General features: G+C 51.9%; 7 protein-coding genes and 2 long non-coding RNA genes across 35 annotated transcripts; 6 read left to right on the top strand and 3 right to left on the bottom strand.

Moving 5' to 3' along the window:
- Window positions 1-23,680: 23,680 nt before the first annotated feature.
- Window positions 23,681-34,199, bottom strand: CBX4 (chromobox 4). Of its 2 annotated transcripts, none has more exons than XM_043527737.1 (6): window positions 32,115-34,199; window positions 29,914-30,164; window positions 29,774-29,817; window positions 28,854-28,919; window positions 26,935-27,001; window positions 23,681-25,947 (listed from the first exon to the last, which is right to left on the bottom strand). In XM_043527737.1, exons 2-6 carry the CDS (start codon window positions 29,980-29,982, stop codon window positions 24,616-24,618), a joined length of 1,578 nt encoding a protein of 525 aa, XP_043383672.1. In that variant the 5' UTR covers window positions 29,983-30,164; window positions 32,115-34,199; the 3' UTR covers window positions 23,681-24,615. The 2 variants fall into 2 exon arrangements, with proteins under 2 accessions (XP_043383672.1, XP_037769658.1); XM_037913730.2 differs by having other exon boundaries at window positions 31,736-34,199.
- Window positions 33,472-34,525, top strand: LOC119567529. Its single transcript, XR_005227564.2, has 2 exons — window positions 33,472-33,608; window positions 34,192-34,525. It is a non-coding gene; the product is annotated as an uncharacterized LOC119567529 (long non-coding RNA).
- A 15,162-nt stretch (window positions 34,526-49,687) lies between these two features.
- Window positions 49,688-58,647, top strand: LOC122462942. 2 transcript variants are annotated; one of them, XR_006285839.1, is made up of 3 exons: window positions 49,688-50,005; window positions 56,728-56,825; window positions 58,304-58,647. It is a non-coding gene; the product is annotated as an uncharacterized LOC122462942 (long non-coding RNA). The 2 variants fall into 2 exon arrangements; XR_006285840.1 differs by lacking the exon at window positions 58,304-58,647 and adding an exon at window positions 57,319-57,441.
- A 17,941-nt stretch (window positions 58,648-76,588) lies between these two features.
- Window positions 76,589-115,160, bottom strand: TBC1D16 (TBC1 domain family member 16). Of its 12 annotated transcripts, none has more exons than XM_037914507.2 (12): window positions 114,854-115,160; window positions 104,044-104,283; window positions 101,359-101,989; window positions 86,303-86,500; window positions 85,298-85,445; window positions 84,119-84,286; window positions 83,280-83,428; window positions 82,706-82,840; window positions 81,312-81,498; window positions 79,639-79,818; window positions 78,294-78,440; window positions 76,589-77,371 (listed from the first exon to the last, which is right to left on the bottom strand). In XM_037914507.2, the coding sequence occupies exons 2-12, from the start codon at window positions 104,219-104,221 to the stop codon at window positions 77,126-77,128; spliced, it is 2,367 nt and encodes a 788-aa protein (XP_037770435.1). In that variant the 5' UTR covers window positions 104,222-104,283; window positions 114,854-115,160; the 3' UTR covers window positions 76,589-77,125. The 12 variants fall into 12 exon arrangements, with proteins under 12 accessions (XP_037770435.1, XP_037770436.1, XP_043384528.1 ...); XM_037914508.2 differs by having other exon boundaries at window positions 114,873-115,150; XM_043528593.1 differs by having other exon boundaries at window positions 84,119-84,283; window positions 114,873-115,125.
- On the top strand, window positions 115,046-141,260 carry CCDC40 (coiled-coil domain containing 40). Of its 10 annotated transcripts, none has more exons than XM_043528585.1 (22): window positions 116,846-117,016; window positions 118,927-118,987; window positions 120,082-120,210; window positions 122,105-122,245; window positions 122,294-122,317; window positions 122,780-122,951; window positions 123,563-123,750; window positions 124,300-124,383; window positions 124,470-124,689; window positions 125,888-126,045; window positions 128,122-128,244; window positions 129,273-129,394; window positions 131,746-131,989; window positions 132,128-132,310; window positions 133,931-134,176; window positions 134,917-135,130; window positions 136,278-136,447; window positions 136,802-136,893; window positions 137,700-137,820; window positions 138,491-138,679; window positions 139,452-139,610; window positions 140,122-141,260. In XM_043528585.1, exons 1-22 carry the CDS (start codon window positions 116,919-116,921, stop codon window positions 140,368-140,370), a joined length of 3,387 nt encoding a protein of 1,128 aa, XP_043384520.1. In that variant the 5' UTR covers window positions 116,846-116,918; the 3' UTR covers window positions 140,371-141,260. The 10 variants fall into 10 exon arrangements, 9 of the variants coding, with proteins under 9 accessions (XP_043384524.1, XP_037770431.1, XP_037770430.1 ...); XM_043528586.1 differs by having other exon boundaries at window positions 116,847-117,016; window positions 122,105-122,197; window positions 122,270-122,317; XM_043528589.1 differs by lacking the exon at window positions 116,846-117,016 and adding an exon at window positions 115,046-116,595 and having other exon boundaries at window positions 122,105-122,317; window positions 123,599-123,750.
- A 90-nt stretch (window positions 141,261-141,350) lies between these two features.
- GAA (alpha glucosidase) lies at window positions 141,351-160,491 on the top strand. The gene is made up of 20 exons (XM_037914504.2): window positions 141,351-141,587; window positions 142,803-143,447; window positions 143,718-143,863; window positions 144,653-144,818; window positions 145,686-145,782; window positions 146,130-146,249; window positions 146,721-146,839; window positions 147,074-147,205; window positions 148,023-148,133; window positions 148,614-148,727; window positions 148,905-148,989; window positions 149,627-149,744; window positions 150,885-151,018; window positions 152,687-152,838; window positions 154,263-154,411; window positions 154,656-154,797; window positions 155,164-155,262; window positions 156,941-157,105; window positions 158,377-158,529; window positions 159,352-160,491. The coding sequence occupies exons 2-20, from the start codon at window positions 142,860-142,862 to the stop codon at window positions 159,409-159,411; spliced, it is 2,850 nt and encodes a 949-aa protein (XP_037770432.1). The 5' UTR covers window positions 141,351-141,587; window positions 142,803-142,859; the 3' UTR covers window positions 159,412-160,491.
- CARD14 (caspase recruitment domain family member 14) lies at window positions 160,256-180,943 on the top strand. Its single transcript, XM_043528483.1, is given in 22 exon segments — window positions 160,256-160,304; window positions 161,398-161,600; window positions 167,754-167,973; window positions 168,860-168,997; window positions 172,323-172,519; window positions 172,665-172,790; window positions 172,793-172,905; window positions 173,214-173,308; window positions 173,797-173,920; window positions 174,645-174,766; window positions 174,769-174,833; window positions 176,022-176,100; window positions 176,103-176,147; window positions 176,558-176,811; window positions 177,431-177,493; window positions 177,907-177,950; window positions 177,952-178,016; window positions 178,375-178,401; window positions 178,404-178,547; window positions 178,999-179,114; window positions 179,698-179,816; window positions 180,540-180,943. Coding segments are annotated over 22 exon segments (2,682 nt in total). The 3' UTR covers window positions 180,814-180,943.
- Window positions 180,944-181,680: 737 nt separating this feature from the next.
- Window positions 181,681-187,469, bottom strand: SGSH (N-sulfoglucosamine sulfohydrolase). Of its 3 annotated transcripts, XM_037914041.2 has the most exons (8): window positions 187,342-187,469; window positions 186,393-186,553; window positions 185,919-186,024; window positions 184,919-185,069; window positions 184,304-184,460; window positions 183,922-184,003; window positions 183,528-183,731; window positions 181,681-182,682 (listed from the first exon to the last, which is right to left on the bottom strand). In XM_037914041.2, exons 1-8 carry the CDS (start codon window positions 187,433-187,435, stop codon window positions 182,123-182,125), a joined length of 1,515 nt encoding a protein of 504 aa, XP_037769969.1. In that variant the 5' UTR covers window positions 187,436-187,469; the 3' UTR covers window positions 181,681-182,122. The 3 variants fall into 3 exon arrangements, with proteins under 3 accessions (XP_037769969.1, XP_043384533.1, XP_043384534.1); XM_043528598.1 differs by lacking the exon at window positions 186,393-186,553 and having other exon boundaries at window positions 183,528-184,003; window positions 187,342-187,376; XM_043528599.1 differs by lacking the exons at window positions 185,919-186,024; window positions 187,342-187,469 and having other exon boundaries at window positions 183,528-184,003; window positions 186,393-186,528.
- Window positions 187,470-187,511: 42 nt separating this feature from the next.
- Window positions 187,512-203,804, top strand: SLC26A11 (solute carrier family 26 member 11). 3 transcript variants are annotated; one of them, XM_037914038.1, is made up of 17 exons: window positions 187,512-187,574; window positions 189,286-189,652; window positions 190,539-190,731; window positions 190,922-191,007; window positions 192,240-192,319; window positions 193,784-193,926; window positions 194,523-194,698; window positions 195,096-195,168; window positions 195,759-195,809; window positions 196,093-196,153; window positions 196,622-196,677; window positions 196,896-197,123; window positions 197,996-198,123; window positions 198,657-198,756; window positions 199,357-199,490; window positions 200,094-200,166; window positions 200,843-203,804. In XM_037914038.1, the coding sequence occupies exons 2-17, from the start codon at window positions 189,455-189,457 to the stop codon at window positions 200,935-200,937; spliced, it is 1,875 nt and encodes a 624-aa protein (XP_037769966.1). In that variant the 5' UTR covers window positions 187,512-187,574; window positions 189,286-189,454; the 3' UTR covers window positions 200,938-203,804. The 3 variants fall into 3 exon arrangements, with proteins under 3 accessions (XP_037769966.1, XP_037769967.1, XP_037769968.1); XM_037914039.1 differs by having other exon boundaries at window positions 196,896-197,036; XM_037914040.1 differs by lacking the exon at window positions 190,539-190,731.
- Window positions 203,805-207,500: the final 3,696 nt, after the last annotated feature.

Below are 207,500 nucleotides of genomic sequence, written 5' to 3' on the forward strand. Positions count from 1 at the left end.
GACACGTGCACACACCTGGGGGAGGGCTCCAGGGGAGGCCCCGTTGCGGACACGTGCACACACCTGGGGGGAGGGCTCCAGGCGAGGCCCCGTTGCGGACACGTGCACACACCTTGGGGGAGGGCTCCAGGCGAGGCCCCGTTGCGGACACGTGCACACACCTTGGGGGAGGGCTCCAGGCGAGGCCCCGTTTCGGACACGTGCACACACCTGGGGGAGGGCTCCAGGCGAGGCCCCGTTGCGGACACGTGCACACACCTGGGGGGAGGGCTCCAGGCGAGGCCCCGTTTCGGACACGTGCACACACCTGGGGGAGGGCTCCAGGCGAGGCCCCGTTGCGGACACGTGCACACAGCTGGGGGGAGGGCTCCAGGCGAGGCCCCGTTGCGGACACGTGCACACAGCTGGGGGGAGGGCTCCAGGCGAGGCCCCGTTGCGGACACGTGCACACAGCTGGGGGGAGGGCTCCAGGCGAGGCCCCGTTTCGGACACGTGCACACAGCTGGGGGGAGGGCTCCAGGCGAGGCCCCGTTGCGGACACGTGCACGCACCTTGGGGGAGGGCTCCAGGCGAGGCCCCGTTTCGGACACGTGCACACAGCTGGGGGGAGGGCTCCAGGCGAGGCCCCGTTGCGGACACGTGCACACAGCTGGGGGGAGGGCTCCAGGCGAGGCCCCGTTTCGGACACGTGCACACAGCTGGGGGGAGGGCTCCAGGCGAGGCCCCGTTGCGGACACGTGCACACAGCTGGGGGGAGGGCTCCAGGCGAGGCCCCGTTGCGGACACGTGCACACACCTGGGGGAGGGCTCCAGGCGAGGCCCCGTTGCGGACACGTGCACACACCTGGGCGCTGTGGGGAACCGGGGTCCCCCTCTCCTACACACGCTGCTGACACCTGTATCCGGCTGCCAGCCCCGCCTGCGTCCGCGGACGGGTTAAACCCGCGCGCTTGGTGCCTCTCTGGCTCGCGCAGCCGGAGCTCTGCAGAGAGGCTGCAAAGCGTCCGCTCCGTGTCCTTCATTAGCTCATTTTTAGCGCGTGCCAAACCCTAATGAGAGTCTCCAGTTATCTCACTCCCCGGAGAGGGCGCTGAACTTTTCAGGCGTTCTGCTAAACACACTCGCACAGAAAACGCTTGTGAGATAAAACTGCCGCACCGGGTGCTGGGGGCCTTTATCTGGCACTCGGCACTGCGGGCATTTCACACAAAAGCCCGTTTGTTTCCGGGGTTTCTGAATTTGCTGATTATTTCCCTCGAGCTACAAATGTGCCTGGTTTGCAAAGGCTGGCGAAAGGGGCAGCTGCCAATCCCGCGTCGGCCAATGAAATCCTGCCTTTGCAGGCGATTCCCACCTCCCGGCTCAGGGATCTGGATCCATCTTGCCGAGTTACTCGGCTGGGTTAGTTCCAGAATTATTCATTCTCCCAATGAAATTACTGTCGCGCCTTCAAAAGGGGGGGAGGGGTCACACGTCGAAACAGCTTCCCGGGAGGGGGCAGTGCAGGTCGCTGCTCCGTCTGAATGAAAGCCCCCCCTCGTGGCATGTCAACGATGTATCTGGGGCGCCAGCTGACGTCACGGCCGGGGGAGATATAAATTGGAATCTGACAGCTGTAATGAGGTGTGACTGGAACTCCTCAGCCCTCCAGAGAGGCTCCGAGCCGTGCCAAAGACCGCCCCGCTCCAGGCCCCCCTGCCCACCTCGGCAGCATTTGGGCTGCGGACCCCTCCCGAGGCCCCACCCCAGCCTGACGGCCCTGTATGGGGGAACGCGGTACCCCGGCAGTGCCCCCCGTTGGGAGACATTCTAGGGGTCCAGGCAGCTGCTCCCAGGGAACGGAAACAAATCCGCCTCTCAGAAACGCCTCAGCTCATCGCCTCCTTTTGCAAAGCCCCTCAGGTGAATGTCCCTGCAGCTGGGAGGGGAAAGCTGCCTGCGTAGCCCCCTGGCCGCCCCACTGAGAGGGTGTCTGTCCCCACCCTCCAAGGGGGGGAGTAGCTCGCGCCATCCAGCCACGTCCCTGTCGTGAGCCCCGCCATGCCCGGGGTTATTCTTCCCCAGGTGACAAGGTACGAGCCTGGCTCCGGTGTGTCCGCTCTGTGGTGACCCCCCTCTGCCTTTGGCACCCGCCCCGCTCTGCCTCCGCCTGCGGCGGAGCCCAAAGACCTGCGACTTCCCTCTTAACAAAAGCAATTAGATGTGAATCACGGTTCATTTGCATTTCACCTAATAAGCAGCCGAGAATTCATCAGGGCTGCAGAGCGGGGACTGCAACATCTGTGGCTGGAAGCAGCTCGGCCCGGGCAGCAGCTGCGGCAGCCCAGCGCCTCCCTTGCCTGGGCGCCCGGCCCGGCCTCTGGCCGCCGCGGCTGCTCCCTGGCTCGCTTCGGCATCGATCGCTGCTAACTCGCGCCGGGCAAGAAAAGAACAAGGTAGATACTGTATTTAGGTTCATGCCCTTATATGGTGCGGAGCGCGGCGCCCCGCGGACTAGCAGCACCATATAAGGAAGCAGTGCCCGAGCTCCGGGTGAGCTGGTGAGAGATTATTGGTCCGCTGGTATCTCAGCAACCAGCTCTCACGAGTGGAAAAGAGCCAGCAGCCCCCCCCCGCCGCCTCTTCCCTTCTCGCTCTGATTCCATCCCTCGCCGTCTTCCTCACCCCAAATTCAGCAGGCACCAAAATGGTGGCGCCCTGGCCGGGCGCAGGCGAGGGGAAGGGGCCGGCCCGGGAGGCGCGCGCCATGTGGACCCGGGTGTCCCAGCACGACAGCCGGCTGCGCTGGGCCCTGACACGGCCCGAGCGCCCCTCGCCTTTCCCTCCCCTCCTCCACCCCCGGCGCTTTTCTCCCAGCTCCCTGGCCTGCGAGAGCGTAATCAGGACAATTAGCGGGGCGCGCGGACACGCCCAGCAGCGCGATTTAGGGGCCCCTTGGCTTGGAAAGAAAGAGACGCCCCATTAAATGCAACCCAATAATACAGACTTCGGGGAGACACGTCCCGCTGCGGGACCCGATTCTCGCTGCCTCTGCCCCCCGATGTGTGTGTGTGTGTGTGGGGGGGCTGTTTGCAGACTCGCCCCGACCCTGCGCAATCCGGACTAGCTGGAAATTGGGGCAGTTCGACCCCCCCTCCCCCCGCAGTAGCGGGCTGCGCGCTGGCTTTGCGCCCCCCTTCCCCCCCGTTACAATGTAGGTCACTAGAGGAGATTTGCTCCCTCCGAATCACAGCGACCCTGGCTGGGACCAGCCCAGGGCCGGGCTCCCGAGGCCCCTGGCTCCGCGCGGGTGGCACTGCGCGACCCCAGCTCCGCTTTCTGTTCCTGGGCAGACAGCTGCCAGGGGCTCCAGGCCGCGAGCGGGTCTGGGGGGAGGCGGAGGCTTTCTCGCTCCCCCAGGTGGTCTCCGCTCTCTCCCCGGCGGGGCGCGCAGCAGGAGCCGGGTGACCCCCGCAGGCAGGAGCCTGCGCGCCGAGCAGCGACCCGCTTTACTTCCAGTACCCCTGCACGCCCCACCCGACCCGGCGGCGAGGGCCTCCAGTGGACCCTCCGCAAGCGGCGCTGAGCCCCGCGCCCGCCTGGTGCGCATTAGCAAGGGCCGGCCTGGGGCTGGGGGCCCGGCCCTAGAACTCAGGGCTCGAACCCCCGGGCCGACTCGGCCCGTTTCCGCGTTTTGTTTTGTTTCCTCTAGCAAACGACGTTTTACAGTATGGACAGAGACAGGAGCTTCCTTTATCATCCTGCGGCTAATGCGTGATCCCGCCTAGCGCTGGGATGGTAAGCGGGCAACAGACACAGAGACCCGCCTGCCCCGGGTTGGTATCCAGAGATGGAGACGCGAGAGCACCTGGTTCCCGACATCTACTCACCCCCGCCCCCTCCATGTACAGTACACGTGTTCCCGCCCTACATGCGTGTAGTGTGTGGAATAACGCCTGTGTTACAGAGAAGGGGTGTGTGTGTGTGTGTGTATCGTACAGGTTTGTACACACCCCCTCTGCTTCTTTCCAGCCCCTTCCAACACTGCCATATACGGGCAGCTATTACCTGCTGTCTTCGTTTTAGCTATTGACATCAGCGCGAAGACTTGACAGCTCCCAAATCTCGTCTCTTGATCTGTTTAGTCCTCCTGGCAGAGCAGCTGGAACTAGGGGTGCTGGGCGGGGGGCTGCTGCACCCCCTGGCTTGAAGTGGTTTCCATCATAGACAGGGCTTACGTTTGGGGTCAATGCTCTCAGCTCCCCCACCCCCTCAAATTGTTCCCGCTCCCCTGGTCCCGGGTGAAACACCAGCCCCCAAGAAGCTCCCAAGGGTTATTCGTTCTTTCTCGCTCAAAAAAGCACAACCCCAGCGGATTCCTTGTCGGGAGCCATGAGCACAAATCATTTCCTTGCGGGTGGGGCTGGCTGGTTGGGACCCGGAGGGGACCGGCGTCCCGTGGAGCGGGTCAGCTTGGCTGGGATTCCCAGCCAGCAGGTCGGCTGGTCTGGGCTGCTGCAGGGCTGGGGTCGCTCCCGGGAACCCGCAGGCGGGCTCGGAGCCGAATTTTCGTTGTCTTTCGTGTGCATTTTCCTGGAGAGCTCCTTTGAGAGCTGACCCGGTCCCCAAACCCCGATCCCACCCGGTGGCTTGGGTCCGCCGTCCTCTCCCTACTCCAGCGCCTTCTGCAGTTCCTTGTTGTCTCTTCCACCCGACTTTGAAATAAATCGATATCGAATCGCCCCTGTGCTGAGCGAACAGCAGCAACGAACAGCGATTATCGATCAGCCCTGATTATCGAGACCCCAAAGCCAGGCAGCTCTTCGGAGGTGTCAAACCTGGCCCTCGCTGGGGACCCCTGAGCCAGGCACTGCCCGACGCGCAGACACTCCCGGGTCCCCAGGAGAGATCTGGGCTTGGGTCATGGAAGCACCCGCCCTTCACCTGCACCCAAGCCCGGCGGGGACAGCTCCTGCCACGGGTCTTATTGGGGCGCGGGGGGGGCACGCTCCGGGCAGGTGGGGGTTTAGCGCATCTCGACCCAGGGTCCCGATCCATGCGCGGGAATCATCCACCCGCCACCTGCGGACCGGGAAGCCGGGCAGGGGCAGCGGGGCGGGAGCCAGGTAAAGCTGCCGAAGTGACTCGCCCCCGCTGCGGGCTCTCTCGGGGCCGCAGGTAGACGCAGCAGCCCTGCCCACGCCCTGGGGCCCCAACAGCCCCGCGGGGCCGCGGCGGCTCCCCGCTGCCCCCGGCTGGCGGCGGGGCTGGGGCCGGCCAGGGGGCGGGGGCCGGGCTGTGTTCTCGCTGTTCGCGCACATGGCAGAATTCAGCTGGATCAGCCAGGCAGCCATTTTCTGCAGCTGCCTCGAGAACAGAGCCCTGCAGAGGCAGCGAGGAGGGCAGAGGCGGGGAGGCGGCCCCGGGGGGTCCCTGCTGCCCTGGGGGCCGGCCGCGTGCCGGGGGGGGCCCAGCCCCTCCCCGCGGGCAGAGGGGGCAGGGGGTGCTCCGCGTGGCGAGGCAATCCCACCTTTGCCCCGCCATTTTGTACCGCGCTGGCGTCCCCCCAAAGCGGAGACAAAGCCGGAGCCTTGGGAACGGGGCCCCCCTTCTGCGGGGGGTGCGCGCCTGCCACCCCCAATGGCGCAGGGACCCGCTCCCGGGAGCTGCCGCGTCTCCTTCCCGCCTGCTCTTGCAGTGGGTCCGGTGCCCGGCCCGGGTGGTATCCCGGCGGGGTGGGCTTGGGAGCTGCCTCGGGCCCCAGGGCGGACCTGAAGGGCCAGGCCCATTCCGAGGCGCCCCCCGCTCCCCAGGGTGTGGGGCTGCCCCACCCCCTGCCGCTCCTTTCCCTCGAGCCCCGCCGCGGGCTGCGGTTGGGAGCCGGCTCTTGCTGGCGGCAGGTGCCCCGGGGAGCAGACGCCAAACACCGCCCCGCACCGTGGCTCTGCCACAAAGGCAGCCGGCGTGGAGCTTCCTTCCGTGGGCCGGCCCCAGGCGTCCTGGCACCCGGGGAAACACACGGGCCCCGGGCCATTCCTGCCGCCCAGCCGGGACCCGCCGCCTTGGGTTGGCCGTGCTGGGGTGGCAGCAAACCCAGCCCAGCTGTTCCGGTCCTGCTAGAACTGCGGGTTCCCGAGCTAGAGGGGGCTCGTCTCGCTTCCCTCCAGCCCCCAGCTACAGCCCCCCGCTGGGTCCATCTCCCCCAAGCCAGCGAACAAACGTGGGTGTTCTCTGTGCCACCCCTTGGAGAGGGGACGCTGGCCGCATCCCCTGGTTCCGGAGCAGGCTGGGCTGCCCCACAGCGACAGTCACTCGCCCACCCGCGATGGCCCGGCGTCGGGAGTGCCGACTCCACCCCGGAGTGGCCGGGCCTGCCTCCCACTCCTCTCTAGCCCCCCGGCAAAGGCAGGCAAGGCGCCGGCGGGTCTCCAAAGGCCACACTCGGGTTAGTTGGAAGCGCGTTGCTGAACCAGCCCCATGAGCTGCGAGGGGCTGGGCGCGTGGAGCTGAGGCCGCAGCTCCCTCCCTGGAAACAATAACCCCCCCCCCAGCCCCTTCGCGGGCATCTGTGCCAGCCGGGTGCCCAGCTACACCACCCCCCCGGGCAGCCCCAGCGCAGCGGGGTGGGATCTGGGCACAGAAGGAGGCGTCCCATGCCTTGGCGAGGCCGGGGGACCGCGGCGAGTGGGGCTCGGTGTTCTCTGTCTCCAGGAAATTAAAACAATTATTTACAAATCGAGTCTGTTGGGGATCTTCAGTTCCTAGTGTGGCAAGCCTGTCCCTGCTGCCCCGGCCGGTTCACAGGCTCCCAGCCCATCAGGCGACTGACTGGAAGGAACCAGGGGGTTATTTTCCCCTGATGATCCAAGCCAGCCCCACTGCTTCTCTCCTGCCCCACCCGCTCCGGCAGCACCGCGCAGGGATGTGGGGGGCTTGTGGCACCTTGGTCTGAGCCGATGCAAGGGCAGGGGAGGCTTGTGCCCTCATTCTGCCAGGTTCGGCTTTAGCGTAGCTCGTATTTCTGGACAAATAGGCAACAAATACACGCGCTAGACGTGGCTGGAAGTAAGTGGTTTTGAGGCATATTTTCAATCTGTTGCATTAAACGTGGCCAGAGAGTCAGAGGCAGCGGGAGTAAATGGCACCTGAATGTGCACGAGAGTGTGTGTGAACGGAGCAGTCTGGAGACGACAGACAGGCTTTGGACATGGTGCACGAATCGCCACATTCATTTAGAACAGAACCGAGGAGCAGGGACTGAGGTGCGTTTGCGAGTTTTCTTAATAATATTTGGGTACCAATCAATGGTGGACGTAGGAAGAAGGAAATAGGGGGGATTGTGGTAATGCTGCATTGCAGGTCTGAGCGGAGAGCCGAGCCCAGAGGGGCATGGGAAAGCGGGGGAAGTCCTGCGATGCTGCAATGCAGGTCTGAGTTGGGGAACAGAGCACGTGGAAGGAGATGGAGAAGCAGGAGCCCCTGTAATGCTGCACGGCTGAGCTGGGGTGGTGGCGTGGCTAAGCCCCGCAGAACAGAGCCAGTCAGAACCTCGGGTGGACTCTTCTCTTGCTAAGTTTCTCCCTTTTGCTCTCTTTCGTTTTTCTTCCAGTATTTTTATGAACTCTCCTTTCCCCACTTAAATGGGATGATCTTTTCTTGGTGATTAGGCCAGTCTTGCTGCTCAATTCCTGGGCATGCCCCTTTGAGAGCAGCTGCTGCAGACACCTCACCTAGGCTCTACAGTTCTCCATGTTTGCAGTGTTTTGGTACATCCCCTACCAGGTTGTTTGATCTTCTACAAACGTCTCTCTCCTTCGGGTAATGTAGTCAATTGGAGGACTGCTGAAAACATTTTGCTACAGCACCAGACACGCCTTTTAAATGTTTGACATATATTCATTATCCAGTTAGAATTTGTGCTATCACGTTCTGCACACCTCGTATTGTTACAGCTTATTACACCAGGCACAGGGAAAAATGCCAGGCAGCGAAGGCCTATTGTTTGCAGAATGATATAAAGTACCTATCTGGGTTATATCTGTGGCTGTGTTCCTAAGTAAAAGATTCTGTGTGGGTAGCCAGACGCACATAGACACCCTGCACCAGTGGGAAATACAACCACCAGCAGGTTATTCATACAACTTTACTAACAGCTACTACAGGGAGAGCCAATCTCGGAATCAGGGAATTTAGATACAGCAACACATGACATGCTACAACTGAGTAAGCAAGTGACCTTAATATTGTATCCCGTGTCCTTCCTAACCCCATCTCTGAATGGTTTCTTCCAGTCGCTCACTGCATGAGTAGACAGCTGGTTCTTAATGTTTGTCCTGTAAAGTTCATCCCACACTTTTGGGTGTTGTACAAGCAATAAAACTGTGGGTGCACTGAGGAATTCCCTGGGCCCTTCGGATGTTGTGTAAATATAAAGGTCTATTAATTGCCACCTGCAACAGCAATCTCCTCCTCTCTGGCCTCTTTGCTTAACCTCCCTCTTCCAGTCTCTACAAAATGCTGCAGAAAGCATCCTCTTCCTACTGTCAGTCTCTGGATCCCATTCCTCACTCCCCTCTTTGAATCCCTGCTCTCTTGGTTTCCATATCAAGTCCAGGCACCTCCTATCCACCTCCCATACTCTGACCATGCCTGGCTCCTAGTGCCTTCTACTTCCTTCTCACCCTCCTGATGCCTGGGCTTCACCAAGGCAAGGCTCAATATTGCCCCTTTGGTATCTTTCTCCCACTCTGACCTCCACACCAACCACCTGCCTCTTACCTTGTGTGTCAGACAAATACCTGCTTTACCTTTCCAATTCTTCCTTCAAACAGATGTCTCCTGCAATGTTAATCTATCAAAAGAGAAAATTTAATGTAACTGCCTTGCCTTGCACCTCCCTCTCCTGGGGAAAGGAGACAGGAACCATTTTCCAGGATGATTTTGCATTTTGTAACTAATGATCAGTGCTTAGATTCTATAGTGACTGGCACCTTAAGGCTTGCTAAAATGGATAGGCCAGCTCCTGATAATCTGTGCATTAAGTATCTGAAAGGCATCTCCTGTCTTATTTATACTGTAAATTCACTGGGGCACAGGTTGGCCATGTCTACAAGGCTCAGCATCATGGCGTAGTTCTCCCCTTCTTTCTCTTGACACCGGCACAAACATCCCTCTAACACGAATGGAGTTACAAGCACTCATAGAAGGGAGACAGGATTTTATTTTCATTAGCAGGGTGAGTCATTTCTGGTTGAACAAGCCCAACCCAAATGTAACTCTGCTTCATGTTGCAAATTGGGCCAAGCTTTGGTGTCATCCTAATGAAGCTAATCCCCCAATATATCAGCCATAAATCTGCCTTCCCATCTCTCACTCACTGGCCTGACCAATCCCTGATCTTTAGAAGGATTATGAAATTAGACAAGTTCATAGAGGAAGTTACAATTCTGATCTGTGAGTTTAATGTAGTGTTTGTATTTAGTTTGTAAACGAATAGAATTTTAATTGGAGTTTTAGGTGGTTTGTTATCTTGTGAGGTGACTGGAACACTATGGCAGCGATGGACACTATACATTTTGTTTATTATGTATTTTATTCTGTAATATACTTGTACATACTACCAATATAAATATTTTAGTGTGAGCATCTGCTGCTGCTATACTTAAGGTTGCATAATGATTTTCATTCTAATCCCCTGTTTTCAGTTGCTCATAACTTTCTGACATTTGCACCTTGTGGGTTGAATTTTCCCAAGCAGCGATACACATGTCCTGCCTGAAGTGATTCTGAGTGCTACTTTATGTATGCCAGACAAATTTAATTGATAGAAAAAGTACAGAATAAACATTTCTTATAGAAGCTACTACATATAGAGTATACCGAATATGAGTGAAAATATACCTGGTTAAAAGATAGGAAACAAAGGGTAGGTATAAATGGTCAGTTTTCAGAATGGAGAGGAATAAATAGTGGTGTCCCCCAGGGGTCTGTTCTGGAACCAATCCTATTCCACATATTCATAAATGATCTGTAAAAAGGGGTAAACAGTGAGGTGGCAAAATTTTCAGATGATACAAAATTACTAAAGATAGTTAAGACCCAGGCAGACTGCGAAGAGCTACAAAAGGACCTCTCAAAACTGGGTGACTGGGCAACAAAATGGCAGATGACATTTAATGTTGATAAATGCAAAGTAAAGCACATTGGAAAACATAATTCCAACTATACATATACAATGATGGGGTCTAAATTAGCTGTAACCACTTAAGAGATCTTGGAGTCATTGTGGATAGTTCTCTGAAAACATCCACTCAGTATGCAGCGGCAGTCAAAAAAGCAAACAGAATGCTGGGAATCATTAAGAAAGGGATAGAGAATAGGACAGACGATATCATGTTGCATCTATATAAATCCATGGTACGCCCACATCTTGAACACTGTGTGCAGATGTGGTCGCCCCACCTCAAAAAAGATATATTGGAATTGGAAAAGGATCAGAAAAGGGGAAAAAAAATGATTTGGGTCTGGAACGGCTGCCATCTGAGGAGAGATGAATAAGACTGGGACTTTTCAACTTGGAAAAGAGACAGCTAAGGGGAGATATGCTTGAGGTCTATAAAATCATGACTGGTGTAGAGAAAGTAGATAAGGAAGTGCTGTTTACTCCTTCTCATAACACAAGAACTAGGGGTCACCAAATGAAATTAATAGGCAGCAGGTTTAAAACAAACAGAAGGAAGTATTTCTTCACACAGTGCACAGTCAACCTGTGGAACTCCTTGCCAGAGGATGTTGTGAGGGCCAAGACCATAACAGGGTTCAAAAAAGAACTAGATAAATTCATGGAGGATAGGTCCATCGATGGCTATTAGTCAGGATGGGCAGGAATGGTGTCCCTAGCTTGTGTTTGCCAGAAGCTGGGAATGAGTGACAGGGGATGGATCACTTGATGATTTCCTATTCTGTTCATTCCCTCTGAGGCACCTGGCACTGGCCACTGTCAGAAGACAGGATACTGGGCTAGATGGAGCTTTGGTCTGAGCCAGTACGGCCGTTCTTATGTACCTGCATATTTTAGGCACCTAGCTTCACAGCTATGTTAGCTGTGTAGTTGACTGCCTTGCTCCCTGAATAGACCCTAAGTATTCACTGTGTATATGTGTAGTTAATTTATATTCCTGCCTCAGTCATTGAAGGTCACCTAATGAAAGCTGTGCTTCCAATCACATATATAGTACATGGCTGCTGTTGAAATTATTAGAAGATAAAATAATTTATCCTAAAAAGACTCTAAATCAGTAAAGATGCACTGAGCCAGAATGACAAGGAGAATAGTATAAGCACATAAAAGAATGGAAAAATTATGAGAAGAGTCATAGCTTTTAAGCCCAGAAGGGACCATTACGATCATCTTGTCTGACCCCCTACATAACCTAAGCCATTCACCCAGTGAATTTTCTCATCTAGCCCAATAACTTGTGGTTGAATTACAGCAGATCTTTTATCAAGACATCCAGTCTTGATTTAAAGACTCCAAACAATGGAGCCATTACCACACCCTTTGGAAATTTGTTCCAGTGGTTGATTTCCCTCATTGTTAAAAATAGCACCTTATTTCCAGTTCAAATTTTGCTTACTTCAGAATCTAGATCAGTGGTTCTCAACTGATTTACCACTGTGAACCACACATGCAACTCTCTCTATGGTATGTGGGCCACATCCACACAATATATATACTACTTGTATGGCCCTGAGGATGTCACATGAGCTGCAGCTGTGTGCTGATTGGGCCATAAGCGGCCCACAGGCTGTGGGTTGAGACCCACTGATCTAGGTACATGGTATGCCTTTGGCTGCTAAACTGAAGAGCCTTTTGGTATCTGATAGCTTTTCCATGTGCAGATGATTATAGACTGATCAACCCAATCTCTTAACCTTCTCCTTGCAAGGTTGATATTTAGTTTTTCATTGCAAGGTGGGTTTTCCAGACCTCAAAATCATTCTTGCAGCTTTTCATTGAATTCTAATTTTTCAATTATACCTTAAATAGTTTATAATCTCTCCTCCTCTTTATTTAGCATGCTACCAAATTTTAGGATTATCTGCAAACTCTATCAGCAATGACTTTATACTAAGCAATGTGTCTATGATGTTTTACTATTTCTCAAATAATATGTGGTCATGTACTTAAAGAGAAAATTTGCACAAGGGAGCAGAGCATGTGTGTATTCTGGGCTGTATGTGTCACAAGAAAAAGCAGGCTTAAATTACTAGTCAGAAGTCAGAAAAGAAAATGTCATGGTTTAGATTTATTTGTCAAAGGCGAGGCCAAAAGATGAGAAACAAAAGACAGTCCTATTCCAATGCTGGTCACTTCTGAGACTTTGTTGCTGACGCACAAATAGTCGTTTTCAGTATAAACTGTGGCACTGCCCTATGTTAGGTATCTTCTTGCTGGTTTTCTCTAGACTGCATCTGGCTAAGTGTTATTTTCATGTCCGGAGAGTTAAAGAATAGCTAATTTCAGAGGCTTAGAATCAAACACCCTAGAAAGGGGTCTGTTTCAGGTTTCAGGGTAGTTAAATGAACAGCAATAGGAAACCAGATACCATGGAGTGAATGAAGAATTTTTTAAAGTAAACGGAAGAGGAAACCCAGGGAGGGTCCTTCCCACCTGGCTAAGGTTCAGATGGTTCAGGGTCACTTTGAGCCATTAAACTCATGATGATAAGAGAGCCTTTCAGCAGCTATTTGGGGAGATTATGGCAGCTATAGAACTGGCAGGTCTTCTCTTTGCATAAACCAAAGTGAGTCTAATTATTTGATCCACAGCTGGCAGCTTGGTATGCATGAAAAGAAACTGTTAAGAGAAGGGAAGCCATCATGGCTGCAACTATATAATACACATATAGCAAGGATAATAATGGAATAAATTCCTGCTGTCAGAATTATTCTCTTGTATTTGCATGCACAGACCTTGCTTCACTCAATAGAGAATGTGTGGGTGCATTCAAGGGCAGAATTTGGTCCTTTATTTCTAAAGCTATGGGAAACTGCTGACCCATGTGATAAATTGCATTTATTTTGCACTTTTGACTGCTTCGCTGGCCTCGTGCTCCCTAATCTATCTCTGACAGGATTACCTCCAACATCCCAACTTCTGAGCAGCTTTCAAATGGTGTATCATTGTTTTCTTAATTAAAAGAACCTGCTACCTCATTCTCTCCACCCCAGGTGAAGGTGTTTTTCTCTCCAGTTACTTTGACTGTAAATACAGGATAGGCAATGTTCAGTCCTGAACCAGTGACATTGAAGGTGCATGATCTTGTAACCCATCAGAGATGGAAAACATGCTTCCCACCCTGGGAAAGTTGAAAATATAGACTTACTACAAACAAGACTAAATTAATTGCCAGCCCTAGGAGGTCATGAAATATTAGACCCTAAACTCATGAGATCTTGGTATATAGAAAAGCTATTTTAAAGATTTTTTTTTGCTTGATAGGACCTATTTTTTTCTTCCTAACACCCCTCTCATAGGTCTACAGTATATGCAGTATACTTCCCTACTTACAAAGTAGGTAGAGAAGTATGAAAAATAGCCCCACAACATAACATAGTCTAGAATATGCAGAAACAGCAAGTAGGGTGCCCTCCCCCCATCTATTAATTCTCTGTGCTGCATGGTTACCTTCTTATAGTAGCTTATTTCCCAGCATGCATTTTGGGGGATTGGCCCCTTAAATATGGCAGAGCCAAGCAGCTGCAGCCCTAAACTGGCTATTTTGTATCTGGTTACTATTTACTGCATGTTCCTCTCTTCTAGCTAGTAAGTACCCTCCCTTCCTGCTCAGTTTTTCCTTCTCTTGTTTCCATAGAAGATGGTATGTTCTCACAAGCACCAATAACAATCCAAAGACTGTATTCTCTTTAAAATATGTGACATAACCATAAGACATGTGGTGGTAGAAAGAGTATATTGATACTTATTTGGGATGCGTTGTATGGCTCACTGGGGGATTTCCTCACTTGTGAATGAATGCAACAATTAAGTCTTGTAGCACAATATATCCTCATGCCATCTCTTTCCCCACTATATAGCATGTCTGCATAATATATTCATTATCAGTCACTAGCAGCAGCCAACATGAAGGAAATGCTGAGTTCCACTTTCCATTTTAGGCCCTTCTTTTTCTGTTGCTCATAACTTTCTTATACCAGTTCCTTGTGGGCTGAATTTTGCTATGTTTAGTCTCAGTTGAGAGGTGAACTTTTATTTTTAAACTTTGATTCATATTAGTTCTTCTATTTTTGAGTTTTGTAAATGGGGAACTAGATCATTCCTGGCCCTGTGCTCCAGGTGGAGGGTTGCAAGGGGATAACCCCAAAATGGCTGAAGCTGGAAGACCCAAGCATCAGCCACAACCCTGCAAACCCCCAGGGGGGTTCAGGGATCTCCCAATTTGGAGCCAGCTGCAGGATCTGGGCTTTGAGTGGTTTTGCAGCCATCACTGAACAACAATCCAAATGTGAAGAAAATGAGTTCAGTTATTTCAAAGTTATGGAGCCCTAGGGCCCAAAGCTGCCCCGTTCCCTGGGAGAAGGATTGGGCCTTATGAGATGGGTTTTTACACATGCATATTTACAAATTCTATGTTTTGGACACTTTTAAATATGTATTTTTAACCCCAGGATTAAGGATGAAGACCTCTCAATGGAGGTGGGCTAAGGCCTGTTTGCAGCCATGTTTTAAGTTGATTGGAGGGGAGGGGGGACTTTTTTTTTAATTCACACAGCGATACCAGTACAAGCCCCAGCATGGATGCAGTTATACTGGTATAAAAGTACCTTATGGTAGGATAGTTTAATTGGTCCCTGTACAGCAATGAGCGACACCCACAGAAGCACACACTTGTACTGATATAACTCTGGCCATAAGAGGACACGCTGCAGCATTGGAGTTACCGCCGTCGTCCGCCTTTGGGTGTAGAAAAGGCCTCGGTTCACGCCTCCCCATGAAGTGAAAGAAGCTGCAGTTTGCACTGAATTGGCCAAAGGGTGCAGTGCGACTGAGTAGCACTTTTCTTTCTCCTGCATCCCCTTTTTTACCCCCTCTTGGAAATAAAGGCAACGAAACTAAATGCCTGGTACTAGCGAGATGCAGGATTAAAGCCACAAAGTGAAGCACTTTGAAGTCAGGACATCTTGAAATTCAGGTTTTCTCCCTCTGGCTCCCAGGGCTACTGTTGTCCGTGCCCGTTTGTTTGGCTAAATATAAACCTTAGTGTTTATAAATTACTTTATTCAACCCACACCAGGGTGCGCATGCTCTGATTGTCCGTGCTGAGAAATGGTTTCTTAAGCAGGGGCCTGACAATTGTGTAGTTGAGGGATGCTGGTCTCTTGACCTCCTGAAGGGAGGCACTGACAGTACCTGCCTCAAGCAGTGTCTGAGCCCCGCACTGCGCTCACAGAGAGGAGAGCTCCTTTGTGCTAGGTGCTGTGCAAGCCAACAGTGAGCGACAGTCCTCGCTCCAAATTACTTACAATCCAAATAGACACAGGAGAAAGGAAAAAGAACAGGAGGACTTGTGGCACCTTAGAGACTAACAAATTTATTTGAGAGTAAGCTTTCGTGAGCTACAGCTCACTGCATCGGATGCCTTGCCCCGTTACAGTTGGGAAACAGGCACCAACTACCCCAGGTCAGGGGTTCTCACCCTTTTTCTTTCTGAGCCGCCCCCCCTCCCCCAGCATGCTATAAAACCGCCACAGCCCACGTGTGTCACAATGACTGATTTTTCTGCATATAAAAGCCAGGGCCGGCGTTAGCGGGTAGCAAACAGAGAGACTGCTTGGGGCCCCGTGCCACAGGGGGCCCCATGAAGCTAAGTTGCTCAGACTTCGGCTTCAGCCCCAGATGGTGGGGCTCAGGCCCTCAGGCTTCAGCCCCATGCAGCAGGGCTTTGGCTTTCTGCCCTGGGCCCCAGTGAGTCTAATTCTCGCCCTGCTTGACGGACCCCCTGAAACCTGCTCATGGCCCCTGGACCCCTGGTTGAGAGCCACTGCCCCAGGTCACAAAGAAACAGGAGTTGAACCCAGATTTCTTGAGTGCCAGTCTAAGACCTGGGACTCAAAATCATCCTTCCTCTTATTGTAAATCAGGACTAGCTTCAGTGACGTCTGGGGAGTTATGGTGGGAGAGCTGATTCGGGCCAGAAATCTCCAGGGCCAGCAATGTTGTATCAAGCCTAGTCAAATGCAGCAGAGAGAATTTGTGAAATGCTCTGCCAGGGTGGAGCACGCAAAGTCCCACTGTGTGGCTTTCACTGTAGCCAGTGTTGCTGAGGCAGTTTAGGCTGTGACCTTCGATATGGATCCCTCTCCCGCCCCCCCCCCGGCCAAAATTCAAGCTCAGGGATGCCCTTGCATTTGTCACTGCCTGACAGATCTGCTCTGCGAGAGGCTGTGAAGCTGGTCTGAATCCAAATGATCTTATCTGTGAAATAGATTGAAAACGCCTCTCAGCAAGGAACTCCCAATTGTATATTTAAGCAGACAGCTCTGCCACATGGAATAGCTGGGAGAATTGGGAGGATGTGGATGCTGTGCGGGAGAAGAAAGGAACCTCCTTTGCTGCCCTTACCTGGGAATAGCACTTCCAAAAAAATGTCTCTGGCACAACTGAACAGGCCCCTGGCACTCCAGCCTCTCTCCTTCCTGTTTCATATGCTGGAGTTCATTCAGATGGCAAAACGCATGGTAAGAAGGCATTGAGGAGCTATCACGGTTTGTTACAGGCAGAAGAAGGTCTCCAGAAGACTCAGGAATATGACCCACTGGCAATGTTATGTCCACCCTAGAGCAGCCTGAACCCTAATCCATTTCTGGAGATGGTGTTGGGCCCTACGGGAGCAAAAATGAGACCAAAGGCACTTAGTGGTCTGACCATGGCCAGGGGGCAAGTCACATCCCTCAGTTCTGTGCACTGAGCCAGGCTCTGCCGGGGAGGGTCCCATGGCTGTGATCTCCTGCGTGACCTAGAAGGGTGGTTGTTAGTGCCAGTACACAGAGCAAAGGTACCCAGAACACTGGCCTTTCCCCGCAGTTGGAGAACGTTTACATTCTACTGAAATCCAATTCAAGTTACAATGGTTTACAATGCAGTTCGGCTGCTGCTGTGTATGGGGCCACATTTGCTTCTGGAGGAACTCCGGAGCACCTGACAGATTACAAACTGCGGGTCCTGAAAATATACTACTCTTCCCCTCTGCATCATCCAGGAACATGTTACTTCCTCCTCGGCTGCTCCGAATAGCAAGTGAAGAGTTGAAGCTGAGGAGAGAGTCCCAGTTCCCCAGATCATGCAGCCAATTCCCTATCTCATCTTGAAAGTGGCAGCATTGGACAAAAAAGGCTTCTGTGTCCTGCCCATGATTTCCCCTTGGGAACTCTGCCACTCCCCTGCTGGGTCAAAAAGCATTTTACAACCTATCCACCCCCATCTCCTACTGCAGAGTCTAGATTGCTTTCTCTCTCCCCTACTATTTGAATGCTTAGAAGCCTCCCCCAAAACTCTTGCGTTTTTTTCCTTACTCTGTATATATGACATTTCTTGAGTATCTTCCCAAAGGATCCCAACTCACGCTACAAACTTACACTAATCTACAAGTGCTGTGTAGGGATCACTTCATCTGCTACGCAAATGTGGCCACCTCTGGAAAGGCACATGGCAGGTTTTCAACAGGAACAGCAATAGTGTGCAACAGTTTAAAACAGGAAGTGTACCAAATCCACTTCAACCTACAGGGGGTTGATTTAGCCTGGGATAAAGTAAGTACCAGAGACAGAAGTTGACCATAGGAGCAAGATAAGTACTGCAGGCATCTAAGACTAATATGTTCTCAAGGAGGTGGGTGGGGGGAATTCAAAACCAGGGCCAGGAAGTGGATTTACAACTTCTCCCTTCTCCAGACAGTGAAAATTCATTCAGTGGCACAAGTCACTGGTGGTGCATAATTATAGACATAACAATAGACCTTTTAAAAAGACCCAACGTATCTAGACAAATTGGCCTTTAAAATAAACAGGTAATGCTGTCTGCCAAAAAATTCTACCAAACAAACAACCCCCCCTCCCCCCTTCACCTGTCTATCTAACATAAGTCAGTTTCTCTGAAGGAAATTAGAAGAGTAACACTACATCCTGTCCAGTATCCCCTTTGAGGTTCAGTATGGTGTGTCAGTGACCACCTCTCTCAATTAAACACCTCAGTAATAGATATGAAGGTTTGAAGCACTTCATATAGCAAGACATGGGTATAAATAAGGGATTCACATACTAAGCAAATCATTTCTTTCCTAGCCACTCGGCATAAAGTAAGTGGAGTGCATATCTTCTAAACCAGGCACTGCACATCACACCTTTCACTGCACAGGAAGCTGCAGGAGTTACTTTAATAGTTTGACTGTGTTTAATGTAAGAAGTATCTGGCTATGTGGTTTCCGGGAAATGGTGCCTCAAACAACCACAGCGACTCTGTCAAAAAGACAACAACATTTTGGGTGCTTCTGTCTCTTCTCTCTAATGGCGCAGTAGTGAGGGCACTGCACTAAGAACACAGAGGGCTCAAGGCTCTGAAAGAGCCTTAAATAAGATGCAATTTAGTTTTTAAAAGTCAATAATTGCTTCAGCTAGTTGTACAACTGAACCACCAATAATTTTAAAATTAAACAGGATATCTAAAGATTCCTAGAGAATCTTGATGGAGTGGCTCTTGGAGTGTACCCCTTTCAAAAGTCTGATTTGTATTGTGTATTCCAAGTTTCACCTCACTTAAAAACTACTTGCTTACAAAAATCAGACATAAAAATACAAAAAGTGTCACAGCCAGCTATTACTGAAAAATCACCTTTTCCTTTTTACCATTTAATTACAATAGTTCTATTCCCATTGATTTATTTTTAGGGCTGTCAATTAATCACAGTTAACTCACGCGATTAGCTCAAAAAAATTAATTGTGATTAGTTGCACCGTTAAATTTCAATTGGTATTCTATTGTTTATTAAATATTTTTGGATATTTTTCTACATTTTCAAATATATTGATTTGTATTACAACACAGAATACAAAGTGTACAGTGCTCACTTTTTATATTTTTTATTACAAATATTGGCACTGTAAATATGATAAAAGAAATGGTATTTTTCAGTTCACCTCATACGGGTACTGTAGTGCAATTTCTTTATCGTGAAAGTGCAATTTACAAATGTAGATATCTTTGTTCCATAACTGCACTCAAAAACAAAACAATGTAAACCTTTAGAGCCTACAAGTCCACTCAGTCCTTCTTCTTGTTCAGTCAATCACTAAGAAACAAATTTGTTTACATTTGCGAAAGAAAATGCTGTCTGCTTCTTATTTACATCACCTGAAAGTGAGAACAGGCATCCGCATGGCACTTCTGTAGCCAGCGTTGCAAGGTATTTACATGCCAGATATGCTAAACGTTCGTATGCCCCTTCATGCTTCAGCCACCATTCCAGAGGACATGCTGATGATGCTCGTTAAAATAATGCATTAATTAAATTTATGACTGAACTCCTTGGGGGAGAATTGTCTCTTCTGTTCTGTTTTACCCACATTCTGCAATATATTTCATGTTGTAGCAGTCTCGGCTGATGACCCAGCACATGGTAATTTTAAGAATACTTTCACAGCAGATTTGACAAAATGCAAAAAAGGTACCAATGTAAGATTTCTAAAAATAGCTACAGCACTGGACCCAAGGTTTAAGAATATGAAGTGCCGTCCAAAATCTGAGAGGGACGAGGTGTGGAGCATGCTTTCAGAAGTCTTAAAAGAGCAACACTCAGATGTGGAAACTACAGAACCCAAACCACCAGAAAAGACAATCAACCTTCTGCTGGTGGCATCTGACTCAGATGATGAAAATGAACATGTGTCGGTCCGCTCTGATTTGGATCGTTATCAAGCAGAATCAGTCATCAGGGTGGTTGAAGCATGAAGGGATGTACGAATTTTTAGCGCATCTGGCACGTAAATCTCTTGCGACGCCGGCTACAACAGTGCCATGCGAACGCCTGTTCTCACTTTCAGGTGACATTGTAAACAAGAAGCGGGGCAGCATCATCTCCTGCAAATTGTAACCAAACTTGTTTGTCTGAGCTTGATTGGCTGAAGTAGGACTGAGTGGACTTGTAGGCTCTAAAGTTTTACATTGTTTTATTTTTGAATGGAGTTATTTTTTTGGACATAATTCTACATTTGTAAGTTCAACTTTCAGATAAAGAGATTGCACTACAGTACTTGTATTAGGTGAATTGAAAAATACTGTCTCTTGTTTTTTACAGTGAAAATATTTGTAATAAAATATATAAAGTGAGCACTGTACTCTTTGTATTCTGTGTTGTAGTTGAAAACCATATATTTGAAAATGTAGAAAACATCCACAAATATTTAAATAAATGGTATTCTGTTATTGTTTAATTGCATGATTAATTGCGATTATTTTTTTAATCTTGCAATTGTGATTAATTTTTTTAATTGCTTGACAGACCTATTTATTTTATACTTACATTTCAGTGTGTAGTATATAGAGCAGTATAAACAAGTCGTTCTCTGTATGAACTTTTAGTTCGTACTGACTTCGGTAGTGCTTTTTATATAGCCTGTTGTAAAACTAGGCAAATATCTAGATGAATTGATGTACCCCCTGGAAGACCCCTGTGTATTCCCAAGGGCATGCGTACCCCTGATTGAGATCCACTGGTTTAGGACACAGAGTTTGAACAAGAGGCTACAGCCTTAGTAATTTCAAAAAGTGCATCCTATTTGTCAGGAATCTGGTTGTTTGCATTAAACCGCAGTTCTCAAACTTCATTGCAATGCGACCCCCTGATGACAACAAAAATTACTTCATGACCCCAGGAGGAGGGACCAAAGCCAGAGCCCTGCTGCCCTGGGTGGGGGTAGGGGATAATCAAAGCACGAGGTCCACCACCTGGGCAGGAGGGCCAAAATCCAAGGGCTTCAGCCCCAGGCAGGGGGCCTGTAACCTGAGCCCCGCCACCCAGGGCTAAAGCCCTCAGGCTGCAGCTTCAGCCACAGTGGTGGGGCTTGGGCTTCAGTCTAAACCAGCCCTGGCAACCCCATTAAAACCATTAAAACCATTAAAACATTAAAACCATTAAAACCATTAAAACAGAGTCATGACCCACTCTGGGTCCCAACCCACAGTTTGAGAACCGCTGCATTAAACCAAAAGGTAAATGAATATGCTTGTATTTTCTGCACAAGCTTTGCTAACAGAAAACGCCAGCCTCCAGCCCCCAAGAGCCTCCAGCCTCAGTCATGCATTTGTAAAAAGAAAAGGAGTACTTGTGGCACCTTAGAGACTAACCAGTTTATTTGAGCATGAGCTTTCGTGAGCTACAGCTCACTTCATCGGATGCAGCATTTCCTCTTGCCCAGGTCACATTCTGCAGCCCTTGAGGTGTGCTTCTACTTGCATACCCATTTTTGTTTGTGAAGGAGTGATTTTTGCAGACAAGCATCAGCTCTCTTTATAAGTGAAATAGATTATTTTCTAACTGCCAGCGCTGCCAACAGCCTGGGGCTCAGATACCAAACCACCCGGAATGAAAGTTTTGCAGGCCAAATTGGTTCCCACATTACATCTGTGCAACCCCAGTAGCTTCAGATTCTACCCTCCCGACACCTGTGCAACCCCCATTGCCTTTCATGGCTGAGCAGCTGAAACCAGTTGCAATTTAAACAATTCTCTTGCCTTGTAAGATTGACTAGAGCCCTGTTTGATCTGAGGAGTCAGCACAGATAGCAGGACTGAAAATCATCTTTGATGCTGAATAAATGCAGGCAGCCGGACGTTTGAGGAAGACGTGGTGCTTTCCCCCCTCCACCTTTACACGACGACTTCGCAAAGTCAGATCCCACTAAGCATGTGAACGGCCACTAAGCCAATGGGAATGTTCCATGTCTAGAGAAACAACAGGCTAAGGTCATGTGTCCTCCTGTATCTCACTCAGGAGTAGAGGCCTAGCGATACTTGGAAACGTACAGAAATAGCCATCCTGGAATCAATATTTCAGCATAAAAGCCTGCACAGATGCTTTTACTCCAGAAGAAGAGTTCCTTTCAAAGAGGGTTAAGCTAAAATCTGAAGAAGGTTCTCCATTCCATAAGAACACCCACCCGGGGGTTCTACTGAAAGAACCATTCTGCTGTAACTATTCTAGAATAACTGTTGTGCTAATTTCTAGTTAAATAGCATCTCAGAGGGAAATTCCAGCATTGTTCAGAAGGCTATTAATGGCTGGGATTTTAAAAAAACAGTTTGCCAGTCAATATTTGCTCTTATTTCCTAGTGTCTATAAACTGTGGATGTCTCAGAGGGTGGGTAACTGAAAATAAAGAACCTTTCTCCTCTAGGATAACAGGCCCAAGTCAGTCCAGATCAGTAGTGGCAAGAAGCAGTGACACTCCATCAGCTGGTCTTGATACAGAAAACTGAAGTGTTTCAATCTCAGTACCCTTCCTGCTAATCTCAGCAGAGAAATCACCATGCTGATTTAATCACCCTTGCTGTCCTTCCAGGTAAAAACTAAAGAACATTGACCAAGTGTAGTTTATAGAAGCTTTGCGTTAGCTCTCATGTAACTTAGGTGCATTTTATGCAATCAACCAAAAAGTCTGCCATTTCCAGGCTCTAGGCACATGTACATATACATCAAAGTAAAATAACAATTTCACCTACAAAATCTCCTCCAAAACAGCTGAAGCAATGAAAGCCTAAGTGGATAGAGAGGATATCAACAGGATGCTTTTCACAAGCACAAAATTCAAAGGAAAAATTGATAGATTATTTCTAATACTTTGTTTTACCAGCTCCATGGACTGGTGATGTACTGTATCCATGATGCAAACAGAAAAGCAGTTACTACATCAAGTGTCAAAATATTTTCAAAATCATCGTGCTGCAAGCTGTTTAAAAGTGTTACCACTTTGCAATACTCAGTGGAATCCAGTGATTGTAAAGTGAGTTCAAAACCTCCGCACACTTAATCTTTTTGGATCCACACTTTTGGGGCAATCCTGCATAATGAGGTGACAGAACTTAGGTTACAGCATCCAATTGTGATCTGCCTTTATGACAATTGCAAGAGGTTGGCTGAGCCACCTTATAGGGTCCTGATTTTTAGAAGCTGCGGAGTACCTGCCCTCTCAAAAATCAGGCCCCTGCAAGATGTCTTGGTTTGGGCACCCACCATCACTATTTGCTTTGAAAATGGAGGCCCATAGTTTTCAACAGCAAGGTGGCCTTCTGCATGTGTAGGACTTACATGAAGCACAGGCAGAAGGTTGGCCTGGAGGGAAGACAATTTCCATTGCCTTAGTGCTGTTTTGTTTTCTCAGAAGATCAAGAAAACAAAAGTAGGAGCTTATTGTACATCTTAGGCAACAAGTACCCTCAAGTCCGCCTTCTTAATAGCAGAAATTCTACATGGCTTCAATCTTGCCTAGATATGTAAGAAAACTACCTCAGTTCTTGCTCTATATTGACAATACCTGTTTGGGGAAACCCAGTCATGTAATTTCACACACACAGAGGTCTTTTCAGTACTCTGTGTATAAGCAGTAACAAATGCACTCCAACTTCCAGTAGTTTTTGTAAAGGTTTATAGTCCTTTGCAATGATTGCATGATACATTTTCTTCGTCCACAATACAGTCCTTAAACCAGGAAGTGCCACTGGCAGCTTAGGCCCCACCTTCTAACAGCTGGTCTTTGCAATCAGATCTATGCTAGCTGCAGAACATCAAATGCACTTTCAACATCTCCATTTAATATTTACATTCAAGCAATTAATAATAGGAAGCTTATAGTTTAGACATTTCTAGTAGCAGCAGTTTCTATAATAGCTTGTTTAGCTTTAGATAATGAACTTATTTTTGACATAGAAACAACACATGTACAGTATCAAAAAATATATACCAGGGAATGGTCCTGCAGCTCATGAAGACAGGTCAAAGGAATGAGACTAACAAATGCTGAATGGTTAAAAAGAACACAAAATATTTGTTTGATATAGTTTATAAGGGGATCTAGGGACTCCATAAATCTAGGATTTATATTTCATTATATAAATACCTACAAATAAATATATTCGCATGGCCAGAGAGGGACCAGCTTTCAGCTCAAACAATACATTTCAATAACACCACGTACAAACGGGAGCAAGAATCACTCGACAAGTTAGCACTGTTAAAATATAATACTATGTAACTCTGTGAGTAACTGGCCGGCCCCATCCTCGTGTGTCCTGATACCTGCAAGTCCCTGGGACTGCAGGGATGGAGCAGCAGTAGAGGATACCCCCAGCATAGCAGGGGCAGAGTCACTGTGTCCCGCCCTCCCCTCCTCTTGGGCAGGGAGGCATCTGGTGGGGTTCTCCCTGCATGAGTGCTGCAGTCACCATGGTGGGGAGGGGAGGGAGGTGGGTGTCAGGGCAGTGACAATACCTTAGAGGGGGTCGAGGGGCAGGCAGCTCCAGGACAGTGTCAGGGTCCCTCCCCAGGGGGAGCAGCCTCTGCCCTTTCACACTGTCACATACTCCTTGAAGGTGACGGTCAGGCAGTTCGCGGTCACATCCGTGATAATTATATTCCCAAAGAAGGGCTTGAACTCCTGCAGGGGCTCTGCCTCTCCCTCCCCGTCCGCCTCCTGCTGCTGCTGAGGCTCAACGGCCGGCTTCTCCGTCGGCACCAGCGGCGCCTCTGGCTTCACCTGCGCCACAGCCAGCTCACACTCGCCCCGGGGCTTGACGCAGCGCAAGTCTATGGGCTCGTCCAGGTCCGAATCCAGCAGGATGACCTCTGGCTGGGGGGTGGCTGGGAGAGGGGGCTCGGGCCTCTCTGGCGCTTGGGGGCTCAGGCAGGTGGGGGCGCTGATGCTCCGTGAGGTGAGGCGCTTCTTGCCTGGCTCCCTCTCCTCATGCGGCTCAGAGAGGCAACGCTTCCTGGAGCCTGGGGTGGAGAGATTCAGTCCCATGGGGGCAGGGCTGTGCTCCCGGCTGGGCTCCAGGGACCAGGGCACAAGGTTGGGCTTGGTGGTGAGCTGCAGGGGCTGCTCGGGGGGAGGAGGTGCCTCCTTGGCAGGGGGAGTCTTTCTGGGGCTCCCTCTGAGCTCTGTGAAGGGGGGGCCGCCCCCAAGTCCAGCTTTGCTCTTGGGGTCACTGCCTGCCACTCTCTCCTCCCCATGCTTTCGCCAGGCCTCCTGCTTCTCCTCCCCACCCTTCCTGGGAGTCCTCTCCTCCGTGGTCCGCTTCCTGGGCGGTTCCCCGGACTTGATCTTCACTGCCTGCATGCCATTCTCCATGTACTTGCTCATGACGATCACAATGCGCCCGTTCTTGTTCTTATTCTTGACAATCTTCATTTTGCCCCCAATGCCATTGCTGGTCACGCCATCACGGGAAGGCGGCCCGGTGCCACTAGACAGGTTCTTCTCAGCTCCATTCTTTCCCTCTGCAGCCAGGTTCTTTACTGGGCTCAGCAGGCTCTTGGCTGGGCTGTGAGCCCATTTGTCTGGGTGGGTGACCAAGGGGCTTTTGCTGTGGTCCAAGCAGGCCTGGCTCTGTGGCTCCTTGCTGCCGGGCTGGTAGTGGGGCTCATACATCTTGGGGTCAGGCTGGTAGTGGTGGTGCTTCTTGCTGTTCAGCTGGTAGTAATACTTCCCTTTGCTTTGTGGCTGGTGCTTCATGCGGCTCTCCTTGCCGTTGGGCTGGTACTGGTGGTGCTTCTTGCTGTTGAGTTCGTACTGATGCTGCTGGCTCTTGCCAGAGGAGCTCAGCTCCAGCTTCGGCCTGTTGTCCGCAGCAGGGTCCTGTAGTCCAGTGAGGACATTGGAGCGCCGTGCGAACGAAGGGAGCTGCAACACAAAGTCAGCGAGTTTAGCAAGAGCCCACCAAGGGACTACTTCACACAAGAGACCAGCACTTCTGCAGGAGTCCACTCCACCAGCTTATGCACACACAGTGAAACGGAGCAGCCAGAGCAGCCGCAGGACGGGACGCTACAGACCTTAACATGAAAAGCTGTGGCCTGTTCCTGACCTAAAGGCTCCACGTTGTTTGAGATTAATTGGAGGTAGTAAAAAGTACCCTTCAATCAACTGTCCCTATTAGGCAAGGGTAAATCGCAGGTGAAATACACCCAAAGCAGAGTACAGATTGCTGAGGAGAGTGGCAGCTAAAAATGCAAACAGCGTCATCACAGCTTAACAAAGCACTGTGTCCAGCCTCCTTCTTCTTGCCAAAGCAAGTCTGCCGCTAGGCTTGGTGTGTACCAGCACCACAGGTCACTGCCACCTTCCGTCACGACGTTTATAACTAGAGACAGACCCATACAAATACAACGGAGAGATGGGGAAGGAGATCTGCCAGGAAAGAAATACCCAGGAACTCCCAGCAAGGTAGCCACCAGGAAGCCTCTTCCTGCAGCAATGGGCTCCTTCCTTCTCTTCACGCTTTCTGGGGTCTGTCCCAATTTATGCTCATTGTTACACTGAGATGTTGTGCGTGTTTGATTGAATGATGAAGTCAGAGTTTGGCATGGGGGGGGCGGGGTTGGTTGTGGAGAGGAGTGGGAGCGGCTTCATCTGGCATTTAAAATTAACAAGGGATTTGTATGTACACAATGATCCTGAGCATGATGAAACCAGATGAAATGCTCCTCCCTGGAGAAGGGAGGAAACAAGGGAGTTTATATTAAAAACAAAACTAAGTGGCTTTAATCAGTCTATTTGGAAAGATTGCCATTTAGAGATTGCATTTACTTTCTGGAGTGTGAATATTCTCAAGCCTGTGCTAAAAATGGGGTTCCTTAGGCAAAGAACATTGTGGCTTATTGAATTCACCTGAACGACCAGCGGCTTCGGTTTTGGTCCTCGCTTGCGGTATCCCATCAGCTGCTCCTGCCTCTCCCTGCAGGAACATAAAAATCAATAGCGATGCAATTACTTTCCTACAGCACGCTGCAGAATTGGGGGGGGGGGGAGCCGCGTTAATTCTCCGCACACATCACTCCGAGACACATTACAGGGAAGAACATGGGCCAACAGTGTGTACAGCTGGACAAGCACAGAAGTGAGCTGCTGAGGTTCCTAGAGAGCCAGCAGGACTGGTTCGTCCCGGGAATAGCCGGCAAGACCAGCTATTTATGCGGAGTCTCCCTCACGCGCACACTAAAGACCTCCCAGAAACAACCAAACAAGACACAGCAAATTCCTCCCTGTGGCCCCACACCCTGCAGGGCTCGCTGAGGTTCACCAGCGAAGCGCAGATCTCACAGAAAGCAAGCGGGATTTCCAGAGCACGCTGGAGCCCGAGCTGCCTTCACGCTGTGACAAGGGCATCTCGGGCACTGGCTGGCACCGAAGCGGAGCGCTGGGCAGAGAAGGGAGCGGGAGCCCCCGTTGTTCCGCTGGCCGGCGCAGAAGGCCCGGCGAGGTGTGCGCGGCATGCGCCGCGCGGAATCAGCACCGCGGCGATGCTAATGATCTCATTAGGATTCACAGGACGAGCCCCGCCAGCCGTCACTCAGAATCGCTGCCTTGAAGGCCGATGTCTCCGCGGGGGGAAGGGCCGCTGGTGCTGAACCACCCAACTGTAGGGGGGAGGCCAGGGCAAGCCGCTGGCCGGGGCCGTCACCCCTCGAGCGCCGGGTACCCGGCTCCTGAGCAGGGCAAGCATCGCTGGCTGCCTGCCCGGGCGGGGCCTCCAAGTGACCGGCCCCACCCCGACCCGTGCGCCGTAGGGGGAGGGGCGGGCCGAGTATTTGGACCCCCAGTGGGAGCGGGCCCGGGGCACTGCCCCGCTAGCCAGCAGCCGGGGAAGGGCCGGGACCCAAGGCCGAGACCCAAGGCCGAGAGAGGCTCGCCCGCGGCCGCAGTCAGCGCATCTGCTCCGCGCCAGTGCGCGCGGCGGTCCCCGGCCGCAGGGTCGTGAACTCCTTCGGCAGCGCCTGGCACTCGGCCGGGCAGGACGCGCCCAGGCGGGGTCGCTCCGGAGCCAGGGAGAGCAGCGCCCCCGCGCTAGCCGCCTGCCTGCCACGGGCTCGAGTTTACAGTTTGCGCCAAAACACCGCAGGAAATAATGCGCCAAACGCGAGCGAGGAGCAGCGGCGCCGCCTCCGTCCCCCCAGGCAGGCGAGCGAGCGGGGGAGCTGCGGGGACAGGCTGGGGGCCGTTAGCCGAGGGAAATGCTCCCTGCACCCCGGGCAGGCGGGACTGCACCTCGCGAGCTTCTCCCTCGGAAGGTGCAATCTCCATCCAGGAGAGGGGCGGTTCTTCCCCGCCCCGCAGCGCCGCTACTGCACCCGTGACACCCCCTGTCACAGCAGCCGACATGCCCGGAGCCCGCCCGCGAACCTGCCGAGCTGCAAGCCCCTGCCTCGGCCCCGAAGGGGTTAAGTGAAGTTCCGTGACGCATTCACAATTGCACAATGCCAGCTCGCTCCGAGCTGCGCTCCTGCAAGGCTCGGCTCTGCAAGGGGGCCGGGGCCGAGCGCTCGGCTGCTCCGGGGCCGCCAGTGCCCAGCTCGGCAGCGGAGCGCGGCGCAGGGCATTCCGGCTGCAAGGCCCGGCCCCCGCGCCGCCCTAGGTCCCCCTGAACCCAGGCAGGCAGGAAAGTGGCCCCACGGCCACCCGGCGCGGGGGTGCGCCGCCCCACGCCCCTTCCCTTCTCCCAGAGCTCCGAGCCCCAGCGGCGCCGCCTGGGTTCTGCGCCTCCCCTCCCCCGCTGCCAGGCCGGGTCCGCGCAGGAGCGCAGCGCTCACCTGTTTTGGAACGCGATCAGCAGCCTGGGGTCCAGGATGTTTTCCTCCGGTTCCCACGTGTTATATCTTGCAAGGGGGAGAAGAAGAGCCATTGAGCAACAGACCGGTGCGCCCCCCGAGAAGGGAGACGGGGGGGGTCTCCCCTTGCCGGTGAGCTGCCAGGGGCCATCTTACAGGTTAGGCACATTGAATCCACGCGCACCTGGCCCCACTGCGGAGTGCGCATTTCGAACTCCAGCTGCCCGGAGAGGGGGATGGGCGGGGGGGGGGGTGTTTATTTAGCGCAGTTGTTATTCCAGAAGAATTCTAAGCATGTCACGATGCGATTTCCCAAAGCCCCTGTCCTAGCCCCACTAACACCCGTGGTGTTGACCAGGGTCTAAGCAGCAGAGTCCAAACCCCAGAGCAGCCCCTCCCTGCAAGACACTGTCATGCAAACCCCAAATACTCCGCCACCCGCAAACATCTCCTTCCCTTCGGTGCTCAGAGGCAGGGTTTGCCTTCCCCGCGCCCCGTGGCAGCGCCCTGGTGGCAGCCCCCTGCCTCCTCCTCGGCCAGGATCGGGGGCTCAGGACCGGCGGGGCGTTTTATTTCGTGTTTTAAATTATTTTCCCCCTGCTCAGTTCTGCAATATGGAGCCTGGCTCCCGAGGAGGGAAAGGGGGAAGGAGCCATTTTCTGCTGCACATCAGTCACCGTCTGCCTCTCTCTCCCTCCCCTTGCTTCTGCCGGGCTCCCCGGTCCCCTCTGGCCTCTCCCCAGCCTCTTTTGGAGCATGCATTAACGGTGCCATTTCCCGGAGCAGAAAGCATCGGGTGCGGGCGGGGGGGCTCGCTGCAGCTCAGGCTGGGCCGGGGATCCTGCTCCTGCAGCCCCCATCCCTGGTCCAGCTGCAGCCCAGCTCCCCGCCTGGGTACTTACTTGGGGGACCAGCCTCTCCATTTCACCAGGTACTCGACTCTGCCCTGGGGGGGAGGGAAAAGGGAAGGCGTCAGCGGCAGCCCCGCGGAGCCCCGACCGCCCTCCCGCACCCCCGCTCGGAGCCTCCCTCCCGGCCTCACCTTTCGGATCCGCTTCTTCTCGATGCTCTCCACGGCGAAGACGTGCTCCCCCACGGCGGGCAGCTCCATGCTGGGGAGGCTCCGAGCGCCCGGGCTCGCCGCACTCCGCCTCCTGCGCCCGCAGACACTGAGCTCCAGCCGCCCCGGCACCGCAACTCATGCAAATCCCGGCCGGAGACGTCAGGCGGGCGGGGCCTCCCCGGGCCCGGCTGTCCGTCAAGGGGAGACGGGGCGCGCGGATTGGTGCAGATCTGCCGGGGAGGGCGAGCGGGAGGAGACCGAGAAAGGGGCGGGGTCAGCGGGCAGAGAGGGGCGGGGGAGCGGGCGCGGGGCGGGGGGGAGCTGGGGGCTGTTGGGCCGCGGGCGGGGGGAGCGCAGCGCAGCCCCAGTTGCGGAGCCCCGGCCGGGAGCGCGGAGCTGCCCCGTGTCCAGCGCTTCCAGCAGCGGGCAGCAGAGCGCCCGGGGCAGGTGTCTGCCCCCCACCCCCTTCCGCGGCCAGTGAGGGCAGAAAGGGGGCAAACGAGCGAGAAGGGGGCAAAGGTGAGGCGAGAAGCAGGTCGGCCTGGAGCCCCCCGGGCAGCAGCGGCGGGGGTTACACGATCTGGGTAACACGCGGGATGCAGGAATCATCCCAGCCCCCGGTTCTCCTGCGTCCGATCCCGCATTCCCGGGTCCTCCGAAATAGCGGCTCGGGGACACCGCGGCTGGCTGGGATTCCCGAGCCCTTACGCTTTGAGATCTGCAGGGCGGCGGGGCGATTCCTTCTGGGCCCCGAGGCGCCGCCGGAGGAGAGGTCGGGAGGGAGGCGGCGGGATGGGAGAGGAGGGGAGCCCAGGGAGGGCGCAGGGCTGGAGAAGTGAAGGAGCCGAGAAGATGGAGGGAAGGAACGGGGCGCTATAGAGAAAGGCGGGCCGCGGGGGGGGGACAAGAGGTGCTGGGACAAGAGAAGGAAGGGCCAGGGCAGGAGGCTAACCCAGGTTGGCTGGGAGGGGAGGGAGGGAGGAGGGCCCCACGTGGTTCCGGGAACCTGAGCGGGGCCGGGGGGAATGGAGGGGCTGAGAGAGAAAACAGGGCTCCGGGAAATGGAGCCAAGGGAGGCAGCAGGGGAGAAAGGAGGGAGGCCAGGATGGAGGCAGAGCGCAGAGGAGGGCGGCGAGCTGTGGAAGTCGAAGGCCAAGGAGCCCCGGCCTCTCTCCTGCAGCGTGCCCGGGATCCCAGGGAGGAAGGGCTTGCCCAGCCTGCGGGGCCCTCCCGGACAAAAGGGGGGGTTGCTCTTTGGGGGGTTTAGTGGTGACCCCGAAGGGAAGCGATGGACACAGCCCAGCCCGCGGCTGGGGAGCTCCCGTTGCTGCCCTAACCCACCGCATCCCTATCGAACAAATCGTCAGCAAAGCCCCAGGCAGCGTCCCCCGAGCCGGGCTGGCAGAGCCGCGCTCAGCATTAGCCGGGGGGCACCATTTGCAACCCGCGAAGCTCCTGGCAAGTGCAGGGGGATTGCAACGCCCGCCGCGTGTCCATCCGTCAGCGCCTCGCTGCCCTCATGCCCCGGGGTGCAACTCCCGGTCAGCCCGGGACTGGGGAGGAGGGAGCGAGCGGAGCTGGGGGGAATTCCTCAAGCCCCAGGGGCCTGGAGACAACGGAGCGCTGCAGAGGCTGGGAGCGACACGCGCCCCGTTTACACTGGATCCAGGAAACGCTCCAGAGGGGCGAAACGATTTCCCTGGACAATAATTAAATGTGCATTTGCAAAGTCGGAGGCAGGGTCTGACTATCTTCCTGCCCGCGCCCCGGGGCTCAGTGCAGAGCCAGAGTCACAACTTACTTTGTGCCCTAAGGGAAGCCAACGTGCCGGGGCTGGGGCAGTGCCTAGCGACCCCCTTCTAGCTCTGCCCTGGGAACTGGGGTGCGGACGGAGCACGGGAAGCTGACTCGGAAATCCCGGGGAAAGGGGCTGTATCGCTCACCGGGCGGAGGTAAGGCGCGTCCTGCGCTCTCCAGGCACCGCAGAGGAACCGCCCGTTTTGAGCTGCTCGCAGAGCGGTGGCAGGACTTGAACAAAGTTGCATCATTTTGTTTATTTCCCACCCACAAGCGAAGGCTCGTGCGGGGCCACCGGGGGCCGGATCCCGAGAAACCAGCCGCGCAGCGCAGCCCCGTGAGAGTGGGACCTGGGCGAGCGCTCCCCGCTCCGTGTCACCCACCTGCGCGGCTGCTCGAGAGGCGGTCGGGCTGGGAGCAGTAGCAGAGCCCCGGGCGCCTGGGTGGGACTCGGAGGTGAAGGAGACCTGGCCAGAGTCCCGCGTGAAACCTGCGCCTTTGGGGAGCGTTGGCACGGGGGGAGGCGCGCCGGGCCAGTGGAAGTCGCCAGGTCACCCAGCGATGGGCAACGACGTGATTCCCCGGCTGCAAAGCAAGGCGGGGCAGTTTGGGAACTGGGGGGCGGCGGAGGATTTCCAGAGCGCCTCTGTGAAATCCCTGCTCGCTGGAGCTTAAGGAATCCGGGCCCTTAGGAAACACGTCTCCGAACTCGAGTGCCGGGGGTCCCGCGTGGGCAGCTCCCCCGGGAGCCGGATTTCGCTCGGGTCCCAGGAGACCCCTGCCCTGCAGCCCCTTCCCTCGGACTGAAATAACGCACGCGGGCTGTGTGTAACGCCAGGCGCAGGCTAGTGCCGCTGGGGCTGCCCAGTGGGGCCGGAGCCGCGGCTTTCATCTCCCTTCGCTGCCCTTCTTCACGCGGAACCCCGCGAGCAGCAGCGGCCAGAGAGGGGAGCCGGGGGCCTTCTCTGGAGCAAACGGAGGCAGAAAAGAGCGGGTTATAATAACGCGAGGAAACAATCCCACGAGATTTCACCGCAGGGGGAGACTCTGGGTTCTTGTTTTTATTGAAAGACAATTGTCTCCCCCCCCCCGCCCCGCAGCAGTCGCGGGTGCGTGGCCGGACAGACTGACTTGTGAGCCGGAGAGCCAGGAGGAGGAAGAGTGACAAGCGGTGCCATGCCCTGGACCGGCGGCAGGATGGGGCTGGCGAGGAGCTCGCCCAGTCTCAGCACAGATTGCTTTTCGGGGAGTCCCGTGGGTTTTCCGGCCAGGGGGCGATTTCCCCGCTAGTTTCAGGATGAGTTGCAGGCTCTGAGGTCTCTGCGAATCCAAACCACGCCTCCAAAAGTCCGGGGGAAGCCGGCGTCAGTCTTTCTCTGACACCAGTGGGAGCTGGGCTCGTGGGCATCCTCCCCTGCCCACCCCACGCACGGAGTCGCGCCTTGGGGATGCAATTCAGGAAGTAGCGGGGGGCGCGCCAGGGAAGGCTCAGAAGAAAGCAGAAACCAAGGCACTGGGCGGGCAGGTGAATCCTGCCGAGCAAAGCAAAGCGAGCGCGAGGCAGCCGGGAAAATTACCGCTGTCAACAGAGTCTTGGTCGCTCTGCGCCGCTTCTGACGTGCCTCGAGGCATTTCTGGGCCTGCCCCTGCCCCAGCTGCAGGTAACGGGCACGGGCTCGGCTTTGTTCCGTGCAGGGAGCCTGCGCCGCCGGCCTGCGCTGGGGGCGGCGATCCCCGCCACCGGCAGCGCCGGGCAGTCGGTTACCGAGGGGGCCCGGCTGCGCGGCTCCCTCCAGCCGCGAGTCGGAGGAGACATTTCCCCGCAAGCGCCGTGCAGCGGCGGTCGGGCGGCGCAGAGCAGGATTTACGCCCACCCGGTAATTAAACTGCTTTACGCACGCGGGTTTTCTCGGCGCGTGGAGGCGCTTTGGGACCCGCGGAGATGCCGCAACCGGGAATGAAAAGTAAACGGTTCAGCAGGAGGCTGACTCCCCTCCCCAGGGCCGGCCTCCTGCCCCCCCGATGGCGCCCCACGAGGTGCTGAAGCTGGAGCTCGGGGTTGGCTGGTGACTGAGCAGGAAGGTCCCGGAGCTGCCCCCGCTGCCCAGGCCGGACACGCTGCGAGCGGCTCCCCGGTGTGCTGGGGGCCGGCTCCGAGGGGCCAGTGACCGCGAGGGGAGCTCCAGGGCAGGCGTCGGGGAGACTCCCTTGGGTTCTTCATTCCCAGGGGCTCTGGGCCCCTCTCAGCCAGGCGGCTCCTCTCTGGAGTGCGAGGGGGGTCCCCATTGCACCTGGGGGCCGAGGGTGAGTGAGAAGCGCGCAAGGCCCGCAGCGGCTCGGAGCAGGGAGGTCCCCCAGAGCAGGGATGGTCACTGGGCCATGGCACGGCGGGCGGCTGGGCCCTTTCCCGCGGGGGAGAGACGGGATTTCCGCACATCACCGCACAGGGACTCCCCGCAGGGTCTGGTGACGCCAGGCAGGCCTGGGTCGGAGAGCAGCGGAGCTCCGAGATACAACGAGACGGGCCATTCGCCCCAGCTCCGCCCGCCCCATTAGCACGTCGGGGCCGCGGCAATGAAGCGGGCTGGAAGCAGCCAAGGAGGAGGTCTCTGCTCCTGTCTCCAGCCTTCCCTTGTTCAGGAGGACCTCCAGCGCGAACCGCGTGTGAGCAGGGTCCAGCGAAGCACCAGGATGGGATGATCTTGACTTGCCCTGGTTCTCTGTGGCAAGGAAATAAAAGCGCCCCGCTTCTCCTAGCCTCTGTCTGCAATTCACAGAGGGGCTTTTAGCTCTACCTCCTTCCGTACAGAGGTGTGTTTGTTTTGCTAGTGAGTGGGGGAGGGAGGCAATCAAATGCCCATTCATTTTCCAACTGAAAATCGATGAGCAACGTCTCCTGCGCTGCGCCTGACACCCATCCATCTTCCCTACAGCTCACGTGTGGGACACGGAGGGAGGCGGAAAGGAAGGACACTTTGGCAGCGAGTAGGAGGTAGCTAGCAAAAGCCTGCCAAAGAGGCCGGGATGGAAATAGTAACGGTTTAGGGCGAGGGCGAGTTTTTCTGCAGAAGGAAAAGGCGCAGAAGCTGCAGCTGCGCACAGAGCTCAAAGGTGGAAGAAGCCGCGCAAAGGGAAAAACGGCGCTGCGGGCCCACCGCAATCTGCGGGAGAAACAGAGGAGTAAAGGGCAGGGGGCGCGCTCTCCCAGGCAGGAGCCCGCACAGCCAGCTAATCAGCTCACCTTCCCTCGGCCAGGCTCCAGCGCCCCAGAGAGCGCCCCATTCAGGTGTGGGTCGCGGAGTGACTGCTTGGGGAAGGGCCCAGCTGCCTGGCAGGGCTGGAGTGAGCGGAGGGGGGTACAGCGAGCAGGCTTTGCTCCTAGGCAGCACAAGGCACTTGTGGTCACCCTTCTCCTCCAGCTGGCCAGAAGACTCCCCAGGGTGGGGCTTCCAGGGGAAACTCACTGTCCCCGCTGGCTGCTATTGAGAACATCCTCCCACCCAGAGCGTGGCCAAACAGGGGCTCAAGAGCGGAGTGCCCTGGCTTGAGAGCAGGTGGCGAGGCCAGAGCAAAGCCATGGGAGAGGCGGACATGCCGAGTGGGCTGAGCTGGCTGCCAGGGAAGGCTGTACCCCCTTCCCTCAACAGAATTCCGCTTCCCCAGCCCAGTCCTGGTCACAAGTGGGAGTATCCCCTCTCCCTACCGCAAAAAGGAAGACTTAGCTAGCAAAGCCCAGGTCTCCCTGAAATCCTGACTGCCTGAATCTACCTGGGGAACAAAGTGACAGTGACCAAAGCAGCTGCCTAGTTGAGATGATCTCTAACTAAAGTTCAAATGCTCTTGTCCTTGAAACCTTGAAGAGACTTTCCAATAGTCACTAAAGACAGGGCCTGAGCTGCCCACTCCCTCTCCTGAACAGCAAACTCCCAGACAGGCCTGATTCACCTCAACTTTAGGGTAAAATGAATCCCTGCCCCGAGGGAGTGTAAAAGCCATAAGATTACTTAAGTTCTGAAAGCCTTGTGCCGGCTCTCTACCTAGACTCACTGACTTCAAATTCCAGACTTACACTGGTGTAAATAAGAGCAGATTGGGGTCCTGCTCCTAAGTGGGTGAGCAGATCACTCCACCCCATAGATTTAAGGGGGAAAACAATGAAACACAAAGTGAAGTTTAGTGAGAAGATTTCATTGAGCATTTAGCAGAAAAGAAAATGACAGTACCAAGAAATGGTTTGTCACTTACAGGAGGACTACTTTTTAGTGAAAGGAAATGTAAGTGTACAAGAAAGGGGAGTGCTGAATGCCACCGTGTATAAATACCTGTGTCTAAAAGCACAACAAGGACAGTGCCCGTGCTATCACAGAACTGAGCCAATAAAAAGCAAACTGATCTTACAATTTTGATTTCCCTGGAGGTCTGAAGGGGCTTAGTGTACAAATTATTATCCATTGGGAATAGCAGCTGAAATAAAGCACATACAAGAAGGATTTTTTTTAACTAAAGAGTAATTTCCCTAAACTATATTTTCATTGACATGTATGCCCCTACAGCTTGTTAACCCACTTTGACATGCCAACCTTCTGCTGTTGCCAAAAAAGATAAGTGGAGCAAAACCAAATGTTTGCAAGAAAACGAAGTGCCCAGGGTGTGGAACACTGTGATGCAACCCCCTCGAATCTGGGTGAACTGGAAAATGTGTTCAAACGTGCAGTTAGAAACACAGCAGAGAAATTGGGGCATCTCAGCAGTCTGGCCCAAGCTGATTTCCCAGAACTCTGAATGGCTGGGTGTGCTTTGAGCAGCTTGGTATTTCTTCTTAAGGCGCAACTGGGAACAGACAATAAAAGGGGCCAAAGCTGTCTCTCTCTATTTTTCTAACCACATGAATAGATCCATTCTGCACCCTCAAAAACCTGCCTCAGGTACAAGATGCGAAGCTATTGGTAAAATATAAAGATGAGAACCAGCATTAAAAGCATTTTAATAATTCCATTTCTAACGATTCAAATAGTTCACTACCCAATCTGACACTATAGATTTCTGCAGGATGCTCATCTGGTTTCTGTTATGAGGCTGATTGCACATGATTTGACAGTAATGATTATAATAGTGGTGATTTTGTATTTTTTGCCTCACTCAAATACTGGAGGTTCATGAACTGATACATCCTTTCCCTTGTAGTTTCTAAAAATGATGCCTTATTTCATTCCATAGACAGTGAAACCACATCAAATATCCCAGATAAAGAGAGCTGGCTCTTCTGAATATTTTTAACTGCTGTCTCTTCTTAGCAAGATGCTGGAAATATTGCAAATATGAGAGAGAGAAAGGTTTTCAAATGTAAAGAAGTGAGAGATATGTTGCTGCCTTTCAAAAACCAGGATAATGGTAATTTAATAAAACACATTTTATTTATTATTTACTAAACAGCAAAAACGTGAAAATGTATTTGTCTCTAAAATACACCAGCACAAAGAGCTATTCCGATTACTATTTAGCTGTAGAACAGAGTAAATGTACGTGTGCTCATTTTAAGAAGCTAAGCTTCTGCCCTCAACTGTACTCCAACTAGACAGAAATAGATAGAGAAACTGATTGTAGGATCCCATTTAGACTGTAAACTCCTAGGGCTGGGACTGTTTTGTATTTGTGCAGAGCACAGCACAGTGAGGCTCTGATCCTGATTAGGGTCTCTGACTGGTACTGCAATACAAATAATAATAGCCAGAGACAGATGGATTTTCTGCAGGTGTTAAGGAATCAGACCAAAAGCCACTTTGTTTAAATACTTTCAAGCCATGTTCTGACCTTCTACCACTGAGCAGCTCTCTATCTGGGTTTATTATTTTAATTATTATTTATAAATGTTTATCTTGAAAAAGACCTGGGCATAAGGGATGGATTTTGGGTTGAATTTTGTCTCTCTGGAAGAAAAGCTGTATCATCTTCTCTTCCCCCTACCATGCCAGTAGCTTCTGCAGATCTGCCAGACACCGGCTACCAAGCAGTGTGGGTTATGTAGGCAGCCATTTTTCATGTCACTCATTCGACTATAGCAATAGCAGTAGTTCAAACAGATTCTTTTTTAAACTCCAATCCTCGACTCTCCCAGAGGAGACATCCAGGCTATGGGGTGGGTGTTCAGATTTTCTTTCTGTCCTCTACAGAAGGGCTGGTGACATCTTGGGAACCATACAGTATCACATCAGGTTGAAGACAAAAGCAGGAAGGTCCAGTAAAACGTCAGAGTAACAAACACCAGAGTTACAAACTGACTGGTCAACCACACCCCTCCTCTGGAACCAGACATACACAACCAGGCAGCAGTAGAGACAAAAGAAAATAAAGCCAATACAGTTCAGTGCTGTGTTACACATAAACTACTAAAAAAATAAAGGGAAAGTTTAAAAAAGATTTGACAAGGGAAGGAACCCATTCTGTGCTTGTTTCATTTACATTGGGATGGTTAAAAGCAGCATTTTTCTTCAGCATAGTGAAGTTTCAAAGCTGTATGAAGTCAATGTTCAGCTGTAAGCTTTTGCAAGACCCACCAGAACGTTTTGTTCAGAGTTACAAACATTTCAGAGTTATGGACAACCTCCCTTCCCAAGGTGTTCGTAACTCTGAGGTTCTACTGTAATTCATAAATAGCTTCAATATTTCCTCCATGGGACAATGGGCCTACCCAGCAGGGCTTGGACTTTGCAACTAGCCTTTGTGACTGTGTTCTTGGAGGCCTGGGGGAGGGGATGTTTCAAGCTCTCACTAGTTCCCATTCATTCCCACAAGGAGTCAGGCCTGTGTAGGTGCCTTTTTGCCTTTGTCAGGCCTGGCTTGCCTTTGCTGTTGAAGCCTGGGACAGTCTGAAATGCGGGTGATAATAGTCCCTTTCATGGGGTCACACAGCAGGCTGAAGAGGGAGACAAGGAAAGGCTGAGTAGGTAGGCTTAAAAAAAAATCAATAGGATGCCATGAGGTAAGACGCGCACAATGAAGCCCTGCTCCAGGTTGCCAAGGCAAATCTGTCAATAGAGTATTGAACAAGCAAATCTGACTTGCAATGATTGTCTCTTTCTAAATACAACCTCTCCCTGTGCCTCACAGTTCAAACCCAATGTTAGCACTGCTGGGCTCAGCCACAGCAAGAGAGAGTTGATTCACAATGGGGAGAAAAGAGAGAGCTCCTGCTGGAACAACAGCTGGGATTTACTCAAAATCCCATACAGGAACCCAAATCATTTTCTATAAACCAGGGGAGTGTCCCCACCACATCAGCTCCTTTGGCTAAAGTGACCCCCCCCCCCAATGTAATGGGCCTTTTACATAAGCACTTTGCCCTTAGCTTTTACCTTCCGGTGGAGGCACAAAGCATGTTGGAAAATAATCTATTAACCACAACATACCGATGTAGTAGACAAGGATTGTTATACCCATTGTTACAGAGGGTTAAGAGATTAAACTGAGGCACAGAAAGGCCAAAGTGTAGTCATGGTCAGAAAAATGGACTGTAAAATGATATCTCCTTTCTCAAGAGAGATGCTTTTTCCTCTCCATTCTTCCTGCTGAACCCAGTGTTCATGCCCTACAGCCCCTGTCTTGACTGGAACAACCTCCTCCTTTCTGGCCTTATGATTCTCACACCACTCCCCTTGAGTCTATCCAACATTCTGCAGCTAATGCCATCTTTCTCCCCTCACTCTGGCCCCATTAAAAGCCCACCCCCCTTCAAGAATCTGTCCACCAGTGGGAGCAACAGTAGGCGCGCGAGGGCTAGCGTAGACCAGCCATTGGCTTCAAGTAGCAGATCTAGATGGCAGAGGGATACAATGCTGGTGGCTGCTAGCACCATGTCCATGCTGGAACTCCCACCATTATTACCATCAATGGAGTTGGACCAGTGGCAGCAAGTGCGGTAAATTATAGGGGGAAAGGGCTAGTGTAGACAAAGCCATTGAGAACTGGGCCAAGCATGAGCATCGTTTCTAAATGAAAATAACTTCACAAGCTATAAATAAAGTTTAAATCTTGAATTGCCTGTAAGTCAGACGCCTTGGCTTTGGGAGCTACTGGTCAGTTAAGGTAAATTCTGTCTTCTTGTACTGGCTTCTCAGTGAGGTCGGAGAGAAAACTCTCACCCTGGCTGCATGTAAAATCCACAAGAATGAGACACTTGTGGGACACATACAATGAACTTTTACAGACAGATTAACAAAGCACAATGGAGCTTGCTTTCCTGTGGCTGATGGAGCGGCTGGGAGGCAAAACATACATGGTACCATTTGCAAGAGGAGTAGTGCAGAATTTGCAGATGGGTGGCGGCAGCTTGGAGGACAAAATCTGGCCAGCCAAAGCTCCTAAATCCTCCCAGTTGGTGTGATGTTCTAAGGATTTATTCCTTGTGTTGAGATGACTACATTCCATCTCTTTATTCCTGTTAATTCTCCTACTAGACAATAGGCTACTTGGGAGGAGCAGAGAAATGACAGCTCAGCTCTCTGAAGCAGGGAGTCAATGCAAGAGACTTGGGTCCTGATAGGAAGTAAGTGTGAGAGGGACAGACTTCTTATAAAATTGACAAATTTTGTACTTTTGAATGCAAATGCAAGAAGTCTAAACACTAAGATGGGTGAACTTGAGGGTCTGGTATTAAATAAGGATATTGATATAACAGGCATCACAGAAACTTGGTGGAATGATGACAATCAATGAGACACGATAATACCAGGGTACAAAATATATAGGAATGACAGAATAGGTCACGCTGATGGGTCAGTGGCACTATATGTGAAAGAAAGTATAGAGTCAAATATAGTAAAAATCTTAAATGAATCAAACTGAACCATATAATCTCGATGGACAGAAATTCCATTGTTGAATAATAACAGTATAGCAGCAGAAATATAGTGCCGACCACCTGACCAGAACAGTGACAGTGATTGTGAAAGGCTCAGGGAGATTAGAAAGGCTACAATTCCAAAAAACCCAATAATAATGGGGGATTTCAACTATCCCTATATTGACTTGGACCATGTCACCTCAGGATGGAATGCAGAGATAACATTTCGAGACACCATTAATGACTGATTCTTGGAGCAGCTAGTCCTGGAACCCACGAGGGGAGAGGCAATTCTTGAGTTAGTCCTAAGTGGTACACAGGATGTGGTCCAAGAGGAGAATTTAAACAGCTAGGTGATAGCGACCACAATGTAATTAAATTTAACATTCTTCTAGGGGGGAAAATACCAAAGAAACTCACCATGGTAGCATTTAACTTCAAAAAGGGGAACTACACAAAAGTAAGGAGGCTAGTTAAATGGAAATTAAAAGAACAGTTACAAGAGTTAAATGCCTGCAAGCTTCACGGCAAGTTTTTAAAAACACCATAATAGAGGCTCAAACTATATGCATACCTCCAATTAAAAATAAATAAATAAATAAATAAATAAAGGGAGAGGACCAAAAATAATGCCACCAGGGCTAATCAGTAGAGTAAAAGAGGCAGTTAGAGGCGAAAAGACATCGTTTAAAATTTGGAAGTCAAATCCGACTGAGGAATATAGGAAGGACCATAAACTCTGGCAAGTCAAGTGTAAAAGTATAACTGGGCAGGCCAAAAAATAATTTGAAGAGCACCTAGCAAAAGACACAAAACCAAACAGCAACATTTTAAAAAATACATCAGAAGCAGGAAGGCTGCCAAACAATCAGTGGGACTACTGAACGATCAAGATGTTAAAGGAGCATTCAAGGAAGACAAGGTTGCTGCAGAGAAGCTAAATGAATTATTTCCATCAGTTTTCCTTGCTGAGGACGTGAGGGAGATCCTCACAACTAAGTCATTCGTTTTAGTTGACAAATCTGAGGAACTGACCCAGGCTGAGGTATTGAAACAAATCAATAAATTAAACAATAATAAGTCAACAGGACCAGATGGAATCCATTCAAGAGTTCTGAAGGAACTCAAAAATGAAATTGCAGAACTACTAACTGTGATTTGTAGCCTACCACTTAAATTAGTCTATGTACCAGGCGACTTGCAGATGGTAACGTAACAACAATTTTAAAAAGAGGCTCCAGAGGTGATCCTGGCAATTACAGGCCAGTAACCCTAACTTTAGTACCAGCCACATTGGCTGAAAACTATAGTAAAGAATAGACTTATCATATACATAGATGAACATGGTATGCTGGGGAAGAGTCAACACAGATTTTGCAAAGGGAAATCCTGCCTCACCAATCCATTAGAATTCTCTGAGGGGGTCAACAAGCATGTGGACAAGGGGGATCCAGTGGATATAAAGAAAAGGAGTACTTGTGGCACCTTAGAGACTAACCAATTTATTTGAGCATAAGCTTTCGTGAGCTACAGCTTACTTCTGTAGCTCACGAAAGCTTATGCTCAAATAAATTGGTTAGTCTCTAAGGTGCCACAAGTACTCCTTTTCTTTTTGCAAATACAGACTAACACGGCTGTTACTCTGAAACCAGTGGATATAGTGTACTTGGTCTTTCAGAAAACCTTTAACAAGATCTTTCACCAAAGGCTCTTAAGTAAAGTAAGCCATCATGGGATAAGAGGGAAGGTCCTCTCCTGGATTAATAATTGGTTGAAAGATAGGAAACAAAGGATAGGCGGTCAGTTTTCACTGGGAAAACTGGGACTAATGCAGTTCAACATATTCACAAATGATCTGGAAAAAGGGGTGAACATTGAGGAGGCAAAGTTTGCAGATGATACAAAATTACTCAAGATAGTTAAGTCCAAGCTGACTGTGATGAGTTACACAGGAATCTCACAGAACTGGGTGACTGGGCAACAAAATTGCTTATGAAACTCAGTGTTGATAAATGCAAAGTAATGCATATTGGAAAACATAATCACAACTATACAGACAAAATGATGGGGTCTAAATTAGCTGTTACCACTCAAGAAAGAGATCTTGGCATCATTGTGGCTAGTTCTCTAAAACATCTGCTCAATGTGCAGCAGCAGTCAAAAAAGCCAACAGAATGTTAGGAACCATTAGGAAAGGGATGGATAATAAGACAGAAACTATTATAATGCCTCTCTATAAATTCATGGTACGCCCACATCTTGAATACTGAGTGCAGTTCTGGTTGCCTCATCTCAAAAAAGATATATTAGAATTGGAAAAAGTACAAAGAAGGGCATAAAGTACAGAGTCTGGAACATCTTCCATATGAGGAGAGATTAGAAAGAATGGGACTATACAGCTGAGAAAAGAGACAACTAAGGGGTGAGATGATAAAGGTGGCCTATACAATCATGAATAGTGTGCAGAAAGTGAAGAGAAAACCTGGATTTGTGCTGGAAATGGCCCACCTTGATTATCATGCACATTGTAGGGAGAGTGGTCACTTTGGATGAGCTATTACCAGCAGGAGAGTGAGTTTGTGTGTGTATGAGGGTGGGGGGGGGGGTGAGAAAACCTGGATTTGTGCTGGAAATGGCCCACCTTGATTATCATGCACATTGTAGGGAGAGTGGTCACTTTAGATAAGCTATTACCAGCAGGAGAGTGAGTTTGTGTGTGTGTGTGTTTTTGGGAAAAGGGGCGGGGGGGTGAGAAAACCTGTATTTGTGCTGGAAATGGCCCACCTTGATTTTCATGCACGTTGTAAGGAGAGTGGTCACTTTGGATAGGCTATTACCAGCAGGAGAGTGAGTTTGTGTGTGTGGTTTTTGGAGGGGGGTGAGGGGGTGAGAGAACCTGGATTTCTGCAGGAAATGGCCCACCTTGATTATCATACACATTGTGAAGAGAGTGGTCACTTTGGATGGGCTATTACCAGCAGGAGAGTGAGTTTGTGTGTGGGTGGGTGGAGGGTGAGAAAACCTGGATTTGTGCTGGAAATGTGCTTGATGATCACTTTAGATAAGCTATTACCAGCAGGAGAATGGGGTAGGAGGAGGTATTGTTTCATGGTCTCTGTGTATATAATGTCTTCTGCAGTTTCCACAGTATGCATCCGATAAAGTGAGCTGTAGCTCACGAAAGCTCATGCTCAGATAAATTGGTTAGTCTCTAAGGTGCCACAATTACTCCTTTTCTTTTTGCGAATACAGACTAACATGGCTGTTACTCTGAAACCTGAAGAGAAAGTGTAATTTATCCATTTACATAACACAAGAACCTGGGGTTACCCAATGAAATTAATAATCAGCAGATTTAAAATAAATAAGGCAGTACTTCTACACACCACACACAGTGACCCTGTGGAACTTGTTGCCAGGAGGTGTCATGAAGGCAGGAGTACCAGAACAAATTTTATAGTAGGGGTGCTGAAAACCATTGAACCAAACTGTAAACCCTGTATATGATGGAAACCACTTCAAGCCAGGGGGTGTGGCAGTGCCCCCAGCACCTATGCATGAGGCCAAAAGTATAACTGGGTTCAAAAAAGAATTATAGGTTCGTAGAGGATAGGTTCATCAATGGCTATTAGCCAAGATGGTAATGGATGCAACCCTATGCTCTCGGTGTCCCTATAGCTGCCAGAAGTTCGGAGTGTATGCCAGAGGATGGATCACTTGATAAAAATTGCCCTGTTCTGTTCACTCCCTCTGAAGCATCTGGCACCAGCCACTGTTGGAGACAGGATCCTGGACTAGAGACCATTGGTCTGACCTAGTATGGCAGTTCTTATGTTCTTAAATTATGTTCATCTTGGGAGACCCATGCACATGTAGATGGGGGAGGAGAGAGTATCTTCCTTTGGGAGACTCAAGTGAGAATAATTCCCATTCCCTGAAAGCTCTGGACCACGTTTCTCTGTCCCTCCATTCCTAACTAGGGGGGGAGGGGGTCATTAAAGGGCCCCAGAGAAGATCTGTCTTTCATCTTCTTAGACACCTGGCAATTAAATCAGAAAAAGGGCAGAAAAATCAGATCTGGGACACAGTATCTGTTAAATCCCTGTCATGATGGTCTGGTTATGGACCCAGGCTCTGACTCTCCTCCCATCCTGCAGTATTACCTCCACTGACTTCAGTGGAGTCACTCCCGATTTACACTAGGGTATGTGAGACGAAGAGCAGGTCCACAGTCCATTACCAGAATATCAGGTCTGTAGGAAGGACATGGGGACCACTCCAGCAAAGCAGAGCAATGGGAAACTCAGCAATGGTGAAAAACTGCTCTCACATAAAGTGGAATCTTTCCTCACTATGGAGGTTGGGGAGGGAAAGTATAAGCCTGGGGAGCTAAGGGAATTCTTTTTCCCTACGTGTCATAAGGAATGGGAAGCTGGCTTGTCGGTGTGAGCTGAAAGACTCCTGCTTCTGCTCTCTCCCTTCTGCACCTTCCTTGGTATCTCTCTGGATATAAAGCAGCCTTAGAGAGAGAGGTGGGTGCTGGGCTCTGATATGCTGCTTATCACTTAAGCTGATACAGTTTGTTGCCAGCTAAGTATAATTAAGAGATTTTCTTCTTCGGAAACCCATCTGTACACACGTCTCCTGCAGACACTGCACAGGCATCAGCAGCAGGAAACCAGTCAGCTGCTCAGTGAGTTGTGAAAGGGCGGGGGTGTTTTGCACAGGGGTTTCCAATCATCTCCATCCACTGGAATCACAAAGATTTCCATCAAAAAATAAACATGGTGCCAACACTTACTACAAGCCCAGAAAGATCCACTTTCTAGCCATGCTCTGCAAAATCAGACAAGGGGCTGCTAGAGTCAGATTTAATTTTGGACACAAAACACTGAGTAGAACATAGTAAGCAAAGGCTCATCAGCAAAAAAAGCCACACAACTGGGTGGGGGGCTGGCTCCCATCTCACCCTAAATGAGCTGGAGATGGCAACTGGATTTCCTTTCCCTTCAAGTCATCCTCCCCTATTCCCTTGGGCAGGTGCAGAGCAGGCACCAATATGCCGTCTCAGCCCTTGGCTGCCTGGTGTGTTAACTCTGAGGGATCTGGGAAAGAAACTGAAATGATCCCTTTGGGATTGTGAAGTGCTTCATTCTCTCCACCAGCTTAAGGCTTAGAAAGTAAAACCCCCTTGTCTCTCCTTGTCACTTGATAGGGCTTTCTCCCTCACCCAGCCCACTTTCCCCTGCCAGCCTCTTCATAATCAGTTATGGTGGTGGCAGGTAGAAATTTTCTTGTCCTTTAGGGGCCTGGCTGAGAACACTCAACACATTTCTCATCAAAAGGGAAGGGTCAAAGGCAGCAAAGCAAATACTTTCACCATAGCATCAAACACCAAAGCCCTGCTTCTTGTCACACGCTATTTTCCAAAATAAATTGACAAACTACTCCTAAGAAAGGCAGTCAAAGCACAGACCTCCCAGGTCTTCATCATATTCCATGCAGGCAAACGAAGATATTCCATCTAGTACAAACAAAGCCTTGATCCTGCAAACATATCCACACAGGTCTAGTTGCAGGATCAGGGTCTACAAGATACTAAAGATTTATTCCGTATCAATGACAGCTAATAATATTTCCAAATAGGGTTTTGCAACTCTTTATAACTGTGCAGACACAACACCAGAGGTGACTTTTGTTCTTTGAAAGAAGAAAGGTGTTACTTTCATACTTTGGTACCCATAACTCAAAAGAGATTGAGCTGATTTTATACAAACTTTCTTTCAAAATGTCACCTTTGGGCTGATACGGATCATAGGAAACTTCAGCCCTCCAAGAAACAGTCTAAAGAACGAAAGCATCATCTCAACCTTGCCTAGAATGTTTGCTGCTGTTACAACTGCCATGAAACTTGGACCCACCTCCCCCACTTTTGCTCAACCAAGCACTTTTAAAGTGTATCCTCCTGCAGTACTCCTAGATCTGGGCTCCCACTCAGCTCTACCTATGCAGCTCACTCCCAACTTGCAGCATTCCCTGCTATTCCAGACCTGGGCCTCTCCTGAGCAGAGGCTACTAATCTTGCTGAATTTTGCAGTTTTTTTACAATACACGCAAACATTTCTTGGGAGTAGTCCAAACCCCATGTTCATTTCTCCTGGGACATGAGGTGCCTAAGTCTATCTAGTGTCTCATTAAAACTCAGGGACCTGATGACTAGGGATGTCATTCCCACAAGTCCCTCTTGTCTTCCAATACCAGCAACTCAGCATAGTTGTTGCTGTGGGCTCCTCCTTGAGGTAGCATACTTTAGGAAATCATGGCAGGTGGATTACAGTGGGGTGCTCAGTGTGTTATCCAGTGAGGTAGGTCTCAGTGACTGGGAGTCTCCAGGCAGGGCCCACAGGAATGCAGCTTAGCAGAAATGCCTCCATATCATGTGCACAAACTTCTAAAGCTTCCCACCCACACAAGCAAATCCTCCCTCACAGGCAGGTGAAGGATTAGACTTTGAGTGCTCAGTCAATCCCAGGCCTGACCCAGTTGTAAGGGAGCCAAGATGGTTGATTAAGCTATTGAAGTGCAGAGATTTATTTATTTCCGTATTACTAAGACTAAAAATAAAGCTGAAAAGCCTGTGCTTAGCCAGGGAGACGAGTAGCAGACTTGGGAGTGGGATGGGAACAGGAGAGAGGCTGGGAATGAGGGAGGCACAACGATAACGTAAGAGATTCACTCCCAGCAGGAGCCACAGGCAGTAGCAGGGGGAGCGAACGTGAGGCCCCGCTGAGGGACACCAAGGCTCGCCCAGTCCTAGAGCTGAAGAGTGGGGCTTCCTCCAGGGACATACCCCATCGAGGGGTCCCACCCACCACCCTCCCCTAGCCATGGGGATGCTCTTCAGGATAGGGATGGTCTCTTCCTACGGGCTTGTACAGCACCTGGCAAAATAGGCAGGGCCATAACCAGGGCAGGGCGAGTGGGGCAGCCGTGGAGGCAGAAAAATAACAAAAAAAACCCCAAACCCTGAAGGAGGCACAAATATGCTTGCTTACCCCGGGCGCTAAAATGCCTAGTTACGTTTCTGAAACAGGGCACTGATTATGGTTGGGGCCCCGGGAATATAAATGCACAATAAAATACACAACTGGCCTGCACAACAGATACAATTGCAACTGCCTGGTAGGGGAGAAAACAGCCCTTGGGCTGTAGCTGACAAGTCACATATCAGATACAGCACTAGTAACATTCTGCCAGCCAGAGCAGACTCTCCTAATCCTCCCATTGATGGGACCTCACATTGCTGAGATAACAGAAACACAAACCAAACGATTATTATGGGGTTGGACTGAGCCAGTTCTGGATGAGGAAACCTCCATGGGACACATTGGTGCTGCAGGAAGTGGTTGTGTGAGTCAGTTGGTGATGCTGTAGCCTACAAATGCCAATGCCCCAGCATAGTACTCGGGTTGCCATCTCTTGGAAAAGTTGCAAACCTAGGGCCCGAGCACCTCTTGTGGTCATCAGAAATTCCCTGTCCTTTAAGAGTTGATGTAAGAGCACTTGTGGCTTGGCCCAGCTGCATCTCGCGGAATTCTATTCAGAGCCTCTGTATTCTCCCTGCAGTTTCAATTCTTCTTTACTCTCTTCCCTTCATTGTCATGCTATGTGGCTACATGACTAGTAAAGAGGTGCCACACTCCATCTCAGAGGTGAAGTGGTCCCTGAGCATTGTTTTTTAGCAGTTTTTCCAGTCCCTAAAACACCTGAGGAGCCTTCTGCATGAAAGGTGCAGAGGAAATGTAAGGCAGTTCATAATTACAGAGAGTGGACTGCTCTGGTGTAGGGGGTGAGGCGGTGGGAAGGCATATGGCACGCAACAAGCTGGGCTGCTCTAGGGTGTTGGATTGTAGGAGGGGATGTTAAAGAAAGCTGGTTTCCAGACTTGGGCTCAGATTCAGGTTCAACAGCCCTGGATCCAGGCATGCCGTGTCAAGGGGCAGGACTGGATGGCTCTGGGATGGGTTCCGACTGGATTGTAGGATTCTCGCTCCTGGAATTAGAGGACGCTGCCTCGTTCACAAGACAGACAGAACCATTTGGTGTTATTAAAAAATGCTACTGCCGGGTTTCTGAATTCTGTGGGTCATGCCATCTACTTCCAATAGGGGGTGCCAGGGAGGCATAAACCTCACAGTTAATGCACATGTAGGGGCAGGGGAGTTCCCTGCATGTGCACATTATTTTCTCTTTGCAGAGAGAGGGAGGAAGCAAGCACTCTGGTTTGTGGTGAGGCAGTTTCTCTCCTCCTTGCACCTGAATCAGTCAGCAATGCAGCTCCCCACCAGCCTTTCCTTTCAGCGTTCTGCTGAGAGGCAGCCCAGCCAGCTTCCTTCCGCTGACTTTGCTCTCTCAAGCATCACATTCACAGGTTCAGCCAGTGCCTGTGCACGGCTGATTGCAACATGACTTCACCAGCCCAGCAACTGCCCTGAAGCTTTATCCTCTCAGTAGATTGCACCAACTATTTATGGTTTCAGAGGTTTTGGAAAGATTCATTGGGTGCATTGGCAGCCCTCCGTGCATCACACTGTCACTAGAAAGTTCTCTCTCATAAAGCTGCTTAGTCCAGCTCCATTAACTCTGTTAGAAAGTGTAAGTGTTGGGAGTGGGTGGTGGGTTTCTATTTTTGTAGTGGAGCATGGGAGATTCTGGCCTCAACACACCTCCCTTAAACCAGCATTAAGGGCTGGTTAAACCAGAATCTGGAAGTTACAGTTTAATTCCCACACTTCCTCCTACATGGGGTATGCGTGTTCTTTTAGGAAGCTTGTAAACAGCCGACTGTCCACAATGCACCTCCCATGACAGTCCATTCTGCCACTGGAAGCATCTCATCTGCAGCCCCAAGCCTGGCAGTTACAAGTGTGATTTGCACACCATTTAAATCCACTAACTAACAAGTTAATAATCTCCAAGTCTAATGCCTATGGGTTAAGTATGATGCCAACCAGTACATGGCTCTACTCCTTCTGCTAGAAGAGCCCGGAACAGACAAAAATATGCTACATTATTGCAACTAATGATCTAGACAACACCTGTGTTTAACTGATTAATCTAGAGCCAGCTGCACAGAATTCCAGAAAGAGAATGACTAGTGAGAAGCATGCTGGTCTCTGAGCTGGTTAGACTGGATGCTTTGATCTTTGCCCCTCCTTGAAATACCAGTCTTTGTTTATATAAAAGTTAAGCATTTGCTAAGGGAATCCAAGTGGGTGCTTTGTGATTCTGCAGCACACAACACTGGTGATCTAGCCTCTTCCCACCCTGGAGCTGACAGTCTGCATAAGATGCCTCAAAATCAAACAAAGGGTTCTTGCACATTAAGTATTAAGGTGGAGAATCTGTAGAAGGAAAAAGCTTCCATTTAAACAGGTAAAAACCACAACGGGGAGAGGGGGGAGAAGCAAAACCAGACAGATTGGACAAGAGGAGACTAAGGGGGGATAATGATAGAGGTCTATAAAATCATGAGTGGTGTGGAGAAAGCGAACAAGGAAAAGTTATTTACTTGTTCCCATCATATAAGAACTAGGGGCCACCCAATGAAATTAATGGGCAGCAGGTTTAAAACAAATAAAAGGAAGTTCTTCTTCACTCAGCGCACAGTCAACCTGTGGAACTCCTTGCCGGAGGAGGTTGTGAAGGCTAGGACTATAACAGGGTTTAAAAGAGAACTGGATAAATTCATGGAGGTTAAGTCCATTAATGGCTATTAGCCAGGATGGGTAAGGAATGGTGTCCCTAGCCTCTGTTTGCCAGAGGGTGGAGATGGATGGCAGGAGAGAGATCACTAGATCATTACCTGTTAGGTTCACTCCCTCTGGGGCACCTGGCATTGGCCACTGTTGGTAGACAGGATACTGGGCTGGATGGACCTTTGGTCTGACCCAGTATGGCCATTCTTATGTTCTTATACCTAGCAAATAAAGAGTGCTCCTAGCCTAGTGGTGCGGTGACTGAGTGGTTAAGGTGCTTGACTACAATTCTGAAGAGTGTGTGTTTGCATCTCACTTGATCTCACACTGATAGGCCACCTCCAGTTCAGCAAACTGGGTACCTGCTCCATTGGGTTGCGGCAGTCAAAGGTGGGCAGACGTGATGCTGGCCACATCACTCCCTTGTGTACCATTGGCTAGGAAATCCATGTGCCCTAATTGCATCAGCCTGATGAGCCATTGGCTCTGGGGAACTTTGATACCTCAGTGGAGACCAGTGACTAGGCCGAAACCGCCTGTTAAACTCTACTCCGGCTCTCTGGAAATCCACCAGACTAGGGCTCCTTCAGCATCTGCAACTTCTCTTCTCTTGGTTTTCATTCCTATGGATATCTGTATGGAAACAGTGTCTCTTAGGAATTCATTTGCTCCTCCAGCTTATCCCCCAGCGGAGGTCAGAATCCTCTGTGCTTGACATCACAAACGGTTTCGCTGAAGCTGATGATGATGTCACAAGCAGAGGGAATTTGCATAAACAAAGATATTATTTCCATGTGAATGTCCCAAAGAAGAACAAACCAGGAAAGGGGGACGGGTGGAAGAGAGGAGAGAGGAACATGATTCTCTCACAACAGAGCAATGTTATGGTTTCCATGAGGTACCTGCTGTAAAAAGGGTATAGTCTGTAATGGCTGGATATCATTGGCACTTGAAACACGGTGATGGGTGCCCTCGAATAGAGATCAGACATCCATCATTCGCTGCAAGGCTGGGAACACCCTTGAGAGGGATCCCCGAGAAAAGTCCTGGAGCTGGACTGTGCATAGCAAATAATTTAACTTTAGGCAGGGAAGTTTGTGCAAAAACTCAAGGATTTTGGTTTTAAAAAGGAAAGAGATACTTGTCCTAGAGTGAGTGGAAGGGTCCCTCTCTTCATTATGCGACATAATTAAATGGAAGCTTAGTCTGAAGTGTTCAGTAACAAAGGGCTGGGCTGGGGGGCTGTTCCATGGAAAGCTTCTAGACCATCTCTCTTTTCAGTTCTCATTTTGTCATGAGTACATATGCCCTGGTCAGCTATTTTTAGGCTGACGTTTGCTGTTCTGGTTTCCCCAGGGGATGCTGAGCAGGTTCTGGGAACTCCAGCTGTCTCTCAGGCAGTGAGAGAGATACCTCATTTCCTGGCGTCTCCCCATCTGCTAATTTTACACTCACCCCAATTCTGTTCCTTCCAGCACCAAAAGCAATCACAAAGGTTCCCCCAACAATCAATCTCCCCACACCTCCCGGTCCTACTGCAGCACTAGGGCTCTGGAAATGGGCAAGACCAACTCCTCCAGCCATGCCACTGTTAGAGAGCCTGATGTGGACCCCAGATTTGGTGTGCCTGCCCTTGCTCCAGATGACTTCAGGACATAACCTGAAGTAGCCCTGGAACTTTGGGTGAAGAGGAACTCAGTTAGTTAACTGCTGGGATTTTTGCTACATTCCTTGCAGTTTTGTGATATTTTTGCTATTTTAGCAAATTTGATGATATTTTTCCAGAGAGATTTTGCCCATTGTGCCCCACTTTCAGGTTGGCTGAGCCCCGTTTTCACCAGAGACACCAGCTGAGCATGATGCTGAAAATGTGAGGTCTTTGTCTGTGTAAATGAGAGTGTCACCCTCAAAGGCAGCTCTGACTTTCACACTCACTAAAAAAAAATCTCCAGTGAGTTGGGAAATGCCTTTTGGAGCACAGGATTTAATGTTCAGGACAGCTTGCTGCAGCTCAGAGACGCACACTGAGCAGGTCACTCACCCTGGCCAAGGAATGTTCTCTGACTGCCCCAGCAGGATTCACGAAGACAGTGATTTTAAGACCTGAAAGGACCATTTTGATCATTTTCTCTGACCTCCTGCAAAACACAACACAGAATTTCACCAAGTGATGCCTGCATCCAGCCCATAACTTCTGGGTAAGCTAGAGGTCATCTTGTAGGAAGGCAGCTGATCTTGCATTGGCTGGATCTTTTGTTCTGTTTGACGAGTCTGCTCATTGTGAATGTTTGTGGCATTCGGGAAGATTCAGGAAAAAGTGTGAAAGGAGCTAGCCCAAGCAGCTTTCTCACCTGAACCAGGAAAAAGCTGCAGGGAATATGCATATTGCTAGAGGTTCTGGACCTGCCCTCCTCACTACAGCCAGCAGCTGGAGAGACCTTCTCTGGTCAGCCCTAGAAATACGTCCCATCAGGCAAAGGGAGGGAAATGATTTCTCATTAAAATATTCCAAACAGTCTCCAAAATCATACTATGCTAGCGGCATGTGGGGAGAGGTTGCTGCAGCTCATGTGCTGCCCATGCAGAACAAGGGAAATGAAGGCCAGGAGTGTGACTGCAACATGGGAGTCATTCAGCTCACTCACTCAGGTTCTATTTTCAAAGGATTTATGGCCAGCCGTAAGAGGCCACAGACTCCTCAGATTACTTGAGCTGACGGTGTCGGAGCTCAACGTTGTTTGCTCCATCTTTAGAAATAGATGTAAAAACAGAGGTTTTCAGTTGGATTCTTCTCTTGTTGCAGTAGATGGAGCAGGCAATCAAGCCAGGCTTTTTCACTCTCTCTCCTGCTCCAAGGTCCACACCATGCTGAAAATTTGCAAGAGCAGGCAGATGAACTCAGGAAAACTAATGTTAGGACTTCAACAGAGGCCTTTGGTGCACTTCTGTCACAGCATCCATCAGGGGAAAAATTTTCTCAGTAGAACATCAATATTTCCCCAGTTAGACTCAGTCACACCTCCTTGGTGGAAAATAACTCCAACCCATTAGCTGAGAGCCCTCCGGCAGATTTGTAAAGAAGCAACCCTACAAGAGTGGGGGATTCCAGCTGTGTGCAGTGATCTTTGGTCTTCACTAATGCGTGATAAACCACACTGACTTTGAGATGGGGGAGCATAATCAAAGCCCAGCTCCATATTTGGAGATTTTTGGAAATTAGTGAGAAAGCAGATTTGGCAATGACATCCTGGACTGAGGCCAGTTTTCTTGCCCATCTTTTCATCCCTCACAGAAGTACTTAGTGGGGTTTTTCCATCTACAATGGCATGAGACAAGATTGCATCATGAGATTCACTGCTCACTGTGACAGCTAGTGGCATGTAATTAACCCTCCAGGTGGGTCTTCTGGTTTCATAAGAATGGCCATATTGGGTCCATCTAGCCTAGAAGCCTGTTTTCCAACAGTGACCAGGTGCTTCAGAGGGAATGAACGGAAGAGGGTTCTTTATCGAGTGATCCATCCCCTGTCAGCCAGTTCCAGCTTCTGGCAGTCAGAGGTTTAGGTTCACACAGAGCATCAGGTTGCATCCATGACTATCCTGGCTAATAGCAATTGTTGGACCTCGCCTCCATGTGTTTCCAGGTGCTGATCCTCACACTTCAAGAGACTAGCACTGGAGGAGGGATTTATTTTCTGGGTTTTTTGTTTTGTTTTGCCAAATGTTCAAAGTGACTAGTTTGTACTACACACTAAATGGAAAGACTCTGTCTTGTCTCATGTATTGTCCAGTAGTTTAGGATTCCCCAGTTAGAGGCAGCCAACCTTGAACTCCTTCTGGGCTCTTAGGCATTGTAGGTGGTGCTCTGTGCCATTGGAAAGGTAATTACCCTTGAATCTCTGATAAGGTCTAATATTTGACCTATGACCATGATGCCAAGATATTAATCTTCTCCTAGCAACTAACAGCCAGACAAGTAAAAAGGAACAGCTTTTGTAGATTTGTCAGAATTTCCATAATTTACAAAGATAAACTCACTGAGCAGACTATTTTGATTTGCAACTGATTATTTTGATGTATTGACTGTGGCTGTCAAGAAATGCTCTAGGTGAATGCACAATTTCAGATAAACATAACTTTTTCACACAGCCATGCCCCAGAATTGATTAGAGTTGGGCTTTTGTTACTTGAAAACTACCACCTATTCTTTCCAGCCAACATAAAAAGGAAGGAAACAAAGTTGTTCCCCAGAAGGCGATCCTGTTCCTAGAGTTGCCTGGGATAGGGGTTTCTAATAGTGCAGTTAACACATCCCCAATCCTAGAGACCGTACCAATCATCCCCTTGCTGCTCAGCTTCTCTGCCTCTTGGACGATGTGGAGGACTGACGGGGACATGAACGAATTGTGCTGCATTACAATTATTCCAGTCCCTCCTGGCATGACCTTTTACTGCTTGTTCGTTTGGATTAATGTGAGTGAAGAAGATGGGCATTTGTGCCTTTGCTGCACCATGCCTCCGCTCTCAGGCCATGCTGTGTCATTCCAGAGGCAAAGTGTGGCATTAGATTTGTCCAAGGACTCTGCAGCTTTGGAAGGGTGAAGGTGACGGGTGCAGAGGCACTGTGCCTTTAATCACTAAATCGCTGTGATGGAGCTGATTAGCAGGTGCTGTGAGCATGATCTCACTAGCAAACAAGTGCAGGAAGGGAGAGAAAGGCAGCTATGCAGAGACTTTAATGCTTCCTGTACATCCTGCATGTCACCACGGACAAGAACGGAACTAGGTGCCTTGTGGTACAGCAGCTCTCCCAGGTGAGAAAGGGTGAGATGGCTGTCACAGTGGGAACCTTGCTGATTTAGCCAGAGCCAGGAAACATCTCACTTTGCCTGAACCACAAGAAGTTGCCCTGAGCCGTCCCCAGCCGGAAATCACTCTTCGCAGGTCTTATATTGCGGCGTTTAGAAATAGCAGAGCAGGATGGAATAAGCAGAAAGGGGGAAGGGTCTCTCTTCAACACGCCTCAGCAGCATACCTCTGCAATGGCCCATGGTTGGGCCACTGCTGCGTTAGGACCATAAAAGGCAAGAGGTGGGGGAGGGACTGGTGCTAAGCTAAGGTCCTGAAATACAACATGTAGACCAAGAGGAGTTACTGATAGAGGACATCTAGTGGAGCTTAACAGTAACTGCATCTCTCTGCCCAAGAGCAAGGTTAGAGAGACAAGGTGGGGGAGGTCGTATCTTTTATTGGACCAACTCCTGGTGAGAGAGGCAAGCTTTCGAGCGGACACAGAGCTCTTCCTCAGGGTCTGGGACCTGTCAGCACAAAAGCTGGTCTCTCTCACTACCAGGAATTAGTCCAATAAAAAAGAGTGCCTGCCTCACCCACCTTGTGTCTCGAATATCCAGGGACTCACATGGCTACAACAACACTGCACACATGCCCAGCACTCCACAAAGCTGTTGTTCCTCATGGAAATGGCCTGGTTGTTAAAAAGTAAACTTAAATCAGAAGGATACTGTGCCCAAGTGTGGTGTCTTTCAGCCAAGGATCTCAAAGCACTTTGCAAGTATTATATAAGCCTCCCTCTTGTCCCTGAGGCAGGAGGGGATGAGCACCGTTATTCCCATTTTACAGAGGGGAAAGCAGAGGTACAGAGCACTTATGTGACTTGCCCAGAAATCACACTTAAAGGAAGTCACAAAGCTAGGAAGAGAACCCAGCTTCCCTGACTCAGTTCCCTGCACTTGTTCCCACTTCCACATCACAGGCTCACAGAGATGAGGCCAGAGTGATAGCAAGATGCCAAACCCATGACCTACTGTGAGGAAATAGCTAGTGTGCGAGTGTAGCAGAGCACAGGAACTGGGATCTGACTGGCATTCACTAAAGCATTGGATACGGAGTCTCACTAACGCTTATTTCTCAAAGTAATTCAGATTGGCTTGAGGAAGGGCCCTGTCATGGAAAGGCTGTTACAAAGGGAAATGGGTGTTCAACGGCTAAGTATTGATTTGGGAGAGTTGGCTGTTGAGAAGCTGTATGGATCAGCATTACCTTCATAGAAAAGTCCGACACAATTTAATAGAAGATGATAAACCTTAGTATAGGTTCTTTTACCCATCCTCTGGCATTAGAGAATTCCATACCTTCAATAAAAAGAAAAGGAGTACTTGCAGCACCTTAGAGACTAACCAATTTATTTGAGCATAAGCTTTCGTGAGCTACAGCAATACAGACTAACATGGCTGCTACTCTGAAACCATATCTTCAATAGAATTCTACAAAATAATTAAAAAAAAAAATATGGACAGGATCTCATTCTCTACTGAACTCTGTAGGATCCTGTTACATTTCTAAAGAAGGCAATGGGATTAATTTCTTGTATGTTCTACAGGACCATAAAAGGTAGGCCTGCTCTCATTTAACATCTTCAATGGCATGGGAGTGGCCGCATACAGCACACTATGGATATTTTCTGCTGGTACTCAGTTGGTAAGTGTTGCAAACACCAAAATAGAAATAACAGAAAGAGCCCAAGACAGCCTGATAACCTGGGCAGGAAATAGCAAAATGGGCTGCAGTCTGGGAAAATGCTTTTAATCCATGTGGGGAGAATAATCTGAAATTCAAAACCCGATTGGGAAGGAGAAATGTAGGGAGCAAGAAATGGAATGACTGTGACAGATAAAGGCAGGGGTTTGGAATGTGATATGTTTGTAGATACTATGGGGATGAGCATGGTGCACATGCTTACAAATCGTAGATATTAATTAGGTACGGCTGTAATACAAATAAAAGGCCCAGACTAGGTCAGGGCTTCACTCTGGTGCGCACTGTACAGAGTAAAATGACAAACCCCGCCTTATCTAAAAGACAGAAAAGAAACCAAAAGTTTCAGTACAGTTTTGGGCTGAAGAGAAGTGAAGGAATAGTCCCTGGGTGCATGGCTTTGGTTTAACCCCTGGATTGTGGTGCTTTTTTCCAGGTGCCCAATGACCAGAAAGATATAGACAAACTGGAGAGAATCCAGAAAAGAGCAACAGAGATGAGTCGATAAATGTGATTTACGGGGAAAGTTCTGACTAGCTACATCCCTATTGCTTGGCCAGCTGATGACTAAGGATGGGGACTGGGGAAATGAGAGTAGTCTAAAAGTATGTGAGGAGGATAAACAGCAGGGCGGAAAGGGAATTCTTTAGGGTGGTGCAGGGGTGGGTACCAGTAGGCGCAATGGGATTAAACTAAGAAAAGAAAAAATTCAGGCCGAATATGAGGAAAAGCTTCCTGTTGGTGCGGTGACTCGGGCTGTCTCCTGCAAAAGCAGGGGTGGAAACCTATTGCCTGGGAAATTTTTATGGGCCTGTCCAAAGACGAGAAAGTGTTCTTTAGGAAGTGATCCTTCCCTCGTCCAAAGAGAGAGACCCCAATAAGAGACACTTCCTATCTCTCATGTCTATGGGCCTATGAACTGTACCTGATACCAGTTCCCAGTCAAAATGAGTAGTTACTTTTACAAACTATTTGCCTTATTCTCTGGGATGCAGCCTGAACATCACACACTGGACATATCCAATGAACACTGTGTACTAATCTGTACGCCCACAGGGCCTCCTAACTCTTAATTTTGAGTGCCCTATTTTTTGGCAATGGAAATGTTTAATATCCCAAGGAGGCACTAAAACCAATTACAGCAGTTTTAGATGTGGGCCTACACAAGCAAATGGCATCCCTGTTAACTGCTCCCTGGCAGCATCTAATATCTCCTGGCCCCGGATGAGCAGGTGAATTCATCTATCTGCCTATGCCAGCTCAGCCTTTCCTGCCTCCGCTGAGGGCTCAGGGCTGATTCGTCTCTTTCCAGGGCTTCTGCTTATGCAGTGTCACACTGTTACGTCGCTGCCCGAATGGCCAGCCTGCTAAATTAAGCCCAGCAACAATAAGCTGTTGATTATCCCATTATATTTCCACAGGGCCTGACTTCCTAAATGACTTTTGAAAGGGCAGCAGCGCTGGCCACAAGAGTGACTCAGTGAAAAGACCCCCTGGCTCCTATCTGCTCCCCTGGCCCCTCCTGAGTCAGAGCCGCCTGGTGCAGTGACAGCGACCGGCTTGTGCTGCCGGCCACACGGCAGAGTGGATAGCACAGCGTTGGCTGCTGTTAGAGGCAGGAGGCCGGGCAGGAGGCCCCTTGCTCTGAGCGGGCAGCCGCTCCGGTTAGTCTGCGCACTGGATCGTGCCTCGTGCCCCAGCCAGGCTCCCACCCCTCCAGCTCTGACAGACGCCGGGTGGAGGCAAATCCCCAGCTCTGCTCTGGTAGGCGCTGAGTGGGCGATGGGGGAAACCCCCTCTCTCCTCCAGCAGGATCTGGGGCTGCCCCATCCATTTCCTGGAGGCCGGGGCTCTCTCTGCCCCCTGCTCACGGGCCCGCTGGTTCGCCCTGGCTTCCCCCACACATCCGCCCTTGTCTCTCTGCCCCTGGAGGGGACGCTACCCCTCCCCCAAACTGGGCCAGGGCTGAGGCTCCCCTCCCCCCCGCTCTGACCAACTGCCACTTCCAACTGCCACGGAAGCTTCAGGTGCCAGCGTTCCACCTGCCGCCTCCTCTCCAAGGGGCAGCACCGCGGGGGACCGAGAGGGGCACCGCATTGCCCCCTCCTGAACCAGGCTGCTTCCCTGCAGACAAGTCACCTCCCCTGGGACGCGTTCGGCCATTTCTCCCCCGGCGCAGGCCCTGGTTCGAGCTGGCCTGGGCGGGCTCCGCCCCAGCTCTCCTTGGCACCAGGGCAACCTCACCCGTTTACCGTTGACAGTTGCCCTCCCCGGGACACAAATTTCATCCTTGCTCGTTGTGAATCAATTTAATTTTACTGCCTGAGCTGCTGAAGAGCAATTTTTCAAGAACAAAAAGGTCAGGGTGTGCAGGTCTAATCGAGTCTCCTCCTGCTCCGCTCCCCCGGCAAGGGGCTGTGGGAACGTGCCCTCCAGCACGGTGCTTTCATGGCCCTCACGATGCCCCATTAGTGGGATATTTTAGGTGCCCTAGAGTGTCCTTATAACATAATGGGGGGGCAATCTGTGGAGGGAGGGCTGGGCCATGGCCCACTGTCAGCCATTCACACCCAGGTCGATGACAATAACTAGGCTCAGGCGGATGAATTGGCCACACAACTGACAGGCAGACGCCAGCCCTGGGATGACTGCCGGGGAAGATGGGGGTAGCAGGGGAAAACGGTGGGAACAGAAGAGGCCAGGGGCTGGGAATGCACTCAGCAGTCATTCCTCACTAGGCTACGGGCTGACATCTGGCCCAGGAGGGGAGGGTCTGAAGTCAGGGCCAGCTGACAGCGGTGTGGTGGCCTGCAGTAAATGGGTCTGTCTCAGTCCCGTTCCTACTAGAGGCAAAGGTTGGGCAAAGAGACAGACCAACCTTCTCACTGCTCTTCCCCGCACCAGCAGGACCCTGTGTGGAGTCAGCTTGCTTTCCTGGGTCCCATTGTGGACATAGAGGGTTTCACACTCCCACCCTCTTGAGTTAGGCCCTCTCACCTGTGCTAAACAGGAACAGGCCCCTTTAGCTTTCAAGGCTCGAATTTGCAGCCCAGGCCTCAATCTCTGCACCTGTGAGGGGCAGGAAAGGGCGTTAGCTATGTTGCTTCTATGCAGCCTTCAGCCACAGCCTCATGGCTGAAGAGTAGGGAGCAGAGAACAAGGAGCATAGGGGTGGGGATAACTGATTATTCAGATGAGCCAGAGAGGTTCAGTGCCACTTCTTGCCCATGTGCCCCAACTTTCCTCCAAGTCCCCAGATCCCAATATTCCACAAAGCTTCCCAGTTCCTTCCCACTCCACTGGCCAGGCGCTGCAGCTTGTGTGTGTTATGGGGCTGGCTCCTGCACACTTCCTGCCTGCCACACTGGCTGAATTTTCTTGCCCCTCTTGGGCTGCTTTTTAACCCTTCCCTCTCAACAGCAGACAACACAGAGACAGAGACATTGAATGAATGGGGCAGGGGGCAAAGGAGTGAGGCCTGCAGCATGTGTCTGTCTCCTTGACCTCATCAAGCAGCAGCTGGCGCCCAGGAGGAGGAGAGTGGGAGTTGGTGGGGAGTAAAGAGGATTGGGGGAGAGAATTATCTTTCCAGACTGAGGAAGCAGCTCCTTTGTCCCACTCATCTGGGACACCTGCATCAGTACACCCTCCTCCAGGAAACAAAGTTATGGGGACCCCATACTGATCAGCCACCACTGCTAGGCTAGGGATGACCAGATGTCCCAATTTTATAGGGACAGTCCCGATTTTTGGGTCTTTTTCTTATATAGGCTCCTATTACCCCCCACCTCCTGTCCCGATTTTTCACACTTGCTGTCTGGTCACCCTATGCTAGGCAGACTGGGGCCTTGCCTTCAACTCAGTGCTTCTTCTGACGAGCCTCAGCATCCTTTGAGCATTGCTCTTTGCAAGGAGCTGGCAGCTTAGTGATTAAATGCCACTTGAGGCCCAGCAGGGGCTGCTCTGTCTGGCAGCACAGAGCCCCACTGTCAGGTCTGGGCCAGCACAGAGCTGGGGTACTTACATGTCTTGTCTGGAATGGAGCCCCTCCTGAGCACAGCCTGTAGTAAGTCATCACCACAGCTATGCCAGACCTGCTAAATGCCCTTCTGTGGTTCAGACTGCAGGAATGCAAGGTGACTAGAAATGGGGTAGATTTACTACCCCTGGCATAAGGCCTGAAGGCCAGGCTGGGTTTGGGCAGTTACCAGGGTGCCAGTTGCTGCTGAATGCTTGCAAACACAAAGCCCTCTCCAGAGTCTGGGACTCTTGGTTTCCTGACCTGGGGGCTGGAGCCAGCTTGAGAACTTCCCAGCCCTCCTGGCCAGCGCAGGTGGCAGGACGGACTCAGCACATGCCCATGCTGTGTGTTCTGTCTGCTTGCTGTGGGCAGAGGCTCGGCCCTCTAGTGCACAGAGTCCTGCAGCTGCAGAGGCGAGAGGGGGCCCCACCCTTACACCTCCTGCCCATCTAAAGAGACATAAATAAATAGTCTAGTATTTGTTTCCCACAGACTCCCCCTGCTGGCCAGGTGCAGCATTACACAGGTTCCCCATAGCTTCGCTCACAGTGTAAGTGCCCAGCACTCTCCCCCTTGCCTGCTGCCTGGGTGTCCAGCTTCACCCTGAACCAATTGCTGTTAATTGGGGGATTTGCTCTGAGAAAGCATTTTCAGTAATTGACTAACCTTGTCCTTCCCAAGCCCCCCTAAAGCCCTGCACTCCTAGGGGTCTCTGTCTCCCAAACAATGCATTAGGTCTGACTCAGACACCAGCAGTGAATTCTCTACCTGCCCTCCACTGGCACCTACAGAGGCAGCTTCTGTGCTCTCATTGCCCAGGCCAGGGGCAAGATCAGCAGAAGTGGCAAGAACTCAGGAGAGGGGAGGGATTTCCCCCTGCCCTGAAAGGTTGGAAATGGGGGGGTGGGAGTGGGGAAGGGAGGGCTGCCTAGGCAGGCAGCTGGACAGGGGTCTGTCCTTGGAAGGGGAAGAAGTTGGATGCAGCCTTATATTTTACTTTATATGGCCCTGCACAGACTAGGGCCTGGTCTGGGTCCATGTGCTGTTACATAGCACCCATACCCCGAGGCAGGCCACTCCCTCCTGTCATGGCGTGCAAGCTGTACATATTTCCTAGCAGGGCAGAAAGGGGAAATGGTAGGTGCCCTGCCAACCCTCCCAATTGCTGATTTAATTAGACAGCAGTAACAGTGCAGCACCCGTAACTCACAGCTGCCATTGCGTCATTGAGCAGGCCCCAGTCAAAGCCCTGGGAGGCCCAGCATCAACGCTTCCATCCTGGCTCCTTGCCAGCTACCACTCCTCATCCCCACTGTCCTATTAGCTGAAATACAAGCAAGAGGCTGGCTCACACTGGAACAAAGGTGCGCACCCCTCCCACGACAAACTGCTACCTCCACACACATAGCAACCAAAGACTCCCAGGGCTTCCAGCACGAGCTTGCGGCCCCTCCCAGAACTGTACTAGCATCAACTCCTCCCTAGAGGAGGGGGCAGGAGAAGCTACGGGAGCAGCTGGTCACTGGAACACAGGGGGACATTACATGAAGCAAACAGGGAGACTTGTTGCCTCATTCCCTCTCCCCTCCGTGCCATTTAAACTACCCAGGGAACTAATGTTTAGATGAACCACAGCTATGCCCACCTTGCCATCAGTGACCCTCTCTCCAGAACCAACTGCCAACAGGGAGATTAGCTGGCTGGCATTGGAGCAGCTTAAAGCAAAGCCAGGCTTCTTGGGTACTCACAGGCCATGTCTACATGGGACAGCAGGAACGTCAAGACCAGCTTTTTCTCAAGGTCATCCTAGCATTGGCAGGCTGCTTGGGCCATCCCTGCCCCACTGCTCACAGACGGAGTCAGACGATACTACTTCATGTTAGCTGGTGATAGTCCCTCTCTGCTAGGGGACAGGGGCCCATCCGAGCTTGGGTTGGGCAGGGCGAGCACATTTCTTCCCCTCTCAACAGCTTTGTAAGTCAGCAGTGGCTTCAGGGCTTGTAGCGCATGCTGAGGTCGCAGAGGGAGTGAAAGGGTGAAGCATATTAAACTTTAAGTATCCTGTAAGTTGAAAGGAGGCAAGAGCTCAGGGGCTGGCTGCCAGGGTCAGTGTCAGCCTGTAAATGCCCAGTTTAGAGAGTCTCTTTCTGAACGAGCACGAAAAGCCCAGAGCACATTGCAGAGCTATTTTTGCTCCTCAGCCTGGGTAAAAGCCCTTTGGCTTGTGGTGTCTCATGCCCCTCCCACCCAAATTGGTCTGTACTGCCCTGTGCTGAGCTGCAGCACACACACAGCCCCACCTGTCCAGTTACCTAGGGAAACATTTGACAGCAGACAGCAACTTTGCTCACTGTTTATTCCAGAGCCTGGTACTGGAAGGCCGGTGCTGGCTGGGCACACAGCAGGCAGCAGTTACATCCCTGTGGCTTTTGTCTCCTTTGTGTTAGACTTGCTTTGGGGATCTAGATACTGGGGAAACAAGCACCCTTAGGGCTATTTATAGGCAAAGCATTAAGACACTTAAACCTAAGGAAGACAACATCTTACATAGGCAGCAACAGCAGAATGACAGCTGCTCCTCCAAAACTCAGAGGAATTAAGAACATAAGAATGGCCCCACTGGGTCAGACCAATGGTCCATCTATCCCAATATCCTGTTTTCCGACAGTAGCCAATGCCGGGTGCCCCAGAGGGAATGAACAGAACAGGGAATCATCAAGTGATCCACCCCCTGTTGTCCAATCCCAGCTTCTGGCAAACAGAGGCTAGGGACACCAGCCCTGCCCATCCTGGCTAATAGCCATTGATAGACCTATCCTCTAGGAACTGGGCTGGTTCTTTTTTGAACCCTGTTATAGTCTTGGCCTTCACAACATCCTCTGGCAAAGAGTTCCACAGGTTGACTCTGCATTGTGTGAAGAAATACTGCCTTCTGTTTGTTTTAAATCTGCTGCCTATTAATTTCAGTTGGTGACCCCTGGTTCTTGTGTTATGAGAAGGAGTAAATAACACATCCACTAGCAGCCTCGAACATTTTACTGTATTACCCACCCGGCCCTTAAGGGTATTGGTTGGGACAGGGCATGGGCAATCAAGCAGATCTATGCTCACAGCCTCCTTGTCAAGGATGCACATTTAAGGACAGAGTTCATGGTGTGTTTCATTGTTCATGCAGTGGCCTAGGGGGCTCCACGGCTGATGGGTGGGGAGGGTCCAGGGGAGAACAGTTACAAAGTTACTGGCTTTTAGAGTATAAGCCCTCATTGGGTCTACCAGGCTCTTACCTGTTGACAGCCCACTGTTTCTGAGACTGCACTTGCTCTCTGTGGTTTGTGCAATGAGTGATTAGCTATAATTCACCTCTCCAACACAAACACAGTTCTGCACAGTGTCACAGCAATGCTGCTTTGCTACCCTTGTTCCTATCAGGACCTGGAAGATATTGCAACAGCAGCAACAAGTGAGCTAGACACCCAGGAAAGGTGGACTAAAAAAACAACAGTCCCAAAGAATCAACTGCAAAGATCAGCTGGGCCTTGAGAGCCCTTTCTTCTCAGACATACCCACCCCATATACGCCAAGTAGCCTCCGGATGTTCAGGCAGGCATGGGGAAATCAGAGTTTGCTCGCAGGTTTGGATCCAATGGTGCACAGGTTCTCAGTTGGGGTGGAGAGGCAGGAACAGATTTCCAGGAATGCAGGGTTTTTCCAAGTAGCGTCTCTCATGCTTGTCTGTCCCCGTTCCATGCCAGACCCTGCCATGAATATGTTCCCCTTTGCAAGTGCCTTCCTCTCACTTGACACTTCCCACTCTCTCTGCTGGCACCCTGGCTAACACTTCACAGTCAGAAAACAAGAGTTACAATGCTGGGGCCCACAGTGCTTTTTGAGCATATGAACTAAAATAATTCTTGCAGTTTTTGCCATGGCAACCAACCAGCCAACCTCCCTCATCCCTGGGGACGCAAGTGTCCCAGCTACATCTTCCAAAAGCCAGCCTGGGCCCTTCTTCAGCAGGATGAGCATGGGCTGAGGAAAGCGACGCCCAGCTCTGGGCTAGAAAGAAGCAAGCCCTGGGGTTAACCTGCACTGGGGGAAGGTTGGAGCAGCCTGACAGGGCCCCAGGCTTTATGGGTCAAGGAATAAATTTAAGAGAAGAAGAGCATAGTGCTTCTATTTCCACACCCCGCTGAGTAACCAGCAGTGATGGAGCAAACACAATGAGGGCGAGATCATTGTAAGAGCGAATCCCTGGCGCACAGCGGCCAACACATAGTGGCAACTTGCCTCTGACACCCGAATACACCAGTCATTGGACAGGAAAGGGTTAAAACCCAGTCGGAGGGTCTTCCCATTCTCTGCTTGCCACAAAGGAAAAAAAGTGTTGCTAGATACAAAAAGAAAGTGAGGGGCAGTTAATGACTTCTAAGTGGCTCCAGTCCCCACTTTGTTCCTTAAGACAAAACACCAGGGCTGGATTTAGCCATGAGGTCACTAACTGATCCAACATGTTTCACCTTGGAATGGACATGCTTGGCCAGATTATAAAGAGAAAAAGGAAAAACACCGGGGAAAAATATTTTCAAAAATACCCTGAGAGGTTTTTCCCCTCTCGTCCCTTTGCGTTCAGGTCTGGGGCATATGCAGGGACGGCAGCCTTCGGAAAGGAGGAGAAAAGAAAAGGAAGACAGGAGACAGCAGGCAGTTTGGATCCATTCCCATTGGAACTGCAGGACCTCAGAGCCGAAAGAAAACTCTCGTTATTAACGTCTATCCAACTGGGAGACAGGGCAGGGACCAGTTTGTACAAGGCCCAGTGCATTGCTGACTTCAGTGGGGTTTGGATTAGGCTCTTACTGTGCATACTGGGGGCTCTGGTGTTAGAACGAAATTGATAAAAACTCCATTGAAGCAAAAATCTGAGAATAGGGTTTTGATACAAGGAGAATCCTCCAACTCAACAATTAACACAATAACGGAGGGAGACACAGGGCGCAGAGTTGGCCAAGGTTTGGTGTAATTCAAGGAACTCTCATAAAACCCATTTTTATCCCTGAAGAGAATGTTTTTGCCTCAGTGAACTGGCAAGCAGGGCAAACGACTGGCCTGGGCAGCTAGCAGGTTCCCCTGGCAAAGGGTGAGCAAGGGCTGGGCACAAGGGACTCACTGCAACTCGGACCCAAGTACAGAGTAGAGGAGAAAGTCAGAACAGACCTTACCCTGAGCAAAGGGATGGCCTCGGAGCCCCATAGTTGGGTTTGCATGAAGCAACAGGGTTAAACAGCCCATCTCTCTAGCTGCCAGAAAGGAGAAACACGGTCTGGGTTCCAAAGGGGCCTGGAGAAGAAACCCCAGTACTGGTGCTGTCACAGACCTTTTTGCATAAAAGGCACCAAAAGTCCAATCAGTCATTGCAGGCACCTCTGCCTACTCCTTCCCCTCCTTTTAGGCTCTACAGGGACAAGCACGTCTTAAACCAAGTGGAGAAAGGTTCACCTGTCAGACAGATCCTTTATTTATGCCTAATACAGAAGACAATAGATTTGATATTCTCAGCCAGTTAGTGAGGCACCACACAGAAGAAACTATCCCATTTCCTCAGTCGCCGGGGGAGGGGAGCGGGCGGCGTCCTGAAGGCCAGGTGAGGCACGCACAGGTGAAAGTGCAGCCTGGCAGTAATTATGGGTGCATGCTAAGAGCTGCTTGCTGCTCCTGCTCAGTTAGTTTGGCTGAGGCACTGGGGAGTTCAGTGCAAGCCCTTCCGTCCCATCAGCTCTCGGACATGGAGCTTAGTTATTTCAACCAGATTTGTCTAACCAGTGCCATCGAGTCCCACCGAGAACACATATAAAGCTTGCGACCGAGTTACTTTGACAACCAAGATCTATGGGTTTCAGTTTATTTTATATTCTAATTTTATTTTGTAAACAATCCTCCTGGTCCCTGCAGGCCTTTGAAAGGTGGAAACACAAACAAGAATTTCACGTACAAAGGGAGCCAGCGCCGGCCATGAAATGGAGACACTCATTTGTCAGGAAGCAACTTTTTCATGGAAATGGCCTAGCATAGGCCTGGGAGCCAGGGACCCCTAAATCCTAGCTCAAGTCATAGACTCTCTGCCTCAGTTTCTCTCGCTGTACAATGGAAACAATAATACCTACTTCCCAAGAGCCCTGGGAGGGACTGTTAATATCTGTAAAGCACTACAGTGCCTAATCAATCTCACTAGCTGAACATCTTGTTTGGTTCAAGATAGCCACCTTTGGAGTCTCACCAGCTCTATTTTGCGGCAGCTGTAACTCCTGTGGCCTTTCCCATCGTCACCAAGACTTTCCCCAGCTCCTTGAGCCACCGAGAAAAGCACTTGGCACAAGGAAAAGAGGAGGAACTAGTTTATGGCTCCTAAAAGACAAAACTGGGCACTCTCGTTATGGTGCCTCCATTTCGATGTCATTCTTGCTGGTACACAGCACAAAGCAGGAAGAGCCAAGGATTGTTGTGCTGTGCACGTCACATCCTATAGACTAAACACTGTCTCCGTGGAGCTCTGCGGAATTCCTCTGCTGACAGCGGTGATAGAAGGCCAGGAGGGTTTTGTGAATTTCTCTTGCCCTTAATTTCATTCAGGAAAAATTGCTTATAAATGCTGCCAACTTATACTATGTCCTTCTTATTAGATTTGCTTAAATTGGCTTTATCATGGTGGTCATTAATATCTATTTGGAGAACACCTGCCATCATTAGATTAGTAACAGGCCCCAGGGAAAGTGGGCAGCTCAAGCTTTTCAGTTTAACCACAGACACGGAGTTTCAAAAGCGAATTTTCCCTTTGTCAAGAAGGCCTCATGCAAGGACCGTCACTTGGTTAATTCTGTTTGAAAATGCACATTTTTTGGAGGGGTTGACTGTACTTTGGGGAATAATTCTAGCCCTACAAGTGCAACAAAACGTAGAAGAGTTTACATGGTATGCATCCAAAATAGCAACGGGATGGGTTGAGTTCCAGGTTCCCCCTGCCCACACAATGTGACGGGTTTTGCCACTTACACATGACACAGCCAGTGACAGCCCCAGGTGGTTCAATACAAGGAATTTTGTAACAAAGCTCATTAGTAGAGCTGTGTCTTGGAGAAGATACTCTGTTGCTTCAAAGGAACAAATGCAGTGGTTTGTGGGAGGAAAATGGAAACAGCCTGTTTTATATGCTCTCCTCATGAATCCAATTGATGTGTTATCTCAAAGGAAAACTGCAAAACTCAAGTGTTTAAATACTGGCAACAACTTGCAGAAACAAAGGGAAATTCATTCAGCTCCCTAATTTACCTGCCAAGTGAGGGGTTCAGGATCCCATGAAAAGAGTGGAGGCCATGGCAAGCACCTGTAGATATGGAGAATGAATTTTCTTGCATTGGTTTAGGCATCCGAAATGTCCTAATCCATCTGAGGGGAGACAAAGCACTCCCTGCTCAGGACCATTAGCACTGCTGGATCAGATGAGGGTAGGGATCTGTCTAGTTGTGGATCCTCTCCAACAGTGACCAGTAAACAGATGCTTCCAAGAAGCCAGAAAACCACCCATGCTGTGGGCAATTACAGAATAGCCTGCCCATGGAGGAAGTTCCTTCCTAACCCCATTAGTTAGAAGCTAGTTTAGGCCCCGAAGCAGGAGGGGTTCTCTTCTATTTCAAACCCCTCTCTCCCTATCTAATGTAACTTGGGCATTCTCATTCTCCACACAAGTATTCAGTCCTTTTTTAAAAACTTACTAAGCTTTTGTCCTTAAAATCTTGTGGCAGGGAGTTTCACTGGATATTGTTTAGAAAAATATTCCCTATTATCGTTTTAAGCTTATTCCTTTTGTATCACTGAATGCTCCCGGGCAAGTGAAGGAAACATCAGCTTCCTAGTATTTTGTTTACAAGTGTAATCAATCCTGTTCCTGGATTGGAAACCCTGGCCTTCCACAAAAGCTTTACAGGTCACCTAGAAGAAATTACCACTGATAAATTCCTAGCATGTTAAAGCATCCCACATCAAAACCAAACCAACCTGTTGGTTTCATTAGTAAGACTTGTTTTATAACAACCTTATTCAAACATTTCCTTATAAAAGCAAACAATCATCCAAGCAAATCCTGTCCTCCTGCTCCTGGGTGGGCATGCTCTGAGGTAATGGGGCTGGATGCAGCCACTTGGAACCGCAGAAGTCTCTGGATAGGTCCTAAAATAGAAAATCATCTTTTTTAAAGGCCTTCACCTGCCTACACAGTGAACAGAGAAAGACAGACACCGATTCCATTTTCCTTGCTGTGATCCCACACAAGCCACGTTAAGCCATGTGCCTTTTGTAAGTCTGGCACCCCTTCGTAAGTTTACTTCCAGAAATATCAACCAACCGACACTCTGGTGCTTGCTGTTCCAAGCGCATTTCTGCCATGGTATAAGAGAGGGGTGAGGTGATCCTTCACATAAAGAGAAAACACCCACTGCCCCACATATAGTTTGTTTTTCCTTTTTAAAAATCTCTTTCACCTAATCTGAATGGAAGTTACCCTGATGTGGAATCTTCTGTTGGTTCCCCTATGAATTCAACCCATTCATACATTTGTTTTAGGCGGACAGAGCTGTAATCCCATAATAACCCTCCTGTGGAATTGGTGCTGCTATAATGAACTCTATACATGTTTGCAAAGCGAATGCTGCTAGGCTAGCCCTAGAGAACAGAAATGTTTGAAAAAGAAAAATTGACTTTGACCACATAGGGCCAGTCTAGAGTCCGATCCGTGAACAGTAATGTCAGGGACCTGGTTACGGACTGGCTCAGAGTTTTAACAATTAAGGCGTGTGCACCAAGATCTCAGCTGGACTCACTCCCCCACCTACACTACAAGCTGGATCTGTGTTGGAACCTTACTACTTTAACAAAAGAAGCCCCATGCAACGTAGAACACAGGAGCCTGGTTCCCCTACTGAAGCTATGTAACGAATGCATGTGTGCAATGAATTGTGTGTGGGGGTCTGTGTGTTTCAATGGATAGCTCAAATCATTTTCATTGTTCAGACTGTTTTTGTCTTTTCGATTGCCCCAGTCTGAGGGGAGCACAAAGAGCAATGCAACGTTCTTTGGGGGAGCAATGGTCAGCAGCCTCAGCTTCCCACCCAGCGTACAGGAAGATCTAACCAAGAGGGCTGCTAGCTCCCTGAAACGGTGGCACGAGGAATAAGCAGTGATCTGGGCAGAGACTGGGGACTCTGAAAGGACTCTGCATTTTGTTTAGAAAAGGTCAGCCTACAAGAGAGAGAGAGAGAGAGAGGACAACTGCAGCCTTTGCCCCCAAAGGGCACGGATCTGGCACGTTGTAGAAAATGTGGCTCAGAAGCAACCAAGGCCTGGTGGAGGCCAGATCTCAGGTGTCCGATTCATACAGATTTCAGAGCAAAGGCAGCTTGACCCTCAGCAACAGCAGCTTAGTTTGGGCCTAGAAAGAGCTTTGCTCCCTCCACTAACTAGAAGGACAAACTGAGCAACAAGAATAGGTGGTGATTTTCAGACGTGCTCATTATGCTGGAGCTATCAGACCCCCAAATAAGATCGTTCCCCTTTTCTGCACCCAGTTCAGCTCAGATGGAGAATATGCACCAAAGCCCACCAGTGGGACACACCCTTTTAGTACGAGCCATTGAAACCCAGCCCTCCACTGGCCATGGAATATGGTCGCAAGGTACTGCAATTCAGGTGGGAACTCTTCTCAGGGTTTCAGGCTGGAAACGCAGCCCTGGGACTACAGCCAGCCAGGCACAAGCTGGTACAACTTCCCAGTGATGTCAACAGGAGTGATGCCCACTTGCCCTCGGCCAAACCGGCCCATGGACTCCTTTGGAAGCGTCGCTGGAAAGAGGCGATTCCCTGGCTAATTATAACCAAGGGGCAAGCAGCCTGCTGTGCTGCACCTTATTAGGTGTAATAGCTGCCGGAGTGTCATTTATTACAGATTTGCTACCTAGCAATAAAACAAGTACGTAGAAATAGCCCAAAACGTAGCCTGTCAGCTTGTCTACGATGCCTGAGACAGAAAACAAGCAGCCCCGCCAGTCTGGGTGTGCAGCCCGCAAGCGTGTTCCCAGGCAGCGAAGCTCTCTGCACTGCTGGTGGCACAGCCAGTGCAAGGCAGGATTCAGCAACACTTGGACGCCCAGCACAGTCCTCCCCAGGGTATTAGTCGCCCCCCTCAGCTCTCTGGGGACTTGGATGGCACAGGGCACTCGCCCCCCACTCCGCTCCTCCTGAACAGCAGTCAAAATGATTCTCACACAAGACTCTCGCACTCAGTAGTCAAATGCCTTCTTTGAATGGCCTCACCCTCCAGCCCAAGGGTTTTCAGCAGCCTTCACACCACTCACCATCTCCCTCTTTCGGCAGCAGCTCATTAAGGCACTTGCACCAAGATCTCAACCGAACTCCCGTCCCCATCCCTGCGCCCAACCCCTATTTGAATGAGGTTTTTACCACCTAGGAGCAAAAGTTCAATTTTAAAAAGTTTCTGATGAAGAATGGGTAGTTTATCTTTACACCTTCCCCGGGAGCATGTGCAAGTAGTGCATGAAACCCAGAAAGGGCCCATAAACCAAAGCCAGAGGGACTAGTCCATTATCGCGGCCCATGCAGCGATTCATCAGCCAACCTAAAGAAGGGCGAAAGGGATGTGAAGTTTTAAACTCTGAGCTGGGTAATAACTCAGGTGAGGGGCTTTGTTCTTTCAAATTGTTAATTTGTCACTTGACAGATGGTGTCTCTTTAACAACATAAAACTGTGTCCTAACACAAGCACCACTAGCCCTCGTGACAAGATCAAACAAATCTTTCCCTGCCCCTCTCCAACGCTAACTTCGAATCTGTGAGCCTCTGGCAATGGTTCAGTTAGATACTGCCCGTACTCCACAGCTAGCAAGGGCAGTTAGTGCTTCATGCTACAGCTACATGGAGCCATTTCACGGATCTTTCCTATCACGCCCTGGGGTCAAGCGGGCTCAGCTGCCCCTCCCCCAGCTGTGCCAGAGCACATTGCTATGCCTCCCAGTACCCAACAAGTAGCGCAGGCATTGCTGGGGAGGGACAGGCCAGCACAGCACGTTCTTAGCACTGGCAGGTATGTGTGCCATACACACTAGTCACCTAGCTTTCCAGGTGCAGGGAGATCATGTTCCCTGCCTGGATTATGAAGCATAATGTTACTTCTGTTAGGAGTGCTGGGGGGTTAATTTTCCTTTCCCTTTTCAGTACACTCCCACACCAAGAGGGGGGAGGATATGTGAGCTCAGGGCACAGTTTAAAGAGGCTTATGATGTTTACCTTTGCCAGGACCCATTCTGACTCGCAGCCTATGCTATTGAACTGTGGCTAGCGCCCTGGAACAGGGAAGTGATCCAGGGATGGTAAATAATAGGGGAGTAGCCACATATACCAACTAGATTCCAGCAAGCAGGAGAGCAAAGAGTCCTGGGGATAGGAACGAATCCCAAGGGCCTGCACCCAGCTGCTGCTTAGTTTTTAAAGAGAGATTTTGAAGGTTTCTTTTAATACTTTGCAATGTCCGTTCCTAGGGCACTGAGTGTTTGACAAAGGAGGGGTAGGAAATGATTTTGGGCGATTCACACAGCAAGTCAGTGGCAGAGCCAGAAGAACCCGGGAGTTCTGATTCCCAGCCCAGCAACTAATCTATTAGTCGAGAATGCCTTTGTTTTCACTCTGTAGCATGCACACAAGCATTGCTCCCTACCCCTTGCATGTCACCTGCTGCCCAAGCAGCTTCTAGATTGCTGCTCGCCCTAGCCTCTCATCACGGTAACGCTCCAAATCTTCCCTCTTTAAAGGGTTCCGTTCAGCTCAGCTCGGTTACCTCGCGTTCCATGCCAGTTCGGAAGCATGGGAGATTTCCAGCAGATCGAGCTAGTTCAAGACTGGCCTGATGCCAGATATTTCCCTGGACAGTTCAGGAGCGGGGTGGCGCCAATCTCTATTAGATAAACCCTAGCAGGTGTGTGGTACTGCTGCAGGTTAGCTTCTGGTGAGTGTAGCTTTCTTGGCTTTTGGATCTCCCCTTCAGAGGCAGGCAGGCAGGCAGGAGAAGCTAGATTCATCACCGTTCAGAACAGAAACATGCCTCTTTGTAGAGCCACTCCCCACCACAATGTAATCCAAGCGCTCCCCCCCTGCCAGGGTGGTTAACAAGCCAGCTCCTTCCATGCCTCTCAGTTGTAAGCAACTTGGCATCACACTCAGGGCTGCTACAAAGAGATCCCTTAAGTCTCCATTTAGCAGGAGAGCCAGATTCAGCTGGAGGCCACAGGTGGCATAGAGACTAAAACGTCCACGCAACACACATACGAATTGGGCTATTTCATCCCCTCTACACCTGTGGGATTCAATGTCACATCAGACTGAGCACTCCAGGAGCTGGGACTTCTCACACGGCTTGCCCTCTGGCCTCAGCCAGCCCTTACTGTCACCTGAATTGGCCTTGTCCCATCCACTCACAATGCTCTCTGTTCTGCCAAGCTGTGTGCACTGTGGAGTTCTAAAGCTGTACAAAACGTTGTAAAGAGCAGGGATGGTGCCAGCAGCACAGCATACCAGAGCACCACGCCTACAGACGCTGGGTGTTGTTTACCATTAGTGAAATGGGACTGAGCCATTACGAATGCAGGAGAGCTGCACAATTACACGTTTCAGCCCATGTAATACGCAAGTCCCTGCACCCCTCACGATCCACCACCCATACTGCCTGCAAACACGGTAACCTGAGCACCTCTGCCAGGGCAACACCTCCCATCACTACAGAATTCACATCTTGCACTGAAAGAGTTTATGGGTGTTCCATGAATTCAACCATAATGGTAGCCAGAGCTAATGAACACCTTGACCCGGGAGTCGAGTTAATCCAGGATATGGTTATTACAGTACCTGGTAAACAAGAAGCAGCCCAAGTTAGCATCTCAGTAATAGTCTCCTTATTACTCTGAGTATTCTTGGGTTTTTCACTATTTCAGTATAAGAAGAGAAACTGTCAGCAATGGTCAAGTTGTGGACAACATGCAGTAAAGGGACACCTGAAGATTCAATCTGTTAATGAGACCAGCAGGTAACATCAGGCATGGAAATGATCTTGGGCAGGTAACACACACTGCTTGTTTAATTATGCTCCTACACACAGATGTCACTTAAGTGCATGGGGGGTGTGTGTGTGTGGTGGTGGTGTTGTTTTTTTAAAATCAGCTCTTTGCACGTGCTGGAAAATTCCATCAGAGTTTGAACCAAACGACCCCGAATGATTTCCACTGCTGAATGGCCTTTTAATGGTGGAAAGGGGAAACTATAATTTAAAACTATTATCTACTTTGTATTTTCCCATTACCTTTCATTGGCTGGGAACAACAATTCCTGCAGCAAAACCTGCTCTGGGTCTTTTGGTAGGTGTGTCCGGTGATCGCTTCAGGTTACTGTGTTAGGGAGTAAATCAGGCTTTTCCTTTGTTGTGCCCAAGTGGCAGGTATCTGGAGCTCCTGCCCACGCTACTCAGTCACTAGCAGCTCAGAACACCAGCTGACATCCCCACGCTTTTTGAACATTGGCTAAAACTGTACATGGCATAAGTGCCCAGCTACGGTTCATGTCATTCATAGAGTGCTGTACTAGGAAATGCAGGCAGCAGGTGGTGCTCTATTCCTATTCCCTCAATAGGAAACAGCAGTCTTGTTAGTGCTGGGTCTTACTCTCCACTAGCTCTGGGGAAGCTGGTGGGCTGGCAGATGGCTCCCTGGCACTAGTCTGCATACGTCATTTACTGAAGTTAAGTCAGTCTCCACCACTTGCAGCTAAATGAACATGCCAGTGTGGTCTCCTGAAATCACAGCTGAAGGGCAAGGCACATGGTGCTTGTCTGACACAGCCTGCCACCCACGTTAACGCTGGCCCTGCACCCAAGTCCCTCTTCTGAGCAGTTGGGGGATCAGTCCAGACCACAGCGGTGAACTGCCTAGCCCTACCAGACTCTGCAGTGCCTCTCAGGGAAGTGTCAGCATCAGGTCTGACCGCACCCCATCCACAGAAGCCAGAGTTGAATCTTTACTATTTCTTTGAAGCTTCTGGGAAGCTTTGGAGAACTCCCTGCTTCACAGCAGAGCAGCCCACCAGCCTCTGCCTGAGGAGACGAAACCTTATATATAAAATGAGGGCAACAGCCGAGCGCACACAACAAGTTTTTTGCATATTACATAGAGACTGAAACTTGGAATTGTGCAGCTCTCCTGCGTTCATAAGGGCAGTGGGCCTCGTAAGCGGTCCTAGTTGGGATAACTAGTGTACAACACTAGCTTGGGCTTTGGAGGCAGTTCAGGCAGGTGAGCAACAAGTGTGGCCGAATATTCCCAGCTGCTTCAGCACAGCCAAGCCTTCCCATCAGGGGTATAGCCTGCTTAGGGTTTAGTCCTCTCCCTTCCCTTACAAAGGCAGCCAAACACTGGACATTTACTGGCTATGTAGAAGGTTCTAAACTGCATCCCTGCTTCCCACTGACTTCAGTTGCCCCAAGCAGGATTCAAACAGGATCTCTGCAGCAAATGCAATGGAAAGAATTGCTTGTCATGTGGGTGTGTAGCTGCTGCAGCCCCACAGGGACCCAGCCTGGAGAACAGGGAGTTTGTCACGCATCTGTCAATATTGATCACAAAATAAATTAACTTAGGGAAAAACCCACACACAACAGGCAAAGCCTAGAAATCAAAATGGTCTCCCTGTTCCGCACCTTGCCAGACCACTTACCAGCCCAGCTCAGAGACACAGCAGAGACCGTGTGCTACAATGGAGGGGAAGAGATAGCAACTGGGAAAAGACTCAAAAGCCTACAGACCACGGTACGTAAGTAGTGATGTGCTTGGAAGGCGGGAGTGACAGTGTCCAGTGCAGCCCCATGTAACCTGTCCCCACATTGGGACTCTCTTTACACTCCCAGGGTAGCCACTCTCCCATGTCTCTTTGGCTCACATTTCTACAGAGGCCACACTGTAACCCCCAGGACGTACTTTTGAAAGTCCAGTGGATCTTTTAAGGAACTCCCAGGTTTCCCGCTCCATCCCAGTATCTGCAGTTGACACACAGATTTTGGAGAGTGGGACTGGAGAAACTTGCTCCTCACTCAAAAACGGAATTGAAAACTGACGGCAAAGACAGAGCTGAGCGTGGGCTGCTGCACTGCGGTTTGTTTCACTTTTCACTCTGAAGAAACAGAGTGCCTCACGTGCACCAGCTGGTGTGCAGCCCAGTGACGACAGGGATATGGACATAAAACACTTGGGGGGTCAGAAGCACAGGAGCCTACCTGGAAACCTGCAGATACCTGAGGCCAGACACTGGAAACAGATCTTTAAAAACCAATGTCTCTAGTCTGCACCTATCAGAATGAGGAAGAAGTTTTGCTGAAGAATGTGATGGACAAAGAAGTGAACCCTTGGAAAGATGACCGTGACATACTCAGAATACGGACAAGCCGTGCTTGCGAGACCTACAGCAGAGTGGTTTCAGGACAGATGGAAGATCACCCAAGTTTGCCTTCGCATACTTTATAAAAGAAAAATCTCTGGGTCACTGGTCCCACAACACTGACCAATGAAATACCTACCCCACAATCCCAAAAGTTTGCAATTTTATTTTTTGGCAGATATATTCAAAGTGATCATCATGGATTTAAACAGAAGCCACTGAGTTGTGTGTTTTGGTTGAAGCAAGGCATGTAAGTTCAGGACGGAGGGATGTCAGAGTGAGGTCTCGCCAGGGCTCCGCTCTCACTACTCTTCCCACAAATGCTGCTGGTTGCCCTTGGTTCTCTTTAGTATTCTGGTTTCCTAGCAGTGAGAAAGTTCTTGGCTGCTAGTGATCCTGATCCAACGGGCAGAGGCTTGGGAATCTATAAATACTTCATATTTTGCACATAAAACCAAACCCAACAAAGAGAGACACGGACACTGTTCCTGGTTTGTTAAGTTTCATTCAGGTTCCAGGACCCAGTGCAATGGAATTTGCTCCCTGTTGTGAAGTGTCTCCATTCTCCTCCCATCTGCCTTCTCAGGAGTCTTGGTAAACTTCCACTTCATTTTTTCCTTCAGTGTACTCAACCTCACCTTTCCAAACGAGCCCATTTCTCCCACTGCCAACCCACCTTCAGTGGAAGCTATTTGCGGAAAGCGAAGACCTCCCGTGTTTTCGGTCCCCTCTTGCCTTCAGTTCCTGGTTTGGGAGAAGGCACTTCCACCATCCCCCCGTAAGGGCAGCTCTCAGATTCAGGGTGGTGTCCAGAACACTCCACAGCAGGGATGTAGCCACTGTCCCACATGCCAGTCCCACACAGCTTACACAGGTCATGCAGGCTACAGGGGATCCGGGGTAACAGGCGAAACTGATAAAGCAAACTCCTAGCCTGGCGTGGGAGAGAAGGATATAACCCGTTAGAAATACAGCCAGAGCTTGGGCTGCCCAATGGCCCAGCCTGTGTAACTCTCACATAAAGCTACACTGGAAGTGTTAAATATTTTCAAGATCTACAATAACCCAGCCATGAGAGGAACGCAAATCCTAGGCTCATGCATGAAAGCTAAACGTGGCTTAGGGAGAGTTTCCAGCCTGGGAATTCAGGATTCGTCAGCAGCACCAGGCTCCTGGCCCTGGATGCTGAAATACTGTCGTTAACCACAGAACTGGTCCAGCCTGGGCTGCAGTTCAAGACTCCCTCAGACTGCCTGCTACCATGCCTCAGACCTGTTCTGAGGGATGCGAAGATAAGAGGGAATTTCAGTCTCCCCATCTTATTTACTCCCCAGCCTTTCCGCTGAAGCTGCCAACAGCAAGCGGGGGGGGGGGGGGCAGGATGGATGCATGGGAGGGAGGGTAATTAGTCCCAACTGTGTTGCTGTTTACTGATCACTAGGAACTGACCTGACCCCATCACCACATTTCACATCCTCCCTCCCTCCCCCGCCCCCCCAGTGTCATGTGATCTACAGTCACTTCTGGCTGAGCTAGACTGGGAGCCAGGACACCAAGATGAACAGCAGGGGCCCCCTTTTCTACATCCGAGAGTGTGTGTTAATTACACTCTCTTGCACAGGGCTGGTGCCTCGCAGACCCCCTGAAACGATCAATGGACTCCCAAACAAGTCAGCCTAAGGATGGACTCCAAGCTAACCCCACCATCCCACCCTCAACGTCTGCAAGTAGTGCAGGGTGAGCGGAAGGATACGAGGGAACGGGAGAGAGCTGTAGTGTCAACCACTGGTGCTCCTGAAAGGCTGACGCGTCTCTGTGGCTACTGGTTCAGCTGACGTCAGCACGTTGGCATTTACCTTCCTGAGTACAAGTTCCCCATTCATGTGCATGGCCAGATTACCGAAATGCAGCAGCATCTGGTCAGTGGCCAGCTGCTGCTCAATGACGTCATCTCCGTAAATCACCACGATGGCCACACAGATAAAGAGGTGGAAATAGTCCGTCTGCAAGGAGAAAGCAGGAGTTGGGGATTACAGGAGGGGAAGGCGGAGAACTGGCTAGACTAGAGCTCCCGCTAGCTCCACACGGAGAGATTCCTCTTTCTGAAAGGAGCACCGTTTGCTCTCACGCTTGCTCCAGTTCCAGCTGTGGCACATCCAAATGGGGGAGCAGTAAGAGGATCCTGCACTGTAACTGAGTCACTCACATCTGCTACCTTCCAAGGACAGAGGTGAAGTTTGGACCACGCTTTTCAGAAGTGCCCAGCTGGACATACCATCCAGGGGCCTGATCGTCAGAGGAGGGGTGCTCTGCCCATTCTGATGAGTCAGGCCCCTTTGCAGTGTCTCGAGTTAAGCGCCTGGAAGTTCAGGCATCCAAAATCACAAGTCGTTTGTACAAGTTTGGGCCTTAATGCTTGCTTATTTTCTGCACAGAAGGAAAGGGGAAGAATGCATCATGCACCACTGAGAGGTAATACAGGGGTGACAGTCACATGACCGCACCAGCCAACCAACACCCAACAAGCTCCACAGTCCTGATGCTAAGAGTGAGTCTTGTAAAGTTGTCACCACTCTGTCCAAAAGGAACCGTCCCCTTAGGCAGATACTCCCCTCCCTCTCACACACATGCTCTGCTCCTCCCTCCTGCAGGTAAATACAGAAATGAACACCCCATAATGCAGCCTGCTGAAGAAACCAGTCCAGCTGTCCGTGTCCTCTCGCTCCCAGGAGTGGGACAGAGAGGAGCTCAGTTTCATGCTCTCCCTGCCACTTGGTCCTCTGGCTAGTCTCGCAGCAAACCTGGAAACCAGCCTTTGCGAGTCCTCAGAGCCGCAGTTCAGGACTTGAGGAAAGCAGTCTGCAGCTGAACTTTCAGTGAATCACTGACTCTTCAAACTGATCAGTTGGGACAGCAGCAAGATCAGCCCACGAACGCAGTAATGAGCCAATCAGTGTGCAATTTGCTTTAATTTAAGTTACCTTTGAGGCAAGTGGCAGGGGATCAACCCAACAGATTGTCAAGACTGGAAAATCATGCTTTAAGTGCCTCACAGGCAGATGGGGGGGAGTGGAAGGGAGGCTGCATACCTGCAGCCACAGCTACACAGCGTATGGCACGCCAGCAGTGAAAAGCAGCAGTACTCAGCAAAGGGAACACTCCCGCCCCATCATGTCCTGCACCCGTCGTCTGGGCTCTAACCTGATAATGAGCCCAGCATGCTTCCCACATGCGCAAAGCCTCAGCATCCGGAAACTCGCGTTTAAAACAGAGGAGGATCCACCGATGACAGAAAAGCATCTGCAAGCCATCCTCCCCCAGGGAGACGAGGTGCTGATAGAAGCGCAGGTGCATGAGTCGCAACAGCTCTCGCAGGTACATCTGAAAACACAGGCTGTCACTCAGCGGAGCCACTACCTGGACACTCCCCGGCACCCCCACCCCCGGAGCACAGCAGCAGCTTGCTCCTTCCCACTGGGAGTCACTCAACACTGCACTCTGGAAGTGGGCCCCATCCTTTCCCCTCCACGTCTGTATTCGGGACATGGCCTGTGCTGTTACAGGCCAGACTCAGTTATGCTGCCAGTGGAGACAGGGCCTTGAGGCCACCGTGGAAGTTTAGGAAGGAAGAGCCGAGAGAGAAGAAAATCTCCATGACAGGTTTTATCTTAATGATGCTAATGAAAAGGAAGCCTGGGAGCTGGGCTGAGGCAGGGAGCTTGGAGCTGGAAACCCAGGAAGGAGGGGCTGGTTTTGGTAGCTTCTTTTAGCCGAGACTAAACGCTGGGAAAGTTACTTTGCAAAATTAACGCATTCAGCACGTTAGCGATGCCTGGAGCTGTACAGTAACGAGTCTCATGTCCCCAGTCACTTCCAGAGAAGTTTGGCGCAGTGAGATGGAAGCTGAATGGAGCCATGGTGACCAGGACGTCACTTCTTGGGTTTGGGAGAAAAATGGTGCGACTGCCCAGGATGATAACCAGAAAGGATTCAGCATTCCCTCTGCAGTCTGAGAAGTCAGAAGTGTCCAGAGGCTCTCGTTTTCAAAAGGAACCATTATGCAGATTAGGCCCAATACTTAGATTTTTGTTTAAAAAAAAAAAAAGGGGGGGGGGGCGCATTTATACAACCTTCAAGTTAAAAGAAACGTTTTCCTGGCAGATTTAAAACAAGTTACCAGTGAGAAAGTTTGCGATTTGTACTGAATCTTTCTTCTGCCATGTTTGAAACCTATAATTCCTTATGGGTAAAGGAATGGTGTCCCGAGCCTCTGTTTGTCAGAGTGTGGAGCTGGATGGCAGGAGAGAGATCACTAGATCATTACCTGTTAGGTTCACTCCCTCTGGGACACCTGGCATTGGCCACTGTCGGTAGACAGGATACTGGGCTGGATGGACCTTTGGCCTGACCCAGTATGGCCGTTCTTATGTTCTTACCTGAATGCTTCAGAATTATGCTACCATCCCGGAACCAGGAAGTGAAGCTGACTGGTGGGTTTCCATTGTCCAAGCTGAGTGAAGTGCAAAGGGTAAGCGACCAGTAGCCCCAGAGCAGAGTATGTTAGAGTGTAAAAGATAAATTGAGTAAGAACCATTTACGGTTTACAGGGAATCTGCGATTAAAAATTTTTTTTTTTTTAATCTGACAATGTCCTGTTAATAGCTAACTCAGCTAACTGAGTCACTAACTCAGCTCAGTTCACCCAGGGCGCCTGTCACCCTCAGTGCATTTGCTCTCCCTGGACTATGGCTTGGCAAGCTGGGAGCCACAGTCGCTGCCTTGCAAATGGTTTTGTGTATTTGTTTTATGGCATTTTTTGAGGAGGCTCGGGGGTGTTAAGGAAGGGAACAGAGAGCCCACTGCTCAGAGCTCACCAGTTGTTTCTCCATATCTTCATCCCGGGGGGAACTGATGAAGATAGTGTTCTGCATCAAACCCACGAAGCACCAGAAAGTGTCCGACTCATCCAAGACTTCTGCCAGAATGGGGGCAACCAGGTCGGACATCCCCTGGGAGTAGCCAATGGTAGGGTTATACACTGCATAGTTCAGCAAGATTCTCCTAGAGGAGACATTCAATAGGAGACGGTGAGATCCAGGGGGTGCCAGTAACAGCTGACCTCAGTCACGCCCACGCCCACGCCCCCCCTCAAATACAGAGTCAGACAGGACGCAAAAGATCAATAAATCTCTTGCCATTTAAGGACACAACTGGAATCTGGAAAACAAGTGACCCTTTGAGCAGCTCCACAAGACATGGCATCCCATACAGATGCATCTAATGGTGTCTGGGGCTTGCTTTTCTAGTGAAAGCACCATGTCTAAGGCACTGACCTAGGGGATTAGGTTATCTTGGGCTGGTTCAGAAGAGGTCTCTGGTTAGCTGACAGGGATTCTGAATGGCACACGGTAATTGGAGATCAGAATCTAGGCAGAACTCATTGAGTCCCCATTTCCCAAGCTGGGGGCTGGCTTCATTAGAGAAGTGGGACAGAGGAGAGGCACATTCAGGATGGGGAAAGCAACACGAGGTGGCTCAGCTGTGAAAGCACTCATGGCCTGGCTCCAAGAAAACTCCAGCGGACAGAGACCCCTTGCCCCACGCAGCTGTGGGGTGACAGAGAACGGGAGCACACGTGAGGGCATATGTGTGTAGCAACAATGTAAGAGAGAGAAAGGAAGAGAGAGAAGGTCAGAACAGGAGCTGAAGTCGTAAAGAACAGAGGAGCCCGAGGGGCAAGGTGCCCCCATGTCCATCTGCGATGCTCAGATCCACTGTGTTCAGCCACAAAGCCAACTAGTTACTAAGCACACTCAAAAGCCAGGGTGTGGCATACACAAGGCCACATGCCCACGCTCAGGTACTAGAGTGCTCGGCCTTCCACTGGTCAGTGAGAAGCTGGGCACTGCATACAACCTGCCACCCACAACAATCCAATCTCCTGTTACACTCCAGCAGCAGCAACTCAATTCCCAGGCTGCCTTCACCTTTCAGCTCCCACCTCTTGGCTTCTCTGTCCAAATGGGTGTAGGCAGGGTCAATACAGCCAGAAAGAGGTGAAGAGGGTAGGGGAACTAGGGACGGGGCTGAATGGGGCCCCATGTCCACCACTGGATGTAGGCTGCCCTACGCGTGGTATCCCTTAGCACCCCCAAGGCGGGTGCTCTCCCTAGGCTACAGCGCTCCTTACAGAGTTTTCTCTATATTCAGTAAGATTCCTTGCTTAGGGTAAGGGGGAAAGACATTGTCCAGCTTAAAGCAGCATCACCTCATGGTTTCCACATTTGGGTTGTCCTCGCCGCGGAAGAACTGATTGCTGCGGTCAGTCCTCACCACGTCTTTGTCAACCGTGAACTGCACGTTACGCCAAAACTCTTTGTGTTCATCTGGAGTCATCGAAAGCCTGAAAATTAAGCAGTGACTGAGTGCACCAGATAGCCACAAGTGAACAAGGAACAAAGGGCCCAATCAGGAAAGACTCTGGGCATTACGTTGCGGGCAGAGACCAGTCCCTCCCTCTCCAGACATCTCTCACCACTCCCAAATCTGCCTGGAGCAGCTGCTCATTTGAGCAATACCCAGGCGATTACAACTGCCGCTTTGGGCAAGCCTGCTTCAAAGAATTCGAATGACCTGACATGAACGAGATGGCACCAGCTTCATGTGCTCAGAAAGTCAGCCATGGCAGAGAAGGTCCCTTTACCCATCACTCTTAGTCCCGCCTCCCTAGCAGGTGCCCCTTGAGGGCCGCAGGGCAGGGCTGTCAGTCAGTATTGGTACATTTTTGATCAGGATCAGAGAGAGGAGATGAGGAGAGTAGGGTGGGGCCTCTCCCTGGTCACCTCTTCTGCTGGATCTCAAAGTATTCCCTCCTCTTCTGCACCCTCAGCGCCTCCCTCTCCTCTGACGTGGACTCGTGGCTGTAATACCTCAGCATGAAGGGCCAGACCTCACCTCGGATAGACACATCAATCCCACCAAAGAAAATGGCCTGGAGGAAGGTGCAAAAGTGGCAATAAATACAATTTTTTAAATTTCCAAACAGTGCATCGAGAAACCACCAGCCCTTGCACTGAGGAGAGCAGCAAAGCCGCCAGACAAGTGATGCCTTGATTCAAACTCCTGCAATTTGCACATGTTTAGAGGGAAAGGCCTTCTATTCCCACACGAGACACAAATCGGGCTCATTTCAATGTCAATACCCCACCCCCAGAGCAGCTCTACGATTAACATGTCGCTCTCATGTCACGGCTTAATCCCCAATCCTGGGGACGCTGCATTTCTCTGCACACTTTTCTCTAAGGAGTTGGACACAGTACTCCCCCAAACCCTTGAATTATTTTACACAGGAGCCTTGATTGCTTTCTTTGGTTTGTTCACACTGCATTTTACAAGCATGTCTGGGATTGGACACTAGTCCACTTATTCCAGCAGGCAGAAGGCAGAGGCAGGACAGCAAACCCTCTCTGCTCAGAAAGATGTTCCATTATTTTGCCTGTAGCTGACCTGATTGCAGTCCCAGCGAGACCTCCAACCAAGCAGTATAAATAATAGTCTCACAGTATAAAAAGACAACCAGTGCCTGCCACAGCAGGAAGCAAACTGCTTCAGCTTCTACCTGGGGCCTTTTCCTCGAAGAAAAGAGCAAGCAGACCAAGGCAGCAGCTGCCAAACCCCTCACCTTGCGCAGCTTGTACTCCTCTTCCACCTGTCCGGATTCATTCAGGTGATTGAGCCAGGCAGTGACATCAAGACGCTTGTACGTGTTCTCCTCTGGATGTGTCTCAGAGGACGGCAGCTTGGGGCGGCGGATTGAGAACTGCATACATGTCTTCTCATCAGTAAGCTGCTGAATGGGAGACAGAAGAGCAGCGAAGTTCCTAAACCAACTGCTTTTAAAGCAGGAGACCCAGTTAGCACAGTTCCCTTAGGATTAACAGCCAAGACCCGACGTTCAGGAGGGAGGGGAAGGTTTCTGTAGAACACCAGCCATTAAAACAGCAAGAGTAATTGGAGCCATTAAAAATCAGAGAGCCACAAAACAGCTTCACTTAGAAAAACAGTTTCTTTCCACTCCTCCCCCAACCGTATCCCAAATTAATGCTGCTTACAGCAAAACTTCACTCTGCCAGGAATGGCTGCGATAAATTCCATATGATTGGCCAGACAAAGGACTGCTGTTAGGCAAGCCAGGCTCTCGCTAAGGGCACTCATGGTCCCAGTGCAAAACTGCAGCTGACATTTAATGTAAAAATCAAAGGTTGCTCACTGCAAAAGTGAGCCCATGTTACTGTAATAAGGAAAGCAGCAGGGGGCTCAGTGAGAAGGAAGGAATTTAAAAAATCACTTTCTAATAAGCACATACACTATCTTAAACAGCTAATTAAAGAGCTCTTATCACATCTGTATGTAGATTGAGCAAAATATGGCAAGGTGACTTGTCAAAACATTATTTTTCAAATGCAATGTGCCAGGCTTCACAAAATGGATGGGAGACGCAGAGAACTGCAGATTGAATATTGCTGATTTCCCAGCCATCTAGTGGCCTAACACCACCAGCCCCTCTAGCTATGGCATCAAGCAAAGCAGACACCTGAACAGGCCTTTTGGATAATCATCCCCCTCTCCACAGGAGCAGCAGGAATGGGAGAGAACAGACAGGTGCATCAGAGAGTGGCGATTTGGTCTGCACTTGCATCTCCTAAAATTGTCCAAGTATACCAGAAAGCAACAATGGGTTTGTTGCATTAATACACCACTTTAATCAGCCCTAGCCCACCCCTGCCTAAAAACACAGGTCTCACAGATAGACCCTGCATCTTTTGGGACATCTGTGCCTCACCAGGCCTTGCTCAGTTACCTGGTCTTTGAGATGGGTCTCCGTGCAGTATTTCCATTGCTGAAACACATCAGACAGTTTATCCAGGCCACCATGGTGAAAGTGGAAGATCTTGTATTGACTCTCCCTGCTAGCAACAACCAGCTGCCCACTGGTGCATGCCTCATCACTGAAGAGCAATCAAAGGGGGAGAACAATGCACATTTAAGAGCTGGTTTTATGCCCTAGGAGAACTTGGGGTGAGGGTGGACAGCAGGCTAGACTAGAAAACAACGCAGAGAAATGAGAGAGAGAAGAGCACAAACACCCAGCTGCCTCTTCCTGACGGAGGCAGAATGTTTCTGAAGCACAGGGAATGAGGTTTCATGTGGCCCCAGTGACAGTAGGGGATGTTCTGTGCCCTCGCCCCTTAAAGAGTGACTCTGTCTATGCCTGATAGCATTGCTCCCAACCCTTCCCCTTCCAGTTCAAAACACTTTGACTACATGAAGGAACTAAATTCCTGCCAGGTGCTAAGGGACAGAACCCAGTCTAGCAACACTCAGACAGTATGCACAGAACTGCTTCCTAGGGATAGGGGATCTCTGGTTGCAAATGACACCCTCTGAGGGCCCAACACAAAAGGCTTTGGGAGAGGAAAGCCACGCATTTATAATTAGGAAGAAGACAGAAGAGGGAAGAGAAGTGAGAGCACAGAGGAGATGGGGGAGGGGAGGTACTGAAGAGACAGCTGTTCCCTCACTCTCAAGCTATTCTTGATCTTCTGTATACACGTAACACCAGCACTGTGCACCTTCAAAGATTTCCTAAAGGGCCAGAAAGGATTCTGCATGGAGGTAAGCTAGTTCAGCAGGCTGCCACTTGGATTCAGATGGAGAACACTACTGGAGAAAGGCTCCAGAAGAAACAACTGGTCTCCAGACAACCTAGCTCCCACTGCCCTGACAAGTCACACACACACACACACGTCACTGTGATGGGTGGAGGCAACAACAAGGACAGAAGATGTAGAACTACATTTCTTACCTAAAGAAAAGGCGAAGGGACCTCATTTGACCAAGGTCCACTCTGAAGACCCCACAGATCTGCTCTAGGGCAAACACCTTTTGCTGTTCGTCCCATCTGGTGTTCTGAGCTTGCCTGTTGTTCTCCTGGAATTGGGCACTGGTGTCAAGGCTGGAAGTGGAGCTGTTTGAGCAGGTCATGTGATTGTCACATGTCTCCCTACACAACAGAGAGGGGCAAACCCAGCAGTATGTTAACCAGAGATCTAGGTTCTGCAATCACTCGACAGTAACTTTAGTCTCTCCTGGCGGACAAATGGCTTTTGCTAACAGAGCTACAAAGTCAGAACACTATGCAGTGCTGAGAAGTCACTAAATGTTACCCCAGACAGAATGGATTTTAAAGTGCATCATCCAGAAGATCACTTCCAGCAGAGCCACCCTACTTGCAGCCAGTGCTCAAAGAGCATGTAGGCTTTGGGAAGGTGGTGGAGACTGTCCACATCTCCCAGAAATACAGCAGTATTGAATGGCAAAATTAAGACAGAGGCTTAACCCTTTGAGATAGAGGCAGTTCAAACCCTTGGAGGGAAATCCTGCCTGTTCTCTGCAGAGAGGCAGATGTCTATCGTAGTGTGATAGGTGCAGTTTGGAGAGCCAATCCAGGGGCACTTGCCTCCCCTCCCCATCATGTGTCATAGAACTCAGATCTGCAGGTGCCCCTCATACCGCTGTGCATGGCGGCTGATGGCTCCCCGTTTTTCCATCCCGGGTAACAGGAGCAAAGATGCTTGGCAGGTGACTGCAGCAGCTGCGCTAGCACAGAGCGGATAAGGTATGAGGGGGAAGGTCTTTTTGCCCCACAGGCCTAGAGAATTCTTCAGCACAGTGTCCAGCTGCTCAGGGCCCTGACCAGGACAGGATCTGTGGGCACACTGAGAAGGCATCAGTGACTGGAGACCTCATTTGTTATGTTTTTTCTGTAGCCAGAATGATGAAGAAAAAAAAAAGTAACAAATGCATACACCTCTGGGGCAGTGCCTCCCTTGCGAGGGCGTATTTCCTGATACCCACTTACAAGGGGGTCCACCAAGCCTAGTTTCATGTACGCAGACTTTGGAAAATGGGTTCCACGTCCATGCTTGAAACTTTGCCTAGTGAAGTGGTAAATTATAGACAAGCCCTTTAACCCAATACCTAGTAGAGAAAGTGAGTCAGACAATGCTTTCCCACAAGGGAAGAGGCGAGCTGGGTCAACAATACATTTGGCCTAAAGGAGAGCCTGGGTTTAGATTAACCCTCCCCCCCTCCAACCATGCCTAGCCCCAAAGAAAAACATCACTACTCTGGGAATTAAGTGAATCTGAAGCCGTGACCCCTTCGCTCTTAAAAAGGCCAATACATCTGAACAGGCTTTGAGGGAGCCCTGAATGGGTTCCACTGTGAAATCACGGTGTGCGAACCAAGGCAAGTGGCAGGTATAAAGCCAACCCCCTGCCATGCCACTTAATCCAACGTTTTCTAATCCGCTTCTCTAACAATGTAGGAGCCCGTTCGGCATGCAGTGGGGACAGATTAGTCATCAGAAATGAAACAGACCTGACTTCATACTTTTGCTCGTTGGGAACAGTGGTCAGAGGAAGGACTCCAGAACTCTGATGGGCACACTGTTCTGGAAACGCTAAAACAGCTGTCACAAAACTCTCTCACTGAAACAGAGCCACAAGATGGTGTTTCCACAATATTTTAAAATTCATTCAGACTCGGTTGGCAGGGAGTAGTAACTAGGTTAAAACCTGCACAAAGGTCACCCTTAGGCTCATAACATCTGGAACAGATGCAAAAAGCTTTGTATAATCTTAACACGCTTATGCAGATTCAGTTCACACTGATCTCTGCAAATGTTTAAAATAAATAATTACTTTCTTTACTGTGATTTCTTAAGTTTATGTCAAAATAAACATACATAGACACACAAGGACAAATATGTGAGCATGTGGGGACACAGCAGACTGTCAGTCTCTCACTTACTAGGTAAATCCACATTGTCTTTGGTAGAGAGACTTCATAAGATGTCACAGCAAAGTGCTCAAGTGCCAACGTGGATTTTCTGAAACCTTGTTCCATGAGCTTTCCATTGATCTGTTTGCTTTCAAAACATAAATTTCCCCACACTGAACTGCGCTAAATGCTATTTAGTAGCTAATTAACGTTCTGTGCTGGAAACCTCCTGTAATTGCACTTCTTTCACCTTTTTAGCCTTTGTTCTCGAGGGAGCTGAAGCTGTCCTATGGCATTTGTTCTGCTCAGTCCTAGCTTACAAGCGTAAGTTCTTTCCTGACCAGCGAGACTGCCAATCACAGCTGCAGAGGTCGTCACAGACCAAGTTGGAGCACCATACTACTGACAAACAGGCTTTGCTTAGCTCAGCGTAAAGCGAAAATACATTATGAAAAATAATTTTACCCACTGAAACTCAATTTTACCCGTTGAAACAATACTTTTAAAAGCTGTGTTATTATTAAACACGGTCAGAGGATGAGCTGTTTGTATTTTGACTGCACTGGCATCGGCTCCTCACTAAACAGGGAGAGAAACAGAGAATGACGCCTTGCAACTAGCACTTGTGTAAGTGGCGATCACTTCATCTGCACAGAGCACAGGAGAAGGCAGCAGCTTTTACAGTCTCCCTTCCCTTTCCTCTGCCCACGAGACACTACGGCTACGTCTACACTGGCAACTGAGCAACAAAACTTTTGTCGTTCAGAGGTGCTTACGCCCCCCGAAAGACAAAAGTTTTGTCGTGGCAAGTGTCAGTGTGAACAGTGCGTTGTCTGCAGGAGCGCTCTCCTGTTGACAACACAAACGCTGCTCGTTGGGGGTGGAAGTATTTTGTTGGCAAAAGTGCCGACAAACAGCGGCTACGTTGCCCGACTTTTAGCGACATGGCCATGTAGTATAGACAAAGCCTAGCAGTAAGATCATGGATGGGCTTTTGCCTTAGCGTTGAATGCCATGAACACAAGCATGACAAAGCGTGTCAGTACAGTGCACCAAAAAGGACTAAAGGAAACCTGACTGTTCCACTCTGCCTTTTGATCAGCATAATATGTTTGTTCTGGAGGAGCAAAGATCAAATAATTTGGTTTGGTCTAACTGCCCATTTCTCTCCAGTAGCTTTTCCTCTCTGAACACACAGAATGCCCAGAGCTCGGAAGAACACACACTGCAGCCAGTGCATCATCACCAAGAATCTTTTTATGTAAAAGCAAATCTGCAAGGCTGAGAAAGCAGCTCCCTCCACACAGTACAAGGGTGCTCCTTTCCTGCCCAAGCTCAATATAAACAGTTGAGCAAGAGGGCTAACTACACTGGAGACTTTGTTGCCTACTAATTCCTACCGTGATGAAACAGTAGTGACCTGGAGGGAAGGAGTGGTTTTGGCTGGCAATAAGGGCATTATAAGACCAGCCAGGGCTATCTTCAAGAGGGCTCCTAGCTACTATACAATAAAAGGAAGGAGAACAAAAATTGACAATTCTTGAGTTAATGGTTTTGAATTTAAATGGGAAGGAAAAACCATCAGGAGTTTGTAGTGGATCCAATCAAATTGCAGAATTTAATATACACATACACACTCTTAAACACATGTAATCTTTTCCAGAGATCAGACTGATAAACAGGCGACGTCTGCTTAGGTAAAACCAAAGCAAAGACTTTCTCCGTAGTAGGTAATAGCGGCAGGGCTAACAGTTTGATGCTGAGGAATAAAAACACACAGTACCTGAAAAACCAAACATAACAAATTGTTTATGCCATTCAGTGATGCAAACTTTACCTTTGTTTTCAAGGAAAGTATTTCAAAAGCTGAATGACAGATTTTGACAACATTTCATAAGAGAAGGGGCACCTCAGGCCAGGACTTTAACTCATTAATAATTTAATCAAAATGTAATACTTAAAGTTCCTGAGATGGAAAAGGTGATTTCTCAGCAAAGCCCAAAGAAGAATGTTTACCTTTCAGCCCACTGCAGCCTGGGAAAGGGGAGCATTCTTAGCAATGTGTTTTTTTGTTTTTTTTTTAAATCAATGGATTATTCTGGCGTTGTTTTTTTTCGCAGTTCCATCCAGGTTAAAATAAAATTGTCAACTAATTATGCTAATTACAAACAAGCCTTCAAAACCCCAGTCCCTTGAAAGCTCTGAATATTATCTTTGTTCTTATATTCTTGGCTCCAAGCAATGAAATGGGAATTCAGAAGGACTTTCTACTGACAGACCAACTCTCCAGGCTCTGTGCTGCTGCTGACCCAAAGTTAGCACAGCCAGCATCACCCGGAGAGAATCTTACTGCCATTACAAAACAGTGTTAGAGACTTCCCAGGGGGAAAAGTTTCTCTGAGGTGGCAGAAGAGAGTGGGGAAAGAGGACAGCTGACTAGAAGTTTGTTTTGGAGGGCTATTGTAAGTGCTTAATATTGTTATTATTGCAAGGACTGAGCCAAGGTGATAGCTACGTAGATTCCTTTGCATACCACTGCAGCTGTACGTTTAGAAAGGACCCTTGTTGTTCTGACTGAGGTAAAGCAATCCTCCCTCAGAAGACAGAGTACCTGCAAGACCAGTTTATCTCCAGTCCGGATTAGGATCTCTGGGTGTTACCATAACACAACTAACAAACAATCATAATATCACCAATTACCTGGAAAAACTCATTTTATTGTAAGGCCTCTAACAACAAGCTGGTACAGCTGTCCTGTCCTCTAATCCCACTTAGCAGGCTCGGCTTCTCAAAGCGCACCCTTGTGGGATCCAATGGCACCACATGGTTTCCCCTCCTATGGGCAACTGTGAGCATGACCCCATTGGATCCCTCAAGGGGATACAATTTTGCTCCTTTTGCTGTCAAGCTTGGATCTGCTTCATTAAGGGGTAGTCTACACACTGTTTTTGTACTGCTATATCATTTTAGAAACAGATTCAGCTGAAGTGGTGCAGTTCCCTAGTGTGGATGAAGTTATAGCAGTATGCAAGGGCTTATAACTTATTCTCATTATGGGAATGTGTTTCTAAGCCAGTATAGTTATAGCAGCACAAAAGCTGTATGTAGACAAGCCCGAAGTTTCATTAGCTGCATCAGATGAAGTGAGCTGTAGCTCACGGAAGCTTATGCTCAAATAAATTTGTTAGTCTCTAAGGTGCCACAAGTCCTCCTTTTCTATTAGCTAAAGTGGGATACCATCTATGACTCCTCCAGACTAGCTGTTTGTTGAAGAAAGCACCCAGAGAGTGAATGGCTTGGAGTCCAGAAGACCTGCACATCTCCCTGAGACTGGCCAGATGTTTACAGGAAACCACCATCTCTTTTGCCCCCGGGGAAAGGTTATTTTGCCAGAAGGCAAAGCAGGAAAAGCAAAGCTCCTTAAGTGGTTCTCACTTCCTAGGATATGCCAAACATGTGGGAAAGGCACCTGTCACTCAGATACATGGGGCTTTAGAACACAAATACTGGGACTCAACATTTCAGTTGTACTATGGAAGTGAATAATTTGGTCATTTGTCCATAACACAGTGAGGCCAAAGTGGCCGTTTCTACTCAGGACCGGAATAGCAGCAGGTGCCGCACATCAGACGCGAGGGGTAAGAACTGCACTTTAAGACCAGGAGTACTTGTGGCACCTTAGAGACTAACCAGTTTATTTGAGCATGAGCTTTCGTGAGCTACAGCTCACTTCATCGGATGCTATGCATCCGATGAAGTGAGCTGTAGCTCACGAAAGCTCATGCTCAAATAAACTGGTTAGTCTCTAAGGTGCCACAAGTACTCCTTTTCTTTTTACGAATACAGACTAACACGGCTGTTACTCTGAAACTTTAAGACCAGTACACTGTGCTCACTCAAAATGCACCATGGTACCTAACTGCATATTTAACACTTCTAAAAGTCAAGACCTTTAGATGTGTCATGTGTGTCCTCCCACTGTGCCTTATGGGAGAGAAAGGAAGCAAATGTTTTTCCCTTGTCCTTGATCTGAAGGCAGCCAGACGCTCCAGATCTCTCAGTCCTGGTTTCTCAGAAGGGGAAAGATCAGAGGCCACGTCCCCCAAGACTAGGTGCTTTATGCAAGGTTTTCTTTGATCCACCACGATATGGCGTGTGCAGGTGATGTTCCTGATGGAGAGGCAGGGCCATCTCTCTGCATTAGTTTGAAGGTGGATGTGAGCAGCAGTAATGGTTACACAGAGAGTGAGACATGCTGGACAACTCTGACGTTCCTCCAGCCATTGAGAACAAAGGTAAGCAGCAGACGGGCCATGCTGGAAGGTAGCTAAAACTTGGAGCCTAATTTTGACAGGCACCTGCTTGGCCACACTCAAGTGGCACACATCATTTTCTTGCCTCTCAAGTGATCATATTGGTTACGTCTCCATGTATGAGAGAAGCAGGCGTGGGAGGAGCTAAGCAGATCCTCCTCCTCTGGGGCACATCTCAGGCAGAAGCCAGCTCACCTTGCTTTGGCTGCCCATTGCTGTGCTAGGAAAAGTCTGCCATCTGCTGGTCACACAAAGACCTCTGCTTGCTGACTTCTACAGCTAGCCTACAGGGGCAGTATTTGTTTTTTAAAAGGTCCATTAAAAATAAAGTGCTAGTTTTCATTATTTTAGGGACAGGCTGGCACTTGCTGCCAAACTCTGGGAAGGCAGGCATTACAGTGCAGGGCAACAGAACGACATGCCCCCCTGCACCACAGAGAACTCGCCAGCATGCTCGCCAACACGCAATGTGCATTCAACTCTCTGGGACTGGCGATGGACCCTTTGAATTCCCTCCACCCAACAGGGCTAACTGCCAAGGCCAAAGGAACGTTAGAGCCAAGGGTTGGGGCAGAGTCTGGTTGGTTTCCAAAGATGCCCTTGGCGAGTCAAGTGTCTCCTTGGGAACTGCCTCTCAGCAGAGCATCTGGGACAAAGATGGCAGAGGGAAAACACAACAGGGGCTGAAAACCTGGTCACCACACAATCTGCTCTTTCAAAGCAAGTGCGTTAATTGTGAAGAGACAAAGTTAATTTTAAAAGCAAGAGTTAGAGCTATTTTTAAAAGAGCTGCTGACATCTCCGGAAAAGCTTTGGAAGGCATGCCAGGCAGTCCGCTGGCATCTCCTCAGGGTTCTGTTCTTGCCCCGATGCTTTATTAAGGCGTTCGGCATGTGCAGAGGACCTGTATTTCTTAGGAGCTCATCTGCTCTTGCTGCATATTCCCTAACTAAAGTCCCAAGCTAAGAGTCCCTCCCCCTCTCTCAATGATGCTCAGTTAGAAGTTGTCAATCTATTCTCTTCCATAGAAATCCAGCAGCAAATCCAAGTGAAGAAAGGCCTGCCCAAATTAATCCTCCTGCTGTTTAAATATTTATACAGGGCAAGATGGAGCCTTCTAGCCTTTCACTCTCTTGGTTTTGTCCCACCTTCTTTGCCTGGAGCACCACCACCTGACTACAAAGCACACTAATGGCTTCAGGTTAGCCAGTGGGGAGGCAGTGTGGCCTAGTGGTTAGAACACTGGACTGGGACTTGGGAGACCTGGGTTATACTTCCAGCTCTGCCGTTCACCTTCTGGGTGACTGGACGCAAGTCACGTTGCAACCTCGTGCCTCAGTTTCCCCATCTGTAAAACAGGGATAATGAGACTGACCTTTTAAAAGGGTTCTGAGATCTATGGAGGAAATGCGCTGTAAGAGCTGGTATTATTATTAGACAAACTCTTCCAAGCACTTGACTCTGTTCGACACCTCTCCAAGCTGTTCCTTACGCCTAGGCCACAACCCTGATGCCCCCAGATCAAAGGGAAGGAAAAACAAAAAGGCTGTAATTTCAGTGGAGCAAGAGCTTCTGGATATTTCTGCAGAGGTCCTGAGTGGGGACGGAGCTACTTGTCTTCAGACGGAGGTTTTACTTGTAAACTACAGTAAGTTCCAGGGTGACATGCTGGGGAATGAGAAGAGCCCAAAGCAAGGGAAGCTTGGGAGCCAACGGCCCTTCCCCACAGGCTCATCCCCACGGCTTACATCATTAGAAAGGAAGACGGCATGACACAAGATGCTGCAATAGGTTGCAAGAGGGTTTGAATATAGAGATCAGTTCCCACAATTGTAAGAAAGAATTTAATCACTTCTGCTGTAGCAGTGATGCTGGGACTCTCATCCAGGCAGATGAATCCCAGCCCCCTGCAGACTTCGGAGACTCTGCCAATTCTCATTCATTTCAGCTCATTTGTCCTGTAATTTTTGCCTTTGCTTTATTCTGCAGAGGCCTGAACAGCAACAAGCCTCTCAGGTGAGCTGCCAAAACAACATGATGCAACACTGTGCACTCTGTTACCACCAGCTCCAGCAGCTGTCCTCGGTCACTCGGCAGCTCCCCCTGCTCACCAATAACGTACTGATTAAATCCCAGGGAAGAGGGTTAACAACAGGATGTGCAACTAATCTGTAAAAATTGCATCAAGCAGGACTCCAGAGGAGCCTTTTCCTTGTGTTGTGTGTTCCCCCGAGACTGTCTGAGAGAAGAGTTTTGTTTCCTCTCTGAAATGATGTCTGTTTAGGACCACCAAGAACTAAGCTACAGCGCAGTTCTACTATGAAAAGTGGCTGTGTAAAAATGGCAGCTTCTTACAGATGTACTCTGAGGTGTGTGTATCAGAGTCAGATCCGCTGCTTTCAGAGGCTAACATATAATACTAGATATTTTTGCCAGCTCTGCACAGCAAACACAGCTAGGGAAGTGTGAGCTGGAGTATATTCTGGCTCATGCATCAGCAGAATTGGTAAATGAGTTCTAACAGCACAGCTAAATGTTGCCTTTAATTCCACCTGTGTTATCCACTGGAGACAAGTCCATGATATGTCCACTCCATCTTGAAGTCAGTGGGAGAACTGAGGCCAACAACTGTCCCCACAAGCAGTTTCAAGTTTCTTCGCAAACTCCAGTGACTGCAGCTCATCACAAGTGTGGAAATTTTCTAGTAGTGCTGCCATCCATTACTAGGGGAAACTGCTGTTAACTGGGAGTTATTGTGGCAAGGCACAGAAAACCCTAGTTACAATACACAGCACAAAATCCAGTAACAACTCAACAGTCCAGATCTGGCCTAACCGTCAGTTAAAGCAACACTGAGAACTTTGGCTAAAAGATATTGTATAGAAGAGTCAAATGCTATTCACCCCCCAGGATGAAGGGAGGTACAATAAACCCATCTTTATTGCCAGGGAAATGGAGGCTAAGTAACTTGTCCATGGCCACACAATAAGTCGGGGCAGAGCTCAGATCAGAATCTGACTCAGTTCCCTTTGAAATATGAGACAACATTCCCTGACATCTAACCTAAGAATAACGGTGGAGTGGCAGGGGATGAGGAACAGGGGAGAAAAGGAAGAAGAGAACTAGTTAAAAACAATTATGTCCAATTCTGCCACCACCAAATGAAATCCCTTAAAGAGCTACCATTATTTTTGGCAGCTCATGAACTGAACATCTCCCTGTAGGCATGTGAATATGGAGAGCACTGGCAGTCTGAGCAGAAAGCAGCTCCCCAAATTCACAAGAGCACCCCACACAGGAGCAGGTGCCAGGCTCCACCAAAAGGGAGCTGAGAACGTGTACAGAAATGATCCCACTCTCCCCTTCACCTTTAGCCTTCGGAATTTTGCAACTCAGGTGAAAGCATCAACCACTACATGGGATTCCTGACAGCCCTGCAAACTGATAAGCAAACAGTTTATTTAACACTGGGCACTTTTCCTAATTTACAGTCATTTAAAAAAATTAGTTTGCTGTTTAATGGTTCACACTGAAGCTAAAATGCCTCTAACCTATTCCTTTCCCTCCCTCCCCCCCATTCTGCACACACCAGCATGTTACTGTAGGGTCTTCCTTAGCATGAGGCTGTGTGTTATCACAGGGATGCTCCAGGCTGCATGCTTTAAGGTTGCTGCATTTGAAAGATGCACCGTACTCCTTATGTGAAACGTGTTCTGCCCAGCCTCCGCAATAACTTGGAGATTCCGTCTCTTCTGTTAAATCTTCACTTCAATGAAACCTACTGAAGCTATACTTGCACAGAATGCATCCAGCACCTGGAACAGTCTGTGCATGTTATACATTCTGAGACTCCCCCACTCCCACCCTTTCTGGTTTTCATAGATTTTAAGGCCCAAATGGATCACTGTGATCTCCCAGTCCAATTCCCTGTACAACACAGGCCAGAGAACCTCACCCAGTAATTCCTGCACAGGCCGTAGACTTTTACCCAATAATTCTGGCATCAAGCCAATCACTTCTGGATGAACAAGTGTTTCGCCTAGTTCATAGGAGTTCTAAGGAGTTAGGAATAAGCAGCAGGTGCCCCCAAACACCTCACCTAAACATTATCACATTCCTCTCAGTCACTGGCTGCTGTGGGGGGACGGTGATTGGACAGAACCTGTTAAATGTATCCCTTTGGCTTTGTGAAGTGATCTCAGGGAAGGCACAGAATCTTTATGAAAACAACCCAAAACCAAGGGAAGAAAAAAAAAAATAACAGGAGACATTTATTCCTCTTCAGAAAAGAATGAGTCTGCCAGCAACGGAAATTTTATCTACACTCTCATTCTGACTCAGATAGGGAACAGCAAGCAGAGGAAATTCAGAAACAAGGAGCCCATTTTCATGCACGTGACTCTAGGAATAAAAACAGGGAGCGAATGCAGGAAGCACACAGGAGAATGCTGCCTAACAAGATTTTAGAAAAGTTTCCCATGGAAAATTTCAGTTAGTTAGCAGTTTTCAGGGAGCGTGCTTTACAATGCCCTGTAAGACAGTGCCATGGTGAGAAGCAAGGTGCCATACAAACTCATCGATTAGACAGAAGCCTGTCAACCCCAAACAATGAAATATCCATGTTTTATTGATCTGCTGCAAGTCACCTGCCACTGCCACTTGCGCCAAAGGTTTCTTAAATCAGTGCCAGATAAGGAAACATGTCTGTTTCAAAAGTGTCTTCGAAAGGTCGCCACTGCTTTTTTGAACGAACGGCAGAAGTACTTTGGGTTAGCCACCAGATGGCTCACGCGAGCTAGATTAACTGACACGCCTGTAAGGAAATGCTGTAGCAATTCAGAGGTAAAACAAAGTTAAAATAAATCATGTTTCCTTCCTTATCACTATCTCTGCCTGAGATTACTAATGCTGAACGAATTTTAAAACTCTGACTTTTCACTGTTTATTTTTTAAATTTCAGTTGGGAGGTGAAATTTTAACTATTTGTGGGCTCCGTCTAGTCAACTTCACTCTCAGGGTCTAGAGCCCTAGCAAAATGCTGCTCTGTTTAGAAAATACAGTCTTGCGGCTAAGGCACTGGATTGGGGTTTCTGAGATGTGGGCTCAGAGTTTGAGTGCAACACGATCTCACTGTACTTCTGTCCCCATCTGTAAAACGGGGATCATTCATTCCCACCTCAATCTGTGGGATTAAGTCCATAGTTTTGGAAGACATACTGTAGTGATAAGTGTTACAGAAGAGCATATACATTAAACAGATAAAATTGGAGAAATATTTTTTGTTTTTAAAACTTTCCACTGAAACTGAGAAGTATTAATGGATGTATTTTCATTGCACTTAGGTTTTGTGATAACCGGCTTTTAAGAGGCCTAAATTTTAGGCCAAATTCAACCCAAGATTTGGCCTGGGCACCTTACAACATGAAGTTTCTTTGCAACAGTTCTACGTAATGCCAGGAGCAGACATGTCATCACCCAGTGACTACAAGCATTGAAAATAAATGCAAATTCCCCATAGATTTATTTAGACATTGTCCTGACAGAAAACCGCTTTCTAAAAAAGAAACTGGAATGTCATCTTAATAGCGTCACTTCTTTCAAAGGAGCAGAGCCAGTTCCTAGATGGCTCCAGCTGACAGCTGTAGGCTTTGTTTAAAGTCTAAGACTAACTGAGGTGTTTCCATTTTTTAAAATCCATCAAGACTACAGAACTTTAAAGCACCACCACCCTCTGTGGAAGAAAATGCAATAAAGCATGTAAAATCCTACACATTGCAGCACCGTGCTAGTGTGAGAGAACTTGAACATGAAAATAACTAGAAACCTCCTGATAACAAGTGCAGCCAACTAATCTATTTTCATCATTCAAGCTGAGGGAAGGACGTGGAGTCAACAATACAGAATGAAGTTAGATTATTAAAAATGGCGATATTTAAAAATCCAAAGTGTCGTGTGTGCTATTAATAGGGAAGTGTTTTTCAAAATCTGTTTAACGGCCTCCCTTTAATCCCAAATACCGTATGTAGCGTAAGAAATCCAACAATGTGCTGACTGTCAAAAGGGGCAAGGGCCAGTGTAGGATACCATGTTAAGATGCACAAGTTTTCAGACTAACATTGTTCTTTCATGTGACCTGAAGAACCATGCTAAATCTGCTCTGGGCATGTTATGTGCCTGCATGCAGTACAACCCTGTGGCCACATGAAGGTGCCCTCACCAGCAGGATGGATCACACACATGCCAGACAGCTGTAGGCTGCTGCACTATTCTGGAGCTTTTATTTAATCACATTCCATTAATCTCCTCTACAGCTCCATCCCGGACAACCTTGGAGACCTGCAGTTACTTACGGTACAGACCAACTGCAGAGTGCATCTGAACTGCTCAGAGCACTGGATCTTTATGCAGTGGCTCGGAGAGTGCAACTCGACTTACAATTGACGTGGCACTTCCTTTATAAGCCCTGGCTGTTTTCAGGGTTTCAGATCATCCCATAAAGGAAAGTGGCAAAATCTGTCCAACCTACAAGGTTTCATAAATTCTGGGCATTTTTGAGACACAAAGGATGACTTGAACCCAGTTTCCAGGGCAGTTTTAAATCACAGCAGTATCCTTACATTAGCCTAGTTGTGCCTAGGGACTGCGGCACATACAGCCCCACCACTGCTGAAGGATGGGAGCAACTACAGAGAATACAGGCCAGACAGATATGAAATATTGTCCAGTGCTAGTGCAATGTGCAGCAAGGATGCAGGTGCATTCAAGTCATTAACTCATTGCCAAGGTGTCGTTCTCATCCCCAAACAGAGCCTACTGCAGGCACCCCCGAGGAGGACTGGATCCCATCTAGATCAAAATTTCTCAAATGCAGCCACCATGACTGCATGCGGCCACCAGGGGCTTTTCGTCCACCCAGGACAGCCTCCTGGGTGGTGATGGGGTGGGGGAAGGACATCGGACCCTCCCCCTCCCTCCTTGTTGCTCCCGGATGCACTACCTCTGGAGAGAGGTGGGACACAACGCTGCAGGAGCAAGGCGAGTTCTTGACCCATGTTGGGGGAGGGAGTTTGGGTGGCAGGCTCCAGCAGCGGGACTTCAGGAACTTGCCCGTTCCAACCACGGGGCAGCGGGTACTGACGACCCCCGCCGCCGGCTCTGGCCACGCGACCCTGGCCTCCGGCTGCAAGGCTTCAGCCTCTGGCCCCTGGTTCCAACCCCAGGCTCCAGCCGCGCAGTGGCAGGTGCTGGCCACGGGCGCCGACCCCCAGTCTCAGCCCCATGGCAGTGGGCTCCAAACACGGGGCTTTGGGCGCCAACCCCTGGCTCTGGCCGCAGGTGCTGACCCCCTGGCTCTGGCTGCGGAGCTTCAGTAGGCCTCTGGCCTCCAGTTCCGGGCGCTGGCCCCAGACTCCAGCCATGTGACTCTAGCCCCTGGTGCTGATCCCCTGCAGCTCTGGTCCTGGGCTCCGGCCACTCAGTGGTGGGAACTGGCCTGGGGTGCTGACCCCTCACCCTAGCCACACAGCAGTGAGCATTGTCTCCAGCCACACAGTGGCAGGTGCTGACTCCTGGTTCCGGCCATGCACTCGTGGGCTCTGGCCCCCAGGTCCGGGCTCTGGCCATGTGGTGGCAGGCACCAGCCCTGGGCACTGACCCTTCTCTCCAGCTGCATTGCAGTGGGCTCTGATCCCTGGCTCCAGTCACGCAGTTCCTGCCCCCAGCTCCAGGTTCTGGCCACGGGCACTGAGCCCAGTCCTGGCCGCATGGCAGCAGACACTAGGCCCCGACTGTGGCCATGCAACAGTTGGACTCATCACCCACCCCCATCACCCAGGCCCCCGTTGCCTCCCGCGGCCCCGCATCCATCCCACCATGGCCCAGGCCCCTGTTGCCTCCCGCGGCCCCACATCCATCCCACCATGGCCCGGGCCCCCGCTGCCTCCCCCTTTGCCCCCCCATCCAGGGCTTAAAGGGTCCTGGGGCTTGTTGCGAAAAGTGATATTAACAAACATGCCATTATCACTTTTCACAGCAGATTTCTAGCCATCTGTGAAAAGCGATACTTGTATGTTGGTTAACAACACTTTTCATAGCCTCCCAGGTAGCTACTCAGTGTGCTGTGATATTAACAAAGATACAAATATCACTTTTGACAGCAAGCCCCAGGTCCTGCGAAGGGGGGGGTGGGGGTGGGGGGGCTGAAGGAGGGGGCAGCATTATTTTTGTTCCTGAGGCTGCCAAAAAACCCTATAAATAGACACTACAATGATTTGTACGTGAGTTCATTGTTTTGCCTAAAGTTAATGAAGTATTTTAGGAAAGCGTCAGTGCAGCCACCAGTGAGAGTTGGTGGCCGCACTCTGAGGCCACCAAAAAATTTGCCGTGACAATCTCTTACCATAGTGAGACACATGCTAAAAGTGCCCACGACAGACAGGCAGGTTCACATTCCAGGGGACTCAGCGTGAGCCTGCAGAATGAGTTTATGGGCACAGAAGGGTGGAAGAGTCTGAAGGGTTCCAGTCAGCAGAACGGGGAATGGCTAACTCAGGGAATTTTCCCAAAGGCTTTTCAAGTTAGATTTCAAGCAAGGGAATGAAACAATGAGAAGGGGAATTAAAGCAAACCCAATGCAAGAGCTACTAAACTGAGCTCAGTGCAGCTTTTAAGCACATTCGCTTCCTTATGTTCTTAAGCCTTCAGCCTCCTTTCACCTCCACCCCACCCCACCCACCAGGAAGCTGTAAAAATGTGACAAACTTACCTGCTTTCATTATCCAGAAACACAGAGCTTCTGCCTTCCCCAAGGGCTTCACTGATGGGAGAGAGGCAGAACGGGGAGGAGAAGGCATCAGAATCAGAGTCAAAAGTACTATCCCTGCTCACATCATCAGCAGACAGCTCCAAGGAGCCCTCGTCCTCCCCCTGCTCTAGCCTGTACTCCAGCCCTTCCTCTGTCCCCTCCACTGACAACTCCGATCTGTTCTGCTCCTCCTGAGAGCTGATTGTCGATAAGATTCCTGAGTCACTGTGGGCAGGCTGTGTGGAATTGTGGGTACCATCAGTTGCCAGGCAACACTGAGACAGCTTCTCCCCTTCTTCAGAAGGGGAGCCGAGGAGAGCCACATCTCTGACAAGCTGAGATACAGCCAAGATCTCGTCGTCTTTCGGGATTACTGCTCGTTTCTGATCAGTTGGGGAAGCCTGCTGGACGGTGCCAAACCCCTGAGTGTGGCGGCCACGCTTGCGGGGAGCTTTACGGACCGGGGAGCTCTCAGGGGTCATATAGCGCAGGGCTTCTTCATCCTGCCTCTGAATACGAGAGTTTGGGACCCAGGCAAGGATAAGCGTAGTACCAAGTAGCTCATCTTTCTCCATGTACAAGCATAAATAGCCTTCAAGAGAGCACAGGACCAACAAGTTAGGACTTAAACTGTATTCTCAGGACATTTATCAGCCATATTTAGCCCCTGCCCCCCTCCATTGCCAATACAGCTGGGCTAAAGCAATCCAGTCATTTGGCAGATTTACTCCTCCACAAACAGACTGTGAAATTCTCAAATATTCATTATTTGCAAATAATCCCTTTGAATCTGCATGTGGTTTATGAATAAGTAGATAAGAACGGCTATACTGGGTCAGATCAAAGGTCCATCTAGGCCAGTATCCTGTCTTCAGACAGTGGCCAGTGCCAGGTGCCCCAGAGGGAATGAACAGAACAGGCAATCACCAAGTGATCCATCCCCTGTCACTTGATGGACCTATCCTCCATGAGCTTATCTAGTTCTTTTTTGAAGCCTGTTATAGTCTTGGCCTTTGCGACACCCTCTGGCAAAGAGTTCCAGAGGCTGACTGCACTGTGTGAAAAAAATACTTCCTTTTGTTTGTTTTAAACCTGCTGCCTATTAATTTCATTGGGTGACCCCTAGTTCTTGTGCTATGAGAAGGAGTAAATAACACTTCCTTATTTACTTTCTCCACACCAGTCATGACTGTATAGACCTCAATCATAACCCCCTTAGCTGTCTGTTTTCCTAGCTGAACAGTCCCAGTCTCATTACTCTCGCCTCATACGGAAACCATTCCATACCCCTCATCATTTTTGTTGCCCTTTTCTGAACCTTTTCCAATTCCAGTATATCCTTTTTGAGATGGGGCGACCACATCTGCACACAGTATTCAAGATGTGGACGTACCATGGATTTATATAGAGGCAAAAAGATATTTTCTGTCTTATTATCTATCCCTTTCTTAATGATCCCTAACATTCTGTTTGCTTTTTAAACTGTCGCTGCAAAAACACTGAGTGGATGTTTTCAGAGAATTATCCACAATGACTCCAAGATCTCTTTCTTGAGTGGTAACAGCTAATTTAGACCCCGTCATTTTGTCTGTATAGTTGTGATTATGTTTTCCCAATATGCATTATTTTGCATTTATCAACATTGAATTTCATCTGCCAAATACCTACTGGGCTGGGTAGCTACAGAAATCACATGCCATCATTTCAGTCCCCTGATTGGACGAGTTATGCAACTAATCAAGAGTGAATTTTGAATTACAGACTTTTATGTCAGATTTGCACCGTTGTTTATTTATCCCCATTCTACGTGGGCACTAAACACTGGTTACTCCTGAGTATTTGGTCTAGAAGGTTCCTGGAAAGCCAACCCAAAATAATCACACATACACACAAGTCTAATGCAAACCAATATTTGCAAAATAATTATTTTGCAATATTAAGCCAGTAGCGGGTGTCCATTTACAAGGATACACAGGGTCCCACTAGCAGACAAGAATGGGGAGAAAGCAGCATTTGTCTTAAAGAAAAGCCCTGTATCGACTCCAGTGAAGCCAATATCAGGGTTTTCCTTGTCCCCGGATGCCTGCAGTGGCTGCTTGTTCCATCAGGGTGGTGTGATGGCACTTGACATCCCGGAGTGCAGCTGAGGGAGGGATGGACCAAGTGTTACACATTAAATGACAACTCTGACCCTCTCTAAAGATCTCAAAGCACTTTACAGACATTAACGATAACGCTCATTACCCAACTGCCCCGGGAACCAAGGCAAGTACCATTTGCCCTGGTTTATAGCTGGGGACACTGAAGCCCCGAGAGGTGACGTGATCAGTGCATTGTCACACAGGGAGGTAGTGGCAGAGCCAGGAATCCCACTGCTCCATCCCCTGCTCAAACCACCAAAGGGCTCCTTGGACAACAACAGATACATTGATGAGAACAAGTGGCGGCTCAGCTCAGCGGATGCCTTTCCACAGTCCCTCCGGAATGCTGCCTGTATTGGGTGGCAGAAGCTCTCACCTCCCACACCCCACGGTAACACCCCTGAAGTGCTCAGACTCAGATGCATGCCAACCCCATGCAGCACAGACACGCAGACGCTCCCAGAGACAGAAAGAAGAGTGAGCAGCAACTGCAGCACCGCATCACCTGGGTGATGCTCCCCGACACCGGGCAGCACCTCAGCAGGGTGGACGCATACATTGTTCTTGGAGTAGATAATCTCCCCATCCAGTATGGAGGACGAACCACCGCCACCACCGGGGTTTAAGGTCAGGAGGTCAGAGGCTTTTGAAGAGGCACGTCGGAGGAGTCGCCCCAGAGACATCGCCAGGGGAATGTTTCCATTATCCGTCAACTTCAATCAGGAGCCAAATTCAGACAAAAGATCTGCCAAGAGGGAAGAAACAGTGTGAGGAGAAATGCAACATGACAGCTGCAAGACAGGAGCAAGAACTTCCTGCTGCGGCCCACCACCAACCGAGGACAACACTGCTACCCCTCACAGAGAGGCAAGGTTCTTGTCAACTGCTACCTCATCCCCACGACTCATCCATGAATCTCAGGTCTTTTTAGGGGATGGGAAGAGGGGAGAAAACATTCAACACACAGCAGGCAGATGGATTCTGGAACAGAATATGGAATGCCATCCCTGGGCCACATGAGGGTGTCTCAGCCGTCAATAGGTAACTTAAGCTAGCAGTGGAATATGATCCCCCTGTAACCACCGAGTAAGCTTTGTACTGAAAATGAGATACGTTCTTGTGCGGGGCTGTTAATGAGAAGCCAGATCCCGAATCCAGATGGGATGTTCAGGCCATACATAATTAAACAGCTAGGCCAGGTAGAGCGCTTGATATGCTGAACATGGAGCGGAGCAGGCACAAAGCAATCCCACTAACAACCCGAAACACAAAGGCAAGGCAGAAATCGCGCTCGACGAGGCAGAGCTCCAGCTTCTGCGCCACCTGAAGTACAGGGGAAAGCAGCTACCTCCGTGAAGTTCTCTCTGGGACAATGCTGTTCCTTTCTGTTGACTCCTCTTTATTCCCTAATGGACAGACCAACCTGACCCAGCACGCACCAGCGATTTCCATGGGCCCAGGTGCAGCACCTGGAGAGATCAGCTAGTGCATTCCACATGCCAGCAGAACAAGCAGAGGATGTAGCCAGGAACAGAAAGAAAAAAACGTTACAGGTCAGTGAGAACCCTGCCTCCACCTTACTTACAGAGACACTCTGCACACTAGAAACATCACGGGGGCCTGAAGGGTTCACAGCTCCTAATACCGAACAGCCCTAGCCCTTCTGAACACCAGCTTCACTGTTAATAACTTAAAAAGCACTTTACCTGAAAAGAAGGCATAGAAGCTGGCCTGTCTGCAATGATTTAACCTACCATGCCTGCTGGAGACACCAGTCCAAATCCCACCTGGGCCAGCAGGAGCTGGGAGAACTGCCAAGAGAAAGCTGGGGTTTTAGTGGCCATGCAGGAGACTGCTGTTCAATTCCCAGTCTGGGTAGACAAGGCAGCAGAGCAGTGGGATGCTACACTGGCATCACCAGCAATGCTGGTTAATTGACAGAAGTGAACAAAAGGGAGCAGCTTGTTCTCTGCACTGGAAACACAGAGGCAAAAGAAACACGAGCATTTCTCAAACGGGAGGGTAAACACTGCAGGGACGGAAATACAGTTTTCCAGTTTCTACGAGCTCGTCACAAGAGACGGTAAACAAGGCTCCGAAGAGTGGCGGACAGTGCCTTTTCCACAGGAAAAGCCATAAGCCTCAACTGCAAGTTTCCTCGCTTGAGTCTGCTTGAATCATCACCTCAGCTAAGGCAGTTTGTGCTCATCAGTGGGACTTGACCAAGATGGATCGACCCTGCTCTGTGCTGAGCCCACTTGGCTCTGAAGGTGATCGGTTTGCAAGCCGTTCTTTACTTTTTTGCCTCCTCGTAGGCTCCCTTTTTTTCCTAGTGCTGCACACACCTTCAGAAACACACCTGTCAGGCACAAAGAGACAACACAGCCTGGGGCTCTCTGTACTGATTCTTCTCCAGGCTGTCTGAGAACACAGTACTGTAGGCTCAGACTCTATATAGGTGGGAGAGCCTTTTGCAACAATCGTCAACAAAGAATAGTCCCTCCGCAGCCCAGAAGAGAAAGCAGAGGGATGTCTGGAGCAACTTCCCCTACCGTCTCTGTAACAAGTTACAAAATAACATTTCAACAAAAGACCCTGAGGGAATTCGCAGCAATGGTGATTGGCGACACTGAGCAACCTGCCTGTTTATCACAGGACCCGAAGCTCCAACACCTCTGGAGTGGAGACACTTAACCTGTATCACATCAATGTAATAGTCCGCACAGCTTGTATCCTGACTTGGGGCGGATAGGCTGCCCCTCACTGCATATACTATACAGAGAATGGACTTTAGCTGCATCAGTCATCTCACCAAAACCTTAAATACCATCTTAAAGATTCAGAACCTGTTTGAGCGAGATATGAGATCAAGGCAGAAGCAGCTATGAGTCAGTGAAAGCATCTGAGAAATACAGGGAGAGGACTCCCACTGGAGGCAACCGACACAGAGAGGCTATTTCTCCATGCGCAGAGCAGCAGGTCCCATCTAGCAGCACTGCAGCTCTCAAGGGGGCCCCCAGGAACATCAGAAGAGGCGCAGGCCTTCTGCCAACGAAAAGCAGCAGCAGCTGCATTTAGTTAGCTTCCATCTAGCTCAGAAAGAATAAAGCATCAACCAAAGATCAAAAGTTGCTCCCTGGGAAGTGAAAAGGATCTAAAACAGAAAGAGCTGCTTTGATCCTAGGCTGTGGCTATCGCTCCAGCTCTGTCTGCACACAGGAGTCTGCTGGGAGTGGAAGGCTCAAGAACATGAAGCACTGGCTCCGAAGGAAATCTGGGCTGGTGCACTGGGCACGCATTGCCAAAGTGCTGCGTTTCAGATACAGCAAGTGGACAGTTCAGGGGACGGGGAAGGAGAGAGATTATTTCACTTCCAGGTTGCTGGCTCGATTCTAGCCCATGCTGGCAGCCACCAAGCGTTATCCATCGACTGTTCCGTGGCCTACACCAAATGACGCTGGGGAGTCTCAGTCTCATTCTCATTCCCAGCAGACAGGTGCTGCCATCACCAAAATTAACAAGCAGCACAATAGTTAGCAGCCTCAGCAAAGAGGCCTAGGACTGAATGCACCATGGAGACTGACCTCTCTTCCCCTTGGGAGGGTCTGCCCACAATGGTGGGGTAGTACAGTTCTACGGCTCCTTGCCTTGCACAGTCCAGGGGATACAAAGATGAATTCCATCTCCAGGGCTGGAAAGTCAACATTAGAGTTGTACACTTTTTTTTTTTTTTTTTTAAAGTGGTACATTTCAGATTCAGCTTGTGTTTTTTGTGACTGCGGGGATTATTCCAATGCAGCAGCAGCTAACACTCCAACAGGAACCAGATCACCCACCCTGCCCTCTGGAAGCTGGAGAACTGAGTTAGCTGATAAGCCCTCACTGCCTGCCAATTTTTATTATGTACACACAGAAAAGATTTGTTTGCTCCACTCAGCAACTATTGTCAGACCCCTTTGCTGCAGCTGCTGGGGCCATTCAAGCAGCCATTGGTTCCTTTCTTAGCCAATGCCAGGGCTCCCCAGCTAGCAGAGAGCCCCAGAGAAACATCATGCAGCCAGCAGTCACACAGTTGCTAACCGCCTAAAGCCTACTTCTGTTGTCCTCTTCACTAGAAGCCAAGCACAGTTGCAGCCAGCAGTGTCTCAGATAGCTCTGACAGCCAGCCGCCTTGTTTAGAAAGGCCCTTCCCCTTTCACAAACTTAAACAACAAGATCCTGTTGAGGGTTGGCAGATCACACCCTCAACTTGGCAGATATTCCTGGACCAACCTCTGCTGGCTCCATTTGCACAAGCTTTCAGTTCTCTGATAAAGAAGAGAAGTGCAGGGTTTCTGCCTGGCCCTGGCAGGGGGTTCAGCATGTATTTTTGGGTTTGCGCAGTATCATACAGCAACAACAACGGTGCTTTACAGACACACAAGGCAACAAAGCTCCCTATCACAGAACTTAGTCTAGATAGACAAATTCAGACCAAACTCGGGAGCAGGGAGGCTGCAGCTTGAAAGCCAAGTTGCTGAGCAGTTGTGTGCGCAGCAATGGATCTTGTTGGATCCAAGGGGTGACTGTTAATCAAAGAAAACAATACTTAAAAGTAATACGAGCCAAACAACAGGGTTTGGAAACGAGACTAGGCTGTCCTGTGGATAAACGGGATAAACCAGCACTAGAGTCACACTTGAATCAGATTATCTACCTATCAATCTATTTATAAATTAATTTTGCATTTTCCTGATCAAGGCAATCTCTTCCAATTGACTTGAATTTGACTTTAATACTATGTCAGCACAACACCTCATTCCACAGGAGCGATCCCAGGGCTACTCTCAAATGCCCAGGGAGAAGGGAGTGTTACTTTGTGTTGGACAAAGGCAACACTGAGCAGGCAGAGTGACCCAATCCCACCACAAACGGGAACCTGGGAACCCTGACTACCACCCTATTCCTAGCCCATGTGTATAACCTTGAGCAGGTCACTGTCATTCTCTGACCTTCGGGGTCCCCATGTGTCAAACGGGGATAATGCTGTGACCCCTCCTTTGTGCTTTGAGATCTGTGTGTGAAAAAAGCAGATTACTAGCAACTTGCTTGAGCTATTTAAAATTAGACTAGCCAAAGCTATGGAAAGCTATAGCGTAGAGAACCATCTGAACTAGTCCTGGATTGTGGGGGGAACTAGGGTCCCCCTCGCAAAATCTTTAATTTCTATCTATTGGCAGCAGCAGTGTGCCAAGTGCACAGTTAAGGAGAAGGGCAGGAGCTGTTATTAGCATCAGAGTGAAATCCTGGGCTCACTGATGTCAAGAGCAAAGCTCCAAATGACATCAGTGTGACCACGACTTCGCCTGAAGTGAGAAAGCGTCTCAGCCCAGAAGAACGAGGGGGAAAGAGGTTCGGCACCCTACTTGGACAGGCCCAGCATCCCAGGTCTGAGAGTCAGCTGCAAGAGAAGGGAGAAGCTATCACCAGAGCCCATTCTTCACTCCCTGGCTCCAGTATTCACCTACCTTGGCACAAAAGGCAAACATTAAAATACCCCACTCCTTCTGCATCAGAGCCAAATCTTCCGATAGTAGCACAGTAACTGAATCACCATTTGTAATGCAAGCTCCTCTCCACACATGCACACACCCTCCGCCCCCAGGCTGGGCGTCATTTCACGTACTGAACTCTGCAGCGCTCGTACAATGTGCTGTTAATGTTTGATGGCTTCTTTTTTTTTAAGTGCCTGCCAGCCATATCCTTATAACTGCTCCAGTACTGCTCTTCTGTCCTAACCGTTAACATCTACAAAATTCCAGCAGTGTGTTCTGATCACTGGACGAATAAGCCAATTTCAAAGCTCTTCCCCTAATGCTACGCACATCAGACCAGAGGACAGAAGCCAAACAGTAGTTGTTTACAAGTCATATTCTTATCACGTGAGAGGCTGAGAGAAGACAGGGACAGGGCTAGCAAGATCCTACTCCCCTAGTGAATAGGGAAGGCAATATTTTTCCCCAGGCTGGCTCTCAGACGTTAGACTGTTCACACAGTGAGATGCTGAATGAATGGAATCAAAGATCTTTGTCAAACCCTCCAGAGGTCAAAATCAGCCCTGGATTAAGCCCTCTGATTTCAAAGGAGTTATCCAAAATTACATTAGATCTGAATCTGACCCTAAACTAATTACTAGGACAATCTTCCTGACAGCTCATATTGAAACACAGTAAGGGAACCTCATCCTAGCTACAGAAATTCACCATCAGTAGAGTAACCAACTAGCAGCACATTCTTCAGGCACTCAAACATTAATGCCATTTGGGAGAGGATCGCATACACAGATGGACTCTTCTCATTATCAGTCTTAATCACTGTATGTATAGAGTAGCCCAATAGCTCAGGGCAAAACCAATTAATCACATGACCCAAACGCTAAGAGATCTACCAAAATTACTTCACTGGGGTGGGGGAGGGACCCTACACAGGGGCTGACAGATCTGCATTCACTCACTTTTGATAAGTGAAGAGAGAAACTCAGAAGCCACCTTTCTGTCCACCTTCAGTCGGTCTTGACCAAACTGACTTGCCACTTCCTCTCAACTTCCTGCAGCTGAACATCTCAAAGACACAAGTGCCTTCCTTAGCAAGATGAGCATCTTGAGACAACATTTTCCTCCCTGATTTAGGCCTCCCACTTGTCCTCCTTCCTCCCACTGTCTGTAACCTTGGCTTCATGTTTCTTCCACACCTACAAAATACTCAGCACTTATGCTCAAAGCATTCCTCAAACATTAATCTGCACAATCCCCCTTGGATGGAGGCAAGCTTCACCCCCATTTTACAGATGAGGAAACCGAGACAGAGAGGTTAACTCATGAACTCAAGGCCACAAGGAAGTAGTAGAAGCAGCATTAAAACTCAGGAGCTCTGATTGCTAGTCCCAGGTTCAGACCACAATGCCTTGCATGGTTACATACTACTCTCCGTGTTCCCTCTGTACACCGTGGACTTGATTCCACCCAAGCGGAAATTCTCATCCATGCCTCCATCTTGCCCTGCCTGAGCTATTGCAATTAATTTTTTTTTTTTTTTTTTTTTTTTTTAAAACCACTCTCTCCAAATCCAGACTCCAGTATTCAAAGAACACTGCTACGTGTAATGAAGGATGTTTACACAACTCCACTGGCTGTCCTCTCCTTTCAGGAGACTGGTCAAAACTGTCACCCTCCACAGACTGCTCTAGTCTTACTTCTCTCACATCAGTCTTCTCTCTTCACACAGTCTCAGCCCAGTGGGTGCAAGGGCCTTCTCCTCTGCTGCATCTGCCTCTCTGGATCTGGCCATCTCATCAACTCTCCACTTTCAACTGTCATCTCTTATCCCTGCCCCCCTCCCACACCTTGCCTACCTCTCTTAATTTCTTTCTTCCTTGGCTATTACTTTTTCATTGTATAACTATTCTAGGTAGATCTAGAGAGTACCTGGGAATGCAGTCTGTAAGAAAGACACTATAAAGCATAATACCGTAGGAATGAGCTCGGTTTAGTCCTTACAAACATTTTCTTCCTGAAGGAAAATTTTCCCCAAGTAGAGCATAAATGCTTAGTCAAAAGCCACAATTTGGATAAACTTCACTGATTCACACCAATGACATTTGAAACAATGTGGGTTTAACACAACAGTTATCTCTCTCTTACACAATTTTTTTAACCTACTTATTTGTTTGTGCTAGCAGCTAGATTTTGCCCTGACACTCAAGAAGGCATGGCCCCTGCCCTGAGATGCTCACAATCTGAGGAAAGACACACAGGTAGATGGAGAATAGGGGAAGGGGAGTTAGTTTACTGAGTGCCAAAACTATGACAAGCAGTATATCCACACACAGTCACTGCCCCAAGAAGCTTGCAAACCATACGGATTTTTCATGATACTGGACTAAAGCACTTATATTAATTTGTATATTTATTCCTTAAAACAATCTTTGTAATTTAGTTGATGATAAAATTGCAGCAACTGACTGTGCTGAGACCACTGCCTATCATGCTGACCAGTCCTGTCTCATACTCCCTCATCTGTATCCATCTGTTATCTCATCTTAGATTGTAAGCTATTTGGTGCAGGAACCATTTTTTGTTGTGTGTTTGTACAGTGCCTATCACAACAGAGTCCTGGTCCACAACCAGGGCTCCTAAGCACTACGGTAATACAAAGATTAATAAAGTCAAGTCACAAGTACTGTGACTATTCAGAGGAAAACAATATTGTTCAAGTTAACTTAAAAGAGCATTTCAGTGATTGGCAGTGGTTAGTTACTACTTGAAACTGCCATGGGAGAGGGTCTAAGAACTATTCCCAGTTCAGCTTCTGCTAAGAATGCAGGGACAGCACATTCTACTCCTGGGGGAATTCTGCATCACTGCATGTGCACAGAATTCATGTCCCCCACACATTTCTTTGCTTCCCTGCAGAAAAATGACTTCTGACAGGGAAGCCATGAGAACAGTCATGTGCCCCTGCCTGGCAGCACAGACAGGTCGGTTTGGATGCCTGCAGCTGCTGGTAGAAACATAAATCACCGACTGAGGGGGGGGGAGTCATGCATGTGAGAGAAAGCAACACATTCCCTCTCGCTCACTATGGCGGTACGTTCAGCATGGTGGGGCAGGGCTTCGGGGTGTTTCTGAGGAGGTAGGAGTGCGGCAGGCTCTGTCTCCTCAGGCAGAACAGAATATACTCCTGGGGGAATTCTGCGCTACTGCACAACGCAGAATTTTGCAGAAATTAACGTGCGCACAGAATTTCCTTTCCCCCACAGAAATAGGCTGCACTGCTGCTGGTCGCCACTAGGGGCCACTGGACCTGGCAGAGCCCAGCTCCCACACAGAAGACACTGCTGTGGGGAGGGAGGGAACCAGAGGGATCCTGGCAGCTGCAGTTCCCAGCACACTCCAAGGAAGCAGACAGAAACTCCCTGCAAGCCTGGGACCCAGCATCCAGCTGTTTCTCCCTCTGCATCCCTGGGCTCTGGGAAGGAGGGGGGCTGGTGTCTGACCCCCTGGCTGGACTGGGGGGGCAGGGGAGGAGGAAGGGGCAGAGACACAGGAACTGGGTTGTCAGAGATTTCTTCAACTCTCTACTACTGGGGGAATTTGTGTGTGTGTCTGTATTGTTACAGACGTACTAGCTGACAGGTATTTTGAAATAAATTACTAAAATAATTGAAACTGGCATGATTATGTAGTGTTATTTTGACACACAAAATATTGTGTACAGAATTTTTATTTTTTTGGTGCAGAATGCCCCCAGAAGTAACATTCACACCTTTTGAGGGCAGCACAAGGGACAGGAAGGCATCTTGCTTAGTTATCCTGAGACCCTCTGGCTGACTCCAGAATCGTGATGCTGAATTCACAGTGGAGTGCATCAGCTAGACAGTGGGAGGACAGCAAATGTGAAGTGTAGGGGACAGAATGGGGAGGGGAAGGAGAAAGAACAGGATAAAAATGGACACATATTCAAGGTTCCAGGTGGAACACAGTGCTCATTTCTTGTCCCCTCCCATCCCCACTAAGAACAAATGGGGGTAGGAGAACATGTAATTAATATGCATTTTAACATCTGGCTTCTGAGCCCAGGGACCTAAATGTACATTAAAAGGATCTCGAAATGCTGACACCACGTTACAGTTACAAGATTAATGTTTTATAGGCTCTGGAGCTAACATTCATTATTCATCACATACAAATTACAAAAATAATAATAATACCCTCCTTCAGCACTGATGGCATTGCTACATTAAAAAAAAAACAAGTGGGCAGAAAAAACTGCTAGTTTGTTAGCTACAATGTTACATTTACAGATTGCTGTGAAAGGTTTGATGCTGTCATGTCATTATAGTGTAGTCATAATAAAGACAAGTTTTAAAAAGAATGCGTGTGAGAAATTCATACACACAGAAATAACTAGAAATTAATTAACAGAATTGTATCCTCAGAAAAATTGGCTTTCCAGGCACTGGCACCTGCTACATATTGCCAGCTAATTTGGAAGCACAGAATCTCCCATTTAACCACTCAGAGATGGGACAGAGTCCCAAATTCATTCCAACCCAAAGTTTTTCTGTTTTCAAATAGAACTGTTTTAATTATTAGCTCATTTTCTGAGCTTGTAAAAAACAGAATTTTACAAATTGCTTGGTACCTGGTAGGCACCCGAGATTGTTTCTAGCAATCTTAATTGCTTATTCTATTAAAAAAAAAAACCAACCAAAAATCCATACATAGCAAAAAGAGAAGCAGACAAGGAAATAATCCTAAGTACAGTAATGGGACAGAAGGACAAGCAAATGTTCAGAAACCCCCAGGGCAGAGACCACACTAAGTGTAGGGTAGGAAGATAGACTCCAGGATTAAGAGAACCACAAGAAGAATCTCAGTGGGATTTAAGCAGCAACCACATGACAAACCCAAGCCACATATATTAGAACATTAGCCCCAGAGCCTAGGCACCCGTTAAACACATTCCTTGTGCTCCTTAATGGCCAAAGGAAGACAGAAGCTGAGAGCATCTGGATCAGGCATGCTTATGGAGGAGACACGTTTATACAGGGTTGCAAGTGAGATCCTTCCTCACTCTAGAAAATACTATTCCCTTTGTGCAACCATCAGTATCCCTCCTCCTGCAGCCCCTCCCCCCCCCCACCCAGGACACAGCTCCCCCTCCTCCTGCAGCCCCTCCCCCCCCACCCAGGACACAGCTCCCCCTCCTCCTGCAGCCCCTCCCCCCCCCACCCAGGACACAGCTCCCCCTCCTCCTGCAGCCCCTCCCCCCCCCACCCAGGACACAGCTCCCCCTCCTCCTGCAGCCCCTCCCCCCCCCACCCAGGACACAGCTCCCCCTCCTCCTGCAGCCCCTCCCCCCCCCACCCAGGACACAGCTCCCCCTCCTCCTGCAGCCCCTCCCCCCCCCACCCAGGACACAGCTCCCCCTCCTCCTGCAGCCCTCCCCCCCCCCACCCAGGACACAGCTCCCCCTCCTCCTGCAGCCCCTCCCCCCCCCACCCAGGACACAGCTCCCCCTCCTCCTGCAGCCCCTCCCCCCCCCACCCAGGACACAGCTCCCCCTCCTCCTGCAGCCCCTCCCCCCCCCACCCAGGACACAGCTCCCCCCTCCTCCAGGACACAGCTCCCCCTCCTCCTGCAGCCCCTCCCCATCCAAATTACAGCCCCCGGATGCAGCCCCCCCCAGTGCAATCCCCTCCTCCGAGATCCAACCACCCCCGGCTAAGCCCCCGCTCAGGGAGGCGGCCCCAGGCGGCAGCCTCACCCCCGCACCGGGTTGCTCGAGACCCACCCCGGCCCGAGGCACAAGGGCCGGGACGAGCGGCTCCCTCCTGCTCCAGCTGCCTCCGCCGCCGCGTTCAGCAACGCGAGGCCGGGCCGGGCGCAGGGGGTGAGGGAGGGGCAGCGGGGCGGGGACATGGGAAGCCCCGCCCCCTCCCCCAACAGCCCCGCCCCCTCCCGAATCGGCGCGAGGATGCGGGGCGCGCTCCGCCCGGGCGTCACCCATCCCGCAGGGATCAGCGGGAAACGCGGGGCTGGAGGGACACGCGCCGCCCCTCCTACTTCCGGTGTCTGTTCCGCTTCCGCGTCAACGAGACAGCCCCTACGGCGGGCAAGAGGGACCCCGCCGTCCCCTGCCCGGGCCAGTCCTCCCAGTGCAGGGGCCGCCCCGCTGAGCGGCCCCTGGGCAGTTCCCGCTGCGGCCCGTCCAGGGGCCTGGACCGTCGGCCCCAGGGGGCGCCGGAGCCGTTTGTGAAGTGGGGGTGCTGGGGGCAGCAGCACCCCTAGTCCCAGCCCTGCTGGGCCCAGCTACCTTCGTACGCCCTGCCCGCCTGAGGGTCCGGCTTTCAGCAGGGTCCTGTCGCCCTGCTGAAAGCTGCCACCGCGGGTTCAAGGGGGCCCTGTGCCAGCCCCACCCCAAGGCACAAGGAGCCTCAGCCCTGGGCAGAGCCCCAGCTCCCAGCATGGGGGTCCCGGCAGTGGCAGCGTGGGGCAGGGGTCCACCTGGCCTTCTGCGCGCCCCAGACAAGCGAGGCCCCTTGAGCGCTGATGGCAGAGAGGTGCCGTATGGGAAAAATGGATTATCATCAACTAGTGAGGGCAGGGGTGCCAGGACAATGTTTACTGTGTGTATGCTGAGAGCCACTGAACCAAACTGTAAACCCTGCAGGTAATGGAAAGCACTTCAAGACTGGGGGTGCAGCAGCACCCCTAGTTCCTGCACCAATGAATGAGGGGACATCTTTGGGCACAGGTCACTCAGTTTCAGTGATGTCAATCCAGACATTTCGGGTGCATGGGGAAATTCTGGTCCCACTCCGCACAGACTCCATTACAGTCCGCACTCTTCCCCCCTACTCCTCCTGCAGGGACCCTGGGCCTCCTTGATCGGGGAGTCTCCCCTCTCTCAGCTACAAAGTGCAGAAGCTGGTGGCATGAAGAGTCAAGTTTACAGCAGGCTCCTCTGAGCTCCATTGTACAGGAGCCGAGAGACCCTGGGCACCAGCTCGCAACACCACTTGGCCCGGCTGTTCCTCCTCCACCTGTACGCAGGGGTGGCTAGGTCACATTTTGATGGTGATGCAACCATGCAGCTGGAGCAGGATGGCTCTGGCAGCAGCCACGCTGATTTAGTTCCAGAGTAACAGCCGTGTTAGTCTGTATTCGCAAAAAGAACAGGAGGACTTGTGGCACCTTAGAGACTAACCAATTTATTTGAGCATGAGCTTTCGTGAGCTACAGCTCACTTCATCGGATGCACCAATGATTTAGTGTGGTACCACCACTTAAAACCAGTGGGGACATGGCCTGGGTGATTAGTAACCAGATAATATTCTTTTTCTGGAACTTTGAGCAAGTGCAAAAACCCGGAGGAGGGTCATTTGTCATCCCCCTGACTCCTCCCTGACTGGCACCAGGGCTCAGTCATGCTCCCACCATGGTGTTAGTGATGTCGGTCAGGCCAGCGGGAGCATTCAGCAGAGAGAGGGCAGGAGGGAAGGTCCCAGGGAAGGGTGAGTGGAAGGAGGAAGCAAATATAAGTCACAGTTTAATGCTGCTGTTGGGGTCGCTTTGCACCCATTAATTACTTTGCATTAAAATTTTAACGAATTGAATCCAATTGATTGGACTTTAACAAATTGAATCGTCCCCCGCACCAGTCTCTGAAGATTCAATCCCCATCATAGACCCCCCCCCTCCAACCCCCCCATCGCCCCCCCCGGGGCTCTCCCCTCCCCGGGAGGTGCCACGGCGGGCGGAGTGGGCGGGAGGGGAGACCCGGCCCCGCTACCCTCCTGCTCCGCGGCGACTGACCCTCCCCCGCCCGGGGGAAGGGATGGTTCAGTCCGGCTTCCCCCTCCCCCGTGGTACCTCCCGGATGTTGATGGTGTCGCCTGGCAACGGGAAGATGGAGCCGGTGGAGCCGGGCAGCGGGTGAGCGAGAGGGAGGCGCCCCAAAGGGCCCCGCACGGGGAGGGACCTGCCCCAGCCCCAGCCCCCGGCCCCTCTTCCCCGGCCCCTCCCCACCCTCTCCCCGCCCCCCCCATCCTCCCCCCTCCCTGCCCCCCCGCAGCCCCTCCCTTCCTCCCCCCTCCCCGCCCCCCACAGCCCCTCCCTCCCTGCCCCCTCCCCATCCTCATCCTCCCCCCTCCCTGCCCCCACCGCACCCTCATCCTCACCCCTCCCTGCCCCCCACAGCCCCTCCCTTCCTGCCCCCTCCCCATCCTCATCCTCCCCCCTCCCTGCCCCCACCGCACCCTCATCCTCCCCCCTCCCTGCCCCCCCACAGCCCCTCCCTCCCTGCCCCCTCCCCATCCTCCCCCCTCCCTGCCCCCCACAGCCCCTCCCTCCCTGCCCCCTCCCCATCCTCCCCCCTCCCTGCCCCCCACAGCCCCTCCCTCCCTGCCCCCTCCCCATCCTCATCCTCCTCCCTCCCTGCCCCCCACAGCCCCTCCCTCCCTGCCCCCTCCCCATCCTCATCCTCAACCCTCCCTGCCCCCCACAGCTCCTCCTCATCCTCCCCCCTCCCTTCCTCCCCACCCTCTTCATCCTCCCCCCTCCCTGCCTCCCACAGCCCCTCCTCATCCTCACCCCTCCCTTCCTCCAGCCCCTCCTCATCCTCCCCCCTCCCTGTCCCCTCCAGCCCCTCCTCATCCTCCCCTCTCCCTGCCCCCTCCTCTTCCTCCCCCCTCCCTGCCCCCCACAGCCCCTCCTCATCCTCACCCCTCCCTGCCCCCCACAGCCCTTCCTCATCCTCACCCCTTCCTTCCTCCTTGCCCCCTCATCATCCTCACCCCTACCTTCCTCCCAACCCTCATTGTCCTCACCCTGACCCCGTTTCCCTGTCCCCTCCAGCACATCCTCATCCTCACCCCGACCCCATTCCTTTCTCCAGCCCCCATCCTCACCTGTTCAAAAGAGGAGAAAGAGTGGGGAGCGGGAGCAGGGTGAGGTTAGAGGTGACAGGAATGGAAGAAAAAAAGCCCAGCCCCCCACCATGGTCTGATCCAGGACAGTGAGAAGGAGAGGCATCTCTGAGAGAAGGCATCTGCAGAAGCAGAGTCAAACAAAGGGATCCAGGTCTCTTGGGGAGCTGCAAGGAGAGGAAGAGATTGTGGATGGAACGGGCATTCCAGAGACAGCAAGAGCTGGGGAAAAGGAACGGGAGATGGGCATGAGCTTAGGAACGATGGAACAAAGGGGTGGAGGTGGTGGCAGGTCAGGTGTGGGGATGGGGGAGAGCCAGTGTTAGGGCCAATGTCACCAGAGGGGATGAGGCAGAAGCAGAGGAGGATGTGGGATCTGGATCTGTGCTGGTGGGAGGAGGGGGGAAATTGGGATGGAGATGGGGAGAGGAGCACATTGAGCTAGTGGGAACTGTAAAGGGGTGAGAGTAACAAGGATGGGGGAAAGAGCCAGCGAGGGAAAGGGACAAGGAAGGAGGATCCTTCCCTTACCTCTCCAGACCAGCCCCAGCCCCCCAATCGGAGCTCACTTCCAGACTCTGTCTTCTTCAGCTGCACTAGCATTCCATTTGTTTTCAGTCCATGTCCGTTTCTGGTTCTCAGGCACTTGCAGAAGGCTACAGTGTCTGTGTTGCAAACACAGCAATTCCAAGTAATAAACTGTCTTCACTCACACTAAAACAGTGTTCCTGTTTGTTTCCATGCAAGTGTTCCTGATGGCATTAGGTTCTGTACGTTTACAAACTCCTACATTTGGTTCTGATCCCTGTTAATGCTCCAGGAGGCAGTGCTAGTATTTGACCTAAAGCCAAGCTTTTAATTTTTGTACGTTGTTGTTCTGTTTAAAATTGTTCAATAATTTTGTTCAATTTAATTAAGCCCTGAATCAGGTGTTGGACAAATTTCAGAAGAGGAGGAGCTGCATCCAGAAGGCAATGGGGTAAAGTTGCAGATATGAAAGACTTAATGCACCTTGGGAATTAGAATCACATGGGAATTAGTGCATATTTTGGTGCCCAGATACTATGTGGGTGGGTTCACTAGAAATGCAACTAATATTGAAATATAGGATTTCCCAAGAAATGCTGAAACAAAACATTAAAAAAAAAAAAAACAAACCCAAAAAAATTCAAAACACGAAAAGAAACATTTCCCCAAGAAATGTTAGAGATCAGAGTGCCTTTGTCCTGAAAAGGATTAGCTAGAATATTCAGATCAGATTTTGGAAAATTTTCTAACTATAAGGATAGTTTAGTACTGGAATATGTTACTGAGGGAGAATCCCCATTGGAGGATTTTAAGAAGAAGGTTAGACAAACACCTGTCAGAGATAGGCTAGGTTTACTTGGTCCTGCCTCAGGGCAGGGGTTAGACTAGATGACCTCTTGAGGTCCCTTCCAGCCCTACATTTCTGTGATTCTTTGGGGATTTTTTTTGTACCCCTCAGTTTACTAATAAAGATGTACAAAAGATGTGTGGGAACACATTTACTTTGGAGGCAGAAAAACATAAAAATAGTTAATACACTAAAAATATCCTCTAAATTTTCAAAAAATTGTGAATACAGAAACTTCCTCCATCTGTGAAATTGTAGTGACCTATTGGTATAATATGTTTAATATTCAGAATGGTCTCCTCCTAAAGAAAATTCTAACATTTATTGGGAAATATTATATCTGCAAACAAGTCAATTCATAATCTTAACACAGAATAAGACTTGACAGATTTTGAGTTATGGACTTTGATGTTGAATTTTTATAATCATTTCAAGTTGCTTCTGGGTTAGGGATTTTGTTTTTGTGCTATATTTTAAAACAACTAAGCCATTTTTTTTTAAATCTCTGTAGAGTCTGGGAGGAATTTAAGGGTTTATTAACACATCTCTAATGACTGCAGCACTAGCAGATGCTTCAATATTAAGAGCATTTCCTTACACTAGATGTGAAGTGCTGTGTAGTAGTAGTAGAGTGCATAATGGAGAACTTTGATTGGAGTCAGTCAGTTGTTACAATGTTGTTTTCTGCTGTATGCTAGGTGGAGCAACCAGAGAGTAGCCATAACAGAAAGAAAGAGGCAGATGGTGGTTCAGCAGAGGAGCCAGGAATGGAACTCAACCCAGCAGAACCAAATGCACCTGAGTCCCCAGAGCCTCCCATTGTAGAGGTGGATGTTTATGAATTCTCCCTAGGAGAGCGTGGTATCTACAGAACAATCAATCCAATGCGTTGACATCACAAATCATTAAAGAAGCAATTCCAGTGTAGCAAAAAATTGAGAAACTATTGCTATCTTATCTTGGATATGAAAGGGAGGCCTCAGGAAGCTTAATTTGGCTACATTCCAGTTTCCAGGAGAGTCTTGTAAAACTTAGCTCTTACTCATCTCTGACACAGGACTTTTCATCTGTAGATCTTGGAGCACTTTTAAAGGAAAGATAAATTTATTTTTGGGGAAATTTATCAATGGGGAAACTAATTTTGGGGAAAATTAATGACCTCAAGCACCTCGGTGCTTGGGAATTTACAGGACTTGGTCCTAAGAGTTGTATTCTGGTATTATGGAAATCTGAGTGCTCATTACTGTAATATAGTAATTAAATAACTTACGTCCACAATCCACATTCAAAGTAGGAGACTTATAGGAAGCCTGAATTCCTGTGGAGTCCATGTATTGATTATTTGAAGTAAAACAGGCTCATTGCATATGTATAGCTTACAATGTTACAAACATACATAATAAATTGACTGCAACAAAATAAATTTAAATATGAACTTACTGGGGGAAATAGAATGTACAGGTTATTCATATTTATATTCTGGGCTGCACAATATTTTACACTAGACATTTTACTGGGCTGTCTCAGTCCACATAAGAATCCTCCTATTTGTTTTCTCTTATTTTCAAAACCACTCCAAAAGGGCCTGATTTTCAGAAGTACTGAGCATCTTTGATGCCAGTGAAAGTCAATGCAAGCTGCAGGCACTAAGCAGTTATGAAAATCATGCCCCATCTGTTTCAGTAGGTTATCTGTTTGTAAGAGTAATTAGGTTGCATCTATCCAAGACTCTAAGTACCCTAATACATAATTAATAGTACAACAAAATCCCAGCAGTACTAAAATGATCATTTAAACCGGAACTCAGCTAGCCAGCCACCTACAAAACAATCCTTCCTACTCCTTCATAGTTCTGGGAAAAACATCCTCTCCGAACCAACCTGTCAAACAGGTGCTTTCTCAGTGTGCCCAGATGGTCACAATATTTGGGCTATTTTGGACCTGGGGGAGCAAGTTCCATAGTCCTGAACACTCAAAGAAAATGCCCTGACAGCTGCCACGTCTTCTATAACCAGAGGGATCCAGCTTGGGCTCCCTGCTGATTACAGCTGCTGTGGAAGTTTGGCCCAGGGAGAGAGGCGATCCCTCAGACAGACTGGTCCCAAGCTATTTAGGGCTTTATAAGTCATAACCCACACCTTAAATTCCACCCAGAGATCAACAGGCAGCCAGTGCAAATGCTTCCAATAAGATGCCCCACTTGGTAAGTGAGCCACTGTCTGCACCAGCTTCAGTCTAGGATGGATCTAAGGTGTATCCTCAGATATAGCACACTGTAATAGTCTCGTTTTGAAATAACAAAGGCATAGGCAACAATCTGAGACATAATGGTAATTTCTAATTACATTAATAGAACCCTACAATATTAGAACCTAGTGACTTACAGCATTAGTTAAAAGGAACAGTTTGAAAAGAGACAGACAGAAAGAAAACAAAGTGATTCGGTCGGGTATAACGTGGCTTTGAAAACCACCTTCTTCGGTAAAATCTAAAGAGAGATTTTTCACTTCTGAGTTATAAATATGGGAAAGTAAAAGCTTCTCATGGAAATTTTGACAGGGCCTTAGTCACTGTAGTCCTAGCAGGAGCTGCTGTTATACTAGATGTGGTCAGATGTGCAAAGCAGCTGTAAAGCACTGTAGTAATAGCCCTTAGTAAAGAACATGGACCATTATAATATTGTTTTGTTGTGTTCTACTTTCTGGTTTTGATCTGTGCTAGGGAATGCAGCCAGAGAACAGTGATGACACGGAAGAGGGAGAGGCTTTGCCTACAGAGGACCCAGGAGAGAGACTCATCCCAAAAGAGCAAGAGGTCTCAGGGGCCACAGAGCAGGAGGTCGCAGGGGCCACGGAGCAGGAGGTCGCGGGGACCACGGAGGAAGAGGTTTCAGGGGCCACGGAGCAGGAGGTCTCTGAGGTCACCTTTGGAGAGGTGACTGGTTATGAATTTAAACTAGGGGAGTGTCTCATTCACAAGACCCCCAATCCAGTGTTTGTGACATTACATTCCCAAATTGTTGAAGCAATTCTAGTACTGTAAACACACACCACTGGATGAATCGTGCAAGAGAGAGGCTAACTGGAAAGGAGACAATTGGTAACCAGCCATGGTGGATAAAGAACTCCTAACAAAATTCAAGGGGTTAGTTTATTATTGCATGCATTTCTAATGTGCCCATCACCATGAGTGATACAGCCTTGCTGGCATATCTGGGATAACTTTAGAGCCTTTTAATTGCTTTCCGGCTTCCTCAAGAAGCAACAAGACTGTTTTTATAGCTGACTATATTTCTATCTTGTGATGACAAAGATAAGCAGAATTTTAGTAGCAAACTGTGTTAAACTGAAGATCCTTTCACAGCCCTAATTTTATATGATGGCCTTTATGTTCCAGGAAAAATCTGATGAGGTTTCCTCAGACCAAGTAGAAGTGGATAATCTTCCTCCCAAACTGCCTGACATGGAGCAGTCAGTGATAGACAGCTGGAGCAGATCCCGCATGTCCTCAGGAGCTAGCACCCAGAGGTCTGCATTATCAGTGCACATGGAGATTCATGCTGAGTCAGGTATCAGTTAGTGTCTTACTAATAGTACTATCCTTGCAGCCAGCTTTCAAATACAGTATCCAGTTTTTTCTCCTCTCCCAATAAATGTGAATCTAGTTGGACATACACTATCCAATCTAAGGGCTTGTCTACACAGGGAACTCAGAAAAATTAATCTGAATTAACTAAAGGTGTGAATTTAGAGTGTATTAATTAAATAGCATTAAGCCCCCATATGGACACTCTTATTCAGAATTAAAGTGGCCTTAATTTGGTTTATTTTAATTCACACTTTAAATTCACACCTTTAGTTAATTCAGATTCATTTTTCTGCATGTCCCCATGTAGACAAGCCTTAATCCTTATGTTTAACCTCTGCATGATGCTACTACTAAGCCTGTCCTTAAATCTTTTCCATAATAACTTTCCTCCTCACTGTTAGAATTACTGTATATTTTTATTATGATTTATTTTCTGTGTGCTAGTGACATTGTGAGGCAATCTAAAATTCCAAAGAAAGCTGGCTCTGTTAGGTATATTTTCCCCCATCAGGACACCTGCTAATCTTAAAATACCTTTAAATGCACTGAATTCTCATTCTGTGATGCCTGCTCTTTGTCATCCAAGCACAGGTGACATTGGGGTAGCCATCTCCTCTCCCTATTCAGACTCTGCATTTCAGCTGTTTAACCAGCACCTCAGCAGGCTTGGGAGTGGGGAAGAGAATGCAAGTCTACATTATGCAGATGAGCAAGCTGAAATAGAGGGCAGTGAGGAAACGGAGGAGGAAACACAGCTGATTGTCTTGGACCCGGAACATGTAAGAAAAGTCCAAATTCAAGACTTGTCACTGGTATTGAGGGTTCCATGAACTGGGAGGCAAACTGGGCCATGGTTTAGCTGTATTCCAGGTTAAATATGTTATACATCCTTTTTACAAAAGTTCTGACTCCTGTATGGTATCTGCTCCCTCTGTAGTAAATTAGAATTGCAGATTAGAGCAATGGGAAAATCTGGTGAACTTCAGTTCTCAGGAAAATGAAGGACCTACAGCTGGTGGGAAAACGCTGTGCAAGCTTCCCTCACACAGCTCTGCCATTCATTTCACTTCTGACCTCCAAAGACTCTGGGCCTCTCCTAAACAGAAATGACTAGTGATGCCAAACTAGGTGGTAGTTTTATGATACGAGCAAATGTCCACAAGGCATAAGGCTGAATCTGCACAACCCATTTCACTTGCAGTCTGCTCAGGACAGGAACCCAAGTCTCCAGAGGTGAAAATGCAGTGTTGTACCTGACACATGTTCCTTGATAACTTATTCATGCAGGTGTTATAAGGATGCTATCATCATCTTCCTTCCCTCTCTAGCCCCTGATGAGAAGATTCCAAGCTGCCCTAAAGAATTACCTTAGTAAACAGATGGAAAAAGTGACCATGGAGCTTCGGGAGCTGGTATAGTAGTTTTCCATGGACTTCCCATAGCATTCCAGCCCTGTCCAAGTTGGTGTGAATTGACCCATCTCCTCTTGTGTCTGCAGACGGTGGCCACAAAGCAGGGTAAGGTGCAGAGGGAGGAGCTGGGAATGGTCCTTTATGGGGTCCAGCAGCAGCTGGCCCGGCTGCAGATGGAACTGGAGAAGAACCAGGACCGATATTCTCAGATAGCCATGGTGCGTCGGCAGCTAGAGGAGGAGCTGCAGGACATCAGAAATGTGTACAAGAAAACATGTCAGAGCACTGAGGATGAACGCAAGAAAGGTGACTAAGGCGCTCTTGCTTAGTCTTTCCTCATTCTAGTCACATAAGGACAAATGAGGTTGAGCGTAAGTCAAACAATGGTTTGAAGAACATCAGCCCAAGCATTCAGGAATGGCTCGCTGACTGGAAAGATCAACTCAAGCATACCTGGTATGCCTCGCCAGTTAGGCCTCCTGTAGCATAGCTTGGCAATTGTATTGGTTAGTTGGTAATCTCTTTAGGGGGTAGACCATATTTTATTCTATATCTGTAAAGCACCATGTACATTCAAAGCATTATAGATGTACCTAATACTTGTCTTGGTTTTTATATAATTTTTACCAGTATAACCCACATCTTTGTCATAAGACAAATGCTTTTCTGTCCCTTTAAGGGGTTCCTTTGAACAAAGGCCATTCCTGGCAAGTAGGCTTTCATAGATTCTAAGGCCACATTGTGATTATCTAACCTGACTTCCTGTATAGCACAGGCGAGAGAACTTCCCCAAAAGAAATCCTAGAGCAGATCTCTTAGAACATAAGAATGGCCACACTGGGTCAGACCAAAGGTCCATCTTGCCCAGTGTCCTGTCTTCAGACAGTGGCCAATGCCAGGTGCCCCAGAGGGAATGAACAGAACAGGTAATCATCAGGTGATCCATGCTTGATCAAGTGATCCATGCCCTGTCACCCATTCCCAGAAAAACATCCATTCTTGATTTAAAAATTGCCAGTGAGGGAGAATTCACCAGGACCTTTGGTAAGTTGTTCCAATGGCTTTCCAATATTCAACACAACTCATTTCCCACCATTTGGTTATTTATACTTGTCTGAGGCCTCTGCTGGGGTCTGTTGAGGCTTTGGTGAAGATTGCAGATCCTTAGTTGATTAGACAGCCTGGTGCATCAGACGAGGCTCTTCTGCTTGGCAACCCTTTACAGTCAAGGCAGTGAACTTAGCTGGGCTATTTCAGTATTGTGGAGATACAGGATATACTGGGAATTGAGGGCACTTACCAGGTCTCTTGGGCAGCTTCTCCTCAGGAATTCTGCTCCAGGAACTGATGTCCATGCCCACCTCAGAGCGGGTCATATGACTTGGGTGGGTTTTTTTATGGGTTTTGCTCTGTCCACATCCTAATTACTTTCTCTTTTAGCTCTGGTATGGTACATGTTGCAGAAATCCTCTTCTGTAACTAACCTTTCCACCTATCTCCCCAGTTTCTGTAATGCAGACAGAGGTGGAAAACATGGCCTTGCGTCTCTTCTATATGCAGAACATGGACCAGGATGTGCGTGGTGATATCTCCGTGATGAAACGGGCAGTGAAGAAGGCTGAGGCAGACAGGAATCAGGCTGAGGTGGAGAAGAAAAAACAGGTATAGGGCAACTATCAAGTCTGACAAAGAGGCTTTGAATTATGTCATTGGAGTTCAGAGTCCCTTGGGAAAATGCTGTCTTGTCATACAGAATGTTAAAAGAATATATTCTAGGAAGATTGGTACAAAATGTGGTCTGCCCTCTTCCATTCGTAGATTGTACATGTTTGCAAATAGCAGGTGGTTCCTTAGATATGCATTTTAACATAATAACATAAGAACGGCCACACTGGGTCAGACCAAAGGTCCATCCAGCCCAGTATCCTGGCTACCGACAGTGGCCAATGCCAAGTGCCCCAGAGGGAGTGAACCTAACAGGTAATGATCTAGTGATCTCTCTCCTGCCATCCATCTCCACCCTCTGACAAATAGAGGCTGGGGACACCATTCCTTTTTCTAAATCAAATCATTCATAAGAACGGCCATACTGGTTCAGACCAAAGGTCCATCTAGCACAGTATCCTGTCTTCCGACAGTGGCCAATGCCAAGTGCCCCAGGGGGAATAAACAGAACAGGGAATCATCAAGTGATCCACCCCCTGTCGCCCATTCCCAGCTTCTGGGAAACAAAGGCTAGAGACACCATCCTGGCTAATAGCCATTCATGGACCTATCCTCCAGGAACTTATCTAGTTCTTTTTTGGAGCCTGTTATATATAGTCTTGGCCTTCACAACATCCTCTGGAAAGGAGTTCCACAGGTTGACTGTGCGTTGTGTGAAAAAATGCTTCCTTTTGTTTGTTTTAAATCTGCTGCCTATTAATTACATTTGTTGATGCCTAGTTCTTGTGTTATGTGAAGGAGTAAATAACACTTCCTTATTTATTTTCTCCACACCAGTCATGATTGTTTAGACCTCTATCATATCCTCCCTTAGTCGTGTCTTTTCCAAGCTGAAAAGTCCCAGTTTTATTAATCTCTCCTCATATGGCAGCTGGTCCATACCCCTAATCCTTTTTGTTATCCTTTTCTGAACTTTTTCCAATTCCAACATATCTTTTTTGAGATGGGGCGACCACATCTGCACGCAGTATTCAAGATGAGGGGAGGGATAGCTCAGTGGTTTGAGCATTGGCCTGCTAAACCCAGGATTGTGATTTCAATCCTTGAGGGGGCCATTTAGGGATCTGGGGCAAAAATTGGGGATTGGTCCTGCTTTAAGCAGGGGGTTGGACTAGATGACCTCCTGAGGTCCCTTCCAACCCTGATATTCTATGATTCTATGTGGGCATACCATGGATTTATATAGAGGCAATATGATATTTTCTGTCTTATTATCTATCCCTTTCTTAATGATTCCCAATATTCTGTTCGCCTATTTTCCCACTAAATTAAAAAAAAAAAAAATCACAGAAACCTTCCTGACAGCAAAAAATTTTTGAAAAACATAGCACAGCTTCTTTGAGCAACTCTATAGTAACAACCCAGTATCCAGACATGCAAAGGAGGAAGGAGAGGTTTAGTGAGGAGACACCTTATTTTCAAGCCCCAGGGGGATTATTCTGAACAATGATGAATTTAGAAACGTGATTTTACAACACAAAATATAGCTGGTCAGTTTTTTTTAACTCATGCTCCCTCTGCTGGTTAGATGGCTGCCTCTTGCGGCAGAATAAATATTGTAGGATTATGTCAACAGTGGCAATGGAGTATGGATTTTTGATAGCTTTTTAGAGGGCATTTTCTTCTAAATTATTACCTTTTAAGGTAGTCAGATGCCATAGTGATGGGCACAGTATAGTAACCTAGATAGATAGAAGTTAGGTGACATATTGGACCTGATGCTCTTCCTTGATATGAGACTGAATAATATAAATGGACTAAATGAAAATGAATCCTCTGCAGCATGGTGCAATGGACTGAGCAATCCTGACCACTCAGCAGCGATGGAGATGACTGTCATCACATGGCACTGCACTCACTAGTGAGGATGGTGAAGACCTGACAGCCACCAAATCTAATGCAGCTCCCTCACTTGACCTTGCTTCCCCCGTGTGTCTCTTGCTGAATCCATGTTGTCAGGATTGGGATTGTTTGCAGTATTTGTGCTGATCTGTTGTGGTCTGATTTTTGTAGGATCTGCTTGTAGACCGCTTAACAAGGAAGTTTAATGAACTGCAGGAGCAGATTGGTCTGTATGAAGCTCAATTTATTGCCCAGGCTGAAGACACAAAAATAACACGAAAAGCAGTGAGTGAGGTAGGAGATGACAATATTTTTCATGTGTTGGTTAATATTACATTTTGTGATGGGCCAGAGTCCTCCACCTTGCACTTAACACAGTACACACCCCCTGGGTTTGAGTCCAAATTCTCAGACCCCTGCCCTTTGTGTGAATAAAGGGGTTCCTATGTTCTTAAGAACAACAACAAATAAAACTTATCCTGAGTTGGCTGTTTCTAGGGTTTTCCCCTGCAAGACCTCTTGTCTTACCCCCTTAGTTCCTTTACCTTGAAGGGAGACACGCACCCCTTCTGTGCTCCTGGATTGGAGCTAATCAGACCCATCTGATGTGACTGACAGGATGAGTCTGCGGCAGAGCAACTCCATGCCAGGTCCAATCTCTGACATCCATTTTCCTACATATTAATGACATATATTTCTCCTGTACATCATAGTATCACGATATCCAAGTATTACATAGTAATTATATTTAGGTGTTACCGCAGTGTAAATAATAGCTTGATAACATCACGATGCACTGCACAGATGCACTGACCCAACTGTGCTAGCACAATACCCCTTTTCTGGTCTGGATTTTCATGTTAAATCTGTAGCTTAATATATTACCATTTATAGTACATTGTAAATTGTATCCCATAAGACACACAGGATGTGAGACAAGGCTGAGTTAATGTTGCTGTTGGGGCCTTGACTTTTGCATTTCCTTTCCTTTCTGCAGTTTTTGTCTGTGATCTTAATGTTGCAAAAAATGTTCATGTACATAATGATATAAATTACACTTTTGGTTACAGTGAAGTTGTTAAAGTAACTGAAAACAAGATGTACGCCAATGCATTTAATTCACTTACTCTACAAGGGTAAAGGTAAAAAGAGCCAAAGAAAGAGCAGGGGACATAGGAAAACAAGAGAAGACAAAGCATGAATATTTTGAGCTGTTTCTTCCCAGCTGTATTGTGAAATGAAGTGGGCAATGAGGATGGAATGCAGGTGTGAGAGCCCAGCCCAGTGTTGATTCAGTATCTCAGAGTGGGGTGTCTCTGCAGGCTTGTATGGAGATACAAACTATTAACATGGAGAAGAAGCAACTGATGCATCAGTGGGATAGCAGCTTGACTGGGATGAAGCGACGAGATGAAGCCTACTCTGCCATGCAGGAGGCACTAAGGTATAGCATCTGAAAGTGGGCCAACAAAAAGAATAGCTACACTTTGGATGGGAGTTATTGGAAGAGAGAAAAGAGTGCTGTCAAGGTTATTGTTAATATAGTGTTGTATGTATACCATGCGCTAAACAAAGAATAAATCTGTTGCTCTGAAGAGCTTAGAATGGCAAAGGGTCACTAGGGTAAGGAGCATCATTTTTTGTTAGTGTTTTCTCCCTTCACAGCATGATCTTCCTTCAAAGGTATGAAATAGATAACTAGGCAGAATTATCTGGTTTGCATTTGACTCTATCCCTTTAAGGACTTCCCAGGACAAAAGAACAGGCATCAGGAAAGATTTACCTAGGTAATTTGCAGTCACGATTTTGTGACATTTGGCAAGAATCCATTCCTCAGAAAATCCCAACCTTGGGTGCCGAAGGGAATGTGTGTTCTTTCTTTAGCCCTAAAACTTGCCCAATGGTGCGTGAATCTGCAAAATACTTTTCTTCTCTGATTTCCTGGGGAGAACAGGGAGAAGAACTGAAATAAATTCATTTTCTGTAGACACATTTCCTTTTGACTTTTGGTTTCTCCTTCCATCTGCCAAGAGCTCTGTGCTGTCACATTCACACTGCAGCAAAGGAGACATGATGACACAGTCTGCTTTCCCTTAATCTCTACATAAGGGTTGGGAGAAGAATGCTTCCATTGTCAAACATCCATCTCTGCCAGCCACTTATAAGGCTCCATCTTGACTACTCCATCTTGGTTATTCCGCTAGTTTCAGTAGTTTGGTACCTGTGTAATGAAATGTGCCTGTGGGAAGACATTGTGTGGCGGTGGACAGGTGATGGCAAGGAAATGACGGCTGAACTTGAGAAACAGAGAGGGCTTCTGAAGTGGAATACACTATATCCCCAACTCAGACTGCATACCATCATGAGGGAGGCGGTATTAAAACATGGAATGGAAGTGGAAATAAAATGGAATTTGTTGCTGAGTATTTGGATCCTACTAAGATTGAAAGGTCAGCCAGCTGTAACCCAGCTGTTCATCCAGCAGCTAGGTGAAGATAGAGAGGAACTTTGTGAAACATTATTTTATTTATCACAAGCCTGTGGGCTACTATTGGGATTGCAAGCAGTTTGTTTTAACTGCAGAGATGCATGACTTGCATCCATATGTCTGTGGAGGGTGAAATTAGTGAGGAATTCAACAGGAGATCAGGGCAGACAAGAGAGAAATATTGTCACCAAGTTAATTACTTCCAGGTACTCATCAGCTGGATAGAACCCACCCAGAAACAGAATATATTTTTCACATAGTATGTGGTAAAGTATTTCATAAAGTGTACTAAATGTATATTAAAAATACTCCTGATGATATACAAAATTGGTTAGTTTTCATGCAGTCAAATAGGTGCAATCTGTAGTAAATTTGTATGATGTCTCTCTCACAATCACACACTGCTGTTTCCTGTGAGAATACAGCTTTGCTGAAGCAGTTCACTCCACTCTAAGCAGAGAAGAAAAACCCTCACTTTTCAGATACTGAAATCTGTGATTCCCACCTCTTCCAACTCCCCATAAGTGAGAGAGCTGCCTGCGTCTCTGCATATACTGGCATCTTCTTTGTTTTCTCTCTCCTTAGTGTAACTTCCCAGCGTGGTGATCCATCCATTCCCAGTGTATCCAGGCTGTGGTCTCCTTCACCCTTCCCATAAGGACATCCTCTGGAATGTAGCCTATTGGCAAGGAAACGACATGATGCCACCAATAACCGTTGTGTCATCACAGCATGGGCTTGTTGAAAAGAGGGGGAAAAATATCATGAAAAAGAGCATACCCGTTCCAATACAAATGGGTACCTGACGGCCTGAAAGGACCCCTTCCCCAATGTTATGCCTATCCTTTTGGTCAGGCAGGACTGAAGGCAGTTCCTCACATCAGTGCCCCTTCTGGGCCAATTGGAGCATGGTGCTAGACAGCCATGTAGGGAGCTTCTATCCTCTCACTCCTAGAGCTGGTGCCCCAGTAGTTCTGTGTTCCCATCTGAACTGGCCCTGGGAGTTTTGGGCTGAGATCAAGCCCTGAGGTCTCATCCCCTGAACTGCAGTGTAACAGGACTGGGAGATCTAGAGCACAAGGAGCTATTCAAAATTAGCCAAAAATTTAGGTGCCTTAGTTTTATTTCCAGTAGGGTGATTTTAATGAACACAGATAGCCCCAGTGCTGAATGAACTTGTCTGATTTTCTTGCTCTTCACTTACTCATTTCTGCAGCAGCCTGTTTGAAAGCAGGAGTTTGGAGTTGACTATCCAGTGCACAAATCAATCCCCATGACACTCTTCTGTCTTCTCCTTGCCCTTGCAGGCAGTCCAAGCACCAGCTCAGGTCCTTAGAGACAGAGATCCAAGTCTACAAGAAGTCAGTCACGAAGGAGGAAGAGAGGAACGAGCTGCTTGCCAGCATCTTGAACCGCTCGGAGAATGATGCCAACATGAGCAAGAAGCTGATTGCCCAGTGCACAGCCAAACAGGATGCCCTGAAAGTTGAATACAGCACCTACACCCGCACGCTGCATGAGACAGAGCAAGCCCTCAGCAGGGCCAACTCGGTGAGACCAGGTCCCCGTGGAGAAGAGGCTTTTTTAATCAGACATTGATATTTTGTCACCTGTAGATTTCTATCCACTTTCCCAAATCCCAACAGCCTACACTTTTTAACAGCCCTGTTTCCGTGTCTTTCCTCTCAGGACCGAGCTGCTCGGATGAATGAGTTGCAGGCCATCAGTAAGGAAACAAAGAAAGAGACTGAAGCCAGACAGGAGTTGGAGAATCAGATCATGGCAAAGCTGCAGGATCAGCTGATGTCCAGCAAAGCAGCAAAATATTTTTCACAACTGGCTGCTAAACTTCATAAGAGAAAGCTGGATCTGGTATGGCATCTGCTTCTGTGTGACTGATGGTAGCTGACCTGCAGGAGAGAGAGAGACACACATTCTGTGTTTATTCCCTCCAGGATACTGCAAGCATGGCCCAAAGGCCATTGGCACCAATAGATAGCCTCCCCTGCCAAAAAAAGAGGACCCCATCTAAAGCAAGCTCCATCACACTCCCTGTGTTCCTAGTGCTCCAGCTACTGCCAGGAGGACAGGGCTTTGTCCTTGACTATGTAGCATTCTAGTCAAATTCCATCTTGGGTCATTCCCTTTGCCTATTACATTTCTTGTACAGTTTCAAATGGCTCGGATTCTTCTTCACTTACTGTCCTAAGCTGTTGCATTATGTTACCATGTGCTGTTAAATTGCCATGTTTCACCCTACAAGTGTCTGTATTTCCATGGCGGGTGAAGTGATTCCCTTGTAAACCGTAGGCTGAGTTTGTACAATACTTTAGGACTATTCAGGATGATAGGTACTATAGAAATATGAGATATTTCTGTTACTGTTAATCAAGTTTTCAGGTCTTGTGGAAAGGGCAGGGGACATTCCTATTAAGCATAAAAGTAGAAGGGCCTGCAAAGCAAAACGCAGCTTCTCTGAATTCACCTCCAGGTGCAGATGTGCCTAAGAGCTCTTCCCTTCGCAGCTGCCTTTTGAGGATCATATTGCAAGGTTTCAGAAGATAATTTAGCCAAAGAAAGTATGACAGAAATATTAGTGCCATCTTGTACAGCAGATACTGGCTTCATCTTCTGCTTAGAGAATGGCATAGAGTGACGCACCCTGGGCATGTTTAGACTCAGTGCTGCATGCTTTTACATGTGGAAAGGAATACTGCAGACCCACTCTCTAAATGAAGCGAACCAGAGGCGGCCAAAGCACAGACCATGACATTTTACAATGTGGCTGCCCTCATCAGCATACAGAGGTGCAGCTCATGGACACTACAAGTTCCAGCAAGAAGTGTGCCATCCTGAGTTGTGACCTAGTGGTCACATCAAGAATGTAACAGCGAGTGCTCAGACCTGTATTTCTATGGGCCACGTTTCTCTGTTCAATATTAAGGTGACTTCACTCTTCTCCATTTTCTATAAATCAGGTGCAGTCCTTGGGCTCCTGGCAAGCTGTTAATGCTGTCTTTGATTGTGAAACATGCAGGCAACTCTGAGATAGATGCAGGGCAAGTGGCTCTTCTGTAGTTATTTGCATCTCTGTCTGTCTGGCCAGATGTAACTGAGGCATATAGGTTGGGAAAATAACTTCAGGGATGATGATGATAATAAAACTTTGCCTTCTCTAGCATCTTCCCTCAAAGGACATCAGGATTACTGCCTCCCATCATCCCTAGAAAGTAGGTAAATGTCATTATCCGCATTGTACTGATGGGGGAAGAGAGGTGCAGAGAGGTTACGTAACTAGCCCAAAGCCCCATAGCACATATGACAGAACTGGAAATAGACTCCAGGTCTCCTGACTCCCAGTCCCATTCTTTATGTACTAGACATGCTCCTCTCTTAGCCATATTTCGTTGACAGGATTGCAGACCTGTTTACAACACTAAGAAGTGGATTACTGCTGAATGACAATGCTTTTTTTGTTGTTGATGTTATTAGGAGCTGCATTTTTCCAAAGTTGAGAATGACACAGCCCAGGTCATTCTGGACACAACTCACACCAACTGCAGGCTCTCTATGCTCCAAAAGACATTCTCTGCGCTGGACAAGGAAATGAAAAATATCAATGACCTGATCAACCGCAGTGAGAATGAGATCAGCAAGCGCAATCTCCTGATCGAGCGCAAGCAGGGGGTCATCAACCTGTTCAACAAGAAAATGGAGATGACGATTTCCCAGTTGGGGGTACGTCTCTTACGCTTAAACCCCCGAACCTGATTTCATTCGTTAATGAGATTAAGTTTGGTTCATAAAGGTAACTGTGTAGAGGTAATAGACATGGGCAAGGTAATGAGAGGAGGTGTCTAACCTGTACAGTGCACTCAGAATGCCTGTCATGCTGATTTTTGTGTTCCTCTCTGTAGCCATCAAACACTATCAAAGAAGCAGCCCTGGCCAGTACCTCTCCTGGGAGGCCAGACTAAATGTAAATGGGGATAATCCCAGTTCTGGCTGCTGAATTCTGCTGCTGATGTGAGCAAGTCCCCAGTTTAGACTCATGATTAGTTTTAATGCAAAAATTAAATCCCAACTTCACAGTGTGTCATTTTAAGAAATAATCCAACAATTGATTAAGAGCAAATCTATGGGATGAAGATTTTTCTTGGTGCATTTAGGGACTTCCATTCAGGGTGTGCATTTACAATTTAAACACAAGAAAGGGGGTGGAGGAGGGTAAAGATGAGGAAAGCCATACACAGTTCTCTCTGGTTATGCATGACAGAAAGGAATGCCAGAAGCAACACCCAAACCTGTTCACATGATCCCAGAACTCAGATAGCAGCACTGCTGATGCAGCCATGAGCTGGCTACCAACATGCAAAATGAGCATTTCAGGCATCCCTGAGCTGAGCTCCAGAAGGTCTAGGGATGCCATAGTAAGTAGCGTCTCTGTCTGACTAATACTAAACTTTTTTCCTTTACAGGGTCAAGAACTGGGACCCTTGGAAGTTGAGATCAACAGGCTGACCAAGCAGATAGATGAATACAACTCAGACGTGATGACACTGCAGAAGTACTGGCTCAGGCTGCAGAAAGAGCTGGTCAAACTGACCCAGGAGCGGGAAGAGCAGCTGGCCTCCTTGGATATGTTAAAGAAACAGATCACCATCATGCAACAAAAGAAAGTGCGCACTGAAAGTAAGTGTTTCCCTCAATCCTCCTGGCAGTGTTAATCAACGAGTGGGCATGCGCTGCCAGAGAACAAAGGGAGAGACGGTTCAATAACTTGTAATTTTAGAACCTCGCAACAAAGAAAATTTTCAGTATCTGCAAGCATAGTGCCTCTGTATGCATATACAGTGTGACGTGTGGTTCTATTGTATTCCTGGGTGTACTCTCGGGCTACATGCCAGGCACCTTCTGCCACTTGAGCAGCCTGGTATCCCCTCTAAGGGCTGGATCTTGCAGCCTTTACTTATATAAGAGGAAGGGTTGCAGGATCACATCCCAGGTGACCATCTTGATATGTTACTGTTCTTAGAAAATAGGGTCATAAAGGTTAAGGCCAGAAGGGACGATCAGATCACCTAGTCCATGGGTTCTCAAACTTTTGTGCTGGTGACCCCTTTCACATAGCAAGCCTCTGAGTGTGACCACCCCCCCCATAAATTAAAAACACTTTTTTATATCTTTAACACTATTATAAATGTTGGAGGCAAAGCGGGGTTTGGGGTGGAGGCTGACAGCTTGCGACCCCCCATGTAATAACCTTGTGACCCCCTGAGGGGTCCCAACCCCCAGTTTGAGAATCCTTGATCTAGTCTGACTTCTTGTCTATCACAGGCCACCAGCACCTGCATACTAGACTCAGCAACCGAATTAGACCAAAGTATCGCGGCTTACAGGAGCCTAGACTATTATGTGCCACAGGCAGAGAACAGGAGGGACCGAGGTGCAACAGTGCCCTAGGCCCCAACAATGTCAAGGAAGTGAGATATGGGATGGGTTACCCCCCACTCTGGGGTACTACTGAGCCTGCCTGGTCCACCAGCCTGGGCTCCCTTACACTGTCCTTCTGAGTCAGGCCCTCAAGCCTCCTCCAGCACACACACAGGTAGGGTTTCATCATAACCATTTTCAAAACGTGGATTTGATTTTGGCTTTATGGAAAGGCTTGTGGCTTTGTCAGTGTCCATGGAGACCTTCAGAGTGGGTAGCTACAAGTGCAGCTTTGTCTACACTGTCAGAACCCCCCCATCTCCCCCCCCGGGCCCCAGTGCCCTGGTGAGTACGCTCTGCTTTTACTTTTTAAAATCTTTTCCATCTCTTTCCTATTCTCCTGTAGATGAAATCCAGCAGGAGAAGAATGAACAGAAAGACATTGAACGCCACATGAGGAACATGGCCAATGACTTGATGAAACTCAACATGTTAATCAACAAGAACAGCCACAACTCGGAGGAGCTGCAGCATGGCAACACCATCATGGAGAATGAGTTTGTGCGCTCGCTTAAGGTAGGGAAGGCTTTGCTCCGCGTCTCCAAGACACAGCCTGACAAACAGCAATCTTGCTGAGCTCTCACTGGCACTGTGTTGCACGAGACAGTCAGAGATTGCTAACTGCTGCCCCCATGGCACAAAACCATGTAACCAGATGGAAATGTACAGCTATGCACAGAAAGGCTATCCCAATTTGGTTCCTGTGCAGAGACAATGATTCCCTTTACATAGCCCAGGAGGGTTAGACGTTCTACCTGTTGTGGGGAGGGTTGTAAGCCAAAAGAGGCAGGAAGATCAGAGGCAAGCAGTGAGCCTGCCAGCGCCTCTCAGTCTGACACAGTGATGTTGATTTCTGCTTCCTAACTCCAGGCAGCAGAGAGAGAGTCGATTGAGATGCAGGAGAAGCTGGACCGACTGCATGAGGAGAAAGAGAGACTCCTAAACAGCCTGGTGGAAGCAGAGTGAGACCCAGACCCCTTGTTTTATGCCACAGTGTTTGAACTCTCTTGTCATGCAACTGCATTATCCTTCCCTGCCCTAATGCTGGAGGGGAAAATGCGTTCTGTCACATCCTGTTAGATTGATGTGCTCCTTTCCTGGCTCCCCTCTACCTTTGATGGGAAGGTGGGATGAGTTCTAGAACTTTTTGTAACCCAGAAGATTAAGAGTCTATCATTTATTTTCTGCAGGCCAGATACAGTCACAGTAACTGCTGTTCAGTCTTCCTCATACGGCTGCACCAGCAGCCTGTTTCTGTAGATGAATGAGAAGTAATGCGGTCTCCACCCTCACTCAGTGCTTGGCCTCTAGTCAGCAGAAGGCTGCCAGCGTTGAGTGTGTGGGGGAGAGAGGGAAACTCAGTATGGAGTGGTGTGATGTAAGCCCAATGGCTGTCCAGAGGAAGGTAGCTAAATGATCCAAAATTCTCAAACTTGGGACCTCACAGGAGGCCCCTAAATAAAGGGCCTGATTTTTCAGAGCTGCTGAGTTAACAAATGTTGGCTTTAATCCTTTATGCTGCAATCCCAACTCCGATTTCTACCATTATCATGGCACTTCTGACCTGCAGAACCCTGACTGATTCTCACATTGAGGGCACCAATGTGTCATGTTCCATACAGTGAACTCTTAGTTTCCTGCTGGACTGTTGAGCTTTGGACTCAGAATGGGGATCCATAGTGTGACACCACATATACAGGGGAATCAAGTGGCAGAGTGACCCCTTCTTTTTCATAGAAAAGCATCCCCTCCCATTCTGTCCTTGAAGGCATCAGATCATGCTATGGGAGAAAAAGATCCAGCTGGCTAAGGAGATGCGTGCTGCAGTGGACTCAGAGACAGGGCAAGGCGAGATCCGAGCCATGAGAACAGAGATCCATAGGATGCAGGTGAGCCAAGGTGGGAGGGGAAAGAGGAGATTCACAAGGAGATTACCCAGCCTTGCAGGAGATGCTGAAACATCAGACGGTAGATAGGAGATAACTCCAAGGTTCCTGGCAGTGTCAGGGATAGGTGTCTTCCTTTGACCTAGCACAGTATGCTGTTACACCTCTTTACATGTTCCTTGTGTTAGCCTAGCAATGGGGGAGCTCAGCAAAAGGTAGACCTGACTGGGAAGGAAACTTACAGGACAGCGTTTATCTTACTACGTGGTGACCCAGTACGTAACCAAAGCACCATTTATGGAATATTACATCCACCAATGCACTGATTCAGAGAAGTGTTTCTCTCTCTGCCAAAGCAACCTCCTCTCCCACCTACAGGATACTTCTACCTTCCCTCCCTTATTATTGCGTTTAGATGAATTTATTGCGTTGAAATCTTTAGAAGACTGTGTTGGGCAAGCGGATAGGGAGTCAGTTATTAGTCTGATGCCCCCCAGATCCATGCTGTACAAACCTGGCTCATGATTTAGTTGAAAGATTTGGGATGCCAAGGCCTGTGTGTCAAATGTGTCCTGTCTCTTTAGCTGGAATTTGTCACACTGAAAGTCTTCTATCAGATGCAATTTGTGACCACTGGGTATCTTCAGAGTTTCTCTCTCCTCACACATGGCAGGTCCGCTACAGCCAGCTGACAAAGCAGCAGGAGAAGATGATTCGTGATATGGAGGCAGCTGTCTCCCGCAGAGAGACCATCATGATTCGGGGGGAGGGTCAGAGCAAAATGGATAAGAAACATTTCACCCAGAGTGACTTCCACCACAAGACACAGGAGCTGCGAAAGAAGATCAAGGAAACCCAAAAGGTGAGCAGGTAGAGAGGGGCCATAAGAACTGATTTTTTCTGCAGTTGCTTTATAACTAGAAATATGTCCGATATTGCTCGACATCAGCTTTGCTTTATGGCCTACTATCAGACTATGCAAGGAGGATGTCACGCACGATTCACTGAGCCAACCTTTCTCCCAGATGGCAAGGAAAGTGCTGTGGACATATGTCAATGGAGAAGAGGACACTGGGGATAGGCCATGGTGAAACTCATGTTGATCTCCAGGATTCTATGGTATTCCTCATGTAGCTCTGAAGATCATCTACTTTTTGCCATGCCAGACCCACTAACCTTCTGTCTTAGAAGAACTTGACAGGACTTTTATTCAAACCCTTCAATGCTGCTCCTCATTCCCCAGTTATCCTATTTTCTTTAATCGCTTGGAGTTGGGATACAAAGTGCTTGGAAGGAAAATGTCTGGTGCATATTCTGTGCCATCTGCCTCTCTTCATGGTAGTATAAAGAAAAGTGCAGTAATGTGCCCCCAGGCATGGAGACATTCACTGCATGGCAATGCAGTGAAACACCAGTGGATTGTCACATTTCCTGGCACAACATTAGAATGCCCAGTGTGCCTAATGGGCATCTAGCAGTGTGAGTGCCTGTGCCTTTAGGCCACAAAGTATACTTACTAAAGGAAGTACAGCCTTGAAATGTCCAAGAAAGGGAGAAGTTCTCAGGTGATAATTTGGCAATGCAGTTGGCACGCAGAGGCAGAATCTCAAGTTTCCTTCCCTTCCTTTCATTAGAATGCTCAAGACTGCAACAGAACCATCACAGAGCTGGAGAACACCCAGAAATCTCTCAGCATCGGCCTTCTGGAAAAGCAGCAGCAGGTCTCCAGTTTGCAGGCTGAGACTGATGTCCTTGATGCAGACATAGAGAGGCTTCAGGACAAGAAACGTTGGGTAAGGTGTCTTTAATACGTATGCACTGCATGTATTATTTTCCTGTGCTGCCAGCCCACATGGCCTTTCTACCTCATCCCAAACCACATGTACCAAGCTCAGGCTGATTATTTGAGCACCATCATGTTCCGTTCTAGAACTGGAAGTCTCAACAGTAAGACCAAAGCTCATCTGTGTGGGAGACAGAACTTTCTCTGGCGGTGGTGTGACCTGACAGATCTCCCTTGTCTTTTAAAATTCATAGCATTTCTCTGTCTTTGCAAGATTTTTCTTCTATGCATGTGTCTGATTTGGAGATTCACTAAGCATTTATATATATAACTCAAAACGGGGGATGCCCACTTTAGTAGTTAGAATAGGACTTCACTGATCTCTCCCTCTTCATAATCCTCCATTTCAAGATGTGATAATCGCGTTTCCTCCCCCATTTAATTAAGTGCTCCTTACTCTCATAGCTCTCTTTTATTCAATCAGATGTCCTTAATGTAGTTTTCACTGTTGCTCTTCTAAGAACCTTTCAGAAATTGTGGCCTATCAGACTCGTCAGAAGCATCTGCAGGCAGTGAAGGACGGGAAGTATACCCCACTGTGCCGCACCCAGCAAGTCCTGCAGCAGGAGCAGCGGAAACAGCAGGACCGGCTGCACACCATTAATGTCATCATCCATCAGATTCAGCAGGAGTATCCTCAGTACCAGAGGGTGTTGTCCTGGCTCAGCCAAGCCCTGGACTCCAGGCTTGGGTCACAGGAAGCAGAATAGGCAGAAGCACAGAGCCAGATCGGAATAAAGTATCTTTTGACAAATATTTTCACAAATAAATACAGTATAAGATTTTATTGCTTTTGTCACTTTCCTGGAGGCTGAACAACAGAAAAATGAGCAGTGATGAGAAACTGACACACAAAGTAATAAAACTGCTTCTGTGATCTTGGGTTCCAGCCGTGTGTGCCCTGCTCCAATCTCTGGCTTTTCTGTCTGCTCCAAGACAGCAGGCTGGTTTAGGTCCAACCACTCATATAATTGTGTATTGTGTTAGAACATGGGAAAGAGGTGCAAATCCACTTTTTGGGGGTTAAGTCGCACAGTCTTCTCCATGGACAGAGAGATGGGTCCTAGAACACTTTCTGCCAAATCTGGGGAGCTCACCAGCTTTGAGCTGCATCAAAGTTGAAGATGGAATATGAATGCTTCTGGAATGGGAAGATGAGTGCAGACAGGGCCTAGAAAGACATTCCTGAATGAAGTGGAAAATCCTCTAATCTTGTTCATACTCCCCTTCTATACAGAATACTATTCTTCAGTGGATTGCCAACAGTCTTTCCCATCAGTGTCAGCACTTCACTTAAGAGCTCCAATTGCAAAAACCAATCCACATGGTTTTGTTTAGTGGTAGTGCCCCTAAATTAGGGAGTATATGACAGGGTGAAACAGTGAGGTATGGTCTCTGCTCATCAGAATAAGCAGAGGGACATCAGAGGGGAAATGCACGTTTTTCTAAGCAGACTGGACTTGTGTTTAACAGCTGCTTATTTCATAACCCTGCGGAGGAGAACGAGGAAATGAACCTCCCATCTTCAGCAACTTCAGATTTCCTTTTCTTTCATTTCAGCGGGTTGCTTGGCCTCTCTGTCTTGTGTTTGTTTTACTGACCTGCTGCTGGGCTGGGAAGAAATCACTACCGCTCCGGGCCCGGTCCCCGCCACCTTTGATAACGTGCCTTTGAGCTGCGCGCGTGGGAGCGGCGCCGCGGCGCAGAGAGGTCACGGGGGCGCACGGCCTGCAATCGGCGCCAGCAAGCCGGCGGGGGCGCAGAGCGCGCGGGTGGGGCAGGAGCCAGCCCGTCCCCATTGGAGCGCCGGGCTGCCACGTGACTCGTGGCCGGGGATCAGCTGACAGGCTGCTCACGTGATCGCAAGGGCGCGCCGGCCCGGAGCCCCTCGTGCCGCTGCCGCTGGGAGCGGTGGGGGCGGAGCTAGGTACGGGGCTGTGAGGGGCGGGGTCTCCTCCCCGCCCCCCCCCCAGCCGCGCTTGGGGCAGGGGCTCGGGGGCATCTTCTCCCCCCCCACCCCCCCGCAGCAGAGTGTGGGGGCTCGGGGCAGGGGCTCGGGGGCATCTTCTCCCCCCCCCCCCGCAGCAGAGTGTGGGGGCTCGGGGCAGGGGCTCGGGGGCATCTTCTCCCCCCCCCCCGCAGAGTGTGGGGGCTCGGGGCAGGGGCTCGGGGGCATCTTCTCCCCCCCCCCCCGCAGCAGAGTGTGGGGGCTCGGGGTAGGGGATTGGGGCATCTTCCCCCCCCAGCAGAGTGTGGGGGCTCGGGGCAGGGGCTCGGGGGCATCTTCCCCCCCCCCCCAGCAGAGTGTGGGGGCTCGGGGCCGGGGCTCGGGGGCATCTTCTCCCCCGCCCCAGCAGAGTGTGGGGGCTCGGGGTAGGGGATTGGGGGCATCTTCCCCCCCCCCCAGCAGAGTGTGCGGCTCGGGGCAGGGGCTCGGGGGCATCTTCCCCCCGCCCCAGCAGAGTGTGGGGGCTCGGGGCAGGGGCTCGGGGGCATCTTCTCCCCCGCCCCAGCAGAGTGTGGGGGCTCGGGGCAGGGGATCGGGGGCATCTTCCCCCCCCCCCCCCGCAGAGTGTGGGGGCTCGGGGCAGGGGATCGGGGGCATCTTCCCCCCCCCCCAGCAGAGTGTGGGGGCTCGGGGCAGGGGATCGGGGGCATCTTCCCCCCCCCAGCAGAGTGTGGGGGCTCGGGGCAGGGGATCGGGGGCATCTTCCCCCCCGCAGCAGAGTGTGGGGGCTCGGGGCAGGAGATCGGGGGCATCTTCCCCCCCCCCGCAGAGTGTGGGGGCTCGGGGCAGGAGATCGGGGGCATCTTCCCCCCCCCCCCCCCCGCAGAGTGTGGGGGCTCGGGGCAGAGGATCGGGGGCATCTTCCCCCCCCCCCCCCAGCAGAGTGTGGGGGCTCGGGGCAGGGGATCAGGGGCATCTTCTCTGCCCCCGCCCGCCGGTTGTGAGGCTCAGGGATGGGGAGGGGAGCACCTCCACTGATCTTCCCTATCCTGCTGGGCATGGGGTGCACCTGATCCGGGGTCCCTTGGCATCCCTCACAATGTGGTGGGTCTTGACCGTTCTGTTCACTTGGAGGCTCCCACTCGACCTTCATGTGTAAAAACTGACCACGGGCTTCTCCCTGTCCCCATCCAGCTGGCTGCCTGGGAAGGCTCTCTGGTGCTGGAGGGGCACTTGCTCATCAGTCCCGCAATGCCCCCAGTGAGACTGAAGGAGGCTGAGAATTTTCCCGCCTGCAAGAAGGCTTCCTGCACCGTGCTGCAGATGTCTGTCATCAGCATTGCTGCTCTGCTCACAACAGTTGCCCTACACATCATATTCAGTGTCCATGAAGTCACTGTGGCTGCTGTGAGCCGCAGAGACCCCCCAGGGCCAGAGACTACCTACAAATCCAGTAGTGCTAATGGAGAAGGGCGGACATGGTATCAGAGGTGGGCAGGGCAACTGGAGACCCCAGGCGCTGCTGCATCAGGGCCCTTGCACTGTGACATCTCTCCAGATAGCCGGTTTGACTGTGCACCTGAGAAGCTTCTCTCCAGAGCAGAGTGTGAGGCTCGTGGCTGCTGCTACATTCCGGTTTCCATTAAGGGCTCTGCGATTTGGCAGCCCTGGTGTTTCTTCCCGCCCAGCTACCCCAGTTACAAGATGGAGAACCTGAGTGCCACAGAGACAGGCTACGCTGCCAGCCTAACCCGTACCGTTCCCTCATTCTTCCCAGAAGACCTAATGGTTCTGCGGCTGGATGTGGTGTTTGAGACAGAGGGCAGGCTCCACTTCACGGTCAGTAGGTGCATTAGCCAGCCATAACGGGGCTCGGGCTGCAGGAGTCACTAGCCGTGGTGCTGGGTGAGGGGTGCGTGCAGAACAATGAGTTTCTGCCTAGAGCCCATATGCATTACTTGCCTTGCTGAGCAGTTCTCGGAGCTGGGTTTTCTGTCCTTCAGGGTGACTGGTGACCTACAAGCCGTTGTGTCAATCCCAGAGTTTACTATAATGAAAAGTCACTTGCTCCAGCCTGTACAGCTGTCTCGGTCTCTCCCTTTCTTACAGCTCAGGGATCCAGCAAACAAACGCTATGAAGTGCCACTTGAAACCCCCAAAGCAAGAGGCCAAATCGCCTCCAAACTGTACAGTGTGCAGTTCTCAGCTGATCCCTTTGGCCTGATGGTCTTCAGGGAATCCAGCGGGCAGGTTCTGTAAGTGCTTCCTCGTCCTGTAACCAAATACTCCCCTCTGACTCACCCCCTTCCAGAGCCTGGGCCCAGCCACTGCCAAAGGTGGGGATGGAGCTACAAGTGGGAAGTGTCATTACTACCCAGCTATAATCAAAGTAACCTTACCTTCCCACCCCCCCAGGTCCTTGGCTTTGTGTTGTCACTACCTCACTTGACTTACTCTCCCTCAAGAGACAGAAAGGCAGCTGCAGCCATACCTGCCTCTTATGCCACAGCTGCCCTGGGAAGAAGCGGTTCCACTGGAATCAGGAGCTGGCCAAGCCCACAGGGCAGTTATCTGGGTTTTGTGGACCAGGTGCCAGTATAAAGTGATGGAAGCAGAGGCAGCATCTTGCTGTCAGTGAGTTTCCTGTTTTCATGGTACCTAAATCCATAGCTCGTGTTGACCAAGGCACCAGGTGACTCAATGCCTTGCCCAGGGTGAAGCAGTCATTCTGGGCCTTAGCTGGGGTTTGGGGCCCTGGGTTCCCACTCCCTTGCTGCTCTCCCGCCCCCTGTTAGTTCACAGCTGGGGAAAAGGCTGCACTTTCTGTGATAACTAAAGCTTCCAGCTGGAATCGTGTGTGTTCTCCTTTCCCAAGTAGCTGCCATTTCTCTGGCTGAGAGGCTCCTTCCTCTGTCTGGTATCTAGTACGTGATGGCTTGAAGGTCTGTCTGGGTGGAAGAGCTGCTTCTAAGCAAGCTTTCTGAGCTCAGCTCCCCATGGCATTTGCTGTCTGCCTTCTGGGAGTCTCCATTTCTCTTTGGCAGGTTGAACACCACCGTTGCTCCCCTCTTCTTTGCTGACCAGTTCCTCCAGATCTCCACCTCCCTGCCATCCCGTTTCATCTCTGGCTTGGGGGAGCACCTGACCTCACTCGCCCTCAACATCAATTGGACCAAAGTCACCCTTTGGAATCGGGACATGGCGCCCACGGTAAGGGATAAGAGTGAAGTCCTGCTTAGTAATTACTCCGCTTCGCATGCAGGGCCTGGCAGGAAGGACGGAGGCCCATCGTGAGTGTCCCTGCAGTGTTAATATGGGCAGTTCCAGGTCTCTTGCTCTCAAATGAACGTTAAGTTTTTGAGGTTTCTCTCAAGCCTGAGTTCTCACGAGCTCTCTGGGGGAGGGCTTGGTGCCCCACCTGGCAGTGGGATGCTGGTGCTCTTGTTCCCACAGTTAGGGTTTAGGGTCCCTGGATTCAGCTCTTGGACACTCAGGAGTCTCTTTTCTCCTGCAAATGCAGGTGTGCTTGGCCCCATCAGCCTAATGCTTCTCACAGCCGGTTGGGGGCCCCGGTTCCAGTCCCTCGGGAGATCTCTCCCTGGGCAAGCTCATTTCTCTGCGCCACCTACCAGCAACCCAGGTGTGTACAATAGGGATCCAGGGGATTGTGCTGTGTGTCACAAGCTCCCTGATCCCCACCCTGATGCCAGGGCTAAGAGCATGTTTTATAGCCAGCAGGGAGAGTTCGGGGCTGTAGGAGAACGAGCCGCGTCACCGCAGGGCGCTTGCTTGTGTTTCTATAAATCCCCATTGCTGCCTGCTATTAAAGAGCAGCAAGAATCCAAGGCAGGATGATGTGGCTGGCGCCATGGGAGTGCCCAGACTTTGTCACCACTATGTGAATGCCCAGCATGGCTGTCAAAGCAGAGGTGAGCCCCGAAAATTGGGTGTGTGAAGCTACCCAGCTGTGTACCCAGCCCTGCGCCGGCCGGGAGGATGGGCTGGCTGCTGCATTGCTTCCTGTGGACTGTGCCTTGCCCGAGTATCATTGACATGATACGCTCTACTGTACTTTAGCCGTACGTCAATCTCTATGGCTCTCACCCGTTCTACCTGGTGATGGAGGATGGCGGCTTGGCCCATGGAGTCTTCCTGCTGAACAGCAACGCGATGGGTACGTGCCTTGCTACCAGTCACTCCTGCCTTTATTGTGAACGTCTCTGGGGAAGCCGGCCGGGTAACAAGCCTTCAGAGGGGTTTGAGGTCAGCAGCTTGGATTCAGGGATGCACTTCCTCCTGTGTCGGGGGGGGGTGTCACTGCACCTGCCCGCGGCTAGTGCGGATGAGCAGAGACATCCAGCAGAGGCTTGTGGAAGTTGCTCCACGTGTGGTTGGCTGCTGGTCTCAGCAGCTTGTGTGGTTGTAGGGGGAAGGCCCCTGTTGCTGGACGTGGCTGGGCCGAGGCTCCGGGGCTGTGTTCTCAGCCAGCTTGCTTTACCCTCGCTCCTGTTTGCCTTGCAGACGTGGTGCTGCAGCCGAGCCCAGCCCTGACTTGGAGAACAACAGGCGGCATTCTGGATTTCTACGTCTTCCTGGGCCCTGACCCCAAGAGTGTGGTCCGGCAGTACCTGGATGTCGTCGGTAGGGTGTTCGGAGGAGCCGCCTTCCTGCTCCTCTAGCCTCTGGGAGAGGAACTGGGCCTTGCCCGGATGCTGCTTGTGCTGGGAGCGAACAGTGGAGCTGGCTGGGCTGGGCAGCCATTACGGGGCACGAGCGGTTTCACAGCTGGCAAACAGTTTTTCCTCCGTTGCCCAGCGCATCGGGACTGTCCGTGCTGGGGCCTCGGTTTCTAAAGCAAAGTCAGGCTCCATCCCGACTGCTGTTCTCCCGAGCACGCCGGGGAGGCCAAGGGGCCACATCATTGGCTCTGGAGGCCACTGTGTCCCTTCTGCTGCCTGCTGATTGGTGTGTGTGGAGGCAGGTGCCAGTGAGTGGCCTTCAGTCAGGACCCTGCTCTCAGGGTAGCAGTAGAGGAGGCTGCTGAGTGAATTGGGTTTAATCAGTTTCCACATCTCTGGGCTACTCTCTAATCTGCTTCCTCCTAACTTCCAGGGTACCCGTTCATGCCCCCCTACTGGGGCCTGGGATTCCACTTGTGCCGCTGGGGCTACTCCTCCACCGCTGCAACCCGGCAGGCTGTGAAGAACATGACAGCAGCCCGGTTCCCCTTGGTAGGTCTGGTTCTCTCCTGCGTCCCCCCAGAAGCAGCACCTCTTGCTATGGAGCCTTGAAATGAGCCAACCCTGAGCCAGCTCAAGGCAACCAACGCAGGTGCTGAGCCAGACAGCCAGGGGGAGGGGAGTAGGGAAACTACGCAGAGTGGCCACAGTGGGTGGGTCACCGGCCTGTGTGTGGCTGGGGGTTGTCCCAGTCCCTCTCTGACACTGGGATCTCGGCCCTTCCAGGATGTGCAATGGAATGACCTAGATTATACAGATGCCAAGAGAGACTTCACCTTCAACAAGAACAACTTTAAGGACTATCCAGACATGGTGCGGGAGTTCCACCAAAGCGGCCGGAGATACGTCATGATCGTGGTAAGTGAAGCCCTGAACGCCAGCCCCCTGTTCTCTTACCTCTGGATGGTTGGTCCCAGGACTCTGCTCTTTGCCCCTCCATGCCGTGTCCTCCATATTCCACCTTCCCCTTCAGTTGTGGGGATTTGAGAATCAAACGTGCCGCAGCCCGAGTGGTGACTTGGGTTTGGTTGCCAGGGCTCAGTCTGGTGCATCACCAACCCTAACGATTTGATGGTTGAATTCCCCTGGAGAAGGGAGCAGTGGAACCTCAGAACATGGAGTAAACTAGCTCTGAAGTACCCCTTCTTCTCCCCATGCCCTGTTGAGAGTCAGTTTCCCTTGCTGCTTGTTCTCGTCCATGGCACTGAGTGCCCTGCGGGGGGTTGGTTTTAGCTGGCAGGAGTTCGCTTTGGTTGTTGGTCTGATCCTGTTTCTGAAGACCAGGCCCAAAGTGGCCAAGGCAAGGAAAGCAGACAATGGGACTGTGGTGGTGCTTCGCTTGCAGAGAAGTTGCTGATTCGGCACGTGAGTCACTCAGCGACCCTGGCAACGCAAAGAACTTGGTAACTTCCCTGAAACCTGCTGCTCAGCAGTTCCTTGTGTTCACTTTGCACCACGTCCTCAGGCTCCACCCTGGCCTTCTGGTGCCCAGCGCCTCTCACCCTTCTCGCTGCCTTTCCTGCCCTTCGGCGCCGTGCAGTAACCAAGGGTTGGGTTCAGCCCGGGGACCGACGCACAGGCTCTGGGGAATCGCATTCGTCTCTCTCTGATAACGTGATGTTTCTCTCGTTCCCCTTCTCACTGATCAGTTCGCTGCTCACTTTTCTTCTATCAGGATCCAGCAATCAGCAGCTCTGGGCCCCCCGGCAGCTACAAACCCTACGATGACGGGCTGAAGCGAGGGGTGTTCATCCGAAATGCAACGGGGCAGCCTCTGGTTGGGAAAGTGAGTCCTAGGCCTGGAGCAGGAGATGAGTCAGTGTCGGAGCTGAAACCAGGGGGTCTCCAGGGGTGGGTGAAGATGTTAAAGCCCAGAGCCTACATCCCACTGGTGTCAAACCTCCCAGTCTGTGTTCTGGGCTGAGTGGAGCCCTGGCTACCTCCCAGTGTCCCCAGCCAAAGCAGAGACCTTCTCCCCAGGGAGGAGGAGTCTCTCTCTCTCTCTCACAGAACTCATGGGAAATGTCCCCTGCCATCCCTGGAGGCCCTTGACCGTGCCCCACAGCCCGTTCTGCTCTCCTTAGCATGTGCATGGGTCACTGAGGGCAGCAGCCAGCGAGTGGAGAGGGAGAGGACTGGAGGCTGTCTAGATGACCAGAGTCATGCTGACAAGTGTGGCTCCAATGACGTCCAAGTCCAGGAACATGGTGTGAGGCGGGGGTGAGTAACTGGAGCCCCCTTGGCTGCTTCTTCCTTTGCCTCCCAGGTGTGGCCTGGCCCGACCGTCTTCCCAGACTTCACTAACCCAGAGACTCAGCAGTGGTGGCATGACATGGTGAAGGAGTTCCACGACCAGGTGCCCTTCGACGGCATGTGGATTGTGAGTGGCTTCCCTCTCTCTGCCCTGCTGGGACCCAGGGCACCTGGAACAGGCTGGGGATTTGGAGCTGGAGCCCTGGGGGGGTGTGGGGGTGTGGTGCTGTATCCACAATACTTCTGATTCCCTGCACATCTGCCAGCATCCTGGTCCAGAGACGAGAGTCCCTTCTCTTGCCAGGACATGAACGAGCCATCCAACTTTGTGGCGGGCTCCTTGGACGGCTGCCCAAACAACAAACTGGAAAACCCACCCTATGTGCCAGGTAAGGAACTGCAGGCAAAGAGCCTTCTGCTGGCAAATGCGGGGGCAGGAGAACCAGTGGGGCAAGAGAGCTTTGAGTCCCTGCACCCCAGGAGCAGCTGGCCTTGCTATTGAACTAATGTCCTGGAGGAGTCCAAGCACGCAGCCCGCCGCTCTCCGGCGCTGCACGAAGCCTCTGTGTGAACGAGACGCGGGTGTCCATTGCAGAAGAGCAGGGAAGGAGCCGGAGGCTGCACAATGAAGCAAACCTGATTTGGGTCTTGGGGAGGCTGAGCTGGGAGACTCACAGAGTCCGGGCTGGTTCCTGTTCTCTCTGGTCAGGCAGCTGGAGGCTGAGTCCAGAGACCTGGGGCAGTAATTGCAAAGGCGCCGCTGTAGCCCTAGGAGTGCTGATGTCAATTCCCCTTTCCCTGGGGTGACGTGCCCATCTGAAGGAGAACGGGACGCCAGAGACACCTTCAGCTGCCCTCAGGAGTTGCCAGGAGCCCCTGAGGCCCCACGGCGCTGGCACCCCTGAAGCAGCATGGGGGCTGAGGACTCATGCTCAGCCCGCCAGGGTGTGTTCCCTGCAGGCCCAGCACTGCTCTCGCCAGGCTGCATGGCGCCCTGTGACTCACCCATTCCCTCTCTCCTTGCAGGTGTCATGGGAGGCACCCTGCAGGCAGGGACCATCTGTGCCTCCAGCCAGCAGTACCTGTCCTCACACTACAACCTCCATAGTCTGTACGGGCTGACCGAGGCCATAGCTTCCCACCGGTATGCCTGGCATGGACCGCAGGCTCCTGAAGAGGGGACAACACGGTGGGCGGGCGGGCGGCTGGCTCCTAGGAATCTGTTTAGTGCCGGGGGCCAGCCCTTGGGAAATCTCGGGGAGGGGGGCTCCCGGGGCTGCTGCTGCAGGGCTGACTGCAGGGGCGAGGTGACTCCGGAGGCTGTGGCAGCCCGCTGTAGCTCAGCGTGTGATATGCCCCCAGCTGGCCCAGGAGAGACACTTCACCGCAGCCTTGCGTGAGTGGCCAGACGCATTATGGGTGCTTCCCCATCCCATGGCAGTGTCCGCTGCCGGCCACTCCTGGACGCGGAAGCAGACTGTGGCCCGTTGTTCTGGCCTCGTGTGGCAGGAGGCTGGATGGGCGGAGGTATGGCAGGTCCGCAGGCCTCTGGCATCCTGGTCCGTTTACTGGGAGAGTTTCCCCCCGTGTCTGAAGTCCTCGTTTTAACTGCGCAGGTTTTCTGCTGATCTGCTTCCCCCGCAGCCTGCCCTGAGATATGCCCAGGCCCCTGTGCCGCTCCTGGCGTGACAGCAGGCCCCGAAACGCCCTGTGCAGTCTGAGTCGCCAGTGCTGTGGGGGCATGTTAACGGCTTCAAGCCTCTCGGGTGCTGTGGAACTCGATCTCCTGAGTCCTGAGCTGTCTCTGAGCTGACATGCGTCCGCAGGAGCCAGCGGGCTCAGGCTGCACGCCCAACGGGGCTCTGATCCTGCGTGCAGGGCTGGGGACCTGTGCTCTTAAAGGCTCCTTCAGCTGAATTCCTGAGATAGGCAGAAGGGAGCGTGAAGGGCCCAGCTTGCAAAGGGCCCCCCTGGCCAGCATCCCCTGCCCCTAGTAAGGCTCCAGTGTCTTAGGCTGAGAGCTGCTAGCAAGCAGCTGCCCCGTTTGCTGGGTTCCCCGTTGCTTGGGCAGGTTTATAAGAGGTGATTCCCTTGCAAGCCCTACGCAGGGCGTCTGCCTGGGGTGTCTCGAGTTTGCTGCATTGGCAGAGGCTTGTGCTGTAGGTGGCTGAATCCCTGTTCCCCTCCGGCTGAGCAGCGCTGGGTGCTGGGAGGGGACGGATGCTTGCACTGAGCTGGGGAGACTCCTGCTACTGGCCTGACTCATCTGTTTCCTTTCCCCAAGTGCGCTGGTGAGGGTGCGAGGGAAGCGCCCTTTCGTGATCTCGCGTTCAACCTTTGCGGGTCACGGCCGCTTCGCTGGCCACTGGACTGGGGATGTCCTGAGCAGCTGGGAGCAGCTGTATTACTCTATCCCAGGTACCCCCATCACTGCTGCGTTCAGATGTCCTGTGCCATAGCCCTGTCCTCATCCCCCTAGGACCCCTCCCTTCCCCGCAATGTCAGCTAACCCCCCCTGGAAGCGCCTGGGAGCCCTTGCTCCTCCTGTCCTGTGCAGTGAGCTCTGCAGTCATTTAATTGTCTTGGTGCTAGGCAACACCAATCTCTAGGTGCCTTCCTGCTGCATTTCAGGGGCAGTCATCCATGCCCAGTACACCTCCACAGGGCACCCACCCCAAAGCATAGCCCCCCCGTGCCGCCTCCTACAATCAGCTGCCTGCCCCAGAAAGGCTGGGGGAAATGGAGGATACTTGTGGCATGCCCTGGGGCTCGGCAGATGGGGCTGTGTCAGACCAAGAGAATAAGTGAGGCCAAGCCAAGGCCTCTTGCCGAGAGCACCCTTCGAGCAGCTCCCTCCGTTTAAACAGGGATGGGAGTGTGATGAAAGCACATGCCACAGCAGAGGTAAGTCCCAGGGGAAGCCTGTTTCCTAGAATACAGGGTGCAGACTGCACTGGGTTCATAAATCTGCACTGGTCACTGGGATTTCCTAGCACTGATCTGACCCTGATGTGGTCCCGAGAACCTCCCCTCTCTGGGGTCTGCTGCACTGGGTCATGTGCTGTCTTTATTCCTTTCCCTCCCACCCTTCGGTCAGGGGTGTTGTCCCTGGTCCAGTCACTCGGGTCCCATTGAACTGGGCAGCCTGCCCCAGTGACGCATGGCAGAGCGGCAGTGGCATGCCCTGTGGATTTGGTGCTAACGTAGCCATGGCAGAGCCCACAGAGGACTCTCACAAGCGGGATGTATTCCCAGAGCCAAGGAGGAGATGGGGGTAAGGGGCCCTGCCATCCCAGCTCCTCCCAGGCTGTGATGTGATGTGTCCCTTTGGAGAGTCACCGCAGCATGGTGGATCCCCTCTATCTTGTTCAGGGAAGGAGGATGTGGAAGGAGCTGTGTATCCCAGAGCTGGGTCAGAGAGAGGATGTGTATAACGGATACCATCTGGGCCTGATGTTTGCCCTGGGCATGGTGACCTGGGGCTGTGTGCAGTGAACCCAGCTGCAGGGGAATTTGCCTGATGAAAGGTTTTTCCTCTGAGGCTGCAGGGGGGAGAGGAACTACTTGGTATTGCCAGTTTCTCTCCTTACTCTGGACCCTCCGATAATCCTCATCTCTCCCTCTGCCCCGTGATGTGTCTCGTGCCAGAGACAGCCAGCCCAGAGACCCAGCATGTTGTCTCCCGCGGCACAGCCTTCTGCTAGAGCAGTGAGCTTGGGGCTCTGTCTGCAGCTTCTCCATCTCCTTCTCTGTCTTCCCCTCGCCCCTTCCTGGGACTGCGGGTCTCTCCTCAGCAGCCCCACCATCAGGCCAGCGAGACGGGCAGTTCCCACTGATGATCTTCCCTGGGTTAATAGCCTGGCAGCTGGGAGAGCTGCATGGTGGCTGAGAGCAGCCACTTCCCACAGCTGACGTGCCACGACCACAGTTGTCACCTCTGGTTCTGTCCCACGGGCACGAGTCAGCTCCAGTCCCCCTGTGGGAAGTGGGAGAGAGGGCACCAGACCCCTCCAGCCTGCCCGGGATCACGGTGCTGCTCTCCATGCTTCAGAGGCTTTGTGTCCCTCCCCTGCCCCCCTTTTCCAGAGGTGCTGCTCTTCAACCTGTATGGGGTGCCGCTGGTCGGGGCGGACATCTGCGGCTTTCTGGGTGACACCTCTGAGGAGCTGTGCGTACGCTGGACCCAGCTGGGTGCCTTCTACCCCTTCATGCGGAACCACAACGACCGCGGCAACAAGGTGAGCCCAGTGCCTGTGCAGGGAGCGCCGGAGGGAATCTTATGGCCAAGCTGGACTCGTCTGGCAACGCCCTGTTCTTCCTTCTCAGCCAGTGGTGATTCCAGAGAGCTGGAGGGATGTGACCGGGGAGGGGGACAGAACAGAGCCCTGGCAAGGTGTGTGGCCCGGGTGTGATGCTGTGTGGCCCAAAAGAGACCTGGAGGGATGGGGTACAGGTCTGTGCCCTGCGTGGCTCCTCGGCTGGATAAAGGCGCCCGGAAGGGCTCCTCCACAGAGCGTTTCCATGCTAGTTTTACGGTAAATCTGGGGAAGCCGATGGGGACTAATGTTGATCTCAGGGTCCTGCTGCTGACCTGGTCACTGACGTGCTGTGACTTTTGAGACTCTGCCCCTTGTTACCTGCGCAAAATTCTCTGTTACTCGCGCTCTCTAGGGCACCCCCCCTTACCCTTCTGTGGGCTTGGGGTGTAACCTTACACTCTAGGGTACCCCCCCTTACCCTTCTGTGGGCTCGGGGTGTAACCTTACACTCTAGGGCACCCCCCTTTACCCTGTTTCTAGGGCTCAGGGCGTAACCTTACACACTGCAGGTTTGCAGGGTCTTTTACCAGTGGCAGAGCCTTACACAATATTATTGTACTTAACCTCTCTTTATTAACAATCTCCAAAACAGACTGCACCCGCTACACGTACGATGCTCACCCCTCCCAATAAGGCAGATGAACTTTGCCCTGCTGGCCAGTCAGGATCAGGTCATCCGGGGACTCCAGCACCGCATGGTGTGGCTAGCAGGGTGCTGAGGTCTGGCAGCTCTGATCTTTGGGGCTGTGTCCTGGAGTTGGTTCCCAAAGAACTTCCTTTTGGACCCCAGTTTATATAGTGAAACTTGAGTCCTGCTTAGCTCTACCGTAACCAATCATTTTACTACAATTCTACTAACCAATCCTACCCCACCACCTTAATTAATTTACACCTAGCAAAATTAATTATGTAACAGACAGAAACAATCAAAGAAGTGGACAGAGACCATACAGACAAACCATAGATAGTGAGAACAAAACAATAAAGAAATGAGGATTTTACAACCACAGCTATTGATAGGAGCATTCTGTCTGGCAAGAAATCAATCAAACTAAGTTTTCTTTAACCACTGTAAGATCTGCTTCTCTGTCTGGTGATGGTGGGTGCCATTAGGACGGGGTCTCCTTCTTAACAGCCCGATATTATGTTGTTTTAATGTAATTTAGATGGAACGTGAGGATGGGACCTCCTGCTTCTCAGCTAAAGGCTGCTGCTCTCCTAACATGGCTGCAGACAAAGGCCTTAGGCCTCACAATGTGGCTACAGGAAAAGGCCTGATCCTTACAGTGGGATCTGCCTGCACCCTCCTGGTTTCTCAGCTGGACTCCTCCTCTCTCTCGTAGCCCCAGGAGCCGTACGCCTTCAGCCCTGCAGCCCAGGAGGCCATGAGGAAGGCCCTCTTCCTGCGATACTCGCTGCTGCCGTATCTCTACACCCTCTTCCACAAGGCCCACTCTGCAGGGGAGACAGTAGCACGACCCCTCTTCCTGGAGTGAGCATCCTACCGGGCCCACAGCAGGGAGGATGGGTTTGTCAGGTGTCTGATCTGGGGCTGGGGGCATGGCACGGGGATTGGCCATGCCAGTATTCAGTCCAGTGCATGGGTTGGCTTAGCACAGTTGCCACTGTTCGAGTCCTCCCCCTGCCGCAGCAGGAGGTGCATGGGCAGCGGGGGGCTCTGAAGGGGCAGTGTACTCGGTGTTAGAATATATGCTTCACCCAGATCCCTTCTGCAGGTTTCCCACAGACCCGAACACCCTGAGTGTTGACCACCAGTTCATGTGGGGAGCGGGGCTCCTCATCACGCCAGTGCTAGAGGCAGGGAAGACCAAAGTCAGTGGCTACTTCCCCGTAGACACTTGGTATAACCTGATGGCAGTAAGTACACGGTACAGCCGGTGCTCTTTGGAATAACGTGGGTTCTTGGCCTTACCCCAGCAAACAGCTGGGAGCGTAGTCTGCACCGGGAGCAGACAGCGAAGCACAAGTGGTGACTAACTCTGGTCTGGTCTCGTCTCCCCTCCACTCCTAAATGCACAGCTCCCCCATCGCATCCCAGCAGGTGTCTGTTAGTGCGGTTCCTGGTTGGCCTGGCTTGCTGCTGGCTTCCCAGAACCTTTGTCCCGACGCGAATGCTGGGAGTCTGGTACCTCACTGTTCAGGGCCGGGTCTCTTCGTAGTGTTTGCAAGGCCTCTGATGTTTGGCTTGATTGGGGTGTAATGACTTCCTCTCTCTATCTTCAGGGCTCCGTCATCCACAGCAAGGGCCAGTGGGTCCTCTTACCAGCTCCACTGGACACTATTAATGTCCATGTGCGGGCAGGACACATCCTACCTCTGCAAGTGAGTCTCTTCTGAACCATTGCCGTGGGGCACAAGTAACCATTTCCCCCTCCAGCGTAATCCCGGTTCCCCCAATCCCTTCACTGAGGCACCAGCCACAGGTGGTGTGACTTCCATCACATGTTTGCACCTCGTGTCTGAGGTTTTCTGGCGAAGGAGCGTGCAGTTTGGAGCGTCAATCAGCTTATGAACTGCAGGGCTGGGGATGTTTGCAGAAGATGAGGGAGCTGAATAGTGTCAGAGAAAGGGCCTTACTGCTGGAGGGATTCTTATGATAAGGTTAAGAGTTAAATCTGAGGAGTCCTGCTATAATGTGAACATCCCAGCATGCAAGAAATGGAGAAAAGGGAGGAATTATTTAGTATCGTAAAGGGCAGTGTGGCGAAATTAGCCAAGGCTTCCTTGCTAAAATGAACCTTAATGAAATAGTTAAGCTTTTGCATGGCAGTCATCCTTAGGTTTCAGAGTCAACACCCTGTTGAGATGAATGGGGCAGCTAACAACTCTCAGCTGTTGTTTCAATGTCTTCACTCAGGCTTTCTGTTTCACATTTTCAAAACTCTTTACAACCATGAAGGCTAGAAACATCTAACTTTGAACTGAAAGCTTAGGTTCTGGTGCTGATTCCATGGTGGCAGAATGCATGAGGCCTGAGCGTGACTGGGGCTAAGAGAGAAGGGATGGAGGATGAAAGACTGGGCATCTGCAAGAGGTTCCAGACTGGGGACAGAGTGTCCCCAGGGCTTTTCTTTGAATTGAAGGGACAGTGGGCTCTTGCCTGGGAATGCTCTTCAGCTCCATGTCACGCTGCTTGTTGGTACCCCAGTGGGGGAAATCACAGTTATTCAGGGAACCTCACACACTTGGCGATATGACACGACTACCCAGTGCCAGCTTCTAAAATGTACCCCGATGAAAGGGCCTGTTAGCTGTTTAGCCTGGTGCCAGCTCAGGGTAGAGATGCTGCTTCGTGTCAGCCATGTGACAAGCTGAAGGTTGCAGAATAAGCTGCGCAAACACAGATCTTTAGTTCCCTGCACAAGCGTGAGTTGCTAAATTGGCCGGGAATGTGATTCGATAGGTTCTTGCCGCGTGGGCTGTGCCTGCTGCCCTGGGCAGGGTGTGTCTGCCTGAGGGTGAACCTGCAGGCTATCAGCCTTGCTGCGGGATTCAGCTTCTTAGCGACACCCATTCGGCCAGTGTGTCATGGTTTCAGTACTGGGTGCCCATCTGCTGGTGAGCAGCATCCCCCTTATTGGCCGTTCCCTCCATGGCGTTTCTGCCTTTGTGAGGTTGAAGCTCTGAACTCCTCCAGAGGGACAATGCCATGGGTTCTGTAGGAGGGGTGCAGTCTGGGTGATGCCCCAAAGACCTCCTGCCTACCAAATTGCTAAGTACATTGGCCCTGATCTTCAGGACCTGCCCTGCTTGCTTAGGCTGGGAGTCCCAATGTGGCTGTTACATACAGGGGAAAGAGGGTTAGACGTTATAAACTGGGGCGGTTGCTACACTGGCCCTGTCTGGTGCGTTGGGGTCCGGCAGTGAGGGACCTCACACCTAGCAGGTGGCTGGCAGGAGATGTACCATTTATATCAGGGACCCCGCCAGCAGCTGCTTGAGGCCATCCCTGGGAAGTACTTTGTATAAACCTCTCTGCCTGCTGGCTGCATCTCCCCAGGAGCCTGGCTTCACGACCACAGAGAGCCGAAAGAAGGGCATGACCCTGGTAGTGGCCCTGACAGTGGCTGGGGTTGCCAGAGGCGACCTGTTCTGGGATGATGGTGAGAGCCTGCTGACATTTGAGAAGGGCGACTACACTCAAATCCTCTTCATGGCCATGAACGTGAGTCTGGTGGGGGAGGGATGCTAAGAGTGACATCTGCCTGTGCTGGGGGATGCGGATGGTGCCCTGCCGCAAGCGAGAACCAGGGAGTTTTCCAGGGCTTCCTGGGGTGTACGGCAGAGGTGCGGCCTGGTGAGACTGAAGCCCCACCAGGAAGTGCTGAATCCTGAGCCTTGGCTTGCCTGCTGGGAGCTGGGCTTTCTGCACGAGTTGCTGCAGTCTAGTCTCTTGGGCAAGCGAGATACAGCTTTTGTTGCGGACAGTGGGAGCCTCCCAGCTGTACCTGGGAAGAGTGGGGGGGCCGGTTCCCGGCAGGGGCTGTCCCTCCCGAAGCACTCAGCGCAGCCAAGCAGAAGGTGGTTTCACTCGAGTTTTCCCGGAGAGCGAGTGCCCTTGCTGGTCCCCTCTCCCCGACCCGGGTGCTGAGCCTCACTGGCTGTCCCGGCAACGCGGCTGTTGAATGGCACCGCAGGGGCCCGGGCGCTGCCTGTCTCCTCACTCTGATGAAGGACTCTGCCGCTCCCTAATGGCTGCAGAGCCCAGAACATTCTGTGCCCGGTGGTGCTGTCTGTGCCCTGCAGACTAGAAAAACCAAAGGAAGCAGCTGAGGCTGGACTCAGGTCTGGGATTTTCCCACAGCCGGGGGCAGGCTCTGTGGATGTGGCTACTTTAGACCTTGGCTTCCATTTCTGGCCAGCACCGTAGGTTAGTGAGACGCTTGGAAAGTACCTGGTGACAGAGCTTCCTTCTGCTTGGCTCGTCCCTGTGACCTGGGACGTCCCTGCCTTGGAGAACATGACCCCATTCAGCAAGCTGTATAAATAGGGTATCTTGTGTACCAGGTGTCTGGCTCTGGGGCAGGGCCGTAAACAGTGTGACGGGGGTTGGGGAACAGAGCAAGGTTACCCCAGTGGGAGACATCCTGTGGCGTAGCTGCTGAGACTGTCCCTCCCTCTCAGGCCGGGTGTGGGCCTGCCTCCGTCCCCCAGGAGGGTCTGTGCCCAGGAGAAGGTGGACCCTGCTGAGTGACATAGCACAGATCCGGGCATGATCATTACGGTGCAGCTCCTCCTGCCTGACTCTCCAGGGAAACTGGCCTGGGTTTGATGTCGCACTGTCACCTGGGCAGGAGTCCCACCAGCTGTAGCGTCAGAGGGGAGGAGCAGGTGGGCTGAGGCGGGAGTCCCGGTACAAGCCAGCCTGGCTGGAGGGGGAATGTCAGCTGGCTTGGAGACCTTACCTGGGGGAACAAACTCTCCCTTCGATTGCAGGGTGTGCTGCTGAGTGAGCTGGTGCGGGTGAACAGCCAGGTGGACGGGCTGTTGCTGCAGGAGGTGACAGTGCTGGGTGTCCCCAGCCCGCCCCAGAGGGTTCTAGCTAACGGCGTCCCTGTCTCCAATTTCTCCTACCACGCGGACACCAAGGTAAAGACACCTGCGCTTCCTGCCTCATTGCTCTCGTGCTTATTCTGAGGGCTGCAAAATAGGCGTCTCGTTCCTGTCCTTGGAAAGGGGAGGCTCCCTGCTCTGGCAGGGGGACCCCAGGGATCACTGCCGCCAGGGAGAACAGTCACAGAGGAGCATCCTGCCCTGGCAGCTGGCGCTGGAGCTGCTGCTGTGGGGAGAGGAACAAGGAGAGAGGTCAGCCTGGATTCTGAGGGTGCAGTGGGGGAAAGTTATTTAAAAGTGGCCTGAGCAGAGCTCAGGAGGATAGAACAATCCAGGGCCTCATCAGCTCTGAGTTCCTGGATTCGCCGTGGAGGGGAGGGGCATGGAAAGGGTTGGAGGAGATGTGGAGACCCCAGGGAGTGTGTAGCGGAGTCGGTCTTGATGCTGTGTCGTTATTGGGGGTCAAACTTGCTGCTGCTGTTTGTGGTGGGCTGTGGGGATCCTTGTGGGGGGCCTCGAGAGCTGAGTGAGGATGAGATCAAGGGTTCTCTGGGAATCGCTCTGAAGATCTCGGCAGTGAATGAGATGCCGTCTCTAGGGTGTCTGTGTTTAACGGGGCTGGAAGTGTGCCGCAGGGAGAGTTCTGTAGAACTCTATAGGAAGATTACATCCCCTGCACCCCATAGATAGAGCATCTCCAGGCAGTGTTCAGGGTGTGCCCACCTGTGGGGCAGAGGGTATTCACATTGCCCTGATGCAGTTGGTGCTGATGGAGAGCAGGTCCCCAGACAATCTGTTGTCACCCACCCTGCCCCCGGAGGCTGTCACTGACATGGAGCTCCCCTCTTGTCTCCTCAGATCCTGAGTATCCCGCTCTCTCTCCCACTGGGGGAGCAGTTCATGGTCGTCTGGTCCTGAGGCACGGTGGGACGCCTGCCTAGTTCTGCTCCTCTGCACTCTGGTGAAAGAAAGAAGTCGTCAGTCAATGCAATTCAATTGCTCCATGCTGCCTTCCCTGCAGGAGAGATTGTGTCCTGTGACCTCCAGGGGTGGAGGGAGGCGGTCTGGGGAAGCTGTGCTTTAGGAACCGAGCTGCATTTCTCGCTCAGCTCCGGGGTTCTGGGGTTGAACGTTCTTGGCTCTTGGGTGCTTAGGGGCAGGCTGTGGATCTGCAGAACCAGCCACGAGCTCCTTGCCACAGCTGTCCCCAGTAGTGCTGCACAGGTGTATTGGCTGCTTCTGCACTGGGGATCTGACTGAGCTGCTGATTAAGGCAATGGCCGAACTCCCATTCGCTTCACTGGAGCAGGGCTGGGTCCTGGGGGTAGGGGGGGAACCAAACTTTTTAAATCACTTCACAAGTGGGCGGCACAGTCACTAGGGGAAGGAATCGGAGCACTCAGTGTCTGCAAGGACAATCAGCTGCAGTTTCTAAAGCCATGAACCTTCCCAAGGCTCAGACACACTGGCCGAGGCTCCAGCTGCATTTGGCAGCCACCGTGCGTCCTGTGATGGTAGCAGAACTGGGACCCTTGTCACTACGGGACTTGCACTTTTATTTCCTGTGCCAAACGGGTGCGCAGCTTGGGGCTTGCTGGGGGCAGGTGGAGGGTCTGTCTCCTGGTCTGAAAGCAAAGGAGACATCTTGGTTTAAGGCTTGAGAGTGGCAGGGCTGCCCCCGAATGTGCTTGTGAGGATGCTTGCTGGGGTGCAGTAGTTCTCAACCTGTTCACCATTGTGGGCTGCATCCAGTACTACCGGTATGGCCCTGAGGATGTCCCGTGGGCCGCAGGCTGAGAACCACTGCTGGGGTGAAGGGGTGGGGGGACCTGCCTTCTCCGGCTGTGTCTGTGCGTTGGGCGTGCCCTGGATGTGAGCAGTCATCAGCCTGGCCTAGAGAAGCGCCGAGGGATGGGCTGGGGGTGGCCTCGTCACTGCAGTGGAGCTTCCCGCTCTTCTTGGGGGGTTTATTGCTAATAAAGGGCCACTGTGAATGTTCTTTTGACCTTGGCTTGTGCGGACTTTGGGTGCAGAGTAAGATGGTTCATTGGTGCCAGGAGGTGACTTGGTCCCCAGGCTCCCTGGTGGCAGATGCTTGGCTTCTCCCAGGACTGCCCTCTCCTCGCTGGCCCCACATATGACACTTTTTTCAACTTACCCGAGGTGCCTATTGTGAATCACTGTCCCGTGTTCACAGCGGGAGGGAGCCCTGTCTGTGCTCACCAGGGGACGCTCTCCCCAGCCTCCGGCTCCGCGACCTCGCTCTTTCCCCCTGCGGGCTACCCAGTGACACCCCCCGTGGTTACACTCGCGGGCCCCGTCCGCTGTCTTGTGGGACACCCGCAGTGTGCACTGGTCTGCTGCCTCCATGGAACAGTGCAGCTCAGCTTTCTGGTTTCACCTCAATTCAGCACCCTACGTAGCACAAGGCACTTAGACGGGGTTATGGTAAAAACCAAATAGAAGTGCATTTCACGAAGCTTGGGATAAAGATTTAAAAACAAGCGTCAGGGTTTGGCAACAGAAGGTTACAGGTAAAAGGTAAACGTAAATGCTGTCTGTAGCCCGTGCTTGTTAACACAAGCCTGGTAAGGTGCTTTCCTTTCCTGCCTGGTAAGGTGCTTCTCACCGAATGGTCTGTTCCTGCAGCGCTTGTCCAGGCCAGAGAGCTGACACACAGTGGGACGTTAGGATCAAAAGCCCTGAGGATGCTTCGCTCTGACTGAAGAACTGGAATTCATCACTTATGTAAATCCCCCCAGCTCGCTGTATTCCTGCCCCACATCCACCCAGAGTCTGCGCTGAACCTCGTGTGGCAGCTGGCAGCACTGTGCATCTGAGATTTCAAAGCCAAATGTGGATCAGGCTGTAAGCTCCTAATGTTTGGTTAAATATTCCCTTAAGCTCTCCCCTGTGCCGTCGGAGCCTTACGTGGTTCCTGTTCGTTTGTCAGAGCAGATGTGCACAGCACGGTGCAGACGGAGGGAAAAACCAGTCCCTACCCCAAGGGCCTTATCGTCTACAAGACAAACACCCTGGGGCGCAGAGGATGGAAGTTGCCGGGACGTGGGGTTCTTCGCTGGGAGGGTGACGGCATGGCGCTGGGGGTGCGTGCGTAATAACGGAGACGAATTTGCGTCATGATTCATAGCTAGGTAATACGCATGAGGTCACTGAACTCACAACAGCCACCTGTGCCTATGGTGCAGAGGAGCATGTGCCCTCTGTTCCCAAAATCCTTCAGGCACAGCCAGTCATCTTCCTGCAGCTGCCCTTGTGCAGAAGCACTAAAGAATGTAAAAGAAACTGACCACCTTTCTCTGGAGCTGCTTGGCTCCCTCCCTCCCTCCCTAGAGATTATATCCCTGCTCGAGCGTTCTATTGTTTCACTCAAAACCCCTGGAGACAGGATCGTCTCCTCTCTCCGGCTGGTTAGGAGGGTACTAAAGCCCCTCTTACCTTCATCCCTCCTAGAGGGAGAGGGCGAAGATGGCTCCAGCCGAGCTGTCGGAAATGCTGTACTGAGCTGGAGAAGGCGGGGGAGGGAGGCTGGAGTGAAGCCCAGTGAACTTTTTATTGGCCCAGAGTAAAATCGGCAGCAAACAGACCTTGTTCCCCAAAAGCAATTCCACTGGACCCTGCCTGGGAGCCCATGCTCACCAGGTAACAGCCTAAATGACTCCCAAGGCGACAGGACAGGCAGGACTATTCTGGTCTGCTTTGATGGGAAGAAACCTCTAAGAAACCAATTGCTCTGGATCCCTTCTGGCAGGTTTCAATGAGCAACTCTAGGTGCCTGTGTTATTCTTGGGTCGCTGGTATGGATTCCACCCTGGCACGGTGCCATCTCTTTTATTTTGTCTGTCGCAACCCTGGATTTCCAGTAAGTAACTTGACCTTCTACGCACGGGGGAGGAGCAACTGGGATTTCCCCACCCGCCCGGCATTCCTAGTGTCAGGGCAAGTCTGGTTGGAATGGGCTGTTCTCACCCCCTCTTCTTGTTCTTCCCAGTGGGCTGCTTTGGTTAAACCCATTCTCTCTGGCACGGGAGTGAGGGAAATGATTATTCCAGAAGGGAGTCGGCAACTAGAAAATCAAGTTTCTGTCTTACAAATTCTCTGCCGAGAGCGAGGAGTGCTGAGCTGCCAGGGCCAGGCTGGCGCCCATGGAGCAATGCAGCAAGTGGCAGCCCTTGTTCTCGCTGTGGTTCCTCTCTGAGGCAGAGCAGAGACGCCTCTCTCACGCACTCGCTTCCTGTGCGTTGGGCAGGGCTTTGTGCAGAGTCAGCTTTGCTGTGGTGGCGATGGTCGGATGCGCTTCCCGTCTCATGCCATGGCAGCGTGAGGCCACGGGAGCTCACGGGCAGGCTCTTACTCGGGCCGTTTACCTCCAGCACCAGCAGAGCTGAGCTGTGTGTGCACAGGCAAGCACCAGCCGGCAGGCTGGGTGGTGGTGCTCTCAGGCATTGAACACGGCAGCTGGGAGGGGAAGGGGCCAGTAACAGCTGAGGCCCCCTGTTCCCCATCCCCTGCCCCCCCCAAACCTCTGCCCCATCCAACTGCCCCCTGTCACCTGACTGCCCCCCGGGACTCCCTGCCCCTTATCCGACCCCCCGGCCCCCTTCCATGCTGCTCAGAGCTACACACGCTGCTGCTCTGCCCTGCAGGAGCGCGCAACCCCACCGCCCAGAGTGCTGCCCGCACGGCTGCGGGGCGGGGAGGGGGGGTAGTTTGCCCACCCCTGGTCTATCAGCTTGCCTGGGAGGAAACAGGCCCTGCTTGCTGGCTGCCTCTGAATGGGCAAATGCCTCCTCTCCCTTGGCGGACCCAGCCCTTCTGACAAACCCGCTTTGCAGCCGACTGTTCCTCCGCGGCCCCAGAGCCTAAAAACACCCAGCCCAGTGCGGACAATCCGCTGGGGACACGGAGGGCGGCCAGCCTGTTGGCTTCTGCTCTCTTGGGGCGAAGGTGGGAAGGCGGCCGGTTAATGGGGCCTGAAAGAGGCAACTGGGGGCAAAGGTCAGAGGGCTGCAGTGGCAGAGTCAGTCCAGGAGCCAGGGACGCTACCCCACTGGGGCCAGAGCATCCCACCTGGGAGACGAGACCCTTTCCCTTCAGCCCCACTGCACTGACCACCCCCAGTGAGCTGGGAAACGGGCATCGCTCTCCCACTGGGGGCGGGGGGTGAAATGAAGGCCCCGAGAGGCTGATTTGCCCACGGTCAGTCAGTGATTCGGGGCAGAGCTGAGTACAGCCCAGCTGTCCTGGCTCCCAGTCCTGGTGCTCCAGAGTTCTCGCGCGTTCCAGTGTTCAGGGCACCAACCTCCTTACCTAGCAGCTCCAGCTCGGTGTCTCACTGCGCCATGATCCCAGGGCTGGCAAGGGGAGAATCCCCTGGCACCGGTGTCATCCCTGTAGCACCCACCCTGAGCCATGATCCCTTTGACTCTCAGCCCTCCCTCCAGCTCCTCTTCTAACTCGAGCATCTCCAAGCCCATCCCGCCTTTCCAGAGCTCGCTGCAAAGCATCTGCCTGGCTGCATTTGCTCTAGTCGCTCCTTTCCTGAGCTGAGAGCGGTAGGCTCCCCTGCCCAGCTGTGCTTCCCATAGTCCATTCCCAGCAGGGGACGCTGCCCTCACCCTGCGGCAGAGGCTGCTTCCAGTTGGCTAAAGCAGAGGAAACCAGTTGGAGATCTTGAGCTTGAAGTCTTTAAACCCCCATTTGAGGTCGTCAGTAACTCAGGCAAAGCCTAGGGGTCTACTGCAGGAGGGGTGGGTGAGGTTCTGTGGCCTGCAATGAGCCCAGGGTCAGCCTAGATGATCACAAAGGTCCCTTCTGACCTTAAAGTCTGTGAGTCTGAGCCTGCTGGTTTCCTGGTTGCCTTGACGAGACACTGAGTGTTTCCTGTGGTGCAGAGCTGCAGCATTTGACTCCTGCAAAGTGTCATTGGGAAACACGGGTCATTGACTAAACCTGTTTAAAGGGGTCTGTCTTGGGAGGGGCAGGGGTTGACTGAAGTTTGTAAAGTGCTCAGTAAGCCTGTGTGTGCAACCTCCGTCCTCCTGAGCGTGTGGGCACACTGGTACATGCGTGTCCATACACAAGGATACACGCAGTTGCAGATCATCTGATGTACTCCTCTCCCCGTGACACCCCCAGCCTAAAGACTGCTGGTTGCTGAGCAAAACAAATGATTACGCCAGGGCCTCTTCACACTCCTCCTAACAGCTGCTGGGCCCGGGAACCCAGCCTCCAAGGCAGCCACTGCCAGGAGCTAGCAGAAACTGCCAGAGTTATTCCTGGAATGAGGAACCAGGAGGAGGCCAAGTTCGGAGCCCTGCTACTGCGCTCCTGGTGTCTCCCAAGGCCAAGTGTGAGTTTAAAGAGCTAAAGGCCTGAGTGAAAGCAGGGGAGGCCGCCTCCTCAGTGCTGTGGGTGCTCAGCGTTGGTGGGCATTGCTAGCTTGAAAACTGCCTTGTGCAGGACAGGGGAAAGGCTGGGTTTGTGCCCCTGCATGGCCCTGAGAGCTAGCGGGAAGGTCGGGGCTGGCCTGCCCTCGCTTTGCTGGAGGACTGATTGGGAGCCGCAGGAGATGAGCATTGTGAGCTCTTGCCGTTCTGGAGAGGTGGGGAGGGGGCTTCTTTTCAGCCACGTGCTCCTTGGGCACTGAATCGGCGTCACCAGCGCGTGCAGTGACTGGTCTGGTATTGGTGCGAAGGCACGGCCACGCGCACGACTGCCAAGAACACCTTTACCTCCAAGTGCTTCACACAGGGGCCTGCCTACAAAAACTGCCTGGCTCAAATGCCCGGCGGAGCGTGGCTGAAGCTCACCAGCTCCTAGCAGCTCAGGAAGAGAAATGACCTATTGGCTAGCGCCATGTAGGGCGGCAGGACGTGAGGTCTAACTTCTCCTGGCCCTTGCTCCCCTCCTGGCTCCAGCCGCACCCTCACGGTCCGGGCACAGCCCCTCGCTTGGCCTGCTCGCCCAGGCCTCCTGCTTTCCCTGCACTGCTCCCGCGTGGGGCCAAGGAGGCCCTGGCTGGGACTCTTCCCCCCACCCACCCCCGGCTGAGCTCTCCCAGACAGGGAGGAGGGAGCCAGCTCTGAACAGGGGAGTTCCCAGGGTTCAGAGGAGGGTGAGCAGGTCTGCTTCCTCCACCCTATCCATCCTCAGGCAGCCCCCGAGGCCTTTGAGTGGGGCACAGACTGACCCAGGATAAGTGCCACTGCGCCAGCAGCCAGGACTGGGCTGGGTGATTGTACCTGCGCTCATCCCCAGCTGGCACCAGCACCCGGGGCTCCTTGTCTGCCCTGCTACAGATACCAGCCAAGGCTTGTGCGTGTAAAGGTTTTTTGTCCTTGCTCCTGAGGAGAGGCGTTTCCCGCCCCACTGTTCCCAGGGGCCTGGACTTTGTGCCCCTGTGAGCCCAGGGGAAAATCGCCATCTGGGACCCAGCCATGGCCTGTGCAAGGGACCTGCGCACCGGAGCTGCAGCTCCTCTCGTGTTCCTGCTCTGCGCGATCCCAGCCCAGCACTGAGGGCTGCAGGAGGGGAAGAGGGAAGCCACACTGGTGTCTTCATTGCATCGCCTGTGTCCCAGCTGCGGGCAGGGACCCTTTCCCTGAGGGAGCCAGGGGCTCCCTGGCTGGGCTGGGCTGACCAGGGGCTCCCCACCCAGCACATGCAGTGATGCCAGGTCCCCCCGGGGCAGAGCACAAACAGTTCTGTTCAGGTTCTTATACTGTGCTCGTTGCTGCAGGGTCTGAGACGAGAGCCCCAGTGGGTTGGGGCCCTGGGGAGGGGCTCAGGGCCATGGGAGTGAGACCAGGCGTATGGGGCCGTGGGGGGTGAGGACAGGAATGGGCTCTGGTGACGGGCTTAGGGCCCCTTCTCCTGAAGCTCTGGGGGATGCTGCTTTTTTCTCCATTTAAATAGCCCCGCTTTCTTCTTGCTTTGCTATATTTTCCCTGATGAAAATAACTAGGAAAGAACTGTTGGAAATATGCGAACCAGGGGCCAGAACTATGGGCAGATGAGGATTGCTGGGTATTTTAGAGTTATCTGATGCCTCCCATCTTGACAGGACTAAGAATGGAGGTGCCTTGGGGCCAGGGCCAGGGCCCAGACCATGCCCTCCTCCGTGGTTTGTGTATATAGGGATGAGCATGCAGTTGGCTCTAATAATAGCAAGGAGGATATCCAGTGCTGTGCAGACTGTGTGTGTCAGAATCACTTCACCTGCTGCTGGAAGACAGCCACCTCTGGGGTGGAACATGGTAGCTGCTACACACTGCAGAGCAACAGTGCTTTACTTCCTGTCGGTTGGAATTATTAGTAATATTAGAAATGAGTAATATTAACACAGGAGCCCACCAGACACTAATTTAACCACAAACGCCTTTCTTAAGTCCAAGGGCCAAATGGTATTTTATACAATTGCGCTAACCCTGCCCACAAGCCTAAAAAGAAGCAGTCCCTACACCCAATCCAGTGACAATGTGTTCATAAGCGTGTGATCAGTATGCTGACAAACAGGCTAGCCCGAGGGAAAACCGTCCCACCCTGGCGTGCTCCAGCACAAAACCCCTCTGATTCAGAATGCTTTTTATACACTTCAGCTAACAGATGATGCCACAGCCGGTTACCACGTTAGCTAACAACCAATGTGAGACTGCTCCAGTTCCAATTCAGTCCAGATAAGATTTACACCCTTCTTCTCCCAAGACCTTTGCTCCTTATCTCTACCCCTCCTTCTTGAGACCAACAGCTTTTCCTTGCACCTGGTTCACATGGGCTTTATGCGTCAGATAAGGCTGGCAGGTGGGGTGGGAAGGGCCGTGCTGGCTCATTTTAAGACAGATTCTTTTTGTCTTGTTTAAAACCATCTGTGGTCACCCCTGTCAGTCAGAGGCCTTCTTTTTAGAACCTTCCCCGTATCTCTTTAGTTAGCCTTTGAACCAGACGTCCTCCGTCATTCCTTCTGGCTTTATAACTCGCTATTGTCAAGGCTTCCTGCCATGTGCTAGGCAGGACCTTCCTTCACAACACAGAGATTTACGCTAACCCTAATTCTCCAATTCCGTAGTTATTCTACATTGTCCCAAATCGCCATGAAGAATCTTGTCTTCCCAGCAACCACTGATAGGCCATAATGTGCCCTCCAGGGCTGGGCCTGGCCTTTCACCAGCATCTCTCTTCTCTCCTCTCCTCTTCCTCCCCCTTTTCTCTCACCTCCATCCCTCCTTTGCCCCCGATAGGCCCCTGCTATGGCAGTCTCTTGCCAGGCAGACACGGAGCTCTGGGACCTGGATGAGGAGCAACTCCGGGAGATTCTGGAGAGCCATCGCTACAGGATTGTGCACAGCACCTGCCCGAACCGGCTCACCCCCTACCTGCGCCAGGCCAAGGTCCTAGACCAGCTGGACGAGGAAGAGGTTCTGCATGGCCCCCAGTTCACCAACAGCGCCTTGAGAGTGGGTGAGTGTCCGGGACAGGGACTCTTCCCTGAGGGCCCAAGTCATTGCCATGGCCTGAGAGCCCCATCGTGGAGCTGCTGCTTGTGGACAAGGGCTGTCTGGGATCCCCTCCAGGGCTGCTAAGTGCTGACACTTACCCTGCTGCTCAGGTTCCCTTTGACGGTGGGAGACCGGCCGTCCCTGCATGCTCCGCAAGAGGCTGGGGCCAGCCCTGGGATCTGGATCTGCTGTCTGGCAGTGCACTTACCGCAGCACGGGGCTTGCTGTCTGTGCTAATGGGGACTGCTGCAGCCAGGCGATTGCTGAGAGGTCTCCCCAGTGCACAACGGCACCTGCTGCCCTCACATATTGTCAGCAGCCCTCCGGCAGCTCCCGGCGCAGCGCCCCAGGGCGTTACCGCTCGCCCCGGCAGGCAGCTCGGGGACAAGGGCGTTACCGCTCCCGGCGCAGCGCCCCAGGGTGTTACCGCTCGCCCCGGCAGGCAGCTCGGGGACAAGGCTCTCTGCTTGCTTCATGTTTACATGCATTCACCGTTTCCGGGGAACTCACAACTCGACTTGCTCGGCTGTATCTTGCTATGGAGATGTGCCCGGCTGGTGCCTGCGGGCAGACCTGCGATGAGACTCCCCCTCCCAGCCCCACCCGGGTGCACCTGGCCTCAATCTATTATTTTTGTTTCTCTTTACGCTGTTTCAGGTGACTAATGAGCGTGGGCCGCGCAGTGCGGCTTAGATACAGACCTGGGGAGAGCGACAGGGCCATCAGCCCAGCCAGAGACCAGCTGGAGCCGAAAACAAGGCCTTTGCAGGGATGTGTGTCCACGTCTGGCTCCAGGGGCACTCTGGGTCCTGCTAGGCCTGTGGTCAGCAAGCCTAACCCATCTCTAGGTCACATGTTGGATCTTCTGAAAACCCGGGGGAAGAACGGAGCCCTGGCCTTCCTGGAAAGCTTGAAACTTCACAACCCCGACACCTACACGCTGATAACTGGCCTGGAGCCCTCCATGGACCTCAACAACTTCAGTGGTAAGTCTCCCCCGCTGCCAGAGCTGTCTCTGACCCAGGCCAGCTGTAAGGGAACCCCCAGCCGGGAGGACAGCGTGAGATTGTTTCCTAACTTGCTAGTAGCTATTGTCCTGCCGCACTGGTCCAGGGACTGGAGCTGGGTCGTTCCACCAGTGCGTTGCAGTCGTAATTACGGCATTGCTTGGACACAGGCCACAATATCACCCTGTGGCGGGCACGAGGTGGAATACAGGGGAGACGCCGTAACCTGTGCCCATAAAATGCCTGGCTACTGTTGCAATGGTACTGGCAGAACAAACCAGCCATGAGGCCCCGGACCAGAGCAGAGCCGAGGGGTGAGCTATGAGCGTCTCTGGGACGGGCACCGTCATTTCATTACATGCACGTACAGCACCCATCACGACGGGGCACCAAGCCTTGCCTGAGGACTGTAGGCTCTACACCTCTCTGCTCATTCCTACGCCTGTGCCCCCACATGCCAGGCTCATGCCCACGGAGCTGTGGCCAAAACAAGGCAGGTCCTGCCCTCCCCTCAGCAGTAGGGCTTTGTGGGCCCTGCCCTCTGGCTGTCATCATGCCATGAGGGGAACTGCCGGGGCGAAGGAGCCTCCTCAGGGCTGCGCGGGAAGACAAGGGGCTGGGGGCGGCAAGAAGGGTCCCGCACCTTGGACTCACTGAGGCTGCACTGGCTGTCGTCCACGGGGCAGATGGCATGCATGCGCACCAGCCGCTGTCTCCTCTTTGGCCACTGCTCCCCTGGCTGCAGGCTAGCGAGACCTTCCCCCTCCATCTGCCGAGCAAGCAAACGGCACAGAGAATGGTGTCAGACAGGGCGGCCACGGGCGGTGGGTATAACAGGCTAGGGAAGGCTGTGCCTCCCCAGACAGCCCCATGTGGCCCTGCCCATGCTCAGCCCCAAGGCCCCCTCCTGCTACTAGCTGGCCCGGCCCAGGCAGGCTGCTCCTCTTTTGGGAAGGGAAGCTTGCCGGGGCTGGGGATGGGGCATCTGGGACGGGGCTGCCTAGCGCTGCGGGGGGCCCCTGTGCTGGGGCCACGCCACCGAGTGCTCCCGGGCTGAGGGGGAGGCTGCCACCGGGTGCTCTGGGGCTGGGAGGCCATGTACCACCCGCCTGCTCGCTGCTCTGGGGTTGGAGGGGACTCAAGCCGCCCACCTATCCAGCCGGTGCTCTGGGGCTGGGTGGGTGAGGGCCACGCACTGCCTACCCGTCGGCCCAGTGCTCCGGGGCTGGGGGGGGCTTCGCACCGCCTGGCAGGTGCTCAGAGGCTGGAGGCACTCGGGCAACCCATGACTGGGGAGACTGGCAGCTGGGGGGCGCTCTGGACTTGGGGCGGAAGTGGGGTGGGAGGGGGTGGGGCCTCAGGTGAAAGGGGTGGGCCAGGCCAGGGGCTAGCCTCCCCAAGCCTGTGGTTTTTACCCACCGCCCATGAGGGCTGCACTCCCACGTGGGAAGAGGGTGTGGGACAGGTGTTACCAGACGGGCTGACACGGGGATCCCAGCTTGTGCCCTTTGCTCTCAGATTCATGTCTCTTGGGGGGTCTTGGCTGGTGGCCAAAAAGCCTTAATTTGGCCTCTGGGCTGGGCACAGGACCAACTGGCACCAGGTGGATTTCACAGCACAAAGAGCTCCCCAGGAGCTGTGCCAGGGCCCCAGCCTCTCACCCCGTGCACCCTGCTGCCCAGCTCCGCCTGCTGCTGACTGGCCTGCTTCCTCAGCTCACAGATCTGGTCCGTCAGCTCAAAGAGTTTCCTGCGGAGGGAATCCTTCTCCAGCAGGCTCTGGGAGATCTCCAGCTGGGCCGTGTCCCTCGCACCATATGCCTGGGGGGACAAACACGTCAGGGACGGCAGGTTTGGAGCAGAGTGCTGGCGATCCCTGGGCGAGGCACAGCCGGGTGTGGAGGGGCAGACACTGACAGTGTAGTCAGGGGCAGAGAGCGTGAGAGACTGGCTCAGGGCTGCACGACCTCATGGAGAAATGGGGGAAGTGTAAGGAGCCCTGACTACAAACAACGGGCACCCGGGCTAGCCAGCACGAGGGAAGGGCCTCATGGCCACTGGGCTCCAAACAGCCGCCAGCCCAGCGAGCTGAAGAATCTCCATTCATTGTAGATTGATCAATCCCAAGGCCAGCAGAGACCACTGGGACCATGTGGTCCGACCCTCTACATGACACCGGCCAAAGAACGCCCCCAAAATCAGTCTGTGCACGTGCGGGTACCTTGTTCAGCACCAGGGTCTGAACCAGGGACCTGCAGAGCTGACAGCACTAGCCGCTACAGCTTGAGCTAAAGAGCCCAGCTCTGTCCTGGGGGCTGTAACAGAACTGCATCCTCTGTGGAGCAGGCCCAGAGGGAGACACCCCCTGAGCAGGGGATGTACATGCAATCTGCCCCTCCCATACAGAGAAAGGCCTCCACACACCTACCAGTCAGGCGTGTGCGGACCCCTGGATACCTGACCTCGCTCCTTCTGCAGCTCGGCCACTTGCACCTGCAAGGCACTGGTTTTCTCCTTGTAGATTTCACAATCCACCTTCATCTTGTGGCACTCAATCAGGGTGTGCTCCTTCTCCTCCCAGTACGGAAGGGACACACAGAGAGGCAGGCGGGCAGCAGGATCAGGAGGGAGCCAGGTGAAAGCCCCCAGGAACAGTTGTCCCGCACTCAAGGAGACGGATCTGGATCTGGTCTCCCAAGGTTACCTGCAGTCCCCAAAGAATTCCTCCTGCATAGGGCAGCTTGTTGGCCCCCTTGGCCAGATTTCCATGTTGTGTGGCAAGGCAGGGCTTTCACCCATGTGCTTAGTGGGGGCCAGGCATTAGACTAGGAAGGCCAGCCAGAAGACGACACCCCATGGTGTGGAGAAGGAGGTTGTGAGAAGATGCCTTGCTCCATAAACCTCGAGTTTGTCTTTGATCCACTTCCCTTTTTAGGGGTGGTTTTCCCCCCCTCCCAGCACCTGTTACCAATAAATAACTCAGTCCCTCTGGCCTGGCAGCTCTGACCTGCTTGTGCTGATTCTCAGCGATCATTGCCCGCTCCCTCAGTGAGTGGATACGATTGAGGAGCTCCTGTTTGCCCTCCAGAGCCTCATCCAGGTTCTGCTCCAGGATATCCTTCTGCACCTGGCCAAGCAACACCAACTGGTTAGCAGGGCTCCCCCAGGGTCAGGAACCCTGTTCCCACCATGCACCCCGTGGCTCCCGGACTGCCCACAGGAGGGAGCTGGGAAGGGGGCGACTTTACCAGGCTGAAAGTCTCCAGCTCCACCAGTGACCGGAGTTTCTCGTTTTCTTCCCTCAGCTGCAGCAGCTCATCCGCCTGTGGCTGCAGGTTGCCGGGCACGCGCAGGGACCTCTCCCTCTCACAGTGGGACTCCACCCTGGCTCACTGCGGCTCCTGCTTCATCAGATACAGCTGCCAGAGGACAAAGAGAGCACAGGTCCCTCGCGTTACACTCAGCTGCGTCATGCCAGTTACACTACGCCCAGCGTTTACTCTAGAACCCAGCTTCTAGAGTGGGAAAGGCTGCCTTTTTTTGTGCACAGAATGTTGCATTTTGGGGAACACAACTGTTGGCCATGTTCTAGAAGCCCGACTTCAGTGTTTACACCGAGCTGAGAAGACCACGTTAACCGCTGAAAGGACGAGATGGGTCTCTTTTGCTCTAGAACAGAACCCTCCCCCGACCAGGACTTTGGAACGGCCATTCACGCTGCCTGGCTCCTTCCCTTGCAGCTGTGCTCAGATTTCGGCTTGAGGACGAGCCACGAGCTGCCAGAGAGCTGCCAGAGAGCTTCTGGTCATGCAGCCCTCTCCCACCCTGTAAGCTCTCCCTGCAAAAGAGAGCCACGCAGGAGTGCCTAGAGAGCTCCCTCTCCAGGAGGTACGGACACGCTGGGGCTTCCCCGTCTCTTCCAGCCTCTGCAGCATGGCACCATCGCATGGTACATGCTGCAGCCCTGGTTTGCATTGTTCCTAGCAGCACATAGCTTGCTGGGTGGGGTGTGGGGCAGAGGGTTGCTCATACTGCAGGGCCTTCTGCTTGGCATTGCTCCCATGTGCCAGGCTGGATGTTCCTTTAACCACTAGCCAGGGCTGTTTGAAACCCATCCTGCTTGGGCTGCGTGGCTCCCCATTCTTCTCTTCTGCACAAGCTGAGCTGCCTCGTCCCCTCTCTCCTGTCCCCTGCAGCAGCTCCCAGGAGTTCCTGGAGGTGGATTTCAGTCTCATTGCAGGGGAGAAGGCGAAGTCGCCCGACTTGGAGTATGAGATGGTGGAGAAGGACGGTGGGTGTTTCCTTTCCCTACTGGCAACAAGCAGCTGAGAGCAGACTCTGTTGTCTGCTTGCATGACGCAGGGGCGTGACCCAAGCATCTTGTTTCCACGGGGAGCTGAGGGTCTCGTGACTTCGCCCTGTCTGTCAGCTCTACCCCTTTCCCCAGCTGATGCGCTAATTGGGCCACCATGACCCAAAGTCTGGGAACCTCTGCTGCAGAGCAGGCCCTCCCCGCCAGGTGCCATCACCACAACGGGTCCAGCAGCTGGAGGCAGGTGGTTCCGGGGGCTGTAGCTGTGCCCGGTGCAGCAGGCTGGGCGAGAGCCGATCTCAGGGCTCACCAGCCAAATGTGTGTGGTGCTAGCAATGGACCTGCCTCCTGCCCAGGCTGCCAGCCGCAGAGGGGTCTACTGAGGGAAGGGGCCTGTTTCAGGGTTTTCTTCATCCTCCTTTGCTTGTCCCTTTGCCTCCACTGGTTCAAACTGTCCTTCATTTCAGAGGGCAATGCCTGGCTGCTTGACTTCGACCAATCTGCCTCTGAGAGGTACGTCACACTGCCCACGGGTTTCTGTCCCCCATTAGGGAGAGCACTCTGCCCTATGAGAGCCTGGAATAAAGTAGAGTGAGGGCCTTATCCCTGGGATCTTGGTGAGAACTCCTAGGCGTCCAGCTCCGAAGACGCAGCTGTCCCTGGGCAGAGCTCCTGTTTGTTTTCTCCCATTCACTCGCTACGTGCTGCGCTCTCATCCACCAGCTCTGGCGTAGAGATCCAGGAGTGCTGCCCTCCCTCTGTTCAGCAGAGGGTCTGCAGCTGCCTTTGATCTAGTTCAAAGAGGACCGGATCCAGGGCTCTGACAAACTGTAAGTGCATGTCAGCCGTCAGACCAAGCACGCAGGCTAGTGTGGGTAGATTCAGGCCCAAGCTTGCTGCGGTCTCATTGTTCCTGAAGACACCCCAGAGCAAGGACCGTCTAAGGCAGGAATCCCATGGTCACTTGGCCACAGCCCAAGGGCCACACCCACCTCCGCTCCACACGTGTGCACAGCGCTACACGCCACTGACAGAGGAGGCGCTAGGGCTGAGCCCCAGCAAACCTTGGCACATATTAAGCTTTACCTCTGGCTATTGCTGGTTCCTTGCCACCACCTTGCCCTGTGTTTAGCCCAGAGGGGGGATAGCTGAGCGTCCAGGGTCACCTCTTGAGATAGTAGCTGGGCTCTTAGTGTGAACTCCCTGCAAGGTAATAACAGTGGGGGAAGTGGGGTGGTACAGGGTGGAGGAGGGGTTGCTTGGAACTGACTCTGTTTCCACTGCCTCAAATGAAGCGTCTCCCTTTCCTCCCCAGCACGCCCATTCGCCGGCGGCCCGCACGGCGCATCCTGAGCCGCGTCACCACCATTGGCTTCCACGGCAATGCCTTGCGGGAGCAGATCAGCATCATCGGGGGCAACCAGACGGGCATCTTCATTCCAAGGTCACTCCCGGCTCAGCTGCCGACGAGATGTCTCTGTCCCCCGGCAATCAGATCATGGTGGTAAGGGGCTTGACTTCTCCTCTCTGCCTGTCTGTACCCGCCCGCCCCATATCTCTCCCTCTCAGCCTCTCTCGTTAGTCCCACACCCTAGTCTGCGGTCACACCGCCCTGAATGACGCCCAGAACAAATGCCCAAGCCTGGCATCGCCAGGGCGCTGAGTTGTTGTAAGTGCTGCTCTTCAGATGAGAGGCCAAGCCAAGGTCCTGACTGATGGGATCTCGCTCGACCACGGGGGGTGAGCCTGGTGTCCTGGCTGAATTCCAGCTCGGGCGGCTACGTTCATAGACTCATAAAGACGTAGGGCTGGAAGAGCCCTCAAGAGGCCGTGTGGTTCATCCCCCGGCCTGAGGCAGGGCCAGGTTCAGCTCACCCACCCCTGCAGGGTCTGACAAACCTCCAATGACAGGCATTGCACAGCCTCCCTTGGGAGCCATGCCAGTGCTGAGCTTTCCTTAGAGCTGGAGATAGCTCACCAATAGCTCACCTACTCTCCCCTGCTGCAGGTTAAGCGCCTTACTTGGTGTCCTGCTTTCAGTGGACAAGGAGAGCAACCAATCACTTTCTCTTCGCAACAGCCCTTAACGCACCTGCAGATTGGTATCAGGTCCCCCTCAGACTTCTTTTCTCAGGACTAAACAAGCCCGGGGTTTTCACCTTTCCTCACAGGTCAGGTTTTCGAAACCTTTCATCATTTTTGTTGCTCTCCTCTGGGCTCTCTCCACGTTTCTTAAAGTGAGATGTCCAGAGCTGGACCCAGCACTCCAGCCGAGGTCTCCCCGTTCGTCCTCTCTCACGTGCCCTGCGGTTGCAGTGCAGCAAGGAGATCGCTTTCCATCTCTTGCCCTAAGGAGCTGGGTCGTGCTGCTGGGCAGCCCCCGAGCTCCCCTCCGGGGGTGGCTGCACTGTGGTGGGGGAAAGCGAGTGTGATGTGCCAGAAGCTCACAAGGGCCTGTTCACTGCGCTTGAGGCCGGTGTCCAGAGCCCAGCTCACAGACTGGTGTCCTGCTAGACCACTCTGCCCTTCCAATTCGCTCCTGAAGAGTCAGGTCTCCGCTTCCACCCCTCATGACCCTGGGTCCCCGGCCCCGCCAGAGGGGGATAGTTCGTTCTCCCCAAACCGCAGGCCCGCAGGTGAGCGGTCTCGTTGCTAAGCCCACCTGTCTCTCTGCACCTGGTGCCCCCTGCAGGTGGATTATGAAGTCATAGACCCAGCATTCAAGGCCATCCTGGAAGATGCAACCCTGGAGGAGGCGCTTTGGGTCCTGAAGGGGTGAATGGCTTCTGCTGCCTGTCTGTCAGAATGAACATGGAGGGTACCGGTCCCCCTCCCCCCGGCTTGTCCACGCAGACTCATCCCCAAGGGCCTACCAGAAACGCCAGAGGCTGCTTGGCTCTGTGCCAGGCTCTGCAGCAGGCAGGAAGGAATTGAGCTGCCTTGCTCTCCTGCGCTCCTCAGCCTGCATCCATCCACCGTTGCTGGCTCCTCCAGCCATGGGGAGGGGCTGCAGCCTTCTGCCAAGGGGCCCCCAGAGGCAATTGCTGCTCATTGGCACATTTTCCCCCCGTCCACCCCCATCTCCCTGCTTCAGTCCCCCACACGGTCCCCCCCATCATCCCTTCCCGGCTGCCCCAGCCCCTCCTGCTGTATCTGCACATCCTCCCGTCCCCTAATGCACTCCCCTCCCCACTGCACACTCCCCTGCCCTCCTCTCTTGCTCTCCAGGGTACAAGAAGCTGGCGAGTGACCTGCAGAACAAGGTGGTGACCTCAGGTGCCTCGTTCTATATCCGGGCCAACCTGGCCACGGAAAGGAAGGCAGCGGGGGAGCTGCTGGTGCAGTGCAATGACACCCTCCACGTCACGGGCACCGTGTTCCGGGGCGAGAGCCAGGGGAGTGCCTGCCGGGTGAACCCCTACGCCATGAAGGACCTGGATGCGGGCATCGTCCCCAGCTACTACCAGTGAGCAGCCTGCGCAGTTGTGCCAGGGGGAGCCTGCTCCTCGGCGTCAGCGCTGCTGCCTGCACAATCCCCTTCATGCAGCACAGACCTGCCAGGGAGTGGCATGGTCCCAGGCAGCAAGAAGAATGTCCCTGGCCTGGCACAGCTGCTGATAGCTCAGGCAAAGCCGGGCATAGCCTTGCACAGCTCCTCTTGGGCATTGCAGAGTGTGGCCCAGCCCCAGATAATGTACCCCCCCACACCCACCAAGAGCAGGGGTGTCCTGGGCTCATCAGGCAGACGTGTCCCAGCACTGGGGGGCTGCCACCCATCGAAACCTCCAAGATGCCTGCAGCCTCATCCTCCAGATTAATATTCCTGATGCTTTTGCAGCTGCCTCAGGGTATTTAATGCCCCTTTCTGGCATGGCACAGACATACCCATGTTTTACAAGGCTCCTTTCCACCCCAGCCAGCTTTCTACTTGTGTCCTGGACTCTTTGATGCTTTCCTTTGGCTCCTAGTGGCCCTTTTATGGCCTTGAACATGTGGCTGCAGCAGCCCGGGAAGGGTTCACTGGCTGAGATACCTACCCCCTTGCCTGGGGCTGGCTAATCCCATCTTCACAAACCACACTCTGCTTCTCCCGGTCTCTAGGCTCAGCAGCTGCTCATCGGCCTTATCCAGGACATGGCCCAGCAGACCACGTCTGCTCGGAAGGTAACAGAACTTGGGGTGCACGGGAGCCGGCCTGGAGGCCTCTGTGTGCAGAATCCTTGGGGAGATATTCACTTTCTGTGCCCTGGCCTCTGAGCAGGGCCCTGCAGAGGCGCTGCAGCCATGGGCAAGGGCAATGGAACAGTCATGTCAGCACTGAATTCCCGGCTGCGGGCTTGGGGCAGCCCAGGGGTGGAGGTTAATGCCGCACGGTGGGCTGGGTGGTATTTAGGGGGCCGTTGCTTGGCATATGGTGAACAACCATTTGGTGCATCCGTGAGAGCAGTTTACAGAAAGTCAGACAGCTGCTGAACGTTGGTTGAGTTGGAGTCAGGGCTGGCGCCTCACCAGTGGTGGGAGGGGGCTGCTCTGCATCCCTGGGGTCTAACTCAAGGCCTCTCCTCTCTGACTTGCAGTCTTCAGGGGGGCAGCCAAAGCTGGTGCGGATCATCAGCACAGACGAGCAAGATCAACCCTCTGTGGTCATCCATCAACTGTAACGTCTACGATCCCAACAAGGCGGACGGTGCGTTCAGTTAGCTAGAGCTGTCAGAGAGCCGAGAGCCTGACTCCTAGGGCTGGCCAGGTGAATCCCAGCGCCAGCCCCCCATGAAATCCAGCCGAGAGCCACCAGGCTTGGGTGTCTGATCAACAAGGGCACAGGCTAGATTGTTCTTGCTGTCGCACTCAGCTGGGATCACGGCTCCACAGCGCTGCCTGCTGCATTCCCTTTGCTGATCCCAGGCCCTGTGCCAGCTGCCATGAATCCACCTCCCCAGGGTAGCCCCAGCCTTGCAGCACCTGGCAGCTGGCCAGGCAGCAACCGCGGTTCCAGGGCCCTGGGTTCATCTGACCGTCCTGCTGTCCCTTTTGTGCCTGCCCAGCCTGCCCCCGGATCTGCCTGCAGGCAGGAGCTGCTTCACGCTGATGCCGTACACGCTGGTGAGACCCCACAAGCTGGCCCATCTGTGCCCGCTTCTCTTTGTGCTCACGCTGCTGGGGAAGATCCTGAGCGACAAGCTGTGCCTCACCAAGGGCTTTGAAAAATGCCCGTCAGGTACGTCCCTGCTGCATCCTCTCACCATTGGACATCCTGCCATGCCCTCGTGGGTGCAGGCGCCAATCTGCTGCCGTGGCCACGCTGGGCGCAGGCTCCCATCCCTCGTGCTCATGCAAGGGCCTGGATCCAGGGGCCAGGGCTGGCAGCATTCAGGGCTTGCTCCCCGCGACCCAGCTCCCTCCAGGCCCCGCCGCTGAAGCAGGCTGATCTCCCCGCATCTGGGTGGAGCACGTCAGTGCTGCGAGTTCTCGTCCCAGGTGCCCTCACACCGTCCCAGCAGGAGCCAGCGCTGCTCTTCTGGGTGATTCTCTCCCCACTCCAAGACCACTCCCCAGCGGCCCACGCTGCCTGAGGTGGCATAGGGAGTGGGGAGACCCCGTGAGGCCACTCCCTGTGAATCAGATGTGGTTACTTCACTTGGCACCTTCCCTACTTCCCCTGCCCCCAGGACGCCTGCGTGAGGCTGAGTGCATGGCCCAGAACGGAAGCTTGGTCTGGGGAAAGGGGGAGCTGAACAGCCGCTGCTGTGTCACCTGCCAGGCGCTTCAGCAGCTGCTGGCGAAGGTAAGAGGTGGGGGGCTGGGGGCAGGCTGGGACACTGGGCCAGCGGGAGGGACTGAGATGGGTGCTCCGGGCTCCGACTGTCGGAGCCTTCCCTGACCAGGAAGCCAGAAGCTGGCAGCATGGAGCTGGGAAGGACGGGAGGAGAGTGAAGGGTTTCTGGTCTCGAACATGTAGCAGGTGAATTGATGTTTGTTACCTGCATCCCCTCTAAGGCTGCCCAGGGAGAGCTGCAGGGCCCGTGGGTGGGAGAGGCACTGGCCACATCTGGGTTAGGAGCAGATGGGACAGAGGCACCTACAGACACTGCACCAAGACCTGCCAAACGTCCCTGCTACCCCACCGTGCATCTGTGTCCATCTGTCCGTTAATCCCAGTGCCTGCGGCTCCCGCGCTGGGGAGCAGAAAGGGTGAATCTGTATCCAGAGCAGAGCAACGGACTCCGTAATGCTCCCTGGCTGCAGACTTTCTGGCTCTTGCCAGGGTGTTGTGTCACCAGCCCCCAGCCCTGGCCAGCGCCTGTCCCTACTACATGGTGAGCCCGCTTGGTGTCAGCCCCTCTTGTTCTCTCCCTGGTTCCCTCTAGGACGTGCAAAGCCTGCTGGACGTGGGGCTGGAGTGCGTGCAAGCCCTGCACGCTGCGGGGATCTATCCCATCCTCCTCCTCGTCTCCATCAGCGAGAAGAACGCCAAGAAGCTAAGTACGTACTAGCACTCTGGGCGGAGATGGGTCTCCGGGGCCCCCAAGGGCAAATGGCTCCTGCTTCCTGGAGGCTGCTGGAGCTCTGGGGAATGAGGACCTGGGCCTGCCCTCCCCTGGGTGCCTTGTGCGACTGCTGCAGCAGTTGAATCCCTGCGTGTACCCAGTGGAGGGGATGTGAATGAGTCACAGGGTCATCCCCCCCTGTGGTTGGCTGCACTAGTGATTTATGTAAAGGCATTCTAACAGCACCCAGCAGCCTGGCAGGGGTCAGCCCTTCCCCACTGCATTGCTGAGGGTATGTCTGTGTCCACCCCGGGGCCTAGAATCAACCCTGTGACCCCTAGAGCCCCGTTTCTCGGGGGGACCCCAGGCACTTCCCCAGGTCAGGCATCATCCAACCTGAGCGCGGGAGGTAAAATGCTCAAGCTCAGGTGGTTCGTCAGTGCCCGAGCTGGGACTAGAACCCAGGAGTCCGGACTCCCAGCTGCCCACTACTGTCAAGGTATTGTGCAGTCACTAAGCCATGCTTCCCAGCAGGAGGCAGGCCTTGACCCCAGGAGTCCTGACTCCAGCCCCTGCTCTAGCCCCTGGACAAACCGCGAAATCCTGGCTCTAAAGTCACTGAGCGTTTTTCAAACACTGCCTCTTCGCTCGCTAGCCAGCTTTGTGCTGGTCGCAGGGCTCGGGGCATCCCCCGCCGGCGTCTCCCGCCGGCCCTGTGTCAGGAAGGCACTTTGCCTTGGAGTGACAGAGGAGCAGCTTCTGGACGGTGTGCGGAGGGAGGAGGCCCCGCTGGAGGAAGTGCCCTGCCTGTACGGCACCATCGCCCCCGCCACCAGGCGCGACCTGCGTGCGCCGGTCAGCGCCGTGCGAGCAGCCGTCGCCCACGAGCAGAAGAAGATTGTGTGGATAGAACAGATCTTCACGGATCTCCCTGGACACAGGGTGGGGCGGAGGGGAACAGTCACCCTGGCAACTCTGCAAATGTCACCTATTTAAACCAAGAGTGTTTGGTTTGGGGTGTGGGGAGGGGGAGGTTTGAAAGACCCTCTTACCTAAAGGGCTAATAGACTTTGCAGTGCTGGGTGAGCCTCCTGCCTGCCCAGCTGGCCTCTGCCCCGTTGGCAGAGAAACACAGTAACTCTAGTCAGAGAGAGAGAGAGCGGGGCTGGTTTTAATGCCACCCCTCTGTCATCGTGTGAAAGGGCAGCTAGGGGTGAGCCGGGGCTGCCTTTGAACAGTGTCTCTGGTGCCAGGGCGGGTCCCCGGGGTGGGCAGGGCACCTCTGCCTGGTGCCGGGGCCTCCTCCACCTGTTCTCCTAGCCTGGCACTAGCTGCTCGGAAGTGCAGTCGCCAGCCTGCCTGCGCAGGGAGGGAGCAGCAACTCTTGTAGGCCTTGCCACGTGCCCCGCCACGCAGGCTCCTCCCTGCCCGGAGCTGCCCCCACTGGTCTGCCCTGCTGTACGGGGTACCCCAGCTCCCTCTGGATCTCTGCGCACCCCACTCCGAGCCCTGTGGATAGCCGGTATCCAGGCCTGAACAGGGTGTGCTCGTTCCAGGGACTGTAAATTCTGTACATTTTGCTAAATTCAACCTTCTTGTTACTGACAGTCCCTGCGTGTTCAGACCCCTCCTGGCCCTCCCTGATGTGGTGACACCAAATCCAATGTACCGGCCCTATGGAGAGTGGGCTCTCTCAGCTCCTCCCTGGCTAGTTGGAGACTGCCTGGCAAGTGGGACAAAAGCCCCAATGTGGGGAGCTCCCAACAGCACGAGTCCCCACCTCTGGCTGCAGGAGGTGCTGTTGGAGCCACCGCAGGAAGAGCTACAGTGAGAAGTGCCTTCAGCAGGAGATCGGCACAGATGTTAGCTCATGACCGAGGACGTTCTCCCGGCGACTTTATTGAGACCATGTATTTGACAGCTTTCTGGCTGGCTGCAGTCCAGCGCTGCCTGTTGCCGGGTGCAAGACACCGCACTGGAGCAGGAAAATGTCTGTTTGAGCTTCAGGGGCAGATGCTGTTTTGACACACAAAGCACACGCCAGTTGTGTGAATGGGAGAGTGGGACCAGCCCTGTGCTAGATGGAGGGCGAATGGAGCTCTGGAGTGGCTGTGGGGTCGCTCTGTGGACCCTGGAGCCCGGGGGCTGCATGTGTAGGCACTTGATGTCTCATCTGGCAGCCGAGCTAGCTGTTCCCTGGGGGTTCTGGGGCTGCACCAGGATTTGGGGAGGAGCCGAGGGCCAAGCAAGACCTGGGGCTGGGCTGGTGGAAGGAATGCAGACTCCAGCAAGGTGAGGTGGTGACTCACAGTTCGTTGTAAAGTGGCTGGCACTGGGGGCTCAGTTTTTCTTCTAAGACGCCATCTGGGGCACACACCCAAGGGTCGTTAGTGTCCCACTGCCACTTCAACAGACGGGCTTTGAGCAGCTCCAGGACCTCGGCGTACCGGGAGTCGGAGGCCAGATTCCGGCTCTCGGTAGGATCGCTGCTCCAGTCAAACAGCTCCCAGCGGTCCCTGTAATAGTACTGGTGCAGGGTCTTGTTCCAGTGGGTCGGCTGCCTGGCTCTGGTCCGGTTGAGCAGATCCTGGAAGGTTGGCGAGAGATAGAAGTCCTGGTCGATAGGGAAAGGCATCCTGAAGTTGAGGTTATGGATCAGGCGGAACTGCTGGTGCTGGATAGCCCGCATGGGGTAGTACATGGTGACCTCGTGGTGGCTCTGGCTGCTGAAGGCCGTGATCCAGGGCTGCTCTGACAGCAGGGCTGGCAGGAGCGATTTCCCGGTGAGCTGGACTGTCTTGGTGCCAAAGATGCTGTAGCTGGGATAGGGGATGTCGAACCAGTCCAAGATGGTGGGCGTGAGATCTGGAGAGGGGAAAAGAGGGCGACGTCCACAACTGGCAAGTGGAGTGGGGCAGAACAACCACTGAAAAGAGACTCAGTCCCTGAGACCGGAGGGGGCAGAACCCAGGGGGAGGATGGAGGCCGAGGATGGAGGGAATTGCAGCTGGGGCCTGCAGGAGTGAGGGGGGCTCCCTGCCATTCTGGTGGAGCCGCCAGGGAGAGTCAGTCACCGGCATGAGCCGCTGGAGGACAGGGCTCCTGGGCCTCTCTCACTGCCCCTTTCGTCTCTTTCCACTCTCACCCTCACTCTTTTGCTCGGCTCCTCTTGTGGGGGAACAGCCTCCTGCTTCCTGCCCCAACGCCCTTTTCTCCTTCACACCCACTTCCTCCAGGCATCCCTCCCGCACTGATCTGCCCACCTTGCTGCAGCCCTGAGCCATTGTCCCCTATTGGCTTGTGAGCCCTCTGGAGCTGGGGCCGGCCCTGTACATCCATGGGGTCACCCACCTATCCCACAGTCCCCTCTCCCTGGGGGCGGGGCACCTTCATGCTCTCAAACTCCATCCTCCTCTTTCCGGCACCAGACTCGTTCCCGTGGATTGGGGACTACACAGCTCTCTCTCTCTGGGAAAGACAAGCAAATCCATCCAGCGGGGAGAGAGTTGTCTTTTGGGCTCTGGAGCCAGGGCTTCACCCGGAGCCAGGGCTTCACCCCCAGCCATGCCCGTGGTGTGAGCATGGGCGGGGAGATGACAACCCATGATTTGGCATCGCTCTACTCAGCACTCTATGGGGGGCCCCCAACCCAGCTCCCCTAATGACCCCTGCCTCTGCCTAGGCCCCAGAGGGAAAGTGACTGCTGTTACCCAACAGGCTGGCATAAGCCTGGCTGACCTGCCCCCAGCGCTCGGTGTGTTCGGGGGAGGAGACCAGCATGGGCTCCGCAGTGCCCGACCAGTACAGGTTGGTCCTGCCGCTGGGGAAGGGGATGCCGTTGTCGGAGGTGTAAATCACCAGCGTGGAGTTGTGCAAGCCGGTGCTGCGCAGCTCCTCCAGGACCAGCCCGATCCCTGCGTGCAGAGAGAAGAGCAGAGCTGTGCGGCTGCTGGGGGGCACCTGAACGTTCACCCAGCAGGAGGGCTGCCTCCATCCCAGCCCCCCACCCCAGCTGAGGATGGATTTTCTCCCCGCACCCAGCAAGACCCTGCGCTGGCGGCTCAGGCCCCCACGTCCTGCTGCCCGACCCCAGCTGGTACTTGCCTTGGTCCATGCGCCCGATTGTTGTGTACTGGGCGGCCAGGTCAGCGCGAGCGGCTGGAGTGTCTGGAACGAAGTACGGGAGCTGCGGGGGGAGGAAAAGCAGCAACTGCTCAGCGCTGGAGGCTCCAAGAGCCGTGGGGGTGGGAGACAGGAGGCGTCAGAGCTGAACTGAGAACAGAGCCCCTGCCAGTGACTGTGGCTCCATCTCTGTGCTCTGCTCCCCTCCTAACTCCACTCACCCCCCGGAACTCCTTGCAGGGGGGAAGGGCCAGGGTCACCCCGAGACACCCCACAGCTTTGCCTGCAGGAGCTGTCTTCCCCGCTCTGCTGCCCAGCTCTGGCCTGGAGCGTGGGGAGCTGGTTCCCAACAGACCCGTCCTACCTGCACGTGCTCTGGGCTGTACGGCTGGGGCTTCCAGTCGGGGATCCAGCCCATGCCGCTCTCGCCATTGCCAAACTTCTCACAGAAGGCCCCGTACTGGGGCTGGGAGTGGCCGCAGCGATGAGGGTCGTGGAAGGCGATGTACAAGAAGAACGGCCTGGAAATCCCGAGAGGAGAGCTTGTGACTGCAGCGCTTGGGAGAGGCTGACAGCACGGGCTGAGCAAGAAAGGGCTTCTCAAGCATGGCCTGACGCCTCCCACAGACCCCAGTCCTAACCCTAGCCCTGGCCCACCGTCCTGACCTGGTGATAACACTAGCTCACGGCAAACAATGGGCTCCAACCAAAGCCTGGGGCTCCCTGCACAGAGAAACGTCAGCTCATTTCACTTGAGATGAATTGGGACTTGAAGACAAGCCTTCAGAGCTGCAAAGCTGGTTCCCATAGAGCCCCTGAGGGTCCCCCAGGTGAGCTGGTAACCCGATGGAAGGTGCTGACGGCTACATCTCCCTGTAACTCAGGCACGGGGGTACTCTGTGCATCAGGATGAGGGTTCTAGGAGGCAAGGTTGCTCAGTCCCAGAGAGAATCCTGCGGCGGGGTGTGCAGGGCCTCACCTCTTATCCTGGCTCTGCAGGAATTTCCGGACAAGCAGTTTGATCCGGGTGATATTTCTGCCCACCTGCAGCACCGAACCGTTCTCCTCAGTGTACGCGAAATCAAAGGGATACACCGTCTCTGGCCCAACATGCTTCTTCCCAATTATCCCTGCAGGAGAAAGAGCCCCAGCAGGTCAGGAGCAAGCATGTGAGCAGGCAGTTAGAACAGAGGATGCTGCTTCGGTCTTTCCATGCTCCCCCGGGGCGTGGTTAGGAATTGCCCTGCGGGGCAGCAGGGAAACACTGGTTTGCGCAACCAAATGTGGCCTATAGATGCCAGATACAGAAGTGAAAGTGACTAGTCCGGGCAGAAATGCAGAGTCAATGCCCCAACTGGGGGGTGGGAGCAGGGTGTATAAAAATTGACGAATAATAAAAAAAGAAATTTTTAAATTAAAATTGGATTTTTAAAATTTAAATTAAATCCAGGTTTAATTTAAAAAACAGACCTATTTAAAATTAAATTGATATTGACAATCTATGTTAAGGCCTAAAACTTATTGTCTATTAAAATAATTTAAATTAAATTTAAAAAGTAATATTTAGCAATTCACGTTTGCATCTCTGGTTAGCAAAAGGAAGCACCAAACGTAGTACAAAGGCTGCACATTTAGCTGCAAATTGACGTTTGAATGGTTACCAACCAATGAAAATCAACCTTTCTTTAGAAAAATGAGAGGAGGACAAATGCAAAGCAAGGTTAAAATTGTGATTTAAATCAAGGTTTCCTGCTTGCTGATTTAAATCATGACTAAATCAGTGATGTCAATCACTTTGATCTAAATCGTGTGTGTGTGTGTCTCTTAATGAAACCTGTGTAGTAGGGCAGTATCTTGGCACAGGTTAACTGCCCAGCTCTCACAAGAGAGGGGTTCAGTGAGATCAGTGTGGGAAGGGAAGGGGAATGGCTTTACACACGCTTCCCCTCCCCTCTCTTCCCAGCACCCTGGCTGTTTACCTGTCCGGATATGTGCCTGGCTGAGCAGCAGGGGAAGACTCTGCACCTTGTCAAAAGAGTTGAAATGGTGCACGTCCTGGTGCAGCCCATACATCCCATTTTGGTGCTGCAAAACAGAGACCAACAATGAGACAACTTGGCCAGGAACGCACGTCCCTGCACCGGCTGCCCTGCAGAGCCAGACCACGTCCGTCTTCAGGTGCCACGGGCAGAGCGCGTGCTACCACGGAGGCACCAGACCCGGGGACTGGGCAATAGGCCATGAAGGGAAAGTGGGGGAAGACCCATCGCTTAAGCCATGGACAAAGCCCCAGAGCAGGGAGTGTAGGGAACGATCCTTGATGGGCCTCGGGAAGGACTAGCTGAGGTAAGCTGCTGGATGCCTTACAAATGCGGATGGCCAGTGGCCTCTCCTGGGCGCTAGGAGGGGCCCAGCAAGTGCCTGAGGCAGCAGAGCCAGCGGGAAGGCCCTACCTGGGGTAAGCCGGTCAGGATGCTGGCCCTGCTGGGGGAGCAGCTGCTGACGGAGGTGAAGGCGTTCCGGAAGATGAGGCTGCGCCTGGCCAAGGCGTCCAGGTTGGGGGTGTTGATGGCGGAGTTGTTGTACACGCCGCTCTCAAAGCCGCCATCGTCCGCTGTGGCCCAGGGAGAAGCAGGGCAGGCTGTGAGCTCAGGGACCACGTGGGGAGGCCCAACTGCAGGGGCTCTGATGCCCCAGGGGCTCTGTAACTGGCACTAGAAGAGGGGGGGTATTTGTCCCCGCGGCTGGTCCACAGGAGAGGTTAATGAGTCTGCTACAGGTGCCAGCGGGGAGACTGTCCTCTAGCTCACGGGGCTGATGCTCATGCGTCTGTTCTGCGAGCCTGAGTTCAAATCCTGCCATGGGCCCTGCAGTGTCCAGGCCGCAGCAGCGCACGAGTTGCAGGGAACCAGGCGGCAGAGCCCCCCCCTGCACTCGGCTCCCGCTGCTCAGGCAGTTCCTGTCCCGGGGCTGCAGCGGGGACCCTGCAGTTAGTCAGAGCAGTGACTCCGGAATCCCCTCCTTGCAGCCGCTCCCATGGGTGAGAGTCACCGCTAATGATTTCACGGCCACTAGGAGCTTCTCTAGGGGGCTCCCCAGGGTCTGGCTGCCTGTGTCCAGGTGCCAGGGGAGTCTGGTCTAGGGGCTGGTTGCTGTTCTCAGGGTCTGGGTGCCGGGTGCCAGGTGCCCGTGCCCAGTCCAGGAGCCATCCCTAGGGTCTGGGTGCCAGTGGGCCCGGTCTGGTGGTGGCCCTGCTCCCCAGGGGCGGGGGTGCCTGGTCCGGGGGCTGACCCGTTCCCCAGGTGTCAGGTTGTCCGGTCCGGGGGCTGGCCCTGGCCCCGCTCCCCAGGGGTCCGGTCCGGGGGCTGGCCCCGCTCCCCGCGCCCCCCGGGCCGCACTCACCCACGAGGAGCAGCACGTGGCGGGCTCGGCCCCGGCCCCGGCCCCGGCCCAGCGGCAGGGCGAGCAGCAGCAGCAGCGCCCAGCCCAGGCCCATGGCGACCTGCAGCCCGGGCCCCTCCCGCCGGCCCGGCCCCCAGCCGGGGAGACCGCCCCACGCCGGCTCCGCCCCGGGCGCGTCACAGGAGCCGGGCCGGGGTCCGGGCGCCCGGCGGCGGCGGCGGCGGCTGGGGCGGGTGAGTGCGGGGCCTGGGCCGGACGTGCGGGGCCGTGCGGGGCGACCCTCGGGGGCCGGGGCAGCCAGAGCTCTCCAGGGCCCCCGGGCGCCTCCTCTCCTGCCCTCCGACCCCGCGGGGTGCCCCCCGCCCCGGGCGTTGTGTACCGCGGAGCAGCCCCTGTCCCTGGGCTCCCAGCCGGAGCTGCTGGACCTTGGGGTGCTACCCCGCACCCCCTGGCTTGACGTGGTTGCATCAGAGCCGGGGTTTGACCGTGCGGATCAATGGCTCTTAGCCCCCCCGCCCCCCCGGTACAAACTGTTCAGTGCTGCGGGCAGGCGCCTCGCCCTGCTCGGGGTCTCAGAAGGACACGGGGTTGGACCCATGGTCCGTCTAGCCCAGGGTCCTGTCTCCCACACTGGCCCCTGCCCAGGGAGTGAACAGAACAATCATCCAGGGATCCCTCAGTCCCCTGGGGTCCAGTCCCAGCCTCTGGCAGTCAGAGGCTTAGGGACACCCGGAGAATGGGGTTGCGTCCCTGACTGTCTTGGCTCACAGCTATTGTTGGACCTGTCCTCCGTGAACTTACCTCATTTTTTTAACCCAGTTGTACTTTTGGCCTTCATCACATCCCCTGGCAAAAGTCCCACTGGGTGACGGTGTGTGGTGTGAAGCAGTGCTTCCTTTTGTTTTAAACCTGCTGCCTGTGTATTTCATCAGGTGACCCCTGGCTCTTGTGTTATGTGAAGGAGTAAATAACACTTCCCTATTCACTTTCTACATCATAACGTACATGATTTTATAGACCTCTATCATATCCCCCTTTAGTCACCTCTTTTCTCAGCTGTACACTTCCAGTCTTTTTGATCGCTCCTCCTATGGAAGCTGTTCCAGACCCCTGATCATTTTTAAAAAAAGAAAAGGAGGACTTACGGCACCTTAGAGACTAACAAATTTATTTGACCATAAGCTTTCGTGAGCTACAGCTCACTTCATCGGATGCATGAAATCGGATTCATTTTTGTTGCCCTTCTCTGTACCTTTTCCAATTCTAATGTATCTTTGCTGATATTCCTGTGTGAAATGAGGTTTGTTGTGTCCCTCAGCGTGGGTCTTTGTCACCTTGGCCCTGCGCAGGTGGAGAGGTGTTTGCAGCCTGTCCCTGCCGCGGATCCAGCTAGCACTGACTGTTCTTCCTCTGTTCTCGGCCCTTGGCTTTGTAAAATAATCAGAGCAAACTAGGCCCTGCTGGGCGACTTACAGCCCAGACCCATGTGCTGGGCATTTCTGGGAACGGGGCGGAGGCTCCTTCTTTCTTTGCAGCCCCATGTAAAAACTCTCTGTTTCCTTCTCTTTGCCAAAGAGAGAGAGAGAGAGAAACCCGCTGAGCAGCACTCTGCCCAGGCCGGCTCCTTGGGACCCACTCCCTGCCCTGGAGTGCAGCTCGCCAGTGTCCCTCTGGGAAAATGTTCCAAGAGAGGGAGCCAGAGTCCATGGGGGGGGGGCAGAAAAACTCCACCCAGCAAGTTCTCTGCACTTGCCCCCAGGGCCAAGGCTCTGCCTTAGGGGACCTCAGCAGCTGAATGGAAGAGGTGGAGGTGTCCCTCAGTCTGGGCCTTAATAGGAGCCTGGAAGGAGAGGAGTCCATCGGTTGGTGCTATAAATGGACAGACAGTGCCCCGTGCATCCCTGCTCGGCCTAGGCCGAGTCTCTGACCCTCCTTCCCATGCAGGTATGTTGGCGAACCAGAGAACTCTACTGAACAGTGCTGCTGAGGAGACTGTCTTCTCCCGGTCACCATGTCCCCTGAGATCGTTGCAGGGGATCCTAGCGGCGCCCTGACAGACCCAGCTGAGCCTGGAGCGTGTTACACACTGGCCTGAATCCCCAAGAAAGCTGCTATGGCAGAGCGGGACCGAGAGGCCCCCGAGCGATGCTGCTCCTACCACGCAGTGCAGAGGAGGCTCCCTGTCCTCAGGTGGCTGCCCCAGTATTCTCTGCAGTGGCTGCAGCTCGATCTTGTCGCTGGCGTGACCGTGGGCCTGACTGTCGTGCCGCAAGCGCTGGCCTATGCCGAGGTGGCCGGCCTGCCAGTTCAGGTGGGTGGCTTGATTCTAGAGCCGGAGGGTTGTGCCAGGGGTGGGCGGAAGCAGCTGTTGCAAGTTCCTTTGCAGAGTCACCTCGAGGCAACCAATAAGTATTGTTTCCCCTCCTCTTTTCACAAAGGGACCCCAATGCCTCAGTGCTGCGGACACTGAGAAGTACATCCCTTGGGCTGTCCCTGGCATAGGCGTGTGCTGATCTGATTCATGCAGGCTCCTCACCTGGCCGTACATACAGCCAAGCTTAGAACTCGCTCATTTCATGTGCGAGTAAGTCTACAGTGTCCTCTTTATAGCACCTGCCCCCAGTGCCACTGCGGGCTGGATGTTCCCCAGCTGCAGTAGCTAAATGTCCCGTGGTACTGGAGGAGTCTCCCCGTCACAGCACAGAGGATATTGTAAATACTGCCACACAGTAAACCTCAATGTTTTAATGGTAGCCACTGCAAAAATACAGAGTTTTGAGCATTATAAAGGGGGCACTGTTCACCGTGAGGGCGATTACAGTGGAGGGAGGTGCTTGCATATCCTGGCAGAATGCTGAAGATTGTAACAGCTGGGGGGCTGGGTGGGTGTTAGCGAGGCAGTAACACATGGCAAGGTGAGTGGCAGGGCACACTGCCGGGCTGAAGGCAGGCAGCCTCCTGGGAGTGGCCATGTTCCTCTTTCAGAAAGTGTGTGTACAGATATCGGGGTGACGAACACGTGACAGACATTTCTTCCAAAGATTGCCCAATACATTCCCCTGGGATACTTCCCTGGCCAGACCCTTTGCTAACCAATCACAGCCATCCTTTCAGAATGCCCAGGTCCTGGCATGGTCAGAGCAGGTTCCCAGGTCACTGTGATTCTGGCGCTGAAGGCTCTGTTTGTTCCTGTGCAGTACGGTCTCTATTCCTCCTTCATGGGCTGCTTTGTCTACTGCCTTCTGGGGACCTCAAAAGATGTGACGCTGGGTCCAACGGCCATTATGTCGCTGCTGGTCTCTTCCTATGCGTTCCATGACCCTGCCTATGCCATCCTGCTGACCTTCCTGTCAGGCTGTATCCAGCTAGCCATGGGTCTCCTGCACCTCGGTGAGATGCTGCGGCCATGTTAGGCCTTGTTTTTGTATGACGCTTCTCATTCTAGCAACTTGTCCCTGCAAGAAATGTCTCTGCTGTTGTCCAGCTCTGATTTGTAAAGCCTTGCACTCTGCATGTGTGTGCATGCTGCAGTCTGTACCTAGGAGAGCAGCTTCCTTACAGCAATTTCCATCCTTTGCAGGTTTCCTACTGGACTTTGTTTCCTGCCCCGTCATTAAAGGGTTTACCTCGGCCGCTTCAGTCACCATTAGCTTCAACCAGGTCAAGGTAGGACCTTCTCCTCCCTGTGGCTTCTCTATTTCTTTAGTTTAACTTGCCCAGTGGCCTAAAGCAGCCTCGCAAAATTGTCATAAAAATTCACCGGCCCAGCTGCACATTCTGTTTAGCTCGGCGCAGTGATATCAGTGGAAACATGAAGGATACTTCACTGGCCCCTCAAACAAACAAGCAAACAGGGTTGCGCCAGATGAGCGTGCTAGAAGGATTTTGCAAGGTTGGTGTGATGGGGTGAGTGCCCTGCACTGCCATGCTGGTGACCCATAGTGGGTTCCTCGCTCCCTCCCTCCCTCCCTCCCTCCCTCCCAGAGCTGAGATCATGCTCAGTGCTGGGGCAAGTGGAGGTGATGTTCTGCCCATGGGCTGGGCGACCTGGTCATTACGCTGTGTGGACTAAGCTTTGTTTGCTTCCCTTGTCAATACACTGTCCTCCTCTCGGCTGATGCGGGGGTTATGGGGGTGCTGCGGAGACAATCAGTATCCTCTGACCGCTGTGCTGGGTGATTTTTCTCTACGGGGAGGGATGTGGGGGGCTGGGATTGGCTGTGAGGTTTGACTGGTCCATGGCTTGGCCAATCCTCTTCATTCCTTGTGGTGATTTTAGGTATTGCCACATTTCCTTTGTGGCTGACTGTAATCAGAATGGGATGTGGGTCAGCATCTGCTTTGCAAGGCGCCAAACAACAGAAATCATCAGCTAATCTCTTATGGTTTTATCAAGCGCTCTTTCTGGGAGGAGCCTGTGAGTTCTTTTAGCCGCAGTCACTGTCAGCCTCTGGTGACATGTGAGAACTCGAGAGGAGGCAGCTGGACAGTCGTGGGTCAAGGAAAGCACCCCACTTTGAATACCATGTTTGGGAGAGCCTGTCTGCTTGCATGGGAAGCAGGACTCTGTCTCCATGGGGCAGGGGCTGCCTCAGCACCAGACATCTGGGAGAATGGGAACTGTCTCCCCACTGAGCCGCCAAAGTTTCCTAGGGGTGGGGGAAGGATCTGGAGAAAATTCCTTGGCCAGAGATTTGCACACAGCTACGTGGTCTGGTCCCTGATGAAAGCTTCCAGGTAGCAGACACAAAAGACACTGCATGGGCCAGCGCCATGGGGAGGGGAAGGGAAGGGTCCAATCCCATGCGGCTTTGGTCTGTCATTGGGGGTACCTGTCAGGTGCATTTGGGAGCTGGGGCTATGCTGGTCTTTCATGGGGCCTTTGTTTGTTTGCACAGAACATCCTGGGGCTGCACAACATTCCACGACAGTTCTTCCTGCAGGTGTATCACACCTTCCAAAGAATCGGGGAGACCAGGTCAGCAGACATCTCTGTGCTCTTCCTTGATCGTTCCTTCCACCAGCAGCCTGGCATGGCTGGTGTGGAGGTGGGGGGAACGCAGGGCTGGGAAAGGCACCGTGAGTATAAGGTGCAGCTGCCTGTTGCGTCCTCTGTCAGGTCACACCGGGCGCAAGCAGACTCTGCCCAGTGCCCTGTGCCAGCATGAAGCTGCACTCCGTGCCCTCCATCGTGTTGGATTGGTTTGGGGCGTGAGGATGCATGGGGTCAGCCTGACAGTTCGTGGCCTCTCCCGTTGCCGGGGTGGGGGAGGATGGAGTGGAAAATGGAGCTATGAATTGTCTCCCCGCCCAGTCCCATCGGTAGAGCAGAGTACTGAGCCCGTCGGCGAGTACTTGCACGGCTCCCAGTTCAAGCCAGCCCTGGGACGGTCTGTGCCTCACACTGCCCAGGCAGCCCAAGCTTGCGAGCTCAGTTGTCTCTGTGCCCCACCTTGCCCTGCCTCTGTTGGCTGCCCCTGTGGGGAGGAAATTACTGGGTGTAACGGGCACGTGCTACTCACTGCTCAGCAGCGCCCCCTCGTGGCTCATCTGGGGAATTAGCTCACCACTGTCTGCGCCCCATCCTGCAGTCGGCCAGCACCTTGACCCATTCACTCGCTCTGCAGTCCCCACCTTGCTAGTCAGGAGCCGCAGTGCCTCTCCTTTGTGGGTTAGCCCACCAGCCAGACCACCGTCCAGGGTCTCACCAGGGTCTCTCCCTATCCACTGTGCTGACTGCATCACTCCCACAGTGCTTTGCACAAGAACCCAGGCCTCCCCTCTGCACCGGGTTCCAATCTGGGGACCCTCGACCCAGCAGCTCAGGTCTGTTCTCTCAGCCCTCACTGCCCCTTCCCTGGGCTGCTTCCTTCCCCCAGGATCAGGGAGCAGGACTGCAGATGCAGCCCCCCTCCCTGGCTGTAGAGCAGCCCCATTTGTTTCTGCCCATGTGAGCTTCATCCCCAATTAAGCCTCCTTGGGGCCTAGCTCCCCTCCAGGTGCAGCCGATGGCTAACTGGCCTCTCTTGCTTCCGTTAACCTTCCAGGGCTCATGTGGAGTGAATGCCCCATCACACAAGGTTTGCCCTGTGACTCCACACCCCGGCACAGCCCTGTCTATCCTTGATCCATTTTGGGCGCTGAGGGCAGAGTACATGCCCTTTGCAGCAGTGGTGGTGAGGGGCTGAAATGGGGGGAGGGAATGGTTGTCCCTGGCCAGTTCCGGTTGGAAGTGGATCCTGTTCCACTGATTCCTGTTGGGTTTCTGACCTGGGTCCTTCTCCCTGTTCCCTGAGAACTGATCTGATTGTGGCAGAGACAAGTCTCCTCGCTCAGAACTGGAGCCTGGCCTGGGCTGGGCTGGGCCCTTCCCACGAGAGAAAACCTTTTCAGTAGTGATTGCAGTATGTTGCAACATGTCCCGGATTTGGTCTGTTTGCAGGGCTGGGGATGCTCTCTTGGGGCTCGTCTGCCTGGCAGTGCTTGTGGGGCTCAGGGCGATGAAAGGCCACATCCGCAGGATCCATCGGGTGGAGCTGTTGTCCATCAGGATCAGTCGTCTTATCATCTGGGCCACAGCAACAGGTTAGTTGACTGCCCTGCCCAGCTCTGACTTGCTCTTCCCCATGGCAGCACCCGTAAGGTCCCGGAGTTGTGCCAGGGTCACAGGGTGATGAGGAGAAATGAGGAAGAAACAGCACATTGTGTGCCTGCAGCAAATGCCTGCTGGGAGAGTGCTCTGGCCCAGGCTGGCTGTGGGGGGATGTGATGGGCTGGGGGGCCGTTCCCCACTAGGCCCAAATCTGGCCCATGCTGGCAGGGCCCACAAGTTGTTCTAATAGGACGGCTGCTCAGGGGCCCTTGTGTGAGATGGGTCTGTCCCCTGGAGAGGCAGCGGTCCAAACCACTGTCCTGACCGGCAGTGCCTGGCCCCTTGTGGGCAGCCCCCACAGAAAGGGCCAGGACTGAGTGGAGACTGAACGCCCCTTGCACAGTGGGTCTCTCCAGGGCAGGGCTGAGGCCTGCTGGTGGGAGGTTCGTTCTGCTGCTGCCCCTGCTTTTATGGACAGCAGGCGTCCACCTGGGCTGGAAAGAGTCCCCAGTGCATGTCCCTCCACTATGCCCGTCCCCACTGGGCTTGGAGCGATGCTTTCACCCTGGTAATTTCCTCTCTGATGTAGCTCGCAATGCACTTGTGGTCCTGTTTGCTGGCCTGGTCGCCTACTCCTTCCAGGGGATGGGCTCCCAGCCATTCACCCTCACTGGGGCGACGCCCCAGGGGCTCCCTCCCTTCCAGCTGCCGCCTTTCTCCAAGGCCGAAGCCAACAGCACTGTGCCCTTCAGCGAGATGGTGCAGGTGAGTGGTGGTGGGAGCAGATGGGATCATGCCAGGTTGGTGCTCTAATTCTGTACCGTACCTTTAAATGGCTGAGCAAGCTCGAGAGAGGTGGGATTCCAATGGGAATTGGGGGTTCTCCCCTTTGCCCCTTTCCCTCCAGTTGGGGAGCAGACAGGGCTGGATGCATGGAGCCTTGGGGTGACCTGCCCTCCAGCACGTATGTGCATAGGGCTAGTGGGGCGAGGGGTCCTGTCTACCCTCGCCCGGCTGAGCTGCATCATGGGAGATTTCCTCTTGAGACTCGCACTTCCTGCTGCCCTCAGAGATGGGGGGACAGTGCAGAGGGCACCATCTCCTGCGTCTGCGGCGCTCTCTGCCATGATATTCATGCTGGCCTCTTCCATCCCCTCCCCAGGACCTGGGAGCTGGACTGGCTGTGGTGCCGCTCATGGGCCTGATGGAGACCGTCGCTATTGCCAAGGCCTTCGGTATGGTGTCGGGTCTGCTGTGCTGTGTTTCGGGCTCCCACAGCCTTCGGTCCTCACGTGGGGAAGGGTCTGGAGTCAGCTGCCACCGGGCGGCAGTGGGGAAGGCCCCTGGGGTGGGACCTTCCACATGTCAAAGAAAAGCGCTGGGGGTGTAGGAAGGAAGTGCTTGGGGGCTGTCCCTTGGAGTGTAGGGTCAGTGGATGGGGCGGGGGGATCACATGGAACATTCCCCCACAACTGGGCATTTTCCCCTATAGTTTATTGCCCTGGTGAGGCAGCTCCTGGGTACCAGAATGCGGTAGGGAGGTTCCCCACGCCCCAAGGCAAGAGCTCAGTGTTGGTAAGGCCTGTTACTGCCCTCCAGGTGAGGGGAATGTGACCTGCAGAGTGAAGGTGGTGAAATGAGCCACTTCTCAGGGGTCCCGTGGAGCCTGTGACACACGTCATTCCCCCGCAAAGGCTGACTTGCCCCTCCATGCGCCCTGCTGTCCCCGCACCCCCCTCCCCCCCGGGTGCTGGCACCAGATTCGCAGGAAGCTCTGGGATAAAGGCGTGGGGAGTTCTGCCCAGTCACCACCTCCTTCTTTCAGCTTCGCGGAACAATTACAGAATCGACCCCAATCAGGAGCTGTTGGCAATGGGTAAGAGCTCAGCCAGAGGGGCGGGGGATTGCCAGGACATGGTGTAAGGGGTTGGGGGACCCTCTCTCCAGCCTGGCTGGGGCGAGGTTTGGGAGTCAAGTCTTGGGACTGAACCTGCTGTGGACCCTTGTCTGCTAATTGGAAGGGGCCTTGGTGGTGGCTGCCTCTCACCGAGCTGGAACTGATGGGTTGGAGGGCCCGCTCTGCCCCCCACCCCAGGCAGCATCTGGACTCCCCTCCTGACTGCACAGTTCACAACATCCCGTCTCTCTCCCCACAACAGGCCTCACCAACCTCCTGGGCTCCTTCGTCTCCTCCTACCCCGTCACCGGCAGCTTTGGGCGGTGAGTAGCAGCACTGAGGCTGGCAGCCAGTTTGGCGGGCCAGCCTTGTCAGGGCACGGGGGATCCTTGATAAGGGGCTGGGTGAACCCAGTCAGGGCCTGGGTTTGGATCCCAGCCAGTGGAGAGGGGCCCTTTGCCCTTTGCGCCATGTCAGTGGGCCATGTGTGCTGTAGCTTTGCCCTCACTCCTGCCCCTCATGCCCCCGGCCTGGACCCTCAGGGTTTGCTTTTGTTCCTACTTGGATGATGTATTAGGGTGGGGGGTTGGGGGGGAAAGGGCCTTCCCCGGAGTACTGCATGCCCTGGGGAGGGGCTAGTCTCTGGACAGACAGGAGCTCAGAGTAGGGCCAGTCCCCAGTCCCCCCTCTTATGACACTGAGTCCATCCAGCAGCTCCCCCATCGCACTGGGGAGCTGGAAGGAGCTGGCCTTCGCACGGCCTGTGACGGTGCGTTTGGTTTGTGTTCCAGGACAGCGGTGAATGCACAGACGGGCGTGTGCACCCCAGCAGGGGGGCTGATAACAGGTAGGTGCCCCGCCTTCACCCAGGGACTCCATTGGTGCTTCCCCTGCCATTCCAAGGGCCACCTCTGGGCTCGTCCCTCCCCAGGGTTTTACATCCTGTTCTCCTCACCCCTGTGAGGTTGGGCTGAGTGTGTGTGTACGGGGAGGGAGGCTGGGGTGTCCCTGCCGTGGCTTGGGGTCGGGTGGCGGTGTTTCACCATCTGCCTTGTGTCTCCCCAGGGATCCTGGTCCTGCTCTCTCTGGCCTACCTGACCTCGCTCTTCTATTACATTCCCAAAGCGGCTCTGGCTGCTGTCATCATTTGCGCCGTGGCTCCTATGTTTGACGCCAGGATCTTCAGAACACTGTGGCGGGTTAAACGTACGGGCACCACGAGCAACCTGCTTTGCACACCTGCCTGGGGCTCCGTCTCTTCCCCGCAGAGGGCGAATTCCTGCTCTTTGCAAGGTTTCACTATAGGGGGAAGTTCAAAGGGATACAGCGCCACCTGCAGGCCGTTATTGGCGATACTCGGAAAAGGGTGGGATTTGGTATAACCCCACCTGGTTAAAATATCCGTGAGGACGGTAATATTTGTCATTGGACCAACTTCTGTGGGGGAGAGAGACAAGCTTCCAAGCTATACAGAGCTCTTCTTCTCAGGCAAGACTCTGCTGGACCCGTGCCCGTTACGCAGGGATCTGAGAGGGCCATTTGATTGTGTGTGCTCCACACCTGAATGTAGCGTAGTTCCCTCCCTCCCCTGAGCGCTCTGTGCCCTGGTGTACAGAACGACAGGTGCCTGTGGGGTGCCCTGGACCAAGAGGGGGCAGTTTAGGTGATAATATTCAGCGCCGAGGCAGCACGTCACGTTTCCAGACTGCTGTAAAACATCCCGTGTCCCAGCCTGGGGATTCTGGCCAGGTGTTCTCCCGCTCACTGACCCAGCTCCAGACTCTGCCCTTCTTGAGATGAGGCCTTTGAGTATCCCCTCCCCTCCCTGCATCTCTGGTAGCCCTCATGTGGTGCTCGGCCAGATGTTGGGATTGAAGCACACAGGGAGCCCCAAGATGTTTGGATGTTGTGTTAGCACTGAACCCTGACTTCCTGCCCCCCAATCTGAACCCTCTCCCGCCACCGGCAGCCTCCGGCCTGTGATGCGCCACGCGCAAAGGCATCTCCGCCCCCCTCTACAGATGCAAATGGGCGTCTGTTCCCTCGTCCATTCCCCTTCCCCTGGCTCCACAGGCTGCTGGCTGAGGCTGGGGGCTTCGTGGCACAGCTGCCGTGTGGGAGGGTGAACGGATGGGACGAGGCAATGACTGGGGTCTCACTCTCAGGGCTGGACCTTGTGCCGCTGTGTGTGACGTTCCTGCTCTGCTTCTGGGAGGTTCAGTATGGCATCATGGCCGGCATGCTGGTCTCCGGCATTCTCCTGCTCTACACCATTGCCAGGCCCCGGATCAAGGTGCGGCTCAGACCTCCTTGTGTGGGGTTCAGCTTCAGTGGGGTTCCCTGAGATGTGGGAGGATGTCACTATTGCCATAGGCATCTACTTGGAGCAATAGCTGGGTGGATTGTGTGGCTTCCTCTTCTCCCGATCCTGCCCCATCCCTACTTAACACCCCCATGGCCCTCATCTGCCCCAGCTGTGGTGCAGAGAGACGTTCCAAGAGACGCAAAGAAATGGTTAATGCAGGCAGCTGAGAATGGTGTGGGCAGCATTTCTTAGCATTGATGGTGTTTGATCCCCTCCATTTCCAGTGTACACACACACACCAGCCTGTCTGTGTGCGCTTGGGGGAGTCATGGGTGTGTGGTGAGAGATGGGGTGAAGGCTCCATCACACGCCCCTTCAGCGTGAGGGACAATGGCTGGCTGTGTTACCTACGCACCCGCCTCCACTGTGAGGGGGACACTGGCTCTGGGCTGAGAATTTGGAGCATGTTACATTACCCAGCGCAGCCACCTCTCATCTTTCCCCTCTTGGTTCTCCTGCAGCTATCAGAGCAGGGGGTGCTCCTCATGCAGCCTGCGAGTGGTCTGCATTTCCCTGCTGTTGAGTCCCTCCGAGATGCCATGCACAGATGGGCTCTGGCAGGTACGGTGCAGTCTATCCTGACTATCAGCCCATCTGGTACAAGCCAAACACATCCTTGTTTCAATGCTGTAGCTTGTGGACGGCGCTGGGCTTGCTGCTGCAGCCTCTGAATATAAACGAGGCCAGAATGGCTGCTCCGCAGTGGGGTCTTTGTCAGCTTTGGAGCTCCTGGATAAATACAACCCCAAATTCAGATCAGCTCCTCAGGCAAATGCCCATGAAGCTGATTCTGAACCTCCTGTGATCAGCCAGCTGGCCCCTGAGAGCCCTCCCCCTGCGGCTTGTAGGGAAGAGATCTTGGGGAAAGCCTGAGTTGGAATTGGACTGGGATTCACCCTGCCTGGGCAGGACCTGTTGATGCAGCTATCAAGGCTTTATCCTTCACTGTCTCTCAGGCTTGTCTGGCCTTCAGCATCCTCCCAATGTAAATGGCTGGCTGGGTGGGGCAGGATCAACAGAGGCTTGGCGAAACTCGTGCCAACACTCCAAACTGCCAGGCCCAGAAAGATCAATTCCTGCTTTAAGTTTCCTGCCCAGGTGGCTGGTGAATGTTCTGCTGGAAATGCCAGTGAGGTGACCACATGGTGTTCTCGCCCTCAGTGTCTCCGCCACGCTGTGTCATCCTGGACTGCACCCACGTCAGCAGCATGGATTATACCGTGGTGATGGGATTGGCAGACCTGCTGCAGGAGTTCCAGAAAAGGGGCCTCACCCTGACCTTCTTTGGCTTGCAGGTGTGTCTGGAAAGTGGGGGTGGGCACTGGCTGTCAGTTCGGACCAGGGACATGGGCACTTGTCATGCAGCTGCTTCCAAAACCAAGGCTGCTGCCATATTCTCCAGTGGGCTGATCACCAGACTAGCTCAGCCAAATTTCCTTCCCCAGAGGAAGCTCGAGAACTTGGGGCTGCACTTGCAATTTACCAAGAACCTGAAGCTTGTACCTAACATGCCACTAACACAGCTGATGTCAGTGCCCATCAGCTCAGATGCAAAATCATGGCCCAGCATGCATTGTGGCCTGGCTGCTCAGGTCAGGATGGAGCATGGCGTCTTGAGACCTGCTGTCCTCATGGGCTGCACCTGCCCACTCAAGAGCGGGGAGGCTGCTCCTACAGTGGCTGCAGAATCTGGGGTTCACTCATATGGATCAAGCGGTGGGGAGGGGCTGCAGCTATCATCTGTGCTGCTCCTACCTAGGGACTGAGCTCTTGGGGTCAACTCGGCCCAGCCTCCCTTCCTGAGCCTCCCAGGGTACACATCTGGAAGTCTTTGCTGTCTCTGTGAACGATGGAAGCTGGAATGTCACAACCACACTCATCCTGTCCCCTCTCCTCAGGGCCACGTTCTCCAGGTCTTGCTGTCTGCAGATCTGGAGGGATTCCAACATTTCCCCAGCCTGGAGGAGGCGGGTAAGTGAGGCCAAGGCCCTGCTCTCTGTAGGGCTGGGAAAGGCTAATATGCCTCTGGCATGGGACCAGCAACACGTGGTAACCTCCAGAGAAATGCCCCATGTGTTCAGACTAGGAGCTGCTGCTGCCCGGGGCTCTGGGGAGATGGTTGAATTGAATCTCTCTGGTGGTTATCAGAGGAAGCGCTTATGGGGTTAGGTAGATCTGGAGACCCCCAGAAGTGTGTGTGTGTGTGTGTGTGTGTTTGCAGGGAGCTGGGGGGGGGGGGGGGAAGGGGCCTGACTGCCCTAAGAGAGGTTTCAGAATAGCAGCAGGGTGTTACCATACACACTGTAACGAGAGTGATGGTAACACCCATTGTTGCATGTTCTCTGTGTGTATAAATCTCCCCACTGTATTTTCCACTGAATGCATCCGATGAAGTGAGCTGTAGCTCATGAAAGCTTATGCTCAAATAAATTTGTTAGTCTCTAAGGTGCCACAAGTCCTCCTTTTCTTTTTGCCCTAAGAGAGACTCCTTCTATTTCTTCCGAGCTGGAATTCAGCCTCTGGAAAGTTAAATGCCCCTGAGTCTGTCATGGCATCTCGGTGGAGCCTAGGCCTTTGCTTTAAATGTCCCCTGTTTTTTGCCTTCCTCTCTCCTGCCCCACCCATGCCACCCCTGCCTCTCCTGCAGAGAAGGGCCATGGAGCAGAACTGGATGGCAGGAGCCGAGTCCTGCTTCACAGCGCCAGCGAGAACATGCTGCCAGCGTCAGGGCTCATCCAGTGAGGATTGGCAACCTCTGCCCTTTTGCCCTCCTTGCCTCAGACTTGCACCTCCTGGATGCTCTGGAGAATGGACAAGTGCCACCCCGTCTCCCCTGCCCTGTGTAGTTCCTAGTGCACTTTAAGGCAATACAGCTGTGGAGAGGGGGACGCTCTCACTGGCGATGCTATCTGGTGAGGGGATGAAAAGCCCTCTGGGCTTGTTTCTCCATTGCTGTGTCCCAGGGAGCACTGAGCCATCTGACATAGTAGGAGCCAGTTGCTAGCTGGTGGTGGGAAGCTTAGTGTTTCCTGGGGATAGCACTGCCCCCCCAGGGGAAGGGGACATTGCCTTCTAGGGCCCCTTGTGGCCTCCATGGTTTAGGTTTCCACTGAATCGCCCTGGCTTTTGGGGAAGGTGGTGGTGGCAGCAGGATGAGGTGGAGGGCGTCTGAACACAGGGGGAGGGCTAGCTCAGTGGTTTGAGCATTGGCCTGCTAAACCCAGGGTTGTGAGTTCAATCCTTGAGGGGGCCATTTAGGGATCTGGGGCAAAAATTGGGGACTGGTCCTGCTTTGAGCAGGGGGTTGGACTAGATGACCTTCTGAGGTCCCTTCCAACCTGGTATTCTATGATTAACCGTGATCAGGGGACAGTTGGAGCAGGGATAGGCAGTGGAGAATCCAGCCAAGCCCCCGATGGTCTATGCAAGCTGCACGGGGAGTACGGGCATTATGGATCCTGGGCCAGATTGAGACCTGGCATGAGCGGATGCAGCCCCGCTGTGGCCCAATGCCTGTCGAGTGTGGCTGGGCTCTCTGGCCAGAGCTGATCTAGGGGGCTTAGTAAGGGCTCTAGCACTTGAGTGACATTATGGACAAGGGAATCCAGAAAGGGAATTATGGGGGTGACATGGTCTGCAAAGGAGTGGAGGAAGCCCAGCAGCATCTGGGTGGGAGAACTGGGCTTTGGAGGAGGTGCTTTGGGGCACCAGGACGCAGAATCCTCAGTTTACAGGTAGCTTTTACCTGTCACCAGCAATAGGAAACAAGCTGCCCACTCCCATGCACTGCACCCTCTGCAGTGCTCATCATCCCACCTGTCTGATATCACACACACACACCATCCCGGTTCCAGACACAACTCCGCACATTCCAGAGTCTACAGGCATTGCACGCTGGATCAGCCCCAAGGTCTGTCCCGACGAGTATCCCGTCTCCAGCAGTGGCCAGTACCAGACGCTTCAGAGGAAGGTGTGGGATAATCTACCCCTCTTTGGAAATCTCCTGACTCCGGATGGAGGTTGGCTGGTGGAGGTTCTCTTCTCAAATTCTGCTTTAAGTATTTATTATTACAACCCTGCATCTTGTTGTTGTTCATATCAATGTCCAACGCCCTTTTGAATTATAGCCTTTCCCCGTTAACGCGGCATTTCAAGGATACAGTAGCTGTCCTTCGTGACCAAGGACATGTCTCTCCGCTCTAGGAATCAGGGTAATACCTGTTCAGGCCACTGGGAGAAGGGGAGTTTTGAGAATTTGATTTGTAACCTTGACCTCTTGGTTTAGGATTTTTCTATAAAGCTGCTGCCTTCAGCCCCCCAGTGTTGGGGCTGAGCTGCTACGCTGGTATGCTGCACTAGCATGGCTTTGAAGCTGCTATCCAAGGCTTCAGAGTCTAATTTCCTTTGAAAAGTAAGTCTTCAGCTGCTGCAGTTGGGGGAAAACCTCACCAAGGTGAGATTAGGGTAACTGAATCTGCAAAGAGTCTGGAACACTAGCGCTGAGGGGTGAATTGCTCTGCTCAGCTGGGAGGGGCTGTTAACTCGGGTGTCAGGTGAGGATAATTTAAATGTCACCATTGTTAACTATTCCAGTCCCCGTATAGGGAAGGAGGTGGAGGGGCAAAGCTCTGCAGAATGCACTGGGGGTGAATTGTGGTGCATTGGGGAGAGTCTGTCACTTATTGTTCTTCCCCAGTCCAGAATGAGCTGAGCCCAGCAGAGCCTCTTGGCACGTACAAGCCGGAGGAGCCCAGTTGAAATGTTAAGTGTTTGCACAATCTGCTGTGCATGCTGTCTCCTTCTGGCCACTCACGTGGGAGCAGCTTATTTTTTGGGTGCAGCCAGCCCAAGTGCTCCTGACTCAGTTCTGAAGGACAATGGAGCGATGGGGGAGGGGATGGCTTTAGTTTTGCAGAGCTGAACTTGTTTCCTCCTGCCCCGGGGTCCTGATTGGGTGCGGCTGACCCCATGAAATACACATTATGCAATGAAAACAGTTACACCCTGGCTGGGTGCACAATCCTCCTCCTCTCTCAGCTGAACCCCCCACCCCCAATGCCCCTCTCCTCCCCATTTAAAAAAAAAAGCCTTTAAGGCAGGGACAAGTCTAGCGCTCTACTCCAGGATCCATCAAGGAGATCTGTACCAGCTATGGTTGCCCCAGGGCAGATCTGTTCCTGTGCCAGCCTTGGCTACAGTCTTGGGGGCACTGACCTCTCTGCCTCCAGTTTGGCTGGAGTGGGGGCAGCTGGACTATTTTGCTGCTGTGCAGTTCAAAGCTTTTGTTATACACTGACCCTTCTCTGGACACTCACCTAATTCCCCCCTACCTGGCACCTGGTGGTGTCATTTGCACTTGTGCAAAGCAGGTGTGCGATGCCACTGAATCAGAATTCTCCACTCAAAACAGCAGTTGCATTTGCTGTGCCATGGATCAGGTGTAAATTACAAGACCAGGTGCCCAGCAGTGGGGAGTCAGGCCCACTGCCTGCTTATAGAGGATGAAACCTTTCTGAACGAGCACCTGCTCTGCTCTTCCCTTACGGAGGGTGTGTTTCCAAGGGGAACGCTCTGTACCACGAACAATAAAACTGTACGATTCCCAATGACTCAGCCTGTGGCTCTTCCATTCATTGGAGAAATGGTTTCTCTTTTCGACTTGCAGGAATGACTAAACCCCAGGCCCTGCCTGTGACCGAGGAGCCCTATAGGGGCAAGAGATGGAGGGTTCACGGTTACAAGTCTGTACCCAGGGACTTGCCTAGACGTGGCATGTCTCCCCTGTGAGCGAGAGTTAGTGAAGGGGGCCATGTGCAGTCTGTGCTGAAAGCTAAGAACTCGCTGGTTGTCCTGGTTATTGGGGGAAGTATGGATGGGAAATATTGTAGGAGTGATGGAACATGGGATGTTGTGTTCCAAAGCTGCTGGAGGGGAAACTGCTCACCTAGGCTGAGGTGGTTTTCGGAGCGAACTCAGTGAAGAGGGAGAACAACTGGCATCTCTCAGCCCAGCCAAGCTTTTACAGTCTAGACAAGGGGCAGGCTCGGGCCCTTTACAGAGCACAAAAGGGGGGAACCGCGGGGCAAACAGTGACAAAATGTCCCAGGTTAGGAAAAGAGACAAAAGGTCTGGAACTGTATAATAGAATACAGAAGGCCACAGATGGCATCCATTACAGAGGGGACACTCTGCCACGGTAGCTGTCTCAAGAAACGTGGACGCCAGCTCTCGACTGGCCAAGTGCTGTATGGACTGACTATTGGGTGAGAATTACTTCATGAGACAGGAAAGGAACTCAGTTATAAGTAGTGGCTCTAGCTTGCATTTTAGATTTTTCATTTATCTGTAACCAGGAGTTTTTAATCTTTAGACTTACTTCTATTTGACTCTCTGTCTTAAACTTTGTCAGATAAACGTGTTTATCAACTACATGCCGGGTGCTAAGGAGAGTGTTGAGCGGAGCAAAGCTAGTGAACTGGGGGACTCTGCTTCCTTGGAGGCAGCAAATCTCTGTGCACTGTGTCCAGAAATTGAGGGCCTGGGCACTCAAGTACAAGGAAGTGGGGTGTACAGACAGGTGGGAGGGACCTGAACCCAAGAACCAGAGCGTAACTGTGGGGACTATTTCCAGAGATATAGCCACAGGTAATTCTACTCTGTCCCCTGACTCACTTAAGGAGCCTAAGGGTTGGTATATGCATAATACCAACCTGCAGAGGGAAAGAGTGGTCCTTGTGCAGGTTTCCTTTGAGGATGAGGACTGATAAGTTAGACATAGAGTGATCGCTTTGTGGAAAGTGTTCCCCCTCCTCTCTTTTATCATTTTCCCATCTGAGCTCATTCGAGAGTGTTGTGATTGTCTGGTTTCACCCCCGCCGTTGTTACTGGGATGTTTAGTGTACTGGATGAGGAACACGGCATTTGCTGTGATGCTCAGAGGACCTTTCCCAGACCTGGAGAAGAGCTCTGTGTGGCTGGAACGCTTCTCTCTCTCACCAACAGGAGTTGGTGCCATAAAAGATATGATCTCCCCCACCTTGTCCCTCTCATATCTTGGGACCGACATGCCTACAACAACCCTGCATACAGCACCGTCTGAGCAGGCAGCAGAGAAATGAAACTGAAAGCAGAGAGTTTCAGAGCAGCCGCAAAAAGAAAAGGAGTACTTGTGGCACCTTAGAGACTAAAAAATTTATTTGAGCATAAGCTTCCATGAGCTACAGCTCACTTCATCGGATGCAGAGTGAGTTGTAAGTCCCAGAGGCACCCTCTGGTGAGAGCTTCTTTCATTTCTCCCTCCAGCGAGGAAGGATTTGGCAGAAGCTTTCCCTGTTCCCCAAGGGCTGCAGAGGCAGAATGGGACGGGCTGTATCTGCCTGCAGCGGGTAGGGTGACCAGATGTCCCGATTGTATAGGAACAGTCCCGATATTTGGGGCTTTGTCTTATATAGGCGCCTATTCCCCTGCCCCGATTTTTCACACTTGCGAACTGGTCACCCGAGCAGTGGGGGTTGTTTTTATGGATATTTCTAGGGTAGAGGATTTTTGGGGGTGTCTGGCTGTTAGATGCACCCAACTGTACCAGCTGTAAACTAACATACCTCCAGCAGGGAAAGGGAGTCTCAGACCCATTCCCCACAGCGTGCCCCCTGGTTGTATATTGTTGTCTGCCACTCCCAGAGATGGCAAACTAGATGTGCCTGCAGGGCTCCTGAGCCCATCAGCAAGCAAGCGTAGGCTGGCATGAGCTGCATTCCAGACAGAGAGAAGGGCCCTGAGCTCTTTGGAGGGGATAAGAGAAAGAAATCAGCTATCTCCTCCCCCAGGCAAACGAGGCTAGACACTGGGGAAGGGCAGGGCCATGCAGCAGGGATGGGTAGGATGCCAGAAGGCACGCCTGGCCTGGGAGATATGGAGACACCTCTATAAGTACATCTACATCACAAATGATGCTTTACTCAAACTAGCACAGATGTGCAGCCTGACCAAGGCGTGACCAAGAAGCTATTCAAAACCTTTAGTCTCCTCATGCACCCGAAGATCTCAAAGCTTTTCACAGTCTTTCATGCACTTATCACACCACCCCTCAGTTTACAGATGGGAAACTGAGACACGGGGAGGTCCAAGGTCACACACAAAACCTGGGAAGACACTGGCTTTATTACAATAATCAGCAACCTGTTAGGTTCCCCGCCCCGACTGTTCTGTGACTGCAGAGGTGTTAATGGGTCATTTCACATGGAATGGTCCCTTAGAATATCTGCTAACCACTTATGCTAAACAACCTGTTGCAGCAGCTGTGACAGTCCGAGGCCTGGTCTACACTAGGGACTTACAGGGGTATAGCTCTCTCTCTCAGGGGTAAATCCACACCCCTGAGGCCAGTTCTATCCTATAAACTTACAGTGGTATGGCTCTGTCGCTCAGGGATGTGAAAAGTCCATACCTCTGAGCAATGCAGTTGTACCGACCTAACCCCCAGTGTAGACAGCGCTCTGTTGACAGGACGGCTTCTTCTGCGGACCTAGCTATCGCCTCTCACGCAGGTTGGTTAACGAGGGTCTTCACCGAAGCCCTACAGCTGCGCCGGTGCATTTGTGCTCCTGCAGCATTTGAAGTGTAGACCTGCCCTGAGAGACGTATCTGAACTGCGTGAACCCCAGTGGGGAGGTGGATTATCTATGTCAGTGCCTCTCAACCTTTCCAGACTACGGTACCCCTTTCCGGAGTCTGATTTGTCTTGTGTATGCCCAGCTTTCACCTCACTTAAAAATTGCTTGCTTACAAAATCAGACCTAAAAATACAAAAAAGTGTCACAGCGCACTATTAGTGAAAAACTATCAACTCTCATTTTTACCAGTTATAAAATAAATCAACTGAAATATAAATAATGTACCTACATTTCAGTAAAAAGAACAGGAGGACTTGTGGCACCTTAGAGACTAACCAATTTATTTGAGCATAAGCTGTAGCTCACGAAAGCTTATGCTCAAATAAATTGGTTAGTCTCTAAGGTGCCACAAGTCCTCCTGTTCTTTTTTAGAATACAGACTAAGACGGCTGCTACTCTGAAACCTACATTTCAGTGTGCCCTATATAGAACGGTATAAACAAATCATTGTCGGTATAAGATTTCAGTTTGTACCGACTTTGCTAGTGCTTTTTAGGTAGCTAGGCAGATATCTGGATGAGCTGATATCCCCCCAGGGGTACCCGAACCCCGACCTATGCTGACGGGAGATGCCCTCTCCTAGGCATCCATAGTGTCTACACTGAAATGCGGCAGCTGCGCCCCTGTAGTGAC

Source organism: Chelonia mydas, chromosome 14 (genome assembly GCF_015237465.2).
Source record: "Chelonia mydas isolate rCheMyd1 chromosome 14, rCheMyd1.pri.v2, whole genome shotgun sequence".
Classification (NCBI taxonomy): domain Eukaryota; kingdom Metazoa; phylum Chordata; order Testudines; family Cheloniidae; genus Chelonia; species Chelonia mydas.

Coding starts and splice junctions, on each gene's coding strand:
- CBX4 (XM_043527737.1), bottom strand. CDS start 29,982: ATGGAGCTGCCCGCCGTGGGGGAGCACGTCTTCGCCGTGGAGAGCATC. Junction 29,818..29,913: donor AGAAGAAGCGGATCCGAAAG/GTGAGGCCGGGA, acceptor CCTCCCCCCCAG/GGCAGAGTCGAGTACCTGGT. Junction 25,948..26,934: donor CGAAGCCGCTGGTCGTTCAG/GTGAATTCAATA, acceptor TTTGTGTTGCAG/CTCCCTTCGTTCGCACGGCG.
- TBC1D16 (XM_037914507.2), bottom strand. CDS start 104,221: ATGTCTCTGGGGCGACTCCTCCGACGTGCCTCTTCAAAAGCCTCTGAC. Junction 85,446..86,302: donor TCCCTTCGCCTTTTCTTTAG/GTAAGAAATGTA, acceptor ATTGCTCTTCAG/TGATGAGGCATGCACCAGTG. Junction 83,429..84,118: donor AGGAGTACAAGCTGCGCAAG/GTGAGGGGTTTG, acceptor ACCTTCCTCCAG/GCCATTTTCTTTGGTGGGAT.
- GAA (XM_037914504.2), top strand. CDS start 142,860: ATGCCCCCAGTGAGACTGAAGGAGGCTGAGAATTTTCCCGCCTGCAAG. Junction 144,819..145,685: donor ATCGGGACATGGCGCCCACG/GTAAGGGATAAG, acceptor ACTGTACTTTAG/CCGTACGTCAATCTCTATGG. Junction 148,728..148,904: donor CCTTCGACGGCATGTGGATT/GTGAGTGGCTTC, acceptor TTCTCTTGCCAG/GACATGAACGAGCCATCCAA.
- SLC26A11 (XM_037914038.1), top strand. CDS start 189,455: ATGGCAGAGCGGGACCGAGAGGCCCCCGAGCGATGCTGCTCCTACCAC. Junction 189,653..190,538: donor TGGCCGGCCTGCCAGTTCAG/GTGGGTGGCTTG, acceptor GTTCCTGTGCAG/TACGGTCTCTATTCCTCCTT. Junction 195,169..195,758: donor CGCTATTGCCAAGGCCTTCG/GTATGGTGTCGG, acceptor TCCTTCTTTCAG/CTTCGCGGAACAATTACAGA.
- CCDC40 (XM_037914501.2), top strand. CDS start 116,919: ATGGTTCAGTCCGGCTTCCCCCTCCCCCGTGGTACCTCCCGGATGTTG. Junction 120,211..122,104: donor CAGAGCCTCCCATTGTAGAG/GTGGATGTTTAT, acceptor GATCTGTGCTAG/GGAATGCAGCCAGAGAACAG. Junction 129,395..131,745: donor GCCATGCAGGAGGCACTAAG/GTATAGCATCTG, acceptor TTGCCCTTGCAG/GCAGTCCAAGCACCAGCTCA.
- SGSH (XM_037914041.2), bottom strand. CDS start 187,435: ATGGGCCTGGGCTGGGCGCTGCTGCTGCTGCTCGCCCTGCCGCTGGGC. Junction 186,554..187,341: donor CCACGTGCTGCTCCTCGTGG/GTGAGTGCGGCC, acceptor CCTGGGCCACAG/CGGACGATGGCGGCTTTGAG. Junction 184,004..184,303: donor ACAGCCCAGAGCACGTGCAG/GTAGGACGGGTC, acceptor CTCCCCCCGCAG/CTCCCGTACTTCGTTCCAGA.